This window comes from Dermacentor albipictus, unplaced genomic scaffold, assembly GCF_038994185.2.
Source record: "Dermacentor albipictus isolate Rhodes 1998 colony unplaced genomic scaffold, USDA_Dalb.pri_finalv2 scaffold_19, whole genome shotgun sequence".
NCBI lineage: Eukaryota > Metazoa > Arthropoda > Arachnida > Ixodida > Ixodidae > Dermacentor > Dermacentor albipictus.
This window is the reverse complement of record NW_027225573.1, coordinates 2,348,210-2,636,567: the sequence shown is the minus strand read 5'-3', so window position 1 is coordinate 2,636,567 and position 288,358 is coordinate 2,348,210. Positions and strand designations below refer to the sequence as shown.

Sequence of the window (288,358 nt, the reverse complement as noted above, 5' to 3'; positions counted from 1 at the left end):
TAACGGTTCAAACCCGTTCAAACCGGTTCAAGTTCATCTGCATAACCGAAATGTAATTACAGGAAAACCGCAGAAACATATTTTGTGCAAAAAATGGTCGCTGCTGCTCAGCTCCACTGAAAGACTGCGGCTGTTGTTTGTCATTGAGGCCGTACGTAGTGACAAAATAATTAAGCAGATCAAACAATAATATTGGGATCTACTGGCTGACCGTTTTAAAGATTTCTGCAATGTCTAAACATTGCCCATGCCAGATAGCATATGTCTTCGATTTGAGCTGGATTATTCGAACAGGCAGGCATTCCTAGCGCAATAAATAAAAACACATATTCAAATTTTTAACAGAAAGTAGCTAATTAACTTCAGTGTAACAACTGAACTTCTTCATAATAAGATGGTGAATTTCCAAGACTTCAGAAGTGGAACGGCAGAATTGTCCCATACATTGCCTTCAAACATCACCACATTTGATGGAAGTTTCGAAGGAATGCCAAGTGTTCAAAGGGTTCTACTGCCTATTTATCCATGGCGCAGAGGACACGGCGCGTAAGGATTGTTACACATTGAAATGCAAGCCCGTGTACTCCATCACACTCACTTTGTATAATGAGTGTACGAGTATTGAGAGTAGATTAGCATAACGTCTAAGCTCTGAGACGATGCATAAATTAATTTTTACGCTTTAGTCACTGCGGTCCTGCTGTTGCTCTTACTTTCTAGTTAAGGAATTATAATCAATTTGACTTTAGGAAGCAATGCAAGCTGACTGACCATCTGAATGACCATCTTAAAAAGTGCATTGCCTTCAGGAATTCCTGAAGTGAGAGTGATGGGACGTGCGACCTAAATCTAAAGAACAGATATGTGTTTTAGCTAGTAAGTCGCATGTTACATCTGTCAGGCAAAGAGTAGTTAAACTGACGGGTGTGGCGATTTGAGCGAGTCGGTACATCTTCACGTACGTAGTGGATGATCAACCAAGGCGAAAAGAGAGTGAAGCCCAGACAAAGCTCACAGCGCTTCGTGTGTCCCTCTTCTTGTTTTGTCCCCTTTGATCAATGTTCGCTATAGCTATACAAGAAGTCAAAATGTGCCAGATCATGCATGTTTTAATAACAAGGCAGGCGTAATTGTCGACAATGCAAAAACAATGTCCCCCCCAAAAGAAAATCTTTAGGACGAACTAGAAATATCGCATGCATGAAAATGTATTTTTACAAAACATCAAAAAATGTAACACCTCGTTGTAATTGCGACGAAACGTTGTACGAGTTCCAGAAGGACTATGTTAGAAAGCAACACATAAATGTTCGCGTCAACGGCGAGCTGCGTCATCCACGGAATTCTCGAGAGTCGCCACCTCGGCAAAGTTTCGCGCGCGCATTCAGGCTTCCGGATGGGCGTTTGCATAGCCGATTTTATGGAAGCCTATAACGTTCGAAAGAACGGCCAGTATGTCCTTGTACTGCTTGAAAAGTACGATAATATGTGTGAAAATTACTCCGCCACAGGCAGAATGGCCGTGGAGTGCTTGGCCACGCGGAACTGGAACTTCCCGTCTTTTGAAGCTCCGGTGCGGCTGGCCGCGGGAAAGCGCAGCGCGTGGAAGGCCATGACGGCGGGTCCCTCATCTCCACGCGCGCACCCAGCCACGCAAAAGCTGTAGGTGCACTTGAAGCAAGACACGCCGCCCTTGCGCCAAGCACCACCGCTGCAACTGGGGCAAGGTCTGCACAGGGCCCCTGCGATGGTCAGGCGGGGGGCGGAGTTTTCAAGAACGCGGGGCTGGCTGCTCCGTGGATGGCACACCGTACCAATTGCGAGCTCGATCCGCCTCCTGTGAACCATCGTCTTGGCTGCGGCAGATGCGGCGAGAAGCGTCGCCGAGATTGTACCAGCAGATCCGCCACCAGAACGTCTTGGGCTGACTCGCTGGCGGTGCTTTCCGCTGGGATATAAAGATTTCGCAATAAATCGGACTGTGCATCACTGTTGCTAAAGATTAGTTTAGGGTGTATTCGTTCTCTACTATAATATTTTTCGTTCGCACAATGAATTCCTAAACACTTAAATAACACGATGGTAACAAACTTCTACAATTCTTTTTGATGCAATAGCCGCGAATGGTCGACTGACCGAAAAATCCGGCGTCTGTACCAGACAAACATCCGCTAAATTCCCATTGGCTGTGACGTCACGTCACGTGTGCGCGTCGACGGAGCAGAGCGGGTGAAAGGGTCCTGCGGCAGAGCGGGTGCTGCCGCGCCGTGAGTTGCGTGAGTGGAGAGGACATCGCCACGACGCGGCGTCACCCTCGCTCTCGGAAGCCGGCGTTAGCGGCGCGTTCCTGGGACGCGCCAGCTCTCGCCCGCGTTCTAACTTCGCCTCGATAATTCCTATGAAGGACATGATATATGAAATACAGGATAAATTCGAAATAGAAAACGTTAATGGTAGTGGCTTCTGAAACTACCATCCCAGGCTCAGAAGCCGCATTTCTTACCTACTGGACTAAACGAGTGCTTCGTCTAAAGCAGGCCTGCACACTCTGCTTACTGACATCATGCTACTTGAACCGAAATTTTCATTGCCAATCCTGCCTTGACGAAACCGGTGATATATAAATCGTTACGAATTACTCGGTAGCGCCCTTATTTGATTCTATATCAGTTCAGCAAGGTATCATGACGTCATGAATCGAAGTGCACCGGCATTGTGCAATCTAGGAGGCGTTGGCCAAACTGGCTGGCCAAGTTGGTCACTGGCTGGCCCGCGAGGATTTCATAAATCGAAGGACACCTCAGCAGCGATCAAATGTGCATTCATGCATTCGCATTGACAACTCATAAATGCTTAGATGTCCGTGTCTGTTTTTGGATATTATTGAAGGCCAAGCAAAGCCTTTAATCGTAAAAAACGCACTTGGCTCCAGGTAGCTATATTGCGAAAATTGTCATCACCCTAGAAGTATTGTCAACAGCAGATGTCAGCCAAACAAGATTTTCGACATTTTATTAGCGAGAAGAACCTGCCATCAGCAAATACTCCATTACAAGAAAAAGGCCCGTCCTTCCTCGGCTGCTAGTTGCTCGAAAATACTACAGACAATCCAATAACGCAGCCACAAGAACACGCCCACCTAATGGAAGCGCATTGTCATGTGTTGTTTGTTTTGTCTTTCTGCAGTACATGTAACGTACTTAAGTAAATATCAACGTGCCCATGCCTGAACAACTTTGAGGATCCTGCGCAACCAGTGTACAAAGAAAGAAAGTAAATAATGGGGTTTCACCTGCCAAAACCACTTTCTGATTATGAGGCATGCCGGGGGGGACTCCGGAAATTTCGACCACCTGGGGTTCTTTAAGATGCACCTAAATCTAAGTACACGGGTGTTTTCGCATTTCGCCCCCATCGAAATGCGGCCGCCGTGGCCGGGATTTGATCCCGCGACCTCGTGCTCAGCAGCCCAACACCATAGCCACTGAGCAACCACGGCGGGTAGTGTACAAAGAACACGCAGGTTTATACTAAAATTGCCACTGAGTGGGAGGAAGTACTCGAAATAACCCTAAGATCGCGCTCGCGCGACTGTCCCCCGCGGCCCTTGGCCTATGGTGCCACCCAGATGAGCGCGAGCTTTCACCGGAGCACTGCATGAACCCTATACTTTTCGGCTATCTGGATCAGAAACACTATCGTTTTGGTTACAGAACTTGTACGGATATTCACCCGTCCACTGACCCGGAGACAAAGGCGCCTGGCCAACCATGCCTGGACCAAAGGAACGCCGGAACGGGGCAGCACCGAGAAGGAAGGATCCCGGGACGCCTGCCGCGTTTCGGGTACAGACCAGAAAGTAGAGCCCGCGAGTAGCTGTGTGCGGACACTGTTGCTGGTCTCCGAGTGCCGCCGCATGTGAATTCTTGGTGAACTGCGTGTCGAAATCCGTGGCCAGTCATCTTTGTATCCTGGTGCGAGGTGCTGGAATTGGACTGAGGCCGTTGCATCACGATGAAACACGAGGCTTCGCAAGAGTATAGATCGGCGTTGACAGTGTCTCGGCTGCAAAGAAGGCTTTCCCAATTGCCGGGCCCTAAGGTCTCGCCGGATATTTTAGATGAAGCTCTGCGAAACAAAGAAGCCTAGTTACTGCCACAAAATGAAGTCGGATTCGCACTGTACGAGAGAGGTTGTTGTTGTTTTAGCCTGTGATGCGTATGGCTCCTACCCACGATGGGGGATTTGCCAAGAAATGGGTGGATTATTCGAAATTATTATGGAGCATAAATTTTCTAATAGGCATCGAAATAGCATTGAATAGAGCAGAATTACCTGTTAAATATAATCAGGAAGGTCATATTGAATGAGTAATAATTAATTTAAATTAAAAACAAAAAGAAAGGAATTTAGCAGGGCATTCGTTTAGATCCCTTAAGGAATGTTCGGACAGCGAAGCATGCATCCCTGTGGCTGAATCGCAAAGTGGACGCTCCGAACGAAAGAATTGCAGGTTCTGTCAAGTCCAGGCCAATTCTTCGAAAAGGTATTTTCAACCATCTTTTTCTAACCGCAGTAAAGCGGCGAAAACATAGAAGAAAGTGGTGTATCGTTTTTTCCTCATTACAAAAAGTACAGAGGGGGGAGGGAACCAAACCTGACCTGTGCAATTAGAAATTCAGCGAGGGTATTCGGCAGCGTAATTTGGTGAGGCAGACCTCAAGCATCTTTTTGTCACAGGATTCGCTATGTCAGGGACATGCCAGGTGCTTATACTCTGGAGAAGCAGTCAAACGTGGGTTTAATAAGGCTAATCTTATTGATCGCATCCGAAAACTTGCCGCCGTGATCTCTGCTGTCACTGGTAGAATAGGAAGAACAGGGCCGGATAGTGATGCATTTGCCAGTGAATCAGCACTTTCATTAAAAAACAAACCTTTATGCCCTGGCACCCAAATCAAATGAACACATTGCACATGGGCTGGAACTAGTAAGTGGAAGAGTTTTATCATGGGTGACTCATTAGTAGCGGTAAGGCAAGAGCATACTGAAAGGGAGTCAGTCAGAAGGGCAGCCGTTGTAATCATTGGGTCTAATTTACGTCAAGCTAGGATTACTGCTAACAACTCGGCCAGAAAAATAGGCACAAAATCAGGCAACCTTAAAGAAAAAGACCAGTCGAGCGCAGGACAAAATATTCCAATGCCAGCTTTTTCCTCGCACTGTGAGGCATCTGTTGCAATGATAACGTTTGTTTCTAGGCTGCTTAGGTGGTCTTGCAACATGGCGTTTAAGATGCCGTAAGGGAGTAGTTTCGCGTTGTTTGGGAAAATGTCATCGAACCTGATCTCTGGGTAATTTGAATGCGTATTATCATGAAGTACCTCGCGAATTTGCACATTTAGTGGCTCAAGTAATGTTTGCACAAATATAATCTGTGGTCTATGAAACCTGGGTCAATGAATAGGAAAAAATAATTCTGGCTCAGAGAGGAAAATAATTTGAAGGCGGTTTAATGGGGATTCATATAGCCTCAGGAAAGTCTGAACTGTCGGAAGGTGAAATCGGCATATTATGGGTGGGCCTCCCAAAACGTATTTTGGGAGGCCTAAGCACAGACGTAGTGCCTCTCGTTCCAACAAAACTAGCGGCCGAAGCTTGTATGCTGGAACACCTAAGAATAAAATGCATCCTAATTCTAACAGTGGATGAACATACATCTTATGTACCATCAAGAGGGATTTTCTTCGCATACCTGTTCTTCGGTTGCTCAATTACTTGCCCAAAATGCCCATTGAACGAGCTCCTTTTGTCGCAATATATTCAATATGCGGCCGCCAGTTAAGATTTCTATTGTAAATAATTCCGATGTATTTTAGTGACTATACTTGTGGGATATCTTCGAGATGATAATTAAGTGATATGTATACTGGGTCTTTAACGAGAAAAACAAGGATAGCACACTTAATAGGATTCAGGTTTAAGTGTAAACTATCCAGCCAGCCTTCCACTTCCCTTAGATACGACTGCAGTATTTCGTAAAGAGAGTATATGTCACTAGCTATACGAAAAAAGGCAATGTCATCAGCATTTTCATCTTTAAGATGAAAATTTTTCTCAGGAGTAAGCCAGGTTTCTTGTAAGATTGTGACATCAGGATTAAGATGAGTTGTTAAGCAATATAAGTCTGTTGAAGCAGAAAACAGGGAACGACAGTTCCACTGTAGCACCTTTAAAGAAGCTATGGTGATGATCTAATTGATATAGTTACTTCAGCGATTACCGTCGCAATGAAATTTCTTGGGTGCCAGAATGAGAAATTGGATTACCCTTTTTGTTTTCGGTATATGGACAAGAAGCAGTTACTGGAGACCCAGTTCGCTTTTGCGGCCTGGTATCATGACCTGTTTCCATGTCGACGTGCGAGTCTGACTGACGCGAAGAAGAAGGATCGGATCCAAGACATGTTGGGTTCGATGTGGTACTTGGCACTAGGACTGAACTGGCTACCTGTTCTGCAGCACAAGCAATTGATTTGGTGATTGGTGTTGCAGCTGTTTGCAATAGCTGTGTCATCTGCGCAGTAAACACTTGGGAAAGACAGTCGGTAACACTTGTGACAATATGTTGCATTTCCTTTGTCATTGCTTTTTCTTCATCCGATTCAATGAGTTTCGACAAGTTGTCTTCCTGTAAAGTAGATTGCCTCGCAGTGACGCCAGCGTATCCAAAGGCTCTTTCCTTGACGACTGCAATAGCTTCTCGCCGCGAACATCGTCGCCTGTCAATTACCTCGAGGACCTGTATTTCGCTGGCTCTAGCCGAGCAGTTTGAATAGTCAGCCGCATGGTTCCCTCCACATGGGCAGCTAGTTTCGGCTTCAGCTGTGCACTCATTGGGAGAATGATCGTCACCACAGGCGCGACAGCGTCCATTTGATTTGCAGCCTCCTGCACAATGGCCAAAACGCCAACAGTTCCGACACTGAAGCGGATGGGAAGCGAGAGGTTCCACTCTAAAAATAAGTGGCCACAATTTCAGTTCAGAAGGGCAGGACATGCCAGCAAACCTAGCAATGACTGATTCTATGGCAATTTTTTCTTCGTTTACCAGTCGGTTACACCGGTATACAGCTATGACGCCAGCATCAGAAAGTTTCTCCAGAGTCTCAATTGGGCTCAATGGAGAGTTTACGCCCTGGACAACGCCTTTAGTGCACGCTAGATGAGAAGGAATGAACGCACTCAAGGGGACAGATGCGAAAGTCTTACACTTTAGGAGGTCTGCGACAGAGGTCGAATCTGATGACCTACAGACTATCCCACCTCCTCCAAATTGTCGGACATCGCTTATCATCTGGAAGTGACGCGTCATGGCCTGGAGCTCGGCCTGAACAGCTTGTGGGTTCTTCAGCCGGATGAATCCACCGCTCGAGGGCACCAGCGCGACAGGGATGCTGCTAACACGGCTGCGGAAGAAAGATTGCAAAGGCAAATCATCAGGTGAAAGGGAGGCTGACCAAGGGCTGGGTCCTTGCTCAGGAGAGTTTTTAGACATCAGCGTTGTTTCAATCACGGATAAGTCCTACAAAAATAAGAAAAGTAAGATAACTAGGTCACGTCCACCCAAAACTCAGCCAAACCACAAAGTAAGTCTCAGCTTGGGCACACCGGGACGGAGATCGAACCAGGCAACCGGCCACCACCACCAGGGAACCAGAGGTGGCTCTGTATTCTTCATTTTATTCGGTCCACGCGCATCGAACACATTCGAGTAAATATCTTGAGTAGTTACCTCTTCAAGGGCTTATGCTTGTTACTGTTATTATTACTAATATTGCTATTACTTGAATTACCGATGGGAAAACAACATACATTGCACACAGAAGGAAATATTGATGGAGCAGGCTGGCAACCGCCATCTAGAGGTGCAAAACGCCTGCCTTCTCTTTAGTAATGAGGAAACAGAAAAAACAAGATTAAGACGGGAAGAAGAGAAGTTGAGGAGGAATTTATAGCTGTTTCAGGGAAATCATCATACGTTTTTCATACGTCAGTGTTTATTCATTTCTTCCAGGTAAGTTTTGCTAATCTATGCACTAACTGCTATTCCCGTATACCATACGAATATTCGCCAAACCGCTGTAGTAAGCATGTGCCATCATGGAAGGAAAATTAAATTAAATGAAAAAAAGAGAAAGATGAGACGCCACCTGGACCAAACTAAAACAACAACAAAGTATAGAGTGACCTAGCACGAACAGGATAGTCAGGCAGAAATACCTAAATAAGTCAAGCAGGTGACTACTGTGGACAAAGCCGGTTGCCTTCTGCGAGTTTCGTGGACGGCCTCGTGGTTCGTGCAGCTCACGTCACTGTGGCTCTGTGTCGTCACTTTTCGTTGCTGTCGCTAGGTTGCTTCTGCTGTCATAGCCGAGCCGTTCGCCACAGCGAATCTTACGTTCCCTTCTGGCAGTAGGCGTTGTTGCCCCGCCTCGTTGCTGATGCCGAAGACGAAACGGTCTCTTATCATCTCGTCCAAGGGAAGAGTCTCGCCTCCAGAACCGCAGTTTTCAGCCAATTTTCTCAGCGCTGTCACGTAGTCTCTGACGCTTTCACCTTGGGCTTGGTTACGCTTGTAAAATAAATAAAAAACACCCAGAACCGACGGCTTCGGATGCACGTGTTCGCGGACCGACTTCTTGATGCTATCGTAGGTTGCAGCTCTCGACCTTTCGGGTTTGACCATCGTCACGATGAGACTGTACGTTTCTTCGGCGCAGGAGCTGAGCAAAACCACCCGCTTTCTTCGTCCTTTGAGAGCTTGTTGGCTTTGCAGAACATTTCCAGTCGCTCTGCGTACTTGTCCCATCACGCGCTTGTACCCGAGACGTACGCCTCGAAGCCGCTGACTGCCAATGCCCCGCACGCATTGGACAGGCCTGCACCGGCCCGCTGCCTACCTCGTCGCCAACTTGTGACTCGGGGCCACATGATCAGCAGCTGATTGAGAACCGTTATTCAGCATGCGATTATATGAACGCGCGCCCAATCTCGCAATGCTTTAACCCAAGCAAGAAGAAAAGGACGTAAAATGGGACGACATCAATGTGGTCCTTGGTTACGGCAAGCGCGTCCTCTTTTAGTGCACTGCCTTCGGTTGTTTCGTGCTACGTTAACCAAGATGGCTACAAACAAGCAGGACCCTCGTTTAAAAAGTTAAAGATGACGAAAACCGACAGGGCAGGAGATCCCGAGCATTAATAACTGTAGCGGTTAACGCATGGAAAAATTCAACCATTATTGACGAAAAACAAAGTGCAAAGTATTTCACTTACCAGAAAAAAATGTTGTTCGAACGGTGTGACATACGCACATACATCGTGAACAACGAAGGCGGCGAACGCAGATCCCGCCATTGTGGTAGAATGACGTCGGCGAAAACGCACAATACAGCCGATGTCACGAAGGAATGATGCAATACGCACCGCAAGCAGCCCCAGCGCAGCTAAACGATGCGAGTTAATATTCAAGAAACGTACAAATCAGCTGAGAACCTCATACAACTAGCATAACGCACTCAACCGAACAAGCCACCAAGGCAGTTCGTGCGCCAGCGGCCGTTTCAACGCTATAACGTTAATGAGACCGTGTCACAGAACATTCGGCGTCCCGCGTCGGACGTCTGACGTCACAACGGTACAGACATTTTCGATCCACGCATACCCAGGCCTTCCATGTGACGCAAAGAATTGACTGAACCATTTAAATTTCTCTAGTTAAAATATGAAGTAAAATCGTAAACTACGAGTCACACACAACCTACAGACGCGATAGCTCTCGTATTTTAATTTGAATATAGGGGAAAAGGTAATTCTGCTAAGCGAAAACTCTCACAAAGCCCTTTTTCAGAGTTCCCTACTACGCATTGAGCACTTTCAGGTCGTACTGGCCTCCACCCCATCGCGGCCCATGGAAGAGGCCGCGTTTCTACCAGAAAGCCCGCCTTCGTGCGAAGAGCTCGCTGCAAGCGTTTCACGGTGAATATTACGTTTACATACGCTACAGTTGCCGGGAAGCATAAGAAGTAGTCAGGGATCTTTGAATGTTATCGCGTTCCCCTCATAAAGGCGAAGCTTAAGCGTCCTCCGAATCTTTCTTTTTTCCAACTTCCTGCCTCCCAGAGTTCCCAGCGTGGACGGAGATGGCTAACAGGTAGAGAACCTATCTGCATAACTTCCACAGGGCTGTGATCACTGCTGAAGATCACTGCAATCACTCGGACACCGGCGTTTCTCTCCTAACCGTGGCAGATATATTTTTATTCATCATTCATTCCTGATGTCAGCCCCTGCTGCGCGGGCATGGAAGAATGGTTGCGAGGCGTCGTGTGCGCGTCCTGGCTTGAAAACAATAACATACTCTTGATTGTTGAAGTTCCAGTGTGAAATGATTCAACATTGAAGCCAGCTTATTGTGCTGCTTCTTAGGAGATCGTTTTGTCCCTGGCATGTTGTATTCGTAAATGCCGACACTCAGCGCGCCTCTAACGTGCCGCTTGGAATTTCGGGCACTTTTAGACAACATCTAAAAAATGTTTTGAGTTGGTCGTTCTGAATGCGTTTAACAAAACAGACTCTGGTAACACCAGTAGTTTGTTGTTTCGTCAGATAGAATATGTACTATCGTATATGAGGCACTTGTGCTATGTTTAGAAGAGATTATATTTTCAGTCTTATCGTAGACCAAGACGTCTATAGCCGTTTGTAGCCGTTTCAAGACGTTTTAGGAGCTTCTGTCTTTCATGGGACGTATGCCTCGAGCTCACTTCTTCTTCCTGAATCAAAGTAAACTCTGTGTATGCAACCACTAAAACGTACATCGTCTTTGCATTGCTAGTGTGCATAATATTAAGAAGTTGCCAATTTGACTGACATTGGTAGCGTCGACATTCCTCCCACGCACTTGCCAAACTGTGTTGTAGTGGTACCTTTTTGTTAAGACATTTAGTAAATCAAATTATTTATCCTAGTGCACTTTGCTCAATTTGTGTTATTGACTAAAATTTCGCGGCTTTCTTAAGTAGTTCCTATCTTCTACAGAAAAGGGCTACTAAAGCTAATGAACTTGGTACCAGCACATTATCCACGCTAAGGGCATCACGAATCCCGCTTCGTGTCTTACACTGCTGCAACAGTGGAAGACGGACACAGTGACGCATAGCTCCATACTAGGACACACTTTGAGGTCACACTTGGAGTTGACGACCAGGCCACAATAATCTACATTGTCTGAAGCACCTTCGTTATAATTAAATACGCTAGTTTGAGAGATAGGCTGCCTTACAGAATCAAAATTCGCCAGCATGTCACGCTCCTGCCACATGTGAAGGCGAAAGCCTGCTGCACACGAGGTAATGCGCCGTCTCGCATCGTCGCGTTGCTCCTTTCGCGGTTCAGCTCCTTCGGCTCGTCTTCGACGCTTAGCTGCGGCTTCGCGCGCTCGTATAGCGGAGTCAGACTCGCGCCAACGACGTCTCTCTTCGACTTTATGTTGCATGCTTTCAGCAGGTGATTGGAATGTAGGCTGTGCTGTGTTGTATGGGCGATTTCAATGAATCTATGCGCTGTTCTTTTAACTTTGCTTCGGGTTTGTAGCCTGCACCTTACGTATAAACATTGCTTACACCGGTTTGAGCCGTTTAGACCGCTTCTGCGTTGCCCCGCTCTGGAAAAGCAAATCCTGGCTGTCCGGCGTGCCCGCGACCGGGCCGGTGGGCTAGACCTGCCGGTCCCGACGTGGGACTAGCCGGGTGCGCGAGGAGTTCGCGTCCTCGCCGGACCTACAAAGAATGTTTCTTCACTCACTCACTCAGGGTCACGTGCTTTTTTTTTCTAGCATTCGACTAGACGCCGCGTTTCTGTACTTTGTGTCTGTGATTCCGTCGAATGTATACACTGTGCACTTTCCTGAGTGATTGTAGTGCCCGCAGTAAGAGGGGGATGAACCAGTGCATTTTTTTGCTTGTTTGATGTGATGATGATGTTGATGATGATGATGATGTTGATTATGATAATGATGATGATGATAGCTTTTCTACTATTTGGGTATTGAGCTACTTAAGGCGTCTACCATTCGACCGGACGACGCGTTTATTTAAGGCCAATGGGGTATTGAGTTACCTAAGGCGTTCACTGGAGAAAACGAAGTCAAGCCACGGGGACACCTGCAGAATTGCTATGGCGACTCGCAGACTCCAGGCATCGATCGCCTGCAGCGTGACTGTGTCGCACTCGCAATAAATGGTGCAGCAACAAACCGAGCTCCAACTTCTCAATGGCAATCAGTGCACGGCGGTACTGCAGTCGATCTTTACCGCGAACTAACACTACGATAACAACCAAATTGTTCCATATGTGGCATTCAAACCGCACTGCGTATGAAGCGCGCTTTGTATATACTATACATACAGACATACATACATATATACATACATACATATATATATATATATATATATATATATATATATATATATATATATATATATATATATATATATATATATATATATATATATAGATAGATAACGAAACGATAAATTAATGGAAATTAAAGTGGATGAAAGTGGATGTTGCTTCATGCGCTTTTTGCCATTACTTTATCGTTTCTTTATTTAATTTATTAAGCACAAGTAATTTCCCCTGTGTTATCCTTGCTGGCAGTGTTTGTTGCCTTCTTATAATATTACTAATACAAATCGGGCGCCTCGGTTAACCCCCTGTGTTCTCTTGTGTGTGTATATATATATATATATATATATATATATATATATATATATATATATATATATATATATATATATATATATATATATATATATATATATATATATATATACATATATGCACATAACGCCTAGGGTTTGCGGCAATGAATATAATTATTAAGACCAGAGCCAGAAGTGGTTCGTTGGAATGGCTCATACCCGAAAAAAGCGGCGTCTAGTGGAGTGGTTCAAATATGTAAGCATCAAGTCGAGTGGTAAAAAAAGAAGTTGACGAGTGCTACCTAACTATCATCATCCGGAACGGCTCATGCCAGAAAAAAAAATCATCTGCTGTGGCTCATACCACCGTAAGCAGGCAAAGATGCAATAGCTGTATATGAATGAAGACACGAAAGAAAAAATAATGAAGGAAAGAGAGGAAGGAAACATTAACATCAGGAATGGTCATACCCCCAAGCAAAGATGCAATAGCTGAGTATGAAAGAAACGAAAAAATGGAAGAACGAAAGAAGGAAAGAAATAAAGAACGAAGGAAAGAAAGAACCAAAGAACAAAGAAGGAGAGAACAAACCAAGCAAGCAAGCAAGAACGAACGAAAGAAAGAAAGAAAGAAAGAAAGGAAGAAAGAAGGAAAGAAAGAACAAAGAAGGAGTGTACAAACCAAGCAAGGAAGCAAGAAAGAAAGAATGAAAGAACGAAAGTAAGACGAAAAGGAAGAAAGAAAGAACCGTTCGGTAGAGCATTAGGAGCTCGCATATGTCATTGAGGAGGTAGACATACAGCGCCATAAGTTTACTTCCCACTGCAGCTCATGTCTTTCAAGAAGTGTGACTCCTGTGATTGGATAACTTAACGCATTAGCAAGTGTGCAGCAGGCTTTCGCCTTAACATTTGTAGGAGTGCAATATGCTGCCGATTTGTTCGTTTTTGCTTGATCAGCATTTTGTCTGCTCTGCGGCTGCTTGCTTAGTTTTCAATTGGGAACTCTAATGAGTCTCACATCAGAAGTGATCATCTGACCGACCTATTCAAAAGTGCGCTTCCTGCGTTTGTGCCTGAATTGAGAGTGATGAGGCATCCTAACACAAAACTAAAGAGCACACATACCTATAAGCTAGTAGGTCACATGGCATACCTGCCAGGCAAAGAGCAATTTACCTCACTAGTGAGCGATTTGAGCGAGGTTAAAAATAATATATGGGGATTTACGCGCCAAAACCACTTTCTGATTATGAAGCACGCCGTAGTGGAGGACTCCGGAAATTTTGACCACCTGGGTTTCTTTAACGTGCACCTAAATCTAAGTACACGGGTGTTTTCGCCCCAATCGAAATGCGGCCGCCGTGGACGGGATTCGATCCCGGCCACGGCGGGTGGCCGGGATCGAATCCATAGTCGATCGAACACCATAGCCACTGAGCAACCACGGCGGGTGGTTTGGGCGAGGTGGTACACCTTGACTTCACGTATTTTGTGGAGGATAAACAACGACGAAAGCAGAGAGCGACGAGACACAAAGCTCACGGCTCTACGAACTGTGAGACCCTTCTTCTGCTTTTATTGGTTTTGGTCACTATGCGCTAGGTATATGCGATGTCAAAATATGCCAGCTCCTGCTTCTTATAACACAAGGTGTATGTTTATATTCCTTGAATGCAACAATGGTGTCCTGTAAACAGAAGATATTCAGCCCAAACCAAAGATATCGCATACGTGAAAATGTATTTTTACATAACAGGACAAAATGCACGATCTCGCGGTAATTAGCGAAAAGCGATATATAAGTTCCCGAAGGAGTGTACGGAAAAAGACAATGCAGAAATGTCCGCGTCAACGGAGAGCTGCGTCATCCGCCGAATTCTCTAGTGGCACGCCGTCGACAAAATTTCGCCGGCGAAGCCATGCTTCCAGGTCAGCGATCGCAGAGTCGATTTTATGGAAGCCTATATAACCTCCACAACAGCAGCCAGGACGTCCTTGTACTGCTTGAAAAAATGCGAGAATTTTTGCGAAAATTAGTCCGCCCCGGTCGGTGTAGTGGCGCAGTGCTCGGCGTGGCGGAACTGGAACTCCCCGCACGTGTGTCGAAGGTGTCGTGGTGCTCGCCGTGGGACGGGGCAGCGCGTCGATGGCCATGACGGCGGGCCCCTCCACTCCTTGCGCGGAGGCAGCCAGGCGCAAGCTGTGGGTGCACTTGAGGCCAGACACGTCGCCCTTTCGCCAAGCAGCACCGTTGGAACACTGGCCAGGACTGCGCACAGGTCGTGCGATGGTCAGGCGGTGGGCGGAGGCCTCGACAACACGGGGCTGGTGTAGAGATCGCCTGGGATGAGGCGTTGTGCCAGCTGCGCTCTCGTTCCTCCTCTGGTGAGCTATCGTCTTGGTTACTGAAGCGGGAACGAAAAGCGACGCCGTCGGTGCTCCAGCCGATCCGCGACCATTATGACACGGGCCGTCTGCTCGGTGGTCCATTCCGCTGAAATATTTAGATTTTACAATACATGAGGATGTTAATATCAACGTTGCTTAAGAATAATAAGTTTATTTCTTGTGCTGTATAATATTTTACCGGCCGCTGTGTATCAGTCGCTGTAACGTTGCACGTCTGAGTTCAAGGTCGAAGATTTGATACCGGATGCAATGGCCGCTAAGGGCGAAATGCGAAATGCGCGAAATCCTAGCTGGTCTGGGGTGTAGGGTATCCCACTCCACCACGCCTAATAATCAGATCATGTTTCTAATCATGTTAATAATCGGATCATGTTTACCCAAATAGGTTCTTTAATGTATTTCGATATTAAATGCCTAAATTACACAAAAGCAACAGGAAATGAAATCGTCACTATTTTTCGAAAATATTTTGTTACAGCCGAGTCTCCTTCGTTATAAAATTCAGAACCGTTCCACTCTGTAAAGGTGGTTCACCAGCGCACCTGTGTATCACTGTAAAGGAAATAAAATAAAATAAAACAACATAACTATATAACATAAGTATGCGCGTTGTTAGGTTTATTTGCATTTACGTTTAATTCTTGACCGCAGTCATTATGGCTTTATGGTCGCCATGGCAGACATTCATGGGCTCTGGACGACAGTGGAGATGTTCTTAGCGAATGTTAGGTCTATGCACGACTGGTGGGGAGTAGTGGAGACATTGGTCTTGGGGTACCGTTGAAGGCCGAACCGTTCCAAGAGAAACGCCAGGAACCAGTTTTCGTCGGGGCGCGACACATCGACGGGTAAATCATCCACAATGACGGCGCTATTGGGCTCCACCCGGAGGATCGACACAAACGTGTCGATTAAAAAGTCTTCAAGGTCCGCCATTGACGTTGCGAGAGGAACGTATACGGCGGCGACAACGATTCCGTCCCCAGTCAGTACGGAGCGCGAGTCGGCACATCTCACGGAAAGGATCAGGCCCGTCATCGGTAAGACATAGGGTGCAATGGCCGTGCTGTCATTGCGTGCGCAGATCGCAATGCAGCAAACCACCATCCATCACCCGTTTTGACATGCCTGGCCTCAAACGAAGCTGGGACACATACGCTGACAGAATTTGCCTTATGCTTAAGCTATTCTAGCTCTGTAGACGCCGCGAACATTTTTGGCCTACGCCTTACAAGTGCAAAGCCGCCGCTTGCTGGTCTGCTGCTTAAAAGCATCATAGAGAGTCCGATAAGGCTAACACACACACACACACACACACACACACACACACACACACACACACACACACACACACACACACACACGCACACGCACACGCACACACACACACACACACACACACGCACACGCACACGCTCACGCACACGCACACACACACACACACACACACACACACGACACGCCAATGTTACAGGTAGATTGCGGAGTGTGCTCTTTTGGAGTTTGTCTTTTTGCTGTGACTGAAATACAGATACATTACTCTCAACTTGCCCAGAAACAAGTTTGAGGAGTCTACGCACCCAGTGTACAAATCACACGCAGGTTTCTCTTACAGCTACCACTAAGTCTGAAGAAGTATTCGAAATGTCCCTAAAATCCCCATCGCGACAGTTTCTGCGGGCCTCGATGTGCGGTGCCACCAAGAAGAGCGCCACTTCTCGACATAGCACTGCATCTGCAGGCTACCTTTTCAACGTTCTCTCCCAGAAAGACTTTCCTTTCCCTTATCAGAACACGTACGAATACTCACCTGTCGGCCGTTCCGTCGACGAAGGCGCGTGGGCAACTCTCCCCGGACCAAAGGAACGCCGACACCTGAGAGCCGCCGATGCGAAAAATGCCGCGATGCCTGCCGTGTATCGTGCGCCCACAAGGAGGTTGAGACCGAGCGTAGGCCTGTGCGGACCCTGTTGCCCATCGACCCTGAGCGAGGCCGCACCTGTCGTGTTGCTGAGCTGCGTGGCGAAATCCGCGGCCAGTCGTCGTTGCATCCTTGTGCAGAGCCGGGGCGTCCGATTGAGAACGTATGCTCCATGATCGACACGAGGCGTCGCTACAGCACAGCTCGGCGCTGTCAATAACTCGGCGGTCAAGCTGGCCTTGCCGGTGGGCCCGGCCTACAACCTAGGCGTATTTTTTAACATTAAGCACTGTGGAACCAAGAAACTAGTTGCTGGCTGACGGCAGCAGTGCGCGTGGAAAATGGCGGAGGGCGCGCAGTGCACGAGACAGCTGCCTGCTGCGTTCTTAATTTTCTTCTACTCAACCGCGTCAATCACATTCGAGGAAATTCGAGAACACTCGGTGTAAGAAACACAGCTTCGCCGTTCGAACATCTTCACGGACTGGAAGGGGCTACGATTTTGTCGACACTCTAAATGTCTCCACGCTTAGCAAACATGAGGGTCTGCGATTTTTCGCACGCTTGTTCTGACCACGCTGTGCTTTGACGCTGAAAAAAATATCACGCTTCCTAAGCATGACTAGCGGAATGCGTATCGCTTGCGAAGCGGGAGTCAAAGCTACTTTTTGCAGGCTTGTTTCAGGCGTGGTGCGCTTTCACGCTAACCGCTCACGCTTCCCATCCGTGACTGGCGACCTTCCTAACGCTTAGTGAAGGTGAAAGAGAGGAGATTTCTTGATGCGGCATTCTCCTGCTCTGTAAGATGCGTTTCTGGTCGTCCGAAACCATTCAAAATGAAACCTGAAAGGAGATAATATTTGTTGCACCGTATTTATGGGCTTGGCGGCTGCTTGGAGGGCGTACTAATGCCCGCCCGTAAATAGGTAATTGTAAAAGTGAACTTTCAATTTTCATCTTGCACATGTGTAAACTATAGAAAACTGCACTGCGACCGAGTAACGTCAGCTTGCCATGTTTACTATAAATAGGGAATGCGATTTATAGTTATGCTAGTGAGCAAAAGATAAAGAAAAGCTTCATTAATTCACTCGCTACTCTCTCCATGTTGTACGGAACGGCACGTATTGCGTGCCTACGCACAGCTCAACACTTGCAATGCGTCATTGTAGCTATCGACTTCACGGAATCGGTGATCGCATCAGCGCCATGGCACAAACAGTATAGTTGGTGGTGCTCTGCTATCAGCTCTTCTAGATCACAGGTTGTTTCAAGCGTTGACAATTGTTGACAAACCACACTTGAGTTAATTGAGCTGAAAGCACGAGTAATCTCGCAAGTTCTTCAGACTGCGGGAGGCAACAGCGGTTGCAATGCGAGAGTCATGTGCAGAACCAAAGCGGGTGCGCCGCTCGCCGAGGCGATACGATGCAAGTCACGCTTAGAATAGCCCATAGAGTGGTCGCTTGTTGAGACGGAGAAGTGAAACTTGATCTCTGTTAGAGCGTCATTAAGGTGCTGTCGCGAAAAAACACGTTCCCTCTTCATGGCGGCGCGCACTAACCAAGTGACTCCTCTAGGAATGATCCCTTCTAGAAGAACCTGCATAGGATCATACGAGAGCACTTTAGGTACTCGAAAATGCAGTAACATTCTCAGCAGCGATTGGCCATTGATGCCATACTCCATAGATAATCTCTAATATTTTTTCTTTGTCATTTCGAGCGCTTTCACTTGTCTTCAGCTGACTTTCAATCTCATTTTCGCCTCTCAGCGGGCACTGTGAGTTATATTTGTCGTTGGATATCTCCTTTGACAGCAAGAAACACGTTCTGCAGAAACGATAGACGTTTGGACTAAACGATTCTTTGAACCCAACTATATTACTTGCTGCAAGGGCGTCGCCTTTGAAGCGTGCGACGTACCCATGAGACAGTTCTTTGCCGCTTGATCTACGAAACTCAGTACCATCGGTCGCTAACCATTTCAGGACACCAATAGCGTCCATCAGACGCTCGCATTTAGCCTCGTATGATTTCAGAGAACATGCGTGACCTACGGCAAGCAAATATATTTGGCTTACACCTGAGCATAGATGTGCAGGCAGATTCAAAATTGAGACGTAAAAAACGGTAAGCTTTCTCTTGCCCCCTCGGTTTGCACCCATGGGGTTGGCAATATCCAAGTCACCGCAGTAAATACTATAGGGCAATTACGTTCCCGCGGTGGTTTTTGACTACTCGATGGGAGGCAACCCACATTGCAACTTCAACCACATCTAATCACCCAACGTTTTCTTTGATTCATTGGCCTGTTGGCTTTACACGGTCGTGCGTGTACAAACACACACACACACACACACGCGCGCGCACGCGCACACGCGCACACACGCGCACACACACGCGCACACACACGCGCACACACACGCACACGCACACACACACACACACACACACACACACACGCGCACACACACACGCGCGCACGCGCACGCGCACACGCACACGCACACACACACACACACACACACACACACACACACACGTGTGTGTAACTCTATTTGCATATATGTGTGTGTCTGTGTGTTCCTGAAGTTACTTGTGAATTTAAATTGAACTTCGAATTGATTTATTCATTATAGATTACAGGTTATAAAGAACAATAATATAGAGAAGGAGATCCCACTGTCGATGACTGTATCGGGACTTCCTGTTATTTATAAATATACCTTTTCTAAAGCAACTAGGAGCACCACAATTAAATCATATACAATGAAGCATGGAAGAAAGTAAGTAATGGAGCATACGAAACAAAATGTACTTGTGCATTTGGGAGTTATAATAAACCTAACGCAGTAAATGATACAATCGCAAGGAGAAAATGCAGTAAAACTAAACGAACTAAACGAAATTGATATTAACGGACTGAACAAAAAATAAATCATGGAGAAAATTTCACCCGCACGTGCAACAATTTTGTGCCTGGTACCCTCGTGTTGCTTTGGTCACCATGGCGTACAGTTGGCCTTAGTGAGAAACTGCTTTCCTGTTATACAGACCCACATCGCGTGCTCCGCCAAATGACTGATGTCACCTATGAAATTGTTCTAGCCACACCCACTACATCCTGCGCTGTGACAACCAGTGATATTGTTCACGTCGCCCGACTGAAGCCCTACAACTCTCCAGGCGCCTGGGACATTTAACATCACCGTGATGGCGCTTTTGATGCCGGGGTGTAGTATTACGATATTATCGGGAGACACTCAAGAGCCGAGCCCCCGCTAAATCGACGAGAAAGTGGGTGTGTGCCTTTGGCGCGAGCGAATGTCGGCCTTGCGCTCTGGCTCCAGTCCAGTGTGAATAGCTTGTAAATAGCCTCTTCCGTCTGTGTCTTTCTACACGTAACAATATAAACAACAAAAACATTCATAAAAACTTCAAAAATGGTGTCCAAAACGTGCATCACGCATGTTCAAAGTCTTCTGTATCATTGCAATTCTAAAAAAAAACATGTGATTGAATTGAGTGAACGAATTATGACACTTCTATCGCTCGTCAAAAATGAAGTTACATATACACGAATTACCCATTGCGTGTAATAAAAGTTGTCTTCTCACACTGCACACGTAAACAACAATGCCCCCTGTTATTTCGCATTTACCTTGGTATAGGATTGTGGACAACTGTACGCCTTCAATTGTGCCTCATATTACGAATTACGTTTGTGCGTTTGTACGTTTGTTTATCCACGGAAATCGCGACCCGACAGTCAGAATCACAGTTGTAGTAGTATTTAGTTGTGATCACAAGTTTACAGAACCAAATAGTTTTCATCTCATAAGTTTGTAATAATGTAACTTTATGTCGACATAAAACTATTGCTCCACATAGCATATTCAAAGCCCCCACTTCAAGTCTCATGACACCATGCCTGCTACTACCGCCATGAAATTTCCTGTCATCAATGACTGCATAATGAATAACGACCATTTTACAAGTTTCAGGTAGAGGCAGCTACACATTAACGTAGCTATTATGTAGGTGAACGTATTTACTCATACTACCGAAACGACACTGTCGACGACGCTATTATCTGGACCTGGGTATTTGGGCTCTTATGATTCTTTCTTACTCCCTGCCCTCGCTAGTGCTTTTATGGACATATCTCATCCTTGCCGGATTCAATGGTGTGGGTGCAGAGGTGGATTTACATAAGCACGTTCAAAGCCCCGACTTCATGTTTGATGGCACCATACCTGCGACTGCCACCACGATATTGCCTGTCATATACAATTAGATGGCCAGCAACAACAGCCATTTTACAAGTGTTAGAAAGCGACAGCGACATACAAACCTAGTTATATCTGTGTAAGTGCACTTGCTATTGACCCTGAAATAAGCGCGCCTACGATGCTACTCTATGGTTCTGGCTGTAGCGAACACCACATGCACCCTACTCAAACTGCCAAGCTACTCAATTTGGCAAGGAATCAGTTTGGGTGATGGCCCTTTGGGTAGCGAGTTCAACTCCTTGCAGCTACAATGAGAAGCTATGGCCTTGTTAAGAAAAAAAAAATATTCTCCTTTGTTAATCCTTTATTGCGAGTGATTTCATTATACTTCAGAAATCCTTTTTGCTATAAGGATTTTATCAAAATGTTTTCAGCTTTGCCAACAAAACCATCATAACTATAGGTTAGATATTGCGTTACTGCTCACCAAAAGAATTCTGGCACGTTAAGGTCAAGCAGAACGACGAGCCAAGGCCGAAATAGATGTCGCGCATCAAACGAAGAGAATATGTTATGTTCGCCCCCCCCCCTTCCAAAAAAAAAAGAAACTGGAGATTTGGAGACATGTGCCACTCGCAGAGCTCCACGAAGTTGATAGAGCGGTGTTCTATCAGCAGCCTGCGGACCAGCACGAACGAGTGCCTGCGCTGCAAGTTGTATGCTGCAGGAACAACGCCTCTGCACAGGCAAGCCGCGGCCAGCCGACCTTCGCGCAGCTCGATGTTGACGACCCGCAGGGATTTGCTGCACGGGGACCGCTCCGAAAGGAAGAAGCCGCTGTCGGCCGCGCTGGCTGTGCACGACTTGCCGAGGTCCACCCGGGGATGGCTCCGGATCATTGGCAGGCAGCGAAGGTTGGAAATGAGCTGGTTCACCGACGAGCGGAGGCTGGGACAGCTTCCGACCAGGCAGTTGGGGTACTCTCGTAGGCGGCCTCTCCATGGTATCATCATGCAAACCTGGGGACAAACATCTGTCGGGCTCGTACGCCTGTCTGCTTTTCGCCTTGCAAAGCGATAACATGGAGTTTTTCTGGTACGTGCTACAATCCCGAATAGCAAGCTGGACGGGCACGGGAAATGACTAAGGAGCTCTCTTTGAAAGACCTGCGCAGAAGTTGCCTGTTTGTTAACAAAGAGCTCTGGCGTTGACTAGTGCAGGCGAAAATAGACGAATGCACTGGCTCTGCGCTATTTGGCATTTGTTCATTTCAAGAATTCGAGCAAAAAAAAATAATAAATTATGTATTCTACTTGCTGAAACCAGTTTCTGAGGCACGCGGTAATTGAGTACTCCAGAAATTTCGACCACCTGGGTTTTCTTGTGCACCTAATGCTAAGGACACGGTTGTTTTCGCCCCCATCGAAATGCGACCGCGTGCGCAGTAGCCAATCCCCATGACCACTGAGCAACCACTGCGGGTCTTATTTGAGCAAGAACTCAGGTGTATTCATCTGCTTTCCGAGAAAGTGCTCGTGAGTAGAGTTTGTCGAAAAATATGTTGGCTCTCCTGGAAATGGCGGCAAAACGGCCTTATTATCACAACCTACAGCATATCTACTTGATATACGTTTCGCCGTAGCGAGGCATTTGGACCGAAGCTGCCGCTGGCGTTCGGCCAATCAGGGGAGAGAACTATGCTGATGTAAATGAACTTTTGTAGTGTGTCCCTCGACGTCAAATTATTACCTGCTCTGTCTCACAGGCACTATCGAGCACTATAGAGGACGCCTTGTAGCGACCCCTCCGCTGTCAGACGGAGAAACGTAATTTTGGGGCGTCACATGGTTTCATTTCAACCGTAACTGCGTTAAATACGTAAGTGACATTATTATGTAAATTATGGTATTGGCCTGTTTTGTCCGTGCGTTGCCGTGGCGTAAATCAAATCTGCGCGCTAGCCGCGGCTATTTTGATGTAGAATCAACTTAACTTCAAACGTGATGTCGTATCAAAGCAACTACGCCGCATTATTGGGTTTTATATTAGCTTTGCCTGCATTTAATGCGCAGTGAGTTACTTCGCGCTGCGCGATGTGCATTTGGGTCCGCGGTTGACACCTTGCTTAAAGACGGACTACGGAATGATTTAACGTAGTGGCTTCCTCTCGGTTAGATGGAACATGTGTTCCGATTAATTCTTTTCGTATGAGGATGCTACTTTGAGCTCGAGCCTGCAGTTGGTATGTCGTAGCAATCTCTTCGTCCTCTAAGAAAATAATAATGCAGCCACCACCAAAATGTGGCTATCCAGGACGAAAGTCACACCCTCGAGCTCGGGCTCAGCAGTACAGCTACATAGACCCACGGCTACACACCGTGGCGTCGGAAGGAAGCTCTTCTTTACCGAAGCGAGCAATATAACTGAGAGTGAGGGAAGTGGCTTACGTTATCGCTGGAGCGTCGTCGTCGCCTCAGGTCCATCGGCATCATCGCCATTATGGGCCGCGGAGCTGGACCGCCTCTGGGTTTGGACTCGATGCTGGGCGCAATCCCTGGAACCGGGCAGGGCCGGTGGCTGAATCGTACCTCGCGCGATTCGCGGGAGCGTCAGCGCGAGTTCAAGGTCACGCCTTGCTCGTGGCTCGCCGTCTCGGGGCTGCATCACGTGACGCGAGGTTGACCCGTTCTTAAGCCGCCGCGCTGTTCTGCGAAACAAATTTACTCATCGAAACGCGACGAAGAATCGAATTGATACGCTGTCCAAGTCAGGTGCTCGGAAACAAGCGAAATGAAAATTACACTTAGGAGAATAGGAACTATTGGTCATGTTCAACTACAACATAATCAACAGGGATGGAGAAACTCTCAAGATGAGAAACGCAAGAAAAAAATGTGTTTGTATCTGTCAGAGTTTTTTTTTTTTTGGGGGGGGGGATTATTGTTAATTACTCTCCTTATGAGTCCTAATTATTTAGCTGAAGATAACGTGACATGCCAAGGGAAATACGGCTGAATGGTAAATGAGATTAGTTAAGGAATGAATACCACACATTTAGAAATTATTATATCTACTCCGTCTGAATAATCTTAAATCTTAGTGTAACATGAGTACTGATAGATGCATCTGGATGTGTAGCCATTAGCTAGTCGCAGATGCATATAGAAAGGATGGATAATTGACGGCAATTATATATATATATATATATATATATATATATATATATATATATATATATATATATATATATATATATATATATATATATATATATATATATACAGTGAAAGCTCGTTAATTCGAACTTCAATAATTCGAATTTATGGATAATTCGAACTGTACGGTTTGGTCCGGCCAAGCTCCACAGAAGTCTATGTATAAAAAAGTCCGTTAATTCGAACGCGAGAAGGTTCCCTCACGGATAATTCGAACTACGCTCGCCTGGCACACGGCCAGAGAAACGCGCCTACTGCCTACACACAAGGCTGTATTGCCTCCGAAACGGAGAGAACGGTGAGAGAAGGCAAAATCGGAAAAAATCTAATCGACGCGGGATCAGCCAGAAGGCAGCGGCGGCTGTCGCCTCTCCGGTCTACGTAACCTCGAAGGCTTCTTGCCCGTTGCGAACCTCGGAGGCTTTCCAAATCTTGTACAGCTGCTAATTTTGTGCGGAGATGGCACGGCAAGCTCCAAAACACAGCGAATCAAGTACGTCGCAGCTGCGCTTGCAATCAAGAACCAACGAATCAGGGCCTTCGCCACCTTCACATGTTCAGCGTCTTTGTCTCAGCAGTCTTCATCGGTTGTGCACCTCTGTTTTCAGCTTACGAGGTATCGGCCGTCGCGATTCATTGTGATGGTGTTAAGCCTCGGCTAACGTTCGTTTCAGTGGACATCGGTGGTGTGGCACAGTCGGACCCAGAGCTTCGACTTGAAGATGGCGTGTGCGCGCGGCACACGCCATCACTTTCTGGCACGCCAAACTTCTGACATGCCCTACTGCTTCCAAATCGCAGTGTACTGTTGCCCTCCTTAACTTTCGTTAGTTCGAACTTTCGTTAATTCGAACTGAAGCGGCTTACCCTTGCGGTTCGAATTAACGAGCTTTTACTGTATATATATATATATATATATATATATATATATATACATAGGCACGTACCCCGGATTTTTCGTGGGGGGGGGGGTTTCAACCGAAGGTAACTTTTCTATGCAAATGAAGGAGGGGGGGGGTACATTTAATAGTACAAATGTGAATAACGTCCACCATATGCCACAAAAACGCGTAAACTCACAAAAGAGAAATGAAATAAGGTGTAGTTTACACGTATGCCTGTGCAGTACACCTCTCCTTACTTGGCAAACAAAGAACCACGTCAAATGGACGCGCGCAGAAAGTCGCGCAGGATGAACACTGATAAGAACAGGTAAAGAAGCAAAAGTGTAAAACAAAGATTTGTTTAGTAGAATAGAACTAAAAAAATGCATATTGGCAACTAAGGCACACGACCGCGCGGAGTTAGGTTCCTCTGCCAGCCAATCACAGAAGCAAACAAAATCGTCATCATGCGGCCTTTTCAAAATGGTGTCGTACTTGATACATTCGGAGCCTCTGCTGTTCTTGAAGAGTCTTTTCATCGGTAGAAGCATTGAGGTGTGCAATAGGCATGGACAAAATGTATGGATTCTTCAAAGTCTGCGGTGCAGTTCATTTCACTGCTGCACCCGTTTAACTGATGAAACTTCAATGCCAACTGAAGTGAAACTTCACAACAAATAGTTGCAGCGAAGCAAGTGTGTTATTTCAGTTGAATAATGAATTAGGCATTCGCCATTCCACATCAAGAGGCGAGGGAAAAGGTATAAAATGACGCGATAATAATTTTATTTTTGTAGTTATCGCCTTATTTGGGTGACAGAAAAAGTTTGAAGTACGAATTAGTTGCAGCCTCACGGAGGAACAGTGGCTGGCTGTTATGAGGGCGTGGGCGGGGCTTCATTGCCGACTTAAGTTGTATCCGACTATAGTAGCGTTTTTTGAATTAGCTTTGGAAAATTATACAGAAATATATATTTGCGGAACAAGCACAGTTCTTTTGGATCCCTCGCTTACTGCTCCAACAAGTGCCACAACCGACTCGTACTGTTATTTGGGGAGTTACGTAACGATGCGTGGCCGCCAGTCGCGTACAACCACGTATCGCGCAGGAAGATGCGATTCTACACGTACAGCGCCCACCGCGGAAGGTTAGAAAAACACCTGCATAAGCACAGCAGAGAAGTGGCTACGTTACGCGGCTCTAATGATAAGAGTAGAAGCGTCATTCAGAACACACGGAATTGTCCTTCACTTCCGGCGGCGTTTTCTCTGTTTCCATTTTAAATAAAGAAATATTGATTCATAAATATATTCATAAACAACGGCTAAATATTTTAATTTTCGCTTTTCCGTCCTGTTTGGCTGTTGTCTAGGCCCACTTGCTTAGTAGATCGCTTAATTTCTCCACTCATTGAGACTTTTTTCCAGTTGCCAATTTTGCACGAAAAGTTCTGTACAATTAGGGGAAGACCAGACGAGTTAACGGGCGACAGTCATATTTCCTATGCGTTTAAGGGTTACTGCAGCGTTTGATGATGGACACTGTCTCGCATTATATTATTTTCCACCTTATCTAACCCATATCACGGGTATATGGTTCCGAGGATCTGTCAGCGCCGCGGCGAGCCGTCACTCGAGGAAATAATGAAAGAAAAAGAAAAGTTAAACGCGATTAGCATTTTCTCTGGCCGCAACTCGTTCCACGTGCATACAGACCAGCTTACCACTAACTGAACCCCTTTGCTGGTCCCTGGATCAGTCGAGACGAGGAAGGCTGAACTAGCGAAGCAACAAGCTCCCCTTGAAGCCATACTCCCCTTGAAAGCATACTCCCCTTGAAGAAGCAACAAGGACGCGCGTGACCATTGAATAGACGGTGACAACTGAATGCATCTTGACTTAATTGCGCGGGCACCGAATTGATGAGAAAACTGGCCTTCACATCTCAGGAAACGCCGGTAACTACCGCCATCCAAAAGGAGTGTAAAAGGCAACAAAATGTTGGCCACCGAATCGCTGTAAGTCTCAACACTGATTTGGCGGCGCTTTAGGAATATGTGTGAGAAGTAGTGGCGTGGGCGGGGAGGGGGGGGGGTCAGCGTAATACTTTTGCCCCCCCCCTGGGTACGTGCCTGATATATATATATATATGTATATATATATATATATATATATATATATATATATATATATATATATATATATATATATATATATATATATATATGTGTGTGTGTGTGAATGAGAAGAAACGGAAACTAAGCGCCCCATTGTTGTTAATGATCTCAAACGAAGCCAACACACAGACACCAAGGACAACATAGGGGAAATTACTCGTATTTGAATTAAAGAAACTCTAAGCAAATAGAAACGAAAGTGGATGAAAAAAACGACCGGCCGCGGGTGGGATACGAACCCACGTCTCGGCATTACGCGTGCGATGCTCTTACCATCGGAACTACCACGGCGCCATTTTCCTACCCTTTTTCTGAGGTATTTATGTATTTTTCTACTACAACTAGCCTTGGGAGTGTTAGCCAGCGCCACCACTCACAAACTGGCGGCGGATATTGAACATCCTTTCTGCCGCAGGGGTCACGAGTACGTGATCTTTTTGGGTGAAGGAAATTGGTCAAGAAATCCACACATGGGGCTCTATTCTGGACACGCATGGCGGCTGCACGGCCGCCATTACCCGCCATGTTTACTCTCTGATTGGCTGTCGAGAGGTCACGTGTTTTGAAATTTGTGCCGGGAAGCGGAAGTATTGCAACATGCAATTTTGCTTTTTCATCAAGATGACGAAACGTGACGTGGAGCTGCAAATGTTATGGACTAATACATTTTTTTGGTCCTTGGCAGATATATTGTGATGTTAGCGCTTCAAAAAGAATGTGAGCGGTTGCGTGCAGGAGCCAGTGCAATGCATGTGCAATTGCGCGAATATGTGGTGGCGATTCAAGATATGCGCCATGCCAGCTCGCTGATTGGCTGAAGGAATATCTCATGAGGAGCGTCACAGGAAGGGCTGTTTCGTAAACGTCATTTTGACGATGCGTGACGTTGCGCTGGGCCGCCATTGCTGAGATTTTCCGCCATAATTGTTGCTGCGACGAGCCGCGCGAATTACGCTAATGGGCAGCCATATGCAATGGCAGCTGAGAGGAATGCGTATCGCCACATTTTCCCCGTCGTTTGGCACCACGAAAATCTTTTGTTCATAACGCGTGCTCATAGTATTTGCATCGCTCTCGGGTGGTGTTGGCATTTGTGTTTGGAGCCATCATTTTTTAAAAGAACGCGTTTATACGAAATAATATTGGTTGAACATAGCAAACTTTCGGCAATGTTGTCCACTTTTCACTGCTGCATTTGTATTGTAATCAAGATTAATGCCTTTTCGCACAATCAAAAGTTATGACAACGGCCTCTTTCTAATTTACAAAAAGAAATATACGCAAGGCGGCGCCTTGAAGTTTCCTCCGTCGGTGCGAGTAACTAGCGAAATGAACAAGAGATGGCAGCGCCGGCGCTTGCGTCGCGCTAGTGGTTATCTCTGGCGCCCGTAACGCTATCAGTGATATTCGGTCGTTTCTCTGCCAGCCGAGTCGGGCTCAGTCACTTACGTTTCACGAAATAGCGATAACGTGGCCTAGAACGTGCGCGCATCACCACTGGTAGGTCGCGTATGTTGTCTCAAGCAAGAAAACAAGCGCGTTGGCGCCAACATGCGATGACTCATTGCATTTTCCGGGGACACGCATCCTAGCTATTGAAGCAGACGACGGCTTGTATGCAGCAGACGACGGAAGCGCGAAGCGTTTTCGACGGAACAATCATACGCTTTCAGATAGCTGCTTTATTTTTACTGCGGAGGAAAACTGTTTTGCTTTACCGATAACGCTACATTCAGTGCCTTCATTTTAGTTTCTTAGGCGAAACGTCAAGTTGGCGTCACGTTACGTAAGCAAAACTGGGCCACCAGCGCCATTTTGTTTGCGTCGCGCCTACGTCACGCACCGAAGAAAATGGCGGAATGTCCAGAATAGCGCCCATGCTACCTGAAGACACCAATGTTGCCGGCTTCGAGACTCTCGTTATAACGAGAGGAAAGTGAAGCGAGGGGCCTGACTTTTCATAATCATTTCTTAAGAAGCCAACAAACAAAGACACCAAGGACGACGTAGGGGAAATTACTCGTACGGTCAGCCTTAAAGGAACAAAATACTTAATCCAGTCGCAACAATACCTTTTACTGAAAAAATATGGCCCAAAGGCGAGAAAATATTTTGAAATGGATAACGACCGACTAAGTGGCTGCATTTCTCGCGCTTAAGGCAGGAAATACCAAAAAAACGAAAAATCTATCTTGCCCTTTTCTTATTCGCCAATGGGCAACCCTTATCCGACAAGTAAACAAAATCCAGTCTTCATAGATTATGCTTTCCAAACCTATAGATAAAGGTAAAAGTTGGGCATCTTGATGGTTCACGGTCACAAGTGCACCGCTGCTGGGAAGACTGTCAAAGATATATCAAGAAATTATGCGCTGACTGCTACATGCTTTATCGGAAACACTTTTAGGACTGTTTTATTTGAGAAAATTAAACCAGGTTACAGCAGAAGTGGCGGATTCTGAGTTTTATAATATGTACAGTCGGAGAAATCACCAATTTATTTCCTTTGCAATTACCTGTCATAGACAGACATGTTACTAATTTAAAAGAAATTGGAGCCAAAGCGCAGTACAACGTACGATTGCCCTCGAGAGGATGCGGACCTGAAAACAAGAAATCGCATAGAGCTTTCCCCACGATGTTCCACCTGGCCACCTGTTATGACATCGCGGCGCTGTCTTCAGTAAAAAAGGCTTAAGTTCATCCATGACGTTTCTACCCGCCAGACATGTCGATCAAGAGGATTTACGCACGGTGACTTCCGTTATCCTAAAAAAAACAATGCTCGCCTTCTAAGCCGACTCGTTCGCAGTGTTTTACGGCATGCAGTTGGCGGAGGCCTGAACAGCTCGTCCAAGAACATCGTCACAAAGGCTTAGTCACAGGCCTGCATTGACACGGACAGCAAGCGGGAAACCCTAATTAGTTAACTTAAAAAGTGGTGTGATATTACATGGTCAAACTGCGATCGTAATTTGCAGTACGTCGTAGAGGGGGACTCCGGAATTATTTCGACCACCTGGCCTTCTTCACCGTGCACATAAATGTAAACACACGAGTGTTTCCGCATTTCCGCTTCCGTTGAAGCGTCGCTGCCGCCAGCCAGACCGAACCAGCGACCTCGAGCCGCGCTATATACGCAATGCCACAGCCACAAAACTGCTGCGGCGGGTGAGAGTGAATCTTTCTAGTAAACAACTTATATTTCCAAGGGGGGCAAACTACACTTGGCATTTTATTGACCCACTTGTGGCATGCATCGACAACCGCTGCCTTGGCATGGCAAGGAGTGAAGTATTTCTCATAAACATGTACCTTCACTCTGTCTTGCTACCCCGTCCCAACACGCCATAACGGTGAACCTTGAGGACAAAAAAGAAAAAGAAAATTGGTGGCGGCAATGGGATTACCGCTGTTTCTTGTGACGCTTGTGTAAGTACTGCTTATTCGTGATGGATATTTGCGATAGTGGAATCGACAAGCCAGAGACAGCTTTGTGTGGTATATTAAACTGAATATTGTTTCAAGTTCAAATACAGTTAAACAAGTAACTTTTTTGTTAAAAAATAAATGTAGAACAGCATTACAGCGCCAATTAATTGTTGTGGCAATGTGGGAGATCGAACATGTGACATCGAGCTAAGCAGAATTTATTTTCATGTCGATTAGTAGATGCCTAACTACATATTAAAAAAAACATTAGCGCACTAAGGAATTTGAATTGATACCTAGAATATGCATGTTGTGTACATTTGTGCTCTTTAGGACGAAATGTCCATTCCTTCGACAGCACTAGTAGACAGCAGTGCAACATCTCTTGTATTGCTGGCGACGAGGAGAGGGTGATGGACAGAGAAGTACGGTGGATAAGTGAGAGGTATAAAGTATCTGATTTCTCGGACAAAGATGTGATCGAGCACATCTCCAGTACTTGTGATGGACACCATGTGAAGGGAGGCATGCTGGGCGCCAAACGCCTCCCTCATGTACGCCGAAAATCACGCGTTTTGGGGCTTCGGCAGCAGAATGCCGAAGTAAAACTTTTTCGTTCCGGTTTTCGTTTCGCTTCACATATAAAAGTTCACTTCCAGTCAAACTCCGAAGCAAAAAATAACGGTTCAAACCAGTTTGAACGGATTCAACTTCACTTGCATAACCAAAAAATAATTACAGGAATTCAGCGCAAACGTATATCCTAGAAAAATTCAACGCTGCTGCGAAGCTGCACTGAAAGACTGCGGCTATTATTTCTCATAAAGAGCGTACGTAATTATTAACTAATTAAGCACATCAAACATAAATGCTGGAATCTACAGGCTGATCGTCTTGTTTTCAGGAATGTCTAAAAATTGCCCATGCCAGAAAGCACATTTCTTGTATTTGAGCTGGATTATTCGTCGAGGCAGGCATTCCTAGCGCGAAAAATGGAAACGCATCTTCAAATAATAAACAGAAATTCCCTAACTACCTTCATTTTAACTTCCTAATTAACTTATCCATAATAATATTGTTAATTTCCAAGAATTGACAGGTGCTACGGCAGAATTGTCCCATACGTTGCCTTCGAACAGCATCACATATGAATGATATTCTGTGGGAATCCCAGGCGTTCAAAGGCTTCTACTACCTATTTCTCCATGGCGCAGAGGTCAAGGCCCGTAAAGATTGCTACGCGTTGAAAAGCGAGCCAGTTTACTCGATCATCCTCCGTTTTTATACAGAGCGACTGTAAGAGTATTTAGAGTATACTAGCGTAACGCCTAAGCTTTGAGACAATGCATATATTTATTTTTTAACCTTTATTCTTTGCTCTGTTGCTCTTAGTTTATAGTTAGGAAGTATAAACAATCTCACTTTAGGAAGCAATGCAAGCTGAATGACCATTTGAATGACCATCTTAAAAACTGCATTGCCTTCAGGATTTCCTGAAGTGAGAGTGATGGGACGTCCTAACTAAAAACTAAGCAGCAGATATATGTATAATCTAGTAAATTGCGTGTTATAGCTGTCAGGCAAAGAGTAATTAAATTGACAAGTGTGGATATGTGGAGCGAGTTGGTACATCTTCACGTACGTAATGGATGATCAACAAAGGCGAAAAGAGAGAGCGAAGCCCAGGCAAAGGTCACAGCGCTTCATGCTTCCCCTCTTCTCCTGTTTTTGCAATTGTTCGCTTTGAGCTACGTATATGTCAAGATGTGCCAGCTCATACCTCTTACAAACACAAGGTATGCGTAAATGCCGGGAATGCAAAAGCTATGTCCCCCTAAAGGGAATATATTCAGGGAAACTAGAAATATCGCATACGTGACAATATATTTTACAAAACATAAAACAATTTAACACCTCACTGTAATTACGACGAAGCGGCGTACGAGTTCCAGCAGGACTCTGCGGAAAAACGTAACGCAGAAATGTTCGCGTCAACGGCGAGCTGCGTCATCCACTGAATTTTCGAGATGCGCCACTTCGGCAAAGTTGCACGGGCGCATTCCGGCTTCTGGATCGACGTTTGCAGAGCCGATTTTATGGAAGCCTATAAGATTCGAAACAACCGCCAGGACGTCCTTGTACTGCTTGAAAAGTGCGAGAATATCTTTGAAAGTTACTCGGCCACAGTCAGTATAGCGGAGGAGTGCTCGGCTTCGCGGAATTGCCAGCTCCGGTGGGGCTGGCCGGGGAAGAAGGCAGCGCATCGAAGGATATGACGGCGGGCACCTGGGCTCCACGCGCTGAGCCAGCCACGCACAAGCTGTGGGTGCACTCAAAGCGAGGCGCGCCGCCTTTGCGCCAAGCACCACCGCTGGAACTGCGGCCAGGACTGCGCAGTGCTCCAGCGATGGTCAGGCGGTGGGCGGAGGCTTCGACAACACGGGGCTGGTTTAGAGATCGCCTTCGATGACACGCTGTGCCAGCTGCGAGCTCGTTCCGCCTCCTGTGGGTCACCGTGTATGTTACTGCAGATGCAGCGAGAAGCCTCGCCGAGATTGCACCAGCAGCTCCGCGACAAGAATGGCTGACTCGTTGGCGGTGCTTTCCGCTGGAATATAAAGATTTCACTACAAATCTCACATTTCGCATCACTCTTGCTACAGATTAGTTTATAGTTCTTTTTTCTCTACTATAATATTTTTCATTCGCACAATGGATTCCAACACTAAGCACTGTAAGCAAGATGTAACAAAAAATCAAATTGTTTTGACTTTCAATGATTCCTTTTGGTGCAATACCCTCAAATGGTCCACTGACCGAAAAAGCCGGCGTCTGTAGCTGAGAAACAACACCTAAAGTCCCATTGGCTGTGACGTCACGTCACGTGCGCGCGTCGACGGCGCAGAGCGGGTGAAAGGGCACACCTGCTGGCTGCGTTGCCGCTCCATGAGTTGCGTCAAGGGAGAGGGCATAGGCACGGCGCCACGTCACCCTCGCTCTCGGAAGCCGGCGTTATCCGCGCGTTCCTTGTCCGCGCCAGCTCTTGCACGCGTTCTAACTCCGCCTCGATAATCCCTATAAAGAACTTAATACATAAATACAGGATAAATTCGAAATGAAAAGTGTTAACGGTAGTGGCTTTCGAAACTACCACTCGGGCTCAGAAGCAGCATGTCTTACCCACTGGATGAAACGAGCGCCTCGTTAATAGCATGGGCGCTATAACGTAAAACTATTCCAAACCTTTCTATACCGATTCTGCAACCGGCACTTCACGATTGGTAAAAAACCGATTGGTAAGCTATCACGATTGGTAAGAACCGTGATAGCTCCCATTCTGATATGACGTGTAGACACTGATTATGCATGATTTGATCGAAGAAAAGAAAAATAGTTATTTCTGATTCGACCCCTTTTCGCCTTTAACCCTCGGCTATTGGTCGAAAATTTTCGGGCTGCACCCAATTCACCTGCGTGTAGCAAGACGTCACAAAACCGCAAAAACTCGCGCGTCAAAGTGACGTGCACGCGATGAACATGCATTAATATGCCGAACAAAACTGAATTTTCTTCTGAATAGCTACAGGCTGCCCCGTTCCGAAAGGAATAAACGATGACTGCCGCCGATCGCTTAGGCACCGGTGACTCACCTGCCGGAGAGCATGGGTTTAAGTGCTTACAATAAAACGTTTTGCGTGGCTGTGTATGGTTTCCGAGCACTTTCGGCGCGTTAAATACCTTTGCCTGCCAATTCTTCATTGCTGAGGATCCGTTTCAGCGTCATTGTTAAGCTTTCGTTGCATGCCGCCGCAATTTTCGACGAGCCACCGCAAGCTAAGTAAGGGAAAGGGGACCAATCACAGACGCCGGCACCACCCTCTTCATCCCGTTATCGACTTTCAGTGCAGCGGCTCGGCCCCATCGAGTCCCTGTCCACTTGTGCATGCTCCTCGCCTCTTGTCAGCCGATTAGATCAGAAAAGCAGCTTAGTGTAGGCAATGTTATTCGTTATTAAAGCAAACAAAAGTGATCTGCTATAAACGAGGAGAGCGCTTGATTGGTCTGTTCAGACAACCGTGCGGGTGACCGCCCGATCCTTGCGTCGGCGCTTGCTCAAGTTTGACGTCAGGAGATTGGAATAAAAAACATATTGGAATAGCTTTACGTTACAGGGCCCCAGGTGTGTGCCTTCTGCTAACTGACATCACACTACTTGGACCGAAATTGCCATTGCCAATCCCGGCGTGACGAAAGCGCTGACGTGTACATCGCTGCGCCTTACTAGGCTCCGCCCTTATTACATTCTAAGGCAGTTGGCCAAGGTAACGTGACGTCATGTATCGAAGTGCACCGGCCTTGCGCTATGTGGGAGGGGTTGGCCGTGCGTCGCTCGCTTTCCCGCGAAGAGCTCATCACTCGAAGGGCCACTCAGCGGTGATCGAATGTGCATGTATGCATTCGCATTCGCAACTCATAAGAAGTGCTTAGATGTCCGCGTATCTTATCTTTGTTTATATACAGTCGAAGCCTCTAATCGTAAAACACGCACTTGGCTACTGGTAGTTATATTCCCAAAATGGTCACTACTCTAGAAGCGTTGTCAACAGCGGATGTCAGCCAACCATTATTTTCGACGTTTTATTAGCGAAAAGAACCAGCCAGTGGCAAACACTCGGTGTCAAAGAAAAAGGCCCGTCCTTCCTCGGCTGCTGTTGCTTGAAAATATTACAGGCAATCCAATAAAGCAAGCACAAGAAGAACACACGCACGTAATGCAAGCACATTGTCCTGTATTGTTGCGTTTGTCTTTCTCCAGTATATGAAACGTACATAAGTAACCATCAACGTGCTCATGTATAAACAAGTTTCAGGATCTTGCACGTCCAGTGTACAAAGCACACGCAGGTTTATATTTAAATTACCCCCAAGGGAGAAGAAGTACTCGAAATAACCCCAAGTTCGTGCTCGCGCAACTGTCCCCCGCGGCCCTTGGCCTATGGTGCCACCGAGATGAGCGTGAGCTTTCACCGGAGCACTGCATGAACCCTATACTTTCCGGCGATCTCGATCAGAAACACTATATCGTTTCGGTTACAGAACTTGTACGAATATTCACCTGTCCGCTGACCCGTTGACAAAGGCGCCTGGCCAACCGTGCCTGGACCAAAGGAACGCCGAAACGGGGCAGCCGCGAGAAGGAAGGGTCCCGGGATGCCTGCCGCGCCTCGTGCACCGACCAGAAAATTGAGCTCGCGAGTAGCCGTGTGGAGACACTGTTGCTGGTCTCCGAGTGCCGCCGCATGTGAATTCTCGGTGAACTGCGTGTCGAAATCCGTGGCCAGTCATGTTTGTATCCTGGTGCAAGGTGCTGGAATTGGACTGAGGCCGTTGCATCACGATGAAACACGAGGCTTCGCAAGAGTATAGACCGGAGTTGACGGTGTCTCGGCTGCAAAGAAGGCTTTCCCAATTGCCGGGCCCTAAGGTCTCGCCGGATATTTTAGATGAAGCTCTGCGAAACAAAGAAGCCTAGTTACTGCCACAAAATGATGATGATGATGATGATGTCCTGGATGAGTTTGGCGCTTACCCACTCGCGGGGATTGGCCAAGAGTCGGGCAGACTTTGCTTATGTGTTCAGAAAAGGAGGTAAAAATCTAAAATTTTGTTACATGAATTTAGGCGAGGGAAAATCGAAACGGTTCTGTAGATTGTCATGCTACGTAGAGGAGAAAAAAAAATAATTATCTTTAATATATCAGTGAGGCAATAGAGGAGGAATGAATAGAATAATATGGTCATCAATGAAATCGGTTTGATTCAATAAGAAATTTTTCTAAGGCGAAGCACACATTCCTGTGTGAGTACCCAAGCACAGACGCTCCGAAAGACAGCAGTACCGGAGTGTTCAATGGCAGACCAAGCTGTCGCACTGTAATTTCTAATGTCATTTTCCTCATGGAGGAGAAACGCCGGCATTCCAGTAGGTAGTGCTCAATCGTCTCTAATGCATTGCAAAAATGGCACAATGGGGATATTGCCAGACCAGATCGGTGCATGTAAAAATTTAGAGATGGGACTCGACAACGTAGTCTCGTTAATGTAACCTCCGTTTGTCTTGTTTTGCAAAACTTCCTGCTCCAAGGGAATTGTAAGTGGCGTAGTTCCAATGATGATTTGAGGTTCGATTGAGATGTTAAAAGGATGTATCTTCTGAACCTGGCGGACGTGATAAAGCCCGTTGTTGGAAGAAGGGGAAGCACTGGGCCGTTGATAGAAGCCTTGGCCAAGCTGTCTGCCACCTCATTCATAAATATGCCTTTGTGGCCAGGTACCCATATTAATCGTAAACTTCTCAAATGACTTGGAGCCAGTGAGTTCAAAGTTTTCAATATGTGTGTCTCACCGGGAGCAGTAAGTGAGGTGCACAGCGACAAAGAATCTGTGATTATTACCGCCGTTGACCTGGAAGACTGTAGCTTTCGTAAAGCTAGGACAACAGCTAGGAATTCCGCTAGGTATATTGGAGTGAAGTCGGGAAGCCGAATAGAAAAAGACCAGTCCAATGATGATGAGAAGATTCCAACTCCTGCCTTTTCATCAATCTGCGAAGCATCCGTTGCTATAATTACGTTAGTGTGGAGTTGATTTAAGTGATCCTGGAGTAAGCCGTTAAGAATATGCGAGGGAAGCTGCTTTGCATTATTTGGATATAGGTCATCATAAGTAATAACTAGTGAATTTGAGGTGCTGTTTTCCGTGATTATATCATTTATATTTACGTCTAACGGATTCAATAATGATTGCGATACAATGACTTGTGGCGTGTGAAACCGTGGCCATCTGACTCCAAAAAATTGGACTCGTTGTTTGATGAAGATGGACTGAGACCTTCTTAGTGGGGATTCATAGAGCCTTATAAACGCTTGAACGGTGAGTATTTTAAATCTCATTTCAAGGGAAGGTAATCGTGCTTCCTTGTAGAGTACAGCGTTGGCTACAAACTTTGGAAGCCCCAGACATAAGCGAAGCGCTTCCCGTTCTAGCAAAACTAGTGGGCGTAGCTTGTAAGCCGCGGCGCCGGAGAATAATACACAACCGAACTCTAGTATAGGTCGAATGTACATGCGGTAAATCATTATGAGTGTGTCTCTGCGCATGCCCCATCGATAATTACTTATCCTTCGTAATATCCCCATTGCACGAGAAGCTTTTGAAGTTATATGTTCAATATGCGGACGCCAATCAAGGTTACCATTATAAATAATTCCAAGGTACTTGACCTTTTCCACTTGTGGGATAGTGGAGTGACGGTATGAAAGGGATATAGTAACTGGGTCTTGTAGGGGAAAGACAAGAACGGCACTCTTATTTACATTAAGGGACAAGCGAATACTGTCCAGCCATGCTTCTAGCTCGCATAAGTATTTCTGCAAGCATTCGTACAGTGACTGAATATCACTTGCTGATGCGAAAAACGCTATATCATCAGCGTAAACGTACGTGCTTACATTTTGATGATGAGGAATGGAGCTGAGTAGGATGTTAAACAGCAGCGGTGACAAAACTGCCCCTTGAGGAACCCCGCGTGTTTGTCTGAATTTTCCCGATGAAATTCCGCTTTGTGCACAGTAAAACTCCCTGCCCTGCAAGAACTCTGCAGTCCACGTCACGAAGTAGTCTGGCAATCCAATATCCTGCATCCTTTTTATTAATAAAGGATATTCCACACTATCGTATGCTTTAGAAATGTCTAACGTGACTAGGGCAGCATATTGTTTTTGGTAACGAGCCAACTGAATTCGGCTTTCTAGGTCGATATGTGCGCACCAAATGGACATCCCTGGTCGAAAGCCAATTTGGCAGGGGCTCAATAATTCTCTTGTGGTTACAAACTGAACCATACGTGCGTTTAATAATCTTTCTATTAATTTTACGAAATTTGATGTTAGAGAAATAGGCCGAATATTGTCTAGGACAAACCCTTTGGTTTGGTCTTTCAGCAGAGGAATCACCTTCGCAATTCTCCACACAGGAGGGAACCATGCATATTTTACTGAGTAATTTATGGTATCTAACAAGCCGTTAGGAGCGACTTCAAAGAGAAGTTCAAATGAAGCCGGATGCGCAGTGCACGAGAGAGTTGGCTCTGTATCCTTCATTTTCTTCTGTCCACGCGCGTCGAACACATTCTTGGAAATATCTTGAGCTTGGCTCTTCTCCAGGGGATTATTCTTATTACTGTCATTATTATAAATAGTACAATTACTATAATTATCGGTGGAAAAACACAAATACATTGCACACAGAAGGAAATATTTATGGAGCCGGCTGGCAACAGCCATCTAGAGGTGAAAACGCCTGCCTACTCTTTAGGCAGGAGGGAACAGAAAAAGAAGTTTAAGACGGGAAGAACAGAATTTGAGGAATTTATAGCTGTTTCGGAGAGATAATCTTACCTTTTGATACGTCTTTTTTTTATTCATTTCTCCCTGATAAGTTTCAATAATTTATGCACTAACTGCAATTTCCGTATACGATATGAATATTCGCCAAACCCGCGCAGTAGGTATGCGCCATCGCAGAATGAAACTGAAGTAAAACTATAAAAAGAGAAAGATGACAAGTCACCTGGACTTGACTTAAACAACAACAACGTATAGAGTGACCCAGCACGAACAGAATACTAAGGCAGAAACAGAATAAAACACGCAGGTTGCACGGATTACAGTAGAATGTAAAACATACGAAAGAAAGCAAGGTATTGTGCCTCGCTAAAGAAATGACCGACAAACGGGTAGCGATGTCAGTTTTTTGTAGAGAGTTCAGAAGTCGCCAAGGAGCCTGGTCTCATTTGAGAAGCACAACAGAGAAGCACAATAACTCTGGACGGCACCATTACAAGACGGAGAGGCGCCCTTACCCCGATCCTTATAAATCGCTTAGCAGAGAACAGCAAGCGATCTACAGGCAGATACAGGCAGCATCTATCCCGCACCCTTACCTTCAAACTAAGATGTACCCGGAAAGGTACGAGAAGGAATGTAATTTTTGCAAGCCTCAATTAGGCACGCTCCAACACGTAACTGAGTATGTGATTTTGTCAAGGCAGTCCCCCCACCTCTTACCTGGCCCACTACCCTACCTCATCCCTCACCCACCCTTACCTAGCGATGGGACACCTTGCTAACCAGCCCCGCCCTGGAAGACCAGCTCGTCCTGATCTCCAGGGGCCAGGCGGCTAGGGAAGCATAAGGGTCCCGTGAAGAGGGAACCACTTCCATCGACAGCGTCCAAGAATATGTCGAGCTCGACTTAATAAATATGTTTCTCTCTCTCTCTCTCTCTCTCTCGTATTTGGCCCGTTGTGTGCAGCCCTCCTACGGGTAAGATTGACGTCAAAAATTACCGTTCTTAGTTTGCAATGAAGGTTGTGGTTTACGGAACTGAATCACTGACAATATGTTAAAAAGGTATTGAAAGTTAGAGGAGTGATGTTTCCAGCGGAAGCTCAGTGGCCCTCAACTTCTTTTCTGAAGATAAAATACCATGCTGTTTAAATAAACAATGGATGAAACTAGTTTTTGGGATGCTACTTGTGGCAAAAAGAAGAGCAATACCTTTAGCTAAGTAGCTTACTGAGTTGAGTTGACGGGGTTTTTAAATATCCCTACAACCTACAATAACACCCACCCACCTAAAAAGGATTGGTCGAGAATGAGTCAAATAATCCAAAACGGGAACAGAAATAATATCGCAATATAACTTTATGGCACTGCTCTGAGAGCGCACGGTCTCTGTTACAATGTTTACATACTTTATGCATTTTGGAATAGCGAATGGAACGCCATCTGTTAATGTTGATAATTTTTTTGCCAAATCATATTAGTTTTGTGTAATGGGCATGACTCGAAGCCAGATGATCAGCAACTGAATAAAAAGCTTTGTTCCACGTTGGATTATATTGTTACGCGCGAACCGTTTACATAAATATGCAAGACCGACCAAGGGAGACGGTTGGCGTTTTTCCGGGAGCAGTCCAAAGGTAGCCCACCGAACGCCGTCGCCCTCTTTCTCCACCCTCCGTCTGTTCAAGTGAACGCTTATTTGCCTCTTCCTTCGACTTCTCCACTGTTGCTGCTGCTGCTGCTGTGGGCTGCTGTGGCTGCTGCTGTCGCGCACACCTCCAGAGGCGCGAGTAGGAGAGGAAAGACGACGGGAGAAAGTCGTTTTCACCCCACCGCGTCGAACGTGCACAACACCCTCTGCGGCTCCGTGGCCGTCGCTCCTTTGGCTGCTTGACAGCTGTATTTTATCCGTGACTCCACCCAGAAGCATTGCAGAAACTGCAGCGCTCCCCTTTCTACTAACGTGCGTAGCCAGAGGGGACGCAGATAGGAATCTAGAGAGGAGAAGGAGGAGAAGAGGCAGTTCCCATACAAGAGAGGGGGGAGGTGATGTGAAAAGGCAAGGAAACACCACTACTATACGACAGTTGTTGCGGAGACTCTTGATAAGCTTAAGTTCAAGGTACGGTACAGTACGTTGCTGCTGTTTCTGAAAAATAAACGCCCTGCAAATATGTCAAGTGGGCAACCTATGCGGGGCGCGCAGCAGCAGAGCCGCAATAATCAAAGCGCACCGCAGGGTTCAGGAGACACTACGGAAGCGGTCGACAGTCAAATCAACAATTCTGTGCCCGCGGCGTTAGCTTTGCGGCTATGGCATTGCTAGTGGTCATGGATTTGATCCCAATCCCGGCAGCCACGTTTAGGCAGGGGTGAAACAGAAAACGCACGTGCACTTAGATTTCCGGACACGTTAAAGGACATCACGGTGTCAAAATTAATCCGGAGTCCGCCATTACGGCTTGCCTCATAATCTGAGTCTGGTTTTGACACGTACAAGTCCCATAATCCAGTTCCAGTTTAATACTTCTGCCACAATGCAATGTGCCACGTGAGGCAATGACAACGCTCAACCCTCTCAGGCTATAAAATATGGCGCAGAACAAAGCCCCAAGCAATCACCTCTCCCTGTGTGTTCTGTGTACTACATAGTCAAACAGCAGTGGTGCACGCAAGGTAACGTTTAACATCAACTCTTTACTCTCGTATTAACCTAAACGTTGAAGAAATTAAAGGGACCCTGAAACGATTTTGACGATTTTCTACAAACGTACAGAGTCGTTAGAGTAGGTGCTTCTGATCATTAATTGACGCATCTTAGTGCTCTGCGTAAAGAGTGTAATTTATTATAAGGCTTTTAAAATGCACATCACTGCCGATCGCAGCACACTGCGCGGCGGAATTTTAAACCGCTCCTACCCTGATAACGCAAATCACCCATATGACGTCAGTGCGGCGAGCTATCCGATTGGCTGACTAGGGCGCGTGATCGATAACTTTACCAACTTTATGGTAAACAAATGATGTTCGTAATAGTTGGAATGTTAGTTAATTTGTTTTTATAAGAAGAAAGTAACATAAAGGGAATGCACAATAACAATATTTCAGTACACTTAAGCACTTCCGGCACACAGCAAGTGTCGTCTGCTTGTGTTACAACGTGCTCCGTCTTTGATGACAGCTCCGCCGTCAGTGTCGGTCTGTCTTTTCGCGAGCCCTATGATTCGACTTTGTTGCGTTGTGGACTGCAAACGTAACGACTGGCAATATGTCAAGATGCGACATTCTGCCCCTCTGCAAGCCAGTAGACGAGCGGACTGGCTGCGGCGCATCGGACTTCCGCTATCCGATCGGCGCCAGTATTTGTGCGATTGCGGCCGTCACTTTACACCGGAAGATTACTAACGCAATAGCGTTTCGCGAGTCCGGTATTAGGGTAAACGCAAGCGCAAGGGGACAGGGCCTGGCCGTGTCCCCTTGCCTGTAGTTTCACGAGACAAGCAGAAGCGCAATGGTGAATGGTCTGCATGGTGCAGACACCTGGTGGCATAGAGCTCAACAAGACACAGTAGCAGTAACAAAATGTTTTCTTCTTTGCTGCTGGTGTAAATTTTTCGCCGGAGTATTATCGTTCACGCATTGTTTTTGGGAAGGTTTAAAATTTTTTACACACGGTAAGAGCAATATTAGGTATTTCTTTGGCTGGTTAAGCTCTGCGCCAACGTGTGGCTGGACCGTAGAGACCGGTCAGGCAGCTCACGTACGTCTACCCTAAAGTTCCTTCATCAGCTTGAGTTTATGCCTCCACCGTTCCGTCGAAATGTTCAGCTAGTGTGTGGTTATAGGAATACCAGACACATTTGGCGCTGCGACAGAATGCTCGCAACGCACGCTGCTTCGATAGTTCTCGCTTGGGGTCGACGGCCAAGCGGCCAGCGGAGAGATTTCGCGCGGGCGGGGGCGGGCTCCAATACAATCGGAAGTGGACAATGTGACGTCGCATCGTGACGCAGAACCAGTGAAGGCGGAGCTTAGCCCCGATCGCTCGGTGAACGAGTTGAGGAGGAAAAGCATGGCTAAGAAGGAGGTAACTTGCAATCACTTTTAGCTCCATTAATACGTAACGCTTCACTTAAATTGTGGTGCGAATGTTCTACTTAAGCTGAACCTTACGCGTCTACAAAATTTGTCCGAACCGTTTCCGGGGCCCTTTAAGCTTTAGCGGTCAACATCACCACTAATTATCGTCAATTAAAGCGTCCAGTGCGGAAAGCATCCCTTTCACCAATTCCCACAATGGCGTGTGATCTGCATATATATATTTTTTGTCATTCGCGCTTCTTCTGCCCCTTGTTACGAGACCTCGTGACATTTGCCCGTTGGCAGACGAAGCCTGCCGGGCAAGTCAGTCAGTCGTTCGTGGGTTTTAAGGCTTCCGGCGGGCAACGTGCGTGACTTCGGTTTTGCTCGAGTGTCGTCCACTGTGTGTAAGGCGTGCCATGCGCTTGTTGCTAAGGCGTCGATGGAACCAGAGGGCATATGTATTTCCAAGCTTGAGGAAGATGTAATCAATGACGGATTCGTTGGCTGCAGCCTAGGACGTTGATTATAGTGAGACAAAACAGGCGCGTTTGACTCGACGGACACGTAGGTGTTCATATTTCGGAAGAAAAAAGTGCTGCCAATGGCGCCCAGACGGTTGGTGTCGATAGCCAGAAGGATTTCTCAGTTTCACGTCGTGAGCAAAACAAAAAGTTGGCATAGTAGTCAACATTCCTCGCTTCTTCTATCCAGTAAATTAACATTGAACCCTGATGTGCCAAGAATAATCCGTTGGTGGTACACAACGCAGCGTTCACGAGGTGGCCCTTCTGCTGCTTTGGTTTGGATTGAGCAAACTTTAATAAAAGTCCTGCAGGAAGCACGTCAGCGCGCAGTAGGCGTCTCCCTCGCAGGGACCGACAGGGAGTATACTGGCGGCCGCTACGCGAGCCTGCTGGATGGCCCATTGCTGGTCTTGTAGGAGCGCGCTTCGTAGGGTCTTCTCCCACTTGTCGGAGGCAGAGTCGCGCGAAGCGCATCTACACTCCCAGAGCACGTGTGCGAGTGTCGCCGTGACCCCGCACGAGGGGCACGCATCGTCGGGGTAGACGTCCGCGTAGATGATGTGTAACGTGGCGGGGTTGGGATAGGTATGTGCTTGGCACAAGCGTAGCGTTAGCGCCTGCGGCCTGTTTAGTTTGGGGTGCGGGGGCGGAAAGAGACGTCGTCCCGAGCAAAAGTGTTAAGTGTTTTCATTGTACGTTACTGGGGGGTCCGCATTCGCCTCCAACTCATCGAGACGCGGTTGTCCGGGGGTGACGGCGCGGTCGCTAAGCGTGCGCGCAGCGTCGTGGGCTGTCTCGTTGAGGTTTGGTGGGGCGCCCGGGATCCGACCCAGGTGGGCGGGAAATCAGATGACGGTGTGGTGCTTGAGGGCGCTCGGGTCAGCGCCGCGGAGGACGCGTAACGCGTGGTCGGAGACGACTCCTCTCTCGAACGCGTTGTCGGCCGATCTCGAATCGCTTAATATTGTCTTTCGCTGGTCGTCGAACTTTGCAAGAGCTATGGCCACTTGTTCCGCCACCTCGGGGTTGCGTGTGAGTACCGTGGTGGCGTTCAGGTTCCGCTGCGAGGACGAGACCGCTACCGCGGCGAAGGCTCGTTTGCATCGGTAGGCGGCGGCGTCCACGAAAGCGTCGTCTTCGCTGTCTTGTTTGGTGGTTTGAGGAATGCGGTTGCCCGGGCTGGGCGCCTGCCTCGATTGTGTTCTGGATGTACGTTGCGCGGAATGGGTGCGATAGTGATCAGGTCGCGGAGGTCGCGGGGCGCCGGCGTAAACTCCGGTGGATCCTGGGTTTTCGGTGAGAAGTAGCCGAGCTCGCGCAAGATGTGACTGCCCGTCTTGGTCATCGTCAGTCGTATCATGTGCGCTCTCTCCTGAGCCTCAGCGATCTCTTCGAGCGTATAGTACACACCGAGCTCGAGGAGTCGATACGTCGGCGTGGTGATGGGGAGCCCGAGGGTCCGATTCTCTACCTTTCGGATGAGTGTATTGAGCTTGCCACGCTCCGATTGTTTCAACTTGTGCATTGCTGCGACGTTGGTAAAGGGACATAGGACGAACGCGTGTACGAGGCGTAACAGATTGTCTTCTTGAGGCCGTGGTGACGGTTGGCCACTCTGCGTACGAGTCGTATTGCGTTTTCCGCTTTTGTCGTCAGTTTGTGGACCGTTTGGATGTTTGATCCGCCCGCCTCAATTATCATTCCCAGTACTCGGATGGAGTCGACCCTGGAAATTGGGCGACTGTCTCTGGTGCGGACGGTGATGTTGCGCTCGGTTGGGGGTTTTCATTCCTTAGGCCTTTTGCCTTGTCGTTGTGGACATTACAACAGCAGCTCCGATTTCGCGGAGGAGCACTTGAGGCCCGTGTGGTCGAGGTATGACTCGGCGGTTTCGACTGCCTGCTGCAGACGGGATTCGATGAAGCCGTCCGACCCCTAGGAGCACCAGATGGTGATGTCGTCCGCGTATACCGTATGGTTGAGGCCTTGTATCTTCGAGAGGCGTTCGGAGAGCCCGATCATCACCAGGTTGAACAACGTCGGTGAGAGGACGGAGCCTTGCGGGCGGAGGGGGGGGGGGGGGGTGCCATGCTGTCCGAGCTTGACTTCTTCCGACGTGAGGTCTCCGGCGCGGAGCATGGCGTTGCGACGGGTTAGGAAGGAGCGGACGAACTCGTAGAACCGGCGCCAGAACCCCAGTTCTGGGATCGCCTTAAGTATTGCCGAGTGCTCGATGTTGTCGAACGCCTTCTCCAGGTCGAGGCCGAGTATGGCGCGGGTGCCCCATGTGGCCCCGGCATCTATATTCTGGTGTTTCAGGAGAAGCATCGTATCCTGCGTCGAGAGCCCGGGTCGGAAGCCAATCATGTGGTGCGTGAAACAGTCTTGGTAAGGTGGCCGACTCTTGAGAACGACATGCTCGGCAACCTTACCCACGCACGACGTGAGTGAGATGGGGCGAAGGTTATCGACGCCAGGCGCCTTGCCCGGTTTTGGAATGAGGATCGTCTGGGCGAGTTTCCAGGCGTCAGGTGACTCGCCCCAACACCACGCGTCTAAGTTTCGCAGGAGCTCGCTGGTTATGCCATCGGAGCCCGGGGCGGCAAGGCCGTTCAGTTCGCGGAAAGCCCGGCGTACCTCTTCGACGGTAAATTCGGCGTCGAGGAGGGTGTTGTCGGTACCTGTGAAATCGGGATTAGGGCCAGCGGGCCTGTGGGTATCCGCAGGTACTCATGCACAACGATCTTGACGACGTCATCCGGCGAAGCGGTGCCTTTGGCCTGGCGAAGGACTTTGGTGAACGAGTGGCGCTGGATCGTGCGGGTGTTGTAGTCGAGCAGGTGTTTGAGGAGGTTCCACGTCTTCCCGTTGCGGATCTGTCCGTCGACCGAGTTACAGACGTCGTCCCATTGCTGCTTGGATAGGGTGCTGCAGTGTTCCGTTATGGTCTTGTTCAGTTCTGCAATGCGTTTGCGGAGCCTGCAGTTGAGACGCTTTCTCTTCCATCGTGTCAGTAGAGACTGTTCGGCCTCGAGCAAGTGGGCGAGGTGGCTGTCCATCTTCTGGGTTTCCATATCAGTGCTGAATGTTTTCGTGGCCTTACCGAAGTCGGCCTTGAGCTGAGCCATCCACGTCTCGAGGTTCGGGGCAGTGTCGGGAGGGAGTCGTGAGGCGCGATTCTTACGAGAGAGATCTCGGTCGACCCACGTGTACAAATTGCGCTCCTGGCGATAGTGGGTAAATGCAAGGCCAGTATTAGATGGTCGCTGCCAAGATCCTCCGCAAGATTGGACCAGCGGGCATCGGCTGTGTACTTTACGAAGCAGATATCCGTGCGTGGACGTGCCGATGCGGAACGCCTTGTCCGTCACTAGGGTGAGATACAGGTCGTTCGCATGCTGCCACAGCGCAGTATCCTTGGGGGTGTCATACACGTAATCCCAGGTGCGATGCGCAGCGTTAAAATCGCCAGCTATCCGAGTGGGTTTGAGCCTGCAAGACGGATGGCTGTCAGGAATAGGCACCGGAAACGTTGGCTCTTTTGTCTGGGGCTGATGTACACGTTGAGGATGTACGCACTTTGTCGGGACGCGTCGCTTGGGAGAATCTCCGTCATCACGTTGTCCACCTCACACGTGCGGAGGTCGCGCGTGAGGCAGGTGAGCTTTTCAGAGACCAGCGTAGCGGTACCACGTCCTTCCGCTAGGCCGGGTAGCCACTGGTAACCGCTGAAAGTGGCGGTGCGCGTGAGAGTTCCTTGCAGGAGGAATACGTGGGGTTCGGTGTCGTGGTTGCGTAGGTATTGCTGCAGGCAGGCCTTTCCGCGCAGTGAAACTCCCGCAGTTCCGCTGCCAGCTACGGAACACTTCGTCTGGCCTGGCCATCTTGATGCTTCCGGGGGCCGGCACTCGCTCCCGATGGGCGGAAAGGGGCCGCGTGTGGGGGTGGATTGGGCGTGCATGGGTGTTGGGGCGAGACCGGCTAACCAGCGGCAATGGCAAAGACTACGACCTTTTGGAGATAATGTTCGACTGTAGCCAACTGATTACCGTGGGCCGTGAGAGTTGACTGTACGTGTGCCATATTCTCTCCGAAAAAGCGGAGGCTCTCTTTAATCGCCCCCCGACAGCGTACTTTTAATCTAACTCGGTTTACAGTTCTGGCAGGGCGAGAGCGACGGCGCGTTTCTTGGGCGCGCTCTCACCGCCTGCGCTACCAGCGCTAACAGGTTGCGGCCGTGATGACGGGGCTCTTCTGGTGTTCCTCTGGCTCTTACGGGAACCTACGTTCGCCAGGGTATGTGCTATATAATTCGCCAGCATGCGGGTATTTTTCGAAAACGCACTTTAGCAGCCAGCGCCATCTTCGTCGGCCCGCTTTTATACATGGCACGCCCCGGCACGTGTGTCTCGTGCCTCGTGCTGCAAGCTGCGAGGTTAGAAGACGAAGAGCTGCTTCAGGCCGCAACGTTTCTGAGCTCTAGCTGTTATGGAATGTTCGGTCCGACCAGGCGTGTCCAACGAGCGGTGCACTGCAGCACCCGCAACTGGCCAAGCCGACCGAAGACCGGGCGCGCCTCTCCAACGCATGAGCACGTCCTCACCACGGAACGCCGGCAACGAAGAGCCGCGTAAGTTGCGCTCTGCATCGCAGTATTGGATACGCAGATCTTTGCACAACCCGGCGTCTAGCAGCTCCCATTCATGTAGCAGCACCTGGACAATGGGTTCATCTGAACGGGACTGGTTCGGCAATTCAGCTCTTCAAGCGCCGGCCGCGCCACGTTGTAGCCGGAGTGCGACCCAGCGTGCCGATATGCCGAGTGAGCCGGCCGTCTACTCCGTGGAGGAATTCGAGCCCAGGCCTCCGCAGGAGCTGGTGTGTGGGATGCCCCTGCCGCCACGTCTTCTGCCCCATCTGCATCAATGGCTGGCTGGCAGTTGGCACGACTCCCGGATCCCGAAGCTGGCCCTTGTGTCGCCGAGAGTTGCCGCTGTTGCAAGTGGTACCTGTGGTTCCTCTCGTGACTAACATGATCGCCTGCCTCACCGTCCGCTGCCCCAACAGGGAGACATGCTGCTCGCCAAAAGTGGCCTCGGAATCACGGAACCACCACCTGGAGCGAGCAGTGCTGTCGTCCTTTTAGTACGATCTGTTCTTGAAATAGACACTACCTCATTAAAATAATAATTAATCAGCGTGCCCCCTGTTTTCATAGTTTTATCGAGTACTTTCTTTTCACTAATTGAATGACTAAAACCAAGTCCAAAGCGATGTCTGGTGGAACTGCAAACGAGCAGTTGTAGTGTCGTCCTGTGGTACCTTAGTATATTTGTTTATTTATTTATTTATTTATTTATTCATTCAAGTTCCGTCAGGAACGTCGAGTAAGGGGGCGACTGAATCAAACAAAAGTGTAACAGGAGCAACTTAGTATCAAACAATACAATGTGGTTATATAGTACAAATAAAAGAAAGGTTAACATGACACAAGGGCACTGTAGTTACAAAAAGGATATGGTTTGCAAAGGCGCGATAACGCAAGCATGTAAGATTCACTAGGGGTGGAGACAGCATGTTCAATGGGCAGGCAATAAGCGCACGTCAAAAACTGGTACGCTAATAAAAGAACAAATTGGCGACAATGCACCAACACGTAATCACAACGAAACATAGTTACAGTATTTAAGATGCATAAAATTGATACGCTTGGCTGCGGAAGGATGCGTGATCGGTTACTGAAAAGATTTCGTTGGGAAGACCACTCAATAATGTTATTGCTCTGGGCAGTGTGGATGAGTTGAATGCTTGCGTGTGGCCGTAGATGCGTTAGAAAGAGCGATGGTTGTTTAATCGATTGGACATGCGCATGGGGAATTCTATGGCTAAAGGTGAAAGATAAGCGCAGTTTATATACTTGTGTAGCAAACAAACGATAGCGACAGAACGACGGGTGTCTAAGGATTCGAGAGTATTATCAGCTTTTATTTGAGTTATGCTGAGATGACGGCTGTATTTTTGAGAGATGAAATGAGCAGCATGGTTTTGTATCGCTTCGATCATGGAAATTAGATATTTTTGATGAGGAGACCAGATTGATGATGCGAACTCGAGCTGAGGACGGACGTATGTTAGGTAGGCAAGTTTACGGACATTGGTTGGGCAGTTTCTTAAATTACGACGTAAGTAACCCGAAGTTCTGGAAGCCTTGGCGCAAATGGTGGTGATGTGCAAGGCCCAGGAAAGATCATGTGTTAGATGCACGCCTAGGTACTTATATGATGGAAATTGGGGTACAGGTATAGTATCTAAGACATATGTAAAGTTAGAATAATTGCATTTGCGACTGAAGGTTATGAGCCTGCATTTGGATAGGTTAAGGGAAATAAGCCAGATTTCGCACCAATGGGAAATAATGTTAAGGTCATTTTGCAGAGGAATGTGATCTTCGACATCCGTAATTGTACCATATATGATACAATGACCCGCAAATAAGCGCATGCCTGATGATATGTTAAGCGGTAAATAATTAATATAGATCAAAAATAAAAGGGGCCCTAGGACACTTCCCTGAGGAACACCGAAAGATACATAGCAACGGCGGGAGGAAAAGTTATTAACCACTTTGAACTCTTGACGGAGAAAAAGGCAATTCCGGATCCACGTTAATGTAAGTGAGTCTAGTCTAAGGGCTCATAATTTGGATATTTGTCGACCGTGAGCTACGCGATCAAAGGATTTAGAGAAATCAAGGAACAAGCAGTCAGTTTGTTTATTGGCATCCATGCTGAAGTGTAAGTGAGTGGTAAATTCCAATAATTGCGTGTCGTAAGATAAATATTTTCTGAAATCGCGTTGATCAGAGAAGAAGGATGCAGTTATCTGGATACAGGTAAATCTCGACCTAACGAAACCAGATGTTACGAAGTTCCCAATCTAACCAAGAAGTTTCCATTCCTCGGAAGGTACACATAGGATTCAATATTGTCATCAACCCAAAATAACCAAAATAACTTGGCCGAACTCTATTTAGGGAACTTTTTCCTGAAATAAATGAGCAAAAAAGCGGTGATTCCTTTCTATATTTGATACAGACGGGTTTTTCTTCGACCGTGCGCTCTAAAGCTAACACGTTAAAATATCTAGGTGTTCTATTGGCGGCCCTACATTTATTTTGACGGGGGTGCGCGCCGCACCCATGCAAGGAATGGCGGACTAAACACCGCCTTGTTAGGCGTGGCGGTGGTTGCTTTTGTTATGTTATTGTTTATGCAACAGATGGCTGGATTCGCGGCAAATACGATGCCTCGGTAGCCTTTGCGTGACTCTGCCTTACAGTTTTAGATTTCAAAGGACCAAACCATTCCTTTCTCTATTTACAAACTTCTCTACTTAACAAAATAGTTCGAGCGTGGTAATCACTACGTTAAACCGAGTTTCAGCTGTATATGGTGCCAGATCAATCAAAGGGCAGCCATCTTCAATTCCTTCCTGGAACGGGTATACCTCCCGCTATTTTAAAAATGTTGTAGTTTTGTTTGGTATATAATGCATCTTTACAGCATACATGTCACTTTGACGTGCGGAGTTCTCGCGGTTTTGTGACGTCACGCGGCAAACAGGTGAACTGGGTGCAGCCACCTAATGTTTGACCTATAGCAGAGTGCTATGAGCGTAAAAGGCGTAGAGTGAGTGAGTGAGTGAGTGAGTGAGTGAGTGAGTGAGTGAGTGAGTGAGTGAGTGAGTGAGTGAGTGAGTGAGTGAGTGAGTGAGTGAGCGAGCGAGCGAGTGAGTGAGTGAGTGAGTGAGTGAGTGAGTGAGTGAGTGAGTGAGAAAACTTCATTTCGAATCGGAACGATTCGCGTCCGGCGAGTTAGTGGGCTGCGGCATCCGCCGAGGTTACTGCCAAGAGTTCTCTCCTCTCGGCGGCTTCCTTGGCCACCTGTACTGCCCGGAGTTGGCCTTCCAGGTTCGAGTTCAGCAGGGCGGCCTGCAATCGCGCGCGTAGGCTGTCGATGGAGGCTTCGCTTTCATTGTCCTGTGTTACTCCCTGGCATTCCCATCGCATGTGTTCTAGCCTGGCTCCGTGGCCACACTCTTTGCATCTATTTGCGGTGTATATGTCTGGATAAATAGTGTGCACTAGTATAGGACGCTTGTATGATTTGGTTTGTAGTTGTCCCCAGTGGACAGCTAGCGATCTAGTGAGTTGTGGATGGGGTGGTGGATGAGTGCATCTTTGCATGTTTAATGGTTGGGGATGTCGTTGAACACGGCCATTCTGTCTTCCCATTGCCATACTTCGGAGGGCCCGGTCGAGAGGCCTACGTTCGTCGCAGCTCGGAAAGTGAGTAGTCGAGCTACGCTGTGTGCTGCCGCGTTAGGTTTGTCCTCTCCCGTTGAGTCGGCGGTGTGGGCTGGTATCCATGGGATTTCGACGCATCGGTCTTCCCTTGTTGGTTTGCTTTTTCTGAGTATCTATAGCGCCTCAGCTGAGATCCAGCCGTTCGCGAAGTTGCGTACTGCCGTCTGGGAATCGCTGATTATATAGTATGCGTTGCTTTGTGCTATGGCTAACGCTATAGCCACTTCCTCCGCCGTTTCGGTGCGGGTCGTGTTTATAGTCGAGCTTGTGCAGCATTGTCTGTGGTGGTTAAGTACTGCGGCGATAAAGCTGCGTTTGTGTTTGTAATGTGCAGGGTCTACATAGAACGCGTCCTTGTTTCTTCCGTAGTTCCTCGCCATGTTTTTTGCCCTGCTCTTTCTCCTGCACTCGTGGTGTATAGGATGCATATTCTTGCGTATAAGGGGCGTACCGTCAGTTCGGCCCTTATTTCCTTAGGAATGCACCATTTGTCTCCGTGCTGTGTGTGGTAGCGGATCCCTAGTTTATCTAATTTAGGCGAATCGGAAATATTTCTTTTTGTCATTTCTCAGGCCTCATCATGCGTAATCACTTTGGAACATAATATCAGAAAACTGTCTTCGTAGTTTTCGTGACGTCGCGTGACAGACCTGGGCATGACCCCAAAGTGTTTGACCAAGTGGGAAGGGCTAATGACAGGGAAAAAATAGAGGGGTATTGTAATTGCTTTACGTTAAAGCACCCCGTCTGTTGCAGCGTGCAGCCCGTGACTAGAACAGAATCCAGAATTCATTATCATTCGCCAGCTGTCTTTACTAAGGTTGATGAGTCGGGTGATTGGTAATCTATATTCAGCGTGAACAGTGCCATAGCAGTCGGGACGTGCTGCTATGGCACTGCCCATACATCGGTATGGGCGGGTCATCGAGTAAGCGCACCGTCATTGCTATAACACGAGAACGCAGGCATACTCGCATGTCACCATCTCGTCAGCGACAATCTTACCAGGGCGCCCCAGCGGCTTCAGTTTTACAAAACTGAAGCCGCTGGGAGAGCACGTTAGGCTTCTATCATAGGACATCTTCATTGGCCAAGTAAGAGAGAGAGAGAGATAAGATAATGCAGAGAAAGGCAGAAAGGTTAACCAGAAAGCGAAACTTGCCGTCGCATTAGTAAAAGTGAAATATCATCAGTAAGCGGTACCATAGGCGTCACAATAGCGTTGCATGCAGCGCACCTGCAAATTGCGAACTGCTCACCCGCATGCCTTCGGCGATGGAAAACTCGCTGCCAATCGGTAAAATGAAGCTCCACGGCAGCTCAACTTGCACCATTTCCCAAGACAGCAAGGATGGATTTCTGGCTCCCTCCCAGTGCTTGGATCGAATCACGAACCGCAGGTTCGGCGGTATGGTTGCCACTGTCTCGTCCGGGGATTTTCGGCGATACGACATACGCAAACAGCCATTTATTACCGAACTTAAGCATTCGCTGCCAATAAAAGATTTCATGTATAATTCTTACGCTTCGCACGCAACATATGGTCCTTGAAGGCCAATAAAAAATTGCAATGCATAAATTATACATTCTACAACCAACATCGAACCAACATTGAACCAAGAATATGAAACAACATGCTTTAAGCACTTGTTTATAGAATGGTTCAGGCAATCGACGTAATAGTCTACTTGTAGGTTTCTTCATCTAGAAATGGCGATGTATGGCAAAAAATCACCGCCCAAGCATTCCGTACCAAAGGTTAAGCAGCGAATATAAACGTGCGACCCGGTGTTCATCACTGGGTTAATCCCGAAAGTTCATTAAACCACGGCTTGAACCAGCTTCCTTCTAACCTACGAAAACTGACACCTGATAATTTTGTTAAGGCAATCACTGGTTCATGCCCATGGTTCCTCGGACCATGTATTATATACCATGTTTATGTGCATATATGTATCTATTGAAACCATTTTTTTCTTTTTCTTATTTTGTTCACTAGTACTTTCCTGCGTTCTTTGTACCACTGACTTGTGTACCCCTTTTTGCTGTGTGTGTGGCATCCTTAATTCTGTACCCCACTCCTGCGATAACCCTCTTAAAGTTGCAGTATGTATAAATAAATAAATAAATAAATAAATAAATAAATAAATAAATAAATGTTCGTCCGTATTACGTTCCACCCGCCATCGCCGCGCACATTCGTGCTTCTGTTCACGACGGTGTTCTTCGTTGGCGGGCTGTTCTTCAGCACTCTCACCGCAGGCGGCGTACCTACTGCACGGGGGTGGAAGGGAACTGAAATAAAGCTACGGGGTTTGCCTATTGGGGGCGAGTTCCCCCACTGGAAAAGTTGGCGCCACCGTCGGCGTGACGTGGCTGAGGGATCACGTGGACACAGCGGCTGCGTCGGCTGCTTCGGGAGCGCCGAAACGAGCTCAAAACGAAAGTTTAAAAGTCCCACCTGCGCCGCGGTTCTGATTAAGTGGTGAGGCTTTACCGCCTTGGGCGTCTGCTTGACAACATCTGAAATCACTATAATATGTAGTGCAGGCACGTACCCAGGATTTTTTTTCGGGGGGGGGGGGGGGAGCCCACCACCTCCATCATCATCATTATCATCATCATCATCATCCTGTTTTACGTCCACTGCAGGACGAAGGCCTCTCCCTGCAATGCGATCTCCAATTACCCCTCTCCTGCGCCAACCGATTCCAACTAGCGCCCGCGAATTTCCTAATTTCATCGCTCCGTCTAGTCTTTTGTCGTCCTCGATTGCGCTTTCCTTCTCTTGGTAACCATTCTGTAACCCTAATGGTCCAACGATTATCTAACCGGCGCATTACATGACCTGCCCAGCTACATTTTTTCCTCTTGATGTCAATTAGAATATCGTCTATACCCGTTCGCTCTCTGATCCAAACCGCTCTTTCTCTCTCTTACCGTTATGCCTAGCAATCTTCGTTCGATCGCTCTTTGGGCGGTCCTTAACTTGCTCTCAAGTCTCTGCCCCATATGTCAGCACTGGCAAAATGCACTGATTGTACACCTTACTTTTAAATAATAATGGTAAGCTTCCAGTCAGGAGCCGCCAATGTCTGCCGTATGCGATCCAACCTATTTTTATTCTTCTGTGAATTTCCTTCTCATGATCAGGGTTGCCTGTGATTAATTGACCTAGGTAAACGTGCTCCTTCACAGTCTCTAGTGGCCGACTGGCGATCCTGATCTCTTGTTCCTTTGTTGTTGTTGTTGTTGTTGTTGTTGTAGCCTGCGGCACGTGTGGCTCCTACCCACGATGGGGGATTGGCCAAGAAATGGGTGGATTATTCCAAAATAATATAGAGCATAACTTTCCTCATATCTATGCGAATAGCATTGAATAGAGTTGAATTACCGGCTAAAATAAAGTCAGGAAGGTGCTGTTGAATGAGGAATAATTGATTTAAAAGTAATAAAAAAATAGAATTTAGCAGGGCATTCGTTTAGATTCTGTAAGGAATGTTTGGACAGCGAAGCATGCATCCCTATGGCTGAATCCCAAAGTGGACGCCCCGAACGAAAGAATTGCAGGTTCTGTCAAGTCCAGGCCAATTCTTCGAAAAGGTATCTCCAACAATCTTTTTCTTAACGCAGCAAAGCGGCGGCAAGATAGAAGAAAGTGCTGTATCGTCTCCTCCTCCTCACAAAAAGAACAAAGGCGAGAGGGAACCAAACCCGACCAGTATAAATAGAAATTTAGGGAGGGAATGCGGCAGCGTAATTTGGTGAGGCAGACCTCAAGCATCTTTGTGTAACAAGATTTGCTATGCCAGGGAAATGCCAGGTGTTTATACTCTGGAGAAGCTGTCAAATGTGGGTTTCTGGGTTTCTGTGGGTTTTAAATGTAGTTTCTGTCAAATATGAGTTTCTGTATCCTGTTCATTACTGTTTCTAGGTGAGGTATCGTGACTCCTCTTGGTACTGTATACAGGTCAGCTTAGAATTTTTCCTCTGCTTTTACTATATCTTCGAGATTGCTGATGATATTCCCCTTTTTTATCTTTTAGTGCATACATCATGGTTTGTCCTATGCCAGGTTTCTTTTTTACTGATTTCAGGCTGCGTTCATTTTTTACGGCTTCTTCAGTGTTTCTCATGTTATAGTTTCGAATATCCGTTATTTTCGCCTCGTTGATCAGTTTTGACAGTTCCGCGAATTGCGTAACGCTGTGCGGCCGCCAGTCCCATACAACCACGTAGAGCGCAGGACTCTCCGATTCTAGACGTACTGCGCTCACCGCTAAAGGTTTGAAAAACACCCACATAAGCACAGCAGAGAAGTGGCTACGTGAGGCGGTTCGACCGATAACTGTAGAAGCGTCATTCAAAACAAGTAATTGTTCTCCACTTCCGGCGGCGTTTTCTCTACTTCTTTTTTCAATAAAAAGATGTTGATTCATAAATAGTCTCATAAAAAATGCTTAACTTTTTTATTATTCGCTTTTGCTTGCAGTTTGGTTGTTGCGTTGGCTCTCTCCCTTAGTATATCGCTTAATTTCTCAATTCCTTGCAATTTTTGTTTCCAGTTGCCAATTTTGCACGAAAAGTGCTATACAGTTAGGGAAAAACAGATGAGGTAACGGGCGATAGTCATCTTGCTTATGGGTTTAAGGGTTATTGCAGGGTTTCATGATGGACGCTCTTTCACATTATTTTATTTCCTACCTTATCTAACCCATATCACGTGTATATGGTTCCGGGCATCTGTCAGCGTCGCGGCGAGCCGTAACTCAAGGAAACAATGAAGCAAAGGATAAGTTAAACGCAATTGGCGTTTTCTCCGGCCGCAACTCGTTCCATGAGACTACAGACCGGCTGAGTAACAGCCGCATCCCTCTCCTGGTCCCAGGATAAGCCTAAACAAAGAAGGTTGAACTAACAAAAGCAACAGCTATGCGCGTGACAGTTGAATAGATGGTGACAACTGAACGCATCTCGAGTTAATCGCGCGGGTGCGGAATCTATGAGAAACCTGTCCTTCACATTACAAGAGGTGCCGATAACTACCGCCCTCTAAAAGGAGTGAAAAAGGCAGCATAATGCTGACCGATGAACGGCTGTCAAGTCTTAACATTGATCTGGTGGCGCTTTAGGAATGTGTGAGGAGTGGTGGCATGGGTGGGGGGGGGGGGGGGGCTATGCCACTTAATTTCGGGGGGGGGCCCGGGCCCCCCCGGGCCCGCCCCTGGGTACGTGCCTGAGGTAGTGGCTGCCTTTGGAGGCGTGCAGCATGGTAGGCTACTGCTCGGTGCCGCAGTGCCGAACGTAGGCAGCGGAGCCCGGTGTCAGCCTTATTCACACGTAGCCGCAGGGCAAGGAGCTGCGTGAAGCTTGGCTGGCAAAACTTAGAACCGGCAGACAGCCATCGGCTACAACTGGGGTATGCAGCAAGCACAGACGCGAAGAATATTTCTGCTAGGGCGCCGGGACTGCGCAATGTTCGGTGAGTAGCAGAAAACGCGCACTCAGACAGACGCTCGCCCGCGCCCGCTGCCCGGCTAATGTCATGACGGTTTGGTCTATGAACTTGATGATGCTAGATACTTCAAGTTCACTGGAACGGAAAGGGAGTGGTAAGACGCACATTAAAGAAAGGCATCGCATATGGTCATGTTCGTGTTATGAATTAATGGACTGGATTACGAAAAAGAAGCAGAGGGAAATCGCACGCTGAGAAGACTGATAAACATATAGTGCGACGCAACTTGAGAAATAATATTCAAATGTCCAAGAATTTAGGAGGCAAAAAAATATTGAATCGTCGCGACCGCACATCACAGTCGCCGTAGGTGTCGAAGTATATAACGAAATTATTTTTGAACACTTCTGATAGTGTCCACGCCACAATGGTTGCTAGTGTCGAATTCTCATATGCTGCGGCCTTAAGGTCACGACACGGTGCGAAAACGCGTTCACAGCGAAAGCAAAAGATTGTACGTGGACATGCATGCACACGCGCAGTCGGTCGCTGCGAACCCGTGCGATCACTGTATTGAGGCTTCATTCTGTTAAGCCCCATTTGGTTATACAGACCAAAAATAAATTCACTATAAGAACATATCTCACATAGTTTACTAATTCGAAACGTTGGATCCTGCATTCACCTTCCATTCACATGTCCGCATTCCCCGTCTTTTCCATAGTTTACTCTCAGCGTTTGCTTACCTTTCACGCAAGACGCCGGTTCGGGAAACTCCATCGCGGTGACTGCGCGCAGTGGCGTTCACTGCACGTATTCGGTAAAGAGATAGCGTCTTTAAACAATTCTGTGCTTTCAGTTTGCGCAAGATTATTATATCGACAGTCAAAAACTTCTCTCATTTTGAGAGTACCTACATGAATGTCCAGGAGGGCTGCCGCGTCGTGTTTTTATTGGGCGCTGTAAGCGAAACCTATGAGGAGCGCGCCGCGTGATCCCTCATACTACGCAAGGGAGGCGCTTCCGACAGATGGCGACACCGTAATTCCTCGCCCCCTATAGCGCCCGTGACGGCTAGCCACAATCCATACTCAGCAGTCTCTATTCGTGCTTTAGTTTTTACAGCGGAGCTGTTATATGCTAGGCTCTGGCGGTTTGTGTACGTATAGGCTAAATAGACTGCGGCCACCCCAGACTTAAAGAGCTAAAGCATAAAGCAACATCGTATCCACGGGTATGCCCCAGCTACGTTCATCCACGAAAAATGTGGAAATGTATTGCGATCAAAACATCGTAAAAAAGTGGCTGTGGTATTTCGTCGTAGCCATCGCGCCGCAAAGCCCGTCGTGCTCGGTGCTGCGATTTTCTTCTCACGCTTTCGCTACACCCTCCTCCTCCCATTTCCGCCTCGTGGTTCCGCTACTATCTCCTCCTCCGCGTCCCTCCTCGAGCTCTTTTCGCTATCGCCGTCTTTTATCTTGCTCTGTGCTCTGCGCTCGATTTCATCCTTCGCAGTGCTTGTTCACTCGGTTACGCTGGACAACGCCGACGCTCACCGCAGGAAAGGACGCCTATAAGAGCTGCGGTCGGAAACGCCCTAAGGCCGGCCTCGGTGGCGGATGGACTTCACCACATAATAAACATTTTTGTATGCTAAGCAAACTCACACTTCGACTGCACCACACGGCTAAAATTCTATCATTTGATTCCCGTTACTGACGACAAAGCATGGAGTACGATAAAGGGGAAAATCACTTATATATGCAAAAAATCGCGAACGTAAATCAAAGCCGAATTTTCTGAATGCCTTTGCCCAAAAAGCTTGTCTCACATTGCCAATTTGCGGCAGGAACGTAGTCCTATTCCCCACCTCCAGCCGGTATTTAAAGGAGTGGCGAGTGCACATGTGGTCTTCGGTTTAGGAGGAGCAGACGATAGTGGCTGACGAGCCGTGCGGTTGTCCACACATTTCCACTGGAAGGCAAAAGCGAAGCGGAACGGTAGCTACGGCGACCAGCCCCGTGGAGAGCGAGAGAGAGTGTTCTTTTGCTCCTCACGACACGAGCTCCCTGTCAACGTGCACAACGCTGATGATGATGTTACACGTGAGGACGCGCGAGGATGAACATGGCGCTACATTTGAGACAGAGGTGCTTTTGCTTTCAAAAGTTCAAAATCTAGCGTGGCTATGTGTTTGAAGCGTACGGCTAATTCTTTTGTCCGTTCTTATAACTTGTACAACGCTGAAAAACGGTGCGCCGCTGGCTTTCATAAGCAAGTTCCCGTATCGAACGCTTAAGTTTTCGGTGAAGCGTTCTTGTATTTATCTTAGTATCTACTTGGGCGTCATGAAAAAGAAAGAACAAAAAAGTATTTAGCATCTCGTCAGTTACAAGGTTAATTGTAATAAACTACAAACTTCAATGCGCAATGACACCACTGCTTTGTTGCGTATATCCTGTCCTCTGCAGTAGAGGCATCTTCGCAAGATATTTTCTGGTATGCGATGGACGCGCGTGAGTAGACGAAAATGAAGAACGCAGCAGGCAGCTGCCCCGTGCACTGCGCGCCCTCCGCCATTTTGCACGCGCACTGCTACTGTCTGCCAGCAACCAGTTTCCTCGTTCCACTGTGCTTATTCTAAGAAGAATACGGCTAGGTATTAGGCCGGGCCCAGCTGCAAGGCCTTCTTTACCGCCGTGATATTACCAGCGTCGAGCTGTGCTGTAGCGAGGCCTCGTGTCTGTCATGACGCAAGGTTCCCGATCGGACGCCCCGGCTCTGCACAAGGATGCAACGACGACTGGCCGCGGATTTCACCACGCAGCTCAGCAAGACAACAGGTGCGGCGTCGCTCAGCGATCGGCAACAGCGTCCGCAAAGGGCTACGCTCGGTCTCAACCTTCTTGTGGGCGCACGATACACTTCTGGCCTCCCGGGATTTTTCCTGCCGGCGGCTCTCAGGTGTCGGCGTTCCTTTGGTCCGGGGAGAGTTGCCCACGCGCCTTCGTCGACGGAACAGCTGACAGGTGAGTATTCGTACGTGTTCTGATAAGGGAAAGGAAAGTCTTTCTGAGAGAGAATGTTGAAAAGGTAGCCTTCAGGTGCAGTGCTCTGTCGAGAGTTGGTGCTAATCTCGGTGCCACCGTACATCGGCACTGGCAGAAATCGTCGCAATAGCGATTTTAGGCATAATTTGAATACTCTTCTGAATTACTGGTAATTGCAACTGAAACGTGTGTGTTTTGCACACTGGGTGCGTTGACTCCTGGAACTTGTTCCTGGGCAAGTTGAAGGTTACTTGGTTACATTTGAGGCACCTCAAAAAGAAAAACAAAAAGAAGACCTGTATCATTTGCGAGTGTTTCTTGTGGTTGCCTTATCGCTCTGACTGTGACGCTTGTAAGAGGCAGGCTTCTTGTAACAGAATCATGATTGGCTGGTATCTGCGCTTCACGGCAGTTCGAGCACAATAGCAAGATGGTGATTATACGCCCAAGTGCGAAAAGCACAATGTAAGTTATATGAACACTTCAATTTGTCGGTAACCAAACAAAACTAAAAGAAGCGATATTTTTAATTGTTACTTTTGAATTATTTAAGCATTTATGGTTAAAATTCATTACTGAGTTGAAAAACCAAGTACAAGAGAACAAATAAGTTATGCAGTATTATTTAGCAACGGTGACGCAAAGGTTCCCGACTTAATGAGCAGTGTTCTTGTTTCAGCGGTAAGCCGCACAGAAGAGGCGGCCCTTGTCATTCTGGCCGTGAATCGGTTGGTGCAGCCACGGCGTCGCTCTTCGCCCCAGCTTCCGCACCCAAGAGGGTGGTTCACAGCAGCCGGACGCAGCTGGCCGCTGGTGCAGCGTATTGTCATCCCAGGCGACGCCTTCACCAGCCTCGGGTTCTCGAAGCCTCCGCCCAACACCCGGCCATCGCAGCAGTACTGCGCAGTCTTAGCCGCTGTTCCGGCAATGGGACTTGGCGCACGGGCGACGTTCCTCGCTTTGACTGCGCGCACAGCTTTTGCGTGGTTGGCTCCACGTGTGGCGTCGAGAAGTCCGCCGTTGTCGCCTTCGACACGCGGCCCTGGCCCGCGGCGAGCACCACGAGTTCTTCAACACGCGGGGACTTCTAGTTCCGTGATGCTGCAGGCACTCCGCCGTCATTCTGACCATGCATTGTGGCTTAATTGTCACACAAGTTTTCATACTTTTCAAGCAGTACAAGCGTCCCCGCTGGTGCTGGGGACGTTTTAGGCTTCCATAAAATCGGTTCTGCAAACTCTGAACCGAAAGCCTGACTGCGCCCTCGCAACGTTGCCATGTCGTGCCGCTCGAGGGACCGCCGAAGGACGCAACTCGTCGGTGACTTGCGCCTTTTTTGCGCAGTTTTTTTTCTCGTACACTCCTGGTGCAACTCGTACGCAGTTTTGCCTTTATTTACGCGAGATATTGTATTTTTCTCGTTTGCCCAAATATATTGTCACTTATGCTATGTTTGTTGACTGGCTATAGTGATTCTTGCTAATCATTGTTTTTCATTCACGGAATTTAGGCGTATACCTGTTACGATAAAAGACATGATGGGGTACATCTTTACTTCATATACGCAGCGCTCGTTAAATTAAGGTAAAAAGAAAGAAAACAGGAAAGCGGAAACACCTAGACCTGCGAGGTTTGTCTCCTCCTCGCTTTCTCTTTTCGTGTTTATTGATGGTGCACTGCGTTCCTAAATAAAGTCAAGATGTATCAAGTCGCTCAAATCGCTGCACTTGTGAATCAAGATATTATTTGCCTCGCTGTAGTATAGAAGTTACGTAAAGAGGAATAAATTGCCCCAGAAAGGCTGGTCAAAGTTTCAACGGTGGTCAACGCAGGTCAACGGTGGACCTATCTGTCAAATGCGGCCGTGTCATCCCCAGTGGATTACATTTAACAGGTTATTAAGGTGACCTTACCTGCTTACGTCGGCTGCCGCTGGCTGTAAAGGAAGAGACTGTAAAGAAAATGAGTGCTGGGTGATTCCACGAGAGATCAAAACGGGTCAAAAATTTCATATTTTAGATTTCATTGAATATTTTATATTTTATACGCATATCACTAGGTATCACTAAAGTGAACGTGGCTTCTTTGCCAAATGAATATTTTAGGAGGAAAAAAATAACGAGATTCTTCAGTGTGGAGGTGCCTATTTAATGCACAAGGCATTTTCACGAATTCACAACGATGCGAAATACATTATGTTACAGCTACAAAGGATACATTCTTCTGTGTAAAACCTAGACGTAAAGAAGGGTTACCTAGCACTGTTTCAGGCTTCCGTGCAAAACGGGTGTTTTTTAAAAAATGCTTAATTTGCTACAATCTTCAAAAGTTGCTATATTTACGATTTTTTATCAACTAAACCAATACATGTAGCCTTTTGAAATTTGCTGGACTGCGAGACCTTAATCTATTCAAGAATCGTGCTGAATATTTTTGCTGTATCACAAATTGCCATTTCTACAATTCGCCTCAAATTTGAAGTTTTGACAAAAATGAACGCTATTTAAAAATGAATATAAAAAAAAACCATCGTAAATTTTTCTCAAAATCTCGTAAACAACTATTCACGGGCATATGAAAAAGAATATTAAAAAACATGTTGCATTATTTTGTTTGTAATCACAATACAGGTGGTAGAAATGAGAGCTTTGCCAGAATGCAGCAAGGTGCTGAGGAAAAGGAACTTCGGGGTAAAAAGAGCGTGCATAAGGCTCTGACTTGCCTAAACTTGACCGTAATGGCGACGTAAAGGCAGTTTTGACCTTATAATTAATACTTCTGCTTAAAAGTGCGTTTAGTACACTACTTATTCGCTTGAATGGGAATAACGAAGCGTCAGCATAGCCATTACGTGGCTCATTTTATTTAACAGCAAGTGCGTGCGCCTTGCAGCGTAGATCATTTGTGCCTTCTGCTAATGCAGGGTTTTTATTTCTTTCTGTGCTACAGAATTAACAGTTAACTCTGCATAAATGTACACAGGTAACAGAATGTACGGCAGGTAAATGCCTCCAAAAATGTCGTACTGGTCATTACATGAACGTCATTATACAACCTAAGAGGCGGTGGTGGGAGTGGCGATGGTGTTGGTTAAGGCAGGGTTAGCTGGCAGATAGTTCCAGCGATTGCCTATTTTACCGGCTCTGAAGAAAAAGAAAAAAAGGAACTGTTAGAATACTACGTAATCAAAAGTTCACTGTCCCTAAGTATCACCACTTGTCGGAAAGTTCAGTTTCTTAGAAAAGCTGGAAAGGAGCACGAGACGGCAATGGAAGTGGAGTCGGCAGAATGCCGACGCGACGTGACTGCTTCGTCAGGTACCGGCCCGAGGAAGAGAAATTGCCCACCGAGTCAAGCTGACAGCGAGGACACTGCGCTGTACTCCTACTCAAGCGATGACGCCTCAGATGACGAAGGCTTCGAAAGAGTGGTACACCGGAAGGCCAAGAGAAGAAACATCAGCGGACGGTCTTCGTCAAGTAAGTCTACCGTCATTCCACAGCGCAGGCCTTCGGCGCACACAATTCTTTTTGTGCCGGACGCACCTGCCGACAACCTCAACCGCCTTAATCGACAAGCGATTTCCGTTTCTCTGGAGGCTCTTGTCCCAGGAGAAATCAAAGATATCAGAATTAATACTCGAAAGAACATCCTGGCTATTGACGTCCACAACCGAAGCGCAATCAATGCTTTGATGGTAGTAAAGCTCCTGGGCAACATTAATGTCCACTACCTCATTCCGCAAGACAACGAAACAACGGCCGGTGTTGTTTATGACATTGACACATCCATTAACGACAGCGACCTGCCAATTTTAATCAAACCTGCGACAGATGGTGTTGCCTTACTACAAGCTCGGCGCCTTGGCAAGTCGACCTGTGTAAGGCTCGTGTTCAAAGGTGACTGCCTACCATCACATGTAAAGGTCGGCCACTTTCGTCATGTGGTATACGACCTTTCGTACCAAAACCACTTCAGTGCAGAAGGTGTCAAAAAATTGGACATGTGAGTGCTGTCTGCCGAAATACAATGATATGCCCACGATGTTCCGAACACCACGACACCGACACTTGCCGTGCAACAGAGCTCAAGTGCCCAAATTGTCAAGGATCGCACGCTGCGTCCTCAAAAGACTGTCCACGCCTAAAGAAAGAGCAGAAAATCTTGAGAAAAATGGCCAGAGACGGATCGTCACACAGAGATGCTTCAGAAGCGATAAGGCGACATCGGTCCCGGAAACGAAAGTCCATGAAACCCTCTTCCGGTTCAAGGGAAATGTCTCGTCCGGCAACGCCACCTTCTGTTCCATCTGTCTCGAGTAAGAGCACGAATGTCAACGAAAGAAGTGGCCATGCTTCATCAAGTGATGCGTGGCCGGAACTGCCGAGAACATGCCACGCGCCAGAGCCACAGCAAATGACTCGCCATTTACAGTCAAATGTCACTACAGTTGACCAAATGCAAGACAAGGACTCACAAGTGATTGCCATGCTCAAATCGCTCACGAATGTCATGCGTCTGCTACTGACGAACATGGACACTCCAGCTGCTCATAGCGCACTGCAAGTATTGGACACGCTGACTCCAGTACTTGAAAGCATCGCATAGCACCATGGCCCGCCCCTCGCTACCCTTCCACAAGGAAGTCAAGAAAGCATCTTTACTGCAGTGGAATGCCCGTGGTCTCAAATCAAGAATTTCAGATTTTAGACATTTTGTCTTCGAAAACCGTTTTCCCATCCTTGTAATTTGCGAACCGAACGTGCAGAATGTTATACGTATTTCTGGCTATGAGGCATTCATGTCCTCTACCTGTGGTGATGTAAGCAAGGTAATTGTATATATTAGAAGTGATCTGACTTACGTGTTGCACCCAGTTCCGCCTCACGACGACAACCAGTACGTTTGTTTAATCGTGAAATCGAATAAGCTTACGTTCACACTCGTTGCTGTGTACATTGCTCCTTCAAGTGGCTTCGACTCTAAACGACTACACGACGTGCTATCAGCGACACCCGGCCCTACGATTCTCACAGGAGATTTTAATGCTCACCATCCGCTTTGGGGGAGCCTGAAGATGGACTCCAGGGGAAGGCGAATAGCATCCTTTGCCACACAGCACGACCTTTACTGCCTCAACGATGGTAGTCCGACATATTTACGCGGGCCTACCTACAGCAGCTGCCTAGACTTGACCCTGGTTTCTCGGCTTCTTGAAAGAAACGTGCAATGGTTTATAGACATTGAAAAACGTGGAAGCGACCATATTCCGACGTACCTGAAGATCAAGGGACTATCGAAATACTCCTCCATGACGCTCCGGCGAATTGACTGGTCGGCGTTTCGGTCGCACATGGAGGGAGTATGTCAGCAAGGGAACCCTTCAAGTCCGGAACACGAAATTCAAAAAGCCATGCAAGAGGCTACGCGTAGTTTCCAGCCTTTCCCGAAATATGCAGAATTTGAAGCAGAACTGCAGCGACTACGAGCAATTCGCCGGCGGGCTGAACGAAGATACAGGAGAACTAAATCCATCCATGATCTCCGAGAGGCAAGGCGGATGCAAAAGAAGATTCAACGTCGCATCGATGCACTACAATCTCAAAGATGGAAACGTTTCTGTGAGTCCTTGGATCCACGCCAGCGATTATCTCAAATATGGAGAACCGTGCGTGGGCTTCGCGTATCACCACAGCAGCGTGTCCCTTTCAAAGCCCTCGCTTTGCACCAAGGTCGCAGCGAAATTGACATTGCTGAAGAATTTTGCTCGAGACTTTCCAGCTTGCAGTTCCAACGCGCAATTACACCATGTGCTACTCCTGTGCCACGGGATTCCCACATGGATGTAATTTTTTCGCTGGAGGAGCTTGAAGCGGCACTGGCGACTTGCAGGCGCTCTTCGTCACCTGGCCCGGACGGGGTTACCTATGCGGCGCTCGCCAATCTTGGGCAGACAGCACGACTCATGCTACTAAACCATTACAACGAGTCTTGGCGCAACGGTTTGGTTCCACGTGACTGGAAATGCAGCCGCTTGGTTCCACTTCTCAAACCTGGCAAATCACCGTTAAACTTGTCATCGTACCGCCCCATCGCTCTGGCCAGCTGCATAGGGAAAATAATGGAACGAATGATTTTGACTCGCCTGGAATGGTACCTGGAAAGTTACAACGTGTACCCAGATGCTATGGCTGGCTTCCGGCGTGGGCGCTCATCCATAGATAATGTCATCGATTTGGTTACATTCGTTCAGCATCAAAAACGCCGGAAACGACTCACTGCTGCATTATTCCTAGACATAAAAGGCGCCTATGATAATATAGCACATTATGCCATTATAAATGCTCTTACTGAACCCGGAATCGGTGGCCGCACTTTTCAGTGGCTTTGCAGTTATTTGACCGACAGGCATTTCTTCGTGATGACCGAGGATGGCGCCACGACTCAACACCAAACGTGCCGTGGAGTACCACAAGGCGGAGTGTTAAGCCCGACGCTTTTCAACCTAGTGCTCGTTGGCCTAGTCCGATCCTTGCCCAACACAGTTCAGGTATCAATATATGCCGACGATATCTGCATTTGGGCGTCTGCCGTAACACGGCTGCAGGTACGAGCACGGCTGCAAAAGGCAGCTACGATAACATCTCTGTACTTGCGAAAACAGAACTTAGAGCTGTCTTCAGAGAAATGCTGCCTTGTTACATTCACTCGGAAGGAAATGAAGCGTTACAGTGTAAAGGTCAATGGGCAAGCAGTAGCGAATGCACGAAAACACCGCTTTTTAGGGGTAATTATTGACCGAGACCTATCATGGAGCCCGCATGTTTCATACCTGAAGAAGAGATTATTGACAATAATACATCTCCTCAAACTTCTCGGCGGAAAGTCATGGGGCACTTCGGTGCGGTCAATGCTGCAGCTGTATAACGCCTTGTTCCTCGGCTTCGCAAGATACAGCCTCCCTGTGATTGGCAACACCTGCAAAACAAACCTGCGTGTACTCCAGGGACTACAAGCTCAGGCCCTAAGGACGTGTCTCGGTCTTCCGAGGTGTGCGTCTACAGCGGCAACGATCGTCATAGCTCGAGATCACCCAATATCAACGTACTTGGCAACCGACGCTCTCAGGGCGCATATTCGGCACGTTGCCCGATTACCTTCTCACCATCTTGCCGCTCTACCCACAGAAAGGCCACAAACAACTTTCAGTCGTTTAATTGATGCCAATCGCCCTTCATTGCCATCGAACTACATGCCTGCAGCAAGACCATGCTTACCTTTATGGTGCCTGCACAGACCTGACATACGCCTCACCATCCCAGGAATCATGAAGAAAGCCAACATGTCCTCGTTTGCCCTTAAGCAGGCCACGTTAGAACATTTACATGAGGTGCACAGTGGCCGCGTACACGTTTACATCGACGGTTCCGTTACATCTGCAAGCGCAGCTGCCGCTGTGCTGATACCAAGAAGATCCGTCAAGATACAGCTAAAGACGTCACATGTATCATCAACGACAGCTGCTGAACTCGTAGCCCTGCGCGCGGCTCTTCATTTTATTAAGGAGTAACCATCCCAGGCATGGTCAATCTTCTGTGATTCCAAGGCAGCCCTACAGAGTGTACTCTCAGCACTGCGCCATGGATCACATGAGCAGCTCGCCGCAGAGATCAGAGAAGTCCACCATCGCCTAGTTGACGAAGGGCACGATATAATATATCAGTGGTTGCCTAGTCACTGTGGCATACATGGCAATGATCGAGCAGACGCAGCTGCCCGATCTGCCCATGACGGCGTCAACTGCGTTGCCATTCCTCTTTCGAGAGCCGACGCAGCGAAAAAACTTGCCACACTTGCGCGTGACCTGACATTAGCCCAGTGGAATTCATCCGATTTCACAAGTGCACGCCTCCATACTCTAGACCCTAATTTACAGCTCCATATTCCGTCCGAGCTTCCCCGACGTGACTGCACCCTTCTTATCCGTCTATGGCTTGGAGTAGCATTTTCAAATGCCTACTCTTTCCTTATCGGAATGGCCAACAGCCCACTGTGTGACTTCTGCGGGTGCAACGAAACGATCGAGCATCTTCTTTGTCAGTGCTCTCGTTTTAACCCACAAAGAACTGTCCTCTCAGCCACCTTGGACAAACTGGACAAGCGCCCTATGACAGAAGACAAGATCCTTGGAACCTGGCCTACGCGAACATCAGCGCGATCCGCTATGAAGGCGCTGCTGCGATACTTGAAAGACACGGGACTTTCTGACAAATTGTGACAGTACACTGTGTGGCGCAGGACTGTACGGTGACACTGCGTAAGACTAGGAATGCCTTTGCGGGTTGCGTGACAGTGCCCACAGAAATAGTTCGTGTGTACGTGCGTGTGTGTGCTTAGGTTTTTTTTTTCCTTTTTTTATCCTTCTTTCTTTCTCACCTATTGCATCCCCTTTCCCTTCCCCCAGAACAGGGTAGCCAACCGGAGATAATCTCTGGTTAACCTCCCTGTCTTTCCTTTGCCTTTCTCTCTCTCTCTCTCTCTCTCTCTCTCTCTCTCAAGTGGAGCATCTATTTATTCATTGAAGTAGTGGCAGGACCGAATGCTAAACGATGATAGCGTGCTGAAAACACGTCCTAAGTTTACGAAGTGCTGCAGTACTGGCAGCTCTTTCCGCATTTTTCTATAGGACCAGCTGATCCAGAGGGCCAGATCACGCAGTGCTAATGGAGCGAATCCAATGCGCAGTGGCACAGTTGCTTGCCTGTTTGCTTACTGACCTGTCAGTGCACACTTGTTGATAATCCGCACATGCCGCATGGAGGCAGGGAGAGGGTACAAGGAACTTCGAGCATACCCGCTGTATACGCTCAGAAAGGCTTGATCCTTTTCCAATTACCTGCAGCAGTTTGAGGCACTAATACAACGCGATCAAAATTGGTGGCGTCAGGCTCGCTTAACCAAATGTGCCATAACCGTATGCCCGGAACACGTGGCAAAGATTTCCACTGGTTCCTTTTGAGGCGGCGAAAGTTCTCTACTTCATCCACATCTGCATAGAGCAGTTTGACGTTTTTCAGCGTTGCGGCCATCTGCGCCACCATTTCAGAGGCTGACCTAATGATGTAGTGCTGTGTGCTCCGAAATTGTACAGCGAGGCTTGGGGCTTTACTAAGCCACCAACACCATCGCAAACGTTTTTGCCATGTCCTGTGGCCGAAAAAAGCCACTTTGTTGACGCGTGCTTCTTTTGTGACAGCTGCTAAAGCTGATACTTGTTTTTGAAATGGCTACTGGCGCCGTCAGACACGTATGTAGCATGTTCGCAAAGCTGAAGTTCTTCCTTCATGCACTCATGGATTTTTTCCAGTGCAAAGCAAGCGTGTGCAGCATCATGACATACTTCATCACTGAGAACCGCAAAACATTGAGTGGATCCGCTACTCATGACGACACACGCAAATAGCGAGACCTGTTTTTTTGTGCCAATGTTATGATTGTACGTCGTTCGGTACAACAGCTGTCCAATTCTCTGCAAAGTCAAAGGCACGGGATCCGGGCTGTTCAATACGTTTGGCATCATGTATTGCTGATGCTTGAATGCCTTTATATAATCATGGGTGATCCACTTGACAAGCCACGCACCAAGCTCCTGGAGAAAGGTAGTACCCTGCGCTGTCTTTTTGACGAGGTCGCCATTTCCCAAACCGCATTGTTTACCTCTGTTTCTTCAGGGATTCCCAAAGTTGCAGTAGTAAAAGCATCCTCATTTGCACAATAATCACAATCGCCCAGGAAAGAATCGGTCGTGGGTGAGGTGCAAAGACATAGTTCTTTGAGGTGGGTATTTGTATAGGCACCTTCAATGAGCTTTTCTAGCGCGGAAACACACTGTGTGGTGTTGGCGGAATACATGCAAAGGTACACTTCTTGTTGTGGAGTAAGAAGAACCCTTTTCGGCCGGAGATAATCAAGCTTTGAGAGCCCAATAGATGTATCCGGATTGGCTTCCTTAAAGAGACCATTCAATGAAATCTAAAATATGAAATTTTTGCTCCCGTGTTGATCTCTCGTGGAATCACCCTGCTGTCATTTGGCGTTTCTAGCCGCCGTGGTAGGAAAGGCGAGGCGAGAGAGTGGAAAAGGAGGAAGGAATAAGAAGAAAAAGGAAAGAGAGAGGATGGAGAGTTGTCGGGAGACGAAGATAATAGGATGCGTTATAAGAACTGTACAGAAACGGTGGGCGTCGTAGCCGGCGTGTGTTTGAGGGTTTAGAATGCCCGGTCAGGTGGTCAGCGCGGGTGTGACCCAAGGGACATGAGTTTTAACATTGACCTGCGGGGCCCAGTGTCAGCGCGACGGAAAAGTTTCGAATCTATTAAGATGTCGACGTCGATCTCTGGGAAAGAACGAGAGCTTGTGGGTGGGATACGCGGTGGAAGGCACTGGGTTGGTCCCTAAAGGGATGTTGGCCTCAGTAGATGGGTTAAGGCGTCGTTGTGACGATATACAGAAGTGGCATGATGCTATGGCGTATAGGCAGCGAAAAAGCTATGCTCAAGTTTAGCACTGTGCTACGTGTCGGGGCCTGTTTTTCAAATTAAAGAAAGAGAAACTGCAAAAGAAGCGTGAGGAGAGAGGTGAACAGTCGAGAGGGTCTCGTATCATTTTGTCTTTTTTTTTTCAAGAGTGGCATATGCGCATACCACTGAATATTATATTCAGTGGTATGGTAAAGGCAGGGGAGAGCTGGAAAAGGAGCCATAGGTAAGCTTAAGAATCTAAAATTGCTGGTGGCGTAACATAATTCTGCGTCTTTGTTAATGATATGAAAATTTCAGGGGTAAGTAACAGCTTTTAGTTATTCTAGGTTGCCACGTTCCAATTTGAATCCTTTAGGACATAGGCATTTAAACTTTCGTATCAGTTATGATTCTGCATAATGCCCTCTCACTTGGGGAACGGTAATTTGGTTGGTCTATATAAAGTCTTGCTCCGTCGAATATATGGCCGTGTTCATTTAAGTGGCTGGTTGTACTGCTTTCAGTAAACAGAATGAAGCGCATGGGCTGATGACGCGCGCCGGTCATTTCGCAACGAATGAAGCGCGCTCGCGGACTTTTCGAGATAACGAAGGCGCTTACGAACATCCCCTCTGGTTACCTGCAACACGGGCAAGTTTACATGTTTATTAGGCCACGCATGCTACTGTGTACGCTATCTCAGACCCATCATTCGTCGCTTGGTGTCGTCCCGCAGAGCAAAGCCGGCCGTTCGCACGCTCTACCCAGCAGTGGACGGCGCTGTACGATATTATCCTTGAAATTAATGTTGTACCTGGATACAACTCTGAACGGGGCGGAAAAAATGTAGTTGCTGGTGAGAATTGGCTAGTATTTATTGAGGATGTTGTTCATGTTTGGGCTGCCTTTGGCAATTTAGTAATAACAAGAGGCGTCCTTCGCAGTGTTCGTGTGGTTCCTGTTTGATGAGGTTGCCTTACGGTGTCGAGTCTTTTTCAAGGCAAATGCGACGTACAGTCGCCCAAATCTTTAGCTGGTGTGCGGGAGCGACGACTTTTCCGTGCGTCAGCGCCGTTTGACGGGGCGAGGCTGGAAACAGTCTGAGGCTAAGCGCATGCGGACAAAGCGCGCTCAGCTGGGCCCATCGCCTACTAGGCTGTTTCCAGCCTCGCCGCGTCATACGGCGCTGACGCCCGGAAAAGTCGCCGCTCCCGCACACCAGCTAAAGATTTGGGCGACTGTACACGTGTGGCTTGGCCTTTAAAGATACCTTGTTTGCAATGTCTGGGATGGTGGCTTGTATATGCTAGGTATTGTTGTATGTCAAAACGTTTCCTATACAGCGTCGTTGTTTTTAGTGTGCCATTATCAACTATCGGGTTGTATCCATAAAGAGTATGCGCTCAGTTGTAGATTTAGATGCGGATTTTAGTGTGGAGTGAAAAGTGTTTGGGAGTGTCAATAATTTACGTCGACTGTCCTGTCTACGTCGCCACATTATAAATAGGTCGTCTATGCATGTCTCAAGACATAACTTATCAAATGTAATATTATTTAGTGTTTTCCTATAGTGCTCCTTTAAAGCATTCTTCGGTGGCTGTGCACACATGTAGTAAACCTCGCAATATATTTGCCAAAAAAACTCTCCGGGTGCTGCGCAAGAAAACTAAGTGCAGCAGAAATGTAAATCGCATTTTTTTAGAGGATGGCTGGTTAGAAAGAGGCACTAGTGCAGGCATGTCTGTTGAATAGGCAGGGCTTCAGTAATGGTCGACTTCAATTCGGATATGGCAACATGTGCGTTCTCGTGAATAATGTACAGTTTATTAACATTATTTGTTATTTAGCGGACGGAGGATTGTGATTTGGCGTGGCTATTGTAATGTCTGCCTCTTGAAGGTGTCCGCTTGAAGAGACATAAGTGCATAATATGTCGCAGGAGATACTTGGGCAGTCTGTCCAGAATTAAAGAAAAGTGGGCTTGCTTGCCAGGCGCAGGCATGGGGTAATGCCATTGGAAAGAAAAATGTTGCCAAATCCAGGTAGGAGTAGCCATTGTACTTCTGCCACTTCTATGAAATGAACTTGCCCGTAAAAGAGTGGCATGGCCCCAAAATAATAAAATACTGATTGCGGACTTGGGCGTAACGCTAAGAGACAGAAAGACAGCGACGTGGATTAGAGAGCAAATGGTGATGACCGATATTCAAGCTGACATTAGAGGGAAAAAATGGTTCTGAGCCGGCCATCCAAGGGCGTAGGTGATATAACTGGTGGTCAATTAGAATTACAGAATGGGTGCCAACGGACGGGGAGCGCAGTGGGGGCTGCAGATTACTAGGTAGGAGATAAGGCAATTTTGCAGGCAAAACTTGAAACCAGCTAGCGCAAGACAGCGGTAATTTGAGATCTTTGGGAGAAGGCATCGTGCTGTTGCAGTGGAGATGAAACATTCTTTGATGGTATTGATAATAATGAAGAGGATAACTGCATGCTCAAAACGAAACTAGGCAAGCGTAGGAGTACTCTTTGTTCGGCTAGTTGTTGATGCATAGGTATTAGACTAGGAGCAAAATTTAACACATACACAGTGGACAGTGGCAGGACGAGTGCCATTACTTGTTTTATTAGGCCTTCAAAATCGCATGTACAGTGCGTAACAATGTGAAGACATGCGCAGAGCCACCGGACCACAATTGAAAATAAAGGAAACAGATAATGGTTTTACGCTACAAGTTGCAGTCCGGTGATATCTGAATGATAAGAATTGAAAAATTATAGGCCCAATAGCTCATTCTAGTATTATATAATATATACACCCAGATAATTTCGAATCCAATAAGGGCAACACATGACTCTAGTAAAACAAGGGAACAGGCTGACGTTAAGAAGGAATACTCCACAATGCACCGCTTCTATGTCATTGATCAGGTAATCCGCTGTAGAAATCTGCTGAGTACAATCAGCCTCTCTATATGGATTTCATAGATTACGAAAAGGCATTTGATTCAGTGTAGTTGCCAGCAGTCATAGAGGCATTACGTAATCAAGGACTACAGGCTGCTTACGTACATATCTTGGAAAATATCTACATAGATTCCACAGCTCCCTTCATTCTGCACGAGAAAAGTAGGACGATACCTATACAGAAAGGGGTCAGACAAGGAGACACAATCTCTCCAATGCTATTTCACTGCGTGCTTGGAAGAAGTATTCAAGCTAATAAACTGGGAAGGCTTAGGAGTAAATTTCGACGGCGAACATCTCACCAACCTTCGGTTTGCAGATGACAGTGTGCTGTTCAGCAACACCGGAGACGAGTTACAACAAATGGTTGAAGACCTTAACAGAGAGAGTGTAAAAATGAGATTGAGGATTAATATGCAGAAGACAAAGATAATGATGATTAGCCGGGCAAGGGAACAAGAATTCAGGATGTACTGTCAGCCTCTAGAGTCTGTGAAGGAGTAAGTTTACCTGGTTCAATTACTCACAGGGAACCCTGATCATGAGAAGGAAATTTACAGAAGAAAAAAAAATGGGTTGGAGCGGCATACGGGCCGACATTGTCAGATCTTGACTGGAAGCTTACCGTTATCATTGAAAAGGAAGGTGTACAATCAGTGAATTTTACCGGTGCTCACATATGGGGCAGAGAGTTGGAGACTGACAAGGAAGCTTGAGAACAAGTTAAGGACCGCGCAAAGAATGATGGAACGAAGAATACTAGGCATAACTTGAAGAGACAGAAAGACAGTAGTTTGGACCAGAGAGGAAACGGGTATAGCCGATATTCTAATTGACATTAAAAGAAAAAAATCGAGCTGGGCAGGTCAAGTAATGCGCAGATTAGATAACCACTGGACCATTAGGGTTACAGAATGGGTGCCAAGAGACGGGAAGCACAGTCGAGGACGGCAGAGGACTTGGGTGGGGCGATGGAATTAGGAAATTCGCTGGCGCTAGTTGGAATTGGTTGGCGAAGGATACGGGTAATTGGAGATCCCAGGAAGAGGCCTTCGTCCTGCAGTGGACATAAAAAAGCCTCATGATGATGATCATGACAAGGTAACAGATGCGTCACGAAAGTAACTGTATCCGTATTTCTTAATGTGGTAGGCTCATAATATTTATTTCGCCATCGTGTTCTTACTTTTCCCTATAATACATATGTATGGCAAGAGTGGCTCACATTTGCAAGAATAACATCCATGGACCAGTGCGCACCTTCTTTATTCCTATCAGATAATACATGTTCCAGTGCACGGTCCTTTACGCATCGGCCAGGCTGTCTTACGTATAGGACTTCCTACAAGACAAGACACCAGAGGTATGCGATATATACCACATCTGCGGCGCATTCAACAAAACGTGTAGTGTGGTTCTTTCCACTGCATTCTTGTCTTCCACGAGTACGACAAATGCGCGGGCATATGTGGGCGAGCTTGTTCGGAGCTGAAAATTCCATAGGCACGTTATATCTGCATGCAACCTTCTCCAGATTATGCGAAACCATGCGCGTGTATAAGTTTGCAGAGCTGGCCAAATTTTCGTTTGCTCAGCCTCAGCCTTTCTTCTGCGAGCGTCCTTGACCTTCCGTTGTAAGGCATCGACGACCGCAACAACTAAACAGGTAACACAGCCGAAAACAGCCTTCTAGCGGATTATCAAAACTTCCTGCACGCCGGGGGGGCCCGACTTAGTATTGTGTTAGTAATGCAGCTCAAGGACCACAATTATGGTGTCTGCCACATGTGATTTTTAAAAATTCCGCAGCACTTCAAGTGATCAGCCGGTATAGATGTCGCTTATATACCACTTGTATAACAGTCGTTGCTGGTGGCCACGTAATCGTTAATTGCAGGAAGATCCACGGTGGCAGTCGCAGGGAGGGCGTCATGAGGCGTGAAGTCGCGGCTTTAAACATGCTTATGTAGACGCTTCACCGCGCCTGCATCATGGAAGCCAGCGAAGAGGAGGGACATTGAGAACTGCAGTTGCGGGGACAGCGAGTAAGATAAAGAGGAGATACACAGAATAGCAGCAATAACGACCGTGTGGCATTTATAAAGGGTCGAAAGCTAACTGCTTTCGTCTATATGTACAAATTATAGCACGACGTTCGTTTAGAAGTGCGAGTCATTGAGTGCTAGCTAATTGCTGACCACAGGCTGTCATTTATAGATTATTATTCGCATGTACGCATTTACACTCGCCCAACTTTGTTGATTGTGCAGTTGTTTTATACTACGATTAAATTATTCGCCAGATGATTATATGATTACCTCGTCCAGCAAAGTGCATTGCGTGCCGAAATAGTACTGGTGAACCCTGGCCAGCCTTTGCACAAACTTAGCAGCACTTGTACACTGCGCCTACTATAGTTGTAAGCAGCATGCCTGACCTAGCAGTCGAGTTTTTGTTTGATTTATTTATAGGAATTCTTCGTTTATTCATTGGTCGTGTTTACCGTTCCAAAATAGGGCTATCGGAGGCTGCCACCGGGTAAGGCTTCGGAACCCGGGACGTTGTGCTCAGCAGAACGGCGTAACCACTGAGCGACGACGGCTTATGAACAACTTGCTAATAGCAAAGCGGATGAAGATGACTGATCAGAAGAAGCAAATAAACGATAATAGACTCAATTTATTTAATTGGTAGCTGAGGCGCGGTAGGAATTTCTATATTGACCCGCCGTGGTTGCTCAGCGGCTATTGGTGTTGGGCTGCTGAGCACGAGGTCGCGGGATCGAATCCCGGCCACGGCGGCCGCATTTCGATGGGGGCGAAATGCGAAAACACCCGTGTGCTTAGATTTAGGTGCACGTTAAAGAACCCCAGGTGTTCGAAATTTCCGGAGTCCTCCACTACGGCGTACCTCATAGTCAGAAAGTGGTTTTCGCACGTGAAACCCCATAATTAATTAAATTAGGAATTTCTATGTGTGCTAGCTACGCAACACCTTTCAAAACAGTCTGTTTTTTTAGCTATAATGGGCAACAAAGGTTATCATCCGAACCGCGAATCGTATCAATGCACTATACCGTGTGACTGGACGAGGCTGTGGTTTGGCTTGGATAAGTAAGCCGGCAGGCCTTGATAAATCCTCGGCACGGCGTCTGCTCTGAGAAAGGTCACTCGCATTGCAGATACAGAAGATTTCCTTTCATAGGGAGCACGTCTGCACGAATAATGCCTCCGGCAAGATTGAACACACCTGGACCTGTTTTCAATGAAATTTGAAGCCGAGAGAAGTGAGTAGTCTCTCGCTCCAAATACTGGCTTGCTTCCATTGGTCTCGTAGGCCAGCGTCACCAAAACTATACGTTTTTTGTCGACGACCGGGTAACCGGACCGCCACGCGCAGGCCCACAATTGTTGGAGATGTAGAGAGAAATAAACGGAGCGGTAAATTACCCGTTGCACCGAGAACGTTTACAGGCGGCTAATAGCACTCGGCCATAACGCAGCAGTCGATATGCTCTGTACCACTCTATGTGCGCCAGCGCCTCGACGTGCCCACCGCGGACGTTATATGAAATGTTCCCCATAGCGTAACGCGGGAGTTTCGTGAGCAGAAAGAAAAAAAGATATTCAAGGACCTTGTGGTTAAGTTGTAATGGTAGTGCCCGTGCAGCGACATTTACATTGCCAAAGAAGCTGTACGCAAACTGCGGAACTCTGTACCTAAGTCTGCACAAGTACGTGGGCGCCATGCCCAAATGATTTTCCAATCGGTTCCTTAAGGCACGTCAAGCGCACAATGACACGGACGACGCAAAGAAGAAAAAAAAGCCGCTACTTCCAACTACCTTTATGTGCAAGAACCCTCCTATATATATATATATATATATATATATATATATATATATATATATATATATATATATATATATATATATATATATATATATATATATATATATATATATATATATATATATATATATATATATATATTCAGCATTCAAGTCACGGCGCATGCTTGGCAACCTATGATAACTATATCGCTAACTGCGTGACATGATGCCCCACCGCGCACGCTAATGACTACACGTGTCTGTAGAACGTTATTATTACACTATGAAAACATGAATCGATAAAAGGTGTTGACCAAAAGATCGTCAAAGGATAAAATGACGAGTATAAAATGCTCAGAAGCGCTATAATGGGGGTGTGAACAAAATGCAATGGGACGCTAAAACAGCTGTAAACCCAAGGCACCAAAGGTTAGTCAGTCACGAAAAAGTAAAGAAATAAAGGTGGCGGAACAAAGAAGAGTGATCAGAGACTGTGGTGACTCTCCAGCAATTAGTTAGTGTTGTAGATAATCAAGTTATTTTCAGGAGAGCGACACGGAAGAGGCGCTGACGCAACTCGGGCGAAGCCGATCGATGCACTATGCTTCGAAAATTTATCGGGCAAACTGTTTTTTATATCTTCTGATTATGACAGTTCAGTCCAAACGTCGGGAACACCCATGTGTACATAAGGCTCAGTGCATGGCCATATTGCTGCCCCATTTATGCTTTAGGTTATTGTGTTGGCGTAGGCGGTTTCTTTTCGGACACTCTTTTCAGAAATTGCATACAATACGCTTGTGGTATCGGCTATTAGTAATGAAAAACAGTTATAAAGTTACTTGATTATTTGTAGTATAAACTTTTTTAAACAGGGTTGAAGTACCTCAGACAGGCTGGCCAACGTTTCGATAGGTGGACCTATCTTCGTCAAAGGCGGCCTCGTCATCCTCGGCGTGTTAGTTTTAAAGGGTTAGTGCACTAACCCTTTAAAACTAACACGCCGAGGATGACGAGGCCGCCTTTGACGAAGATAGGTCCACCTATCGAAACGTTGGCCAGCCTGTCTGAGGTACTTCAACCCTGTTTAAAAAAGTTTATACCACAGTGTGCCATTCCATCTGCCAGCCCCTTTCTTGTTTTTTGATTATTTGTAGCACTTTGAGTTCAGGCCAGAGGTGGATTTGGGGGAGAATTAAAGGGTCCCTTATCAGAAGAAGTGTACAAAAGGTTCAGAGGAGGGGAGGGGCTATGTACACTGCAAGTTCAATTATGTTGGAAGAAGTGCCGGCATCTTCGGGGGGGGGGGGGGGCGGTAGAAGGGGGCATTTGCCTCCCCTTTCTATGTAACATAACGTTATGGCGCAAATTTATATGGGACAAAGCGAGATACATTGGACAAACGCCGAACTTAGAACCTTCATTGACGAAAGCCCTGTCAATGTGCGCTTGAATGCGTTGTCACATTGTGCTAAGCACATATCTTTTGACAACGATGCAATGCATGATCCAATGCAATCCCCTTCTCTTTGATCGAAAGGCGTTGAAGAGCCGATGAGGATGAAAGGCACAATGTTATTAATTTTAATAAGCTGTCCATGGGGGAGAAACCAGAGAAACGCTGAATGCCAGAGGTTCGCTCTCTTCGAAACATTTTATCTTGTACATTTGTTGACAAAGACAGAAAAAGAGAACCGATCGTTTAGTTACGCCAATTAACTTTGTATCATCAATGCAAATACAAAACCACCGCGGAAGGATTTGGTCGTGTCCGTTCCTCTCTCGACAGCGTCATTGACCTGGCTATATTTGTCGAGTGAGAATGAATTTTCAAGCGAATATCAGTTGCGTTCTTTCTCGACGTGAAAGGCACATATGACCGTATTCCCTGTGAACTCTCTGGTGGTATCCCGAACTCCCTGAGGAGTATTGTAATTGGCGACAGAATGTTCAAACTGCTATGTAACAGACTTGTCTTTAATGAAAATAAAAACTTGTAATAACTTAGGTTTCTTTTTTTTTGGTAAATGTGTAATTTAACGATGACTTTGTTTACTCGGTAAAGCTTGTTGCAATTCAATTATTTTTTCATTGAACAATTACTTGTAATCAGTTACATTTTTGACCACAAGAAGCTACAAAAGGTGACGCAGCTTTCGCCATTTAAATTTTGCTGAAACTGCAGTGTCAAATGGACGAAAGCACATACATGGGCTACCGCCTTCCCACAATGCATGAGCATCCTGCAGCTATGCCTCCATCTCCTGAACATGGCCGTGTTGCGGATTGGCTGCAGTTCGGACGTTGATGACTGACATGAAATCACCCGAGGTCGATTTTTCATTTCTCCCCCTATGCTATAGACGTCAGACTCTGTAGTTTTGCAAGACGCGTAGCGCTACCTGCCAGTGCGAAGATGCAGTAATTGAGTTGTGCGAAGCCCGACTCCGGAATATATAATCAAGTAACGTTGCGACTCCCCTGCTAAGTAGCCTATGCAGCTAGAGACTGCGAAATAACGATTTCACTAGATTTTGGTCCATATTGCGAGTGTTTTGCGCATTTAACACCGAGACAGAGAGCTATGAATTTCTCCGCTAGTCGGACGCGCCGCCGAACTGCCATAAAGCGCTTGCTCGCTCACTCGGTCAGACTGATGGTGAAAGCGACGGCAACCTCGATATAGCTGCGCGCGCTACGAAGAAACGCCGCAATGGACGCTACTGTTGTGTTGTAAATTGCCATGAACGTGAAGAGCTGAATAACAACGTTCAGTTTTACCGATTTCCATCGCGATCGTATGAAGGGGAAAGGCGAGAGCGCTGGATACGGGCCGTTCAACGTGTTGGGTAAGCGAATTACTTTCATTCCCCAAAACACAGCGGCTCGCCGGAGAAAGTGCGACAATTTTGTCCTGCTGTAATTGTGTCGCGTAGCCCTGACGGAGGACCGCGGTAACCAAGCGGAAACTCAAGAATCTGCAGCCGCCACTTCGTTGGTAACAGAAAAAACAACGTTGCGAACCATCGTGCATATGTGCCATCGATATTTCCACCTTTATACAGGCGTCCGCCTCCGCTTGACTCAACAAGTGGAACAGAGAGGTTTGGCAGGTCAGTTTACCCAACATTTTGGTTCGTTTATGAATTCAGAATCCCGTTCTAAAGCATCGTTGTATCGTCCTGCGCCGATACAACTAGCACGCTTCGCAATGTGCTGAGCCTGCTCGACAGCGTTTTTCAAATGTGAGCAATAAAGTTGCTGTAGGAGCACTGGATGAGTAATTGCGAAGTAACGCACGTGTGTAAAGAAAAAAATGTCGTGTTTGTTTACATTTATTTGTGCGCGCTTGTTGCTCTAAGCGTCTGCGAAAAGTTCAAAGCTACTGAGCGAGGCTGTAGCTCCTGCGAGAAAGAAAGATGCGGCGCATAGGCACTGTAGGAAGCTTACTTTCGTTATGTTCGCACGCTGTTTGCTGCCTTGGAAAACGTTTTCTGTTTGCTGCCCTGAAAAAGGTTATGGAAGGATTTACTCGCTGTAAATAATTGCGAGAAAATTAAATTATGGGGTTTTACGTGCCAAAACCACTTTCTGATAATGAGGCACGCCGTAGTGGGGGACTCCGGAAATTTCGACCACGTGGGGTTGTTTAACGTGGACCTAAATTTAGGTACGTGGGTGTTTTCGCATTTCGCCCCCATTGAAATGCGGCCGCCGTGGCCGGGATTCGATCCCGCGACCTCGTACTCAGCAGCCCACCACCATAGCCACTGAGCAACCACGGCAGGTAACAATTGCGAGAAAAAACATTACGATAAAATACATAAAAATATAGCAGATACTTAAGTCTTGTGTTCAGGATATCTTCAATATGAAGCAATTTTAAATACTTAGATTTTTATGTTGATATGCCTATAAACAAACCTGATGGCCTCTGTACTTGCGAGTTTCAGCATGCCGAAATAACACCTGGGACTTTTATATTGTACACGTACTTCGCCCTGCTGAGCTTCCTCGCTTTCCGAAGCGTGGATGGGCGGAAGAAGCTTTCCAGGTCCTTGATTTTTAGGCAACCGTGCCTCACCACAACCGAAAGCGGAGAGTCCATTGTGGCCTATGCACTTTCGCTTGCGGACAGCTCTTTTTGCACTACTCAGTTCGCGCCAAGTCTGCGATGGGGGCGCTGGTGACGGGATTTTCCGCAGCGCCGCCTGGGCAGAGTCTGAGGTCTATGGGGAGCGCTTCCCCTACCCGGGATAATAAAACACTTCCGTTTCGCATACGACCCAGATCTGAACACCGGGACACTGCGTAACATAAATTGTGCCCAATCTGGTGAGCAAGGTATTCGTACGTCACAACGCAGCCCATCCCTTCTCCGGCGCGCACGTTGAACGAGTTTTCAGTATCGCTGTCAGATGTCTTCACAAGAAAACGAGGGTGAGATGATCGAGAAAAAGTTTGAAGCGCAATTCCTAGTGACGATAAAGAACGTGTGAAGGGCTTATAGACGAAGCATTGAAAAAGCCATGCAGGCCAGCTCGTTCCATGTACAGTTGGTGTCGCCCTTGTGTAGAGCGCTCGAACGGCAGCCGCCGGGCCGCTCCCGAGGCAGCCAGCGACGTCTAACGATAGTCGCTCGGCTCGAGATAAGAAGTGTCTGGGCACGTGCGGCCGACGCATCTAATCTCGGACCAAAACCACTACAGATAGACGTCGCTGGCTGGCTGTGGAGCGCCCTCTACACAAGGGTGCCGCTAACTGTACTGTATTGGTGCAATCCTAATAAAATAGGGATTACAGCAACAGTAAAGTAATCGATTATTTTTTAGTAATTGCTCAATTATTTTTTCTGGTGCAGTAATTAGTAAACATAATTATTTACAGTGTCGATTGACGTAATTGTAATCATAATCAATTACGGTTTTTGTGTCGCGTACAAGTCTGAGTAAGACCCGTCGGTTCTTCTTGGTACCATCCCAAGATGGCCCCAGAGGAGAATATCACAGGTGATTTGCGCTGCGCGTCGAGCATTGGGGTAAATAGCGTGCACAGGCGCTTGCAGTGCAGATGCTGACGTTTTCGGCTCTTGGGGTTGACATTTCGCCATCAGTAGGTGAGTGAAATTATTTTCGCGTTGCTTTTCTTAACGGCGCCCTTTTATACTCGCGGAAATCTAACTTCTACTTGCCCTCCTGGCTTCTCTTCGTGGCACTGGAAGCGTTGTTGTCTTCATTGCGCATTCACCAATGCCATCATGCCGCAGACCCTTGTGTGCAAAATGCAATGGAGACCACTTCACACTAACTGCCTAGTCGCGTTAGGTACACTTCGGGATTTTGAAGATCGAATCACACTCCTTAAGCCGTTCCCGGTATATATGAAATTGTGACATGGTTTTTAAACTGAGGTGTCCATATGGTCCTTCGCTGCGTACCAGTCAGGTGTGCCGCCAGGCAAATCTCTCCAGGGGCCCTATAACGTAAAACTATTCCAATATGTTTTTATTCCAATCTCCTGACGTCAAATTTGTGTAACCGCCGACGCAAGCACCAGGCGGTCAGCCGCAGGGTTGTCTGAAGAGGCCAAACAAACGCTCTCCTCGTTCATAGGAGGTCACCTCTGTGTGCTTGAAAAACAAATAGCATTGCCTACACTGAGCGGCTTGTCTTATCTAATTGGCTGACAAGTGGCGAGGAGCACGCTGTAGTGGGGAGGGATTTGATAGGGCCGAGCCACTGCACTGAAAGTCGATAACTTGATGAAGAAGGTGGTGCCGGCGTCTGCGATTGGTCCGCTTTTCCTTACTTAGCTTGCGGTGGCTGGTCGAAAATCGCGGCGGCATGCAACGTAAGCTTAAGAATGACGCTAAAATGGATCCTCAGCAAAGAAGAGTTGGCAGAATGAGGTCGCAAACGTGCCGACAGTGCTCGAAAATGTTACATGGCCACGCAAGATGTTTTATTATGCCCCAACCACTGGCACGCGCCGAAAGCTTCGGCGTGCGCTGGCAAGCGAACGCGTCGCTTCGCTTCGGCTGGAGGAAAAGGGCGCGCAACCACTGGAGACGCGCGCCGAAGCTCGCTCCTCGGCTGCGGCGCACTGTTGCTGGACTATTCCGGCTTCATGCGTCAAAGAACGGCCTAAAACAGCCTGCTGTAAACTAAGCTTGAATCAATAAGTTAGTGATGTAGTTAGTTAGTTAGTTATGTGCTTTTAGATATAAAAAACACGTTTGAATATTGAATATACGCCTGCCGCAACAGTTTGTTTTTATTTTTGAAGTAACAACAGTGTACAAAATATCGACATCAGCGCTCGCGCGTCGTCTGTCTGCAAGATCGCTTTGCAAACACCTGCACGACGGTGTCATATATCAAAAACTGTTGCACCATTTCATTTTTTGGTAGCTTATTGCACAGCCAACTATGTAAGAATGAGGCGTGCAATGTATAACTGAAAAAAATCTGTGTTGGAAATATTGCCACGTAGTAGTGACGGTAAATGAATAGTGCCGGCTCAATCGCAACGATAGGGGCGAGCAATATCGGCAATCGTAGAAAATCTCATCTGCGGGTAAAGCGCGTCGGCTTGCATACGTCAGTCGTCTAAAGTTACAGCCTATTCGCTGGTGCCCGCGCGCCTTCCAGAAACTACAACACAATTCGTGTCGCGTATGCAATCAGATTAGCAAGGTTCGTCGACAACAGACAGAACCATCGATAACATTCGCGAAACTTCCGATACGTTCAGGCGCATCCTGCACCGAGCGATAACATTTAACATTTTTTAGCCGGTAAAATACGGTAACCGGATACAGATAAAGCATCCGTGTCAATATAATTATGCTTGTTGATGCATGAGAGAAACGTGAAAAAGCGGGTTCTGAGAAAATCAGCAAAACAGAATTGAAACACCTGTAGCACTCACACACACACAAAAAAAAACTAGAATAGCTAAAATGTATGTAATTCGTATCTTGTCTCCCCCCAATTCTTGATTCTGCCGAATCTAGCCCATGGAGCACCTTTATTATTCTAGGTTGTTTTGACGCATCAACACCGCATCTGGAGGCCTTCACATTGAGTGTATTGCTACAAAACATTTTCACAGTGCAAGGGCCATGTTCTATTGTAACTGGTTTCCACATATCAAGTTTGCCTTTCTTTACATTAATGAAATGACATACCATCAAATACAAGCTTGAGAATTAGAGGGTTTTAATAGGAGTCTTTCGTTGCCCTTTGCCAAGTCGTACTATTGAAGAACTTATTCGAATGTATGGGAGCAGCTCATTTGCATAGTATAAGAAATATATAAACAGGTTATTTTCACAATTTATACACTCCGTCACCACAAAAAGAAAAATTGCAGTTTATTGTTTTCAGCCTGCTATGATGTTTTGACTGAGAAAGATATATTAAATTAGTTCTGCGAGGCACGCAATAATTGCTGTGGCATATTATTTTATTGCACAACACTGCATACAGTAGCCAGCCATTATTAAAGCTCAGAAGAAATTAATAGCACAATGAATATGATCAGGCACATAGCATATTATTGCACTTTCTTAATTCATGCCAGAACGACGACCACAGGCGTCCTTCTCCAACAAAGTCAGCATCCATCATGCCTCCTTACCATCGAGCTTCACACCCTCAGCACGTTCAATCTCAGCTTTGTGGTGTTTAAAACAACCTCAAGTGCGTCTTACGGTTCCAGGGATAAGAAAGAAGACCGTCCTGCCTACCTTGGCCTTGAAGCAAGCAGCTCTGGATTGTTTGCACACTTTCTACTTTGATAGAGTCCACATATATACGGACGGTTCTTCCACTCAGACCAGCTCCACCAGCGCAGTGCTTATACCATCACGATCACTAAGCATCCAATACAAGATTTCTCACTTGACAACATCGACCGGTTCGGAGCTTGTTGCCCTCCGAGGTGCCGTTGATTATATTAATAACCAACCGGCTAATCGATGGGCAATATTCTGCGATTCAAAGGCGGCCCCACAATGTCTTCCGTCATCTCTTCGTCGTGGGTCATGTGAACAACTCGTGTCGGAGATACGAGAAATGCACCATCACATGATCATGAAAGGACACGACGTCGTGTTTCAGTGGCTGCCTGGTCATTGCGGTATCTCCGGCAACGACCTCGCCGGCGAAGCTGCTAGGAAAGCCCACGAAGGAGCAACCCTTGTTTCTGTACCTTTATCGCACACCGACGCAGCCCAACACTTAGGCAAGCTAGCGCACTCTTTTGACATTGCAAAAGTGGCACACACCTGAATTCACTCAACATCGATTGCATTCCCTCGATCCCTCTATGCAACTGCGGCTGTTACCAGGTCTTCCGCGAAATGAGGAAACAGTGCTGTGCCGCTTACGTTAGGGCGTCGCATTCACCAGTGCATATGCATTTTTGACTGGAATGGCTGATAGCGCCGAGTGCAATGCCTGCGGTGTCGAGGAAACCATAGAACACCTAATGTGCTACTGCCCATCTTTTGAAGATGAAAGGCAGAGCTCAATCAGCTCTGCATCTAGCTGATTGAGAGATCTGCAGAGCTCTCAATCAGCTAGATGGAAAGCCGTTCACCTTGAACAAGATCTTGGGACCATGGCCTCGCATATCGCAGCTACAAAAGGCCACAAAAGCGCTGCTGCGATATTTGAAAGATACCGGATTGAGTCAGCGTCTGTGATCCAGACTGAGTGACCGACTGATATCCCCGGTGGACTTTCTCTTCTTTTAATCTTTCCGTTCCCCTTTCCCTTTCCCCAGTGTAGGGTAGCCAACCGGGCTCAGTCCTGGTTAACCTCCCTACCTTTCATTTATCATTTTCTCTCTCTCTTCTTAATTCATGCCCTTTTTTTTATTGCACGAAAGCTACTGCACTAAAATAGTATACTAGTACGTACTTAAAAAGCACAATTTTATACTACGATAATAGTCAATCATTCAAATTTTTATTGTAGTGCCCAGGAACAGCTAGAGAGCCTTTGTACTGGTGCACTTAACGAGCACTATGTGAGACAAAATGTAGAGAAAACATGAATGCAGTAGACAAAAAAATGGAAGATAGAGACACAAATAGGGAAAAAAGTATACGCGGAAAAGTAAAAGGGAGTTAATCCTACGTGATTATCTACAAATACACAAAACATAGGAAATGAACTCTGAAGTATGTTTTGGAGTCGAGTCTTACTAGCACAATCTTGTAACAAGCCCAGGCAACGAATGTGGAATGCTACCTGGTGTACTGTTGCGGCCCAAACAAATGCATATGATCAAGAAGCTTTAAGGAATGTATAATGTCATGGACCACCTTATACAGGAACAAAAGGTGCGATTAATTAAGACTTGAATCTAGAGGTGCGAGTTGAAGTATATTTGAGAAGGCTCAACTGTGGTCGCCAGAATGGCAAAAGTGGTGCTTGAAGATAGACATCAATTTATTCTGGATGCGTTCAATGAGGTCAGAGCTAGATTTGCTCATTGCACCCCCCTCCTACAGAAGCATACTCTAGTAGTTGGAGGCACACAGCAGAATTTCAGAAACACAACAGGTGAGTGGAAATCATGCAATATACGGCATGCAATTCCAAGAGCGTGAAGGGCATCTTGTGTAATTATCTATGTGAAGAGAAGCTAAGCATTTTGTCGAAGTACACACCAAGATCTTTCATTTCATCGACCTTAAGGAGTGGAGCATCACGTAGGGTGTATCAAAATTTCACATGGTGCGTTTTGTGCATATAACTTAATGCCATAGTGTTGGAAGCATTTAAGAGTATTTATTGCTTCTGCACCAGTTTGAGAGTGAAAAAATGTCTTTTTGGAAGTCGATGCAGTGGTGAATACTGTTGACAGTCTGAAATAGTCTGAAAGTCTGAAATGTCGGCACACAAAGTCATGCTGTTCATTTATTAAAATGCTCTTAGCACTAACAGAAAGCGAGGAATCCCATATCGATTCAAACACCTGACGCACTGAAGAGGATAGATATAGGTCGGCAGTTAGTAACTGCGCATCTAGCACCTGATTTGTGCATGGGCAATGTTCATGCTACCTTCCGAGTGCTAGAAAAGGTACTAGACTTTAGGGAACTATTGAAGATGCTTGTGAGAACGAGGAACAAGTATGCTTCCATACGTCTTAACCCTTTCAGACACCACTTTATCCCGTTGATTGAAAAGTTGCTTTCACCACATCTCTTGCATCCTCAGAATCGTAGAAAGTGTACAGCTGCAGCAAATATTAAGAATTTTCAATTGTTTAGCGAGTTTCGTCAAGTTTACAAAATTTCGACTCCGTGCGAGAACTCACTACATGAACACAAAATATGAAAACATGTACTATTTCGTGTTCTGAAAAGCTTGAAAAGCACTTATCCAGCCACTTGACAATTATGCCTGGTGCACGACATTGTAAAAAACAATGAAAGAAGTGAACCCGCTACATACAACATACTGACACAGAGTAACAACACCCAGCCGTCTACCTTCCCACTCATTTCGTTAACACATTCTGCACGTTATTCAAAATTGCAGCACAGTTCCAATAACAAGTGTTTCAGGATGTATGAAACACATTTTAAATACCATTACTTTCATCAGTGCTTTTGCTATTGATGCACGCTCCTGCTGTGCCCAATTGTGTAGACAGCTTCTCAAAGGGTTAAGTTCTGTGGAGGAAATACCATCAGCACCACAAGAAAGGGAAAGTTTAAGGCAAAACTTAAGGCACTTCATATACTTGGAAACGAGGTTTTCATTGACTGTTAGCATACACTGCGCCAGACTGAGAAGGAAGGTTACTTGAAGCATATTTCACACCATATAGCAAACAGAAATGTTCTGCAAAGGCATCAGCAGTGTTCGAGACAACACCACTATTTTCATGAAGAAGACGTACATCTTTGGCACTCCTTTTAGAAGAGAGAGCCCACAAAGCTCCAGAAATATTTTGAATGATGTGTCACGCTGGCTTCAACACAATCAATGTGGTCAAAGTGATGATTCTAATAATAATAATAATAATAATAATAATCTTAGTGGTAACTTGGCACACTAGACTAAAAAGAAGGCTGACGTCTGTATGTTAGAGCATCTGATAACCAGCCATCTAAAGCAGGAATTTGCAGGATGCAGAAGACCCTTCCTTCCCCTCCACGTGCACACACACTTGCTCAATAACTCAGCACGGCACACACGCACACATTCGACAGGTGCACAACACACAGGAGTGCCAATGAAGTCTGGTTCCAAGGAAGGAGAATCCAAATCGCCAGGGGGGTGGAGAGAAAGCTCTGCATGCCAGATATAATCATGGAGTTGTGGTGTCGGGCCATAGAGGCGTGATGAGGGCTCAGGCTGTGCTGACCACTTGTTCAGATGAAATGAAGAAAGATTAGTGCTGTCCAGAGAGACGTCAAACACCCTGCAGTATAGACTAGTGCAATGTTGCGTTGGTATTGCAGGGTGTGCTACTTGAGGGGTTTGAGGCAATCCTCGAAGGCTGGCATGAGCTTGTGACAACCGAAAAGACGGGAGTAAAGGGTACGTATTGTCCGGCGCTGAACAAGCTTAAATTTCTTAGCGTCGTGAGTTTGGCACGGGAACTATACTGATGAGCAGTACTCAAGTCGTGACAGAATGATAGAAGTGTAGAGTGCTCGGAAAACCTTAGGTCATCAGGGAAGGGAGACAAGGGACACAAACTCATGAAAGGGCCGGTGCTTACATACAGTGCTGGTGACATATGCGGAAAAGTTGAGAGAACAGCTAAATGCTACACCCAGAATGGGAAGGGCCCGAACAGTCTTTATAGAAGTGCCTCCAAGGAAGAAGGTTGGACGTGCAGCAGTTTCGTTGTGGCTGATACGCATGGCAGCACTTTTTACGGTGCTACTACGAAGTTTGATATTGTAGGCCCAGTCGTTCACCTTTACGGAATGTATTTATTGTAAGCACATATGTTGTGCATCGGCATATTGTTGTTGTGGAGCGTTAACTTGTTAATCAAACACATTCTGCGCAGATGCATTAGTAACTTGGTTTTGAGTACATCTTTGTCCTGAGTACAATTTTTAGTATCGCAGCAAGAAACATTTTACTAGAGGCTGAATGGATTCCAGTAGTTTAAGCATACTGACTGCACAAAACACTGATGACACCTTTTCACATTCCCCACAATGCACTCACACCATCTACACTTTCCATAAGCAAAAAGTGAGATAAAAAATCAATTACAGTTTCATTGACTCAGTACTTGCTGCTTCTGAGGCGGGCATCGAAGCAATCGTGGTATACGCTGCTACATGCATAGGTCTTGCATGATGCAGGTCCTGCTATGCACTGCACACAGGGCACACGTTGCAAACAGATAATTTCTTTTTGCAGTGCTCAACTATAACGACACACTGACTCAAACATGACTGCGTTGTCACGTATGCTTCAGTGCGTCAGTGTTCTTGATTGCTACACGAGCGATTTATGCCCAACTAGCCCAAAAGACGGACGCACTAGAAAGAAGTCAGTGAATGAGTACAGTGAACTTGTACTGAACTGGATTCACATGCCGTATAGAAGAGCGCAGTGTCAGCTGAAACAGGCGGCACGGCTGATTATGTAAGTACTTCCAATAGTTCGGCGGAAGTTATCTTTACCACTGGAAACAGCGCAGAGCTTGCCCGTTAAACTTGAGTCAACCGACACCACACGAAACACGCCGCGGTTGACCAACCCAACTTCCACACGGTTCATTCACCTCATCACAGGTCACACGAAGTCAAGAGTGCCATATTTTAAATCACTGCAGCACCAAACGGACCTGAAAATTCATTTCCTTCGACAGAGTTTCTCAGGTGAGTTCGTTCACTCGCCAGTTACGAACTCGATGGACGCGCTAGGCCTACGCGTAACGTAAACAACATCGGCGATAGGCGAGTGTTGATTATCCAGACTTCGGAGCTCGTAAACGTGTTTCCATTCCTTTTGAGCACAACAAAATGCACACACAACAAGCACAGACGTTGCGGCAATCGTGATTCGGTTGGCTGTTTTAGCAGACGATCGTACCGTGCCCGGCGGAACCCAGTGGGCAGGTTGGATTAGTCGGCGTCGTACGAAGTCGCTTCGGATCCACGTCGCACTGCCACAACTCACGGTCGTCGGTCGGTCGGTCGTGTCGTTGTCGGCCTACTATTACAACACTGTCTTTCAGGAACACGGTCGCGCGCGTCGTGCGTCCAAAAAACTCGGACGATCGTTGGTGCCGGCGTCTTCCCACGGTCGGCCATTACAGGCTTAGGCAGCCGGAGACTCCACAGCCTCCGATTGGTTGACGCCTGCGACTCGTCGCAGCCTCTCATTGGTGCACGCCGGCACAGCTTCGCCGCGCGTCGGCAAACTTCAAGCATCGGCAGAAGACATAATCGCTGCGCGACGTTCCGCTTCAGCGCGTTTCCGACCGACGCATTGACGCATTTGACCCTTCGGCGCACGCCGAAGCTTTCCAGCGCGTGCCAGTGGTTGGGGCATTATACGCAAATAAACCCATGCTCTCCGGCAGGTGCGAGTAGCCAGCGCCTGAGCGATCAGCGGCAGCCATCTTTTATTCCTTTCGGATTGGGACAGCCTGCGGCTATTCAGAAGAAAGTTCAGTTTTGTTCGGCATATTAATGCATCTTTAATGCGTACACGTCACTTTGACGCGGTGAGTTTTTGCGGTTTTATGACGTCGGGTGACAGGCAGGTGAAGTGGGTGCAGCCCAAAAACTTTTGATCAATAGCTGGGGGCGAATGGCGAAAAGGCGTCGAATCAGAAATAACTATTTATCTTTTTTTCGGTCAACTCATGCATAATCAGTGTGTACACGTCATATCAGATGGGGAGGTTTTCGTGACATCGCGTGACAGACAGGTGAAGTGGGGGTTGTCCAAAAAAGTTTTTGGCCAATCGCGGAGGGCTGATTACAGAATTGGAATAGAAAGGTTTGGAATAGTTTTACGTTATAGCGCCGCAGTTTCCTTCATCTCTCCCCCACTGTCTCTCGCTCTCTCTCTGTTTGCCATTAATCAATGCGTGAGTAGAGGGGTGGGGCGAAAGCGATGTGAGCGGTTTCCGTGGATCACAATAATTCATCACTTCTACAACTTCGCGCCAGACAGTAACGCTGTACTTCATGGTCATTCTTCGCCACCGCACGTTTCCTCGCAAGAAGTGCTTCATTGGCTGCGACAAGAACAGCACATTGCGCGATTCGCCTTATGCCGATAAGTTAATCGTGTTCATTTTGGAGTTTTTGCTTGCACTTGGGTGTCGCCCTAAGGAGTGCAAGTTAGGTGCCGCTTTGATCATGAGTGCTAAGCTCTCATGGCCAATGAAATGTATCGCCCCGTTTCTTCGTCACAGGTGCAAAGAGTTTGCAGTACTAATTGCATTTTTATTCTCATCACATGATGCTCTTTAGGCACCGAGAGTGAACATTTTACAAAGGCTCGTAAGATTGACGGTTGGTGGTGCCTTTTGCCGACCGGCTACGTCTCTGTCAGGAATGCCAGGTTTGAGCAATATGATTGCATTATATTAACTAGCTCGTGTATTTGGCCTGTTCAGGTAATCTGCTTTAATGAACGCTGAAGTTCTGCCAACGCGAGTTGTGCTAGAGTACGCATATGCATGTAATAAGCAGGTGTTCGTGCGCAATACTAATCAGAAGGCAGTGGAGGTTTATCCCGTCAGCGTAACACATCTTACAGACATGAAATTCTTTTCTAATAATGCATATTTCATGCAATAGCGTTTCCAGCCAAAAAAAAAATACACTAGGCGAGAGAGACACGCAGAAGGAGTGCTCTTCCTGCATGCGTCTATTAACAGGTGTCAGTATTTAGTGCAGAGCTACGAACAGTGACACACCACCAATTAGCAGTGATTAATTCACGAAAGAAGAAAGTGGTTCTTAGAAAAATGGAGTTCGCGGCAAGTGCAAGGTATTAGCAACTTACAGTTGCTAATATCTTGAGACATTAAGCTGTGCCGGCTGCTGCTTGTTGCGTCAAGCAAATATTTGGGAATAGCAGATGTGCACACAAAAATAAAACAATTAATAAGGCACAGTTTACACGCTACGGTTCATATACACGCACAGTACAAGTTCATACATGCACAGAGTTTATTTGCGGGTCTGTGTAGAATGATGCATCACATGTGACACAAGCACGCGGTGTTCAGGAACATCACCCTCTCGGCATACGATAAAGGCGATATGGGAAAACAGACAGAAACAGTGTCCGGTCACGGCTGCGCATCAACACGGTGGTCAACTTGAACAGTTGATGGGGCAGAGAACCTTCGTCCTTTGTTTCTTCGAAGTCGTGCGTGCACGAAATGAGAGTTCGAGTGAAATCTAACTTTTATTTCTGTACTCAGATTTTCGAGCGCTTCATGTACCTTGTGCTGGGAAGGGCGCAGAACAACTTCTCGGCTTACATATGGCAATGAGGACTGGTTATTTGTGGTTGCAAGCTTTGATCCAAGATAAGAGATATAAACTAACACACTGATGTGCGTTGAAAAAGCTGCCGCATAGGTTACGTATTCATAAAAATGGATAACATTTCTACCCCACAAAGCCTAAATGTGAATTCATATTAAGAAAAATTTCCCCTACATTTCTGTCCATGCCAAATACATACTATAAAAATGCAGAAAATCCAACCAGTTGTAATCTATATACAGCGAACTTTTGTGTGCGTGCCTAAAGAGACTCAACGAGTACACACACACACACACACACACACACACACACACACACACACACACACACACACACACACACACACACACACACACACACACACATGCATGCACAGACACGCACGCACACCTCATTACCGTGCAGCCGTGGTTGCGCAAAGGCGAGCTTTCAATTTTTTTGCTTGTCTTTTTTTCGTTCACCCGCACAGCCGGATGGATGGATGGATGGATGGATGGATGTTATGAGCGTCCCCTTTGGAACGGGGTGGTGGCTTGCGCCACCGGCTCCGCGAATGCGAGCGCCATCTCGTGGCGGTGCAAGAAAACAACCGGCGCGCCTAGCGCGCATAATTTGCTGTGATTGGTGTGCTTTTCCGTTAAGGGAACAGCCACGCCACAGTCATGGTCACGAAAACTGGCAAGGTTCGCAAAAAAAGCTTCCGTTTTAAAATTTTTAAACATTATTGAAGTAGCAAAATAATTTCTGCAGTACTTAAGCATTTAGTAATTGGTTACCTAAACTTAGAACAACTGAAAGGTCGCTCCAGCGTATCCAAAATATTACTATGGACATTCCGCTAAGTTTCACGCTCTTAAATCAGAATTCTGAAATACCAAACTCCAGGTAGTGGTAATAATGGGTTAAAATTTATGGTGCTAATGTTGTATTCTGCTAGTTCTTACCAGTGATGGATGCACAAGCCGGACAATATACCAAAAGAATCCAAATATCCAAATATCTACGATTTGCATTGAAGTACACGACGGAAGCAGCTAGACGAGGTGAGCGAGATGTTTAATGCAAGAAGAGGACTCGAGAGGAAACCGTGGTTGAATCAAGCAGGCAGAGAACATTTACTTTCAGAGAAATGGTGTGGAAGAAGTGCAACAGATGATACATCGAGTGCGACGCGTGCTCGCGTTGTCCACGTTAACGCTTTGGGCAACCAAGCTCGGCGTCTGTGAGACTCTGCACGCTGCGTCCTCGCAGTTTGTCCGGAGAGTGGCAACGGGCGCGCAGCCGCCGGTCCGAGTGGCGCCGAAGGTGGCCCAGCTTGCAGTCGCAGTGGAGGCGGTTGTCTGCGTCGTTCGGAAAGAGTAAGTTTGCCAGCTGGTCTATTTCATTTCGGTTATTCACTATAACACGAGACAAGCAGCCTCTTTGAAAGCTCAACATGAGCATCTACGGTCACGATGTACATTTTTGTGCACGCGACTTGTTCCAGCCAAGTGTCAAATGGGCGCCCTAGAAAACAACAACAACCCGGAGATTAAGCATCTATAACAGTGTGAAATACGGGGCCAATAGGTAAAAAAGAAACGCTAACGACGACGCGCTCACCTTCAACTTAAATTTATTTCATGCTGCACACGGAATGTAAACGCAAAAAAAAAAACTGGAAAGGGGATCGTGACGCTAGTGCAAGAGAGTTTGTATCACTTGCGGCATCCCAGCTACATTGAGCTTGAATAGGGGTAGTGTGCTGAGAGGCGCCGCGCGAGTGAAGCCGCCGATGTTTCATGGAAGCGAAGGCACGTATAGTAGCTCCACTTGCGATTGAAATGTAGGGAGCCATCATGAATGGCCGTGTTATCGCAGGGTCCTTACAGCAGTGAAACCATTGTTACGACGTCATAACAGCGTGGTAAAGACATCGTAGACTTGGAACGCTTGCTGTATTTTTAGTGTGATCTATCTATCTATCTATCTATCTATCTATCTATCTATCTATCTATCTATCTATCTATCTATCTATCTATCTATCTATCTATCTATCTATCTATCTATCTATCTATCTATCTATCTATCTATCTATCTATCTATCTATCTATCTATCTATCTATCTATCTATCTATCTATCTTCTGACCCTCACCAAGTGGTCGAAGTTGTCACCAGCTTAGGCCTGTAAGTAGTGCTCTTGGTTGGGATACGGTCGTAGCAATTCCATAGTCGTCGAACTAGCTTCCTGACCTGGGTCTGGCATTTCCATAGTCATCAATCCAGCTTCGTGACGTGGGTGATCTGGGTCTCGTCAGGGCGTCGTCGTCACGCCTTCTATGCCAGCGGAGTGGCCAAAGCAGTCTAATAGATTGGGCCACTAAGTGTGTGCTCCTGACCGTTATGCCATCGTTTTCACTGCATCATCGCCATTCCAGCTTTGTCATCCGGCTCCCGTCATGCCGTCGTCTTTACAACATCATCCCCATAACGTCGGCATGCATTCGTTGTCACACCGCCAAAGTGATGCCCTGGGGTTCGTTCAATCGTCCTCATTTGAGCTTCGTGATCTGACTCTTATGATACCGCCGTCCACAAGACATAGTCATCATGGAGCCCTCGTTATGCAGTCATCATTCCATTGTCGTCGTATACTCAGATCCGTACCATTGTCCTCATACCGTTGTCATCCCGTCGTCGTCATACAGCCATCATTAAGAATTCGTTGCCATACCACCGTCATCGTAACGCCACCGCGGTTATTTCATCTTCCTTATTCTAACTTGTTCATCGCGATCTCGTCATGCAATCGTCTTCACGATATCGTCGTCATAGCATTCTCGTCGTGTCGTCGTCGTCACGCGGCCGTTTTATCATCGCTATCACTTCAGTAAGGTCATAACATTGTCGTCATGACGTCGTCATTATACCACCTTCATCGATCCATGGACGCCATTCCCTCCTTCATTCTATGGTAGTCATGATGTTTCAAGTCAATCGTTAATATGCGCTGTTGTCACGCCGTTGTCGTCATTAACATCGTCGTCAGACAGTCGCCATTATGTATCCGTTGTCTTACCAACGTCGTCAAACCGTCGTGGTCGTTTGATTGTCGTCATTGCATCCTCGTTATTCGGCTGTCGTCATATCCTCGTCGTCATACCGTCGTCGTCACGCCATCGTCATCATCCCATTGTCCCCCTGTCGTTGTTGTCACGCTCTCGTCATTACACCATCGTTTTCATTTATGAATCATCATCTCATTAGGGTTATGCCGCAGTCGCCATACCGCCTTTGTCATTTCTTCAACGTCATTTTCTCTTTGTCATTCTATCATGGTCACTGCGTCCACGTCCTACAGTCGTCGTCAGACCGCCATGCTCAAGGGTGAATTTGGCTCGCGAGTGCTTTAACAGAGTCTAGCAACACTGGAGTAGGTCAGATACATCCGAAGCAACTGAAGTCTCACAGCGACCAGTACAGACGTTAAAAAAAACGTGACTTCATAAAAATTGTGGGTGACTACATTGCTCGAATGCTTATCTAATTACCGTCGACATTCATGGTGAGTTGAGTGAGTGAGTGAGAAACTTTATTTCGAATCAGAACGATTCGCGTCCGCCGAGCTAGTGGGATTGAGTCCTCCCATATTTTTTAGGGGTTTATATCAAATTTGTACACTAAATATGCACGTCAAATATGCATGCTAGCAATGGTCCATACGGGAGGTGCTGTTATGACCCAAGGACAGTCGCTTTGTGCATTTGCTTATCGCACAACGGGACGCGTGCTAACAAAGGCGTAAAAAAATGCAAACGATCTTTAACGGCTATTCGAGTGTCTGCCATCGCCAGTTTAATAACTCAATCTTGAGACAGGGCTTTCAATGAGACAGAAGGTGTACAGAGGCAACAATACCACATCGTGCCGCCCTAATATGTCTCTTTGATGCTCGTCTTATGGTACATTCACACTGAGGAATCCTGCGTCTACAGCGAATGGAATTCTCCTGCCGCCGAAAATCGCGTAGTTCACACTGCTTGCGGACCGCGCCACTGGAAAGACATACAGCGCAATCTGCCCCATAAAGTGCTAACCTCCAATCAAGCGCGGATGTCCCGGATGTTCGCACGGCTCGAAATTGCGCATATGTCTGCGCTCGCGTCGAGTTCGTGTGTTTATGTTGCGCGTCTCCACCATTACTTGGAAAGACAATGATGAACCCCGAGCAAGAAGAGGCAGTACTGCTCGGCCTGTTGGCAAGCACCTTTCTGGCGATGCATGACGCGCAGAAGCATTCGCCGAACAGACGGCGGCAGCGGCGTTGGTGGGTTCGCCCAGCTCTGCAAGAGCGCGAACAGTTTGGTCACGCAACGCAACTGCTACCCCTCCTGCGAAATCGCGACGTGGAGTACTACAGAGAGTAAGTTGAGGACTGGGTGGTTGCGCACCAGTTCGATGAGCATTTCGGATGTGGATGACGCGGCGGACTTTGATGACTGCGACGACTGCGACATAACGTGAGACTCGGCCGCCATCTTTGGAACTTCCGTTTCGCGCTCCCCGATTGGTCAGCGCCGCGCGGCGGCGAGGCAATCCGGCGGCAGCTGCCGCAAAAATCGGTACGGGAGCGATCGGCGCGGAAGGGGTTATTCCGGCGGATCTCGCCGCCGCCGAACTGGGTTCCGCCGAACTGGGCGCCGCTCCAGACGCCGAATGTCTCAGTGTGAACGGGGCATTAGGCGAACACGTATGCTCCGACGTTTGTGAACTGGAAAAAGGGAAAAAGTAAGGCCTTCTGTAATTCTGTACATTTTGATAACTTGCTCGTTCGCGTAGAAAGCCAAGTTTTCTTTCTCATGTTCTGAACAGGCGTTGTGATTACTTGCTGTCCGAAGCAGTCTTCCCATGTGATGTGTGTTTAACTAAACAAATCATTGCCCAAGCACTGCCAACCAAGCCAAGCAATGCCAAGCATTGCCTAACCAGCGAAGCTGTGACGTGCGACCCCGGTGTTTATCACTGGGTTAATCCCGACGGTTCACTAAACGACGGCTTGGTAGGCTGCTGGATCCTCGGTACGCAGTTGCTGCTTGCGCTCGGCTGCACGAGCCTGTTCTTGTGCTCGGGCAGCAGCATCGGCACGGCCTAGACGAGCGCGTTTCCGGTTCTGCTCGCGGCATTGTGCCGCGAGCAGAACGACTCACTACTGGCGCAGCCAATCGCGCAACCTCCCTTTCTCTCTCTCTCTCTCTCTCTCTCTCTCTCTTTTTCCGCGCATGCGCATATGGTTGCGCCGCAGAAGTTTTCGGCATAGAAGCGACAGACGGACGGACGAACCGGCTAGCCATATACAGCTTCGCTATAAAACCATTAGCACGAAGATTTTGAATAATTATTCGTAACTGACATAGTTTCGCATCCCAAAGATACGCCTGGAGAGTGAGGAGACAAGCAGTGTAGGGCCCCGGTTTAGCCTAGACCAGCCTTGATTCCCCGACATGTACATTGATCTAAGAAAATGGACATTTCGCACCCAGCTGTCATGGGAAAGCGGCCGCTACCGGATGGATGGATGGATGTTATGAGCATCCCCTTTGGAACGGGGCGGTGGGTTGCGCTACCAAGCTCTAATACTACCTACATGCTAATGTCCTACCTATGTTAAACAATAAAAAAAGAAAAAAACACCATGAACTCACACAACCAAATTTTCTGATCCCCTAGTGCGAACTGTGCTTTTGTACGTCTCCTTCTTTCGTCGTTTCCCCGCTTTTCTCCCACCAATGCTCCAATCGGCTCTCACTAATGCCTATTGCGGACATGTTTACTTTACCACTGCTCCTGCTGAACCCAAGGGCTTCAAGGATGCCAGTGGTGCCTAAATCGACCACTGGGTAGACGTCTTCACATTCTAATAAAACATGCTCCATAGTTTCCCGAGCTTGACCGCAGCAAGCACATGCTTCTTCTTCCTTCTTATATCTCGCTTTATAGGTCCGTGTTCTAAGGCATCCCGATCTCGCTACCACTAGCATGAGAAGCCGCCACCTCGTGCTCAATGGCAGAATATGCCATCGTGGGGGCTGCCAAAGGTAGCTAGGGCGATGCCTTGTATATTTTGTCAGGTTTCCGCCATTGTGAGATAGGCTGGAATGGCGCGGCATGCTTTTTCCTAAGTGAACGTAAGCCAGTCTTTCTTGTAATTTTGTTTATTATTTCCTTTATATTTACTGTATTTCCACATTTTTCTAGCTTCTGCGCGTTCCCTTGTTATCTTGTCGTAGCATAAGCATTTTCATGTGCGACCGTTCAAGCATCGCCCTTCGTCCTCGCTAATTATGGCAATGTAAGTCATATGCTCATGTGATTCCAACGGGTGTGGCTCGTTGCTTCACACCATGGAGCTGCCTGAAAGCGCGCAATTTCCAGATCACTGTCTCTACACTCTACATCTATAAGTGGCATCCCCTCGTCGAGACTTACTTCCAAGCAGGACAACAGTCCTGGTGTCTCTGAGCACACCGGCAAGTTCCTGCTCCTCGATGGTGGTGATCTTGTTTCCCTCCAGGGCGAGGAACGCCAGTGCCGGAAATCCCTCGCCGAATCCATCCGGAATGACGCTCAACTCGTTGTAGCTTGCAGCCAAAGAGAAATGCGCCACTGTCATCTAAACCCCATACGTTACCCCGTACAGTTCAAAAGAGAGAGAGAGAGAGAGAGACAGGCGATAAGGTTAGGGCAGGGAAGTTAACCAGGCTGAGCCCGGTTGGCTACCTTGCGCCTTGGAACGAGGTAAGCAGACTGAAAGACGATAAGGAATATTGACATTCAGTCAATGCCTGCAATAAAGCGTTCATCGTTAATTTTGTTCGACAGCAGCGCAACGTTGCTACGTGTAGGGGAATGAGGGACAATTAATGTGATGCTAACACCCATACAGGGAACCAAGGCGCCTTTTCCCCCAAAAAAAGCTTCGCGAGGGAAAATGAGATTTCAGTCACGCTCGAAAACAGTGTAGAAACTGAGCCACTTGATAGGCATTCATGGAGAGCTACACAAATTTAACAGACGGGCTAAAAAAGAAGGCAGGACAAAAGATAAAAGCGGGCACTAGCTGGAACTGTAACGGCTGCTTTACCTCCTTCATTCGTCTGTCCCTGTTGAACTAGCCACAATACAGGAATGAAAAGATTGACATAGTATGAGTGAATTTGTCCAAACAAGTTAGCATCGTGATGAGGCCGAAAACATAAACTGGTCCTGAAGAAGAAGAAACCTCACGTGTGGTGGCAAGCTCTTAAAAAAAAATTAAGGCCATTTTACTGCTGAAGCGCACTAGTTGAACACAGAAGCTGCGTGCGGCGAACTATTCGCAGAAGGCAGAGCTGGGAAATAGTAACAGAATAAACCTTATATTTCACTTGAACTATGCAATATCGGGGTTGACGATAATCTCTGAGATCGTCCACATCCCCCTGTCGCAGGCGTGCACTGTTAATGAGCTCGAGACAGTCTTGCGGTAGCTAAAAACGTTTACATAAATTACAGATATTTCTCAGGCTTTCATTTGCTGCTAGAAAAAGTATGCACGCATATTGTATCGTGCCGAAGGCAACACGAATCAATGTGACCTATAATTGTAGCTCTCTACAGCGTGTTAATGGATACATCTGCAAAGAGAATAGTAATTCACAGTCGTATAAATAATTATAGTGAACTAATCGAATGTTATCGACAAAATTAGAACTGGTGGTTGCTAGACCCGACTGCGAATATGTAGTACGTGCTTGGTTTTGTTCGCGCAGAAGTGATCCATCTCATTTTCTAAAGAAGTCCCCGTGACTGATAGTTGGAACACCCTGTATTGCAGGAATGGTATTCAGTGTACAGAACATGTTATAAGCAAGCATCTTTCTTGCTCACCGTCCCGTAATAATTCAGACTCTAGTCGTCACGTGTCGGCAAGGCCAGCGCTGGGACGGCGGGTTTGGTTGCTGATGTCGAGCGAACATGAAGGTAGTAAGTTTGACAGAAGGCGTGGCCTATACCGTTACCGAGCCAACCTCCTCTGAAGCCGTTCCATCCTCCTTTCCGCTGGCCGTTCAGCGCTTCGCACGGCGGGAATTTTCCCCTAGTCGGAGAATGAAAACCAAGAAAGAAAAGTGGAACCCGCCTAAGCGGCTGTGACAACTGCGCATCGAGTCCGGGGCTGCGGCGCACCGCCTGCCCTCTCGTGTCACACGATCACGTGGTTACCGTAGAACTCTCGGAAAGCCCCTGGATTTTCCTCCTTGCTTTCTTTCTTTCTTTTTTCTTGGGGAGGGCTTCAAGGTTGTCGCGTATTCTTCCCTCCTATATTTTCTTTGCTCTGTGGGAGTGGACACTGACGGCAAGCATGCGGTAAGAGCAGGCTGAGCGCTACCACGGCAGTTTGTTCGCCAGTTTTTACAGTTCCCGACAGAACTTAGCTGGGACCTACGACAACAGAAAATTCTTGTCTATAGGTACAAAAGGGAAACTGCTGCACTCGAGCACACTCCGCGCCTTATACTTGTCACCAGTCCGCCAGGATGAGGGCGCCCTGACGCTGGCCATCAAGAGCATAAATTTTAAAGAATTACCGACGGCTGAGTACATTATCGAGAGGGGTAATTACACAAGCCGTTTTTGTTCTAGAAGCGTTAAAATGACCACACCTTTAATAAAAAAAAAAGTGAAGCAATAACAAGAGTAATGTTGCTGACTATTTTGCTGGGTCCTTAGCATATCCCGCGCGGCTTCTAACATAAAGTTGTTGAAGTAGCTGGATTAGAGAGCCGTTACGTAGGCAAGCATCAACATGGATAAAACTCGTAGCACGTAGTACATCGTGCTTGTACACTGCGCAATTTCTCTTAACAAGGTCGCCGAATGACGCGTGATATTGCTAAAGATGACATGCGTGATTGCGATACATTATCATACGGTGCAGAAAAGGCTGCAGAAAATGAAGAGAAACATCTTGGCAGCATTGTTTGCAGGCATTTAACCGTCAACATGATGGTGGGCCGTCATTTTGTAAGGCGTACACCATGACGTATTGCAAGCGGTATGAAACAAATTGTATTATTATCACGAACAATTTATTATTACAATTTATATTATTTTCATTGGTGTTCGTAATTCTCGCTTTCTCTGCTTGTTCACAGCGATAGAAATGTCTGAATTTCGCCGATGGCTTGTTAATCATAATAAAACTGCGACCAGTAAAAGTGATTGCTGTTTTTTTTACAGCGTACGTCATGACAGTGCAATAAGAATAAAAGTCGCAAAATAGCGGGACGCTGGTATTACCGCATGTAGCGTTTCGTAGCCGTCGTGTAAAATGCGCGAATTTAAAATCTGAGCACGTAGTTGTTCCTAACAAATGCCTCGCCAGTTGTAGTGTTGAACCAGTCGTCCATAATTATGTTGTTCAGGAAAGCGAGACAGGGCTCCCAACATAGCATCATTAAAGAAATTGTAGATGATCCCAAAAATATTTTAAACGTTGCCATCACACGCAATAGCACACGACAAGTTGTTCCGGGTAATTGCGATTGCTAAGTGAACATCGACATAGCTTATGGATAGCTCGCGCGTTTGAGCTTTGGATTTATTATAAAATCAGAGAATGTTACGCAACCGAAGTGGTAGCTACTATTTTAGAAACTTTTTTTTTCTTTTTTGTAGCGTGAAGCAGCACAGGCACCTTGCGACGAAGTCACCCCCTACGTTTGCCAACCCGCATTTCTCACTCCGACCGCGCGGACACACTCACTCGAGGTCGATGCTCCGCAGCTTGGGCGCGGGCGTGGGCAGCATGCTCCGGGAGAAGTGGGCGAGCTTGGAGTCTCGGATGACCACGTACTCGAGGTCGGGCAGCTCGGCGAGCCAGCCCTCCTCGACGCTCTCCACGCTCGAGTGGAGCACGCTGACGCCCCGCACGGTGCGTGGCAGGAGGCCAAAGTCGCGGCCCAGCCTCAGGCCGCTCATCTTGACCAGCCCGAGAGTCTTCAGGCGCGGCAGCGTGCGCAGGGTCTCCCAGCTGGCCGGAAGCGTGCTGTCGTAGCTGCGCAGGGGACACCAAGACGCTCGGCTGTTGCCTCTCGCGTGAACACGTCGGGCACAACACACAACAGTCGGACTTTATGTCATTAAACGTAACTAAACCAACTGAATACCCCGGGAAAAGTTTCAAAGAGTTCAAGAAGCGGCGTAGATGTTCGAAATTGGGTAGGCTGTGTCTTTCCGTGGCGTCTATTCTGCTGCGCCGAGGGCACCATCGTGTCTCAGTGGCTATGGTGTTGGGCTGCTGAACAAGAGGTCGCGGGATCGAATCCCGGCCACGGCGGCCGCATTTCAATGGGGGCGAAAACATCCGTGTGCTTAGATTTAGGTGCAGGTTAAAGAACCCCAGGTAGTCATAATTTCCGGAGCCCTCCACTACGGCGTGCCTCATAATCAGAAAGTGGATTTGGCACGTAAAACCCCATAATTTAATTTTTAACCATCGTGTATTCCTGGTCAGGCCACCTGTTCATTATACCCTCGCCACAGGGCGAAGGAAGCAAAAGTAAAGCCCAAAGAAGAGAGAGAGCGGAAACAACAAGAAATGAAAGGCAGAGAGATTAACCAGGTTAATTGGCCGTTTGGATACTATGCCAGAGTGCTTCCATGTTTCGCAAAATGGCCACGGGACTGGTCGCTCGAGGCACTTTGCGTGTATTCGCGGGCTTCTTTCACGCTCGGAAAAAAGGCTTTTGTGTTACACGTGCTGAGCAACGGAAAGCTGGGTAGGGAGTTTTTCATGTTGTTCTACCATTTTCTCATCGGCACTTTTCATCTACTCGTAATATTTGATAAGTATATAATTAATGAAGACTAATTATGCAATTAGGCAAAAGGCAAAAGTTAGTCTGAGTATTTCCAAGAGACGACAAACAACATTATTTTAGTTCTGACCAGCTATGCGGCATTTGCATATTTTAGAATCTTGGTACATGAGAGTTGCGACACCCTGCATGTGTGCCTGAACATGAGGCATCTCGCACATTTTTCAACCTTTGCGCCTCTTCCACTTCGAACCTTATTTCCCATCAACTTCAATAGCTTTTTTTAACCCACTTACTGCCAACTACCCAGCCATTTGATGCAGTTCGGTAGTATCTGCAAAACGCGTAGAACCTTGTAAAAAATAGTCGAAATTGGGGCAGAATTACAGTATTGCTTTAGTGCAAACCACATTGTGAGACAAATTATCGGCTGCCAATGGGGAAGAATAAAAAAACAAAATTACTTTTCTAGCATCTGCCAGATATTTAAGGTACTCCGTGTAGTATTATATTCCGGCGGGTGTATTTTTTTGTTTCTTTGTTTCGCAACCTACGTTGCGGTCACTGCGGCAACATTCAAATAGTTGGCAGCAAAATTTTTGTTTCTTGAAAACGTAGCCAAGGAGATCAAATAGCGCACCAAAATGATTGTCCGCAATTTTGTGGAATAATATCGCAGGGCGTCGAGCACAATGTCTAGGACGTTGGAATCGCCCATTTGTTTTTTTCTTTTGCTTATCAACCTTCAAACCAACTCTTACAATTTCTCGTTTAAGGTCCTCAATCATTTGTTTCGCGCATACTCAAGTGTAGTACATACATGCATGCATATAGTACATGGATGCATGTAAGTACCTGGCACACACATCGCTAAACGCACGCATCGTCCCCACGTATACCTGAAGACCAGGCGCTCCACGGAGGACGCTTGCGCGTCCCCGGCGAGCCTGGACAGCACCGCGTCGTACGACTCCGGCGACGCCAGCGAGACGTTCTGAAACTCGAGCAGACTGGCGTTCACGCCCTCCAGCCAGCCGACGGGGAAGTCGCGCGGACGGGAATCGCGCAGGATGAAACTGAGTCCCCGCGACGAGCGGGGGACGCGGCTGCGGTCCAGGTGGCGACCGAAGTCCCGTGCGTCCGCGAAGCCCTCGCACGTGTACGACGTCTCGTAGGTGCCGCTCGTGTCCTTGCAGCGGGCCTCGTCGCCCAGGCACAGCGAGGGCGCCAGGGCGGCTACGGCGAGCAGGAGTGCGCCACGAGCGTGGTGGCCGCGGTGCATGGTGTCGTGGGAGCGAGGGCGACCCTGGTCCTGTGAAGCCGCGGTTCTTGACGGTTTCGCCGCGCGTTTGCGCTTGCTGCCTCTGTTGCTTTCGGTTTACGGCGTCGCCTTCTGTGCACCCGAGCTTATTACTCGGGGGTTGCTAGCTCCGCCTTCTTCCGGTTGTCGATGGCGGCGGGCGAATCGAGCGTGTGAGTGGGGATAGCTGCGAGAGGGGACACTTACATGAAATTATATGATCAACTCTAAGAAAGGAAGCAGGAGTGGATGAAGAGCACAAAGCTTTTCTTTCGGTACTTTATCGCGCCGTAGATGAGGCGAAAAAGAGAGTGAACGCTTCCGCTACTCTCCCTAGCATATTATGAAGATAGAATAAACTTTAATGTCCAACGGAAAAGGTGATCTACCCACCCCCCCCTACACGCAGGTCAGAGGGCGAGTGCCGCCGCCTCAGATGCAGGCTGGGAGGTCTTGGGTCCCAGCAGCCTCTTCAGCCAAGCATATTATGAAAACTTATTCGGTTGTGTTTATTCATGATTGTTTATTTCACGGCACTTTTCTTTTATTTTGCTTCCTTGTGATGAACCATTTGAGCGTATGTTTCTTTCCCTTCTTCTCCAGTCTCAATTCACTTAGTTGGCAGGCTCCTCGTCTAGGTTTGACGGTTGCGTAATCAGCCAGCTGAGCTATAATAGCCTACGCCTTCCTACCTACGCCTTCCGCGTCCAATACGTGACCGACCTTGCTCTTAACGCTATTAAAAAAAATTAGAGTGAGCATAACCAAATTTCGAAGGCATGGAAACCGGAAAATGGTGGACTCGTTTTTCATGCCACACAGGCGCTTCAAAATATATAGCAAACAATTACTAAATTTTGCCTTAATAATCGAATGAAACAAAGAAATCACAAAACTTGCAAAACATATGCGATAGAGATATTAGATAAAGTTGAGAGTATGACGGAAGCCCGTCTGGTCGGGATGATACATACTTAAAAGGAAGAGGTCTGGACACCGACCAAAAATGGTTTAAAAGAGTTATTTACGTTTCGGCTCCCCCACGGGAGCCTTGTTCACAATGAAAGAAGCGGCAGAGCTGGCGCCCCTTTTTATGTGCGTCTCAAAACATGATTAAGGCACCTGGCATACATGGGCGGCAGATTGCCTTCGTTGCGATTAAGAGTGTGCGCCGTGGTTTGGATGATTAAGGACTCAAGATAAAGACGCGAAGAATGATTTCGCTCCTTCGCAATCACACGAGATTTCTCCCAGTTAATCTTATGTGATGTGGCTGCGCAGTGTTCGGCCAAGGCATTTGATGCAACGTGTCGTTTCCGGACGTCATTCATGTGTTGCTTAAGTCTTGTTTTGAAGTTGCCGGTTTCACCGACGTACACATATCGACAGTCCGCACACGGAATGACATACACCACGCCTGGGAACTTGTCCTTTTCCAATGGGTCTTTCACATGCACTAGCTCGTGTTTAAGTTTCCGGGAGGGCACATGCGCAGCCTGCACGTCATATGACCGCAGGACGCGTGCAAGAGTTTCGCTTATGCCGGGGACGTACGGAATCGCAGCCCGTCTTTTGGGGGGTCCAGACTGGGTGGGTACTGTGCGAGCCAGCTGACGCCCTACCGAGTCAATGACGTACTCAGGGTATCCACAAGCCATTAATTCGCTCCGCACAAGTGCATTGTCCGCCATGTGGTCTACCGCTGTTGTGCACACGTTTTTTGCCCGACGAAGAAGAGAGACGACAACAGACCTCTTTTTCGAAGCAGGGTGCACCGATCTGTAGTTTAGGTAGCGGCCCGTGTGAGTGTGCTTCCTAAATACCTTGAATAACAGGTTCGGCCCATCTCGCTGCACAAGGGTGTCCAGGAACGGCAGTTGCCCTTCGGATTCCACTTCAACGGTGAACTTGATTGCTGCTTGTATATTGTTTAGGTGAGCCGTGAAAGGGTCAAGGTTTTTCCTTTGCAAAATGCTGAAACAGTCGTCGACATATCTGAGGAAGACTTTTGGTGCCGGTGTAAATGAGGACAGCGCTTGAGCTTCGATAGCCTCCATTGTTAGGTTGGCTACTGTGACCGAAATCGACGCACCCATTGCTGCTCCATGTACTTGCCGATAAAATTTCTTCTGGAACGTGAAATACGTATTTGATAGGCAAAATTTTAGTAGCCTACCTAAGTCATGCACATCGATGGGGGATCTGTCAGGCAACGTCGGGTCTTCGTCAAGGGCGGCGACGCAAACTTCTACGGCCATGTCTATTGGAACACTTGTAAACAGTGAGACCACGTCAAAAGAAACTAAGACTTCGTCGGGGTGAACGCTTGTCCCTTTAACCTTTTCAATGAAGTCGTACGTGTTGCGTATGTGCGTGGCACGTTTTCCAACGAGTGGCGAAATGATTCTGTGGAGAAAATTTGACAGCTTGTGGAGTGGCGAACGTGTGAAGTCCACAATGGGGCGCAGGGGAACATCGGGCTTGTGCACTTTCGGTAGGCCGTATATTGCTGGAGCAGATCCATTGTGGCAAATCAGTCTGTAGTACAACTGCTTGTGCTGTGGCGGCACCATACGGAAGACGTCGGCGAGCAGTTTCTGCAGATCCCTCTGAAGCTTGGGTGTCGGGTCTCTTGCGACGCTGGCGTACGTGTGAACGTCACTCAATAGCAAGCACATTTTTTCGATGTATTTGCTCCTGTCTAGAAGGACGGTAGCGTTCCCCTTGTCGGCGGGAAGTACGACTATATCCCGATTCTCCTGCAGCCTCTTGATGGCATCACGTTCTTGCTTGCACAAGGTGTCCACGGTGGGTTGGGCGTGCAACTTCGACAATACGCTTACAACGCGTGTGCGAGCCTCGTCACGGCGGGATTGGTCGACCAAGTTCACAGCGCGCTCAGCGGCGCAAATTACTTTCTTCGTGTCCGTTGCAGGTCCCGTGTTGAAGTTCAGACCGAGACTTAGGACTGCCATTTCGTAGCCGTCAGGCTGGTATGTGGACAAGTTGTACACAGAGTTTTTGAGGGCACTTGGCGGACGTGCTGTGCGGCACTGCTGCAGCCTTTCGAACTTCCTGTCGTGGCATTGCTCATCTTTCCGAGCGCGAAGATTGGCTTGAAAATTTGCATGCAGTTGTATGCGCGCCATCTCTTCTGGGCAGTGATCCTCGAGACGCCGCCGAGAAAAGAAAGCATCATTCCTCATCAGCATCATACCCTGAGTACGTCATTGACTCGGTAGGGCGTCAGCTGGCTCGCACAGTACCCACCCAGTCTGGACCCCCCAAAAGCCGGGCTGCGATTCCGTACGTCCCCGGCATAAGCGAAACTCTTGCACGCGTCCTGCGGTCATATGACGTGCAGGCTGCGCATGTGCCCTCCCGGAAACTTAAACACGAGCTCGTGCATGTGAAAGACCCATTGGAAAAGGACAAGTTCCCAGGCGTGGTGTATGTCATTCCGTGTGCGGACTGTCGATATGTGTACGTCGGTGAAACCGGCAACTTCAAAACAAGACTTAAGCAACACATGAATGACGTCCAGAAACGACACGTTGCATCAAATGCCTTGGCCGAACACTGCGCAGCCACATCACATAAGATTAACTGGGAGAAATCTCGTGTGATTGCGAAGGAGCGAAATCATTCTTCGCGTCTTTATCTTGAGTCCTTAATCATCCAAACCACGGCGCACACTCTTAATCGCAACGAAGGCAATCTGCCGCCCATGTATGCCAGGTGCCTTAATCATGTTTTGAGACGCACATAAAAAGGGGCGCCAGCTCTGCCGCTTCTTTCATTGTGAACAAGGCTCCCGTGGGGGAGCCGAAACGTAAATAACTCTTTTAAACCATTTTTGGTCGGTGTCCAGACCTCTTCCATTTAAGTATGTATCATCCCGACCAGACGGGCTTCCGTCATACTCTCAACTTCATCCATTTGCGACAGGCGTACGGCCAGCAAGTGATCACTGAAATTCGCCGGTTCGTCTCATTGACTACGCGCATTCTGGCATTCAACGGGCATCTGACGTTCAACCTTGCCTGCAAGTCCCATGGTTTGATCCCGCGCTCGCTACGTCTTCACAGACCCGTGTCGACGAGATTTGGACTAAGCGTGATTTCCAAGGCAGAACGGCATCTGTTGCAAGCGAGGATCATGGACTGCAGGGACCAAGTACGAAGACTTAGGAATGATGCTTTCTTTTCTCGGCGGCGTCTCGAGGATCACTGCCCAGAAGAGATGGCGCGCATACAACTGCATGCAAATTTTCAAGCCAATCTTCGCGCTCGGAAAGATGAGCAATGCCACGACAGGAAGTTCGAAAGGCTGCAGCAGTGCCGCACAGCACGTCCGCCAAGTGCCCTCAAAAACTCTGTGTACAACTTGTCCACATACCAGCCTGACGGCTACGAAATGGCAGTCCTAAGTCTCGGTCTGAACTTCAACACGGGACCTGCAACGGACACGAAGAAAGTAATTTGCGCCGCTGAGCGCGCTGTGAACTTGGTCGACCAATCCCGCCGTGACGAGGCTCGCACACGCGTTGTAAGCGTATTGTCGAAGTTGCACGCCCAACCCACCGTGGACACCTTGTGCAAGCAAGAACGTGATGCCATCAAGAGGCTGCAGGAGAATCGGGATATAGTCGTACTTCCCGCCGACAAGGGGAACGCTACCGTCCTTCTAGACAGGAGCAAATACATCGAAAAAATGTGCTTGCTATTGAGTGACGTTCACACGTACGCCAGCGTCGCAAGAGACCCGACACCCAAGCTTCAGAGGGATCTGCAGAAACTGCTCGCCGACGTCTTCCGTATGGTGCCGCCACAGCACAAGCAGTTGTACTACAGACTGATTTGCCACAATGGATCTGCTCCAGCAATATACGGCCTACCGAAAGTGCACAAGCCCGATGTTCCCCTGCGCCCCATTGTGGACTTCACACGTTCGCCACTCCACAAGCTGTCAAATTTTCTCCACAGAATCATTTCGCCACTCGTTGGAAAACGTGCCACGCACATACGCAACACGTACGACTTCATTGAAAAGGTTAAAGGGACAAGCGTTCACCCCGACGAAGTCTTAGTTTCTTTTGACGTGGTCTCACTGTTTACAAGTGTTCCAATAGACATGGCCGTAGAAGTTTGCGTCGCCGCCCTTGACGAAGACCCGACGTTGCCTGACAGATCCCCCATCGATGTGCATGACTTAGGTAGGCTACTAAAATTTTGCCTATCAAATACGTATTTCACGTTCCAGAAGAAATTTTATCGGCAAGTACATGGAGCAGCAATGGGTGCGTCGATTTCGGTCACAGTAGCCAACCTAACAATGGAGGCTATCGAAGCTCAAGCGCTGTCCTCATTTACACCGGCACCAAAAGTCTTCCTCAGATATGTCGACGACTGTTTCAGCATTTTGCAAAGGAAAAACCTTGACCCTTTCACGGCTCACCTAAACAATATACAAGCAGCAATCAAGTTCACCGTTGAAGTGGAATCCGAAGGGCAACTGCCGTTCCTGGACACCCTTGTGCAGCGAGATGGGCCGAACCTGTTATTCAAGGTATTTAGGAAGCACACTCACACGGGCCGCTACCTAAACTACAGATCGGTGCACCCTGCTTCGAAAAAGAGGTCTGTTGTCGTCTCTCTTCTTCGTCGGGCAAAAAACGTGTGCACAACAGCGGTAGACCACATGGCGGACAATGCACTTGTGCGGAGCGAATTAATGGCTTGTGGATACCCTGAGTACGTCATTGACTCGGTAGGGCGTCAGCTGGCTCGCACAGTACCCACCCAGTCTGGACCCCCCAAAAGACGGGCTGCGATTCCGTACGTCCCCGGCATAAGCGAAACTCTTGCACGCGTCCTGCGGTCATATGACGTGCAGGCTGCGCATGTGCCCTCCCGGAAACTTAAACACGAGCTAGTGCATGTGAAAGACCCATTGGAAAAGGACAAGTTCCCAGGCGTGGTGTATGTCATTCCGTGTGCGGACTGTCGATATGTGTACGTCGGTGAAACCGGCAACTTCAAAACAAGACTTAAGCAACACATGAATGACGTCCAGAAACGACACGTTGCATCAAATGCCTTGGCCGAACACTGCGCAGCCACATCACATAAGATTAACTGGGAGAAATCTCGTGTGATTGCGAAGGAGCGAAATCATTCTTCGCGTCTTTATCTTGAGTCCTTAATCATCCAAACCACGGCGCACACTCTTAATCGCAACGAAGGCAATCTGCCGCCCATGTATGCCAGGTGCCTTAATCATGTTTTGAGACGCACATAAAAAGGGGCGCCAGCTCTGCCGCTTCTTTCATTGTGAACAAGGCTCCCGTGGGGGAGCCGAAACGTAAATAACTCTTTTAAACCATTTTTGGTCGGTGTCCAGACCTCTTCCTTTTAAGTAGATATTAGATAAATTAGATATAATTATGATAGATTAGATAAAGGTTTTAGTATTGTTTGATTCGCGATGCTTGCCGCTTATCTACTGTGACGTCGAAGCGATCGAAGACTGCGATTATTCAACGCACATACGTTCCGTAAAACTCTGTGCCGCGTGATTGGGCGAAAATTTCCGCCGTAGTATGCAATTGCTCAGCCCACTTTTGAAAGAAAGGATAGCTTGACTGTGTAGTCTGCTGGGATGCTATTGGGGTCATCGCCACATTCCGCAAAATTGTCTGCTCTGATTGGCCCACAAGGATCCTACAACTGTGATTGACTCAAAACGCCGACATTGAGGAATTTCGCAACACGGCGAAATGTCCCCAATAGCACCCCTGATTGACTTTGTGTAGCCCATTGCTTTGGCGTGCGAGGCAGCTTGAAATTTGGATTTATTTATTTATTTGGAATAATGCAGGCGCAAAGCGCTGGTACTTGTAGGAGGGACACCGAAGAGTTCATACAAAAAACCAGTGGTGTAAAACATCAAAATGGTAGCACATTAGAAACCATAAATGTACTTAGAAATTACGTCGTGACGCAACAGTGTGCACCTGATTATTCGTGACAGAAAATGCTCCAGACATTTTAATGCGGCTCTTGCTAAGAATAAATAATTGCTGGGCCAATCGGTCTTGCATTAAGGAAAATAAATTATGGGGTTTTACTTGCCAAAACACGATCTGATTACGAGGCACACCGTAGTGGGGTACTTCGGATAAATTTCGACCACCTGGCGTTCTCTAATGCGCCCCCAATGCACGGGGCTCGGGCATTTCTTTTTTTTTTTTCATTTCGCGCCAATCGAAATGCGGCTGACGCGGTCGGGATTTCATCCCGCGCTCGGCAGGGCAACACCATAGCCGTTTTAATCCACCGCCGCGGGTCTGTCTTGCATTGCCTGATGCGGAAAATTAGCGCACCAAAAAGACAATGCGTTTAAGAAGGGAAAGCGAAGACAAGAGCTACTCACGACTGTTTATTGGCGGGAGGGTTTTCGCCTTTATATCACCTTGTCACGCATGTGCACAATAAAAAATACAGAAACATCGCAAGAAGGACACGTGTACGTCAAAGAAAGTTGCGCAAAAAGTCAAACTCTGAGTTAAGAAGTGCAATTGACTGTTCACTTATACAACGATCTCTGTTGTTCTCGATTAAAAAAAATAAAAGGCTTCCAAAGCAAGTGTTGAAAAAATCCTTACCGCTCCTGCCCAGCTTGTTTGTCTACTAGAAACGGGCCTCACAACCACACGCAGTAACGCGGGCCACCATATGTGCCCGCTTGCCCTATTTCCTACCTACTTTTTTGTGCATCTCCCTTATAAGCGGTCGTTCACGTAACGTTTGGTTTGGCCGATATGCACTTTACTGCAGGACACTGGGATGGCATGAACTCCACCTCTGGAGCACTTAACGACGGGCTTTTCATGCCAAGTGCGGCAACCTCGTCTGCTTTTGGAGCAAATTCGAGGAGACAGCAAAAATCAAAAGCCCACCTTGCGCCAGCAAGGAGTGCCGACAGCCACGCGCTCTTAGTATCGCGTTTAAATCGCTGGGCACTGCTCGGTGGCCGCAAACCGCCAGCATAACATGTGTTTCTTTCGCGACAGGCTGGAATCAATCGTCGATACATTCGATGCCGATCTGGCTCGAACGCCGAAAATGCACCGTGTGACAACCGTATGATATTCGCGTATAAGACAGCACTCTGACAGGGCGAAAGGGGTCTCTACACCCTCTTTCCCTCTGTTGAGCTCTTCTTTTCCTCTCCCACGCTAGGTCACGTGGCCCCTATTTAGCGAAGTCTGACAAGGGCGGCACAAGGTACGCATAAATAACTTCCTTGTTAAATAAAGGAAAAAAAACCTTAAAACATTTTTTTAACTATGTCTCTTCATCCCCTCACCAAGTCGTGCTTCAACCGCTGCTCCCATAAGTAGTCCTCGGCGGTGGAAGTGACAATTGCTTCTAGACAACTTTTCGCCCCAAGTGTCGCGACAGATTTGCATTGGCCTTGTGAATAGTGTGGTCGCAATCGTCATAGTGTGCTAAACTGGACCAGTATTTCACGATCTTCACGCTTCGGTAATCACTGCAGCCAAACACCCACCGGTGGGGCGTGACCTCTTTTTAATAAGAAAGAAATTAATAAAATTTTAGTGCTTAGCGTGGCAAGACCACGATGATTATGAGGCACGCTATATTGGGGGGACTCTGGATTAAATATTGACCACCTAGGGTTCTTTAACGCGCCCCCAATGCACGGAACACGGGCGTTTTTGCATTTCGCCCCCCAATCGAAATGCGGCCGCTGCGACCGGGATTTGATACCGCGACCTCGGGCTTAGCAGCGCCACTCAATAGTCAGTAAGTCAGCTCTTTCAAATTTCCTAGGACTTCTTTTTCTGTACCAAGTAATCATGCTCAAGCAGTGCAGTTGTGGTATTTGCCAGGGATGATTTAAAAGGAATATGTAAAGATAAAAAAAATGGAGTGAATACTTTCGAGTTGGGGTTAAATTTTTGTAATTTGGTTCATTTCTATTTAGCAGGCTTCCCGTGCATAAATGGCCAGCAGGAAACGGCTACACCACATGGACCTCGACCTCACAAATTTAGGGAGGGCATTTCCTGTTGAAAGTCGCCGACCAATTCGTGAGGCTTAACCGTCACACTTTCATTCCTCTTAATACTCATGCCTGTGCGCACACGCTTATTTTGCACGATATCAAACGTATACGTGTACTCGGGTACACATGGAGCGCAGAATACGGCTGGTGACCATCAACAACAAGAAACATCGAAACTTGGAGGAAAAGTGCGTAATGAGTTGGAACGCCTTCCACTTGTATGACGACCTCAGACGCGCCACTTGCGCGGTGTCCGGACGTTTAAGAAAGCCCGCCGCACTCGGTCGACGTTGGCGCGAATGACGTCATGTCGCATTAGATTGGCCTACGCGAAAGTGGTCTGAGTGTGCTCGCGGAGACGGGATCAACGACCTTCAGTGATGCCGCGGGCCTGCACGAAGAGATCGTTGGCGTAAGCCCAGGTTTTTTTGTTTCTTGTTTCTCGCTCGATTGCATACGTGAGGCAACTCTCGGCTTCACCTAACTCAAAGCGATGAAGCCAGATGTCTTCGCGCCTGTCCCGACGTCTGTTGCGCCCGGAAGGGCGCTTTCTCGTCTGGAGTGCCAATGATAGCTGCAGCCTCGCCACGCGTCAGCGCTTCCTCTCCAATGCGTTGAGGAACAAGGCACTCAAGTAGAGATGACGACATGAAAGCTCGTTCACAAGTGAACCTGCAGTCGTACTTCAATCACGATGTATGATGAACCGTCGATTAACATGACAAAGTTGCTTCATCTTCTAACAAGGCGCTGCAGTTTCCATCGAAAGACACTCGAGGTGGTAAGAAGAGGCTTTGAGCATTTGCTAGTCAGTGCTCATAATTATGGAGTAAATAAAATCAAGTTATATTGCACGGTCAGTTATATCGCTGTTTTTTTTTTTTGCCTCATCGAAACGATTCAATCATTGGCTCAGAGTAGATGTGAGCGGTGAGAGTTTGTGTACCAAAACTCTCACAGCAGTCGCCTCCTGATCACTGCCTGAAATGACGTCAGTAAATGCCGACAGAATGCGTTTTTGTCCACTCACAGCAGTCATGGGAATTTGCAGTCCTGAATTTTTTCACAGCAGTCAGTGCCGAGCCAGCGGTCAAAAAATGCCCCGTGTCACAGGGGCAATCTATTCAGTTGAATTTCTCACGACAGTTAATGTGCCGAGCTGCCATCGCTAACTGCCGGTAGCCAGCTACGTACAGTCGTGTGCAATACGACTTGCAACCCTCTTGTTCGTGGTCGAAGGGGCTCCAGGGCAGCGCGGTGGCTCTGACATGCGAAATAGCGGTTCAATAAATGCCACTAATTGAAGCTGTGTTTAGGTCTGGAACTTACCCCTGCGTCTGCGCAGCCGTACAGTCTTGAAGTCCCTTACAGGTCATATTGCACGTGACTGTACGTGTGAGTGATCCTGGTTGCGCCAAGGATTATTTTGATGAATTTATCACTGTCGTCGCTAACATGCCTAACTACCCTCACTGACAGTGGCGTAGCTAGGTCGTCTGGCACCCGGGGCCCATAGGTCTTCTGTCACCCCCCCCTGAGGTAGTCGAGGAAGGCGAGGATATCGACAATTTCCACTTTTTAGCACCAGTACAGCCGCCTTGGATACCGCGCACGTTCCCCGGGTCCCCCTCTCCTTCGCTTTCTTTTCCAGAGATCGCGAATGCCGCAAATTTACACGCTGTCTTTCCTGCGCCAAATAACACAGGGTGCTGCACTGATAACGTGTCATAAGCCCATGTGCACATCTTCTGTCAGATTGCAAAGCTTGGCAGCCAATACAAATGCGGCATCGTGGAAAATATGGCTCACGTCAGAAGTAACAAAAATATCTTTATAATAAAGTTTTAATTACCAACTTTAGCGGCAATACTGTATTTGCAAAATTGAAGCCCGACATTCATATCTTGCCCAACAACAACTTCACAAAAATCGTCGTAGGTACTGTGGCACGCAGTATTTTGTCTGTGGGCAGCACTGAACGAAAACGAAAATTAAATTGTTTGTCAGTGACGCTGATCTCCCCACCCTATTGGAAAACGCTACCTGCCTCCCCGCTGCGCGGGCGCCAATGTTGTGACAATTACGAGTTCTTTTCATTCTGATCAATAAAGCCTTGTTTTCATTTGCAGCTATACGGAAAAACGTGATTATCCGAGCTGCGGTGCCACCGCAAGATTGGGAACAGAATAGAGCACGCTTCGCGTCGATTCTTGGCGTCACCATAAAAAAAGAAAGAAAAGGCCGCGATGGAAGCCCGCGCCAGCGAAAGCCTGCACTACTGTTGGTCTGCACTCGCAATGGGGAGGATTAAGGGATCAACGTCACTGGTCCACTATTCCATATTTCTTTCGCTGCTGCCATATACTGGGCGCCGCCCGCAATGCCAAAGTACTGTAGGTTGTAGCATCCAAAACTATTTTGTTTAATAAGTTTTTGTTGAGTTAATAATATTCCTCTATAAGTACTAATTACAGGATTATTAAGGATATGGTTATTACTTATCTGCCATACTTTTCGCGCTACCGAGTTCCTAGTAATCACAAAAATACATAACTTCATAGAATCTCGATCGGAAAATATCCTTTGCAAAATTCAACTTTTTGTTTTTTTATATAAAATTCTGTGCAGCTGATACAGACATTGTACTTGTAACATGAAGTCACGCAATAACAACAGTTTTCTGAAACCGTCGACGTTAAGAGGGAAAGCGTTAAACATAACGGCAGGTTTCGCAACGGCTTCTCGGAGCGAGCGGGAGAGGGGAAGTAAAAGCGAGCCGGACATCGCGGCGGGCCCGCGACTACAGCCTGTCGAGTCATACGGCGCCAAACTCTTCGGCCGAACCGAGTCTGAAGACGATCCAAAGAAAACCATTCGCGACTTTTGACGGCCCCACTTATGCAACGTCGTTCTCAACGAACGCTTCGCCGTAAACGCGAGAGCCGGGGGCGCTGGTTAAACGCCCTCTTGCTGCTGTCTTTGTTCGTCTTCGCTGCGCCTTCTGAACGGAAGAGGAACCCAAGAGCCCCAACGCCTTACAACGCCTCACTGTATATGTTTCGCGACTCCTGCTCCCAGCATGAACGCACAGCACGAGCGCACCCCACATGAAACGTTCCCCTAAGGCGAGTATTTTAGCGACCATTTCAGGAATTAAATTTTTTTAGCCCGCACATTCGTGCAATTATTTCGTGGGGCGTTGATAGAGCTGCAGCCGACAATTCTGCGGCGCAACGCATCGGGTGCATGAGCTCGGGCTACTTGATACCGGAGCATTCTTTGCAATTTGCGCCCAGTCAAGCCGGCGGAAAGAGGGGTGTCTTCAGGCGTATATGACACCCCCCCCCCCTCTGGCCCCTTGCACCCGGGGCCCACGGCCCCCCGGCATCCCCCTGTTGCTACGCCACTGGCTGTGACGCTAGTTAGGTAAGAGTTTCTTAATAAATGAACCTTGCAGCACGATTTTGGACTGATTCCAACATCTTTAAAATGTTAATGTGATACGGGTACCAAATGGGCGCTGGCGCACTCGAGCTTCGGTGGTACCAGCGTTTGGTAAGCAATTATTTTTACAGAGAATGGAGTGTGATTGAAGTTACGACGTAAATAATTTATGGTGCTAATTACGTGAGGCGACCATGTAAAATCACAAGATAGGCAGACACTAAGATACTTATGAGTGTAAAGAAGATATCGAATACGAGGACCGATGGTGGAAGGAAATTAGTGAGTTTTATTTGTGTTAAGGGACATAAACCCCATGTTGCACCATTTTTCAACGTGATGCAGATCATGTTGGAGTTCGGCAGAGTCGATGTTGTTATTGATGCTGTGGTAAAGAACCCAGTCGTTAGCGAATAAACGAATCCAGAAGTACGTATTGCAGGGCTAGTAGGTTCATATTGCTAAGTAGATAATAAATATGATCGCTTGACGCAAACAAAGAAGGACGGAAAGGAGCAAGGGGAGTGCCATTTTTTTTTTACTTTCGACTGCTTATTCTCTATTGTATAACATGCAATATATACACGCAGGCGAATGCGCGCCATACAAACACAGCTTCAATCGCGCAACACCCAAATCACAGCCGCCTTTAAGAACCTTCTTTCTGCATGCTAAAGTAAAACTGATGTGTCGCTAATACAAGACGAACCTCGCTCTTTAATATGAAACGCCTCTAACAATTCACGTGCCATGGTGTCCCTGCTTCTTCCAATAATCCGTATCTTCTCCAGTCGTGGCTTACACGAATGTGAATGGCAGTGCTTAGGCAAATGTGCTCCCCTTGTTCCTTTCCGTCCTTCCTTGTTTGCGCCAAGCGATCATATTCATGGTCGACTCAGCGAATAGAAGATATATTACTGGGCAGATCACTTATATAAATTAAAGAAAGTAAGGAACCCAGAACTATGCCCTAGGACTCGCCTGAGACAACGGGCATATTACGAGATGCACGCTTTCAACTGCACACAAACTGTTTACGATTAGTAAGGAAGTTACGCACCCAGTTTAGGACAAGAGGGTTAAGGTTTAAATCCTAGAGTTTCACTAGAAGGTGATGGCGAACAGCTTTTTCGAAAGCTTTCTCAAGTGACAGAGAGAGAGAGAAAAAATGAAGTAAAGGCAGGGTGGTTAACCAGACTGAGTCCACTTTGCTACCCTACAAGTGGGGAAGGCGATGGGGGTGTGAAAGAGAGAGAAAGCAGGCATCTCTATATCGCACTCAAAATCTAAAAAGAATGCGTTGACTGGTATGTTAACGTCTAGGCTGGAGTTGATGTCGTTAATGAACAGGGCTGGTTGGGTAGAGCACGAGCGGTCTTTTAGGAATTTAGGTTTTTAGGATTTGATTCTTTCATCAGCTGATTGCTTCCAGTAACGAAATCCCAGTGTGGCGAGGGTATGGGCTCGCACAAAGTAATCGCGACCGGCAAAGAAAATGCCAAGCAGAGATCTATATCTGCATACACTTGGGATAGATCTAATATATCCTTCGCGCGATAGTTGTGCGAAAACCGACAAGGTGGAGAGAACTAGTTGATTAAGGGAAAATGTCACATCCACCCAATCGTAGCACTTGCTACAAAGGGAACCCACACGAGTTCCTCGAAAGAAAAGCCTCACAGTTGAAGAAAAATTCGTCCTAGTCCCGACCAGGACGAATTTTTCTACGACTGGGTGGATGTCTCATTTTCACTTAATCAACTCATGTATCCTTGTCCAAATGACATAAGTTATCTGTTTTACTGTGAGTCACTAAGTCGTGTTCTTCTAATCTCGTTTCTCTATTCGAAAAAGAGGAGGAGGAGGATGGCGCAAGCTACGGGCGGATCTAGCCTTGGAGGAATATGCACCTTTCAATCAACCCAATGTGGTCGATCACCCCCTGTCGGTGCGAGCCACGTTTTGAGGCAACAACAACAACATGCTGGCAATTGTTCTTGCCGAGCCTGTCCTTTTATAGCGCGGGGACAAACTTGCACATGTACACGCAGTTAATTGCAGCGTACAGTTCACTCCGTATACACCCGACGCAGTGGCTTAGCGGCTATGGAGTTGTGCTGCTAATCACGAATTCACGGGACGGAATCCCGGCCGCGGCGGCCGCGTTTTGACGGGGGAGAAATGCAAAAGGACCCGTTATCCTAATTAAATGCTTTATCCGTTATCCCATATGCGAATACAAGTGCCCGCTTTGAGTTTCTATCATTCATCCACGACATCGCCACACCTGAAAACCACAGGGGTCAACCGTCACACTGAACAAATTCTAAATGCACCACTTCGAGACTTTTAGGGCGTCACCGCAGTCAACTTCCAGTGGAAGCGTGTGAGTCTCTGCCGAAACGCTGTTGTAGTTCGAGGGGCCTTATTAATATGCATGACATCACTGTCGTAAGGCTCGCCGTAGTGTAATTGCGTCTAGGCAAAGATACGCAGGCTTCTGCTTGAAGCTCGCCCACGATACCCTAAAACCCTGGACAAAATGCACTGCAGGTTTGTTCAGTTTCATGGTCGACACGCATGGGATGATCGTGTGGCGATGTCATGGAGGATTAAAAAAAAAGAACTCAACACTGTCACGAGTATTTGCACATACGAGAAAATGAAACGCGGTTAATTACGGCAACAGGGCGAGAGAATATATACAAAGGAAGAATGGAGAGCACGTGAAAAGAAAATACCACAAGTGCTCAGAAAATACACTCTACACGATAGAAAAGAAATATATTCTGAGATGAAAACAAGGAATCACTCAGTACAACACAAAAAAATGTGGCCTTATAAGACGCCTAAGAACGGGTTACCTGCACCATGTGTGGGAAAGCAGGGCTAGGTCTGACATATAGAGTGCGACGCAGTGCCACTCTGCGCAAGCAGAAATTTAACAGGCAAAACTGAAGAAACAGAAAATAAGGTTCTCTATGGGCAAATAAATTGTTCATCTATGTGTCCTTGCGCAAAGGAGTTAACTCGATGTTTAAGATGATCTGGTGACTGGTCGACGACGATAGGGCCGATGAAGCGGACTGCCGCACTCCCTACGGATATCAACCTGCCCCCGTCACCGCCACAAACACGCGATCCTTCAACGACTAAACCGAACGCCGCTCAAAAGTCCGACTGCCGGCGCAGCCCCAAACTTCCTTCACCCTTCTCTATTGACGCCAGCCACCAGCCTTTCATTGTACCATCTAGAGGTAAAAAGAAAGAAAGGAAAAGACCTTGCCTCGATAGCACCAGCGACGCAGGCAGGAGGTGTCAGGAAAAGGGTGGAACCAGCAACGCAAAGATGGCGAAGAGATGCGGCTAAAGGTAGTCGCATCTCTTCGCCATCTCACGCGCTTCGTCGAAACTAGAATGCGTGAGATGGCGAGAGTACAACCAGCGCGGGCTCCCTGCTGAAGCTTTTTATTGCGATGGCAATCATATGGACAATCCAGGCGCATTTCCGCCGTCACCATAGGCGTCGCAGTGAGGTTCCGTATAAAGCCCAAGGGCGGTGCACCGTATTCTGTATGTGCAAGTGAAAACGTGAGAGCGTGAGCCAGCGATCGCTGTTCAAACTCGCACACGCAAGCCAGGGAAGCGCGGACGAAGCGCGCCGTCTTCCGTCGTGTGCAAGGCTCAGAGGGGGAAGGTAGGGAGGGGGGCGCGTTCTACTCAGGTGGCACGGGTGCATTTTTACAATTTGCTAGTAGGTACAGCGGGGCGTGGTGTTTCTCGCGGCGCTCGACGTTTCTGCGTAGCGCGAGTAAGAGCGGGTGCGAGAGAGAAAATCTGGGGGCCTTTGCTCCTTGAATATGTGACTCTGCCTAGGCTCTACGGAGGAGGTTTCTTAGCGCGTGTTGCATGCGATTGTTCCCTAGACATGTCGGCATTGCGGAGTGCGGTCGAGTCTGCTTATGCTCCACCGCTGGCTGCCCGCGCGGTGAAGCAGTCGGCACGGACGCCCCATTTGATGATCGCTGTGTCTCAAGGGGCAAGGTTTTGAGATAATAATAATAATATTTGGGGTTTTACGTGCCAAAACCACTTTCTGATTATGAGGCACGCCGTAGTGAAGGACTCCGGAAATTTTGACCACCTGGGGTTCTTTAACGTGCACCTAAATCTAAGCACACGTGTGTTTTCGCATTTCGCCCCCATCGAAATGCGGCCGCCGTGGCCGGGATTCGATCCCGCGACCTCGTGCTCAGCAGCCCAACACCATAGCCACTGAGCAACCACGGCGGCTGAAAGGTTTTGAGATGGAGTTGTATAAATCACGGGTCGCTTTTTTCGTCGTGACGATAGATTGCATTTTTTACAAGCATTGCTCCAGGAGGGCGCATGTAACCAGCAAACGGAAGCCTTAGGAGAGCACCTGAGGTTATAATAAAGCAGGCGGCGCAGGATCTCCGGGGCACCCAAGGGGTAACGGGGGGATCAAAGGTGGAAGCAGGGGGGACCCGCTGCGCGTGCCAGGAGTTTATAAGATCGGCTGTCCGCTATCGCTGACAGCAATTTTTTATGCGAACACCCCCTGGCACGCTTCGGCCTCCGCGAGCCCCAACCCATGGACCAGTCCGGTTTTTAGGTTTGGTGTCTCCGTTGCCGCTTTGGTGTCGTGGAGGCGCCCCAATAATGCGAAATAATGATGTTTCAGTTAGAAAAAAAAACATTTTTGTGCAAATATAATTACGTTCAGCCGCCAACTTGCGACGCTAAGTTCAGCACTACCGTACTCCGCGACTTCTGCCGGCACGCTTAGGGAAAACGCGTACAACACGCGCTAAGAAACTCCTCCGTAGTACCTGCGCAGAGTCATATATTCAAGGAACGAAAGTCCCCACATTTCCTCTCTCGCACCCGCACTCACGCATGCGCGCAAACGTGCGGCGTCTCCGCAAGTGGCACGCCCCGCTTTACGTACTATAGCAATTGTAAATACGCGGCCCGGGCGGGCTTGCGCAGCCGCCCGTGCCGTCTTAGCTTGAAAGACATCTGCGACGGGGACAAAGGGCGCTGCGCGCTGTGTTTTCGCGGCTTAATTCGCGTTGACGCGAGACGCAGCACGAAAGTCATTCACTCGCTGTTCCTGCCGCGCTTCCTCACTCCTGCGTTTTGAGTACGAGTTTCTGCAGTCATCGAGTGAGATGCGTTCATGTTTGCTTGTGCGCGCGTGACAGCATGCTTGTGGATTTATTTATTGATAACATGGGCATTCTAACTAAATAAATTATGGGGTCTTACGTGACTAAACCACGATCTAATTATTAGGCACGCCGTAGTGGGGGACTCCGGATTGATTTTGACCACCTGAGGTTCTTAATGTGCATATAAATCAAGTACATGGGCGTTTTTTCATTTCGCCCCCATCGATTAGCGGTCGCCGTGGCCGGATTTGATCCCACGACCTCGTGCTTTGCAGCGCAACACCATAGCCACTAAGCAACCACGGCGGGTGTCTATGTTTACAGGTGTATACGGCCGATAAAACTACTATCGTTACTTGGTATAGCTGTCCACTAATTTCTATTGCAATCGATGCTTTGCGTTTCGGGCGAAACGGCGACTTTTTTTTTATTGAAAAAGTTAGTGGCACCACCGTCGCCTTCACCTGAATAAGTGGTACCGCGCGCCGACCGGACGCTTGTCGCGTCGGACGCGCCCTACCTCGGCTGCATGGAGCTTTGACAGGTGTTTCACTGTGCTGCATCCAGTTTTGATAATCGGTGGCGAAAACAGTGATTTCATTCCCCACCGACCTATAGGAAGTAAACTGGGGAAAGAGCGACGGAAACGACGCCAAAAACGCAACAATGATGGTGCGTCGAGCAGACAACAGCTACTCAACCCGTGGGCTCACCGCAGGGCGCTGCCGAAACAGCGTCAACTTCAGGATGGATGGATGGATGGATGGATGGATGGATGGATGGATGGATGGATGGATGGATGTTATGAGCGTCCCCTTTGGAACGGGGCGGTGGGTTGCGCCACCAAGCTCTTGCTACTTTACTGCCTAATATTCTACCTAGGTTAAACAATGAAAAAAGAAAAAAAACACTGTGAACTACAACGCCCAAATTTTCTGATCCCCTATTGCGAACTCCGCTTTTGTACGTCTCCGTCTTTTGTCGTTTCCCTACTTTTCTTCCACCAATCCTCCAGCCGCCTCTTACTAATGTCGGATGGATGGATGGATGGATGTTATGAGCGTCCCCTTTGCAACGGGGCGGTGGGTTGCGCCACCAAGCTCTTGCTACTATGCTGTCTGATAACCTACCTAGGTTAACCAGTGAAAAAAGAAAAGAAAAAAGAAACACTATGAACTAACACGTCCAAATTTTCTGATCCCCTATTGCGAACTGTGTTTTTGTACGTCTCCGTTTTTTGTCGTTTCCCTACTTTTCTTCCACCAATCCTCCAATCGCCTCTTACTAATGTCTTTTGCGGACCTGTTTGCTTTACCACTGCTCCCGCTGAACCCGAGGGCTTCAAGGAGGCCAGTGGTGCCTAAATCGACCGCTGGGTAGACGTCTTCACATTCTAATAAAATATGCTCCGTCGTTTCCCTAGCTTTACCGCAGCAAGCACATGCTTCTTCTTCCTTCTTATATCTCGATTTATAGGTGCGTGTTCTAAGGCATCCCGATCTCGCTTCGAAAAGTAATGAGCTTCCCTTTGAGTTATCATAGATGGTTTCTTTCTTGATTTCGTTTTTTCCTCTTAAGTAGTTACTCATGGCAGGTTTCTTTTCCATTGCCGCCACCCATGAGATTAATTCAGCCTCTTTAACTTTCCGCTTGACCTTCTTTGTTGCTGTGTTGCCCACCCCACAGGCTGCATACTTGCTGGTGAGCTTCCTAGTTCTTTTCCTCCACTGTGAATCAATGTTTTGCCTGTACAGATGCCTGAACACTCTCCCAGCCCATTTACTTTCTTCCATATTCCTCAGCCGTTCTTCATACTCAATTTTACTGCGAGCTTCCCTCACTTCAAAACTAGTCCAGCCCATGTCCCCCTGCACAGCTTCATTTGTAGGCTCTCTGTGAGCGCCCAATGCGAGGCGACCCACTGACCTTTGGTTCCCGTCGAGCCCTGATTGTACCCCTGATTTAAAGCAAACAACCGCATTTCCAAATGTAAGTCCTGGAACCATTACCCCTTTCCACATACCTCGTATGACCTCGTACCTATTGTATCCCCGTAGCGCTCTGTGCTTCATTATGGCTGCATTTCTCTTCCCCTTGACTGTTATGGTTTTTTCCTGTGCTTCCATATATCCATTGCCTTCGTTTATCCATATACCAAGGTATTTATATTCTGTTACCCGAGGTATTTCTTGGCCCTGTATCTCCACTGTCTGTTCACTGTTTTCATTGAATACCATAACACCTGATTTTCTAACACTAAATTTCAAACCTAAATTGTTGCCTTCCTGTCCACAAATATTAGCCAGAGGTTGCAAATCACTTTGCTTGTTAGCGAGCAACACAATGTCGTCCACATAAAATAAACCTGGGAGTTGCTGCTCTATTACTGTACCTGCCTGTTTGTATGAGAGATTAAACCCGATATTACTTCCTTCTAGCTCCCTCTCCATCCTCACCATGTACATCATAAACAGCAGCGGGGATAAAAGGCACCCCTGCCTCAGTCCCTTGTTGATTTGAACTTTCTCCGCGCTTCTCATCCCTTCCCATTCAACGCAAACGGTATTTTCTAGGTAAATCTCTCTCAAAAGCTGTAGACAATCGTTACCTAAGCCTTCCCCTTCCAGAATATCCCACAAAATGTTGCGGTCTACGTTGTCGTATGCTCCTGTAATGTCCAAAAAGGCCACATATAACGGTCTGCTTTCTGCTTTTGATATTTCCATACACAGAGTAAGAACAAACAAGTTATCATCCAAACGCCTACCTATTCTAAAGCCATTCTGAAGCTCTCCAAAAATGCCATTATTCTCTGCCCATGCTTGAAGCTTTAATTTGATTGCCTGCATTGCTAGCCTGTATATTACCGATGTAATGGTCAACGGTCTATACGAGTGAATTCTGTCTTTCTCCCCCTTACCTTTATAAATTAAATTCATTCTACTTTGTCGCCAACTGTCTGGTATTCGTCTATCTCTTAAAATTTTTTCCACTGCTTTCACCAGAGCTTCCTTACTTTGTGGTCCCAGTTCATTTATCAGCCTAACCGGAACCTCGTCTAGCCCTGTGGTTGTGCGCTTAGGAATTTTCTCTTCCGCTTTCTTCCAGTTTAAATTTGTCAGCACCAGCTCCTTTTCCACTTGGGTCTCTTTCATGCTATTTTTTCCTCAAGTACAACCTCGTCATTGCCTTGGAAGGATTCGGCTGTTGCGTATCGGATGTAATTTATTGCCGCTTCTCCTTCCAGTCTGTTTTCATCTTCGTGCATAAATTACATCCGAAACGCAACAGCCGAATCCTTCCATTGCCGCTTCTCCTTCCAGTCTGTTTTCATCTTCGTCGTGCATACGAAGCCCAATGCGCCACGGACCCAATGAACAACTGGCCTCAGAAATTCGGCACATATATCACCAAAGCTATGACAAGGGACACAACATAATCTTTCAGTGGCTTCCAGGACATTGTAACATCAGCGGGAATGACAACGCCGACGAAGCCGCCCGATCTGCACATGAAAGTGGTCAACGAGTCGTCATTCCGCTTTCGCGAACAGACGCTGCGGCTGAGCTGCGATTGATGTCCCGTGAGTGTACTTTGCCCCTGTGGGACTCGAATGTCTTCACAATGTGTCGGTTGCGTTCGTTGTCTCCGGACATACGGATGCACCTTCCGCCTGGATTACCCCGACGTGAACAGACTATGCTCTACCGTCTGTGGCTAGGCGTTGCCTTTACAAACGCCTATGCTTTCCTCATAGGAATGGCCAACAGCCCCACGTGCGACACATGTAACATCGACGAGACGCTCGCACACATTATCTGTGTCTGCCCGCGATACAGTGCTGAGAGACAAGTGATGTGCAGAGTGCTGGACCAGTTGGACAATCGTCCACTTTCAGAACTAAAAGCTTTAGGCCAATGCTCCGAAAGAACACCCGCGTTGAAGGCCTTACTCGCACTAGTAAGGTTCTTGCGGTCCACGGGGCTTCACGACAGACTCTAAGAATCCCGCCCCCTATCGCTCTGTAGTGTACGCGCTTTGTTCGTGCTTGTCTCCCTTTCTTTCTATCTCCCCCTTCTACTCTGTTTCTCTTTTTATCCCTCTTAACCCTTCCCCCTGCGCAGGGTAGCCAACCGGAACTACCTCTGGTTAACCTCCCTGCCTTTCTCTGCATTATTTTCTCTCTCTCTCTCTTTCATCTTCGTCTAGTATATGTTGCTGTATTGTTGCTGACTTCCTGCCTAATAATTTTATGTGATTCCAAAATATTCTAGGTGCGGCCTTCTTTTTCTCACGTATTTCTGACAACCAACGTTCACTTTCACCTTTTAATTTTGCTTGCATCAGTATTTGAACCATAGACTTTTTCTCCCGGTATATTTCCCATTTACTGGTTACTTCATCCTGTGGCAACTGCGCCTTCTTTGCCTGCCTGTGCTCTCGAGATGCTTTCTGTCGTTCGGCGATCGCTTCTCGTATCTCCTTGTTCCACCAGCTTTTCGGTTTCTTTTTTCCTTTCCAACGAACATGTTGTTTCTCTTTCCGTATTTCTATCGTTATTACACTTAGAAGCTCACCATATTCCCACTCCTTACTTGGCCACTTGCCAAGTTCTTCTTCAACTCTAGTGACTATATTTGCTATTTGTTCAGCGTTCAAATTTGGACTGGCCATTGTGCTTTCCTTGCTGTCTTTCCCAGCTACATATCCCATTTTCAAAATGATGCGTTTGTGGTCACTCCCTATGCTGCTAAACCCTTCCTCATCGATGACCATTTCTCTCAACTTATCATGAATTTCTTCTGTCATCAGAAGAAATCAATGGTCGATTGCCGGTTTCCCACTTCCCACGTGATCTGTCCTACACACTTAGGCCCTGTATTCACGATCACGAGGTTATGTTGCTCGCAAAGGTCTAGCATTGACTTCCCGTTACTGTCGGTATAGCCATCTAAATCCTGTATGTGGGCATTCATGTCACCTAATAGGACAATCTCAGCACCATTCCCGAAACCCTTAATATCAGCGCTTATGCATTCCACTAACTCTTTTTTCTTCTCTGTGCAATTTTTTCCGGTCCACAAATACGTAACTCCCAGCCAAGTTTCTCTCCCACTCATTGTACCTGATAGCCAAAGATGCTCTTGACGTTGTGAATTTACTCTTTTCCATTTGGCTCCCTGATGGATGAGCATTCCGACTCACCCTCCCTTTCTTTCCGACTTGGTTCTGTTGCACCCTTCCCATACATAATTCTCAATAACTGGCGGCTCTTCTGAGTCTCTAAGGTGCGTTTCTGTAACCGCATACACCCCTATTTGTTCTCTATGTAACTGCTCCTCAATCTCTGCCCACTTTTCCTTTCTTCTGCCGCCCTGCATGTTTATGTAGCCTATTGCATGGCGAGCTCTTGTTCTTGCTTTCCTCCTTTTTCTGTTATCGACGGCGATGCTCTGCTGATGTTCCCCTGGGGGACCTTCTTCATTACTACCTACTCTGACCTCCTGAGCGCCCGCGGGCCCCCTAAAAAAGCAACAGCGCGACCCCCAAGTCGCCAGCCCACTTCTCGTGCTAGCCTGTAATTGAAGTGGATCCGATCTCGTTTAAAACCACCACACCTTCTCACTTCCCTGTTTACTTCGACAAGCTAGAAGCCCTTCTCTCGACTCATTTTCCATATTTCCTCATTGGTAGCCATTACGGCTCTTTGTACGTGACTGTCACGCACAGGCACCTCCGGCACCATGCACACCACGATCTGCACTTGAGGGGATAGCTCACGCAAGTCGTCCACCCCCTTCGCCAAGCGTTGGGCCAGTCCTGGCCCTTTCCTGTTTAGGACGTCATTTAGCCCACCTGCTACTACGACAAGGTTGCGTACGTGGGCATTTTCCGCGAGCTTTTCTTTTGCTCACTCCATGACAGCACTCAGTGTCCGCCCTGGAAATGTGCCCACCGCCACTCTTTTGTCGCATTTCACCCTCTCCACAATTGCTTTTGAACACCCAGCCATGTTTGAGTCGCCAGCGATAATCACCCTTTCACTCTCTCCTACCTCTCCCTGCTTCCCTGTGTCCTTTTCCGCGTGATTATGACTCGACAAAGGGCATTGTCCCCTGGGCTCCTGCTTTTTCCGCGTGGTCTCAAGGTAGGTGCCGCTCTTTCTAGCTTCCTGTGGCTGCAGCGTCGCCTCACTCGGGGCGCGTTGCGCTGCTTCACTATAGCTACGCCGATTCAGCGGCGGCGAGCTGGCGACCGCTTGCTTTGGCTCCCTGCCTCCCACTTCGCCTGTAGGGTCTACCCTACTTTCTGAGTCTTTGCCACCGCTTTGGTGTCCTGACCCGACATTCTCCGCTGCACGTGTCTCAGGTGCGTCGAGCCGCTTTTTCAATTCGGCGCTCCTTTCTTTCTCTTCGTCAAGCTCGGCCACGGTCCTTACTAACTGCGCGGCCTGCGCCGCTTCCACCTTGACCAACTCGGCGACTTTCGCCTGCAAAGCTACCCGCTTCTCCCGCTCCTCCCTCAGGTCTGCTTTCAGCTCTTCGAACTTGGCTGTCCAATTTCCTTCCAGTTTTTGGACTTCTTCCCTGACCCCTTCGCACAGCCGGCACGTAAAGCTAGACTCCTCCGCGTCTGCAAAGCTCTGGAAACTGGTCTCGTCGAGGGAGCACCAGCGCAGGCACTCGTCTCACTGCACTTGCTCCGCGTCCCCCGCGGCCTTCCCTTTCTTCGGTTTCATTGCTAGGCCTACGTCCTTAGGCTCAACGAGCACGTCCGCCAAATCACTCACGCAAAGCCGACCTCGACCACTATCCCAAACCAAACTGAAGAATTATGACTCCCTACTCCATGTAAGTACCCGAAGAGCTAGCTGAAAGAATTAAATAAGCCTATCAAATAGGTCCCTCCTACCACCTAGGCCTAACGGGGGAGCCGCCAGACCTAGACAAAGCCGCTACGTTTACTCACGCGTTTACTACTCCTACCAATAATTCAAAATTTGCGCCCCTACTCCATGCAAAAGAAAACACTTCAAAACACTAGCTAATAAAGATAAAAGAGTACTTAGCTACGAACGAAGTCGTTGAAGCCTCGTGCACAGGAGCGTCCGCGAGCCACTTCCGCCACGTCCGGCTGCCGATCGAGCTCCTGCTCCTGCCGTCGCCTGATATCCTAAGGATATCAGGCGACGGCAGCGCCGCCGAAATACCAGCGCGTCTTTAGCATCATCCTTTGGCGCTTGTCAAGGTATCCGCTGGACCCCCACCCCCCTATTCAAGTACACTCTACTGAAACTTCTCTCGACCGGAAACACAGGACACGCGAGAACGACAGCAGTTCGTGACAGAGCTTGAGAGTGTACGTGCGATTGTGGCTAAATGGTTAGAGCATCGGGCTGCTGTGCTTGGGTGCCGGCGTTCCATCCGCACCATCGGGCTGCGCCTCATTTGCCTTAGCTGGCTTACAATTGTTGTCGTTGCTATGTGTCTGGGGTATGCTTTACACACACACGTAATTTCAGCGGCAGATGCCTTGGTGGTTGCTTCACAACATTTTTTCACGCACGCTACCCTGCCTGCGAAAAAAAAAAATTGGCAGAGACTTGCTTACCACATAACACAGCACATGTGTAAAGAGTGCATCGTTAGGAAGGTCTCGTTCCGCATTACAAAATTATTTGCAATGTTTGCTCTACGCACTGCAATATAATATCTTACAAAATGCACTCTACACATGCTGCAATAAACAATGCGAACCTTAACAATGAGCATGAGGTGCTGTGTGTCATTTTCATTTTCACAGTGCAGCATATCTATTACCAGTTGCACCAGTAACAGAATTCATCACTTCATTTCATCCAAATGATGCAGATCCCACGCGGTAATCCTGTGGTAATCACTGTGGTAATCCATGTTATGAGAAGAATTTTGGAGTTAGCTGGCTATCTAATATTGTTTGGGATTGTGCATATTGTTAGAAAATAAACCAACGTTTTTTCCATATATAAGGCAAGTAATTTTCTATGTGACTCGAGCGTAACGTTTGGCAGAGAGCTGGACAAAGTTGAAATTTCGACATTTGATGCATTTCGAACGCCCAAAGGGAAACAGCAAAACCAAGAGAAGAAAGGATAAACAGAACAGAGAGGACACTGTTCTTCAACTGTCCAGTGGAAGACCAGTGCCATCCCCGTCTTGTTGTGTTTGTTACTTGTGGTATTTTCCTGTTTGCCCTTGAGGGCTGGAAATGCATCAAACGACTGTAGCATGTGCGTCAAGACAGCAGCAAGAAGACGGCAATGATGACGATAGTATGACGGCAATTTCATGATGACTGCTTTTTGTACCCTTGCGAACAAACATTGCAACAAGTTTCGTTACGCCATGGGACGATTCCGAAGGCTGTGCTGTGACAGCGTGTCAATCAGCTAGCTGCTTTGTAGGAAGAATATGAGGAAGCGGCACACAGTTTTGCAAATCGTTATTGTATGACGGGACGCACGCGAAAGACAGAGTATAACCATAGAGAAAGAAATTTCTTTCTCTATGGTATAACGGTTAGAGAATCAGGCTGCTGCGCACTGAGGCAGAGGTCCGATCGCACCGTCAAACACTTGAACGTTTTTTGAACTCAAGCCTTTCACCCTCGAGGCCGTAGCTAAATGGAAACTGGCACCTGCGCATAAGCTCTGGCTCGAGCGTTCCCGCGTGCCGCATGCGCAAATCACCTTAAAGAGCCAGTTCTGATGGGCACGAGAAATGTAGGCATGCGATCGTAGTATAATGGTTAGAGAATCAGGCTGTTGCGCTGCGAGGCAGATGTTGGATCGCACCGTCAAACACTTGGACGTTTTTTTGTTGAAGAGACCCGAAACGAAGCTAGAAAGGAACCTACCTACCGCAATGTGGCTGGGATGAGCCAAAGAATGCCTCACGTGAAGAATGTCTTTATTACTTTGTGGAGCCGCCTACCTACAATAATCACGCTGTCACTTTTGCTTGCAAGACGTCGCTATCATAACCTAATTTGTTAGAAATACAAGATATAAGAAGGACTAATGTTTACTGAAAGCAAGAAACACATGCTAAATATACAGTGCGAAATTCTCGCCAAGTGGCCAACCTAGCGGCATTTGGCCAGCCTTGAACATGTGATGTAGTCTGCAGTCATGCCACATGAAACAGTCCTGGGGCGCTATTCTGGACACGCATGGCGGCTGCAAAGCCGCCATTATCCGCCATGTTTACTCTCTTATTGGCTGTGGCGAGCTCACGTGCCTAGAAATTTTTGCCGGGAAACGGAAGTTTTGCGAAATGTCATTTTGCGTTTTCATCAAGATGACGAAACGTGACGTGGAGCTGCAAATTTTATGGACTAATACATTTTTTTGGTCCTTGGCAGATATATTGTGATGTTAGTGCTTCAAAAAGAATGTGAGCGGTAGCGTGCAGAAGCCAGTGCAATGCATCTGCGATTGCGCGAATATGTGGTGGCGATTCAAGATATGCGCCATGCCAGCTTGCTGATTGGCTGAAGGAATATCTCGTGAGGAGCGTCACAGGAAGGGCTGTTTCGTAATCGTCATTTTGACGATGCGTGACGTTGCACTGGGCCGCCATTGCTGAGATTTTCCGCCATAATTTTTGCTGTGACGAGCCGCGCGAATTATGCTAATGAGCAGCCATATGCAATGGCAGCCGAGAGGAATGCGTATCGCCACATTTTCCCCATCGTTTGGCGCCACGAAAATGTTTTGTTCATAACGCGTGCTCATAGTATTTGCATCGCTCTCGGGTGGTGTTGGCATTTGTGTTTGGGGCCATCATTTTTTTAAAGAACGCGTTTATACAAAATAATATTGGTTGAACATAGCAAACTTTCAGCAATGTTGTCCACTTTTCACTGCTGCATTTGTATTGTAATCGAGATTAATGCCTTTTCGCACAATCAGACGTTATGACAACGGCCTCTTTCTAATTTATAAAAAGAAATGTACGCAAGGCGGCGCCTTGAAGTTTCCTCCCGCGGTGCGAGTAACCAGCGAAATGAACAAGAGATGGCAGCGCCGGCGCTTGCGTCGCGCTAGTGGTTATCTCTGGCGCCCGCAACGCTATCGGTGATATTCGGCCGTTTCTCAGCCAGCCGAGTCGGGCTGAGTCACTTACGTTTCACGAAATAGCGATAACGTGGCCTAGAACGTGCGCGCATCACCACTGGTAGGTCGCGTATGTTGTCTCAAGCAAGAAAACAAGCGCGTTGGCGCCAACATGCGATGACTCATAGCATTTTCCGGGGACACGCATCCTAGCTATTGAAGCAGACGACGGCTTGTACGCAGCAGACGACGGAAGCGCGAAGCGTTTTCGACGGAACAATCATACGCTTTGAGATAGCTGCTTTATTTTTACTGCGGAGGAAAACTGTTTTGCTTTACCGATAACGCTACATTCAGTGTCTTCATTTCAGTTTCTTAGGCAAAACGTCAAGTTGGCGTCACGTTACGTAAGCAAAACTGGGCCACCAGCGCCATTTTGTTTGCGTCGCACCTACGTCACGCACCGAAGAAAATGGCGGAATGTCCAGAATAGCGCCCCTGAGTGCTGCCGGGCCACTTGACTGTTATCGGCGGCCGTTTCGGCACCATTGTTGTCGGCACATTCCCAGAGCTTGTGTAGCAGCGTTGTTTTGTGTCCGCATGCTTCATACGCATCAGTTCGGGTATGGATAAGCCTGGGTAACAGTGGCGTAAGACGGCTGGCTGGGTAAGTGTATGTTTGTAGTAAGAGTAATTTGTTATGCACTCGTTCCTGTTTAATTTAGTCTGTAGTGTTGGGTCGTGTTAATTAGTCTGTAGTGTTAGGTGAGGTCTATGATCGTGGTGAGGCGATCACCCCACGACCGTTGTGATTCTTGTTGTTGCTGCGTTTCTGTCGTAGTGTCCCGATCCGGCAGATCCGACGCACCGCTCTCGGGTGCGGAGGCGGCGGCCACATAATCTGCCGCGGATCGGCGAGTAAGACCTCGAGTCGTGGCGGGGCCCGCTCGTTGGCCGCGAACGGGACGTTAGTGTGAGCCGGGGTCCAGAGTACGAAGACTGTAGAATTTTGGGGTTGCGAGGGCGACGTCGCGTCGCCGTCGTCACAAATTTGGAGTATGCGGGCCGCTTCCCGCGAAACGCGGCCGCGCGCGAAGCAGCGGATTACCTCCGGCGAGTCACTGATGACGATCGCAGCGTTTGGCAATGCGGCGAGTTCTAGGGTTATCACGGCTTCTTCGGCCGCCTCCGTGTGTCCTGTGGTCACCGTGGCGCTGACGAGGCATTTGCCCGTGCGGTCTACAACGGCGATCGCGTGTGCGCTTCTTCCTTCTCCTTACCGTGCGCTGTCTACGTACACAGCCTTGTTGCTGTTACCAAACTTCTTTTGAAGGTCGCTTGCTCGTTAGTTGCGTCGCCCAAAGTGGTGCGTTGGGTGCATGTTCTTGGAAAGCGGCGGGATGATCAGGCGGTCGTGGACCGAGGCCGGAACCGCCGTCTTTTCTCCATGCTGGGTGTGGTACGTGATGCCGAGCGACTCGAGAATGCGTCGACCTGTCTTTGAATTGAATAGTCGTTCGTATTGCGCAATGTCGTGCGCATCGATTAATTTGTCAGTGTTCGCGTTGAGTGGAATGCCGACTGCCCACTTGAAAGCTCTTCGTATCATGCACTTGGCCTTGTTTTCTTGCGACCCTATACACTTGAGGTAGGGGGCAAAGTACGTTGTGCGGCTTATCGCGTGCGCCTGCACGAGACGGATCGCGCAGTTTGCCTTTAACCTTGCCCCATCCACGCCTGCGCCGCTTCGGCAAGGTAAATATACCTGGTTGCGAAGCTTCCATAGGAGCCCATACGTTCAAAACATGGCGGTCCATCGCCGGTTCATGGGGCTCAGCGCCATCTGTATGTGGTGGGAACAGTTCCGGCGGAAGAAAAAATAACGTGACGCCATGTCCGTTAAAAGCAGAAGTGACGTCATTTTGTTTTCGAAAGCGCGAAATTTGTTTTGTTGTTCTTCCTTTGGAGCTATATATTCAAATGCCCCGTCATTCGACTTGATGGGCGTTTCGAGCTTTCAACGTGGAAAGCGATGCAGGAAAAGGCCAGCCGTACGGTTGTCGAAATCGCATCCCTGCACAGAACATATGGAACATACTTTCTTTGGAGGCCGACGAAAGCTTTAGGTGTAGAGTGCTGATCCTATTGTCGGATGCCAAGCCCGTCGGCCAGCGCAGTCGCACGAAAACAACTACACAATTATCTGGCGGTCGTAACTCACTACTTTTGACTGAACAGATTAAGAAGCAGTGAAGCTACCCGCGTCACCAAATTCAGACAAACTTCGACAAGCAAGAAAGCACAAATTGTGAGGGGGACGTATTTCAACAGGTGATACGAGTGCGCCTTTCTGTCCATTTCAAGACGTGCATTGCACTGCGAGCGATAGTGGCGTCAACGCCCCCTGTAGCGATGGGCGCTGAAAAGAAATGCATTTATTATTAATAATAAAATTAAACGTATTTTCTTAATTCATCACGAATATATAAAATTGACTAGGAATTTTATTTTCGTTGAATGAAACTAGCTGTGTCTCGTTTGAATTAAAAGACGCGTTTTTCTTTCCCAATGTTTGTTCCCTCCAAACATAGTCGCGCTTCAATCACTGCTCCCATAACCCCTCATGTTGATGTCGGTGACAATCTGTACTGAACCGCTTTTCGCCCGAAGCTTCGCGACCTATTTGGATCGACCTTGGCTTCGGCGGCTGCCGCCGCTTCTGTTCCTCTCTCGCCCCTCTTTTCATTCCCTTTCCCCCCTGTGCAATGCGGTTGAGGTGCCCTCTACGGAGAGACAGTTACTGGGCTGCACTTCATCCCATATTTTCAACCCCCTTCCATTAAGAATCTTTTTCGCGCATATTATTGCGTCTATTTGTGATGTAACGCAAGAGTTGGATCATGTTATCCACTAAACGACGAAGTCTTCGCACCGTCTATCCATTATGGCCATTTGCCTGCAGGTGTAACCCCAGAGTTCTAATTGTGTCTACGTACGATATGGGAGTACCGTCTCGCGTACATAATGCGTATTGTGGAGTATTCCGATTCCTCGTCGCGCAGGGTCTTGCGACCTCTGCTCGTGGGTTTGTAGATAAATAGTTGGGACTTGGTCGCCGAGCACTCGAAGCCCCTTCCTAGAAAGTACTGGCCCGCATCTAGTCCCGCCTGCAGCGTTCGCTCGACGTGACCGTACCATCTTCCCTCGGGAACCCAGAGGGTGATGTCCGCGTAGAGACTGTGATACAATCCTTTTATTCTTGTTATTTCTTGGGCAGCCCGAGTAGAACTAAATTAAATAGTAATGGTGATATGACGGAGCCTTGCGGCGTGCCCGTTGGACCCGTCTAAAATTCCGGAAATTTCGGCAAAGAAATAAAAATAATTCCCGGACGATTAGGATACTCCGTAATGCGAAATTTGAGCACAGCTGTATACGAAATCTATCGAAAGAGCATGCCACCCGCACGATCCTACATTTCTCTATATTGACACGCGTTGTTACGAACGGCCTGCAGAGGTACCGACCTACAAAATTATCCCAGCCCACCGATCTGCGGAGGCTGGCGTTTTTCGTGGAAGCGACCGACGGAAATAATAATAATAATATTTGGGGTTTTACGTGCCAAAACCACTTTCTGATTATGAGGCACGCCGTAGTGGAGGACTCCGGAAATTTTGACCACCTGAGGTTCTTTAACGTGCACCTAAATCTAAGCACACGGGTGTTTTCGCATTTCGCCCCCATCAAAATGCGGCCGCCGTGGCCGGGATTCGATCCCGCGACCTCGTGCTCAGCAGCCCAACACCATAGCCACTGAGCAACCACGGCGGGTGACCGACGGAAAGGCGCCACTAGGTCTGCTGCGACGACTCGCTTTGAAAGGACGACCAGACGTCAGTCCCCAGCCCATCGGCGCCACCATGGCTGCGGCGACAACCTGCTTTTTGAAGACAAGAATGCGCCGCGGCAACCGGGGGACGGCGCCGAGAGGGTTTGACGTAGTCGGCGGAGCAAGTCTTGTTAGTGTGTACGCAACCGCCTTCACGGTTCGGTTTAGAGCTGGGGAGCTCCTGGAAGATATTTGGCGGTGCCATCTCACGCAGCTTAGAAGTCGTCAGTGAATGGACGGACGCGGCGGCCATTGTCTGCGGCGTCGACTCTGGGATAAAGAGGCGCCTGCTCGGGTCAAGCACCGTGTCTGCGAGAACCCTCTCACCTTGGTGTGGTCAGCGCAACCTGTGCGAAAGTGAGTGCGTAAACCCTCTCCCTCAAAGGCGGGTCGGCTACGATGACTTTGGACGCTCCGAATTTGTCGGCGGTGAACTGCCGTTTTCCCTCACCGAGGGATCTAGGGAGGACAGAGTGTATTTAAGGAGCCACTGGCGGCTCCTCAGGGTGTATTCCTCTTTCAGTCATGTTAGACTGATGAACTGTAACGTTCTGATGTAGATACTGTAAATAAAGCCCATATTCCTCGTTCTCGTTGAGAACAAGTCTCTCCCTTCAACAACGTCCTCAGCGTGGATAAGTTGGACGACGGCATGGGCCAGCTACCATCTATTTCATGCCCGACTCCAACCATCACAGTGTACAGTGCTCAGCGATTGAAGCGGGATACTCGGAGCTTGTGGCTGCCGACCCTTTTTGTAGCGCACTAAAGAAAGAGCCCTTGTGATGCATTGTGTCTGCATACTGACACCTTCCCCCCCTCCTCCCCCCCCCCCAATCGAGCGATCGCCCAGCACCCACCGCTGGCGCAAAAAGCGCCGGGTTCCAATCCGTCTGGGTATCGCGTTTCAATCCCTGAGCTCTGTACACACGTCAGTATAGAGAACTGTAGGATCGTGTGGGCGGCATGCTCTTTCGATACATTTACTTGCTGTCCAGGTTACGCTCATGATGAAAATGAACTAAACTCGTGTAGGTTTTCTTGGTATACTACAGCGATCACCGGTTTGATGAAAGTTTAAAATACATACCAGATATCTTACAATACGTGCGTTTAGTGCATAACATGTTTTTCGAGTGTTCTTTTCTGCAAACGTACGAGCCACTTATATCGAAATTGCCTTTAATTTCCGCAAGGATTTTAATAACGGACCACCGGAGTGGATTTTCAGTGGGCACCGCAGAGCCGCAGGCATGTAAAATCGCTAAGCTTTTCTGTTCTCCTTGGTACAGCTATTGTCAGCCATCACGGGATGCATGACCGGGTCGGGTTGTGGCGCAACGCAATTATTTGGGGGTATCCAGGATATAGGTGCGAAATTCCCTATCTACCACTACAGCTTCGACCCGTCTTCCGAGCTTACAAGTGACAATGACGCTACAGCGTTGCCTAGCCTCAGCCACCGAAGACTGCGTTTTCTTTTTCGAGTGTTTACCTGCAGACGCCGACATCACCTTCATCGAGATTGACTATGTTTTCCGCGGGGGGGGGGGCACTTAAGCACGAAGCGTCAGCGTCGTTCTCCACAGGCCATGGAAGAGTAGCAGGCTCACAGAAGCTTAAAACTTTTCTGTTCTTGGCCCAGCTTGGTCATGTTCCTTTATTGCACGATGAACGAACGAGGAGTGTGAACCCGAGCTCTTTCAAAGCCCATGTATGCTCTTTGCCCTTATGTGCGATTGTTATGACGTCACTAAATTACTACTTTAGGCAGAGATATTGAGGTGAACCCAGGGCTGCAGAAATAAGAATAGAGCAAGAGCGGTATCTTTAAGAAAATGGTTTTGAAATTCTGTTTAGGACCCCCATTTATATATCAATAATTAGTCGACTTCAACGAACCTTCAACAGCAATTCACCCACTACAATGAGAGTTTAACGAAAGTCCCGTTGTGCAGTGGTAAGCAATGTTTCCATTGAAGACCTTCTCTTGCTTTCTAGTAGAATTTTCTCTTACAAGTGTTTTTACCGGTGTCAAACGGTCGCTTTCAATCACAATCATAGAGTTTCATATTAGTATACCTAGAGGGAAATCTCGCGCTGCGATCGTTCAACCATCACGGGAATGATGGGGAAGTACAGGCTTCAGATTGGCGTTCTGTTGACTGGCGAACTAGTCTACAAGTATTTTTTGGCAGTTTTGGTTACGCTCCAAGCGCAATTGCTATAACCTGCAGTGGGATAGTGCAACGCAAAGCTCTCTGTTGCTCGAAGTGGTGATAGCGTGCTGGACCAGCGGCTGGGACGATATTTGTGTCACGGTGTGGTGTCGAAGTCCTGACCAGAAAGCGACGGCATCGTAAACGTTGAAAGAACATGTTTTGGGCGCTTGGACGTTGGTTTGTTAAGTGTGTTAGGTTGGCGCTGTAGCGTAACATGCTTTATGAAACTTCAGAATATTAAAAAGAAGGCACTACTGATACAAGACATAGACAGTTGTACGTCTAGTGGCTTGACAATAAAATTTTATTGAGGCCTTCATTATGCATTGCTCGTTTATGTGCTCATTGAAATTCGTGTTTAAGACTTTGAGAACACAAACTTACTTGTGGTAGGAAAGGTGGCTGCTTTCTGGCTGTAGTCTAGTGTCGCAAAATGGGTAAGTGCAAAGCCACGCCATAACGCTTCGGAAGTGGTACGTCAATATAAAATACGATGAAGCACACTCATAGGAGTCCACTAGCGTCCCAGCTAGCACCGCAGCAGATGTGCTTAAAAGTACTTGAAGACGTTCAGCAATCGTGACAGCCGACGCAGCCTTTAGAAAGAGCGAGAGAGTTCGCAAGTGCCTGTCGTCTGCGAAAAAAATCTCGCGTTTGCAGCGAGCAGGCGCCGTAGCAGACGACACTTGTAGCATTCCTCTCAAGGGTGCAACACTTTCTCGCAATGCAACATTTTTATTTAGCTAAATACTTGATGAGCATTTTCATATAAGTACATGCACGGTTGTTATTGCTGTTGCAAAAATAAATAAATGATTATTCTCTGGCGTTAAATCGGGAACAGAATCACACAAGAATGCATACCCTGATGTGTCCTGGTGAGAAATCATAGTAAACCGTGCTTCCACCTCAAAGTCATACAAAGGTTATGCAGCGTGTTGTACATTATATAACATACTGCTGAAATAAAATTAGATTTTACGCAATAATATGTTAGTATAGCTTGGTTTACTGCGCCGCAAGCAAACGCCACTAGTCTAAAGATTGAAGTCAATCCGAAGCTTGTACTTCCCATCCCATATACTTTTAGGCAACGCTCATGAGAGCCCTCGTAGACACCAGCGCCACGTTTCCCTCTAGGGTCTTTATTTAGAAACTCTATGATCACAATCAAGTCTAATCCAGATTGAGCTCAGTGCAGATCGAGTGCTGGTACGTGGACACTCTCGATCGCGATGTTTCTCGAACTGAAACAACACAATCGCGATCTGTGAATCGTGAACGAGCCTCTTCATCGTTTTCGTAGGGTGACAACCATCTAGTTCTGAGAGTTGCAGAACTTGCTTACCCACAATGACCCACAACTTACCCACAATGACCAACGGAATAATGCTTCCTTTAAAAAAATTCTATTAAAATTTTTACTTGCTAGACAATTTGTAAGTCATTTGGTCCCACTAACGATACCTGGTGTGTTTGAGCTCATTCTAATTCCACTCGGATAGCCTGGACCGTGAGCAGCGATCACTGTCGATTACGATCAAGAAATTCATCCTGAATCGGCCTTGAGCGCGATATAAAGTGAACGTGTGACACCGGTATTAGATGGAATTGCGAAAGCTCGGCATCCATCAGAATTATGGTTGTTTGGTCTTGTTGTTCGACATATTGACAAATGGTAGGAGAGCAAAACCCAGACAGACGAAACGAAAGAGTTTGTCAAGTTGTTTCTTTTGTGTGTGTGAGCTTTTCTGCTGCACAACATCTGAATAGGCGTCCCCGTTTTTCCAAATTTTTGGAAGGCATGAAGATAAAGTAGACGCGGGGCGCAACAAGACAGGCATTATCTACGACCTGACTGTATACGTGAGCCGTCATTATCGTCGCCGGAGAATTGGCAAGGCTACGTAGCCTTCTCTGCGGAGCCCTCAGCCTTAAAGCGGCATCCCGGTTGTCCTTAAGCTGAGAACAAATGCTGCGCCAAGGCCGTTCAACTTGATAGCCTTCAGGGTATGTAACCGTTGATTTCATGAAGTTCTTGAGATGGTATTCATCACCATTCTGAAATCTTACTTCGTTGGCCAATCACAGATGATCGACTTCCCAGAAAGACTTCAGTTGCTTGGAAACGGTGTCCGGCTTGTTAAACTTAGGTAGACTTCTGATATCTCCATGAAGTGTCCATCCTTTGGTAGTTTTAATGGCGGTCAAGGAGTCGTCCAGTCATTGAATTTTTCCGCTGACGAGCTGCCAGTAATAGTATTCTCCTGTCAAGCACACTTATTGCAGGCTCAACCAATACGTAAAATGCGGTGACGTCAGCCAGGCGTAAGTTCTTACCTTTCATCTTTTGAAGTACATTTCTCTCTTTCATTGCTCGCAAGTCGTTACATATTTCTGGAACTTCTACAGCTTCTATTTCAAATGAGTTTGAGTTGTACTCACTATACAGCGTGACACGCACTCCACGACAATATTTTCGAGGTGCTGAAGAACTTCCAAATCCCGAGATGGTGAGCAGCTCTTCGGCTAACAGAATGGCTTTCAGATTCCTCGACAATCCTTCTATGATAAAGCTGCGTTGACGGCCACCATGAATCAACATTTTTACGAGGCGTTTGCTTCCAGTACCTTGGCCCCAGACATGCGTGGTCTGCAGAACTCTGTACTTCATCTAATTTGTTGACGAGCTTTAAACAGTTGCTCGCGTTTTCGTATTCTTCTGCTTCCAAATTGGGTTGCGCATCAATGTGATATGTCGTCCCTTGCATATTCCAGGTTCTGCATTCCTTCGCTCTGTGAAACTGTCAAGCACAACGGAAGTGCCCTCTATCTTTTTTTCTTGTATAATGTTATTTCAGCTGTACAGACATCCGTCGAGTGATTTTTGTCGCTGCATAACGTGCAATTCCCTGGAATCAGTTTCACGGTTAACACAGATACAGAGCCTTGAAAATGTTCATTAGACTGTCGTTTTGCTGTTAAGGCTTGTTCGGTCTTGACAAAGGTCATTAGTATAGCCTGATCTCGGCTTCGTGCTTCAAGGCTCAAGAAGTACAGAACGAGAGACATTTCACCTAGTCTGTCGCTAGCAGGGCTGGGCAGAGATATTCAAAAAAGTATTCCGGAATAAAGATATCGAAATACATGTGCTGGAAGCCTAAAATATAGATACTGAAACAGATTTGTCTTTGACGTAACGGGATATTTCGGAGATACTTTAGCAAAAAGACGAAAAAGGTATTCCCGAATACAGATACAGCAACGCAGATGCAAAAATACATATACTGGAATATTTTATTTTTATTTCGGGGATGTCCGCTATATTTTGAACAAAGCCGCTTCCGTCTCTCCCACACCTCTGCTTGGGCAATTGCTGTCCGGTGATAGCGCGCCTTCTTTTTCTTGATATTTTGGTTTGTCGCCTCTCGGCTGCCTGTTGAAAGTTCCTCTGTGCTCACCACGTGCACGCGAAGCGCCGACCTGCGTCTCGCTCGTTGTCTCTCTATGCCATGTCGCTGTGCCTTTGGCTGTTGTTGTAACCGTGACAGTCAAGGGAATAAGTGATGACACGTGCTGTGAACGCGTCAGCCCATCTCCGACAAAAAAAAGAAAGAAAAAGGAAGCCATGCGATACTTGTGTCCTTCACAGTATTGCGCTATAATCGATACATTGTAAAAGTAGTTCACTACTGAGATACAAATACATTTTTCAAATGTACCTCTACTCAGAAATACAGATACTGTGGTGGTGGCTGCTTAAGATATAACGGGCGCCTAGCGGTGTAGGAACGGTAGCGGTAGAAGTGGAGGTTGGGTCGGTCTGAGACATGATAGCGGACAGTGGGCGCAAGCGGCGGCGGGAACGAAGCTCCAGGGAGTACACTCGGCTAGTAGAGCACTGAGGATCGAAAAGTCACCTCCACCACGTAAGACATCTCTGTTGTGGCGACGTTTATCTGGCCCGAGTACTTGGTGTCGAACGAGCCAAGGCACACACCCGATGATGATGATCACACCTGGCACTGAAAATGAGGATCGGTCAACGTAGGATGATCATGATAACATACAGATGAAGAAGACGAGCGTAATAGGCACCCACAACACTCAAAAGTATTTCTAAGGTACTACCGCAGTACTCTTGTATCGCGATACTGCCCAGCCCTAGTCACAATAACGCTTCTATTTGTGGAAGACAAGATGTACTGAGTGTAACGGAGTACCATTTTTGTCAGATTTTGTGTTAGAGCAGTTTTCAGAAGCTCTCCATATTCTTTTTTTTCTTCAATGCCAAGGTTATGAATGGATCTCACATGAGTCTGTACCTTCTCATGCAACCTTTGAAGACACTCGCAATTTTCGCAGGAACGAACTTTACGTCGGCTTAAACGATGGCGCATGGGGTCGTTAACAATCAGCGACTTCTAATAGAATTTTTCTTTGCGAAGTTCTACAGCATTACTATACCTCTCGTTAGTGGTCGGCAGACCGCTGATGACTTCTGCTTTACCCGCGAGGTAACTTCGTAGTTATTAAATTTTCTCGACGTCTGCAAGATATCGGTTTTGGTGAATGGTAGACTCAAATTGATCTCGAATTCTGGTCATTTCATCAGGTAACCGTGGAACTCTTGCACATAGAATTTAGGTAGATTAACCTGTAGGCATTCTTGCATTCTTAATGAGGGTCATTGTGAAATACGTGCGTATACTCGTTGATTGAGGTGTGGATCATCTGCATTCAGCGCGCGATTTCGCGAGGACAATAGATTCTTGATCCTGACCAACGCTTTGAAGCTCCTTCTCAAGGTTATCATAGGAAATCTCTTCTACTTGCTTATTAAGGTCAGTAAACATAGTTTTTCGTCTATCTTCAGTAGGTTAACCTCGTCGATCAGTTCACCATCTGATGTTGGTTCCGTCTGCGTAAGAGTTGTTATACCGTTGATGATCCTGGTGACCGCTGCTCTAAAAGCAGCCCATTGCCGTCGCAGTCATTCCATGTCGTCGCATAGGGAATTGGAGACCTTGTGGGAACGTGGATTGTTCTTTATTTCTGTCGCAGCATTCCGTTTATCTCGCCGGTCGTCCCGTTCAGGAGGCTCACTTCATCAGGGGTCTTAAGCAGTAGCTCTCGTCCTAGTCACGGTACCATACTGAAGCTAGGAAGCGGAGTCAAAATAGAGAACGTATTGCTTGTTTGACGCTTGGAGAGAGAGAAAAAAAACTTTTATTATTACGTCAGCGTCCGGCGCTCACCTCTGGTCGGTCAGCTACCCGTCCTCACCCAACACGTCTCTGACGTGCCGGATAAGCACTGGCAGGAGAATGTTAGTTGCAAGGAGTGGTGGAGTGAGCTAGTCCGTCCATGACCATGGCTGGATGTTAATCGATATGGCGGAGAGGGCTGACTGCAGTTTGGGTTGAGTGTGAGGGTAATGCCATAAGCAATGCTCTAGGGACGGATATTCTATGCAGTTCGGGCATTTAGGTGGCCCAGGCAGGCCTTGAGTATAGTGACGGAAAACAGGAGTCACTATTGAGTTTGTTTGAACTCTTCGGAGAATAGCGCTGTCGTCTCGCGAGAGGTTAGCTGGAGGGGTAATAAAGGCGACGACATTGGCGCGAAGTTCCTTGAGAAGTGATGTGCGCTCCTTGTGCAAAGACTTTCTGTGTTCCCTTGGATTAAATACGGAAGCCCACAGGCACCGAGGACCCGAAAAAGTAACTACGCGGGTTAGCTAATAAGCTCGGGAATCCTCCCCCCCCCCCCTCCGCCCGCATGCCTTGGTACCCAGCTGTCCACTGCAAGGTAACACAGAGCGAATGGTGTGCATCCAAGTGACAATGAAGTAGGCTGTGTACATGCTCAGGTAGCCAGTTGTCGCGAAACATGCGGCATGCGCCTTGGCTATCGGTGCGAATAAAGATGCGTTGGGCAGGATGATGAGGCCGGATGACTGCTTCGAGAATAGCAAGAGCATCCGCGTCGGATAGGTCGGGGACTTCTATGTGTGCGTTTACATGTTCGTAGCCAGGGCCGACTACTGGAGTTAGACATCTACCCTCCGAGTCACTAGCGTCCGTATAATAATACGTAGTGTCTGGTAGTGGGTTTTCCCTATTTACTCGTTTACATTTATACGGAGCGGCGAGCTTTGTGTTTGTACAGCTGCATATGTTGTGGTATGGGTAGGACCGTGAACCTGGGTTGTGAGTCTCATGGTGGGGAATACAGCGGTGGAAAAGGGGTAGGGCATCTCTCTGGGATCCTTGATGTTCGAGCAGTTTGCGCCCTTGTAGGAATGTTCGAAGCCTTTGAATTTACGCTTGTCTGGAAATTGTAATGCGTTCGTCAAGTGTGTTGAAAAGCCCAGTGCCGGCCAAGAGGTTGTTTGCGGGAAATCGAGGGGCTCTTAAAGCTAAACTGCTATATTTGTAGTGCGCCGTTTCTAATTTGGAGTGCTGGGTCTTGGTGAGAGATTGACATGGAAGTTGGTAGAGCCCTCGGGAGTAGACAAGCGCTTCAATAATTTTTCGAAGTTCCTGCTCCTTTAGTCCTCTGTGTTTACGTGTTACTCTGGATAGCATGTGGTATATCTGGTTTAGTTATCGGATTGTTTTTTCCAACCACACTTCGGCTCTACCATCATCCTGAAGGACGAAGCCCAGTATTTTGATGTTAGATCGGCGCGGTATTTGGGTGTGTTCGATAAGGAGACTGATGCTTTGGCGCTGCTCTTCCGCGCGGCGGCCTACTTGACTAGTTACTACTATGTACTCAGATTTTGTTGGAAAGCACTTAAGCCCAATACCGTTAACGCATTCGTGAATGGTATCAAAGCCTCACCGGATGGTGTGCTCCTGTTCTACTAGGGACCCCTTGCAACACCATATAGTAATATCGTCTGCATAAATATTGTGTTCGAGTAGTGGGATGGAAGAGAGCCGGGCAGGCAGATCGAGCAAAGCGATATTGAAGAGAGTGGGTGATAGGATTGAGCCTTGAGAGACTCCAATACTAAGGGCGTATGGCGCTGAAAGCTCTTTTGTGATTTGAATTTGTATAGAGCGACCGGTAAGAAAACCTTTATTATAATTGTAAAGGCGGGCGCTGACGCTTGGAGACACAACTGAAGAGAATGCGGGCACGCTCTTGTCCACTCCCGCTTGTTCCTTCCTCTCTTCTGTTGCCAAACATAATATTTGAAGGTATGTTGAAATACAGGCGTAGTAAGAGGAATCAGTCTGACTTTTCCCATTCCGCTGATATCGATTGCACGTGTTTTCTTGAAGGGCTGTTTCTGTGAGATTTGTTCGGGTGGTTTCGGACTTGACGGATGGGCCTAATTAATACCCCCGCCTACTTCGAACTTATGCCCTTGACGCGATCATGTGTAAATGTGCACATTAAGCGTTACATGATCGCGTGATCTGTGACATGACGAATGGCATCTAAATTTACGCGGATGCCAAAGAAAGTGTACGAAACTGCTAGCTGCTATGCTGGGCGCATGAGTTCCTTTTAAAGAAACCCGCCGTGGTTGCTTAGTGGCTATGGTGTTAGGCTGCTAAGCAAGAGGTCGCGGGATCGAAGCCCGGCCACGGCGGCCGCATTTCTGTGGGGGTCGAAAACACTTGTGTACTTAGGTTTAGGTATACGTTAAAGAACCTCAGGTGGTCAAAATTTCCGGAGTGCCCTGCTACGGCGCGCCTCATAATCATATCGTGGTTTTGGCACGTAAAACGCAGTAATTTTTATCCTTTTAAAGATAACATGAAGTAGATGACGCACACCATGCGAATCGTTTTAACGCCGGTTGTCGCGAATTCGCGACATACATAATAAGTTCAACTTATGCCCTGACCGTACGTTTTCTTGCTTAAGTGCCACTGGTCACGCATTCGTGAAAATATTTTCCAGCACTGGCATGCGCTGCCATCTAGGAGCAAGAGCGGGAAACTGGCCACTATTGTTTAGAGTCGTGATTTACGAGGTACTCCCACGTGAGAGGTCACGCTATTTTCTACAGCTTCGTGAACATAAAGAATGTCACTTGATGTTTACAAAAATATTTTCGTATTGTTTACATCCCAGCTATTATGATGGGTGTGTATGAATTTTGAAATACAGTGAATTTTCGCATTGCCGCTTTGGCTACGGTATGTCGCGAATTCGCGACATTCGGCATTTGAGGCACTGAATGTTTGTAGCAATATGCTGCCTAAACACCAGGAAAGTGCCTTGTTTTTCGGCAGGGAATGCACGCTATGACCTGTTACAGTAGGAAGGGGCTTCGCGCAGGCCTTGTGCCGGAGGGTATAAGTGATGACAGCTGCCTAAGAGGAGCAAAAGGAAGTTGGTGCCTGTAGCGAGTTGTGCAGCTAAGATTTTTTTTTTTCGAGTAGGAATAGCTGCGGCTGCCCACTTGACCGGAGTAGGGTAGGAAGGCACGCTGTCGTTCTTGCACATCGTTTTGTGACGGTAACCTTCCTGCACAAACATTCCGGGGAGCGGGACAGGGAGGGCACGTGCCTGGTGGTCGCACCTCGCTCCCCTGGCTACGCTCCCTGTCGGCAGCCTGCGTCAGCACTGACAGCACCGGACACTGGCCAGCCATCAACAGCACACGCTAACGAACCAAGTCGCCAGGGTGCAAGGGGCAGACGTTTTTTGTGCAAGTATAGTACAATTTTCACCTCTCTTTGAAGAAAGCCGTCAACTGTTTCCAGTATCCCAGGTAGCACAAAAGAGATACGTAACGTTTTCGTAGCGTTTGTCCAAGACGATCAAAACGGGTTAAAGAAGACACGAATGAGAGAACTTCGTTGGGAAAACGTCGTATATGTCTGCTAATGTCCGGCTTAATTACTCTCTTGAGACGATCTAGAACAGGTCTGCAAAACGTATTCGAAAAGCTGGTCTAGAAATAGGATTGGGAAAGACACAAATAATCCCTTTGCCAAAACTATTCGTAACCAATTTCTAAAAGTTTTTAGGACGTTATCAAAAAGCTGGTCTAGAAGTGGTCTTGAAAGGTTTACGATTATCTGAAGCGAATTTTCGCGGGTGCCAAGGGCGCGATCGGACGTCGTTGTTCAAAACGCGCGTTCAGTTTCGCCTCACGCGACTGGCCTATGCCGAGCCGACGTCGTCAGCCGCACCCGTCGGCACGGCCTAGGCCAATCGCGTGAGGTGAAACTGAACGGGCGTTTCCAACAACGATCTCCAATCGCGCCCCGGATGTGTAGAAGCGTCGGTGATGACTGTAAGAGCCATGGCACAGTGCCAAGCACTGGTGCCCGCATGGCCGGCGCATCCTCTACCAAGTCACATGAAAATGTGACTTGGTAGAGGAATAATGTTAGGAATAATGAATCCTTAATACCGCCTTTAGTAAGCTACGATGCTTACAACCAAAATGGGAATGACATCCTGCAAAAAACAAATGGTCACGTCTTGGCAGGCGGCCTGACCAAGGCATTCATGCCAAGAGTGCATGAAATGAGAACATTGCGACCAAGCAAAAGCACTTTATTAAGATTTAATGCTTATGCAAGGTTCAAGCAAAATGTGTGAGAAATGCAAATAGAAGTAAAAGTACATCAACAATGACAAAAATCGCAGAAAGGATTTGTAATGAACTCGAAAGTGAGCATTCACTAGTACATAAACAAAACTCCAAGTACACATACAAAAATGAACAGAAAAATATGGAGTACTAAAGTTTCTCATTTAGTAACGAGCACGTGCTATTAGATGAACTAGAGTTATCCAGAAGTGACATCGGAGCGAATGGAACAAGTAAACTGAAAAATGCAAGAGCTTGAATCGGATGGTAACTGCCTCCAAGCAATGTTACCAATCAGCTAGAAGCTTGAAAAGAGCACAAGAAGAAATACCACCGCATAGCATTATAAAACAATCCTGTGACAGAAATCTAACAATGGGAACAATGCAAAATTGGAAATATTGCCTTTAGGATATATCACAGAAGGTAATGGCTAGAAAAAGAACTATACAGTAAAAACGCAATAAAGTGAAACTAGTATAGGGGCGCTATAACGTAAAACTATTAACTTTTTTGGACCACCCCCACTTCACCTGTCTGTAACGCGTCGTCACGAAAACCGCGATAGCTCCCCATCTGATGTGACGTGTACACACTGATTATGCATAATTGGACCGAACAAAACAAAAATATTTATTTCTGATTCAACGCTTCTTTACCATTAGCCCTCGGCTATTGGTCAAAAGTTTTCGGGCTGCACCCACTTCACCTGCCTCTCACGCGACTTCACAAAACTGCAGAATCTTACCGCGTCAAAGTGACGTGAACACGTTAAATATGTATTAATGTGCCGAACGAAACTGAATTCTCTTCTGAATAGCTGCAGGCTACCCCGTTCCGAAAAGAATAGAAGATGGCTGCCGCCAGTGGCTCAGACACTGGCTACTCGCCCCTGCCGGAGAGCATGGGTTTATTTGCCTGTAATAAAGCTTTTTGCGCGGCCGTGTAACGTTTTCGAGCACTTTCGGCACGTTTACGACCACGATCTGCCAACTTTTCTTTGCTGAAGATCCGTTTTAGCGTCATTCTTAAGCTTCCGTCGCATCCCGCCGCGATTGTCGATGAGCCACCGCAAGCTCAGTAAGAGAAAGCGGACCGATCGCAGACGCCGGCACCACCCTCTTCATCCGATTATCGATATTCAGTGCAGTGGCTCAGCCCTATCGAATTCCGTTCAACTTGAGCATGCTCCTCCCCTCTGATGAGCCAATTGCGCTCAGTGCAGGCAATGTTGTTCGTTTTTCAAGCAAACAAAAGTGACCTCCTATGAACGCGGGGAGCATTTGATTGGTTTGTTCAGACAACCCTGCGGGTGAACGCCTGATGCCTGCGTCGGCGGTTACGCAAATTTGACGTCAGGAGTTCGGAATTAAAATATATTGGAATAGTTTTACGTTATACGGCCCCAGAATACATAAACGGGGGAGTCAGTGTAACAAGTAAGCACTAATGTAGTACGGTGAACGATGAGACTGAGTAATGCTGCATGTTTCCACTCCAGAACGTGAGAAATGAATATGCAAGCCTCATATTAGAAACTTACATAAACATGGAAAGAAACTGGAATGCACTGGAAGCTGCATTTGTGTAACAAAGGAAGCAATGGTCATAATAAATAGTAATTGGTTTATCCAAAAAGCCCCATACAAGAGGCAAATTTGTACTACTCTGGCAAAAACAAAGTTGCAAAGAATAATTTGCAAACCAGCAAATACGTTAATTAGCTCACTGACATTTCACACTTTGCGCACATCTCCAGTTTCCTAAAATAAAGAAATAAATATAAAATAAAATAAATAAAAAAGCACTCTGAATGAGAAAAAGGTTTAACACATGTAGTCCACAGCCAATTCTTAGCCAGTTCGCCCACACTTTCACATCCAAAAATATTAGCCACAGAGTCCAGGCACAGTTCCACTGATGCTTACCAGTTCACCCCCACTTTCACGTCCAAAAATATTTGGCACACAGTACTGGCAGAGCTTCATCGATGAACAGCTTGAAAGCACGCTACTGAATATTCTGCAGTCCCGCTGGAAATAGAACAGCCGCACATGCTGGTAGTGGTTTCAATGTAGCCACACATGCTGTCTGGGACAGGTAAGCCCAGATATCTGCACTGGTGCTCCATTTTGTCAAAGTAGACACATTGATGCACTACCCTGGTAGCTGAAATGTTTTGAATGCACAAGCATTGGCTTCACCAGAAAGACTTGCCCACATACCACCGCTGGCATATATATGCACTTGCTCTTCATTCAGTAGCATTGAACTTAGTGTTCCCTATGTGGGAGCCATGTATAATACCGGTCTCACACAACCACTGTTGATCGCGATCAAGCCCGATCCGGATCGAAATTATCGATGCGATTCCCTCACCCGCGCAGCTTGCGCAAAGGAGCCAATCACCACCGAGAAATTCGATTTGTAACGGGCTGGATCGCGGTCAAAAGGGCCCCGTGTGAAACCGGTATCAAATAATGCACAGACTTCCTCTATGAAAATGTTTTGCACAAGGACAAAGAACTGCGGCATGCCCTGTTGTGCGAAGCGCGCGAACAGAAGACAAATCGAAAAAAAAAAACCGTGCGAGCTCTTCGCAAACTCCATGCGCACACATGGCACCCACACGAACTCGGCAGGCGGCCGACTAAGTAAAGCGCGAAGGGCGCACAGCGTACAGTCCGACACATGTCCCAAACTGCAAACAATCGTACTACCTGGAGCATACAAGTTATTTTATACCAAGGGCATACCCGACTCACGTACGCAGTATCCACAAGCGAGTTATGCAGCGTACATGCTGTATCCATTCGCCAAGTAAAAAAATTGATAAGGAGCACAAAGCTACAAGGGGCTCAATATATTACTACCATTTGAGGCATCAAATAAAATTGGATTTGGGCGTTTCATATATTTGACACAAGTTCCCCGTAAGACCATGAAATATCCATCACGTGGGTAAAGGGAGCGAAAACACAATCGAGAACCTGAAGCGCGAACGATAAAAGCACGGTATATGTGGTGCACGCAAAATTCTGTCAGTGCGCTGAAGCGCGAGAGAATAGGGCGGGCACTTGACCTTACCTCTTGGGATACCGTACTATCTATAGTACTGAATCATTAAAGAAAGCCCGTTTGTGCTAGTTCTCTTGTCTGCAACACTCTTGCTAAACGGGAGACTAAAATACCAAGATGACGGCTCTATTGCGGAGATCGGCAAGGAGCGCAGAGACAGCAATTTTGCCGCTTTTATACGCATTCTGCAAAATTCGACTTTCTTGTTAGGATCACGCATAGCGGCCGACGCTAGGGACACACAAGCACAATTTCGTCCCTCTGACTTTCGTCCTTATACTGCCCTTAACTCCTTAATTACAGCGTTATTGAACAGGCGCCTCACATAACATGAAAATGAACTTGAAGAGCTGATTAGTGCCCTCCACTCGGCGCCCTCCAACTGAAAATACTACCGATTTCCAAATTAAAACCACGCAAACAGATCGCACAACCGAACTAATCACAGAATGTCGTTGTCTTGACAGCAAAACACTGCAACACTTACGTGACAAAGGGCAGCGGCAGCACATTCAGAACAGCAGCAAACACACCACAGAAAAATGCGAGTGCGGTGACGCAACTATGCCCAGCCGCCCGCGGCATGCTGCCCGGCATCACGAATCACGTGGCCGCCTTGGTCACATTATGTGACGATGGTATCGCCACCTTGCGCAAGGTTGGATCGCGTTGATGGGTAGTTCAATATTGTACAAGCCGCTGAAGAGGCTGACGCGCCGTGGTGTGGCGCCTTGGTGTGCGCGTCTTGGGTGTCGTGCGCATTGCGCTTTTGTAGTTCTCAACCCGTGAATCAAGTTGCGCAGAGCCAGACGCCGCGCGCTCTTTCGTTGTTCTTTAGCCACTCCATCTGCAGCAAGAATGGTGAGCTGGAAGTTGCCACTGGGCGTTCCGCAAGTCCTTTCAGTTTCCTCTCTCATTTCGGACGCCTTCCGCTTTCAGTGCCGCGTCATTGTGGTTACAGCATGTTAAAAAACAATCGCCGCTTCTATATAGGTGCGATCACACCACCCTCTGCGACCAAGCGTGGCGAGCCTATAGCGACGAGTTTCAGAAATATTAAAGCGAATAGCTTTCTGTCTCCTCTCCGTCGGATGTTTTCGTAGTTCAGTCGTCGGTGGTCGGTAGTCGGACTGTTGATCTGCAAGGAAAACGCTCGCGCTTTCCTTCGTTCGCTCTCACGCTAACTATATTTTGCTCTCTCTCTCGCTCGCTTTCTCTAGCGTTCTTTTGTTCGCTCGTTCGTTGGGACTAATCGCTTGCATTAACAATCATCGACGATGGTTTCTGCAAATTTTTTTTATGTACATTGTGCTCACAGTATAGAATTCGTTGCCACACTTCCTACGAAGCAGCGTTACCAGAAACGACTGTACCGATGTGACCCTCCGTTGGCACCAAAAGTGATGTTCGCTTATTAACTCGATACTTTTATTTATGCTGCATGTGACTTGCATGATTTAGCGCTCTGGAACCAAGCTCCAAGTTGTTCATGTGTCTCACGGGGAAGCGCGTTCTTTGATGAATAATGTACGCTTACTGTATTGCATATGCATAAGCTATCGCCTAAAATTTGATATGGAGTTAAACAAACACTTTATATATATATATATATATATATCCAAGTCATCGGACTGTTTATATTAAAACCGCAATTTTCATTATTCCGATGACTGGGCACAAACTGTTACCTTTATACGCACGAAAACTGTACTGGACTCGTGCCTCAGCAGTAAAAGAACATTGAGCCGTTCCGCGGTAAGGTATTCACATCACTGCATTGTGAATAAGAGGAAACACGGCATAGCTGCCTTGTCCAGCGGGAATTTTGAAGCATTTGCATGCGACGCTGCTCATTTACCAGGAGCTCGTTGTCACATTTAGTGATGACACCTTTGATATGCCAAACACACTGGAAGGAGCCGGGTAGTCATACAGATCTTTCTTCCTGTTGAAGGCTCGGCCGGCTACCATTGCCGTAAGGGCGGCTTTGATGTTTCTGTACTCGCGCTCCACTTCCTCGTGGCGCAAAACACTTCCCCTTGGGATGCCACGTTCATTTGCAATCTTTTGTCTCTTCTGACGTGAGGTTAACACCACAAAAGAATTTCTTTTTCTTGCCGCACTCCCTCTGATGTAGGTCGAATACAGGAGCAATTGACACGACGAGTGCTGTTTGACAAGCGAGGAATTCTCCCGCCAATAACGGCGCTGTCGAAAACGTACGCGGTACGCTTGATAACTAAACAGATAGAACGAGTTATGTGAAGTTGTTTTCAAAACGTAATCACCCCTCGTTTTTAAGCTGTCTTGTTTGGAACGTCTTTGATGCGTCGATTTTGGTCAAAAATACGTTTCAGACGTTGAATCCCTTAATACGACGTTTTCAAGACTTTGTGTGCTACCTGGGATTTTCGACACCCATAGGTTTCCAGAGAAATTGCTCCAGAACTCATCTCACGATGACTGTCGACAGTGATGCGATTAGCATTCGAGCTATTTAGCGACACGCCATATTTCTGAAGCCACGATTATTTACCATCTGTAGTGGTCATTCTGATGCTTCTGTGAGACATAATCCGGTATCGTTCCACTTTGCTGTGTTACTTGCTTGCCAAGGTCGGCTGTGAGGACTGAGGGATGACGACGACTGTATGGTGCCGACGTAGTGACGACGATGGAATGACACAATGACAACAGCGGTATGATGAGGATGGTGCGACGAGAGTGCGATGACTATTCCTAACTGATGGCGATCGTATAATGACAAAAGCTTGACGACGACATTATGACAAGTGCATAATGACGATGGCGTCACAACTACGCTATGACACGATGGCTTCACGACGAAGGTGTGACGACAAACGGATGACGCAGCTGGACGTTCGATGGTGGCACAACCACGGCGGCATCATGACGACTATATGACAACGGGTGCATGATAACGACTGTCTCACTACGACACAATGACAATGATGATGATGATGTGTGGTGTTTTGTGGCGCAAGGGCCAGGTTTGGCCAAAGAGCGCCATGACAAGTGGTAATGTTGATGTATTATGGAAGATGTGACTTGGCTGTAAAGTGGCCTAAAAATAGTCGTTGTAAAGTGCGTAAAGTCTACGTGCTATAAAATTATGGCGATGACTAATGACGAATACTATGAACATTAAAATCCATCGTAGATGAATGATGCAAAATAGAAAATATATAAGATGGTAAAATTACTTGGAGCACTGCTGCCTCGCCAGAGTCCTTGAAACACAAGGGCCTAGAGGCACGTGCTATGCGAAAGAGCTATCACAGCGGCATCCTCTGAAGAGAGGACCCGCTACGAACATGTGGGGCTAACAACATGCAAGACAACATCTTTCAGAAAACTTAGGACTGCGCTGGTGTCAAATAAAGAATCTGGGCCGAGTAACATTACAGGATGAAGGGGAATGTGCTGACGGTATGCTAAGGGAAAATGTTTCTTTCTTTCAGATTCGGCTTTCCGACACTCCAGGAGGACGTGGAGGACGGTAAGCCTCTCCTCGCATCTACCGCAGGTTGGAGGGTCACTTCCGATGAGTAGAAAATTGTGGGTGCCAAATGTGTGTCCTATTCTGAGACGACAGAATAGGACATCTGTTCGGCGTGATTTTGTTACAGAGGGCCAGAATCCTAACTGTGGCTTTATCACGTGGAGCTTATTATTTGTTTCCGCGTCCCATAGGCGTTGCCAGTGGTTCCGTAGTTTCCTCCGTAAGAAGGGCTTCAGATCTGTGACAGGAACTGCAGCGGTGGGATTAGCAGAATGCGATGCAACTGACGTGGCCATCTGGTCCGCCAGAACAGTACCTTCGATGCCCCTATGACCTGGCACCCAGCATCTGATGACATGCTGGTTACCTATATACGCTTTACACAGAACGGAATAGAGTTCATTAATTACCGGATTTTTGTGGTTGGAGGATGACATCAAGGCCTTCACAACACTAAGGGAGTCCGTATATATGACTGATTTCTGGAGTTTGGATTTCCTGATATGCTTCACAGCCGACAATAGTGCGTAGACCTCAGCCGTAAAGATACTAGTTTCCGGATGCAGTACATCGGTTTCCTAGAAGGATGGACCGACGGCTGCGTAGGACACCCCGTCATGTGACTTCGATGCGTCTGTGTACAACTCCGTGCAGGAGTGTTTGTGCTGGAGTTTCCGGAAATGCATTTGGATTTCAATCTCTGGAGCGTGTTTTGTAACTTGCATGAAAGATATATCGCATTGTATCAGCTGCCACTCCCAAGGAGGGAGCAGCTTGGCTGGATGCATTAGGCGAAGCTCGAGGAGTGGAACATGCATTTCATGACTAAGCTCCCTCACACGCATCGAAAAAGGCTGTCTTACGGAGGGACGATTGCGGAAGAGTGTAGCATATGTCATCTCGTTAACGGTATTATAACACGGATGTTGAGGATTAGAGTTGACTTTCAAAAAATATGTTTGGCTGATGTATGTTCTCTGGATATGAAGTGACCACTTATTCGATTCTGCATATAACCTTGTAGGGGACTCGTTCTGAAAGCCCCTGTGGCTAAACAGATACCTAGATGGTGAACAGGGTCTAGCATCTTTAGCGCACTCGGGGCGGCATAATGATAGATCACGGCACCATAATCTAATCGTGAACGGATCAGACTCTTATAGAGATTAATTAAGCACTTCCTGTCACTACCTCACGAAGTATGGGAGAGAAGTTTCATTAGGTTCATTGTTTTCAGACATTTTTCTTTAAGATGTTTAATGTGGGGGACGAAAGTGAGTCTGTAGTCTAGTATAACACCTAGAAATTTGTGCTCTTTGTTTACGGGTATTTGTTGTCCACATAGTTCTAAGCAAGGATCTGGGATCATTCCTCTCTTTCTTGTAGAAAGAACGCAAGAGCTTTTGTTAGGATTGATCTTAAATCCATTCTTGTCTGCCCACATTGTGACTTTGTTCAGGCCATGCTGTACCTGTCTCGCAGACTGCGAGGTTACAAGATTTGAAAGCTATTTGTATGTCGTCCACGTAGACAGAATAAAAGATTTCCGGTGGTAATGAAGCGCGAAGCGTGTTCATCTTCACGATGAAGAGTGTGCAGCTGAGCACGCCTCCTTGGGGTACACCCGTTTCTTGCATAAAAGGAGGTGAAAGTACATTGCCGACTTTTACCCGGAAGGTACGACTGGACAGATAGCTTTCTATTAGGTTAAGCATATTACCATGGATGCCCATTTCTAACAAGTCTCTTAGGACTCCGTAACGCCACGCTGTATCATACGCCTTTTCTATATCGAGAAATATCGATAGGAAGAACTGTTTATGTATAAATGCGTCCCGGATATTTGCTTCAACACATACGAGATCGGTTGTGGAGCGCCCTTCTCGGAAGCCGCACTGATAAGGATCAAGCATTTTGCTCTGTTCAAGGGAATGAGTCGCCGATTTATCATTTTTTCAAACGCCTTACAAATGCAACTTGTAAGGGCTATCGGGCGGTAACTTGCCACTGAGGAAGGGTCTTTGCCTTGTTTCAAAACAGGGACCACAATGGCTTCCTTCCATGCGGTTGGAAGGTACCCTGCATTCCAGATGGTGTTGAAAAGTGTGAGTAGTGTAACTTGCGTATCATTGTGTAAGTTTTTGAGCATTTCATACATGACTCTATCAGATCCTGGTGCGGAGCTCTCGCATGCGCTCAGGGCAGCTCTCAATTCGGCAATACTAAAAGGACGGTTGTAAGGCTCATTCTCTCGACATTTTCTTCTTAATGGCGTACGTTCTTCTATTTGTTTATATTTCAGGAAGGATTGCGAATAATGATTTGAACTCGATACGCTCTCAAAGTGCTCCACAAGTAAGTCTGCCTGATATTGTATTGCCCTGTGTATTTACCAGAGGGAGTGAATGTGTTTGTCGTCCTCTAATTTTATTTACCTTGTTCCATACTTTGGCCTCATCTGTATAATAGTTTATACTCGATAAAAACTTCTCCCAACTGTCTTTTCTAGCCTGTCGGTGGGTTCTCCTGCCTTGGGACTTTACTTTCTTAAAGTTGACAAGATTTTCTGCAGTGGGCGAAGCGCGTAGCAACCCCCACGCTTTGTTCTGATTCCTACGTGCAATTCTGCATTCATCGTTCCACCACGGACATGCCGTTTGCATGCCGAGCCACTTACTTCACGTATGCATTTAGATGCGGCATCTATTATGAAGGCTGTGAAGTACTCCACAGCAGCATCGATTTCTAAAGAAGACGTCATCCCATGATATACTAGTTAAGTTTCGGAATTTCTCCCAGTCTGCTGTGTCAATCTTCCACCAAGGAGCCCGTGGTGGATATTCATTTTCTTTAAGTGTTCTTAATAGTATGGAGAAGTGGTCGCTTCCGTAGGGATTGTTCGTAATTTCCCATTCGAGTTCAGGCAGTATGGACGGAGAAAGTATGCTCAGATCAATTGAAGGAAAGGTATTGTTTGCAAGACAGTAATAAGTGGGTTTCTTCTTATTCGGAAGGCACGCACCAGAAGAAAAAAGCAAATGTTCAACAAGACGACCTCGCGCATCTATACGAGAGTCGCCCCACAGGGAGCTGTGCGCATTGAAATCGCCAATAACAACATAAGGTTCTGGCAATTGATCAATAAAGGATTGGAATTCATGTTTCGTTAATTTGTAGTGTGGGGGTATGTAAAGCGAGCAAATGGTGACGAGTTTATTTAAAAGAACAGCTCGAACCGCCACTGATTCAAGGGGCGTTTGTTGCTGTAAACGCTGACAGGAGATACTTTTATGAATAAAAATGGCAACACCGCCTGATGATACGACAGCATCATCGCGATCTTTGCGGAACTTGACATATGGTCGGAGAAAGTTTGTGTGTTGTGGTTTTAAGTGTGTTTTCTGTAGACACAGCACTTTTGGATTGTGTTTTTGGATAAGCTCTTGCACGTCATCAAGGTTCCTAAGAAGACCTCTAACGTTCCATTGAATAATTTGTGTATCCATATTGAAAGTAAATGAGTGCTGTGTGTATGGAAACGGAGGTGATGCCTTAGGTTACAGAGCTCTTTCGAGGCCCTGTAACGGGGGTTCTGCCTTTTCTGGAGCGTTCGAGGGAGCCTCGCCGCTCCTTAGGCGCTTGGCGCCCCTTGAGGATAGGTGTAGTGTCCATTGCCTCCTGTGAGGCGCCGGACACGTGCTCTTGCGAGCGAGAAGTTACAAGAGAGAGTCCGGCCTTGGAGGGCAAGACCCCTGTGCCCACCAGCCCGGAGGTCGATGGGGCACCCTGCGGGATTTGGCTGCGCCGGCTGTTGCCAGCGCTCGAAGGGGCCGGGGAGGTTGGGGCAGCCTCGGCTGCGCCCACCTTCGGGATCGATGGTACCCGCTGCTGTGTTGACGGAGCAGCGCTAGCTGCAACCGGCGCAGGGGCAGATGGCGTAACTGCCGACTCACTGCCTGTGGGTCGGACAGCCGCCGGAGGCCGTTGTGACGCTGCCCCCTGACGCGCCACTTCGGCAAAGCCTTTCTTTGGCAGGTACACTACCCGCCTGCGTGCCTCTTTGAACGATATATTCTCTTTTACTTTGATCGTTACGATTTCTTTTTCCTTCTTCCAAGAGGAGCACGACCGCGAGTACGCGGCGTGATCCCCGTCACAGTTTACACAGTGGAGAGCGTTCTCACAAGCTTCAGGGGTGTGTTCCTGGGCACTACATTTAGCACTAGTTTGGCGGCCTCGGCAGCTCTGCGAGCTGTGGCCGAAGCGCTGGCATTTGAAACAACGGAGTGGGTTTGGCACGTACGGCCTAACACGGAGCTTGATGTACCCGGCCTCGATTGACTCGGGCAAGATACTTGATCCAAAAGTAATTATTAGGTGCTTCGTCTGAATCTCTTTTCCATCTCGCCTCATCTTAATTCTTCTGACGTTGATCACATTTTGTTCGCGAAAGCCTCCAGGAGTTCCGCTTCAGTCAGCTCAAGGAAATCATCATCTGACACAATACCACGGGTGGTGTTCATTGTACGTTGCGGGGTTACTGTTATGAGGGTCTCCCCAAATGACACTAATTGCAGTAGTTTCTCATATTGTTTTACATCGCGGAGCTCCAAGAGGAGGTCGCCGCTTTCCATCCTCGACACCTTGTAACCTGGAACAAAAACATCAGTCAGGGACTTTGAAACAAGAAATGGGGAAATGTTTCGCACTGCTTTGTTTGGCTTTTCAGAATGAATAACGTGGAAGCGGGGAAAATTCTGGGTTTGGCGTCGAAAAAACTTGAACACATCTTCGGTGCGCCCTCGTTTCTGAGGGCGATCAACAAGGGAGGGGAAAGTTTTCATGAAAAAATGTATACATTCGGCAACAGCGCCGACCGCCCACCACGTAGCCCAACGAGGGGACGCGGCAGAGCTTGCATACAAGACTGCACGACGCCAGTCGTACACCGTCACTATAACCGAGTATCGTGTACCCAATGTTGGATAGCCACACAGGGTTAACCCTTGCCGCCAGGAGAAAGGAAGTAAATAAATGACAACGATCGTACCCAGGAATTAGGGACATTTCGTTCAGTTTCCTTTTTCTGCCACCACGTGGCGTAGCGACCTTAAAGAATTCGAAAATCGCGCCATGACGCATGCCATGACGCACAACCAAAGAAAACAGAATAAAAAGAAGCACACCCTGAGACTGCCGCTTCCCCTTGGAAACGAGTGCGTTTATGCATCAGCGTTATCTCGAACAGGGCCAACTACTTGCTCTACTAGCAATAAATCGACGATTTTGCTAGACACCTGGCCAGACAGCTGGTGGTCTTTCCAGAGTGATGCCAGGCCGAGATAACGGTTCCCGCGAAGCTAGCGCTGAATATGCTTTTCTTGAGCGGCTTTTTTTTTTATTTCTGCACCACGGTGGCCACGGGCTTGGGGATACGTAAGGCTTCTGTTTCAGGGGCTTCTTATAGAACCGGCGCGACCCATTGTTTAAAAAGCTTTAGCTCGGTCCTATTTTCGACGCCGGCTACTCAAGTGGTGCCGCAGCCATCTGTGCGACTGCTAACCGCATTGTTGCAGATATGCAGGCATTTTGAGGCGGTTCCATCGAGCGGCGCAGGACCAACTTACCCAACGCAGCACCAACGATACATTCCGGAGCGTGGCCGCAGAGTGATCTGTGCAAGCAATCAACCAGGAAATTCGCGCCTGCACGGAAGGCATTCGACGCCCCTCAAGCAACCCGATAAAAGAAGCCAGCGACAGCCACGGACACATCAGAGCTGTGCTGGCAGCCGTCTGTGCGACTGCTAACCGTATTGTTGCACCTATGCAGGTGGGCACACAAACATTCGTGTGAAAGTTTATTTCCTTCCATTTTACGGTTGCTGCACTGCTCTGGTACCTGTGACTATTAAGGCAATTTCTGTAAAACCACACGCGTCAGCGAACTTGCCGCAATTTCCTTCTTTCCTTCCCTCCTCTCTCTCCCTGTGATCTTTGCTTTCCCCTTTCCCATTCCCTCGCTGTAGGGTAGCTAACCGGACGTTATTCTGGTTAACCTCCCTGCCTTCTTCTTTTCTCTTTCCTCCTTGTTGTCTTTGACGCCTTTGTGGAAAACTTGTTAAAATGGCGGACGACGAGGCTACGTAACTTGACAATTTTGCCAAGACACTCGCAGACGAGGCTCACAAAAGCATTAAAGAAGTTACTAAGGTTCTGATAGAAATGACTTCTAAATTTGTGGAAGCCATGAATGAAATTAAGGTTATCGTAAACAAGTTGAACTCATCTAGCGATGCTGTACAGAGTGAAATAGCAGCAGTGAAGGAATCAATGGGTTTCTTGAACACTGCCTTTGAGGGCTTCAGAACAGAAGTTAAAACGATGAGGCTTGAACTCGCAGAAGTAAAGAAGAACATTGTGGAAATTCAGCAAGAAAACAAAAAGCTGACGAACGAAGTGAAGGAACTAAAAAAAAATTATCCGACGATTACGATACTCCCTAATGCGAAATTTGAGCGCAGCTCTATACGTGTTTCCATTTCGCGATATTTTGAAGCAAAGAATTTGAGAGAGACATGTAGCAGAGTCGGTAATGGTCGAAAATCTGATCTGCGGATCAAGCGAGCCGGCGTTTATACATGACTCGTCAAAGGTTCCAGTGTGATCGCTGGTGCCGCATGGCTTCCAGAAAGTACTATACAATTCGCATAGCGCATACAATCAGATTAAGAAACAATCTCACACAATAACAACCAAAACAAGCGCGAACGAGACCGACCCAACAGAACCAAACAGGCGCGGGCGAGAGCTTTGGCGCGAGCAGACGATAGTACGAAACGAACGGATCGGCTGAGACCAGACACGAGTGCGCATCGAGCCGTAAGGAGGGTCCGCATGACACCAGCATCGCGCGCGCACGTCACTGAAGGGGCCGCTCTCATTGGTCTCCGCCATTCGCGGCTCGCGTCCTTCGTCTCCCACTCCAGCGAAGGGGGGCGGAGCTGGTTACGAGGCCGACAACGCCGACGACGACGCGAAACCCAGGAACGGACGCCAAAGAGCTGCGCTCTAAAACACAATTGGTTGAGCTGAAGCAATACAGCAGAAGGAATAACATCGAATTGAAAGGTATCCCTGAATATGATAGCGAGAACCTCGGTAGCATGATGACACAGATAACTTCTTACCTACAAGTTAAGCTTTCTTCTGAGGAAATTGACGCTGAACACCGTGTTCTAACCGAGTCGAAGGCACCTTCCAATGTAATTGTGAAGTTTAAGTCAAGGTCCCCACGTGACAGAATCTTGCAAGCTGAGAAAAAGAACAGGCTAAATACTTCCGTGCTTGGCTTCCCAGAGAACAATCCCGTTTTTGTCAACGAACATTTGTGTCCAGAAAAAAGAAGGTTTTGCTCGGCAAAGCTATTGGAGTAAAGCGTGACAGAGGCTGGAAGTTCGCATGGGTGTCTCAAGGCAAAACCTTGATGAGAAAAACTGAAAGCTTGAGAGTAAGGCATATAACCTGTGAAGATGACCTGGGAAAAATTGTTTGATTACCAATGCTCTTGTGTTTTTGTACTTGTATACTCTTACAATGTCTTTGGCCATAGATGAAGATGACCTGTTAAGCAGTTACAAAAATACATCAATATTTTACTCTAATATCCGCAGTGTGAGGAAGAACCTGAACCTTCTAGTGGCTTCCTTGACAAGATATTCCCCATCTTTTGATATTGTACCACTTACAGAAACCTGGCTGCAAAACGATGGGAAAGTTATCCTTCCTGGCTATGTTATGCTATCTCATCGAGAGAATAAAAAAAAACCATGGTGGTGGTGTTGAACTTTTTTCTAAAAATGGTATACCTTTCTCGTTTTTGGCGCCAGTCACCCTCAGTCATGCAGACATAGAAACACTGTTCATAAAACTGCCTCATCAATTCACTGTTGGAGTTATTTACCGTCCACCGAACTCGCGCCTTTCCTCCTTTCTTGATAAACTCGAAGGAATTCTTGAAACGCTTACTACACACTCAGAACGCATAATTATTGTTGGCGATTTTAACATTGATACAAATGCTGAATACCACAAAGACTACGTGAATCTGTTAACATCGTACAATTTCCGAAATATGATTAATACACCTCGTCTGTAACTACCTCGTCTTCATCTATTATTGATCATGCATTAACAAATATACCGACCGGAATACGCGCTGGGGTTTACAGCGAACCCATCTCCGATCACCTCCCACTTATTGTTGCTGCTGACACTGACATAAAACAAGAGCGTGAGAGCAAGAAGTACGTATCTAAAACAGATTATGCCCTACTGCGTGAAAATCTATTGGCCGTTGACCCCAGTGTAATATACCATGATGACGTCGATACAGAGTTTAGTAACGTAATAGACACGCTTTCGCAAATGGTTACTACCTGCAGCAGAAATCTTAGTGTTCGCTCTTACGAAGCACCACTATGCCCTTGGATGACTGAGCCAATCCTCGCCGTTCTTAAAGAGAAGGATTTATGGTACCGTAAGTGGAAGCAACACAAGGATAACGTTTACTAACTAAACCAATTTAAGAACCTGCGCAATAGATCCGTGTCGATGACGAGGGCACGAAAAAAGCATATTGCACGCGTTTCGTTGAACAGGCTTCCGGCAATTCACATAAGGTCTGGAAAATAATAAATGAAGTTGCTGGCAAAGCCAGTTTGCGCCGTGTTCTCCCGGAAAAAATAGATCGCAATACTACAGAAAGATTTAATTCCTTTTTCACCAATATCGGCCCGTCATTGGCTGCTCAACTCCCTGAATCACAACAAAATGCTGCATCCAATACAGTTCTAAATACTTTTGTAATGTTTGAAATCGAACCCGATGAAATTACATCCGTTATTCTCAGCTCACCAGGCAATAAATCTGCCGGACTGGACGGAATTTACCCATGCATACTTAAGGAAAACACTGATATCTTCGTACCCATCTTATGCAAACTTTTTAATCATTCATTAAAATGTGCAAAGTACCCCTCTGCACTAAAGATTGCCGAAGTTGTCCCGGTATACAAAGATGGAGACCGATCCAACCCGTCAAGCTACAGACCCATTTCTGTCCTAAGTGTTATTAATAATATTTACGAAAAGATTCTATCCAATAATATTTGCAAATTCTTAGAAAAATATAACTTACTCTGTCAACAGCAACATGGATTTCGAAAACATCATTCAACGGCATCTGCAGTCCTAAGCCTGACTTAATTAATTAATACAGCATTACATGAAAACAAGCTGGCCGCCGTTGTATTTGTTGATTTAAAGAAAGCGTTTGATACCGTGGATCACGCTATTATGCTCAACAAATTAAACCACCATGGATTTCGCGGTGAAGTCTACAGCTTACTTTCCAGTTACATCGAAAACCGTCAACAAGCTGTAGTTTGCAATAACATCATATCATCACTTCAATATTTACAGACCGGGGTTCCTCAAGGATCCGTTTTAGGGCCCATGTTATTTTCGTTATACTTGAATGATTTGCCGAAGGTCCTAAGTTGCTCTGATATTTTAATGTATGCTGATGACACTGCGATCATAGTAACAGCGGACAACCATAAGGATCTAGAAGCAAAGACAAACGCTGAATTGAGATAAGTTACAAGCTGGTTTTTCACCAACAAGCTAACTATTAATTCGAGCAAAACCAAATATATGATATTTAGCTCACGAGCAAAAGTCATTGACAGCTTCCAAATTAACATTTTCATTAACGACCACTCACTTGAACGAACACACTCGTTTAAGTATCTTGGTGTCCTTCTAGATGAATATCTTCAGTGGAAAAATCAGATTAGCGCCGTCTGTTCGAAGTTGGCTTCTGGCTGTTATGCTTTATTACAGGCCCGTGATTGTTTTAACACACATACACTGCGTACCCTTTATTTTGCCCTTATTTCCAGTCATTTAACATACTGTGTAGAATAATGGGGTTTGACATACAACACTTACCTTGATCCTATCCAGCGATTACAAAAACGGGCTATCCTAATTATAACACAAAGCAAGTATGCTGAACCAAGTAAACCAATTTTCCAGTTATTAAATATCCTTCCTTTTTACCTTTTGCGGTCTTTAAAGATAGCGGTGTGTGTCAACAACATAGTAAAATATAACCAACCTTTCAATGCCTCCCTGTTTTTCTCTCCTTCTCGACTCACGAGAAACCTCACACATAGTAACTTTAATCTTCCACCGAATAATAACATCTACAGTGAAAGATTGGTGCATTTTTCAGGAGCCAAGGTTTGGAATGCTTTACCCCCAGAAATAAAACAGTCCCACGAAACAAATAAAGCATTAAGAACATACTTTTTGAGCCTTATTTGATGTATGTGACAGTCGTTCGCGGTTTGTGTTTGTTGCGTCGCGTTGTTCATTACAGATGTCTATTCATTCTGCTGTAAAATGCATATTATTTTATTTTCTCCTCATTGTATGCTGGGGCCCTATAACGTAAAACTATTCCAATATATTTCTATTCCAATTTCCTGACGTCAAATTTGCGTAACCACCGACGCAAGCACCGGGCGGTCACCCGCAGGGTTCGCTCTCCTCGTTCATAGGAGGTCACTTTTGTTTGCTTGAAAAACGAATAACATTGCCTACACTGAGCGGCTTTTCTTATCTAATTGGCTGACAAGAGGCGAGGAAAACGCTCAAGTGGAGAGGGATTCACTGAGGCAGAGCCAGTACACTGAAAATCGATAACAGGATGAAGAGGGTGGTGCCGGCGTCTGCGAGTGGTCGGCTTTCCCTTACTTAGCTTGTGGTGGCTGGTCGAAAATCACGGCGGCATGCAACGGAAGCTTAAGCATCACGCTAAAACTGACCCTCAGCAAAGAAGAGTTGGCGGAATGAGATGGTAAACGTGCCTAAAGGGCTCGAAAACGTCACACGGCCACGCAAGAAGCTTTATTGTACGCAATTACACCCATGCTCTCCGGCAGGTGCGAGTAGCCAACGTCTCAGCGATCGGCGACAGCTATCTTTTATTCCTTTCAGAATGGGGCAGCCTGCGGCTATTCCGAAGAAAATTCAGTTTTGTTCGGCATATTAATGCATCTTTATCGCGTACACGTCACTTTGACGCGGTAAGTTTGTGCGGTTTTGTGACGTCGCTTGACAGGCAGGTGAAGTGGGTGTAGTCCGAAAACTTTTTACCAATAGCCGAGGGCTAATGGCGAAAAGAGGTCGAATCAGAAATAACTGTTTTTCTTTTTTCTGTCAAATCATGCATAATCAGTGTGTACACATCATATCAGATGGGGAGGTATCGCGCTTTTCGTGACGTCACCTGACAGACAGGCGAAGTTGGCGTGGTCGAAAATAAGTTTTTGACCAATCGTGGAGGGCTGATAGCAGAATTTGAATAGAAAAGTTTGGAGTAGTTTTACGTTATAGCGCCCCTGTACTTGGGTGTTTCGCCGTGATTTTGGGCTTTCCATTTTACAGAGGTGCTGTGTCATTGCCATCGTGTATTTTCGCTTCTGAACCACACACTAGCCTCTGGCTATGGGTTCAGTCAGTGTTTTGATAATTTGTATGGCAAGAGTAGCAATAAAATGGAAATGAAAAAAATGAAAAAGGCCATGTAAAACGCGGGAATGCTTTGATGAGAAAAGCGCCGGAACGATTTGAATCACATTTGTTGGATTTAAGAAACTTAAGTTACAGCGACTGAAGCAATTCAGATATTGATTTAGACAGTGGAATTTTTCGAAAAAAATAACAGGAAGTCGGTAAACTTGAAAAAAGAAAGAATACAAGCATGAAGTTTACAATTCCGCAACTCAGCTACCCCCCCAAAAAAGTACGCATTTCTATAAACAGCATCCTTTGGAGCATTAAAAGCGAAGAAATTTTATGCATGCGTTAGGTGAATTTGTTAGAATGTTCGGATGGGTTTTGCAAAGGCAACATTCACAAATTTGTGGTATATTTCAAGGTGGTGAATGATATTGCTGTCCACTTTAGTTATATTAGAAAGTGTAGTTTACAGAATTGCGATATCGCTTTTATTTACTGAGGTAGGCTTGTACACGCCAAATCTTGTTTCTTAAAATTTTGCTATATTTTTTTCTAAATTTTCGCAAGGAAAATTTAGAAAAAAAAGATAATTTAGATAAAATATCTCTTTCTAAAATCACTTGAATTTAACGTTTTTTATATATTCAACATAACTCATAAAACTTGGTGCAGTGGTTGCTGTGAAAAATGATAGCTGATTTCGCATCTGGGGCGTTATAACGTACAGCTATTCCAAACTTTTCTACACCAATTCTGCAATCAGCCTTCCATGATTGGTCAAAAACATTCCGGACAACCCCCACTTCGCCTGTTCCTCACGCGACGACACGAAAACCGCGCAAACACCTCATTTCATATGATCTGTACACACCGATTATGCATGATTAGACCGAACGAAAGAAAAATAGTTACTTCTGACTCAACGCCTTTTACTCCATAATATTCTGCCATTGATAAAACGTTTTCGGACTGCGCCCACTTTACCTCTCTGTCACGCGAGGTCACGAAAGAGCGAAAACTCACCGCATCAAAGTGACGCGTACGCGTTAAAGACGCATTAATATGCCAAACAAAAGCGAAGTTTTTTTCTGAATAGCCGGAGGCTGCCCCGTTCCGAAAGGAATAAAACATGGCTGCCTGCCGATTGCTCTGGCACTTGCAACTGGGAGCGACCACGGAGCATGGTTTTATTGTTGTATGCCAAACATATTTTTTTCGTGGCACTAGAACGTTCTCGAGCCCTTTCGGCACGTATCCGACATCAGTTTGCCAACTCTTGCTTGCTGAAGATCCTTTCTGGCGGCATTTTTGACGTTCAGTTGCAGGCCGCCGTGCAGCCACTGCAAGCTAAGAAGCGGATCAGTCACAGACGCCAGCCCAACCCTCTTCAGCCGGTTATCTCTTTCAGTTTTCTGTCTCGGACCCATCGAATCGCTCTCCACTTGAGTGTGCTCCTCACCTCTTGTCAGCCAAATAGATACAGCAACTTGCTCAATGTCGACAATGCTATTTGCTTTCAAAGCAAAAAAAGTGACCTCCTATAGACCGTTTCATCGGGCGAGGAGGATAGGGCGCGCGGAGAGCCTTTCCTCCTCTCTGGCTTGGGCGATCCGGCGCGGCGCTGCTTGAAAGTATTGCTGTCGCGTGCTGCAGAACGATTTCTTGATGTTTAACATCGTACTCTGTGAAATTTACGCCGTGTCCGTTCATATAAGGTCATCAGGGAAGCCTTTCGGTGCATCGTTAACTACAATAGGCGGAAATATCTTTGGGGGCGCGAAAATGTGACGCGTTTTATCAGCCGCGGTGTACGCACATTGTCAGTCGCGGTGTGTGTATGTGTTGTGAACTATTTTGCCTATATCGGTTTTAATTCAGCAAAGAAAATCGGTGTCTCTGTATTAGCAGCATGAAATGGTAAATTTGCTCAATATCTGATCGCTTGGCGTAGGGAGTAAAACATAAAGCATAAGAGCGCATGCTCGTGCACGGCCAACCTATAGGGCAACCATGAAACATCTAAGCGGCAGGCGCAATTAAATATTTGTGACGCACCGGCATCGTTCTCGCGCATTTCAAGTCTAGTAGGCTTGAAATTAACACATGTCTACGCTAGCCTTCCTGCATGAGGCCGGTGGCGCTGCTCAACACAGCGATCACTGCGGTTGGTGATCCAGCACGGTACATATGTAAGCTGTGCGCTTCGGCATTGCCTTTTTGGCCTACACCCGCCGTGGTTGCTCAGTGGCTATGGTGTTGGGCTGCTGAGCACGAGGTCGCGGGATCGAATCCCGGCCACGGCGGCCGCATTTCGATGGGGGCGAAATGCGAAAACACCCGTGTGCTTAGATTTAGGCGCACGTTAAAGAACCCCAGGTGGTCAAAATTTCCGGAGTCCTCCACTACGGCGTGCCTCATAATCAGAAAGTGGTTTTGGCACGTAAAACCCCAAATATTATTATTATTATTTTTGGCCTACATACAGCCATAATATATGAGCGATCGCATAAAAAGAATGCGATGCCTATTTTTGAGGACAAAATTTCCGTAATGCGTGTGAGTGCGTCGTAGAGAACGGAACGAACACAAGCGAAAAAGAAATTCGGTTATAATCCTCTTTCTAGAAAAAGCAAGAGAAAACGGGCTAACGCCGCAATAGGGCCTCGCATAGTCACGCCGCACAGCGTTTATAAATATATAACCGCTGATGCCGTATGCTTGGACCATGCTGTATATAGAACAAAGATAAATGTAATCCAGCACCTACCACTGCTTAGGACGCTCGCGCAGTTCGTAAACAGTCCCTTTGCTGGACAAGCGTAATTCAGGCTGTATAAGGTATGCTGCTATCACTTGCCAAAACTATTTTATTCAGGGGCGGAAACCTCATCCATCGAACCAAGTAGTCACGCAATGTAACCTGCAGCGAACAGTTTGAACGCTTGTCAAAGTATAACATCACAGCTCCTATCGTAGCAGAACGGTACCCACGCTCACGCTGTTACGATCGTCGCCTATGTTTCATGGCTCCTAAACCGCAGCTTAGAAATAGAGGATAACACTGCAATAAGGTCACATTAGTGAGTGGAACATTCAGAAATACACAATTCATCTCCGAGGCTGATTGTAGACTCGAATATGCGCGCACACATCGCGCTGCGTGTTCCGTCCACCGCAACGCCAGCAGAAATTCCGGCCATGACGCCTTAAACCACTTCAGCACGTCTCACAGAACCGTTTACCACGTAGAAGACACACGTAATACTAAACAGGCCGCACGACGGCGAAAACGAACGCCAGAACCTGCCGCCGAGCGTATACCTGCCATGCAAAAGACCGCTTTCACCCAAGCCAGTATGGCGCTGCTCATAGGCGGCGCCACTGCGCTCACAATATGGCGGCGCCTACGAAAAAATGGTCTATAAACAAGGAGCGCGTTTCATTGGGCTTTTCAAACAACGCTGCGAGTTACCGCCCGATGCTTGCGTCGGTGGTTACGTAAATATGACGTCAGGAGATCGGAATAAAAACAGATTGGAATAGTTTTACGCTATAGGGCCCCTGTTTACATAGGAGCTCCCGAGCTAAACATTTAGTTCGGGCCGAACTCCGATGGCGCCTATTCAACTACATATAAAATGCAGAAACGCTTACCTGCGATTACCACTGGGCCTAGTTTAATGAAACGTGTTGCACTTGAAACATAAAGTTAATTTCCAGCGACTGTTGCAAGCAGAATTTCGATTTATTCCTCCTATATTTTAACAGGAAATAAAAAAATTGGTAAGAATTAAAAAAATGGCTGTCGCTTAGGTAAGGTTAAGCCCAGGATGCGAAGCATACTAGCCTTTATTTTAGTTGTTGAACCACTGTTTAGCCTGGTGAACTGCTGTTGCTTGGCTATATTTGGTTCGGCTAGACGAAGAAACAACTCATGCATTACTTCTTCGCCTTCAAGAGTGGAACGCGACAGCATTCCCGTCGACCCGCCAAGGGGTGTAAGACAATGGGCTACAGGGCAGCGACTACGCGCCCCGCATTGGACGCGGTGAGCGTCGAGCAAAGCAGCGTTCGGCGCGGCAACGAAATGTGCGCCTGAGCAAGAGACGCACGCCTTAGAAACAGCGCGTTTCTAAGGCAACACCGCATTCACTAGAGGCGCTTTTGTACCGCTTTGAAGCGTTGTACTCGTGGCTCAGTGGTAGCGTCTCCGTCCCACACTCCGGAGACCCTGGTTCGATTCCCACCCAGCCCGTCTTGCAAGAGTTGAGCCAAAGCCACTTCTCCTCTGTCGTGACGTCACGGTGTCACGTGATTTCATGGTCACCGCCGCGCCTGAGGAGCTGGGTTGAGCCCTCGTAATATGCTTCGCAAAGCCACTTCTCCTCTGTCGTGACGTCACGGTGTCACGTGATTTCATGGTCACCGCCTGAGGAGCTGGGTTGAGCCCTCGTAATATGCTTCGCATAAAAAATCGCAGCATGAAGTTTATAAATTCGTAGCTCTGCATAACAGCAGATATCGCAGTACTGTAAACTACATCTGTTAGCGCATCCAAAGTGGACAAATTAGGTGTATCAATTTATATCTTGCGTGAATCTGCTACATTGTTAACAAGGGTTTTGCAAAACTCCGACTAACATATAAGGGGTCAATTCGACAGTTGTGTATAATACATCAATTTTGTCCGCTTTAGGTGTACTATTTTTACAGGATTGCGACGTTATTTTTCGTGGCTGAGTTACAGAGTTCTAAAAGGGACAGTTTTATTTTCTCTAGATTTGCGATTTTCAACAAGCTTTTATAAAAAATTGATGGCCTAAATAAAAAAAGTTGCTACAAACTATCACTACATATTAGCTCTTTCTTTTAAATGTAATAAACCTCATCAAATTTGTCCAGTGTTTGCGGAGAAAAATGATTTCTCCTTGCGCACGTGCTAAAGCTTAAGTTCGTGCTAGAATATTTGTTGGTACGATATGTTTGCAAAGCTGCTTGGGAAGGAAGAGGAGAAACGGAAGGGAGAAGGCAGGAATTTTATACACAAGAGTGTTGGGTCGGCTAAAAATTACTAAATGCTTATTTCTCGAACTATATACCTGCTAGATTAAATAATTTATAAGATGCTACGTGAGTGTACACCGGAAAATCGCAAAAGACTACGCTGCATGTCGCATTACAGACGTTTTCTTCTTCTTTAATTAATCTTAATATGCAGCTGAAGTATTATCGCGATAAACACTGAAAATCTAAGAAATGCAAGGCGTGTGTGCGACCTTAACAAATCCTGCAATATTTCTAGCGAAACTGTTTCTGTCGAACAGTTGCAGTAGTAATTTGAATTGCTAGTAATATTAACACACAACTTAGAACTGCCTGCTTATAATTTTGCAAGCCATGTACACTTGAACCCCTCTTACTCCCCACAGAAAGTCAGTGACGCGTCTCGTTCTGCCGGCACGCCTAAGGAAATGAGTATAACGCTCGCATAGCGCTTTACGGGAATGAAACTTTGCACGCACGCCCGACGTAACATGCGTCATATCTAAAAAAAATATGAAGTCGTTGCCTAGTTAGTTCAGCTCACCAAGAACATTGAGGATGCCAACTACCTGCCTTGTATTACGTATGAAAACAGGGAAAACAGCAGTATTCACTAATTTCTGCAAAGCTCATAATTGCCCCAGATAATGCTGATTTGCTGCTGCGCGGAAGCAATTGCCTATTTCTTTCGCTATGCTGGTGTCTTCAGCATCCGCAAATTAAACGGCTATCCATTCAGTGGGAAGTTTACATTGAAAATTACCCAGTATTTAAAGTATCTGTAACAATTTCTTGTTTTAAAAACAAAGGAACAAGGCTGTAATACCAGAAAAGGTGAAACGTGGTAAATTTTGACCGCAAATTTCAATTTCGAAGTCTTTTGAACTATTATCAATCCGTATATTTGGGGCGCTATAACGTAAAACTATTCCAAACTTTTCTATTCCAATTCTGCAATCAGCCCACCACGATTGGTCAAAAACTTCTTTGGACCACCCCCACTTCATCTGTCTGTCACGCTACGTCGCGAAAACCGCGATACCTCCCCATCTGATATGACGTGTGAACGCTGATTATACATAATTAAATCGAGCAAAACAAAGATAGTTATTTCTGATTCGACGCCTTCTTGCCATTAGCCCTCGGCTATTGGTCAAAAGTTTTCGGGCTGCACCCACTTCACCTGCCTCTCACGCGACGTCACAAACCCGCAAAAACTTACCGCGTCAAAGTGACGCGTACAAGTTAAAGATGCATTAATATGCCGAACAAAACTTTTTTTCTTCTGAATAGCCGCCGGCTGCTCCGTTCCGAAAGGAATAAAAGATGGCTGCTGCCGATCGCTCCGGCACTGGCTACTCGCCCCTGCCGGAAAGCATGGGTTTATTTGTGTGTAATAAAACCTTTTGCGTGGCCGTGTAATGTTTTCGATAACTTTCGGCACGTTTACGACCTCATTCTGCCAACTCTTCCTTGCTGAGGAACCGTTCTAGCGGCATTCTAAGCTTCCATTGCAATTGTCGACGAGCCACCGCAAGCTAAGAGAAAGCGGACCAATCGCAGACGCCGGCACCATCCTCTTCATCCGGTTATCGATATTCAGTGCAGTGGCTCGGCCCCATCGAATCCCTCTCCCCTTGAGCGTGCTCCTCGCCTGTTTTGAGCCAATTAGATAAGACAAGCCGCTCAATGCAGACAATGTTATTCGTTTTTCAAGCAAACAAAAGTGACCTCCTATGAACGAGGAGAGTGTTTGGTTGGTCTGTTCAGACAACACTGCGGGTGACCGCCCGGTGCTTGCGTCGGTGGTTAGGCAAATTTGACATCAGGAGATTGGAATAAAAACATATTGGAATAGTTTTACGTTATATGGCCCTTGGATTCATTCACCCGCGACTCAAGCCAGCCTTGCTTGGATTTTGTACGCACGAAACATAGCATATCGTGCGTACAAAATTCAAGCATAGCTGGCTTGAGTCGCGGGTGTCGTGCATAGTGTGAAGTAAAATTCTTCAGTGTTCATGTGCTCACTAATTACTGATTTATCTACAGATAAATAACACGAATACTGAATACATCAATAGAGTTTCATCTTACCTTGACGCCTTAACTGATTGGTATAGCCAATGGCTCACGGAAATAAAATCTAACCAATGTAAATTTATGTGGGTGTCACGAATTGCTCTATAGAAGGATCGACATTTGAGCGAGTTGGTACTGGTTGAACATCTTGATGGGGCAGCGCAAGACGACAAAGAGACGCAGGACAGCGCTGCCCTGTGTGTTCCTGCCTTTTGTCTTCGTCGTCTTGCGCTGCCCCTTCAAGGATTGCTCTAACCTTTTTCTTTGTTCTTAATTCATACATTATCTGCACTTTCATTAAGGTATTATTGCGGGAAGCGGTAAATGACATCAATATTGATGCGGTACACTACATCCGCAGGTAGTGGACTCAAAGTGACACTCGTTATTGAAAAATATAGTATTTAAAAATGTTACTGCAGAACTCATCTCATGATGACTGTCAATATTATTGCTTAGTATTCGAGCGTGTAGCAACCCACCATTTTTCGGAAATCACGTTTGTTTAACATCTGTAGTTGCCATTCTGAAACTTCCGTTGGTTTGGGTATGCGTTGCCTAAGCCGGTATACTCTCATGTTGACGGGTTTGTGCGACCACCTGTGACTACTAAGGCAATTTCTGTAAAACCACACGCGTCAGCGAACTTGGCGCAATTTCCTTCTTTCCTTCCCTCCTCTCTCTCCCTGTGATCTTTGCTTTCCCCTTTCCCATTCTCCCAGTGTAGGGTAGCCAACCGGACGTTATTCTGGTTAACCTCCCTGCCTTCTTCTTTTCTCTTTCCTCCTCCATGTTGCCATGGAATCGACTTGCCATAGTAACGCTTGAGTATGGCGGCATGACGACGACTGCATGACGCTGACGCACTAACGACTATGGAATGGGAGAAGAAATACCATCCATACAATGACAAAGGCGGTAGGATGACAACGAGATGACCATCATATGACCATTCTTAAATGATGACGTTGGTATAACGACGACAGCATGACGTATCCAATATGAGGACAATTCGATGACGATGAGTGTATGACGGCGATGGATGGCGACAATCGGACGACGAAGCTGAAATGACGACGATGGCATGACGAAGATGGCAAGGCGACGACAATATATCAACGGATGCATGATAGCGACTATCTGAAGACGACGCCATGACAACGAAGGCATGACAGCGGCGGCATAATCACGAGTGAATGACGACAGCATAGTTACGATAGAAGCACGAAGGTGGATGGACGTGGATGGAACGACGAAGGTAGTATGACCACGATGGATAACGTTACTGAAGTGATGACAATGGTAAAACGGCAGTGTGCTGACGACGGCATGATGACGTACGCGAAACAGTGAATGTGTAACAACGCGGCACCACCTGAAATGCATGACGATGTTAGAATTGCGGCGATAGAATGACAGTGACGCCATCACGACCACGGTATGAAGACGAATGCATGACGACGACACAACGACGACGATTGCATGAAAACTTATGACGGCACTCGGATGACAAGGAGTGCATGACGGTAAGGGTTAATAACCGCGAGTGCACCACGAGACCTGTACGATGATGCCCTGCCGACGATGAGGCCATGGCGATGCCATGACGAGAGGTGGTTGGCGAAGCTGGAATGATGTTGCAATGACCACGATGGCATCACCACCACGACCACATACCTAGCAGCGGAAGCATCTACACAATTTGGCCCAATGTGTCGGCGTAAAAGGCGCGACGACGGTGGCCTGACGAGAGTTAGGTAACAAAACTTGAACGACGAAAGATTGAACGACCATGACGGCATCACGACCATGATCATACACCTATTGGTCCAAGCTGTCAGACTACTTGAGCCATTCTGCCGGCGAAAAAGTCTGGATGGGTAGGTACCATAGATAGGCTGAAAACGCGTGAAGTAAGCAAGGAATGCTCACCGCATTAAAAAATTATTCGTGAAAAATGTACGTCCCAAGTTTAAGTTATTGTTATTTACGCGAGGAAGCAAATACGAGGCTTCGGAGTTTACAGCACCGTGCGGGCCGGGGCTCGGGCCGGTTAAGCAATTGCTAACTCGGGTCCGTGCCGGGCTTGGACCTCAGAGCTTCGGGCTCACGTCGAGACCTGATTAGGCTCGGACATGCTATTTGCAACTCCACAGAACTGAAGACTATGAAAACTGCAGCCCTATGCAAATTTTAGGTCAGTGGTGTCTGTCTGTTTATGGGAAAGCCGAGGCAGGCAGGCCACGACACGGCAGCTGTACGCTGCACGGATTAGGGCGCTATTACGTAAAACTATTCCAAACTTTTCTATTCCAATTCTGCTATCAGCCCTCCACGATTGGTCAAAAACGTTTTTCGACCACGCCCACTTCATCTGTCTGTCACGCGACGTCACGAAAACCGCGATACCTCCCCATCTGATATGATGTGTACACATTGAGTATACATGATTTGACAGAAAAAAGAAAAGCAGTTATTTCTGATTCGACCCCTTTTTATCATCAGCCCTCGGCTATTGGTAAAAAGTTTTCGGGCTGCACCCACTTCACCTGCCTGTCACGTGACGTCACAAAACCGCACAAACTCACCGCGTCAAAGTGACGTGTACGCGATAAAGATGCATTATATGCCGAACAAAACTGAATTTGTTTCGGCATAGCCACAGGCTGCCCCGTTCCGAAAGGAATAAAAGATAGATAGGTGGTGGTGACGTTGAATAACACAGTAGTAATACTGTGAAAGACAAAACTAACTTTTATTGGGCGAACCTGTGCCCACAAAACAGGCAACACTTATAACACAACGAGAGCGGCGAACACGGTTGGCGATCGTTGAAGATCTGATCAGCGGGTCAAGCGCGTCCGCTTTTATACAGCGGTTGTCGAATGTTCCAGACTAATCGTTCGGACCCGCGTGCCTTCCACAAAGTTCTACACCATTCGCGTCAGGTGATGAAATCAGATAACATAAGGTTCGGCGACAACAGACAGCGGATAGAAGCATCGATAACTTTCCAGAAACTTCGGATACATGCAGGCACGTCCCACGCTGTGCGAGTACATTTGTTAGGTGGCGAAACGTGGTTGCCCGATAAAGATAAGTGCACGTGTCAATACCCCCCCTCTTAAAAAGCATCGTCCCGATGCTACAAATATAAGAGAGCGAAACACAAAAGGACACCTAATAAACATAAGTAACAAAACAACGAAAATAAACGAAGTCCAAAGGTCAGTTACGCGACGCCCCAAAGTTCATTACCGCGGGTAGTGCGGTTTGAGTCGCACAACGTGGACTATTTCAGGTCGTGAGCGGCGCCGCTGTGATAGCGAAATGCCGTTTGGCACGACCTCATAGTCCAGTTCGCCTATACGTCGGATGATCTTGTACGGTCCGAAATAGCGACGCAAAAGCTTCTCGCTCAGTCCTCGTCGGCGTATAGGGGTCCATACCCAAACACGGTCGCCGGGCTGGTACTCGACGAAGCGTCGTCGGAGGTTGACAGTACGACAGTACCCTGAGACTGCCGCTTCCCCTTGGAAACGAGTGCGTTTATGCATCAGCGTTATCTCGAACAGGGCCAACTACTTGCTCTACTAGCAATAAATCGACGATTTTGCTAGACACCTGGCCAGACAGCTGGTGGTCTTTCCAGAGTGATGCCAGGCCGAGATAACGGTTCCCGCGAAGCTAGCGCTGAATATGCTTTTCTTGGGCGGCTTTTTTTTTATTTCTGCACCACGGTGGCCACGGGCTTGGGGATACGTAAGGCTTCTGTTTGAGGGGCTTCTTATAGAACCGGCGCGACCCATTGTTTAAAAAGCTTTAGCTCGGTCCTATTTTCGACGCCGGCTACTCAAGTGGTGCCGCAGCCATCTGTGCGACTGCTAACCGTATTGTTGCAGATATGCAGGCATTTTGAGGCGGTTCCATCGTGCGGCGCAGGACCATCTTACCCAACGCAGCACCAACGATACATTCCGGAGCGTGGCCGCAGAGTGATCTGTGCAAGCAATCAACCAGGAAATTCGCGCCTGCACGGAAGGCATTCGACGCCCCTCAAGCAACCCGATAAAAGAAGCCAGCGACAGCCACGGACACATCAGAGCTGTGCTGGCAGCCGTCTGTGCGACTGCTAACCGTATTGTTGCACCTATGCAGGTGGGCACACAAACATTCGTGTGAAAGTTTATTTCCTTCCATTTTACGGTTGCTGCACTGCTCTGGTACCTGTGACTATTAAGGCAATTTCTGTAAAACCACACGCGTCAGCGAACTTGCCGCAATTTCCTTCTTTCCTTCCCTCCTCTCTCTCCCTGTGATCTTTGCTTTCCCCTTTCCCATTCCCCCGCTGTAGGGTAGCTAACCGGACGTTATTCTGGTTAACCTCCCTGCCTTCTTCTTTTCTCTTTCCTCCTTGTTGTCTTTGACGCCTTTGTGGAAAACTTGTTAAAATGGCGGACGACGAGGCTACGTAACTTGACAATTTTGCCAAGACACTCGCAGACGAGGCTCACAAAAGCATTAAAGAAGTTACTAAGGTTCTGATAGAAATGACTTCTAAATTTGTGGAAGCCATGAATGAAATTAAGGTTATCGTAAACAAGTTGAACTCATCTAGCGATGCTGTACAGAGTGAAATAGCAGCAGTGAAGGAATCAATGGGTTTCTTGAACACTGCCTTTGAGGGCTTCAGAACAGAAGTTAAAACGATGAGGCTTGAACTCGCAGAAGTAAAGAAGAACATTGTGGAAATTCAGCAAGAAAACAAAAAGCTGACGAACGAAGTGAAGGAACTAAAAAAAAATTATCCGACGATTACGATACTCCCTAATGCGAAATTTGAGCGCAGCTCTATACGTGTTTCCATTTCGCGATATTTTGAAGCAAAGAATTTGAGAGAGACATGTAGCAGAGTCGGTAATGGTCGAAAATCTGATCTGCGGATCAAGCGAGCCGGCGTTTATACATGACTCGTCAAAGGTTCCAGTGTGATCGCTGGTGCCGCATGGCTTCCAGAAAGTACTATACAATTCGCATAGCGCATACAATCAGATTAAGAAACAATCTCACACAATAACAACCAAAACAAGCGCGAACGAGACCGACCCAACAGAACCAAACAGGCGCGGGCGAGAGCTTTGGCGCGAGCAGACGATAGTACGAAACGAACGGATCGGCTGAGACCAGACACGAGTGCGCATCGAGCCGTAAGGAGGGTCCGCATGACACCAGCATCGCGCGCGCACGTCACTGAAGGGGCCGCTCTCATTGGTCTCCGCCATTCGCGGCTCGCGTCCTTCGTCTCCCACTCCAGCGAAGGGGGGCGGAGCTGGTTACGAGGCCGACAACGCCGACGACGACGCGAAACCCAGGAACGGACGCCAAAGAGCTGCGCTCTAAAACACAATTGGTTGAGCTGAAGCAATACAGCAGAAGGAATAACATCGAATTGAAAGGTATCCCTGAATATGATAGCGAGAACCTCGGTAGCATGGTGACACAGATAACTTCTTACCTACAAGTTAAGCTTTCTTCTGAGGAAATTGACGCTGAACACCGTGTTCTAACCGAGTCGAAGGCACCTTCCAATGTAATTGTGAAGTTTAAGTCAAGGTCCCCACGTGACAGAATCTTGCAAGCTGAGAAAAAGAACAGGCTAAATACTTCCGTGCTTGGCTTCCCAGAGAACAATCCCGTTTTTGTCAACGAACATTTGTGTCCAGAAAAAAGAAGGTTTTGCTCGGCAAAGCTATTGGAGTAAAGCGTGACAGAGGCTGGAAGTTCGCATGGGTGTCTCAAGGCAAAACCTTGATGAGAAAAACTGAAAGCTTGAGAGTAAGGCATATAACCTGTGAAGATGACCTGGGAAAAATTGTTTGATTACCAATGCTCTTGTGTTTTTGTACTTGTATACTCTTACAATGTCTTTGGCCATAGATGAAGATGACCTGTTAAGCAGTTACAAAAATACATCAATATTTTACTCTAATATCCGCAGTGTGAGGAAGAACCTGAACCTTCTAGTGGCTTCCTTGACAAGATATTCCCCATCTTTTGATATTGTACCACTTACAGAAACCTGGCTGCAAAACGATGGGAAAGTTATCCTTCCTGGCTATGTTATGCTATCTCATCGAGAGAATAAAAAAAAACCATGGTGGTGGTGTTGAACTTTTTTCTAAAAATGGTATACCTTTCTCGTTTTTGGCGCCAGTCACCCTCAGTCATGCAGACATAGAAACACTGTTCATAAAACTGCCTCATTAATTCACTGTTGGAGTTATTTACCGTCCACCGAACTCGCGCCTTTCCTCCTTTCTTGATAAACTCGAAGGAATTCTTGAAACGCTTACTATACACTCAGAACGCATAATTATTGTTGGCGATTTTAACATTGATACAAATGCTGAATACCACAAAGACTACGTGAATCTGTTAACATCGTACAATTTCCGAAATATGATTAATACACCTCGTCTGTAACTACCTCGTCTTCATCTATTATTGATCATGCATTAACAAATATACCGACCGGAATACGCGCTGGGGTTTACAGCGAACCCATCTCCGATCACCTCCCACTTATTGTTGCTGCTGACACTGACATAAAACAAGAGCGTGAGAGCAAGAAGTACGTATCTAAAACAGATTATGCCCTACTGCGTGAAAATCTATTGGCCGTTGACCCCAGTGTAATATACCATGATGACGTCGATACAGAGTTTAGTAACGTAATAGACACGCTTTCGCAAATGGTTACTACCTGCAGCAGAAATCTTAGTGTTCGCTCTTACGAAGCACCACTATGCCCTTGGATGACTGAGCCAATCCTCGCCGTTCTTAAAGAGAAGGATTTATGGTACCGTAAGTGGAAGCAACACAAGGATAACGTTTACTAACTAAACCAATTTAAGAACCTGCGCAATAGATCCGTGTCGATGACGAGGGCACGAAAAAAGCATATTGCACGCGTTTCGTTGAACAGGCTTCCGGCAATTCACATAAGGTCTGGAAAATAATAAATGAAGTTGCTGGCAAAGCCAGTTTGCGCCGTGTTCTCCCGGAAAAAATAGATCGCAATACTACAGAAAGATTTAATTCCTTTTTCACCAATATCGGCCCGTCATTGGCTGCTCAACTCCCTGAATCACAACAAAATGCTGCATCCAATACAGTTCTAAATACTTTTGTAATGTTTGAAATCGAACCCGATGAAATTACATCCGTTATTCTCAGCTCACCAGGCAATAAATCTGCCGGACTGGACGGAATTTACCCATGCATACTTAAGGAAAACACTGATATCTTCGTACCCATCTTATGCAAACTTTTTAATCATTCATTAAAATGTGCAAAGTACCCCTCTGCACTAAAGATTGCCGAAGTTGTCCCGGTATACAAAGATGGAGACCGATCCAACCCGTCAAGCTACAGACCCATTTCTGTCCTAAGTGTTATTAATAATATTTACGAAAAGATTCTATCCAATAATATTTGCAAATTCTTAGAAAAATATAACTTACTCTGTCAACAGCAACATGGATTTCGAAAACATCATTCAACGGCATCTGCAGTCCTAAGCCTGACTTAATTAATTAATACAGCATTACATGAAAACAAGCTGGCCGCCGTTGTATTTGTTGATTTAAAGAAAGCGTTTGATACCGTGGATCACGCTATTATGCTCAACAAATTAAACCACCATGGATTTCGCGGTGAAGTCTACAGCTTACTTTCCAGTTACATCGAAAACCGTCAACAAGCTGTAGTTTGCAATAACATCATATCATCACTTCAATATTTACAGACCGGGGTTCCTCAAGGATCCGTTTTAGGGCCCATGTTATTTTCGTTATACTTGAATGATTTGCCGAAGGTCCTAAGTTGCTCTGATATTTTAATGTATGCTGATGACACTGCGATCATAGTAACAGCGGACAACCATAAGGATCTAGAAGCAAAGACAAACGCTGAATTGAGATAAGTTACAAGCTGGTTTTTCACCAACAAGCTAACTATTAATTCGAGCAAAACCAAATATATGATATTTAGCTCACGAGCAAAAGTCATTGACAGCTTCCAAATTAACATTTTCATTAACGACCACTCACTTGAACGAACACACTCGTTTAAGTATCTTGGTGTCCTTCTAGATGAATATCTTCAGTGGAAAAATCAGATTAGCGCCGTCTGTTCGAAGTTGGCTTCTGGCTGTTATGCTTTATTACAGGCCCGTGATTGTTTTAACACACATACACTGCGTACCCTTTATTTTGCCCTTATTTCCAGTCATTTAACATACTGTGTAGAATAATGGGGTTTGACATACAACACTTACCTTGATCCTATCCAGCGATTACAAAAACGGGCTATCCTAATTATAACACAAAGCAAGTATGCTGAACCAAGTAAACCAATTTTCCAGTTATTAAATATCCTTCCTTTTTACCTTTTGCGGTCTTTAAAGATAGCGGTGTGTGTCAACAACATAGTAAAATATAACCAACCTTTCAATGCCTCCCTGTTTTTCTCTCCTTCTCGACTCACGAGAAACCTCACACATAGTAACTTTAATCTTCCACCGAATAATAACATCTACAGTGAAAGATTGGTGCATTTTTCAGGAGCCAAGGTTTGGAATGCTTTACCCCCAGAAATAAAACAGTCCCACGAAACAAATAAAGCATTAAGAACATACTTTTTGAGCCTTATTTGATGTATGTGACAGTCGTTCGCGGTTTGTGTTTGTTGCGTCGCGTTGTTCATTACAGATGTCTATTCATTCTGCTGTAAAATGCATATTATTTTATTTTCTCCTCATTGTATGCTGGGGCCCTATAACGTAAAACTATTCCAATATATTTCTATTCCAATTTCCTGACGTCAAATTTGCGTAACCACCGACGCAAGCACCGGGCGGTCACCCGCAGGGTTCGCTCTCCTCGTTCATAGGAGGTCACTTTTGTTTGCTTGAAAAACGAATAACATTGCCTACACTGAGCGGCTTTTCTTATCTAATTGGCTGACAAGAGGCGAGGAAAACGCTCAAGTGGAGAGGGATTCACTGGGGCAGAGCCAGTACACTGAAAATCGATAACAGGATGAGGAGGGTGGTGCCGGCGTCTGCGAGTGGTCGGCTTTCCCTTACTTAGCTTGTGGTGGCTGGTCGAAAATCACGGCGGCATGCAACGGAAGCTTAAGCATCACGCTAAAACTGACCCTCAGCAAAGAAGAGTTGGCGGAATGAGATGGTAAACGTGCCTAAAGGGCTCGAAAACGTCACACGGCCACGCAAGAAGCTTTATTGTACGCAATTACACCCATGCTCTCCGGCAGGTGCGAGTAGCCAGCGTCTCAGCGATCGGCGACAGCTATCTTTTATTCCTTTCAGAATGGGGCAGCCTGCGGCTATTCCGAAGAAAATTCAGTTTTGTTCGGCATATTAATGCATCTTTATCGCGTACACGTCACTTTGACGCGGTAAGTTTGTGCGGTTTTGTGACGTCGCTTGACAGGCAGGTGAAGTGGGTGTAGTCCGAAAACTTTTTACCAATAGCCGAGGGCTAATGGCGAAAAGAGGTCGAATCAGAAATAACTGTTTTTCTTTTTTCTGTCAAATCATGCATAATCAGTGTGTACACATCATATCAGATGGGGAGGTATCGCGCTTTTCGTGACGTCACCTGACAGACAGGCGAAGTTGGCGTGGTCGAAAATAAGTTTTTGACCAATCGTGGAGGGCTGATAGCAGAATTTGAATAGAAAAGTTTGGAGTAGTTTTACGTTATAGCGCCCCTGTACTTGGGTGTTTCGCCGTGATTTTGGGCTTTCCATTTTACAGAGGTGCTGTGTCATTGCCATCGTGTATTTTCGCTTCTGAACCACACACTAGCCTCTGGCTATGGGTTCAGTCAGTGTTTTGATAATTTGTATGGCAAGAGTAGCAATAAAATGGAAATGAAAAAAATGAAAAAGGCCATGTAAAACGCGGGAATGCTTTGATGAGAAAAGCGCCGGAACGATTTGAATCACATTTGTTGGATTTAAGAAACTTAAGTTACAGCGACTGAAGCAATTCAGATATTGATTTAGACAGTGGAATTTTTCGAAAAAAATAACAGGAAGTCGGTAAACTTGAAAAAAGAAAGAATACAAGCATGAAGTTTACAATTCCGCAACTCAGCTACCCCCCCAAAAAAGTACGCATTTCTATAAACAGCATCCTTTGGAGCATTAAAAGCGAAGAAATTTTATGCATGCGTTAGGTGAATTTGTTAGAATGTTCGGATGGGTTTTGCAAAGGCAACATTCACAAATTTGTGGTATATTTCAAGGTGGTGAATGATATTGCTGTCCACTTTAGTTATATTAGAAAGTGTAGTTTACAGAATTGCGATATCGCTTTTATTTACTGAGGTAGGCTTGTACACGCCAAATCTTGTTTCTTAAAATTTTGCTATATTTTTTTCTAAATTTTCGCAAGGAAAATTTAGAAAAAAAAGATAATTTAGATAAAATATCTCTTTCTAAAATCACTTGAATTTAACGTTTTTTATATATTCAACATAACTCATAAAACATGGTGCAGTGGTTGCTGTGAAAAATGATAGCTGATTTCGCATCTGGGGCGTTATAACGTACAGCTATTCCAAACTTTTCTACACCAATTCTGCAATCAGCCTTCCATGATTGGTCAAAAACATTCCGGACAACCCCCACTTCGCCTGTTCCTCACGCGACGACACGAAAACCGCGCAAACACCTCATTTCATATGATCTGTACACACCGATTATGCATGATTAGACCGAACGAAAGAAAAATAGTTACTTCTGACTCAACGCCTTTTACTCCATAATATTCTGCCATTGATAAAACGTTTTCGGACTGCGCCCACTTTACCTCTCTGTCACGCGAGGTCACGAAAGAGCGAAAACTCACCGCATCAAAGTGACGCGTACGCGTTAAAGACGCATTAATATGCCAAACAAAAGCGAAGTTTTTTTCTGAATAGCCGGAGGCTGCCCCGTTCCGAAAGGAATAAAACATGGCTGCCTGCCGATTGCTCTGGCACTTGCAACTGGGAGCGACCACGGAGCATGGTTTTATTGTTGTATGCCAAACATATTTTTTTCGTGGCACTAGAACGTTCTCGAGCCCTTTCGGCACGTATCCGACATCAGTTTGCCAACTCTTGCTTGCTGAAGATCCTTTCTGGCGGCATTTTTGACGTTCAGTTGCAGGCCGCCGTGCAGCCACTGCAAGCTAAGAAGCGGATCAGTCACAGACGCCAGCCCAACCCTCTTCAGCCGGTTATCTCTTTCAGTTTTCTGTCTCGGACCCATCGAATCGCTCTCCACTTGAGTGTGCTCCTCACCTCTTGTCAGCCAAATAGATACAGCAACTTGCTCAATGTCGACAATGCTATTTGCTTTCAAAGCAAAAAAAGTGACCTCCTATAGACCGTTTCATCGGGCGAGGAGGATAGGGCGCGCGGAGAGCCTTTCCTCCTCTCTGGCTTGGGCGATCCGGCGCGGCGCTGCTTGAAAGTATTGCTGTCGCGTGCTGCAGAACGATTTCTTGATGTTTAACATCGTACTCTGTGAAATTTACGCCGTGTCCGTTCATATAAGGTCATCAGGGAAGCCTTTCGGTGCATCGTTAACTACAATAGGCGGAAATATCTTTGGGGGCGCGAAAATGTGACGCGTTTTATCAGCCGCGGTGTACGCACATTGTCAGTCGCGGTGTGTGTATGTGTTGTGAACTATTTTGCCTATATCGGTTTTAATTCAGCAAAGAAAATCGGTGTCTCTGTATTAGCAGCATGAAATGGTAAATTTGCTCAATATCTGATCGCTTGGCGTGGGGAGTAAAACATAAAGCATAAGAGCGCATGCTCGTGCACGGCCAACCTATAGGGCAACCATGAAACATCTAAGCGGCAGGCGCAATTAAATATTTGTGACGCACCGGCATCGTTCTCGCGCATTTCAAGTCTAGTAGGCTTGAAATTAACACATGTCTACGCTAGCCTTCCTGCATGAGGCCGGTGGCGCTGCTCAACACAGCGATCACTGCGGTTGGTGATCCAGCACGGTACATATGTAAGCTGTGCGCTTCGGCATTGCCTTTTTGGCCTACATACAGCCATAATATATGAGCGATCGCATAAAAAGAATGCGATGCCTATTTTTGAGGACAAAATTTCCGTAATGCGTGTGAGTGCGTCGTAGAGAACGGAACGAACACAAGCGAAAAAGAAATTCGGTTATAATCCTCTTTCTAGAAAAAGCAAGAGAAAACGGGCTAACGCCGCAATAGGGCCTCGCATAGTCACGCCGCACAGCGTTTATAAATATATAACCGCTGATGCCGTATGCTTGGACCATGCTGTATATAGAACAAAGATAAATGTAATCCAGCACCTACCACTGCTTAGGACGCTCGCGCAGTTCGTAAACAGTCCCTTTGCTGGACAAGCGTAATTCAGGCTGTATAAGGTATGCTGCTATCACTTGCCAAAACTATTTTATTCAGGGGCGGAAACCTCATCCATCGAACCAAGTAGTCACGCAATGTAACCTGCAGCGAACAGTTTGAACGCTTGTCAAAGTATAACATCACAGCTCCTATCGTAGCAGAACGGTACCCACGCTCACGCTGTTACGATCGTCGCCTATGTTTCATGGCTCCTAAACCGCAGCTTAGAAATAGAGGATAACACTGCAATAAGGTCACATTAGTGAGTGGAACATTCAGAAATACACAATTCATCTCCGAGGCTGATTGTAGACTCGAATATGCGCGCACACATCGCGCTGCGTGTTCCGTCCACCGCAACGCCAGCAGAAATTCCGGCCATGACGCCTTAAACCACTTCAGCACGTCTCACAGAACCGTTTACCACGTAGAAGACACACGTAATACTAAACAGGCCGCACGACGGCGAAAACAAACGCCAGAACCTGCCGCCGAGCGTATACCTGCCATGCAAAAGACCGCTTTCACCCAAGCCAGTATGGCGCTGCTCATAGGCGGCGCCACTGCGCTCACAATATGGCGGCGCCTACGAAAAAATGGTCTATAAACAAGGAGCGCGTTTCATTGGGCTTTTCAAACAACGCTGCGAGTTACCGCCCGATGCTTGCGTCGGTGGTTACGTAAATATGACGTCAGGAGATCGGAATAAAAACAGATTGGAATAGTTTTACGCTATAGGGCCCCTGTTTACATAGGAGCTCCCGAGCTAAACATTTAGTTCGGGCCGAACTCCGATGGCGCCTATTCAACTACATATAAAATGCAGAAACGCTTACCTGCGATTACCACTGGGCCTAGTTTAATGAAACGTGTTGCACTTGAAACATAAAGTTAATTTCCAGCGACTGTTGCAAGCAGAATTTCGATTTATTCCTCCTATATTTTAACAGGAAATAAAAAAATTGGTAAGAATTAAAAAAATGGCTGTCGCTTAGGTAAGGTTAAGCCCAGGATGCGAAGCATACTAGCCTTTATTTTAGTTGTTGAACCACTGTTTAGCCTGGTGAACTGCTGTTGCTTGGCTATATTTGGTTCGGCTAGACGAAGAAACAACTCATGCATTACTTCTTCGCCTTCAAGAGTGGAACGCGACAGCGTTCCCGTCGACCCGCCAAGGGGTGTAAGACAATGGGCTACAGGGCAGCGACTACGCGCCCCGCATTGGACGCGGTGAGCGTCGAGCAAAGCAGCGTTCGGCGCGGCAACGAAATGTGCGCCTGAGCAAGAGACGCACGCCTTAGAAACAGCGCGTTTCTAAGGCAACACCGCATTCACTAGAGGCGCTTTTGTACCGCTTTGAAGCGTTGTACTCGTGGCTCAGTGGTAGCGTCTCCGTCCCACACTCCGGAGACCCTGGTTCGATTCCCACCCAGCCCGTCTTGCAAGAGTTGAGCCAAAGCCACTTCTCCTCTGTCGTGACGTCACGGTGTCACGTGATTTCATGGTCACCGCCGCGCCTGAGGAGCTGGGTTGAGCCCTCGTAATATGCTTCGCAAAGCCACTTCTCCTCTGTCGTGACGTCACGGTGTCACGTGATTTCATGGTCACCGCCTGAGGAGCTGGGTTGAGCCCTCGTAATATGCTTCGCATAAAAAATCGCAGCATGAAGTTTATAAATTCGTAGCTCTGCATAACAGCAGATATCGCAGTACTGTAAACTACATCTGTTAGCGCATCCAAAGTGGACAAATTAGGTGTATCAATTTATATCTTGCGTGAATCTGCTACATTGTTAACAAGGGTTTTGCAAAACTCCGACTAACATATAAGGGGTCAATTCGACAGTTGTGTATAATACATCAATTTTGTCCGCTTTAGGTGTACTATTTTTACAGGATTGCGACGTTATTTTTCGTGGCTGAGTTACAGAGTTCTAAAAGGGACAGTTTTATTTTCTCTAGATTTGCGATTTTCAACAAGCTTTTATAAAAAATTGATGGCCTAAATAAAAAAAGTTGCTACAAACTATCACTACATATTAGCTCTTTCTTTTAAATGTAATAAACCTCATCAAATTTGTCCAGTGTTTGCGGAGAAAAATGATTTCTCCTTGCGCACGTGCTAAAGCTTAAGTTCGTGCTAGAATATTTGTTGGTACGATATGTTTGCAAAGCTGCTTGGGAAGGAAGAGGAGAAACGGAAGGGAGAAGGCAGGAATTTTATACACAAGAGTGTTGGGTCGGCTAAAAATTACTAAATGCTTATTTCTCGAACTATATACCTGCTAGATTAAATAATTTATAAGATGCTACGTGAGTGTACACCGGAAAATCGCAAAAGACTACGCTGCATGTCGCATTACAGACGTTTTCTTCTTCTTTAATTAATCTTAATATGCAGCTGAAGTATTATCGCGATAAACACTGAAAATCTAAGAAATGCAAGGCGTGTGTGCGACCTTAACAAATCCTGCAATATTTCTAGCGAAACTGTTTCTGTCGAACAGTTGCAGTAGTAATTTGAATTGCTAGTAATATTAACACACAACTTAAAACTGCCTGCTTATAATTTTGCAAGCCATGTACACTTGAACCCCTCTTACTCCCCACAGAAAGTCAGTGACGCGTCTCGTTCTGCCGGCACGCCTAAGGAAATGAGTATAACGCTCGCATAGCGCTTTACGGGAATGAAACTTTGCACGCACGCCCGACGTAACATGCGTCATATCTAAAAAAAATATGAAGTCGTTGCCTAGTTAGTTCAGCTCACCAAGAACATTGAGGATGCCAACTACCTGCCTTGTATTACGTATGAAAACAGGGAAAACAGCAGTATTCACTAATTTCTGCAAAGCTCATAATTGCCCCAGATAATGCTGATTTGCTGCTGCGCGGAAGCAATTGCCTATTTCTTTCGCTATGCTGGTGTCTTCAGCATCCGCAAATTAAACGGCTATCCATTCAGTGGGAAGTTTACATTGAAAATTACCCAGTATTTAAAGTATCTGTAACAATTTCTTGTTTTAAAAACAAAGGAACAAGGCTGTAATACCAGAAAAGGTGAAACGTGGTAAATTTTGACCGCAAATTTCAATTTCGAAGTCTTTTGAACTATTATCAATCCGTATATTTGGGGCGCTATAACGTAAAACTATTCCAAACTTTTCTATTCCAATTCTGCAATCAGCCCACCACGATTGGTCAAAAACTTCTTTGGACCACCCCCACTTCATCTGTCTGTCACGCTACGTCGCGAAAACCGCGATACCTCCCCATCTGATATGACGTGTGAACGCTGATTATACATAATTAAATCGAGCAAAACAAAGATAGTTATTTCTGATTCGACGCCTTCTTGCCATTAGCCCTCGGCTATTGGTCAAAAGTTTTCGGGCTGCACCCACTTCACCTGCCTCTCACGCGACGTCACAAACCCGCAAAAACTTACCGCGTCAAAGTGACGCGTACAAGTTAAAGATGCATTAATATGCCGAACAAAACTTTTTTTCTTCTGAATAGCCGCCGGCTGCTCCGTTCCGAAAGGAATAAAAGATGGCTGCTGCCGATCGCTCCGGCACTGGCTACTCGCCCCTGCCGGAAAGCATGGGTTTATTTGTGTGTAATAAAACCTTTTGCGTGGCCGTGTAATGTTTTCGATAACTTTCGGCACGTTTACGACCTCATTCTGCCAACTCTTCCTTGCTGAGGAACCGTTCTAGCGGCATTCTAAGCTTCCATTGCAATTGTCGACGAGCCACCGCAAGCTAAGAGAAAGCGGACCAATCGCAGACGCCGGCACCATCCTCTTCATCCGGTTATCGATATTCAGTGCAGTGGCTCGGCCCCATCGAATCCCTCTCCCCTTGAGCGTGCTCCTCGCCTGTTTTGAGCCAATTAGATAAGACAAGCCGCTCAATGCAGACAATGTTATTCGTTTTTCAAGCAAACAAAAGTGACCTCCTATGAACGAGGAGAGTGTTTGGTTGGTCTGTTCAGACAACACTGCGGGTGACCGCCCGGTGCTTGCGTCGGTGGTTAGGCAAATTTGACATCAGGAGATTGGAATAAAAACATATTGGAATAGTTTTACGTTATATGGCCCTTGGATTCATTCACCCGCGACTCAAGCCAGCCTTGCTTGGATTTTGTACGCACGAAACATAGCATATCGTGCGTACAAAATTCAAGCATAGCTGGCTTGAGTCGCGGGTGTCGTGCATAGTGTGAAGTAAAATTCTTCAGTGTTCATGTGCTCACTAATTACTGATTTATCTACAGATAAATAACACGAATACTGAATACATCAATAGAGTTTCATCTTACCTTGACGCCTTAACTGATTGGTATAGCCAATGGCTCACGGAAATAAAATCTAACCAATGTAAATTTATGTGGGTGTCACGAATTGCTCTATAGAAGGATCGACATTTGAGCGAGTTGGTACTGGTTGAACATCTTGATGGGGCAGCGCAAGACGACAAAGAGACGCAGGACAGCGCTGCCCTGTGTGTTCCTGCCTTTTGTCTTCGTCGTCTTGCGCTGCCCCTTCAAGGATTGCTCTAACCTTTTTCTTTGTTCTTAATTCATACATTATCTGCACTTTCATTAAGGTATTATTGCGGGAAGCGGTAAATGACATCAATATTGATGCGGTACACTACATCCGCAGGTAGTGGACTCAAAGTGACACTCGTTATTGAAAAATATAGTATTTAAAAATGTTACTGCAGAACTCATCTCATGATGACTGTCAATATTATTGCTTAGTATTCGAGCGTGTAGCAACCCACCATTTTTCGGAAATCACGTTTGTTTAACATCTGTAGTTGCCATTCTGAAACTTCCGTTGGTTTGGGTATGCGTTGCCTAAGCCGGTATACTCTCATGTTGACGGGTTTGTGCGACCACCTGTGACTACTAAGGCAATTTCTGTAAAACCACACGCGTCAGCGAACTTGGCGCAATTTCCTTCTTTCCTTCCCTCCTCTCTCTCCCTGTGATCTTTGCTTTCCCCTTTCCCATTCTCCCAGTGTAGGGTAGCCAACCGGACGTTATTCTGGTTAACCTCCCTGCCTTCTTCTTTTCTCTTTCCTCCTCCATGTTGCCATGGAATCGACTTGCCATAGTAACGCTTGAGTATGGCGGCATGACGACGACTGCATGACGCTGACGCACTAACGACTATGGAATGGGAGAAGAAATACCATCCATACAATGACAAAGGCGGTAGGATGACAACGAGATGACCATCATATGACCATTCTTAAATGATGACGTTGGTATAACGACGACAGCATGACGTATCCAATATGAGGACAATTCGATGACGATGAGTGTATGACGGCGATGGATGGCGACAATCGGACGACGAAGCTGAAATGACGACGATGGCATGACGAAGATGGCAAGGCGACGACAATATATCAACGGATGCATGATAGCGACTATCTGAAGACGACGCCATGACAACGAAGGCATGACAGCGGCGGCATAATCACGAGTGAATGACGACAGCATAATTACGATAGAAGCACGAAGGTGGATGGACGTGGATGGAACGACGAAGGTAGTATGACCACGATGGATAACGTTACTGAAGTGATGACAATGGTAAAACGGCAGTGTGCTGACGACGGCATGATGACGTACGCGAAACAGTGAATGTGTAACAACGCGGCACCACCTGAAATGCATGACGATGTTAGAATTGCGGCGATAGAATGACAGTGACGCCATCACGACCACGGTATGAAGACGAATGCATGACGACGACACAACGACGACGATTGCATGAAAACTTATGACGGCACTCGGATGACAAGGAGTGCATGACGGTAAGGGTTAATAACCGCGAGTGCACCACGAGACCTGTACGACGATGCCCTGCCGACGATGAGGCCATGGCGATGCCATGACGAGAGGTGGTTGGCGAAGCTGGAATGATGTTGCAATGACCACGATGGCATCACCACCACGACCACATACCTAGCAGCGGAAGCATCTACACAATTTGGCCCAATGTGTCGGCGTAAAAGGCGCGACGACGGTGGCCTGACGAGAGTTAGGTAACAAAACTTGAACGACGAAAGATTGAACGACCATGACGGCATCACGACCATGATCATACACCTATTGGTCCAAGCTGTCAGACTACTTGAGCCATTCTGCCGGCGAAAAAGTCTGGATGGGTAGGTACCATAGATAGGCTGAAAACGCGTGAAGTAAGCAAGGAATGCTCACCGCATTAAAAAATTATTCGTGAAAAATGTACGTCCCAAGTTTAAGTTATTGTTATTTACGCGAGGAAGCAAATACGAGGCTTCGGAGTTTACAGCACCGTGCGGGCCGGGGCTCGGGCCGGTTAAGCAATTGCTAACTCGGGTCCGTGCCGGGCTTGGACCTCAGAGCTTCGGGCTCACGTCGAGACCTGATTAGGCTCGGACATGCTATTTGCAACTCCACAGAACTGAAGACTATGAAAACTGCAGCCCTATGCAAATTTTAGGTCAGTGGTGTCTGTCTGTTTATGGGAAAGCCGAGGCAGGCAGGCCACGACACGGCAGCTGTACGCTGCACGGATTAGGGCGCTATTACGTAAAACTATTCCAAACTTTTCTATTCCAATTCTGCTATCAGCCCTCCACGATTGGTCAAAAACGTTTTTCGACCACGCCCACTTCATCTGTCTGTCACGCGACGTCACGAAAACCGCGATACCTCCCCATCTGATATGATGTGTACACATTGAGTATACATGATTTGACAGAAAAAAGAAAAGCAGTTATTTCTGATTCGACCCCTTTTTATCATCAGCCCTCGGCTATTGGTAAAAAGTTTTCGGGCTGCACCCACTTCACCTGCCTGTCACGTGACGTCACAAAACCGCACAAACTCACCGCGTCAAAGTGACGTGTACGCGATAAAGATGCATTATATGCCGAACAAAACTGAATTTGTTTCGGCATAGCCACAGGCTGCCCCGTTCCGAAAGGAATAAAAGATAGATAGGTGGTGGTGACGTTGAATAACACAGTAGTAATACTGTGAAAGACAAAACTAACTTTTATTGGGCGAACCTGTGCCCACAAAACAGGCAACACTTATAACACAACGAGAGCGGCGAACACGGTTGGCGATCGTTGAAGATCTGATCAGCGGGTCAAGCGCGTCCGCTTTTATACAGCGGTTGTCGAATGTTCCAGACTAATCGTTCGGACCCGCGTGCCTTCCACAAAGTTCTACACCATTCGCGTCAGGTGATGAAATCAGATAACATAAGGTTCGGCGACAACAGACAGCGGATAGAAGCATCGATAACTTTCCAGAAACTTCGGATACATGCAGGCACGTCCCACGCTGTGCGAGTACATTTGTTAGGTGGCGAAACGTGGTTGCCCGATAAAGATAAGTGCACGTGTCAATACCCCCCCTCTTAAAAAGCATCGTCCCGATGCTACAAATATAAGAGAGCGAAACACAAAAGGACACCTAATAAACATAAGTAACAAAACAACGAAAATAAACGAAGTCCAAAGGTCAGTTACGCGACGCCCCAAAGTTCATTACCGCGGGTAGTGCGGTTTGAGTCGCACAACGTGGACTATTTCAGGTCGTGAGCGGCGCCGCTGTGATAGCGAAATGCCGTTTGGCACGACCTCATAGTCCAGTTCGCCTATACGTCGGATGATCTTGTACGGTCCGAAATAGCGACGCAAAAGCTTCTCGCTCAGTCCTCGTCGGCGTATAGGGGTCCATACCCAAACACGGTCGCCGGGCTGGTACTCGACGAAGCGTCGTCGGAGGTTGTACTGTCGGCTGTCGGTCCTCTGCTGGTTCTTGATCCGCAGGCGGGCGAGCTGCCGGGCTTCTTCGGCGCGCTGGAGGTAGGTAGCGACGTCAAGATTCTCCTCGTCAGAGACGTGCGGCAGCATGGCGTCGAGCATCGTCGTTGGGTTTCTGCCGTACACTAGCTTGAATGGCGTGATCTGTGTTGTTTCTTGCACCGCCGTGTTGTAAGCGAATGTTACGTACGGCAGGACCGCATCCCAGGTCTTGTGTTCGACGTCGACGTACATTGCTAGCATGTCGGCGAGGGTTTTATTCCGGCGCTCGGTAAGACCATTCGTCTGCGGATGGTAGGCAGTTGTCCTCCTGTGACTTGTCTGGCTGTATTGCAGAATGGCTTGCATGAGCTCTGCTGTAAAAGCCGTTCCTCTGTCAGTGATGAGGACTTCTGGGGCGCCATGTCGCAGCAGGATGTTTTCGACAAGGAATTTCGCCACTTCGGCTGCGCTACCTTTCGGCAGTGCTTTAGTTTCAGCGAAGCGGGTGAGGTAGTCCGTCACCACGACGATCCACTAATTTCGGTTGTTGACGTCGGAAAGGGTCCCAGCAAGTCCATCCCAATCTGCTGGAATGGTCGGCAAGGAGGCTGTATTGGCTGTAGTAATCCGGCTGGCCTTGTCGTCGGTGTCTTGCGTCGCTGACAGTCTCGGCATGTCTTGACGTAACGGGCGACATCGGCGGTCAGGCGCGGCCAATAATACTTTTCTTGTATCCTCGACAGTGTCCGGGAAAATCCGAGTTGTCCAGCGGTCGGATCGTCATGTAGGGCGCGCAGTACTTCTGGACGCAGCGCCGACGGAACAACGAGAAGGTAGCTGGCGCGGACTGGTGAGAAGTTCTTCTTCACGAGTAGATTGTTTTCAAGCGTGAAGGAAGATAATCCACGCTTAAATGCCCTGGGGACAACGTCGGTGTGCCCTCCCAAATATTCGACGAGGCCTTTTAGCTCCGCGTCTGCCCGTTGCTGTTCAGCGAATTCTTCCGCGCTTATCATTCCAAGGAATGCGTCGTCATTCTCGTCATCTTGCGGCGGCGGCGAGAGGTACTGGGATCGATACCCAGCACCTTCACCAGATGTCACGTGGTGTTGACGTTGAAGAACACCGTAGTAATACTGTGAAAGACAAAACTAACTTTTATTGGGCGAAGCTGTGCCCACAAAACAGGCTACACGGATAACACAGCGATAGCGGCGAACACGGTCGGTGATCGTTGAAAATCTGATCAGCGGGTGAAGCGCGTCCGCTTTTATACAGCAGTTGTCGAATGCTCCAGACTAATCGTTCGGACCCGCGTGCCTTCCACAAAGCTCTACACCATTCGCGTCACGTGATGAAAGCAGATAACATAAGGTTCGGCGACAACAGACAGCGGATAGAAGCATCGATAGCTTTCCAGAAACTTCGGATACATGCAGGCGCGTCCCACGCTGTACGATTACATTTGTTAGGCGGCGAAACGTGGTTGCCCGATAAAGATAAGTGCACGTGTCAATAGGCTCAAAACACCTGAATATGGCAACAATGCTAATTACATTAAAGGTCGTGCAACCAAATTAGTTAAGTGCGTAGTCATCTTTAATGCCACATAACCCGTTTTGCACAAATTAACCCCAGAAACTGTCTCAGACTCATTTTTTTCTAGCAATATGTGTACAGGGTAACGGTATGGGAAGCTAAGTATCGGTTGCCGCAAATTCGCGACATAACCACAGTTCATAGCAAAGTCAGTCTTCACACAAAATATTGATGGCATTTTGTTACGAGGGTTAAAAGAAGTTAAAATCTCGTGGATATTTTTTCCTGCCGTGCCTTTAATAATTCCTGGCACTAATGAAATTTCGCACCTCTGCGTGAAAAACAATTACTCATCTACGGCGACAAAACTTGAAAGACGTCTTTGCAGCAAGCCCGCGGTGACGCTGTTTGCGTCGGAGCACCGATAGGTAGCCGCTGCCGTCAGCGGACCGGCGAGCGCGCTACGTTATTGCATTATCTGGTCGTTCGCGCCTATCAAGCAAGCCGAGAAGTGTCCCCGCCTAAAGAGTGCATTGCTTACACCGTGCACTGCAGTGGGCGACAGGCGCCTGAAACAGCTTTAGAAGGTACTTCAATAATGCGGTTTTTATTTTACAGAAAAAGTTCCGTTTTGTGCTTTACGCTTGGCTAATGTGGCCGATTTACGAGTTACTTTTCCTTGTATGAAAGCTTAGTTCGTTCTCTTTTTTTTGTTTTGTTTTAGTTGTGCTGAGCAGACCGTCATGTCGTCTGAGGAAAAGAGCTATGGCGCCGAGTATTGGAGGCGTCGCTGGGCCAACCGCATCATTCCTTTTCACAGGCCTTCCCTTCACCCGTGAGTGCAGTGCTTGCGCTTAAGCCTGTGGTATCCTTGCCTATCATTATATATATATATATACGCTCTCTTAATACGTCAAGTTGAGATTTAAACATGGAAAACTCAATGCATAGTCTAGCGTATCGTTTTCCATACGCTGGAGAAGGTTATAAATTGTGGATACTTTAGCAATGCAAACACTGATTATTAACTAGTAATTACTTCCTTAGAATTTGCTTTGGCACTCGAATAACATTTCAACGCTTTCTTGTACAAGTGTCTCCATAGCCATAAATGAAAGAGAGCATGTTCTAATTTTCCTTGATGTGGAAGCCTGTTCAAGCATTAAAGCGTTACCCAACGTTTATAACGTGGTTAGGCCACAGCTCTCGGTCTTGCAATGATTTTGTACACTTTATTGCACGGTAGCATGTAAACGGAATTTCTACGTTCTGCATAGAGCTTGCGTAAGTTTTCGTAGTTATAGCAGTCATAATCGGTCTCACCTGAAACACAACGGAAAGTGCGTTCTAGGTTGTACGAAGAAGTCAATTTAAGCTGGTCAATTTGTAATAGAGTAGTTCCAAAAATTATTTAGTTTTATTCGTATTTTACTAACCACCTACAATGGAACAAACTGATTGTTTAATATAATTTGGATTGTAAATGCAGAACAAGGCAGAACCGCACTGTTATTTTCCGCACTTATTTCTGGCACGCGAAAGTCAGATGTGTATTATATCTGGTTTCAAGAATTAGCATAATTCGCTTGTAGCATTGACCCCCCCTCTGCCCCGCGCGACAGCTGCTCGAGGCACTTTGCGTATACTCGCGGGCTTCTTTCACGCTCGGAAAAAACACTTTTATGTAGCACGTACCCAGCAACAGAAAGCTGTATCGGGAATTTTTCGGGTTGTTTTACAATTTCCTTATTGACAGTTTTATTCTAATTATAATATTTGAGAAGTTGATCAAGATTAATCAAGACTAGTTATCTAATTAGGCGAAATGAAAAAAAATTGTAATCTGAGCATCTTCAAGTGACGGCAAGCAACATTGCTTTGGTTCTGGGCCGCTTCGTGGCGTATTTGCCTATTTTTAATGTTTGACTCAAGTTGCGTGGCACACCCTGTATATGCGCACAGGACCTGAAATATCAGGCCATGCTGTTAAGAGAAGAATAACGCAACTTGCAGAAGAGGAACAGGCTTGCAATGCGAGGGGGCAGAGAAATAGGAAGTAGATAAATCAGACTGTACATTAAAATATTAAATCCTGGTGTCATATGAGTATGCGGAATTAACGAATCTGATGACACGGCTTCTAACTGCTTCGATGCCCCCCCCCCCCTTTTTTTTAGGTATGCTTGGCGGGGATTCGATATCGCGCGATTATATAGTCTGGTTTAGAATTGACAAGTGAGCTTGAAGCTAGAAATTTTGCATGAGGTGGCGCGTGGCGCAAGCGGCGCTACAAGTATGCCAGGCTTCGGTTATTAGATGCGATAATGTTTAGTAACATGCTTTCGCCAAGACAAATGGTGAGAAAGGGTGACACGAATATATTTGAAAGACGAGAATAGTTGAACGGGGGCGTTAGAAATATTGTAGAAAACGTGGGGTTTGTCGGTGAGTAAACAACATGACTTTACCTTTATTAAGGTCAAACGTCATGAGCCACTTATCACACCATTACTTCAAGTCGATAAGATAAGTTTGGAGGACGAGTTGTTCTAAGTCGCTAGTGATAAAAAAAATTAATTATGGTGTTTTACATGCTGAAACTACGATCTGATTATGAGGCAGCTGTAGTGGGGGACTCCGGAGACTTGGACCACCTGGGGTTCTTTTACGTGCACCAAATTTTCAGTACACGGGTGTTTTCCACCTAGTTCTAAATCGTATTTATTTAGCGGTGCTCTCAAGATGCGCGCTTGTGGTTTTTTAAGAATACACAAATTAATACACGGGTGTTTTCGCATTCCACCTCCATAGAAATGCGGCCGCCGTGGCTGGGATTCGATCCCGCGACCTCGTGATAAGCAACCCAACACCATAGCCACTAAGCAACCATGGCAGTTAGCGCTAGTGATGGTACGGTATATAACACAGTCGTCGACGAACATGTGCATGTTGCAGGAAACAGAGCTGTAAACTGTGTATGTAAATAAAGAACCGAAGAGGACCAGGAACGCAATCTTGGGGGAGGCCTGACGTAACTGAAAAGGGGTTAGAATGCTGGTCATTTATGACTATTGACTGAGAGCAGCGTGTTAAAAAGTTATCCGATCCAGTTGAGTATGCTATAATGTAAGTTAGATTGTGAGAGCTTCAGCATTACGCCTAAGTTGGGTACTTCGTCAAAAGCCGTTACAAAGTCCAGGAAGATCTCATCTGTTTCAAGGCTACAATGAGGTTGCAATAATCGGTGTAGAGGGTGAAGATGGTCAGTTGAGTTTTGTGGGATAGACCTTGGCGACAACTGTGAAAGAAATTGTTTAAGTATATTGTGACGTCATCAGTCATGCGAAAAGTCAGACGCATGGCATATTTGTGTGCTCGTAAGCTACTGTTGGCTGCGCATGCGCCGAGAGATAGCGCGTGCTATCTACACGGGCCCCGAGTATCGTTATGTGCTCTCTTGTTGAGATGAGGCTGCCAGCGTGCGCCTCGATCCTAACGTATCTCCTTACCCGTGCCTGCTGTCAAGCTAGAATAAAAAAAAAGTAAATTATTTGAGAATAAATGACACGTACATTCCATGATTTTTCAAAGGACTCTTGTTAAAGAATGAGTCGCTATTTTAATGGGGAATTTGTGTCACCTGACTGAAAGACGGGACCAACCCTCCCCTGTTTTCCAGTGATCCGGCATAATGCCTGTGGAATGTTACTGAGAGAACAATAAGCTTAACTGTTCTGAAGATGTATGGTGTGTGGTGTAGTAGTTTAGAATTGATTTCGTCTACGCCGCCTGATGATGAGAGTTTTGTGTTTTCCTTTACAAGCATACCTGCCAACCTACGAGTAGTAAAATTCGTAAAAATCCTTCGGACATAATACGGAAGGGATAAGGTGCGGGGAACGTAGCGCGTATTCATATGAAGCTTGCCATGAGCGTAAGCGTTTTACACGTATGTACATTTAACGATGGTTAAGCTTTAGGCGCACTACTCAGGCAGCAGGGGTGCAAAGTTGGAACAGCCGAGATTTACAAGCAAATTGTAGTTCTTTACATCACTTTAAGTCTTTCAGAAACGTTGCTGTTGTAGGTTTCGCCTGTTTGAGGAACGTGCCAGCATCAACTCCTTCGAACGTAGCGCCCCTCTTACGCCCTTTCACCATAGGAAAACTTTCAAGAGGAGTTTCAGACACCGACAGCCGAAACTTTTTTTCGAGCGCAATTTTATTGCGATAGCAATTATATGGACATTCCAGGCGCATTTCTGCTGTCGGCGTCACCGGCGCCGTAAGGTTCCGTGCAAAGTCCAAGGGCAATAAAATCGCTGCGCACCGTTTACTGTATCTGCGAGGGTAAGCCGGCGATGGCGGCTCAATCTGGTGAGCGCGAAGGAAGAAAGCGGAGAGCAAACGCGCCGTCTTCCGTCGCGCGAAAGGCCGTGGAGGGATTGGAGGGATGGAGGGGGGCGTCGTAGTGCTCCAACAGCAACTGCGCATTTCGCGATCGAGCGCAAGGGGAACTGACGATCGCGGCTCAGCCTCCCCCAACATATTGGCGGCGAGGAGTTACGGAGTCGCCCTCTATCGGAAGCGCCTCACTGGCGTAGTATGAGGGATCACGTGGCGCGCTCCTCATAGGTTTTGCTGTCAGCGCTCACTGAAAACACCACGCGCGAGCTCTCCCGGACATTTCTGTAAGTACTTTCGAAACGAGAGAAGTTTCTTACTGTCTAAATAATAATCTTGGGCAAACTGAAAGCACACAATCGTTTACAGCCGCTATCTCTTTACCGAATACGTACAGTGAACGCCACTGCGCGCGATCGCCGCGATGGAGTCTCCCGAACCGGCTTCTTGCGTGAAAGGTAGCTAAACGCTGAGAGCAAACTATGTGAAATATGTTCTTATAGTGTTTGTATAACTAAATGGAGTGTAATAGACTGAAGCCTCAATGCAGCGATCGCGCAGATTCACAGCGACCGACTGCGCGTCTGCATGCTTGTCCGCGCACTGTTTCGCTTTCTGCGCGCGCGCGTTTTCGCACCGTGCCATGAGCTTTAGGCCGCAGAATATGAGCATTGGCAGCATACAAGCAACCATTGTTGCGTGGGCGCTATCAGAGCTGTTCAAAAATAATTTCATTGTAGAGACTTCGACGCCTACGGGACTGTGATGTGCCGTCGCGACGATTCAATCTTTTTTTCTTCTAAATTCTTTGACCTTTCAATACTATTTCTCGAGTTGCGTCGCACTGTATGTTTATCGGCGTTTTCAGCGTGCAATTTCCCGCTGCTCCTTTTTTGTAATCCAGTGCATTCATTCATAACACAAACATGACCATATGCCATGCTTTCTTTAAATGTGCTTCTTACCGCTGCCTTTCCACTCCACTGAACTTGCCAGTATCTATAGTATCGACAAGTTCATAGACTAAACCGTCATGACATTAGTCGGGCAGCGGACTCGGGCGAGCGTCTCAGTGCGCGTTTCCAGAACATCGCAGACCGGGCGCCGTAGCAGAAATCTTCCTTGCGTCTGTGCTTGCTGCATACCCGAGTTATAGCCGATGACTGTTTGCCGGTTTTATGTTTCGCGAGCCAAGCTTCACACAGCTTCTTGTCCTGCGGCTACGTGCGAAAAGGCTGACACCGGCCTCCGTTACGTGCGTCCGGCCCTGCGGCACCGAGCAGTAGCCTACCATGTTGCGCGCCTTCAAAGGCAGCCACTACCTATTGTAGTGCTTTCAAGCGTTGTAAAGGAGACACTCGAACCGTGAAAATTTCGCCACTAAATGAAAACCGCAGCGTACGAGGGAATTTAAGCTCGTTTTCAGCTCGCTTCGGCGCGCCCGAAGCAGCCGACGCGGCCGCTATGTCCACGTGATCCCTCCTAGCACGTCACGCCGACGGTGGCGCCAGCTTTTCCAGTGGTGGAGCTCGAGGCCAAGCTGCAGAAAAGCGGGGAGGCAACGCGGCAGGAAGGGGGGGGGGTGCTCCTAAAACCCCTTAAACTTCGTAAAGTAGTGCCACTCTCCTGCTCCGCCTTCACTCCTCCTCGTTTCTCCTCTCTTTCGTGCTCCCTCCTCGACCGTGGCGCCGCCTACATTGCTCTAGCGTAGCAACGACGTCAACATGCGCTCCTCGCCACTCCGTAGACGCTTCTCGAGCAAAAATGGCGCTGTAAGACGGCGCGAGGGCCCACGTGATGCTGTTAGGCCAATAGCGATGCGGCGTCGGCCTCGGCCAGAGCACGCGAGGAGGAGGCGGCATTCTTCAAAGCGTGGCACTACTTTGCGAAGGTTAAGGGGTTTTAGGTGCTCCCGCCTTTGATTCGGCCAACAAGTGTGTACTTTCCACGGCCGCGGGCGCTAGCGCGCGCCGTATCTTGAAAGGTATCTGCAGATGGTTCCATAACTTTGTGCGTGCTGTTTTCTCGCCGCTGTTGCGTTGAAGTGATAGACCACACGAAGATAATTTCGCTGGCTACTGCTGCTGCCGCGCTTACTCACACCAGCGTTTTGACAGCGAGTGTCCGCGCTCATCGAGTGTGATGTGTTCAACTTTTGATTGTGCCCGCGGACACCATGGCTGGTAATTCAGTCAGTAAGCACATGTTTCCACGTTTACAAGGCTGATAAAGCTGCTGTCCTTACTTCGTATAGATGTCTGTTAACGTGCTATCGCAAATCCATGCTTCGCTTTTCGGGCGAAACTGCGACTGTTTTCGTGAAACCTGACACAATGTTCATAAAAACGCTAAACAATCCCACATTCGTGAAGTTTACGAAAAATGCGGAGGAGATGACGGGTATGTTACAAATGACATGCCGTTGCCTTTAAATATAGTCTAATGCATAGTGGATGATACACTACTGGTATCGGGGGCACAACTAAAGGCGATTCACTAGTAAACACATATGAACGCAGATATTTACGAACAAGTCAGGGCGCTGTCTGGTGCCTCTTTCCGAACATATCCAATCCAAGACCATTCATTAACAACCATTGTGCAGTTTCTAGGGCGACGCGTCTCGTTAGGCCTACGGACGCAGGAATCGCCGAACGATCTCAGTGAATGGACGCGCAATGTACTCATAACTAACGTTTCAGGCGAGCTTGGAGGAAGGGAATGCTACTTTTAGGTTACTATCGATCAACGATAGCGAGAGTGTATCTATCATAATTCACGCTAAGCGGAGGCCGTGACTGCCTTCATGTTCGATAACGCTATTTCTTAGCGTACTAACGTACGTTAGACATCTTTAGAATAGCGTTTGCAACCAAAAGTAAACGCACCGTAACGTCCCGCAAATGTGCTTGCATTTAGCGTACATAAGGCGACAAGCGCTGTTCTAAAACTGTCTATTAACGTATCGTACGTAGACCGCACAGCCGAAATAACGTATGGAGCATGCGTAGTGAGGATAACGCTATTTATTTACAAGCGTAATGCGTTTACGTTTGGTTGCAAACGCTAATTGTAAAACTCTGCAATATCAGTGAATAGCTTCTGTGTCTCGATGTGGAGACGTGCTTGTAGTTGCTTCTACGGTATCTGTTCGTCAGGTGCCGAGTTTAGAGGGGGAGAGGCCTGAGACTCCCCCTGTAGTCGGTCCTTTTATTCCCCCCTTGGGTGAGGGCTGCTTTCCACGAACCCCGCCGCGTGCAGCCCTCTTCAGGTAGAACGACCGGTCATCCACCCCTTGATGGCCGGCATTATGGGGTGAGGTTCCAAGTTGTGTAGGCCACGTGCTCCTGTGTGGGTTGTCTCCGGCAATGCTTTCTCTGTTGCCGCCAAAGGCTTTTGTGAAAAAAAAAAGGTTGTTCGCGTGTTCAATATTCTTTCTATCTCTTTCGTGAAAATAGAGAGAATCGATAAGGGTATGTAATTCATTATGCTTTTTTCTATCACCACCATTCTGGATAAGATACACTTTGGCAACTAGTAGACTCCTTGGAAAGGTTCCATACAAAAATGTTAGGTAACATGCAAGTTTACCTGCGAACATTGATGCCAATAAAGTGCTAACGTGCCTTGCGTTGACGCTGTTTTTTTTATGCGGATAACGATTGTTGTATACTGCTTTAAATTTACCATTTAAAATAGTGTAAACGAAATCCGCGTCATTGCAGTGAAAAGGATATTCTTAATTGAGTTTAACGATGCCCTTGCAGCATGTTCCCATGTGATCTTGTTTTTGTGTCTAAAACATTTAAATGACTTGTCGAACTTGTAAAATTGAATTTTTTTTATTCCGACCGTTGAGTACATAGGTCGGTCACTAAAGCACCGGAATAAAGCGGCTGATTGAGATTGTAGATTGTTAGTAATGAATAAGTTAATCACCATTGATGAGGTGGGCTGGTTGCAGGTTGGTTGTTTTATGCATCAAATGCTTTTCGGTCCCGTTGTCAACGACCTTCAAGTGAGCTTGAGCCAAAAGCCAGAGCCGTTATCCGGGTACTCACACGAAAACATCCGGGCATGTTGCGCGAACAAAATGAGAACATCCGGGCAACCAGTCAACACTTAAGAAAATATGTCTCTGGCCCCCAAACCTTTGTACAGGACCACATTACAAACGTTAGTTACTGTCCAAACAAGCTACAAAAACTATTGCTTCCGAGTGCTTCGTAATGTTTGTTCACGATATCACTCACGCTGTAACTTCTAGTATGCTGAAGCTTTATTTGTGATTTCCAATAGCGACCTTCATAAGGCCGGATACAGGGCACCATACACTTGATTATCATCTTTTGGCGTTGAGGCAGGTTTGCCCGTGCTCTTTTGAGCGTCAGCGGTCCGTGAGTTCTGCGGCGCGGGTTTACGCGTCACCTCGAGAGATGGTGCCACGCTGCATGGCGTCTCCTTGAGGCGCTTTTCTACTTCTAGCTCGGCAGCGCTCTTTGTCTCCTAGGCGTCTTTCCCTGCCTGTCGTGCCGCCTTCAGCCGGTTTTCTTCATCTAGCTGGGAAGCGTCCATATGGACCAGTACGCAGTATGGCGTGGTGCGGTGTGGTGCGGTCTGCCTTAGCGAACATACGCTCCACCCATTTTAAGATTGTGGATAGTATCATCTCCAACCAATCTGCTTTGCCGATTGTCATTTCATTCTTGCATCTACTCTCGATTATCGGAGAGCCAGCAAGTTTTATCAGATATTTCTAGTGCATGTATTTCAAGTGCGTTGTAGTAACTCGCACAGTGAGACGATGGATTAAAAAATGTCCGTTGCGTATTACGACCAAGTATTATTTTTGTAACCCGTCCAAAGAACATATCTAAGGCAAAACGAAATCAGATATATTCTGTGTTGGTGGATGGTACAGAAAATGCAGCAATCACTTTTTATGTCCATATACTTCTTAATCGTCCTTTATCTCAGAAAAAAGTATGAATTATTTCGCAAGTGAAAGCAGTACTCAGCAGTAACACGATGTTGCCTCTCCTGTGATGTGATCGTTTTAAGAACGGCTATCAGAAAAAAGAATTTTAAGCCGTCGAAAGGACCTTCCGTCACAGAAGAAGGCCGTGCAAGCACTATTGCGCTTTTTTTAATAATAATAATAATAATAATAATAATAATAATAATAATCTTTATTACATCCAGTAATCTCATGGTTACAGATCCAGCCCGCATAAGCAACATTGCTTGTGTGCGAGGCTGGGCAGTCAGCTAGTAGTACTCATATGTGTACAAATAAATTAAAATAGGAAAAAAATAACATTGCAAAAGTGAACAAAAGATATTATTTGAACAAAAAATATTATTCCATCAACAGGGAAAAAATACACATTGACATTAGAGATGAGTTCGCAATCAGGTTCGTATGCTTCAAATCCCGAAGAAAACTTCAAAGAACGTGGGCATTACTTATCACCCATGACCTTAAATGTGATTTTATTTGTTTAAATGTTCCCGCGATATTATTCTGATTCAATTTATTGAAATTAGCCGGCACGTAGAAAGCACGAGTTCTCTTGCCGTAGTTTGTGTACACACGAGGTACCACATATTTTTCTGTCTGACGTAAGCTGCGAGATTTCACGTTCAAGTTTTTGAATTTAGTATAAAAATAACTTTTACACATGGCGTCGAACAAAACTTGTTGCTCGACAAACAACATGTCTGACTGGTACATGCTTAGCAAGAGATCTTCCCCGTGACCAAGTGTGCCATACGAGAGGCTATAGGCAATTTTTTTTAGGATGCGGTTAATTATCTTAAGTCTACTAGAAGAAGCAAAACCATAAATTGTTATTCCGTACTTTATGATCGATTCCCCAAGTGCCTTGTAAACCATTTTACGAATATTTACATCACAGAAAGATTTTAGGGCATACAAATGAGCGCACACAGCACGTAAGCGCCTTGCGAGCTCTTCAATGTGGACATTCCATGACAATGTGTCGTCGAAGTGTAGTCCCAGGTATTTTGTGCTATTTACCAGAGCTACCGGAGGACATGAGCATGCAAGGCAGTCACTGGTGTGGAGATAAACAGGGGAAATATCCGCGACTGCTTTATACGGGCTGTGAAAACATATCATATTAGTCTTCGATTTATTAATGAACATTTTGTTATTAATGAACCAACCAAGGAGTTTACAGACATCATACTGTAACACTCTCGCGGCTTCGTTTGAAAATTTGTTTGATACAACCAAACCCGTGTCATCAGCGTATAAATAAATTTTTGATTTTAGTGGTAAGCAAGCAAGATCATTCATGTAAATATTAAACAAAAGCGGTCCCAATACGGACCCTTGCGGTACCCCTGACTTAACATGCAACAAAAAACTATAGGACTCCGCCACACGGACACACTGTTGTCTGCCTGTTAAATAATTTTTTAAAAAATTAGTAATACGATCTGAGTTTAATGATATTGATAATCATCGATAATGAGTTTACGATCGACCGGCCTGTCTGAACGACTTGAACTGGAACGCCTCTCGTGTGTGTGTGTCTTCATGTGTGCGTGTGTTTTTTAACGTTTTCCTCTGTGTCCTCTTTATAACCCCTATCTCCTATCCCCAGTGTAGGGTAGCAAACCGGAGACCGAAATCTGGTTGGCCTCCCTGCCTTTCCTCTTTATCTCTCTCTCTTTTTAAGAAAAGGGAAGTGTAGCCAAAATTTCGAGCTCGCTGCCTTCTTTCGGTACCAAGTTTCGGGTATGATGACAGCCTGGACAGGAAATAAAGTTTACCAAAAGGTGCACTGAGATCGTTTTCTTCTTCGCGTGCGTTAGACATTCAGGTGAAAACAAGAAATGCACTTTTTGTTGCCGAACGGAGAGAAGTTGAGCTTTCCGGGTGTTAGGAGACCTGTGTCCATCGTGAAGTGATACTGATAGACATTATAGTGCATGAAAACAACTAGTCTAACTTTCCAAGCTCATTGGTGACATGAATCGCAGCAGAGGTCTCAGTCTTTGGGAAAAAACATATTTCCCGCTTGGATCATGCCAAACGCCAGTTCCTTTACTTTTTTTCTTGCGATTGTCATGTCTAGCAAGTCTTTAAACTGCGGTTAAAGTTATTCATTAATGTAAATTGGAGAGAGCGTCCTGTCGGGAAACGTCAACAGCGGACAGGCGAAATCACCGTACTTTGTCGTGAACAGGGTACCCTTTAGTTCGACATTGAAATTTAATAACAATGGAGGTGGGGAAGGTGGGGAGCATGTCTTTTTTTTTTTGTAGGAATCGACGTAATAGAAGACATCAACATCGTTCTCCGTAATATGTTCATGCATGACTTCCCCGAGTATTTCAGAAATTTTCGCTGGCAAATTTTCGCTCTTGTTCCATTCGGGACAAAAGCGAAATATTTTGTTTGTGTTTCTGCTGTGAAAAATCTGCTCAAGGGTAACAATTTTCTGCGAACTTTGTGCAACTTTCTTCCTCGGTTGGCGGCATTCATTTCAAATAATTTGTTTTCGTAATTTCAGCGCAGCATTGCCTTTCTCAACAAGTTTGCTGTGCGAGATCATAATGTGAAACTTTTGTTCTTTAGGGAAACGCGCATTTCGCATAAATGCTGCCGAAGCTCCTTGGAAAACATAGCCATGTCTGTGCGTGCCATGCAGGACACAGTATACTACAAACACACTGCGACAGCAGTAGCAGCTGCATTGAGACAACTGTTACACCCGGTAATGCGACGAGTTTGTCAACCTTCAAAAATTCAGATATAGGCTTCAACGAGCTACCGCCAAGCTGTTGCCAACGTGACATTGGCATCGCTGCCAAATAATTCAAAACCAGTAAGTGAGCAATCTGTGAGAGGCAGAGAGATTGGACTGCTACAGAAAATAAGTTGGTCCTAACAGCTTCGGCTGGAAAAAGTCGGAAGAAAAAGAAAACAAGCTGTGCAGGCACCGGACAGGTTGGAATACCGATGAGGTTGATCGATAAACTGGGGCCAGAAAGCATAGACGCATTCGTAAAATCAGTGAAAAGGTCAATACAGCACAAGAAATTAAGTCTTACAATAATATGCGACAGAGCAGAATAAATCAAATTGACAAAGTAAAATGAAACAGGCGCAACGTTACGTTATATAAACTGATTACACTATTTTGATAAGCACATGAGTTAAGAATGCAGTAAAAGTTGAAATTGAATTCGCAACATTCAAGTTTTGAGAACGGTGACAACAGGATGAAGAAGTGGTAGAACTGAAGAATCGTTTTGTTCTCACATTCTACCATTCTCGGAGCTCATCGTGGACGCATACACAAATACTCATGAAAGTGGACGATGGTTGGGTGTCATGGCACTTTAATTGGTAAAGCGCTGCCCCCCATAATGCGATAGCTGTGCCTTTGACTCCCACTTGTGGCACGTTATCTTTGCGTAGGCTTTCAATTTACCTCATTTTCGTAGTTATCCATTTCAAATAAACCTATAAATTAAACTGCTTTGGGATTGCGCTGGCGTCATTTAATTATTTTTTGTATGGTTGTAACTAACGAAAAATTGAGCCCCACGGATCTTCTCATTATTCTCATTCAATAGAATAAGCAAGAGCAGGGAATATAACTTTACAGTCAGCTTTTTTGTATATTATCTGGTTATTTAAGCACCGTTCGTAAGCAGCAGTCAGATCAATGCCTCAACGAGCGCCTAAGCCAACACCGCAATTCAATGAAAGAAAAGCCAACTTCCAATTTATCTCGGCATTGTCGAGAGTGCCGCCGCTCCCGTAGCCTGGACGAAACCAGGATTCTGTAAAAACGCACGGACCACCTAGCGCAGGAAATTGTTCAGATATTTATTAGGAGAAAACACGGCACATGCGTGAGCCAGATTTATACGAATTTGCACCGCTGCGAAGTAGATTTCTTGAAGAGTGAGATGGGGGGAGGGCGCACTCAACCGGTAAATTGAGTTTTAGTAATGTTGCCTTGTCCGTTTGCTGACAAGCTGTCACTTGACATGGGCACTCATTCAAGTCTTGATATATATTTGAGTTTCGAATAAAAAATTGACCGACGATTTGGATACTCTCTAATGCTAAATTTGAGCGCAGCTCTATACGTGTTTTCATTTCGCGATGTATTGGCTGGCGTGGACAATCTGTCTCATGCGGCACGTTGCAAACGGAGCGAAGTGTAACATGACTACCTCGCTAATGGCGACAGGTAGCGCGTGGGTGGCGCGTGGGCGCGATTGAGAGCAGCCGCCGCCGACAGAACCTCCGCTCACGCAGTGTTGTATTGGCAGCGAGGAGTTACGGAGTCGCCCTCTATCGGAAGCGCCTGGCTGGCGTAGTATGAGGGATCACGTGGCGCGCTCCTCATAGCTTTTGCTGTCAGCGCTCACTGAAAACACCACGCGCGAGCTTTCCCGGACATTTCTGTAAGCACTTTCGAAACGATAGAAGTTTCTTACTGTCTAAATAATAATCTTGGGCAAACTGAAAGCACACAATCGTTTACAGTCGCTATCTCTTTACCGAATACGTACAGTGAACGCCACTGCGCGCGGTCGCCGCGATGGAGTCTGCCGAACCGGCTTCTTGCGTGAAAGGTAGGTGAACGCTTAGAGCAAACTATGTGAAATATGTTCTTATAGTGTTTGTATAACTAAATGCAGCGCAATAGAATGAAGCCTCAATGCAGCGATCGCGCAGATTCGCAGCGACCGACTACGCGTCTGCATGCTTGTCCGCGCACTGTTTCGCTTTCTCCGCGCACTTAATTTTTCGCACCGTGCCATGAGCTTTAGGCCGCAGAATATGAGCATTTGACAGTATACAAGCAACCATTGTTGTGTGGGCGCTATCAGAGCTGTTCAAAAATAATTTCATTGTAGAGAGTTCGACGCCTACGGGGACTGTGATGTGCCGTCGCGACGATTCAATCTTTTTTTCCTTCAAAATTCTTTGACCATTCGATACTATTTCTCGAGTTGCGTCGCACTGTATGTTTATCGGCGTTCTCAGCGTCCAATTTCCCGCTGCTCCTTTTTTGTAATCCAGTGCATTAATTCATAACACAAACATGACCATATGCCATGCTTTCTTCAAATGTGCTTCTTACCGCTGCCTTTCCACTCCACTGAACTTGCCAGTATCTATAGTATCGACAAGTTGATAGACCAAACCGTCATGACATTAGTCGGGCAGCGGACTCGGGCGTACGCCTTAGTGCGCGTTTTCAGAACATCGCAGACCGGGCGCCGTAGCAAAAATCTTCCCCGCGTCTGTGCTTGCTGCATACCCGAGTTGTAGCCGATGACTGCTTGCCGGTTTTATGTTTCGCGAGCCAAGCTTCACACAGCTTCTTGTCCTGCGGCTACGTGTGAATAAGGCTGACACCGGCCTCCGTTACGTGCGTCCGGCCCTGCGGCACCGAGCAGTAGCCTACCATGTCGCGCGGCTTCAAAGGCAGCCACTACCTATTGTAGTGCTTTCAAGCGTTGTAAAGGAGACACTCGAAGCGGGAAAATTTCGCCACTAAATGAAAACCGCAGCGTACGAGGGAATTTAAACTCGGTTTCAGCTCGCTTCGGCGCGCCCGAAGCAGCCGACGCGGCCGCTATGTCCACGTGATCCCTCCTAGCACGTGGACATAGCGGCCGCGTCGGCTGCTTCGGGCGCGCCGAAGCGAGCTGCACACGAGTTTTAATTCCCTCGTACGCTGCGGTCCTCATTTAGTGGCGAAATTTTCCCGCTTCGAGTGTCTCCTTTACAACGCTTGAAAGCACTACAATAGGCAGTGGCTGCCTTTGAAGGCGCGCAACATGGTAGGCTAGTGCTCGGTGCCGCAGGGCCGGACGCACGTAACGGAGGCCGGTGTCAGCCTTATTCACACGTAGCCGCAGGACAAGAAGCTGCGTGAAGCTTGGCTCGCGAAACATAAAACCGGCAAACAGTCATCGGCTACAACTCGGGTATGCAGCAAGCACAGGCGCGAGGAAGATTTCTGCTACGGCGCCCGGTCTGCGATGTTCTGAAAACGCGCACTGAGACGTTCGCCCGAGTCCGCTGCCCGACTAATGTCATGACGGTTTGGTGTATGAACTTGTCGATGCTATAGATACTGGCATGTTCAGTGGAGTGGAAAGGCAGCGGTAAGCAGCACATTTTAAAAAAGCATGGCATATGGTCATGTTTGTGTTATGAATTAATGCACTGGATTACAAAAAAAAAAAGGAGCACCCGCCGTGGTTGCTCAGTGGCTATGGTGTTGGGCTGCTGAGCACGCGGTCGCGGGATCGAATCCCGGCCACGGCGGCCGCATTTCGATGGGGGCTAAATGCGAAAACACCCGTGTACTTAGATTTAGGTGCACGTTAAAGAACCCCAGGTGGTCAAAATTTCCGGAGCCCTCCACTACGGCGTGCCTCATAATCAGAAAGTGGTTTTGGCACGTAAAACCCCATAATTTACAAAAAAGGAGCAGAGGGAAATTGCACGCTGAGAGCACCGATAAACATGCAGCGCGACGCAACTTGAGAAATAGTATTGAAGGTTCAAAGAATTTAGGGACATCACAGTCCCCGTAGGCGTCGAAGTCTCTACAATGAAATTATTTTTGAACAGCTCTGATAGCGCCCACGCAACAATGGTTGTTTGTATACTGTCAAATGCTCATATTGTGCGGCCTAAAGCTCATGGCACGGTGCGAAAACGCGCGCGCGGTGAAAGCGAAACAGTGCGCGGACAAGCATGCAGACGCGCACTCGGTCGCTGCGAATCTGCGCGATCGCTGCATTGAGGCTTCGTTCTATTACACTCCATTTAGTTATACAAACACTATAAGAACATATTTCACATAGTTTGCTCTCAGCGTTTACCTACCTTTCACATAAGAAGCCGGTTTGGGAGACTCCATCGCGGTGACCGCGCGCAGTGGCGTTCACTGTACGTATTCGGTAAAGAGATAGGGTCTGTAAACGATTGTGTGCTTTCAGTTTGCCCGAGATTATTATTTAGACAGTACGAAACTTCTCTCGTTTCGAAAGTACTTACAGAAATGTCCGGGAGAGCTCGCGCGTGGTGTTTTCAGTGAGCGCTGACAGCAAAACCTATGAGGAGCGCACCACGTGATCCCTCATACTACGCCAGCGAGGCGCTTCGGATAGATGGCGACTCCGTAACTCCTCGCCGCCAATATGGTATCGCTGGACGCGCTTGCCGCATGTCTTCGGTGAACACACCACGGCGCGCTCCTCTGGCGCCATCTGGTGGTGGTTGTCGCAAGTCTTACGCGGCACTACGCTTTTATTCCGACACTGCGCTAGGGTGCGCGAAGGAAAGCGCCGCCGGTATTCACACCTCCCCTTCTAGCCACCCTAACTGCGCTCGGCGTTCGCTTTCATCTTTCACTGTGCTCATTCGCTCGGTGACGCCTAGGGACAACGCCGACTCTCGCCGCATGAACGGGCGCCTAAGAGCTGCGCTCTAAAATTTGTTATTTGTTGGGAGGCGTTCGGCTTGTGTCGTTCTGTCTTCCTCGTCCGTTCCCACTTTTATAAATAATTAACGCTCACCAAATCGCCCAGTTTGTCATTTTATTGTAAACACCAAACTTGCATTACACATCCTGGGGGAAGGCATCACGAGACTAAAGCGAATACAGTCGAACTCCTGTACAACAATATGACTTCTATAACGAAGGATTAGGTAATTATACCCTTGCCAAAATTACCATCTTTTATGTGTTTTGCAAAAAATTATACAATAGAGACCACTAGACAAATCTGAAAGCACATCGCAGGAATTTAGGCGTCCCCGACGGCTGAATTGTTCCTTCACAAGGAACGCCATGTAGCCACGCTGCTACTGTCCTCCGAAGACGCTACTCAGCTGCACATGCACTCAGCTAACGGCCGCGCCAGCGACGCACTTGACCAACGTGCCGATATCGGCGACCGGGCCGTATATCGAGGCGAGTGGGCATTGCTCCACGAACGCATGCATCGACAAGTGGCATAGAACACTCTTATGAATTTCTCGCGGGCAAGCGAGCGCGTAGATCCGCTTGGCGTGTTTTGATTTTGCCTTACCGAGGCGTAGTTAGAACGCAGATGAGAGCTTGCAAGCAGCCAGAAAATTGCGTATGCAAAAACAGGGAGAACCTTATGAAGGGGACGTGTTGGAACGCAAGCGAACGTGTTGGGCGGGCAAATTATGCAAGAAAAAAAAAGCAGTATACAGCAGGGTTTCTTTCATTTAGCGAACGCAAGACTGCTAGTAAAGACCAGTTTATTGGGAAGATCGTCATGGTGTGCGTGGTATTGTAATTGCGTGTCTCTTAAAGTACGACAGTCTTGGTTTCAGGGGTAGAGCATGCAATGTATTCACCAGTAATGATCAGAAAGAATGCTACGCCGTCGATGAAAATGCACCCCACTGGGATGTTTCTGCTCTAATAGTTTTTTCCCTTTTTTATATAAGAAAAATCAACCAACATCTTTCCACGGTAGGGTTGTTGAGATATAGTCAAAGGATCGTCATCTTGGTTGTATTCGACGAGAGGAGTGCTAAGTTCTAGGATTTACGTTTAATAAAAAGAAAACAGACGTTAAAGGAACACTAAAGCGAAACAGTAAATCAGTATAGAATAATGAAGCATTGTTTGAGAACCCTGCAGGCAGTCATTTAAAAAAAAATGATTATTAGATGAGAAAGTGAAGGTCCAAGTATCAGTATTTGCATATTGCGCCGAAACCCCAGCGCCGGTACGTCAGCGTGACGTCAGGGATTCCAAAGTATGTTTTCGCATTTGGGCCGCGTTGGCTGAACAAAGGTTCCCGAAACTTGCCATGTTTAATATTTGGTTCCTTTAGAACACAATGTAGCCAATCTGTACCGCTATATATAGTTAGTAGGTCCTAGAAGCTGCCATCAAAATCTAAGACGTCACAGCCCCCAGGTGCGCGAACTTAGGTAGAAAAGCCACCCGTATTTCGTTCTTGCGCTTTCATCGAAACGCGCGCGCCCATAATCGAAACCACAGTACCGTTTCGATTATGGGCGCGCGCGTTTTGAACGCTAGCTGGAATGCGTTACGCCGGCTGTGCTGAGCGTCATTTTTTATTCTTTTTTCTTTTCGTCTGCTCAAACGCGCGCGGTCTTCGTGCCAAGTTATTTTACTATTAGGCAAAAATGATTGCGAACGATATTTACAATTAAGCTGCAGTGAATCTGCCACGCCACGTGCAATTTCATTAAGTACACGCAAGACGCCTTGTGAAACGAAGAAATGTTTATTATGCTCTGTATAAATGCTCGTTTCGGGCTTTTGGTACATTCATGTAACGTTGCGGCACCAGCTAAGCAGCAGTAGTTTCCGTAAGAAGCTCCACCGGAAAACATCAGCTGAAAAAACTAAATTACAAGCCTGTGTCATTTTGACATTTAACACCTTATGGTATACTGCGTGTAGAAACGAAATTTGCGAAAGTAGTGAATAGGCGCTATGAAAAACGAAAGTAATTCACTTTCGCAGACATGCCCCAGAAAAAGAACTACTCGTACGAGACAATACTAACGTGAGATATAAATAAAACATTTGATTTCCAAGCGTTTACCCATTCCCGGGCCTTATTTCCTTCTCTTTAGAAGCACAGATACACGGGCGACTGTGCGTTTCCTAAACTACTTGACCTTAGCCGACGCGATGGTACGCTGCTAACACACAGGTTACCACAATAAAGGCTTTCAGCCAAACCATGCTAGACGCTCGCAGAATCCCTTTTATTCACACTCAAGACAAGAGCGTGGGTGCAAATCCCGTTTTCAGTTGTCCAGAAGAAAGAATGTTCGAGTTACAGTTTCCTGGTGTTTGAGCTCCTTGGCGTTATCTTTTGCGGATTCTGCCGGCGCACGTAATCCACACCCATGTTATCACTCTCGGCAATTGCTCGTCTCGTTTTCGACAAGCGTGAGTACCGAAAGAAAGTACAAGTTGTTGCGGGGCCATAAAAAGCGTCTCAAGTTTGTCCCACTAAGATTCAATACACGCCAAACTAACTTGGTCGCCATGGCCAAACTTCTTTCCGCTAACTGCGCCGCGACAGGCACAACGAGCGTGCCTCAAAATTATCCCCCAAAAGTTACGAAATTAATTACAATAATTCTTGGGGTCAGAGAAAAGCGTCGCGAACTTGTCCCAGTAATATTCAGTACGCGCGAAACTGCGTCATACGACCGAGCTGCTTTTCACTAACAGCGTCACGGCGCCAGGCGCGGCGATCGTGCCTCAAAAGTATCCCAAAATGTAACGGAACTAATAACAATCATGCTGGGAGTCAGATAAAAGCTTCACAAACTTGTCCCTTTAAGATTCAGTACGCGTGAAACTGACCGCGTCCGACACGGCCTAGCTGCTTTTCGCTAACTGCGTCAGAATGCCATGCGCGGCGAGCGCGCCCAAAAACTACCGAAATCAGTTAAAATTGTGCGGGACCCACAGGAAGCGTCGCAAACATCTCCCGGTACGAGTCATAAATTCAAATTAACTGCGCCAGGACGGCTGAGTTGTTTTTCGCTAACTGCGTCACATGTCTGGGTTCCGTGCCGTAAGCCTAAATTGCTTGTGCCGTTTTCGTGTCAAACACACGATATTCTCACGGAAAACTTCACATAGACTTTAAAGCAACGATAGTTCAACGTTGCTGTTGTACTTTTCCTGCGAACAACGATATATTTTCCTTGCTCGCTTCGAATAACAGTCACAGGCAGGATTCAACGTTATCCACAGGGGTGTGGCATTACTCCCCTCCATGAAAGCATCAGCTCGATGCTAAGGGGGCACGCTTAGCAGAAAAGAGATGAAATGAGACGGAAAGGAAAGCAAAACTAGTCAGCGACGCGCAGAGCGCTGCTGTGAGCTGGATGAACATGAACAGCGATGAACGGCGTCTGATTCACGTCATAGGCATGAACGGCGGATGGTGCCTTCCTCTTAAGAAAAGAACTTCATAGTTGACGTCACTAAGTCGTCCGTGAAACCAGTAAGGGCTAAAGTAGCGGCGTTGAAGTTTGTCCAATCGACCACGCTTTCAGGTACTTTACCAACAGGGTGATGCGTGAGGTCTCTGTGACGAAGGTTGTATCGATTCGCGTTGTTGCGCTGATGATGGCGTATACGCATCTGCGCAAGCTGATGAGCTTCTTCAGAGTCTCGAGCCAATTCAGCAGCTTCTGTGATCATGGTGCGGGAGTGACTGGGTAGAAGCAAGACTTCCAAAGTCATTGTAGCCGCGTGGCCATGCAGCAAGCGAAATGGCATGACGCCGGTCATTTCCCACACTGCAGTGTTGAGGGGCGAACGTAACTTATGGAAGAGCATCGTCTCAGTTTTTATGGTCGCCTCAACAGACATGAGAACATGACCGCTATGCTTTTGCTCAATCGCTCTATAAGCCCGTTAATTTGGGCATATTTAGCAGTGGCTTTTCGGTGAACAATGCCACTGAGTTTTATAATATAGCGGATCAGCTGAGAAGAAGAAACTCAGCAGGAGAATCGGGAGTGTCGAAGGTGACCCAAGGACTTGCCAGTTCGAGGAAGGGGTCAAACGTACTTGTCTGTAACGTTGTTCAGCTTGCGGTATAGCTAGCGCGAAAACGCAGTGTAACATCTTTCTTTTTCACCAGCACAAGTACGACCAGGAACTCGTCGAAGATTGAATGATGTCGTCGGCGAGCATTTGTTGAAATTAGTTCAGAATGGCGTCTCGCTCGCGGTGAGAAACGCGGTAAGCCCGATGACGCGCGGGTATTTCATTGGGATGAGTCATAATCCGCCTTCTTCATGTTCTTGAGCTTCCCTCTGTCGCACGCGGCTGGAAACGTTTTGGAAGGGTGCCGGGGCTTTCGCCGGTTGATTTGTGTACCTGCGGCCATGTTGCGCGAGCGTCGGTTGTGCGTTTTGTTGATCTCAGGTAATTATAATGGCAGCATGCCGTTCCTGAAAGTCATGTAGCACTAATCGACAACTGGGTGAGCAGGCCTGAGTGCGCTGTTGTGTTAACAATGCGGTCGACAGTTCCGTCTGCCAACGAGATTGTCTTGGAGTTTGTTGTCACTGATGTCTGCTCTTGCACCTCGCTTTTTGTGTTCCTTTCTTTTGGCACATTCTTCTGACGTTTCGTATGTTCAGGATGTCTTAACGTGCAGCCTGTCATGTCGGTTTTTCGAAAATGGTTCATTTGTTTACATCGATATCTACAGCCACAGATCGTTGTTAGCTCCGAATATTGTGGAAATGGCGCATCGATGATATGAAATAATCTCAAAAGGTAACAAAACATATCTGCGTATATGAGCCGCGTTGTCCCAACCTGACACGAGTCAATTGAGCAGCCGAGCCATTTGAACAACGGCAACTGTGACCCAGATACAGATACAGATTGCGTGCTGTTGTTACTGATTCTCGCTTTTCTTGAACTTCCTCATGCTTACAGTTTGCGCGTAGCATAAAGCATAATTAGAGAAAGCTGGCCTCGGCATAAGCGCTCAATTATAGGTCATGTAGTTCTATCCAGAAAACGCGGATTCCATCGACGACACCGTTGGTAACTTACCACACCGGTTGTTTATGCTGCTGTACCGAATTCACCGTCTCTTGTTTCCAGTTTGGCACAGAGGTAAACAGTGCTTCTCTGGAATTAAAAAATGTGTCACCATAACACCACGTACAGACCCACCGATCTACGTAGCGAATGCCACCCGCAGCCTTCGAGGACGCTGACAGACAGATGTTGGCCCAGCGCTGTGTTCTCGCTTGCCTCCTATTGCGTACGTGCCGTGCGATGTAAATGTCACGATCCACCCCGGGTCGTGAGCAAGAGAGGGCTTGTGGAACCCTCCGATAGACGGACGTTCCGCAGCGTGGTGGTGCTGACCGATGACTGACCGGCGAGCAGCCGTGCTCGTCGGTGTTTATTGTGGTGCGGTGACCAATGTTGCCTGCCGAGCTTGGCGGGCGAACCAAGATTATGTCCGGGGGGCGTCACATACTTGCTACAGTAAAGAGTAATCAAATCGTCATAGGGCCACAACTTGACCATAAAAGTTTCCTTCATAGTAACTGCTTATGTTTAAGTTCAGTCCTACCGGTAGGGAGTGCACGAATTCGACGTAGCCAGGCCTAACCCAACCTTCGCTGAACAGGATCAGCATTGGCTTAAACTTCATGTGTATAGCTTGAGAGGACTGAAGCTTCTGCACTGCAACTTCGAAGGCACGTTTCGACATTTTGAGCGCGAACAATTCTATATACAAGCGAAGGGGCAGCGGCTATCGCGTTATCGGTTCGAGGGCTGTTCGCGTGGGGTTCGGTCGAACGATCATGTCGGCATGATCTCTCTTGTCGGCGCCATCAATAAGAACACCCGTCGCGCTATACGACAACTCGCGCCCGTTGGTTGTGCCGTTGTGCGCGCAACGTTTTTTCGGTCTCGTTGGTCTCGAATCGAGCCAGTTTTAACGCACCTTAAGCGAGTGCGCGAAGTCAGGCACGCGCTGCCACCACCAGCAAGAGATGGTCTACCCTGCAAGAAGACTTTGTCAGCAACGTGATGTTTTTGCATTGTCGCCCAAGTGTAACGCAGGCGCATTTCGATAAATTTGTTAGCCATCAGTACAAGGCGGCAGCTAATTGGTTCACAGTGCAGTCCGGACGCTGCCCTGGCCACTTTCTCTTTCAAAGTGGTGTTTCAGTCTTACGCTATGCACGTATTGCGCACCGCACCGACGAAGAGCTACGAGCGGAGTTCCAACGCGGTACACGGCACGAGTGTTTGTTGCTGTGCGCATCCGTAGACCGTTTCTTATTTTTTATTTTTTTCAGGGGACGTTCCCCTGATTTCAGGTTCCGCGGCCGCGCGCGCGTCCCTTCCAAAACGTTTCGCAACTATAATCCTCCAGGGCAAGGTGCATGCGCCATCGCGTCGTGAAAGAGGCGGATTCTGTGCTGCGTATTCGGCATCTGTGTGACTTTTGACGTTGAGACGAAGCAGTCAGCTACGTATTCCAGACGCCTTCGAATGCCCAGTGGCTGGATAGCCAATAGTTTAGCATTCACATCAATTTGATCGATGCTCGATAGGTCATGGTGGAAAGCTTTAGAGGTTTGTCCACTTGCGAAACAAACAGCACGATTGCTGATCGGCTCCAAGTAAGCAGTTGCACTCCGTCGGGTGAAGTGCTGGTATTCGCGACTGAAATTGTCAGCTGCAAGCACCACATACATTGCAGATCAGCCGAGACGCTAGCACTTACAGATTGCCTTCATCGATTCTGACACAGAGAGGGTCGGCATCGCTTTCCACAGTGGCCAACATAGCCGTCCTGGGTGGTCTATAGTAATAAAATTGTCCACGATACGTAACATCATTGACTGAGGGCGGCGATCGTATGCGCGAGTTGCTAGTTTGCCGGAAAAAGTCACTATAGAAGCCGGCGAGGTTTGATCACAGTCCCGTATTCTTCAAGGAAGTGACCCGCCGTGGTTGCTCAGTGGCTATGGTGTTGGGCTGCTGAGCACGAGGTCGCGGGATCGAATCCCGGCCACGGCGGCCGCGTTTCGATGGGGGCGAAATGCGAGAACACCCACGGACTTATATTTAGGTGCACGTACAAGAACCCCAGGTGGTCGAAATTTCCGGAGTCCCCCACTACACCCGCCGTGGTTGCTCAGTGGCTATGGTGTTGGGCTGCTGAGCACGAGGTCGCGGGATCGAATCCCGGCCACGGCGGCCGCATTTCGATGGGGGCGAAATGCGAAAACACCCGTGTGCTTAGATTTAGGTGCACGTTAAAGAACCCCAGGTGGTCAAAATTTCCGGAGTCCTCCACTACGGCGTGCCTCATAATCAGAAAGTGGTTTTGGCACGTAAAACCCCAAATATTATTATTATTATCCCCCACTACGGCGTGCCTCATAATCAGAAAGTGGTTTTGGCAAGTAAAACCCCATAATTTCATTTCATTTCAAGGAAGTGTATGCCGATGATGAGATTCTTTGAACACGCGACCAATACGATGAATGCACCGACACAGACCTGAACCCTCGTAGTACATCTACCAATCGGTGTCACAAGATTGGGTGTCACAACCCGCTGTACGGAGCTGAGGTCACGGGCATAGCGCCGTCGCCTTTCCTGGTCGAGTAAACCAGTTCTCATTCGTGACAGAGTAATCGGTACCAGTATCAACAAGAGCGGTCATCGGATAGCTGTCAGCAGAAACAAGGGTGCCGGTAGAAACCCTTTCTTCATTGTCGCTGGAAGAAATAGAGATAAAATTTTAATAATACGAATGCAGAGCGGTCGGCCTCAGGTACAGTCCTCTAGTCAGGTACTCTGCGCTAGGGTAAGGAGAAGGGGGAAAGTAAGCAGTCGTCGGCCTGTCGCAGCGGAAAATGTTTGAAGCTGCGATTGACAGGGGCGCCACCACCGATGTTAGCTGTTTTTACTTGCCCCGACTAGGAGGCTTAGGGCTTAGGAAACTGTGGCCAATAGAAGCAGAAAACGGAGGGTGCACGCGGCTTGGTGGTGTCAATCACCGAGGAAATGGCGATCGAGACTGGCTGTGACAAAGAAATTACCACCGATGATAACGCTCGCGCATAAAAAATAAATAAATGGGCTCACGTTTGCAGCGTCGTTGGTGCATAGCATGGCCGAAAAGTGAGGCATTTGATAGCTTTGATAATGCAAGTTTTAAGATGGTTGGTTTTTCGCCCGCCACCCCTGCTTTGGAGAATGGAATGTGCCTGGCACTATCACTATCGGTGCGCTCTCTAACAACAGCGCCGCATGTTGAGATTTTGCCGCTCCGGCCAACAGTCACTTGCGCTAATCTTTTTGCGCTGGGACTGTGCTCATCCCTGTGCCTGAAGGATTCCTGGCCTAAACATTACCCCGATTCGCAACACTATCTTATTGTACCGGCGAAAAGATACGGTTACAGGAGACTTGAAACTCATTTCGTGGCTGAGAGCACTGTGTGTGTCCCTGTGTGTCTTCTTTCGTCCCGTCTTTTAATCGCGCTACCGTGCACCCCTTGAAGATGCATTACCAACAAGGCCACATTGCAACCCTCGTGAGAGAAGGGGCACGGAATCCACAATATGAGTCCACAATTACCACAAGAACGACGAGCTCGGAATGCAATATGAATACAATTTCGATTTTAATATTACAATTAAACATACTGTAGGGATGACACTAGAGGGTTTTTAAAATGTGCTAATTATTTTCTGTTTAAGATAAAATACAGCGACATGATTTTTGAGTACTAGATTTATTATTACTGCGAAGGCATTCTCGAAAATTGGAATTCATATTGCCGTTTATGGTCCTTCTTAAAAAAAACGCCCTTAACATTGGCCAATTTTCTCTACATTTGCGATTTTGGCGTTTTGGGGATTTTTAATAAACTGAATGCACAATTTTGCAGCACTTCGCGCTAAACTTCAGGACAATATTTCAACATTGCTCAGAAAATTTTCCAGCTTCATCACCTGAGCTAAAATGGTCCCACAAAGCCATTGAGTAAGAGTTGAGTGATAGGCGCTTGCTCCAAAAGCAAATTTCGTCAGTGTTAAAAAAATACTGGAGTCGCCATAGGTCTACATTTTCTTGGGCCAGTAGTTATAATTGTTTAAAAATTACGGAAAAAAAAGTTTGGCGGTGTCAAATGTTTAAGCTTTGGAGTATAGATCTTGAAAGTGGCAAAATCTGCAAGTAGCAAAAATGTTTTTCTCCATCGTTAGTAGATTACAAATGGCTCTCAATATCCATGCTCTGTTTCGCAACACAAAGGTTGACTATTGTTTGAAGAGGCATTTTCCCACCTAATTTAGAATTTCGGCTGGAAACAAGAAATAGTAATCCCTCTGCTGCAACTTCTCGTGTGTGCAAGGTATCTTTTCACCTTGTCTATCGCTCTCTTTCTATTCTTCCCTCTGCCTTGGTCACTCCGATTCTTATAAGTACGCTCTACACTTGTGAACAAACGTTCTGTTGGCTCGGCTTATGCTTCGATAGTGCGGCGCTGCTGTAATCGCGCCCGGGGTATGCAACACTCCCCTTAGTCTGGACCTGCAGTTGAAAGTGACCTACGATAGATAAGAGGAAGATATCTGCTACACCACTGAGCGTAACGCTTTAGGAAATCGTTTAGGGCGTCTTCAGGGCTTCCAGATTTCTTTTTTTTTGTGTGTGTGTCAATAGCGAGTAAAACATTAAAACATTCCTGAGGCACTTATGTTTGGCGGACTTATGCTGGGAATCTGTAGAAATGACTCAGCGAGGAAACTCGTTACCTGTTTTAAGTACCGACTGGAAATACTTATGATATGGATTTCGTTGAACAGCTATTTAAACGCCAAGCAGTTCCTTGCCTAGTCAGAGCCAAGTTTAAACGCGAGCCCATTCAAGGTCACAGAGTTTGTCGCTGATGCGCGCGCACCCCCATGAGAGAGAGATTCTTGTTGGAAGGAAAAAATTGGGGTAAAGTGCAGCGCAGTAGCTCTCTCTCAGATGAAGATGTCGGTTGCTGGCCGCTATTGGCTTGGCGGCTTGTTGCTCCACGCCACCGCTGGCGCACCGCTACTGGCTTGGTGCTTCCTCTGCTTTACCCGCCGTGGTTGCTCAGTGGCTATGGTTTTGGGCTGCTGAGCACGAGGTCGCGGGATCGAATCCCGGCCACGGCGGCCGCACTTCGGTGGGGGCGAAATGCGAAAACACCCGTGTGCTTAGATTTAGGTGCACGTTAAAGAACCCCAGGTGGTCGAAATTTCCGGAGTCCTCCACTACGGCGTGCCTCATAATCAGAAAGTGGTTTTGTCACGTAAAACCCCATAATTTTTTCCTCTGCTTGCGCCGCTTGCCGGTACGGGTGCGTGCGCCACTAATAGCTGTGGCTCGGTTGCGCTAGCAGCGCTACGTTGCACCTAGGCCTTTTGTTGCGGATACAACAATGAGCCCTTGAAAATATCAAGCGTAAGAAGTGCGTAAGAGTGCAAGTGCTCTGCACAGACTTATGGTATCTTCGACTGGTCGCCTGTATGCCCCGAAGCAGAGTCGGGTAGATCGGTCGTTTCCCGAGCTCAAAGGTAGAGGACAAGTGCGCGAGCCGAACGTGCGACTCGCTCTCGGAGGAGGAAATTGCTTATGCGAAACCACGTGACTACTGCCAACGTCCGATGTTTCGCCTATCCAAAGCTCCCGGCGCTGCCGGAAAAACCGGCGGACGTGCCGGCGGTACGAACGTTCGTCGAAACGCCAACGTGCAGTGGCCTAGGTTGGCATGGTTACGGTGGGCCGTCGCCAACAGCAGCGACGCGGCGCTGCGATGACGTTTCAATCTCGATGACTGCTCCGACGACAGGGCTTGGAGCGCCTCAGAGCGCTCCAAGACAGAGGAGAGCCATCGAGAAGAACCAGCCGAACGCAGGGCGCGCACCCTCTTTCAACCAGCCGAAGACAACGCCGCTCGCCAGAGCGCTCCAGAGTGCTCAGAAACGACCAGCCGAAGATAGCATTAGTGGTACAGCCGCCAGCACGCTTATCACGAACGCTCCGCATGGCCGGGCCGGCAAGGTCGATTCAAATAGGTCGCGAAGCTTTGGGCGAAAAGCGGTTCAGTAGAGATTGTCACCGACATCAGCATGGGGGGTTATGGGAGCAGCGATTGAAGCGCGACTATGTTTGGAGGGAACAAACATTGGGAAAGAAAAACGCGTTTTTTAATTCAGACGAGACACAGTTAGATTCATTCAACGAAAATAAAATTCCTAGTCAATTTTATATATTCGTGATGAGTTAGGAAAATACGTTTAATTTTATTATTTTTAATAAATGCATTTCTTTTCAGCGCCCATCGCTACAGGGGGCGTTGACGCCACTATCACTCGCAGTGCAATGCACTTCTTGAAATGGGCAGAGAGGCGCACTCGTATCACCTGTTGAAATACGCCCCCCTCACAATGTGTGCTTTCTTGCTTGTCGAAGTTTGTCTGAATTTGGTTACGCGGGTAGCTTCATTGCTTCTTAATCTGTTCAGTCAAAAGTAGTGAGTTACGACCGCCAGATAACTGTGCAGTTGTTTTCGTGCGACTGCGCTGGCCGACGGGCTTGGCATCCGACAATAGGATCAGCACTCTACACCTAAAGCTTTCGTCGGCCTCCAAAAAAGTATGTTCTGTGCAGGGATGCAATTTCGACAACCGTACGGCTGGCCTTTTCCTGCATCGCTTTCCACGCTGAAAGCTCGAAACGCCCATCAAGTCGAATGGCGGGGCATTTGAATATATAGCTCCAAAGGAAGAACAACAAAACAAATTTCGCGCCTTCGAAAACAAAATGACGTCACTTCTGCTTTTAACGGACATGGCGTCACGTTATTTTTGCTACCGCCGGAAGTGTTCCCACCACATACAGATGGCGCTAAGCCCCATGAACCGGCGATGGACCGCCATGTTTTGAACGTATGGGCTCCGATGGAAGCTTCGCTACCAGGTATATTTACCTTGGGACCGGCTTGGACTGACGCCAGCGCCGCGAAGTGGTGTGCTCTGTTATCTCGGTATGCTTGCGGCGGCTTACGATAGCTGGAGCGCAGCTCGATTTGACTGCTTGTCTTGTCTTTCGCTTGTGCCTGACTGGCGGCGAGAGTGCGCTCACTTGACGTGTTCGTTTCGCTCGTGGTTGCGGCAGTTGCGGTCTCACGCGCGTCCAGAAAACGCGTTGCAGTTTGCTTATATCGGCAAAGCGATGTGGCGGGCAGCAGCTCACGCGCCTTTCGGGTTTGGCCTCAAAGCTGGCGCTTTAAGGAAATTATCAACAGGAAAAGGAGAGCAAATGCAGGTTTGTGGCGCTTGTAAAGGTTGGACAATAAATAAATCTGCGAGTCCGGTCGCATAGTTGTTCATGTTCATTTCTGATATACTCGGACAGCAACGATTATGCAACGATCTGATATGACGTGTGCACACTGATTATGCATGCACCGAACCCACCACAGTGGCTTAGCGGCTACGGTATGGCGCTGCTAAGCACGAGGTCGCGGGATCAAATCCAGACCGTGGCAGCCGCATTTCGATGGGGGCGAAATGCAAGAACGCCCGTGTCGCATGCATTGGAGACACGTTAAAGATACCCTTTTCGTCGAAATTAATCCAAAGTCCCACAATACGGCGTGCCCCGTAATCAAATCGTGGTTTTGACACTTAAAACCTCCGATTCAATCCATGAATGGGCTGAACAAGAAGAAAGCTCGTTTCTGATTTCACACCTTTCTCGCCATTAGCACTCCACTATTTGTCAAATGTTTTCGGGTTGCGCCACATTGCCAGTCTGTCACGCGACGTCACCAACCCGAAAAAAACTAGGCACGGCAAAGGGACATGTATGCGTCAAAGATGCAATAAAATGCCGGACAAAACTGATTTCATTTTTCAATAGCCTGAAGCTGCTTCGTTCCAAAGGAATAGAGGATGTCGCTCTGGTACTGGCTACTCGCAGCTGCTGGGGAGAAGGGATTTCTTTGCGTAAGGGAACAATTTTTTGCGTGACATTGTAACTTATCGAGCCCTTTCGTCATTTTTACGACATCGCTCTGTCAAGTCACCTTCGCCGAGGATTAGTTTTAGCAGTATTCGTAACCTTCCGTTGCACGCCGCCGCGATTCTCGATCAGCCACCGCAATCTAAGCCAGGGTAAGCAGGCCAATCCCAGATGCCGGCACCACCCTGCTCCCCCGGTTATGCAGTTTCAGTGCGTTAGCTCGGACCCACCGGAGCCTTCTCCGCTTCTGCGTCCTCCTCGTCTCTTGTCAGCTAATTAGATAAGAAAAACAAGCCAAAGTAGGCAATGCTAATATAGCAAAGAAAAGTGGCCTCATATATACGAGGAGAGCGTTTAATTCATTTAATCGGGCAGTTCAAACAACGCTGCGAGATTGGAATTAAAACAGATTTGAATAGCTTTGCGACATAGGGTCCCTTGTCATGACTTTCACGGTTTTCCTTAGCGCTATCCCTCAGCTTTCTTCTTGGGAAAAAGGCTGAGGGATTCTATTGGGAATCTATTCTATTGGGAAATATTCTATTGGCCGATTTTCTATTGGGAAAGACGTGTCTTTTAGGCACGTCTTTCCCAATAGACAGACCGGCATTTTTCAACTTGGCCCCCTTTCCGAATATTATTGATTTCTGTCTTAATTCGAGAAGCCTAATTATAACTGTGCTCTACTTGCGGTGACCTGATTTGGCCGAGAGGATGAACTCGCTCTGTGGCAACGCGTGGCAAGCAAAGAGTGTCTTGGATAATCGTTATATTTGGTTTGTTCTAGGTTCTTGCTGTTTTCGCCCTCTGTTTCCGTTATGCCGCAAACTGTAGGGCTTGATCTTCTACTCTGGTTGTACAACTTGTCCATTCTTTTTGCCAGCTTTTTTTGTGACCTGATGCATGTCTTCTCTTTATTTTAGGCACGATACTATCTTCGGTTCAAGGCGTGAGAGGGCATCTAGATTTTTCTCTGCTATGTCAACAAGCCGTTCCTCTTAATTTCTTTTTATGGGCTGCAACTTCTTCCATGTTTTCTGCAATTTTTGTTATATCAACGCCTGGATTGTTTTCAAAATCCCCTGCCAGTGAAATCAGTTTCATTAAGAACAGCGCCATGTCAATAAGCATGCACAAATCCGCGGGCACGGCAGCACCAGTAACAACTGGTCACTAGAATGGGTACAGTAAGCATATCTTCGTACCTGCAAGATGACGACAAACAGAGTGGTGACCGCTGTTACGCTGGTGCCACCATGCCCGATGGTAGTGGTCACGTGGGTCATCGATGCCGCCCTTGTCGTATGATGGGGCAAGTAGTCCCAAAGCACGGAACATATTATTTCCGCCACATGGAACTAGGGGAAGCTTGTTTCACGCGCACATCTGGACGCCTCGGCAGACAAAGCGAACTTTATGGAAGTTTTTTATGGTTAGATACAAGGCGAAAACTGAATCAGGACAACTTGTATGGACTAATCTTACATGGCTGTTATGATTTTATCAGAAGAGCTGCTTCAGGCACAGGTATATGGTTGAATTGCGTGGCTTAGTACAGCGCTCTGCCTCTTTAATATATAATTGCCTTACATTTCAGGTACCTGAGAGAATTTGGCGATCAATTCAGAACGTCGAAGAGAGAACTTCGTGTCTTTTTTCCCATGTGTGGGAAAATGCTCGAGATGAAATGGTGAGCCTCTAGCTTCAGCTTTGTTTGCCAGTGTAAATGTTGTTTCTTCATTATTTTGTTCCTTCACAGGTTCTACGAGATAGGTCACACTGTCATCGCTGTAGAAATTACGCAACAAGCAATCGATGAATTCTTCTGTGAAAACAACCTCACGGCTACGGAAAGTTATTGCCCCACCACCAAATGTAAAATTCTTCAGGTAAATCATAAAGTTACGATATGATGAGTTAAGATTTTGAGTTAGTAAAGTCGCTCGTGCGAGAAGTCGACAACAGAGCCTGCAACGGAGCGGGCTGTCCAAAGCAGCACGAAAAAAAAACACAAGAAAATGCCGAACGCACACGTTAACCCAATAATAGGTGCAAGCTAGAAATATTTGTGCTGTGCTGAATAATGCAGTCATCAGAAACTGCTGTATGCAATGTCCCAAAGCACCATGAGAATCGCTTGTTTTTCTAGTTGCATGCCCAAGCCTGCCTTGCTCCTAATTTTCATACCTGCCAGAATTTTGGAAAATTTATTTATCAAATGTGGTCAACTTTGATCATTCCGCAAACTATACGCCAATGGCAGTGCTAGGACTGCGTAAAAAGGCTGCCTCCTGATAAGCTGACGACACCCGCAGCCCCTGGCCCCTGCGTTCTGGCAGCGGCACAGCACATGACACACGTACAAACACACCACCATCATCAGAATCGTTATGAAAATTTGACAGTTAGGAAATTAGGGAAGAACAAAAATAATACAGTGCGTCAATGAGTGCAAATCACCAACATACCAAGTTGGTTTGTGAATTGCACGGAGTCTGCTGTAATACAATATTCCCGTATTCGTTAACTGGTCCATCGGAACTACTGCCATGTGACATTTCAGACCATCCATGCTCACTACCGCCATCTTTTCGCGCTAGCGCCATCAATGAAATGTTAACATATACGGCAACCCACGGCAAAATCTATTCACAACACCGCGTTAATTTGCCAGTTTTTATCGCGAGAGAGCGGGAATTTCGTTGCCCTTGCTTTAACAGGTGACGAAAAGTGTCATTGTTTCATCGAAAAATTGCAATATCCCGTAAGAAAAGCTCAGTAAGCAAATGGTTCACAAGTACTCGTTTTAAAACAAAACTGTAACTAATAAATTCCCTCCTCAGATGCATTGATCATAAAAATTATATACACAGATTACAAAACTGCGCATATAACACCAAACTTGAAGCTTTTTAGAAAAAGTAGAAATATTATTTTATAAAACAATTGGAATATTATTAGAAAGAGCGCTTTCACAGAAACACAACGCAAGCAGTTAACGATAACAATGACAATAGGGGTGGTCATAAACGAACCTCCTAGCAAGAAAAGAGAAAAAAAAGCCAATAATACCACGGCAATAGTGTCCAATAAAGTAATAGACAACCGCTTAATAAATTAGCCGTATAAGCTAATAACTTATACGGCTGCTTTTGCAGTCTGGCGTCCTCCATTGCTATTCCTGAAATACACGTGGGTGAGTGGCCTTATCCAGCTGTCGAATGCAGCACTTACTCCTTACTTTTATCGCAATCCGGTTCCTAAAAATAAATTGGCGAGCGCGATAGTATCAATGAAGAACCCGGGTTATTTTAGTTTCCGCACTATGATGGTGCGGAAACTAAATTATTTCAATCTGTCGTTGATTGCGTATCTGCTATGCTCCGTGATTTCATTTCATTTCATTTAATTTCCCTAAAGGCCCCATTGAAGGGGTATTACATAAGGGGTGGGTATATACATACATAAACAATTGAAGGCCATATTTTTATTACAGGGTAAGATAATTTGTTACGGTTTTTAAAAATGTGCTGGCACAGGTTATGAGTGTGATTTCGTTGGAAAGGCCGTTACAGTCTGTTGCTGCACGAAAAAAGAATGAAGACGAAAAAGTGACAGTGCGTGTACGTAGGCGCGCGACTTGTTGCGGGTGACCGGTGCGGCTGGATATGCGTGCCGGGGGGAGAATGTATGGGGCTTTGCCAAGTGAGCTCTAAAAGAACTTGTGAAAAAGACAAAGACTAGCAAGGCGGCGGTGAGATGCAAGCAATGATAAGCCGGATTCTGTTTTTTAGTGCCGATATACTGATGCCGTAGGAGTACTTAGAATAAATAAATCTTGCAGCTCGATTTTGAAGCGATTCCAGTTGATTGATGAGATATACTTTATGAGGGTTCCAAATGGGGAATGCATATTCTAATTTCGCCCTGACGAGATACCGATAGGCTAGTAATTTCACTTTCTCACTTTCATTGCGTTAGGAAGATTCTCTATGAGTCCTAAGATGGTAAAAATAATTCCAGTATTTAAAAGGAAATTCAGTAAACGTAGAAAACTCTATCAGTCCAGTGCACTTTGTCCCTGCTATCTACGGCGATTGAAACACTACTGCTTAATCGTTGAATTTTCTTTCTTAATGAACCGCGTTATCAATGATTCCCACTACGTCTTCGTCTACGGCTGATGTAATTCTGCACACTGATATAGCCGTTGGTTTTGCCTTTCGTAGCACGTTCTACAGCAGTGTAACAGCTGGCGGCACAAAAAGCCGTTGCGTGACTGTTGTAAAATTAGGGGGGAAATGATTATGCACATGTGTGAGGCACAAGGCCAGATTTCATAATGTTTGCAAGTAGGAGTGCTAACATGCCTGCTTGGTTTCAAACGGCATTATAACGCAAACAAACTTGAGAGGTAGCAGAACTACTATCACGTACACAAAACGCAAGAAATAGTGGTCATCAAGGTAAATCACATCGGTTGAACTAGGTGAATATGACCCAAAAGTTGTACGTTACGCTTTCTGAATGCCAACAGGGTTACCACTTTTTTTTTTCAGACAATAGACAAGCGACTGAGCATCTACTGCTGCGACGTATTTGATTTCTTGAGGTAAGGCCCGTGTGGATTTGGCATTATCTTACGTATGGGAGCTTAACCTCAATAGGAATCTGGGCGAGTGGGTTTACTTCCATTTTGAAGCATTGCACAGTAGAGATAGATGTAGGGAAAATGCCCGCCCTGGTGCCTTAGCGGCTATAGCATTGCGCTGCTAACCACGATGTCGCGAGATCAAATCCCAGCAAACTGTCCGGGTACCGCGCGTTGGGTGTACGTTACAGAAACCCCGTCTGGTCAATCCTGAGCGCCCTATTACGGCAGGCCTAATGATCAGTTCGTCGTCTTCGCACTAACATTTCAGAATTTACTAGACCGTTTTATTGAGGGCGCCGCCATTTTGCGATCGCAGCGCCGTCTATCGTGTGGCGCCATGCTCGTATGTGGGATCGCACTGGAGGGTGCACGGCGAACCTGCATGCTGTTGACGACCAGTGGCAAGTTTTGCGCTTTCCCGAGAGGTGTCAACAAGTTGTTTGGTTTGGGAAACTTCTTAGCGTGTTGTCACTAAGCTTTTAGCTTCGATATAGCCGCAATATCGAAACGGCGACGGGCCTAGAGGAGTTCCCATAGCTGTCCCCAGGATCGAAATAGGAGGCCAGTCAAGTCTGAACACTGTTGATACGTAACGTATACATGCAGCGTGTTATTATTGTATGTGTAGCCTTGAACGGCTATTAAGGTATCACTAAGGTGACAACATTGAGAGGTGTCTCCGTGTGTCCTGCGGTGTGTCGCACCAGCATACACCCCAATCCAGGTAACTGCGAAGTTCGGAGGAAGAACGTTTTGCTAGCTTTCGTGGGCCTAAAATTTACGCGGTACGATTTTCTAAACATTGATTATCTGGCACGCGGGCATCAAGACTTACAAAATGAAGAACTATAACACAACTCGATCGAAAGGGCTGTTAACATGGATAATATGAGCTGACGATAGTGACAGCGAATATGCCACGATCAACCAGACGCACGCGATGCGCTGAACCCTTAGGTCTCGAATGGTGCCCGTGCGTGCCAAGACACCTCGCCTACTCGAGTGAGCTGAAAAACGAACTACTCTTTGCAAGGGCAACTTTATTTTCTTCAGTAATACAGCGCGCGATGAGCAGCGTCGACAGCTTGCCGGCGAGATTCGGAAGCACGGAAGAGCCCACGTGAACCAGGCCGGCCGACACACGGCCGGAAAAGAGCACACCTTCATTTCTTAGTCGGCACGTACTGTTTTCATAATACGTCCTCGGTCAACTTCCACCAACACGTTGGTTGCCAAGCATCATAACCTTAGAACACGTTTAAATAGAATAAGTTTGATGTGGGTGCACGAAGATATAGCTTCATCCATTCGCAATAGTTGTCCGACTCGAATACGCGCCTTTCTTTCACATCGCAGTTTCATCAGGGGTGCCGAGTTCGTCGCCGTGCGCTCACTGGGAACAAAACCTTCCGAACAGACACGCGATGACATCAATTCCTTTCTGTTTAAGCTGGTAATACAAAGCGGGCGCTTCTCTGCTATCGCGGCGACGGTGCCCACGAAGTCTCCGCAGCTGAAGGTGCCACTCACGCTTGCTTCCCAAAGTTATTTTTGCAGCCGAATACAGCATAGTGGTAGCCTGTCGACCTTGAGTCATCTGTCATCGCAGAAATCCCAGACGAAATAGGCTGGAATAAAACTAATTCGCAATGAAACCGCTATCTTTCCAAGCTGTCGCTGGGAGAAAACGGAATCCCCACATACCAGTGCGAGGAGGAGAGCGGCGCGGCGCGCTGGTTCGAGGCTGCGTTCCTCCTCGCCGATAAAACGGAGATGCTACCACAGAAGCGCTATTTTTCAAATGAAGGTTTATTACAGACACGCAACAGATATAGGATCAGCGTACAAGTAATACAGCTGAAGCATTTCAAACCCATAAATACCCGCATGTGTGCATATGTCATTCCTCTATTTCGATAGCAAGGGATGAATGTGCACTTTTAGTTCATATTTTTTCCCACGGGTTTGCTGCGGTGCTGTTGTAAAAGATGGTTATTCGGTTATTCTTTTTTTGTAGAGTAAGCATTCTTAGGCTACTCACCCTGAAGATCTGTCCGCCGGTCTGTCTGTCCGTTCGTAACGCCTAACGCGGCGCGCTCTATAGGGAGAGAAAAAAGAATAAATTCGAAAAGAAAAGAAATTACACGCAAAATCTTTTCTGGGAGTTATCTAAATGATGCGTAAGCATTTGATACTAATTACCTGATGCGTCGCCGTATGCTTCCGTGTTTGGAATAATTGCGACCCTTACAAAAATCGGTTTGACCTTTCAGTCACTCATGAGTCACCTATCAGTCACCCCTGTCACCTATCTGTAGACTCGACCTTTCTGTAGACTAAGTCCGCAGAATGTCTGCAGACACCGTGCGGACTGCAAGTAGACTTGTCTGTAATATGCGTGCCCAGTGAGTGTGTGTGTAAATATGTATATGTATCTATATATACATACATATTCTGAACCATGACATATTTTATAATTACGGTTGAATAGTTTTGACCTTTCAATCACCCATGAGTCACCCACCAGTCACCTCCACGTAGACCTAGTCTGCAGAATGTCTGCAGACACCGTGCGGACTGCAAGTAGACTTGTCTGTAATATGCATGCCCAGCGAGTGTGTGTGTGTGTGTAGATGTATATCTATATATAAACGCATATATATACATATTCTGAACCATGACACATTTTATAATTACGGTTCAATAGGTCTGACCTTTCAGTCACCCTTGAGTCACCCACCAGTCACCTCCACGTAGACCTAGTCTGCAGAATGTCTGCAGACACCGTGCGGACTGCAAGTAGACTTGTCTGTAATATGCATGCCCAGCGAGTGTGTGTGTGTGTGTAGATGTATATCTACATATAAACGCATATATATACATATTCTAAACCATGACACATTTTATAATTACGGTTAAATAGGTCTGACCTTTCAGTCACCCATGAGTCACCCACCAGTCACCTCCATGTAGAGCTAGTCTACAGATTGTCTGCATATTGTCTGCAGACACTGTGTGGACGGCAAGTAAGTAGACTTGTATGTAATATGCATGCCAAATATATAAATATACATTATATATATATATATATATATATATATATATATATATATATATATATATATATATATATATATATATACATACACACACATATACATATATATATTCTACATGACACATTTTATAACAGTTAAATCGGCTTCACCTTTCAGCCACCCACGAATCACACACGCACACAAGCACACACACACACGTGTGCGCATCCTGAACCAAGACACATTTTATCATTGCGCTCTGTTTTGCCATTTTAACATTTTGAAAACTTTGTCACTGATTGCTACAAGAACAGTCTGATAATGGCAGTTATATAAATCAATTATTTAATACTAATTGAAATAAGGTAATTAATAATTATAAAATAATAAAAATAAAATAAGACATTAAAATAGATAAATAATAATTAATAAGGTAATAAGGTAATACTGGCGTGTTACATAACGTACACTAAATGCAGCAGTTATACTATGGCTCGAACCGCAGCCTGAATTTAAGGACATATCTACCGCGCGACGCTGACACCATCCATCCGACCACCGACTGCGTGGTTGCTTTCGGCGCCGGCCCCCAGGAGGCGCTGGCCGCGAGCACCGGTAAAATTACGGGTGAGTATATTTTCCCGTCTGCACCTGGTCACCGACAAGTCGCGGCGTGCACGCGTGCACGCCATGTGCACGCCGCATTGACGGCGACCGATGAGGTAGTGAACATGCCGTGCCGAGAGGAATTGTGGCGATTTTTGTGTGTATTAATGATCCAAAACCCCTGTGACTGCATAACGTAGCTCTCAGTGTTTTCCGTGTGGTGTGCCGATGCCAATTATCGTAGTTATGACCCGGTCGCGCTTTCTTTGTTACCGGCTCATGAAAAGCCGATGGCACTCTCGCTGCGCTCGCATTCCATCACAGTGCGCGGAAGAATTTTTTGAAAGTTGTGCTATCACGTGCTGTAGTTCATCTGCAATTCTACGCTGTTGACGCTGGATGCACCGTGCACCGACTGTCCTTCCTGCGGTACCTGTGCGATGCGGCAGCAGCTGTCACGGAGACTCTTTTACCGAGCAGGCCTAGAAAGGTAAGTCCGGCGCGTGCGCGCATTCTTGTAGTCCGTGAAGTGGGCATTTCTGTACGAGTAACAAGGTGATTAGTAACGTGACAAAAATGATCGTGCTTTTCGAATGTTCGTTCTTGTCGCAGGGCGCATTTAGCGAAGTTTGAGGAAAATTGCCCTAAAACGTGATGTTGCCAAAATCTATCGATTATTTGCTTTCTGCTGTGAAGTTTCCTTGCGCCGGGGACTGCTTGATTTGAATAGGCGCAAAAATTCAAGCAGGGAAAGTTACTACTTCTGTACGTAATTTTACAGCGAGAAATCGTATAGCCATTTCTAGAGGTACGTCGATTTGTCGTCTTCACAGCTAACGGCTGCGCGAGATGGCACCCGATTGCTGTGTACGACGCATGGCCAGATTTTAGCTTGTATGCAAGTTCTTTTATTTATATAGTGTCTTCAGACAGCCTGGATTTCTTGCGTTGGGTGTCATGTGTTTTCGTGTATTTGTAAATGGTTCCGAGATTTCAACAACAGTATCTATCTTTAATGGAAAAAATTGTTTTCTCACCTGAAAAAGGGGAGTCTGTTCTTTTTCAATGCATCGTCCTTTGGGGCAGGGCTTTGTTGCACCGCATAAATAAATTAGGTTTTCGAACGCTTATCATGTGTTAACGAGTTTTCTGGTTGTGCAATTCGCATTTGACTTGGTACAGACGTGCGTTTGTGTGAAGTTTTTTATAGTAGATTCATGTTTGCTCCAGTTCCATTTACACGTTAACTGCCTGTGATGTAATAATCGGGTATCTGTGCAACCATGCAGCTTCATGTAGCTGTTTGTACGAGACTTTTCACAATGTCACAAGTTCACAGTTTCAGCAGGGTTAACTTTACAGTGAACTGAACATTTCTTCTTGTTTAGGGATGTCACGATTTTGTGAGCCAGAGGAATCTACACCACTTGGGAGCCTGCGGCACTTCTGCAGGCTGAACAGCGCGTCAAAGCATCTGATTTGCATGCTGCGACAAGGTGTGTGCAAGGCGGTCACTGCCACTCACATGAGATGTCGGTACTCACTACTTCATTCCTTGGAAGCGATATTCTTGGTCCCAACCAAGCAGCCCGGAAAAAATCGGAGACAAATAAAATGTGCAAAGAATACTATTGCGTCTGTTATTTTATTGCATGCATGCATGCCAGTTCCCCATGGTGGGGCTACAGAAATTCTATCTAATGTCTGCCTAAATGCTGTACTCCTGTGACCACAATCTCGACAGACTTTCTGCAGAAATGCTGTATCCTGCAGCTACACAGATTGAGCAGACTTTCTGCAGAAAGGGTGTACCAATTGGGCGCTGGGAGGTGACAGGGGGTGACAGAAAGTCTGTCACCTGTCTTCAGATATTCTGCATCCCGGGTTACTCGGGGTATGCAGAATTTCTGCAGAAAGGGTGTACCAATTGGGTGCTGGGAGGTGACAGGGGGTGACAGAAAGTCTGTCACCTGTCTTCAGATATTCTGCATCCCGGGTGACTCGGGGTATGCAGAATTTCTGCAGAAAGGGTGTACCAATTGGGCGCTGGGAGGTGACAGGGGGTGACAGAAAGTCTGTCACCTGTCTTCAGATATTCTGCATCCCGGGTGACTCGGGGTATGCAGAATTTCTGCAGCAAGTCTGCAATGATTTTTGTAAGGGGAGAAACACCGAGGAAGAATCGTGAAACGGAGAGTGCGGTTGCAACACCGAAATCTTAACTGAGACCAACATGAGACGATGAAGAAGAGGCGTGCAGTAGCAATGCTGTAGAAGATGTGGACGTGGGATAATATGACGAGATAGAATTTGTAAATTAAGTAAATATATAGAACATTTATTATGTTTCCCTCTTGTTTGGGTCTTCTTGTTGCGTTTCTTCTTCATCTTCAAATTGGATGATGGTGTGTTTGGATGACGCCACTGCTTCTTGGAAGATGGACACTGGCCATTGCGTGCTGCAACACGTGACGCAATCGAACCATGTCACGTTTGGCAGACCTCGTACGTAGACGTGGTCGATGAAGACCCGCCGTGGTTGCTCAGTGGCTATTGTGTTGGGCTGCTGAGCACGAGGTCGCGGGATCAAATCCCGACCACGGCGGCCGCATTCCGATGGCGGCGAAAACATCCGTTTACTTAGGTCGAAATTTCCGGAGTGTGATAGGAGGATGTGGGCCCAGGCCTCAAGCACACAGGGATGGCACAATGAACACAGAGAGGCTTTAATTACACGGGGACGGGACTAGAATAACATGCACGATAACACACACACAATTCCTTTCCTAAATGTCTCTCGGTTAAGTATAGTCACGCTCAGCGTCAATGTAGGAAGGCGTCCGATAGTGCGTCGGTCTCACACACTCACGGCACGAAGAGGCGCAGAGATGAATCTGGAGCGGCGAGTGGCGCAGGTGCTGGAGGCCGGGGCGGCTGCCCGGCACACGACGAGCCACTCGCGCGACAGCAGGGTCGGGACGTCGGCCCGCCACAGGGTAGACCGTTCGGAAGGCTTAGCTGCACCGGAACATGCCGGTGTCGGATGCTCGCCCAGCAGTGGAGCAGGCCGGTTGAAGACCAAGGACAGCCCGGCCTGTTCTGCCAGCACACCCAGGAACACCGGCCTTGGGTAGATGGCTGCTCGGCTCGTTCGGAAGGCCAGCCCAGGCAGCTCAGGCAGATCGCATGGCTGCCGTCTCCGCCCAGACACCGGTCCTTCTCTTCTTCTTCGTCCGTCGCCGCCGCACAGCAATCACGCGCATTCGGCCGCGACATTCAAATAGTCCAAACTCCTATCACACGGAGTCCTCCGCTACGGCGTGCCTCGTAACCAGAAAGTGGTTTTGGCACGTAAAACTCCGTTTTTAATTTTTTGGTCGATGATCCTGCCTCCTCTCGATGCGAACCATTATCAACCATGCTCAACCGTACTCCGATGGCGGCTGCGTATGGCTCGACCACGTGGGCCCCGTCTTGAACGCGAACTGCGATGGGGACACGGTATGCCGGGTGCTGATAGCTTCTTACGCACTATGTTCTCGCTGCTCAGTTTGTGTTGAAGCGAGAGGCAGGACGAAGGTCAATTCGCTCGCTGCTGCGGGCCCTATCTTGAAAGCAATCGTCCTACGTGACGGACGAACAGAGGGACGGACGGAGAGGTTTGCTCGTTGGGTAAGCAGAGAAATTCTGACGTATTTAAAATGCAGCAGATCCAACCACTTGTAATCTATATAAATGGAAGCTTTGTGTGAGTGCATAAGAAGTCGAAACACAAGTTCGAGTTTATGGAATGGTCGCACAGAGTGACCCGGAAGGCTTTATTCAGCCATTGTATAGAGAGGCTAGTGCAATGCCGCCGCCGCTGCCGCGGATGCGCGGAGGCGAGCGCCTTCTGGTGGTGGTGGGGGGGGGGGGGGGGTGGAGCAAAGAAGGCAGCGGCGCAAGTACTACATTGTGATTGGTTGGCCTATTCGGCAAGAGAACAGCTAGGCAGCAGCAACCATGGTCACGAAACCCGGTGAGATTAGCAAAGCGAAGGTTCACTTTTAAAATTCGAAAAAAAGTGTTGGAGGTGGGGAGTGTCGAACTTATGACCTCACTCTGAGAAAGCCGAGGGTCTTACCCACTGGGTTTAACACCCACGCTTGCAGAAGGCAAATATATCTGAGCCATATGAATGTGTTGTACTGCGTTGTCTGTATTATCGCGCAACACAGGTAGAGAAGCAGCCAATGAATTGATAAGGATGGTAAGTAGGGATGACGGGTTATATGGGTCTGATCGTGGTTTATAATGGTTAGATGCGGATGAATAAGGGGATAAACTGCGATAAGGCTTTAAATGGTGCGAGCAATTCTGATGAGGTTGATAAGTGTCGGATCAAATCCGATAAGGTTGATAAGGATCGAGAGGGTAGGATCATGTGGGATAATGTTGAGAGCGCTGATAAGGGTCGGATTGACTCCATTAAGATTAATGACGTTGGATAGAGTCTGATATGGTTGATAACGATCGATAAGAGGTTATAAGGGTCGGATCACGTCCTCTACGGTTGATAATGACAGATAAGGGTTGATGAGGGCCGCAGCGATTACAAAAACTTCGTAGCGACAGAAAAGGGTTGATAAGGTCGAATCAAGTACGATAAGGTTGATAACGTGCGATAAGGGTTGGTAAGAGTCGACAAGGGTTGCATCGACTTCAATAAGGTTGATAACGACCGATAAGGGTAGATAAGGGCTTATACTGGTGGGATCAAGAGGAAAAACCGATTCGAAGGACAATAAAACATACATTTAGTGAACCGTCTACTGCTTGGTCAGTAGCGGCAAACAACGTATATCCTGTCGTATGTGTGGAGTTGAAGTTCAATGTTTGACGGGAGCCCGTCTGGTCGGGATAAAACATGATGAAAAGGTAAACAAAAACCAGGGGCACTACGCCGACCACAGTAAAATTTAAAAGAAAAGAAGGCGTTTCGAATGCGCGGGAGCCTTGTGTGAACAAGGCTCCCATGCGGTAGCCGAAACGTCTTCTTTTCTTTTAAATTTTACTTTTGGTCGGCGTAGTGCCCCTGGTTATTGTCTACCTTTCCACCATGTGGGGAGTTGAGCAAGTGGCACAATGCTTACGCATACAGCTCCACTGGAGTTAATGCATAATTTTTTCTCTTCCTTTCTCGTTAGGCCTGGTCTGCGTTACATATATGTATGTACTAATCACTTGCCGGTATTAAATGTTCAGTAGAAAGAGAGTGTTTCTGCTGTTCCTTCCATTCCTGTTTGTACCTGCTCTTGGCGCTGGTAGGTTATGAAATTATGGGAGATTCTTTCGTCAATACTGACAGCAAGGTACGTTCTGTAGTTTGAGAAATATTAAGCACCTGCCTTTTGGAATATCCGTATTTCACTAAACATGAATTCTGCCTAGTGATAGAGGGTACACAAATTACGACTGATACTCCCTACAGAAGGGCGATCGTCGTGCTAAGCACTATGTATTGCCTCCTTGTTTGCATGTTTGCGGTCTGAACGTTCTTGCTTATCTTCTTCCGTTAGATTTGAGTAACGCTGCCTATTCCTGGCATTTCTGGCGCATGACGCAGAAGCATCGCTCATCTTTCGTTGAGGCATGTTTGCATTCCGAGAGCAGCTCCTAGGAGCTGTGGAGGGTGGCGAGCGGCACCCGGTGCCCAAGTATTGCACCAATGAGCGGTCGCTTCTGCGCCAGGTTTGCGCCATAGCTCGGTAGCCGCACCTGCATCTACAGTGCATGAAGACGGCGGAGCTTAGGACTGTTACGGGTTGCGCGGTCTTCGTGCCCATAGGACCCAGAACCCCCAAATTCTCCTACCATCACGTGACTCACCTTGAGTCAACGCTTACTGCATGGACAATGCAGATTGGCTATTTTCAATCTGCTAACGAAACCAAGAAATTGAGTTTTATTTTTGAATTTCATTCATTAACTACTGCATATATCCTCATGAGTTTTTATTATGAAAGAGAATATTTGGTTTCTATCAAGATTTGTGCACTATTTTGCTGTATTTGTAAGCGGAAAATTGATTTTTTAATCTGCACCAGAAAAGTGAAACTGAGCTTGCATGCTCTTGATGAGCGCTTCCTATACAAGGCTTCGCATTGAGCACATTCTAAGAATACAGAAAATAAGAATATTACCAGCATATTAAGTTGGGCTTGTTGATTGCTCGACGTTACAGTTGTACACCACAGATGTCTAACGAAAAGACACGCAAAGAAGGCACACACAGCCCTGCAATTTCAGCAAAACATTTACTTTTTCGGCAATCTCTCTCTCTACCTTGCCGACGGTAGTTCTATCTCTTGTTCTCATGCATGCTGAGTGTGTTCTCTGTTGGCTTTCAGCTCGAAACCCAGTCTGATGGACGTGGTGTTTGATCGGGCTTCACTATGCATCATGGAGTCACAGGTTCATCGGCAAAGGTACGCCATGTTGAAATGCTATGGTGAAGTTTAGAACCACTGAAAGTTAATCAAGTCGGTGGTGATTCAACTTCTTGAAAGCCTAGCGTGGAAGCACGGATACAGAAAGCTTGTGTTAAGTTGTTATTTTCGTTTCTTTTTATGTCCGTGTTCACGCGCCTGCGTTTCATTAAGCCCTCGAGCAAACTAGCTGTGCGGTGCCTTGCCGCCTGCCGCTTACCGCTCTCGCGTTACTCTTCTCGGTAGTTTCCTCACAAAGCAGCAAGGTTTTGCTACCGCTGAAAAAATCCGTTTTATTTATTTATTTATTTATCTACAATACCTACAGTGCTCGTGTGGGGCATTAGTGTGGCGGGAATATTAACATAACAAAATACAAATGCATAACAAAGCGCAGATTGGGAACAATAATTTAAAATTGTCTACAGGACAACAACTTTGAAATGTGGTTTAAAAATAACTGTCTGTCACTCGACGTCACGAAAACCACGATAGCTGTTCATCTGATATGACGTGTACACACTGGTTATGCGTGATTGGACCGAAGAAAAGAAAAATGATTATTTCTGATTCGACGCCTTTTCGCCATTAGCCCTCTGCTATTGGTCAGCAGTTTTCAGGCTGCACCCACTTCACCTGCCTGTGACGTGACGTGAAAAAACCGTGAAACCTCACCACGTCAAAGTGATGTACGAGCTAAAGATGCATTAATATGCCGAACAAAACTGAATTTCTTTTTTTTTGAATAGCCGGAGACTGACCCGTTTCGAAAGGAATAAAAGATGGCTGCCACCGATCACTCAGGCACTGGCTACTCGCACCTGCCGGATAGCATGGGCTTATTTGCTTATAATAAAACTTTTTTACGGGACCGTGAAACGTTATCGAGCACTGTCGACACGTTTACCACATCGCTTTGCCAACTCTTCATTACTGAGGATCAGTTTTAGCGGCATTCTTAACCTTCCATTGCGCGCCGCCGCGATTTTCGACCAGCCACCGCAAGTTAAGGGAAAGCGCACCAATCACAGATGCGGGACCACCCTCTTCATCCGGTTATCTATTTGCAGCGCGCTGGCTCGGCCTCATCGATACCAGCTCCACTTGAGCGTGCTCCTGGTAGCCAGTCAGCGAAGAAACACCACTCAATATAGGCAATTTTATTCGTTTTGAAAGGAAATAAAAGTCACCGCCTATGAACGAGCAGAGCGTTTGATTGGGCTGTTCAGACATTGGATTGGATTGGAGACAACTTTATTTATGCCTGCAGTTGGGCGCGCGCGCGCCCCGACGAGGGCCTACGTCATCCTCGAAGTCGCCGTTACTCGGCGCGGGTCTCCGCTCGCCGTTGCCGGCTCGCTGGGTCCGTGCCTTTCGAGCGCCTCGAGGACCTCCTGGACGGCCCAGAGCTGATCGTCTCGGTCGTAGCTCTTTGCGGCTGCCTCGAGCCGCGGTGGGAGTGTTCTTGATTTTGAATCTTCTGGATATTTGACGCAGTCCCACAAGATGTGCGTGTAGTCTGCAGTCTCCCTCCGGCAGACTCTGCACATATCTGTCGGATATGTCTCGGGGTACATACGATTCATCAGTCTCGGGCTCAGTAGCGATCCGGTCTGGAGCTGTCTCAGTACTATCGCCTCCGCTCGACTCAGTCTCGGGTGCGGAGGTGGGAGAGTCCTGCGAGCCAGGCGGTAGGCCTTCGTGATTTCACTGTAATCGGTCATGCGGTCCTTGGTTCCGAACCACGTCGGGTGGTCTGTCGCCGGGGCGCGGTTGGTTAGCGCTCGCGCCGCTGCGTGTGCCGTCTCATTATGGTTCTCATTGCGTCCCGATGCGTCGCCCGCGTGTGCCGGGAACCACTTGAGTCGTACTTTTCGTTCCTTTAGTTTGACCGCTCGCAGTACGCGCTCAGCCTCCCTGCAGATTTGGCCTTTGGCGAAGTTTCGCACCGCCTGTCTTGAGTCGCTCAGCACCGTGTGGCAGTCTGCGTCGGCGATGGCCAGGGTGGTGGCTACCTCCTCCGCTTGTTCCACTTCGGCGCTTCTCACGCTCGCTGCCGTCCTCGTGGCGCCGGTTGACGCCTTTATGACGACCGCTACGCAGGCGTTCCGTTGGTATTCGGCCACGTCCACGTACCGCGCGTGTTCGTCGTTGGTATGCTGGTCAATGAGAGCCTTGGCCCTCGCCGCTCTTCTTCCCTTGATGAACTCGGGATTCATGTTCTTCGGTATGGGGTCGATTCTGGTCTGGCGTCGGACCTCTTCGGGGACGGGGAGCTTCATCTCCACCTCGTTCGAGCGTGTAATTCACAGATCGTCCAGTATCTTCCTCCCGGCTTTGGTCGTGGACAGCCGCTCCAGTTGAGAAGTCCGTTGCGCTTCGGCTATTTCTTCGAGCGTATTGTGTAATCCGAGTTGTAACAAGCGGTTCGTGCTCGTGGACTCGAACAGGCCCAGCGCCGTTTTGTACGCTCTTCTGATGAGCACGTTGATTTTGTTTCGTTCGTGTTGCAGCCATCTGTGGTAGGCTGCAACGTACGCGACGTGGCTGATGACGAAGGATTGGACGAGCCTAAGTAGGCTCTCCTCTCTCATGCCAGCCTTTCGGGAAGTGACTCGTTTTAGGAGTCGAATCGCGTTCGCTGCTTTTGCCCTGAGACGGGTGATAGTTTCGCCGTTTCTTCCGTGCTTTTCGATGACGATGCCTAGGATCCTAATTTTGCCGACCTCAGGGATCACGTTGCCGGATTTGGTGACGATTCTAATTTTTTCGTTTTCGCGTTGTCTGGTCTTGCTTCTGCTGTTTTTGGTAGGTGGGAGTATGAGAAGCTCCGAATTGCTCGGCGAACATCTCAGTTCGATGCCTTCCAGCTGGTCTTCTATTGCATCGACAGCGGCTTGCAGCGCACCCTCGATGTGGGCGTCGCTGCCACCGGTCACCCATAGCGTGATATCGTCCGCGTATAGGGTGTGCCTGACGTCTTCCATGTGCCCGAGCTTCTCGGCCACTCCGATCGTTACCAGGTTGAACAGCATCGGCGAAATGACCGATCCCTGCGGTGTGCCGGTGCTCCCGAGCTTCTTCTCTTGAATCTGTAGGTCGCCTGCTCGTAGCTCGACGGTCCTGTCCGTGAGGAAGTCCTTGATATAGTTGTAGGATCTTTCGCCCATGTTGAGCTTGGAGACTTGGGACAGAATCACCGAGTGTTTCACCTTATCGAAGGCGCTCTGCAGGTCCAGCCCTAGGACTGCGTTGTTGTCGCGGGTGCTGCCGCCATCATCAATGATTTGGTATTTGAGCTGCAGCATCGCGTCCTGCGTGTTGAGGTGCTGTCTGAAGCCGATCAAAGTGGCCGGGTACAGCCCTTCTCGTTCCAGGTAGTCTTGCCACCTATTGAGCAGGACGTGCTCCAGCACCTTGCCCACGCAGGACGTAAGCGAGATGAACCGGATGTTATCCGTGTCCGGTGGCTTCCCCGGCTTGGGGATCAGGATGGTTTTGGCTGTCTTCCACAGCTTTGACAGCGCGCCCACTCTCCAGCACTTATAGTATTTTGCGAGCTTTTCAATCGAGCCGTCATCGAAGTTCTTGAGAGCCTTGTACGTGACGAGGTCCGGGCCGGCTGCCGACCGGCTGTTGAGGTCGTGCAGGGCCGCGCGTACCTCCTCGACGTCGATGTCACGATCGACCTTCGCGTCAGGCAGGCCACTGTACGGCGCGTGCTGTTCGGTAGGTGTAGTCGGCAGGTATTTGTCGTTAATGCGCCTGGTGACTTCGTCGACGCCGTGTGCTGAGACCGCCTGATGTATGAGCCTGGCGAGTCTGTCCCTTTGGTGTGACTTGGTCTTGGTTTCGTGTTCAGACAACGATGCGGGTCACCGCCTGGTGCTTGCGTCGGCAGTTACGCAAATTTGAGGTCAGGAGGTTGGAATAAAACATTCAAATAGTTTTACGTTAGTATAGGGCCTATAATCTTGCTGCACCCCCATTCAATGGCTTGACGAACGCACTCGTTGATGCTATAAATTCTTCTTGCACACCAGTAAGTGCGGCTTCTTCCCAAGGCTTCATCAGTAGTAGGCAAGAAGTGTATGCAGGGTCACCATAGATGATAAACTATTCTCCTTGAACCACTTATTCGAGTTTTTCATAGAAGTGCCTTTCACCGAAGATTTCTCTGCACACAGGGAATTAAAAGGAACACAGTTGAGGAAGTAAACTCACACTGACGGCACACGCTTGTGTCCATCTTATAAAAACTGATAAACTGCAATGCGTCACAAACCACCATGAAAAGCAAATAGAAATGACAGAGGCCTCCGCAGTAGAAAGAAGGGTTTCTCGATTTTGAACGAGACCTAGTTATGTCAATGCATGGATGACTTCAGGGTTCAAAAGATACAAAAGACATTCTGTTTACGAAAACATATCTTGAACATCTACAGTGTGCCTTTTATTATTCTTAGGCAGTCTCAAGATAACAGCAGTGGGTAGACAAGACTTAGAAGAACTATTAGCATAGTGTCTGCTTCCAAGATACGGGCCATCTAGGTCGCAGGTGATTCCTTTCAGGCACATAAGCGCTTAATACTTCCATACGTGTACCCTTTAGTCAGCCGAGAAGGAAACTCTGGTGTTCCGTGGGTCTGCATGTACGCCTCGCAATTCCATCGATAACCGTCCAAGAATGCGTGAGTGCCGTTCCTCTTCTGTAGACAGCTTGTAACATACCTACATGTAAATGAGTTAGTAGAAAACTGAATTTAAAAGTACTCATCTGGAGGGCAGAACATTCCTGACATGGGCCAACATACATGCAATGAGCGCATGAAAGCGCTTTTTGAATAATCATAATGGCAAAACAAAAGAGCTATGGCTCTAATTAAAGCATTTCCTGTACACCACGTGAACGTCTGTACACGTAGAACGTCGATTGAATAAATATGGACAGCTCATCGTTTGCGCCACGGTTTGCATGTAATTTCTCCCACGTATAGGCGCAGGCGAACATTTTATATTGAGAGCAAAATAGTGTACGTGCATTTTCAAAAAAAACAAAAAATAAGAACGTATATATCTTGTCCTTTTCCCACAAGGCAGCAGGATTCAAACAATAGTGGCATGTCAAACCATCCAGCAATATTCCGAACCTCTTCTCTAGCGATAGAAGCCCTGTTTGCGCTTGACATAAATGTGTAATAGCTGCTAAACAGCTTCTGGATGTGGCACAACATATGCGGGCACGCAAGCCGGCGTAGAAACAAACACAAAGCTTCGGAGGCCGACACGCGCACACCTTGAGCACTGATAATACATTGGAAGATCTGTACGGCCTTGACGACGATAGGAGAATCAGCCTTTGAAAGCGGAAATAGGACCGAAAGGTTTGTACGTCTCAAGAGGTGGTCTCCTCAATCCAGGTACAATTCCCAAACCATCTACGCCTCGACTCTTTTGTACGCATTACCAAAGCTTCAATATCTTCCTTGCTCAGTTCGGCAAGACAATAAAAAACCCTGACGAACACTGTGATTCGTCATGGTGAAGCTTAATCTTGCAAACAATCGTTACCACTGCTTAAAAAGGAACCACAGCCTCGTTCATAGCTTGACGACTGATCACTCGATTGGCTTAGTACATTCTCACAAAGGGCGCCTGCTTTGGATTGACTTGGTACCTATGGGATTGATTGCGAACAAGCAGTTGCTGTCTTTAATGGGCCCTCCGGGCGCATTACCGCCGTCGTCGTCGCCGTGATGTTTCATCTAAAGTCCAAGGGTGATAACATCGTGGCAGCTCCGCGTATGATGTATGTGTGAGTGAAAGCGTGCGAGGGTGAGCCGACGATGGTGGATCGATCTCGCGCGCGCAAGGGAGGAAAGAGGGGAGGAAGCGCGTCGTTTTCCATCGCATGCTAGGCACGGTGAAGCGGGCGTTCTACTCCGGCGGTGGCTGCATATGGCGCGCCCGCATGGGCCCTCTCTTGAAAGCGATCTGTGATGGGGACACAGGGCACCGAGTGCTGATAGGTTAGTGTGCTTTGTGTTCTTACCGCTTAGTTCGTGCTAAAGCGAGAGGCAGCACGAAAGTCATTTTGCCTAGTGCTGCTACTGTGCTTCTTCGTGCTAGCGTTTTTAACAGCGAGTTTCCGCGGTCATCAAGTGAGATGCGTTCATGTTTGCTTGTGCGCGCTTGACACCATGCTTCGTAATTGGAGATTGTTTACACGTTTAAATGGCCAATAAAGCTACTACCCTTACTTCGTATAGCTATCTAATAATTTGCTATCGCAACGGATGCTTCGCCTTTGGGTCTAAACTGCGGCTTTTAGTTCTAGGTGCGCCAGGAGAGTTTACGTACGTTTGCGCTTGTGGAAACTAAAGGGTTGTTGCAGCGCATGACGCAACGTTCCGCCCCGTATGTGAGTGTAACGTTCCAAAGTGCGTCTACGCGAAACTGAAACTGGCTATCGTTGAAAGCTTATGGGTAGCACTGCTCAGCACAGAAAAACATTATTGGAGAATAGAGAGAGAGAAACTTCATTTTGATGTGGCAAGGAGAGGGGTGGATCCCCGTGATAGGTGAAGCTCTCAGATCAGGGTCCCAGTGGTAGTGGGAGCGCTTTGGGCCCTGGCCATCAGTTTTCGCACATCTTCCAATGCCGAGCTGGTCAGCACCATATTCCACTGCTTCTTCGTTGCTTGTCGGTTGGGAGGATTATTAGGGATGTTTTGGCAGCCTCATGTGGTCTGGTGTAGGGTAGCTCGCTCTGTAAAGGAATGACCAAGGGGTTGATAAAGAGTGGAGTACGTCGCGTGGAGGAGCGTGAGGTCAGAATAGGTGTTTGTCAGGAGTTTCCTCCACACCATGACTTCTGCTCTGGAGAGGGATGGGTGGAGTGGCGGCATCATTCTTCCTTAAAGGTGCTAGTGTCATGGTTAGTGTGTAGTTATCATGAGCTGGGTTTTCTGTCGTTTCTTGCAGTGCCCTGTTGCAATGACCTCGGGCAATCGTGTGCGCACGATGGCTTCCGCTGACGGCTTCGGGTCCTGATGTATTTAGTTTAGGCAGTTGAGGATATCGCATGGTACTTCATGCACATGGGCGGTCGCATATGCTCGACATGCTGATTGACAGTCTGTGATAATATGAACTTCGTCATCCTGTCTCGATGCCGAAATGGCGAGGGCGATGGCGGCCTTTTCTACTGCGGCGACCTTGTGCATAGGAAGCGGTCCAGATTGTCAAAATTGGTGCAAAAATGAAATGGACGCATTACCAGTACTTCCGCAGTATAGTGCTAACGTCAACAGCGGTGCTTCATCATGGCAGCACAAATTACTGTTTTCGTATTGTTTTTGTATATGTATTCATAGAAAGCATGGCAGCGTGACGACAACGACGGGGGCCAAACAATGGTGGTATAACGACGATAGAATGCAAACAACGGAGATGATGGCGGGACGTCGACAGCAGTGCGACCAGTACGGCATGACGACAACAGAATCACCACAGTGCGACGAAGATAGCGTGACGGCAAAGACGGTAGTGCGATGACAATGGCACGACAACGAATGTGCACATCCGCTTTCTTTTCCGCGTTTCTAATGCGTGAGCATTTCTATGCTTACTCAACGAGTAAAACCATCCGTCCGTCTCGTAAGACGATCGCTTTCAAGATAACGCCCACATGAGTGAGCGAATTCGCCTTCGTACTGCCTCTCGCTTCAACGCTAATAGAGCGGCGAGAACACAGCGCCCACGAAGCTATCAGCACTCGCGGCACTCGGTCCCCATCGCTGATCCCTACCAGGATAGGGGCCCACGCGTCTTACTTCAACGCGAACTATTTGGCGAGAACACAGTGCACGCAAAGCTATCTTCACTATGCACTTTCTGTCTCCATCGCAATCGCTTTCGTGATAGGGCTGGCGCAGCCGCCATGCCCACCCGCTGCCGGTGGTTCATGACGGTTCATAATGGTTGGACGCGGATGGATAAGGCGCTAAAGAGCGACAACGGCTTATAATGACCGTAACGTCATCCGCGCACCTGGCGCCGCTACCTGCAGTAGTTCGCTTGCGTCATCGATGCACCTTGCGCTGCCATCCGCAGAAGTTCGTGTGGCCGCAGCACTGTCATTTCTGGTCGGATCAAGTGTCATTTGCGTCCATAATGACGCCGGGCTACGTGGAGATCACCAAGTGGCACAATGCTTGCGCATACTTAGGCAACTCTCATAATAGTTTCTGCGTGACTTTTTGCTTCACGGAGGCCACATATGCCTTCTACCATTCACTTTAAAGTCATACAGATCTTGCTCACCATGCGCCGTGAGAGTCCGTCTAAGCGACGCTGTGGTTAGCCGACAAGACCAAACGGCATATTTCCACAAATGAGAGAGAAAGCTTTATTAAATATACTTGCTGGGGTCAAGGGGGGCGAGAGCGGAGAGACTAGCCCCATCGGAGCTCTCCTTCCTCAGGCGGCCGCCAGACCTTGAGTATTGGCGGCGTCGTCGGGCAACCGGACTTCCTGCAGTTGGTTCTCCGGGCATGCGCTGAGCAGCGCTGCCTCCCACTGCTCCGGCGCGGTGGTTTTAAATGTAGGGTTGGTGTTGTGTTTAGTGGTGTGTGTCGCTGCAGGACATGCCCTGATTATGTGGTCGAAGTCGGCGCAAGCCACCCCGCACGCTTTGTATTGGGGTGTGCAAAAATCTGGGTAGATGTGACTGTACAACGAGGTTGTGGGGAATGTGCGTGTCTGTAATAATCGCCGTATTGTCGATTGATACTTATTTAGTGACTTGTCAGGAGGTGGGTAGTTCGTTTATGTCTTACGGTAATGCACGAGGATTTCACCATACGTAACCATTCTGTCTTTCGCGTGGCCGCGCCAGGAGACGACTGCTTCGTCTCCAGCCGGCTGGGCTGCACGATACACACAGGGGACTACGGCGACGAACGCGCCCCGCAACCGTTAGCGCCATGTGGCGGGAAAACACCATGCACCATCGCCACCGTCCACAGATGCTAAACCATAAGACATCACAATTCTGTATGCCTCAAAGACGTAGTGGCGTTCGGCGATGTACGCCAGCTTTTTACCTACTGTGCATAGACGAAGACGTTACGCCATGACCGCTCTTAGAACCTGCTACTCGAACCAGCGAGTAAGCCTCCGCTATGTGTATTATGAGGTTCGTTGTTTAAGATATTTCAAAACGGAGCTTTCTTGCCGAGTTCGAGGCATTTTTTGTACGTATCTGGCCTCAACACCGAGCATGTTTAACAGGATGGTAGCGCCATCTAGTAACCTGACGGCGAATTAGTAGTTTACAAGTTTTAAGCATAGAGTTTGATACAGTAATTACTAGACAGAACTGCGGCGCTAGTGTCTACGACAAGTGCAAGCAAGGCGATTCACCCAGCATTGGAATGATGGCTAGTACTTCGATTTACCTATAGTCGGATACAACTTTAGAAAAAATTACCGACGATTACGTTACTTCCTAATGCGAAATTTGAGCGCAGCAAATAAGCTGTTTCACCTTTTCGATAGATTTTGCATGCATGAAGAACACAGTCTGAATTGACACAAGTCCGAGTTGGGAAACGCACACCGGAGATTCTCACGGCACGTATCCGGAAGCGGTTTCACGTCATTTTGGAACCAGAGCCGATCACACACTGAACACACACTTCCAAACGGATTGTCTGTAAACTGTCGCCGGAAAGCATTTGTTGCACCCTGACTGTTTGCGAGCCTTTGTTTGCGTTTGGCCTCGGCCTCGGCCGCGCGAACGGTAGAGTCTTCTCTGCGACGGCGATGAGCTTCTGCTTCAGCCTCGCTTACTGCTGGTTGCTCTCGACGGCGGCGATGAGCCTCTGCTTCGGCGACGCGTACTCCTGGATCATCTCGACGGCGGCGACGGTAAGCTTCTGCTTCGGCGGCACGCACCTCTGGATTCTGACGGCGACGGCGCTGGGCCTCTGCTCTGGCAGCTCGTTTAGCAGCAGCAGCAGACGGAGGACTTCCATCGGTCGTCTCGCTCATGGCTCAGAAAGAACTGGCAGATAATTTCGCAGTGGCGAACGGCAGCGGCAATTTCGGCTCGGGCGGTGCACATATACAGATCCGCCGCCACCGATCTGGCTCTCTGATTGCCACCGCACAGGGCGAACGGCAGCGGCAATTTCGGCTCGGGCGGTGCACATATACAGATCCGCCGCCACCGATCTGGCTCTCTGATTGCCACCGCACAGGGGTTGCATTGGAGGAGGAGCGAAGAAAGGAATTAAGTTCGAGCCGGCGCTTTGACAACCGGAGATTCGCAGGAAGAGGGGGGAGGGGGGCGGCGTGTACACCCAGCGGCAAACGATGGGGGCAGAAGCGCGCGCAGCAAGCGGACAACACGATAAAGGGAGGAGGGAAGAGATAGCAGCGACTGACTGATGCCGCTGACGCCGATAGTGAGTCAACCCCAGCTGCGGAGTTGGTTTCAGGGACAACGCCGCCGATGCCGACACAAACAATATGATACCCTCGCTTCCGCAGCGCTGAGAACCAGGTCTAGCCGTGGGAAGGTGGTCACGTATTCGTCGACGTGCCGGGGCCTGCGTGAAATAACCGGCGCGTCGGCAACTGAAGAGCACCCTATCCGCCACACAAGAACGGGGGGGGGGGACCCTTTCCTCCTCTTTCTGCATGGCGGCGACGGTGTTCTATGCAGTCACGTTATCTTGACTCTCTAGCGGCGTCAGCGGCATCCAGCGGTATCAGTCGGTCGCTGCTAGCGCTGGGGGGATGAAAGGGGGGCGGAGCTAGTTACGAGGCCGACGACAACGCCGACGACGACGCGAAACCCAGGAACGGACGCCAAAGAGCTGCGCTCTAAAAAGGGGACGTTTACTCCTCCGAGGCGGAGGCACACGAACATCCACCAATGGGCGCACGCTCTGGACAAACGTCATGAGCCAAACGGCCGGTGACCCCGCCGACGAAGAAGATGGCCGCCCGCGCTTCGAACTGGGCGAGGTCGCGTCAGCTGTGTGCTTCAGCCCCTCATCAGAATGAATTCCAAAACTGTTTGTGATGGTCTATCATGCCGGAAATATTACTGCGAGCTTACGATGCACCGTTTGTGCCACGTGCATTTATTCTGAGCCGTGATCCGGTGAAGGAACATTGCAGCGAGTATCGCTGGCGGTGCACTGCGCTTTGCCTGTAAACAGGATCCCGCGGCGACCGCTGCGAACACACATCCTGCGCGCTTATTCCATGTTTTATGTTGCTCCCGAGTGAACTTACGGCGAGAAAGTTTTCCAAAGACTGGTGCCTACGGTAGCGGCGGGTGTGTTCGTATACTGTCGCTGCGTTTTTCGTCGGACGGGGTGAAGTGATGAAGCAAAACCATTTTTAGGAGAAATCAGAAAAGTGCGTGCAACAAAAACTATTTGCAGAAGAAGCCTTCAACGCAAATATTTGTCGCCGTGAACTTAGCGTAAACTACCTATAGAGAGGTTTAGTTTTTTCGAAATTCCGCTAAAACACAGGCGGACGCCCGGGGCGTTGGGGCGGAGGCGCAAATGTGAGCGGTCGAGCGGTCTGCATGGGGCAGCCACCTGGTGGCGCAGTGCTCAAACAGACAGAAACAGTTATTATTGCATTAACCGAGCGTATTCTTCTTCGCTGCTGGTGTAAATTTTCGACACTGGCATAATCGTGTTGCTGCCCCAGCCCCGTCCGCCTGCGTTTTACCGTAATACCGGACAAGCGAAACCGATCTATTGTCAGCAGTGACATAGCCGAGCGTCTAGCGACGGTGTTCGAGCGTTGTGTGGCACCGTCAATTGATTGCTGTCCACCAGTTCTCACTGCACGCGCAAGATTTAAAATGCGTGCTGTGAAATTGTGAAAGCACAAAACCAAAAAATATAAATTTTATGCTATTTCAAACCAAGAGTATTTATTTAAAACGATGAATGAAGCATTTTTGCACCTTCCTGCCTCGACCGTATTCTCGCCCCAAGTTTGTAATGGTTGCGATAAATGCATTGTTTTATATAAGTACTTTTTCAATAGCAATTGATTCATTTTAAGCTTGAGAAACGAGTTGTAGATACGCCGTGTACAAGTGAACAAGCGCAAAAGCGTTGCGGAGCTGTTCTTTCTACTTTTGTCACTTGCAATGAAGCTAAGGAGCAGACGACGGGCAGCGTTGTGAAAGGCACGGGGTTATTTTTCTGCCGCCATCCGGCATGTGCTGTAGCACATGAGAGCTCTAATAAACCAGTCATCAAAATGCAAAAGTCCTTATTTATATCGAGAATTACACGTTTCAGGAGCACGATGTTTCGAGCGGGACTATTTTAGTCGCGGAGGCAATCGGCTGTCGCGCTTCGGTCATCTGATCGGGGCCTCCCCTTTGTTCTAAAATTGTATCCGACGGTAAGCACTATCTTTGTGGCTTCAAACAGCTTTGTGACTATGGAAGTGCTGTTTATGAACTAAGCCTAGTAACCCCCCCCCCTCATTACCTCTATTTTACTTTCATCTTCATATAAGCCGGGCTTTCCTGCTCAAGGGGTTCTGAAAAGTGACAAGCTCTGAGGATATTTCCAAAAAATACTCGGATATCCTGCAGCATTACAAATTTCAAAGAAAGATATACCCTTACTGCACCCAAGTCTAACCAAAGAAGGGGCATGTTGCTCTGCGGCGTCTTCAAACAAACTCCTATGTACACGTCATTGTAATCCATAGAATGCACCCGACTCAATTCTCATCGCTTTGCCTGTCCTGCTGTGCACCGGACACCATTTGTCACAGGTTGATGGTGTGTCCTAACCTTGCCTAACCTAGTAATCAAGAAGCTCAATCAAGAACTGAAAACAGAAGCACATAAGAAGACCGCCAAGAATCATGGGATGCGATGCTCGCGGCCGCAGACTTGGGGGACCAGCGAAAGCTGGTGAACCAGGTCAGGGAAGCAGCAGAATCCAATGGCTACCTGGACTGAGGAGGCCACCCGCCTTCGGTGAAGAAAGAGCTCTTTCTCACTGATTCGGATTATTAAACGTTTGTTCACTCTCAATCTTACTGTTCTAAACCTGCACATTTGTTTGCAAGCAGCAGCCTGAAATGGTCTGCTTTTACCCTTACTGGGTCTAGGTTGGCCTGTTTCTTCCTTAATAATTTTCCTCTTTCTCTTTTGAAATTGAGAGAAATCCGAGACCTCACTAACTGATGGTCACTGCCCTTAACCCCACCTAACAATCCTACATCCTGAGCTATATTGGGATCAGCAGAGAGTATCAAATCTATGTAATCTTTCTTTCTTCGTTAGGGCTTTTCCAGGTTCACTTCCTGTTACTGCACTTCCTGGAGAAGGTATTAATTATTCGGAGTGTATTTCTTTCAGCCAATTCTAACATCTCTCTTCTAGCGGTCCTTAGAATCGATGGCGTGGTTGCTAATTGCTATATCACCAGCCTGCTCTTTCCCCTTTTTGCATTGAAGTCGCCCATGACTACAGTATACTGAGTTTGCACCTTTGTCATTGCTAATTCAACACCTTCATAAAACTGTTCGATTTATTCAAACGCATGACTGGAGATTGGAGCGTAGGCATGTACTACCTTTAATCTATATCTCTTTTTTTTTGCTTTATTACGACGACTGTTGCCCTCTCCATGCTGTAGAATTCGTCAATGTTACCCACTATGTCCTTATAGATTAGGAGTCCTACACCATGTTCTCTGTTATCTAGATGGCCTCTTTAGCAGAGGTCGTGGCCGTTAGTCAGCACTGTATAAGCCTCCCCAGTTCTTCTAGCCTCCCTAAGGCCAATAATATCTCAAGCATTGCCTGATACTTCGTCAAAGAGGACTGCTAAGAGGGTTCACGTGTTAAACGTTGCCAGGTACCAGGTTCAGTTTCCAATGGCAGCCTGTCCGAATTCAGAGATTTTTAGCACTCTCTGCCACATCGCAGATATCAATGCCGCCTTGGTCAGATTCTACGTAGCCGCTGGAGACTAAAGGCCATGGGTTGATTCCAAGATTCATGAGGGAGTTAGTAGTCGAATACTGCACCAGAGAGGCCAATTCCGGTTCGGGTGTGGGAGTGTCCTGGTTGACGCTTAATGGGCCTTCCTAATTAAGTTACACCTGTGCTAGTATCACCCCACTCGCTCTCAGCAATTCTTTTTTTGCCGGTGTCAGGGGCCACTCCAAGCCTGAAAATGTAGTGGACTGAAGAAGGATTCCGACTTCCGAGCTTCGCATTAGAAGCCTGGTGTTCTACCTCTACTCCGCACCACCAACACTTCTAATTACTGTAGAAAAATTACTGTAGTGCTCATTTTCGATGTCTATGGTTGGTGAGAACCATGAAGCAATGCTTTGACACTGCCTTTATCTCGCCGTCTTCGGCTTTACCTCGCCGTGCAGCAAAACGAAATAAAATGTCCATTGATTGTTAGCCTCAGGCAGCAGGAATTGGTCACTGAGTAGGGATCACTACCGGGCGTGATAAGGAAGTCTCCGGCAGAGTCGAGTGACACTGTCACAGCTCCGTGTATCCCAGCTAAAGTTTCAACCTTTTCAAACATCTTTAGTGTCGAATGTATTTTCCACGAATAAAGTATCCACACGGAGAAATATGTTCTACCCACGTGTTGCGAGCGCCGAAGCAACGGCCTACTGTCATCTCAGTTTGTTACTCTAGGATTTGTGTCACAGTAGATGACGTGGCGTCCCTCTACACGCAGGTACGCTAAACTGATGAGGTCTGTGCTGGCGCCAGCGTACACCTACATCCTCATTACTTTCAAACACGATGACCAAACTTACAAAGGTAAGAATGTGCGCAGTGAGCGAGCGAGTTGTGTTGGAGTGTAACAAGGTAGAGAACTTGATTAGTTGGGTACACCATTTAACTGGTCGGAGGAAACCAGTGGTGAACAAAGTACCAAAAGAGCTCTATGGGAAGCTATACATGTCATAGGTTGAGAAAAATGTAATGAAGACAGAAGCGAATGGACAGCTAAAAAACCAGGTCAGGCAAGTGGTGCTGAAGGTATGATGAATGCTGAAGCAATTTCATTTGACAAGCCCACATTTAGAATCGACGAAACGGAAACCGCAGGGCATAAATAATTGGAATCAAAATAGCCCGACTAGATCCAATTATACTGGTACAGATTTGCTGCGTTTCTACTACTCCGTGTCTACTACTGTAGTCCTTTGTAAATGATATTCAAAGTTAAACTATTTTTCTCCTAAAACTGCGTTGTACTTACTTCAATAACTCTAAATTATTTCCGTCCAGATATTCTACTACATCCTTCTCATCTCTATGAGCAATCCGGCACTCTCAGCACTTTCGCTATCAGAAACTTCAATTCTATGCCTATGTGCCGTCTGTGCTTTCATAGCCACATTTTCTAGTATTCCTTCATATTTCACGCTCTACATTGTTTGAGGATTCTCTGATGTTTCCAAAGTAGAAACGCCTAATCTAAACTCCTGATCTAATTGTCTGCAGATATTGTAGGAGTGAAAGAAAACAGCTAGTTTCTGAAATAAACTCAAAACAGGTGTTTGACGGGTCGATCACCTTTTCATTGAAAACTTCTGCAGTCATGAAATTACGCTTATCTTCAACTACAGCATCGGCACTTTCGATACGGGAGATGTTTAAGCTATGGATCAACGTCGGCAGCAGGCCCAGGAAGAAATCTTGGATTTTAAATGTATTTACTCCCTGTAGCACTTGCGTTTCGCAATCACTGTAACGTTTGAGTATATATTTAAGAAATTTCGCGCCTTTTTTGTACACTGTATATAGGCACTGGCGGAAATATTACAAATGAACCTACCTTGGGGTTCAAAATTACGAAAAATTTTTCTTCTCTTTCAGGTTTACCGAGAAACGTCAGTGACTGCAACGTGACGGAAATTTTTGGTAAGGGATTGTACGCAATTCTTTTTTCTTGTGTACCACACGCAGAAACCATGACAACTTCAAGACTAGAACATGTCACCTGCCTGTAGTTTGTTCCGCCCTAAAGAAAAGCAACTGCGCGCAAAAGCAAGACGATAACAAAAAGGTGCACGAAAGTACAAGAGTGGGCAACATCTGCTACCTTCATTGCTAGGCATGACACGCACCAAATACACAAGTAAACTAATCACGCACGCAAGTATTCAGCAGAACATGGAAAGAGTGTGCAGAACGTGAAGCTAACTTGGTAGTCAGTGTGCCCATATCTTCGTTGAAACGCTCATGATAAAAAGTACAAATAAAAAATTTAAATAACAAAACATGTGAGTAAAATTGCGAAGGCAGATAAGACATTGGGAAACTGCATAAAATCACAAACAGGATACTGTGATATAGTAAACGGTTCACTGAGAACCACCGATGGAAAAAGGAGAAAAAGTATCGTCGTATTGAAACCTAGAGCTGTGATTAAATTATACCCGCCGTGGTTGCTCAGTGGCTATGGTGTTGGGCTGCTGAGCACGAGGTCGCGGGATCGAATACCGGCCGCGGCAGCCGCATTTCGATGGAGGCGAAAACACCCGTGTACTTAGATTTAGATGCATGTTAAAGAACCCCAGGTGGTCTAAATTTCCGGAGTCCTCCACTACGGCGTGCCTCGTAATCAGAAAGTGGTTTTGGCACGTTAAACCCCATAAATAATTAATTGATTAAATTAGGTGCATTTATTTTTATTATGGCACACATCCTATAAAAAGCCTCAACAGACGGTCAACAGTATGGCTGAATTTTAAAAAAATGTGAGAATATCCATCTATACAAATAGCTCTGAGCAGAAAATGCATATTGGTTAGAGCCCGCTGGCGCACGAAAAGGAAACTTAGACATAGCTAGGAGAGGTCTTCGTCGAGCAGTGGCTGGAATAATTACAATGATAATGCTAATAATAATAAAAATTGTGACAAAAGCACGCAGACAGAAGAGTTATGGAGAAAAAAATTCCTGGCAGAATTCGACTTTAATGCGATTAGTACTTGCACAATGTAGTGACAAAGCCTATTGCCAAGTTCTTCTTTTTCGTGTCACCTAATTCTTAACTTTCTTTTACCATCTTCTTCATTTCTGTATAGGTGAACGCTCCTAGTTCAGCGCACGTTTTGGATCCATTCTGTCCACACCACGTCTTTCTCCACACTCGGCTGCTTTTGATGCAGACTTTTTCACTTCTCCGTAGCTGACTTCTTCCAATTTTTTGTTGCCAACTTCTTCCTTCTTCTTCTGCTTGTCTATCAGGGCACCTACCAAGTAGCACATAGCCATTCTTGAGGACTGGCAAATAATGTTGCCATATCTAGTGTCAGATGTCCAAGTGCACATATCCGATGCAGAACTTGACTAATGCCAAGTTATTCATTCGGATTCATATCCGGTGTCCGAAGTTGGCGTGAAAGGGGTTAGATACGGCCATTATGCCAAAAAGGATGTGAAGTTCCCGAGCCCTCCTAATCGCATGAAAAATAGCAGACTTGTGTAATCCTACGTAATCACAACCCAATCTCTTGCGAAGCTGTTTCTTTTTCGCACCGTTTTAATGATAATTTCCGGTGCTTGTAACTAATTCACTTACTTAAACCGTTACCTGCATAGGACCAGTCAGTTTATTTATTTATTTATTTTTATTTATTCATTTATTCATTTACTTAATTACCTAAAGCGCCTAATGCTGGGTATTAGAGTAAGGATAAGAATATTTTACATATGTGCAAATATGTATATTATTATTTCAAATTAATATTCTTTGGGTTGGAGACAAAACGACAGAAAAGTGTTTATATTAAAAATTGCTATCAGTAGAAAACGGAACCTTTGTTTCGACTGTACAGTATGAAACCTAGCCCTTCATATAACGCTTTCGTGTACATCACAATATCTTACTGCGACAGCAATTAGATGGACACTCCAGGCGCATTTCTGCTGTCGGCGTCACCGTGAGGTTCTCTAGAAAGTCTAGTGGCGATAACACATTCGCGGCGCGCCGTATGCGGTGTGTACGAGTATTCACTCGCACATACAGCAGACGGCGCGCGGGGGCAGTGTTATCGCCAAGCGCGCGAAGGGAGTCTACGATCGCGGCGCAATCTGGCGCGCGCAAAGAAGGAGAGCTGCGAGGAAATGCACCGTTTTTTGTCTCGCGAAAGGGGGCATGGCAGGGAGGAGGGGCGGCGTCGGACTCCGACAGCAACTGCGTATTTCGCGACCAGGCGCAAGGGGAACTGACGATCGCGGCTCAACCTCGCGCGCGCGAGGGAGGAAAGCGGGGAGGCAGCGCGGGGAAAAGGGAGGGCGGAGGCGTTCTACTCCGGCAGCAACAGCGTACTTTGCGCACGAGCCGTTTGTGCGCAGGCGCGAGTAAGAGCGGGCGTGAGAGAGAAAACCTGGGGGCTTTTGCTCCTTGAATATATAAATCTCCCTAGGCACTACTACAGTGCACTAGAATTGGCGGCGACGAGTTACGGAGTCGCCATCTATCGGAAGCACCTCGCTGGCGTAGTATGAGGGATCACGTGGCGCGCTCCTCATAGGTTTTGCTGTCAGCGCTCACTGAAAACACCACGCGCGAGCTCTCCCGGACATTTCTGTAAGTACTTTCGAAACGAGAGAAGTTTCTTACTGTCTAAATAATATTCTTGGGCAAACTGAAAGCACACAATCGTTCACAGACGCTGTCTCTTTACCGAATACGTACAGTGGACGCCACTGCGCGCGGTCGCCGCGATGGAGTCTCCCGAACCGGCTTCTTGCGTGAAAGGCACGTAAACGCTGAGAGCAATTGAACTATGTGAAATATATTCTTATGGCGTTTGTATAACTAAATGGAGCGTAATAGAACGAAGCCTCAATGCAGCGATCGCGCAGATTCGCAGCGACCGAGTGCGCGTATGCATGCTTGTCCGCGCACTGTTTCGTTTTCGCCGCGCGCGCGTTTTCGCACCGTGCCATGAGCTTTAGGCCGCAGAATATGAGCATTTGACAGTATACAACCAACCATTGTTGCGTATGCGCTATAAGAGCTGTTCAAAAATAATTTCATTGTAGAGACTTCAACGCCTACGGGGACTGTGATGTGCCGTCGCGACGATTCAATCTTTTTTTTTTTCTTCTAAATTCTTTGACCTTTCAATACTACTTCTCGAGTTGCGTCGCACTGTATGTTTATCGGTGTTCTCAGTGTGCAATTTCCCGCTGCTCCTTTTTTGTAATCCAGTGCATTAATTCATAACACAAACATGACCATATGCCATGCTTTTTTTAAATGTGCTTCTTACCGCTGCCTTTCCACTCCACTGAACTTGCCAGTATCTATAGCATCGACAAGTTCATAGACTAAACCGTCATGACATTAGTCGGGCAGCGGACTCGGGCGAGCGTCTCAGTGCGCGTTTTCAGAACATCGCAGACCGGGCGCCGTAGCAGAAATCTTCCTCGCGTCTGTGCTTGCTGCACAGACGCGATGACTGTTTGCCGGTTTTATGTTTCGCGAGCCAAGCTTCACGCAGCTTTTTGTCCTGCGGCTACGTGTGAATAAGGCTGACACCGGCCTCCGTTACGTGCGTCCGGCCCTGCGGCACCGAGCAGTAGCCTACCATGTTGCGCGCCTTCAAAGGCAGCCACTACCTATTGTAGCGCTGTCAAGCGTTGTAAAGGAGACACTCGAAGCTGGAAAATTTCGCCACTAAATGAGGACCGCAGTGTACGAGGGAATTTAAACTCGTTTTCAGCTCGCTTCGGCGCGCCCGAAGCAGCCGACGCGGCCGCTATGTCCACGTGATCCCTCCTAGCACGTCACGCCGACGGTGGCGCCAGCTGTTCCAGTGGTGGAGCTCGAGGCCATAGGTTGATTGGCACGAGCGGCTGGGGGCGGCGTGTGCTTCGCAGTGAGGCGGGCGAAGAAAAATACTGTGGCGGCGCTGCGATCGAAGTGGATTGCGCCGCATCAAGGTCGCGCCGTTGGAAACTGCTGGCGATTCTGCTCGGCGGGGTCGTTCGTGTTGCTTCGCACGCTGCTGTTCGGGATCAGGCCGCTCAAATGGTGTTTACAATTGGATGCCTTAGGAATAGATGCCCTTCTTTCTCTTCTTTCTTTCATTTTATTTATCATAAATGCCGCTCGGTGACTGTGCGTGCATTGTGGCCGCGGTGTCAGCTTTCATTCTACTATGTTATTGTACGGTTCCCTTAGGAGAACAAGAATTTTTTTTCTTCTTTAAGCAGCATGTATCTCTCGTGTGTATTTTTGCGCATACAGTTTTCCATCAGTAGGTCTTGCGAAACGCAGATGAAAAAAAAACTTATGTAAGCTTCCTGCTGGCCGCTTCAAACACATAAAACACATCGGCCCCATCCGGCACCCTGTACTCAGATTGGCGGGAAGTATTGTAATAGAAAAGGAAAAAAAACTGCAGTGCAACATTCCATTCATGTTTCCGTCTTCCTCGCGTAACACAACGCGGAGTAATTGGAACAGGTTCTTTTATTTCAGTCGGTACTCCGGCGCCAAAAACAGTGTTAGGTAACTAATATAAACGCTAATCTTTGGCCCCTAAGCCGTCTGAAATTTTTTGCTTAGTACAAAAATTAGTGCCTTTCCACTCTGTGTAGAAGTAGGACAAGCGAAGCGGCGTATGCGGGCCCTTTAATGGCGATCTGCACCTCCACCGCGGGTCGGCCCGGCATTGAACTATCTTCGGGATCGGTCCACGTATGGGGAGTGCTTAACGCCTGCTTCACCGCCGCCGCGGGTCAACCCGGCATTGCAGTATCTTGGGGATCGGCCCACGTATGGGGAGTGCCTAACGCCTCCTGCACCTCCGCCGCGTGTCGGCCTGGCATTGCACTATATTCGGGATCGGCCCACGTATGGGGAGTGCTGAACGCCTGCTTCAGCTCCGGCGCGGGTCGTTCCGGCATTGCACTATCTTCTGGATTTTTTTTTTCTACACGGGGACACAATAGTGAGGAATGCAGCCCCTAACAGTTTGGCTGTAAAAAAAAAAGCGCGGTAGCTTGGTTAGTGGCTATAGTGTATATTGTCACGTGGTAGTGATGTTAAATGACACAGTAGCAGTACTGTGAAAGACAAAACTAGCTTTTATTGGGCGAACCTGTGCCCTCAAAACAGGCTACACTTAAAGCACAACGATAGCGGCGAACACAGTCGGCGATCGTCGAAAATCTGATCAGCGGGTCAAGCGCGTCGGCTTTTATACAGAGTCGTCGAATGTTCCAGACTAATCATTGGGACCCGCGTGCCTTCCATAAAGTTCTACATCATTCGCGTCAGGCGAATAAATCAGATAACACAAGGTTCGGCGATAACAGACTGCGGATAGAAGCATCGATAACTTTCCAGAAACTTCGGATACATGCAAGCGCGTCCCGCGCTATGTGATTACATTTGTCAGGCGGCGAAACCTGGTCGCCCGATAAATATAAATACACGTGCCAATACCCCCCCTCTTAAAAAGCATCGTCCCGATGCTACAAAGAGAGCGAAACACAAAAGGACACTTATAAACGCAAGTAACAAAACAACGAAAAGAAACAAAGTCCAAAGGTCAGTTACGCGAAGTCCCAAAGTTCGTCAACGCTGGTGGTACGGCTTTAGCCGCACAACGTGGACAATTTCAGGTCGTGAGCGGCGCCGCTGTGACAGCGATATGCCGTCTGGCACGACCTCGTAGTCCAGTGCACCAATACGTCGGATGATCTTGTACGGTCCGAAATAGCGACGCAAAAGCTTCTCGCTCAGTCCTCGTCGGCATATAGGGGTCCAAACCCAAACACGGTCACCGGGCTGGTACTCGACAAAGCGTCGTCGGAGGTTGTAGTGTCGGCTGTCGGTCCTCTGCTGGTTCTTGATCCGCAGGCGGGCGAGCTGTCGGGCTTCTTCGGCGCGCTGGAGATAGGTAGCGACGTCAAAGTTCTCCTCGTCAGTGACGTGCGGCAGCATGGCGTCGAGTGTCGTCGTCGGATTCCTGCCGTAAACCAGCTTAAACGGCGTGATCTGTGTTGTTTCTTGCACCGCCGTGATGTAAGCGAATGTTACGTACGGCAGGACGGCATCCCAGGTCTTGTGTTCGACGTCGACGTACATTGCTATAGCATGTCGGCGAGGGTCTTGTTCAGGCGCTCTGTGAGACCATTCGTCTGCGGATGGTAGGCAGTTGTCCTCCTGTGACTTGTCTGGCTGTATTGCAGAATGGCTTGCATGAGCTCTGCTGTAAAAGCCGTTCCTCTGTCAGTGATGAGGACTTCTGGGGCACCATGTCGCAGCAGGACGTGCTCGACGAAAAATTTCGCCACTTCGGCTGCGCTGCCTTTTGGTAGAGCTTTAGTTTCAGCGAAGCGGGTGAGGTAGTCCGTCGCCACGACGATCCACTTATTCCCGGATGTTGACGTCGGAAACGGCCCCAACAAATCCATCCCACTCTGCTGGAATGGTCGACAAAGAGGTTCGATCGGCTGTAGTAATCCTGCTGGCCTTGTCGGTGGTGTCTTGCGTCGTTGACAGTCTCGGCATGTTTTGACGTAACGGGCGACGTCGGCGGTGAGACGCGGCCAGTATTACCTTTCCTGTATCCTCGACAGCGTCCGGGAGAATCCAAGGAGCCCAGCGGTTGGGTCGTCGTGTAGGGCGTGCAGTACTTCTGGACGCAGCGCTGACGGTACAACAAGAAGGTAGCTGGCGCGGACTGGTGAGAAGTTCTTCACGAGCAGGTTGTTTTGTAGCGTGAACGAAGACAACCCGCGCTTAAATGCCCTAGGGACAACGTCGGTGTTCCCTTCCAAATACTCGACGAGGCCTTTTAGCTCCGGGTTGGCTCGCTGCTGTTTAGTGAAGTCTTCCGCGCTTATTATTCCAAGGAAGGCGTTGTCGTCCTCGTCGTCTTGCGGCGGGGGATCGATGGGGGCGCGTGATAGGCAGTCGGCGTCTGAGTGTTTTCGTCCGGACTTGTAGATCACCGTGACGTCATATTCTTCCAGTCTGAGGCTCCACCTCGCCAGCCGTCCTGAAGGGTCCTTCAAGTTAGCTAGCCAACACAACGCGTGATGGTCGCTGACGACTTTGAATGGCCTGCCATATAGGTAAGGGCGGAATTTTGCTGTACCCCAAATGATGGCGAGGCATTCCTTTTCAGTCGTAGAATAATTGCCTTCCGCTTTTGACAGCGACCGGCTAGCATAAGATATCACCCGTTCATGTCCGTCTTTCTTCTGGACTAGGACGGCACCGAGGCCTAGGCTACTGGCGTCAGTGTGGATTTCGGTATCGGCGTCTTCGTCGAAATGTGCGAGTACAGGCGGTGACTGCATGCGTCGTTTTAGTTCTTGAAATGCGTCGGCCTGCGGCGTTTCCCACTTGAACTCAACATCACATTTAGTTAGACGTGTCAACGGCTCGGCGATGCGTGAAAAGTCCTTGACAAAGCGCCTGTAGTAGGCACACATGCCAAGGAATCTACGCACTGCCTTCTTGTTGATGGGTTGTGGGAACTGTGCGATTGCAGCTGTCTTTTGCGGGTCTGGACGGACACCAGATTTGCTGATGACGTGGCCTAGGAACAGAAGCTCGTCGTAAGCGAAGCGGCACTTTTCTGGCTTCAGAGTGAGCCCTGATGATTTGATGGCCTCTAGTACTGTTGCAAGCCGCCTAAGGTGATCGTCGAAATTTCCGGCGAAGACGACGACGTCATCCAAGTAAACAAGACGATCTGCCACTTCAATCCTGCTAAAACCGTGTCCATCACGCGCTGGAAGGTTGCAGGCGCCGAGCACAGTCCAAATGGCATAACCTTGAACTCGTAGAGGCCGTCTGGCGTGATGAAGGCGGTCTTTTCGCGATCCCTTTCGTCGACTTCTATTTGCCAATAGCCAGACTTGAGGTCCATCGATGAGAAGTATTTAGCATTGCAGAGCCGATCCAATGCGTCGTCTATCCGTGGGAGGGGGTATACGTCTTTCTTCGTGATTTTGTTCAGTCGACGATAATCGACGCAGAAACGTAGGGTTCCGTCCTTTTTCTTAACTAAAACTACTGGAGAGGCCCACGGGCTTTTCGACAGCTGGATGATGTCGTCGCGCAGCATTTCGTCGACTTGGTGTCTTATAGCTTCGCGTTCTCGCGTCGAAACTCGGTAAGGGCTCTGGCGTAGTGGTCGAGCGCACTCTTCGGTTATTATGCGATGCTTTGCGACTGGGGTTTGTCGAATCCTCGATGACGTCGAAAAGCAGTCTTTGTATCGTCGAAGCAGACTTCTGAGCTGTTGCTGCTTAATCACGGGGAGACTTGGATTTATGTTGAAGTCTGGCTCGGGAACTACGGTCGTCGGGGTAGATGCAACAGAATCCGAAAGGACAAAGGCATCGCTGGTTTCTCGATTCAGGTTTCTCGTTTCAGGTGGCTTCTCGATTCTCGAACCACGTCCTGGCGGCGTCCTCCAATGCGAAATAGACATGTCGCAGCTTGTCGTCGCTTGCCCAGCTGTTAAACGTAGCGACCCTCTCATACGTTTCCAGCCAGCTTTCGGGGTCCTCAAATGTGGAACCGCGGAACGTCGGTGGTTCCCTGGGCTGCTGCAGCACGATGGGGGACACTGGGGCTGCCATTGGGGTTGCCTTGGCCATAATCTTCTTGGTCTTCTCAGGAAGCAGTCCGTGCTCCGGGGGCAGCTGTTGTAGACGACGGCTTACTCGATGGTCCGTGACTACGTTGGTGCTCTCTTTACGGTCCGGGCTTGGATCACGGCTTGTCGGGGGCGTCCGGTACATGACCCAAAAGCACCTCCACCAGATGTCACGTGGTAGTGACGTTAAATGACACAGTAGCAGTACTGTGAAAGACAAAACTAGCTTTTATTGGGCGAACCTCTGCCCACAAAACAGGCTACACTTAAAGCACAACGATAGCGGCAAACACAGTCGGCGATCATCGAAAATCTGATCAGCGGGTCAAGCGCGTCGGCTTTTATACAGAGTCGTCGAATGTTCCAGACTAATCGTTGGGACCCGCGTGCCTTCCATAAAGTTCTACATCATTCGCGTCAGGCGAATAAATCAGATAACACAAGGTTCGGCGATAACAGACTGCGGATAGAAGCATCGATAACTTTCCAGAAACTTCGGATACATGCAAGCGCGTCCCGCGCTGTGCGATAAGATTTGTTAGGCGGCGAAACCTGGTCGCCCGATAAATATATATACACGTGCCAATATGGCGTTCCGCTGCTAAACTTGAGCTCACGGGTTCAAACCATGTCGAGGTATTCGATGGGAAGGAATGGAAAAGCACTCGTGTACTTCTGTTAGATAGGTGCACGTTAAAGAACTCTAGGTTGTGAGAACTGAATAGGGTGCTTCATAATCATATCGCCAGACGTAAAACGCTAGAATTTGTTTGATTAAAAAAAAGTAAGAACGGAAAGAAGGGAGCTGTGCCCTTCGGCTTTTCTCTAGGGGTGCAAACGATAGAAATTAATCTCGAGTCTGATTCCCGAAAAAAAAAAACAATTTAGGCTTATCTTATATTTCATACCTAATTGTAATGCCGTTCCCAAATGTATGTCCGCTCAACCAAGCAGCCTCTGTGTTATAAACGGCTGCTTTCAGTTGTCCCGTGCACTCTCATAAGGGCAATAATGAAGCATATAAAGAAATGGCAAGCCTCACATACACGTAGAGATATTTGTAGATCTGCTGTGTTCGTTGGAGAAGATAAGTGTGGTACCACAATGGGCTCCAAGTTTGAATGGGTTGCAGTCTTGCAGACATGGTGGGACTGTCAAAAAAAATTTTCCTTGCCTGCATCAAGTTTGCAGGTTTACAAGCTGTCCCAAAACGGGGCGTTTATATTGAATGACAGCTAGGAACTTCTTCAGCAGAACCGATTAGCAGCCGTGCGTTAGTTTTCTCAGGAACTGGTGCGCCTCTGTGTAACAGCCGCGACTCTACAGCTGCACAATCATTCGGAATACGAGTCCTAACTTGCATCGGGCCCTCACCTTCGACACTTCGAAAGTGCTGTTATTCGTTACATTCGAACGCAAACAGCTATTCAATAATTTTAATAGTTAATTCCGAAGTCGATTACGATCCGAAAAGCAAATACTATTCGATTAGACTATATGTTTCTACTTCTATTCGCCAGCTGGCTCGTTGGAGGAGATTGCCAGACAAGCCACGGTGATTACTTTGGTAAATACTTCCCGGTCTCGCCGATTCAGTCTGAGTACATAGGCAATATTTTGTTCCTAACAGTGTTGTTCTTATAAACGTCCAATAATTGCCTTGATTCCTTTTCTCGGAAATGGGTTGGTTCACCTGGGGCTGGTGCATCTTTTAAAAGAAACACTTATTCCGGTCGGGAGTTCTCACTTTTTTCAATCAGTGCATTAAGAATGTTTCATAATTTTTCTCTTGAATATATTGACGTGGATATATATGCTTGCGTACCCTTAGATTTACCTAGAAGTGCATTGGTCATCTGCCTTTCTTCGCGCCACGCAGTTAATGAACCTGGTATATTTCTCTATAATAATGTTTTATTTGATAATTGTCCCTGATCAATATTCCACCAACAAGAAGCGTGCGTCAAATGACACGATATCAATAACACTTTCTTACGTAGCGCCGTGTTCCAGATAGGCGGCTTCTGTGGCAAAAATTACGCGTTACCGTTAGAAAACAATGTTAAAAAATGCCAGTTCACCTGGGTAAAACTACTATTGGTAGGGGCAGACAAAGGTTGCTGGCGAACCAATGCAAGTAAAACCATAAACATTTTACTGTGGAGACTCTCTACGAGAAAAACTGGGCGTCCGCCAGCGTCCGCGCAACGAACGTGCACTCGCTAGCAGACGACGCACTTGACAATGACCGCAAAATTGAAGACGTCAGGTTATATAGCCCATGCATCAAATGTGTATACGTAGCGAAAAGGTGTCAATATAAATTTGCAGTGGAAATAAAGGACTGTTCTGAGAGCGTACGCGCGCAATCGGTCTGAGGGCCTGCAGCAAAATTACGTTGAATATGCCGCGAAGCGCGTCTCCGCCCCAATCCAGTTCGGTCGCAGCGCCCTTGCAAAATTTTTCTACACGTGGCGCCTCAGCTAGAAAGCGCCGTTCGGCCCACTCAACTATTGTCTAGCGCACTCTAGCACTACGAAGGAGGTTTCTTAGCGCTTGTTTTATGCGTTTGTCCCCTTGACATGCCGGCATTGCGGAGTGCAGGCGAATTTGATTACGCTCCGCCGCTGTTCCGCGCGGTCAGGCAGCGGGCACGGACACCCCATTCGGTGATCACTGTGTCTGAAGGGGCAAAGTTCTGACTGGTGCTCTATAACTCGCGGGTCGCTTTTTTCGTCGCAACGATAGATTGGATTTTTTACAACCACTGCTCCAGGAGCGCACATGTAACCGGGAAACAGAGACCTCAGGAGAGCACTTGAGGCAGGCGGCGCAGCATCTCCAAGGCACCCAAGAGGCAGTGGGCGGATCAAAGCTGGAAGCAGGGCGGCCCGTGGGTTGGGGCCGCGGAGGCCGGAGCTTGCCAGGGGGTGTTCGCATAAAAAATTGGCTGTCCGCTATCGCGGACAGCCAATCTTATACACCCCTAGCACGCGCAGGCCTCGGTGAGCCCCAACCCACGGACCAGTCCGGGTTCTAGCTTTGGTGTCTCCGTTGCTGCCTCGGTGTCCTGGAGGCGCCGCCAATAATGCGAAATAATGACACGTTGTGACAATGAGTAAAAAACACGATTGAATAAATTTAATTACGCCTAGCCGCCAACTTGTGACGCTAAGTTCAGCACTACCGCGCTTCGTGATTTCTGCAACACCAGTCAGAACTTTGCCTTTGAGAGTACGTCGGACAGACCTTCTCGCACCTGCGGCGCTGGTACTGAGTCAGTCATCGTCACCGGCGGCCTTTCAGTTACTTGCGTTCAACGGCGCTCTGCCTTCTAGGTTTTAAATATATGCAGCCCAGGCTCTACTACGGTCACTATTGCTCCCCCAGAAACCTTTGCGATGTTATTTAGAAGGTACATCGCCGTAAGGCACGAGAAAGCTATGATCCGGCATGACTGCCTTAGCCCGAGCGCCGCAGGTGCGAGACAGTCTGTCCGACACAGCGGTCGCCAAATCGGGTGTCGGACCCCGCTGCTTCACCTATTTTACCGCGCCGGCAGCCAGCGTCCGAGCACAAACAAACTCGACCCCACTCCGCAATGCCGGCACGCCTAGGGACAAACGCCTACAACACGCGCTAAGAAACCTCCTCCGTAGTGCCTAGGCAGAGTCATATAGTCAAGGAGAAAAAATTGGAGGACGCTTAAGCTTCGCCTTCAAGAGTGGAACGCGACAGCGTTCCCGTCGACCCGCCAAGGGGTGTAAGACAATGGGCTGCAGGGCAGCCATCACTTACGAGGCGCCCCGCATCGGACGCGGTGAGCGTCGAGCCATATGGTCGAGCAACGCGGCGTTCGGCGCAGCAACGAAACGTGCGCCTGAGCAAGCGGAGCGATCCAAAGAACTCGGTATCCCGGAGGGGAATGCACGCCAGCCAAACGTCGTGATCGGCACGGGCAGAGAGATAGACAGATAGTGATCTAAAGAAAGGAAGGACGCTTGATTCTGCAGAAGGAGCAAGGCGAAGCGTTGTCAGGGGAGAGAGTCCGAGCCGCGACAGCTCCAATTAAAGCCCCTTGATAATTTGAAAGTAGCGACACTCTCCTCCTCACGGCGCTTTTCTCCTCGATTCTCCTCACCCGCCGGCTGCGCACGGCACGCTATTCCTCCTGGGCTCCCGCGGACGGGCCGCAGGATTCTATGGAGGCGTCTTATATTGGGCAAGTTGCGCGCCCCAGTGGGGTTGAAAATTTTGAGAAATGCTAATAACAGCATCGATAATGCTGGAGGCAACGTTTATGAGGAGGTTGGTTTTTTTCTTAAAGCCGTATGAACGGGGTATACTGATTTAAAGGGAGCTTTGAGGCGAGTTCTATACTCCAGACAATTTTTCTGCCACATGATCAGATGCTTTACTTCGTGCGTCTGGTCTAGTATTGCTTGTGACACATCCCTCTGTGTGTGGCTTATTAAGCGAAAGCCTTAGACCTCTGTTTCAAGGTCCCGTTGTGAGCTACAGAAAATATCACGTGACCGAAGGAAGGCGGGAAGTGAACCAAAGCATGTGCAGCCGCGTATAAGCGATGATTAATGATTACCAAAGTAACGATTGATTAGTGATTGGATTGTTCATGCACCCTAATTCACCCCAATCGGTCTTAATACCCTTTCATCAACACTTCACCGTATTCCACCGTAATCCGCCTTAATTATCCTCCACGCACCTAAATCTTTATTCATGCATCTTAATCCTTCGTAATGCACTCTAATTCACCTTAATCTTCTTTAATACACTCTAATCAACCTTAATCCTCCCTAATCCACCTTATGTCAACCGCTAATGATTCATTAATTAACTTGGGTATTCATTCTCTCATACAGGGGTGGACATGCTTTGGGTCCCCTCTGGCCTTCCTTGGGTCACGTGATACTTCCAGTTTAGAACGCGACCTTGAAACATAAAGATCTAAAGGCTTTCGCCTTAAAACTTGAAGAAAAAGCTCAATTTTGACTAGTGAACGCTCATCACCTACAATACTACGGGGATACTTGCCACTAATGTTTTCAGGGCGCAAAGCAGAATCAATAATACTGCGCTTCCGACTGAATAACAACAGTTAGCGACGTGTGAAGTGATGGAGCCACCCCAGAATATTAAGCATACTGAGGACAACCGCAACAAAAACGCTGGTGAGCAGGCCGGAAGAATGATAAAAAATGCAGCATTACGGGATGCTTTGATACGAGCTATAAGAAAGACTCCTCAGCTCGCAAACAACGCTATTCTTTGTCAGAACAAAGTTGCTTCGGCCAATGTCATGCAGCCACTGCTTCCTACGGAAGCCGTTACGCTTTCGTTGTGGTATCATAAAAACGGCATAACCATCTTCAGGCTTCTTGCTGCAGTTATATGCGCAACAGCTCGGCATAGCGCTGGCACATAGACCAGAAACACTGCGCACAACGTTCGCTACGCCGAGCTAAAGCACCGAGCCAGCCGTGCTCAGGAGGAAAATGGCGCGAACGAAAAAGAAAAACACAAGCAAAACTCAAGATCCGCGCGTTTCCAAGGGCAACGGTAGGGAGACCAATCGTCGTGCAGAAAAACGGGGGCAAAACTGGTTGCCGCGGGGGGGACACGCAAGGGGCGAGGAGGAGGCGAGGAGGTCGCGCGGCGGCGGCAGAGTTCAAAGAGTGGCGGTACTTTCAAATTATCAAGGGACTTTAGCTCCAATGCGCGCGTGGCGCTATCTGTCGGGGCAGCGCCGTACATGGAGAGGAGAGGGTCTTCTGTGTTTGCCGCAAGATGGCTCTGCGTGTGCGGAAAGCGCAGAAGAAATGCAGCGAAACGCACTTCGCTACTCGTGTAATTGCGACTTCTGTAAGTTACTTGTTCATAATTACCGATATACACCGCAGTATAACATTCCACGGCTCGTTTCGAAGGCAACACCGCATTCACTAGAGGCGCGTTTGTACCTGTTGGAAGCATCGAACTCGTGGCTGAGTGGTAGCGTCTCCGTCTTACACTCCGGAGACCCTGTTTCGATTCCCACCCAGCCCATCTTGGAAGTTGCTTTTTATTTATGGAGTGCCTGCCGTGATTTATCGCTCACGGTCAACGCCGCAAACGCCGACACCGACGCCGACGACACCGGCTTTTCTGCGACACGAGCTCCTTAACGCTATTGCGTTAAAAAAGCCCCCAGATTTTCTTTCTCGCGCCCACTCTTACTCGCGTCTCCCCACAAATGCTTGACGATTCCTCAAATGAACGTCTCGTTACTTTGCTGCGCGGCCACGCGCGCCCTATCTTGAAAGCGATCCGCAGACAGCTCGTACTTCGTGCGTGCTGTCTTCTTACCACTCTCCGTGGAAACGATAGATTGCACGAAGGTCACTTCGCTCGCTGCTGCGGCTGCGCTTCCTCACACCAGCGTTTTGACATGAAGTGTGCGCGATCATCGAGTGCGATGTGCTCATGTTTGCCTGTGCGCCCTGACAGCTTACTTGTTTAGTTAGTAAGCGAAAGTTTCGAAGTTTACACGTCTGATAAAACTACTATCCTTACTTTGTATAGCTGTCTACTAATTTGCTATAGCAATCGATGCTTCGGCTTTCGGGTGAAACTGCGAATTTCTTTACTGGACACTTAGCATCTGAACTTCCTTTAGTTCGAGAGATGTATCGTGCAAAAGTATAACACGATGGTCCATGTCCATGATGTCCATGTAACAATGTCCGTATGTCTTCTTTCGGTGTGATTGAATTGACGTCTATGTCACCTGCCATCCTTGGTCGTCGTCGAAAACGACCTCTTGCCGCACCTTTCAACAATCACAGCGGGGAGAGTACTCGGCATACTGCATCGCGTAATACAAAGGGCACTTGACAACACTTAAGAAACTTTGGCGTCACGTCTTCCGTGAGCTCAATACCCATTGAGCGCTTCATCAAAATTGGCAGAAAACTGCAATTTCATAGGATCAGTTGTTGCTACAGTGCGTTTGTTCAGCCGATGCAGCGTAATTCCTAGTTTTGTGGCGAAAGTGTCAAATGACTCATTGAGCGAAAAAGTTAGCGTGTCTAGCAGTGAAACGGCATCTAAATTCCCATTGGCTCCTACGCCACGTCAGGAGCGGGCCTCGCCGGAGCTGAGTTGGTGAAACAGTACAGCTGCTGCTGCAGTGCACGGGCGAGGGCATCGCAGCGGCCAGGTCTCCCTCGCTATCGCTATCGGAAGCCTGTGTTATCCGCGCGTCCCTTCACCGCGCAAGCTCTCGCCTGCGTTCTATATGCGCCTTGGTAATGCCAACTCAAAACTAGCCAAGCATCTCAACGCGCTCGCTTGCCCACGAGGAGTTCATAACTCGAAGGACCGCTAAGCGGTGTTCCATCAGACATTGAAGGGAAGCTGAAACGGTTTTCAATTTCCGTGAATTGCTGGGATTGGGAAGAACAGACCTAATAATTTACGGTTCCGAAATTTTTTTCTTCGTTTTGTTAATACAGTAAAAGCTCGTTAATTCGAACCGAAAGGGGAAGCCGCTTCAGTTCGAATTAACGAAAGTTCGAACTAACGGAAGTGAAGGAGGGCAACAGTACACTGCGATTTGGAAGCAGTAGGGCATGTCAGAAATTTGGCGTGTCAGAAAGTGATGGCGTGTGCCGCGGGCACACGCCATCTTCAAGTCGAAGCTCTGGGTCCGACTGTGCCACACCACCGATGTCCACCGAAACGAACGTTAGCCGAGGCTTAACACCATCCCAATGAATCGCGACGGCCGATACCTCCTAAGCTGAAAACAGAGGTGCACAACCGATGAAGACTGCCGAGACAAAGACGCTGAACATGTGAAGGTAGCGAAGGCCCTAATTCGTTGGTTCTTGATTGCAAGCGCAGCTGCGACGTACTTGATTCGCTGTGTTTTGGAGCTTGCCGTGCCATCTCCGCACATCATTAGCAGCTGTACAAGATTTGCAAAGCCTCCGAGATTCGCAACGTGCAAGAAGTCTCCGAGGTTACGTAAAACGGAGAGGCGGCAGCCGCCGCTGCTTTCTTCTGGCTGACCCCGCGTCGGTTAGATTTTTGTCCGATTTTGCCTTCTCTCGCCGTTCTCTCCGTTTCGGAGGCAATACAGCTTTGTGTGTAGGTAGTAGGCGCGTTTCTCTGGCCGTGTGCCAGGCAAGCGTAGTTCGAATTATCCGTGAGGGAACCTTCTCGCGTTCGAATTAACGGACTTTTGCATACATAGACTTCTATGGAGCTTGGCCGGACCAAATCGTACAGTTCGAATTATCCATAAATTCGAATTATTGAAGTTCGAATTAACGAGCTTTCACTGTATAAGGGTCGGAAATCGCTTTCTAAATCACCCCCGCGGACACGCCCCCATCGCTTCCCGGAGCGCCGGGTGAGGTGGTTGCTAGAGGAGAGAACCGGCGAGAGTGACGTCACTCGCGGGGACTGAGCTGCTGGACCGGCGTGCTGGAATGTGCTGGCATGCCTCTTTCCGTCCTGCGCTTTACTGAACGACGCTACGAGATACTTGCCGCCGCCGCTCACGTTTGTTTTCTTTTGCGACTTTCGTAAACTGTTCTTTCCCTCTGTGCTGCATGAGTGCCTACAGCCAAGGGCGCCCAACATACCCTCGTTCTGTGCAGCATTCGGCTGCTCGAACACAGGCGGGCGATACGACGTGGTGTTTCACAGGTTCCCGAAGGACAAGAAGCTTGCAGCGCAGTGCGGTGAGGAGAGATAAGTTCGTGCCGACGAAATCAACTGTGCTGTGCTCGGACCATTTCCGCGATAGCCGCGGCCTTACGACAAATGCGGAAACGCGTTGTTGCTAGAGTTGCTATACTCCGTTTCATACATCAGGTGCAACGCTGTGGAGGCTTGAGATACTTCTTGCAGTGGCTGCGTTCGCACTTAGAAAAAGTTCGGTGTTTCTTGACCCGATTTTTGAGAAAATTTTTCATATAGAAGCTCAGTTCTGAATGAAAAAAAGAAAATTTACCCATAGAAACAATCCGTGTACAGTCGCCCAAATCTTTAACTGGTGTGCGGGAGCGGCGACATTTCCGTGCGTCAGCGCCGTTTGACGGGGCGAGGCTGGAAACAGTCTGAGGCTAAGCGCATGCGGACAAAGCGCGCTCAGCTGGGCCCATCGTCTACTAGGCTGTTTCCAGCCTCGCCGCGTCATACGGCGCTGACGCCCGGAAAAGTCGCCGCTCCCGCACACCAGGTAAAGATTTGGGCGACTGTACTTATACGGCTGCTAACACTTCTTTTAAAAAAATTTTGTTTTCGCCATTAAAGTTTCGCATCCATCCATCCATTCGCCATTTTTTAATTGCAGCCCGTCGCGGCAGCTTCACGTGCATGCTCGCGCGAGCAAACGCCCTGGCACCCTGCGAAGCATAGACGGAAACGCGCGCAGTAATAAATTTTGGTGACCGGACTTCGTGCGTAGCTTCCACAGCGTTGCACCTGAGGTATGAAATGGAGTATAGGCTTGCCTAGTGACATTCGACGTACGGTTGCAGTTATCGTGTTTACCACACGGCGGTGCTAAAACTGCCTAATATCTTTATGTCAACACTAGCATGGAGCACGCATACCGATTCTTGATTGAGCCGCAATCGCAAAGTCGTCGAACCATAGTATGAATATTGCACATATAATACCTCTGGCCATCTCTGTATGTGTATGATAAGCAACTTCCATGACTGTGCCTCGCAGCACTGCATGTGCGCGCTTTGAAACGCGGCACTTATGTTCGCGATCGTGTATCAACACTCAAAAAATCACGGGACTTTAGACAAGCAGCGGAAAGTTGCTGGACATCGCGGAATTGCACCCGTGTTTACAATCTAATGAGAAGTTAGTGCTTCGGCATCCTTTCAGCAGCAAGTTCCCAGTGACACTTTAGTGCATTTTTTCTCCCGTCATTGGAACGTGCAGCTACATGAAAAAAAAAAAAAAACATGCGTACCAGCTAAGATTTCCAACGCGCGAGAAGGTGCACACATCGCTCTCGCTTTTGGCACACTCAACATCGTCGTTGCCGCCGTTGCCGCCATCGTTTTCCGTATCGGCTGTCGGTTCGAATATGTACGGCGAAAATACAAGCTGTCCGAGACAGCGAGAACGTTCCATAATGCTTACAACTCAGCTATGAAGCCAGGGGCCGAATCTTATAATGGTTCGGTTGGGGAACCGTTCCTTTGGCCTCACCTGATTGGCCAAAATTTTGATTACGTCACAGGTCGTAAGAGGCAGCGGGGCGGTATCGCAATTTTCGAATACGTCACGCATCTGTCAATCATCTTCAAAGCGAACCGGTCGCAGGAACCGGCGAAGGGGTAGTCCGCTTTGGGTTCCGTTGCTGTGGCTTGGCTGTTGGCTTGTGACCCTGGCCGCGCGCGCCGGTCGCGCGTCCCCGGAGACACGCGGGCATCGCGCGCGCGTGCGTTGGTTGCTTCGGAGGCCATTACTTGCCTTAGTCGTCTGCTTGGCGTTGCTCTTTCGGTGTCGACCACGGCTGGAAATGCGATACGCGTCCGAAGAAGTGACGGATAATGACTTGCACCGCCCTTGCCGGCTTTCTAAGTAGACCTTTTGCAGGCTAAGCTATCGAATGGAGGAAACTCGGGTGCAAGCGTACGAGTGGCCATTCCACGCAGAGGAAGGAATATTGCGCGCTGCGGTTCATCGCCACCGACCTGCAGCTCCCAGAGCTCAGTTGGACGCGAAGCATTCATCGGAATTGCCTAGATCTCTGCTGCCGGCATTACCCACAAAGTTGCTCTCGCAATTACTGTGTTGGCCGGTTGAAGGGCTGGGTCACCTTTGCCGTGACCTCAACTTCAAAGTCAATGCCAAGGAGATATTTGCATGGTGAGATCGAATTCCCAGTGCTATCGCCAGTGTGAATAGCTCGCAGATCGCCGTTCAGCAGTCAGAAGGGTTCAACCTAGGCTGGTTCAGCGCTTCCTTCGTTCTGCTGATAAAACTATACAGTCAGGACGGGAAGGTATTGTGGAGCTCTCTTATTTGGCTGCCCTTTTTTCTCTAGCTCGGGAGTGCCATACTTTGTTTCTCAATTTCACGGCACAGCGCGCACCGTCAGCACCACACTCTTCGATTTGACTTCGCGCAGGCAGGCCGTATACCGTAATGTTTGATTTAAGGTACTGCAGTAAAACACGTTGTGGGGCTAGTTGGTGCATAGCTTTCAATAGAAAAAGCGCCAAAAGTGACGGCACACAAGAAGAAATACAGACAGGACAAGGCGCTACTTGCAACGCTACTTACTTGAGTTGCAAGTATAGCGCCTTGTCCTGTCTGTATTTCTTCTTGTGTGCCGTCACTTTTGGCGCTTATTCTATTGAAAGTTCGATTTAAGTTCCATTGCTTCTATCACGCGACGCGCCGTGGGGCAGATCGCAAGGATAGCGGCAGCGCGGCGGCGAGCGAGTCATGTCCGAGCCGATGACGAAGGGCGAAAAAAGAAGAAAAATTGATATAGTCGGCTGGTAAAGGTGTCCCTAAGAACCAGTTCACAGTTTTGTCGCGCTATCTACTTGAGAAGTGCTGGCAGTGCGTTCCTGTTGCATGCATCGTGCGAGCTCCTGGTAGCAGACGACATAGCGCTGCGCTCTGCCAACTCCGTGGCCAACTCATCTACGCTAGCGACACCGCCTGTTGGCTGACAATAAAAAAGAATGACATTAATAAATTACTTCTGCATTGCGTAAACGCCCGGCACCATAAGTTTATACTTCAAAACTTGGCGTATGATATTTAATTTATATTTTACATTTATTTAGCAAGCAGAAACATTCTGCAATTCCTCGATTAGCTCGTCATATAATGACGTACACTTCAGAGGTGGCACCCTCTCATCTATTGGTCGCGTACTCCCCTTCTTCCACCGCCGGCTTGGGAGTGGCACATCTAATGACGTAAGCGGCGAAGCGAACGGCTTGAATTCCGAACCGTTATCAGATTCGGCCCCAGAACAGAACAGCGTGCTACGCTCTGAAACGGCGGCGCCGACCGGCGACTGCCGCGAATGACGTCACAGCGGCCCCGACCAATCACGGGCAACAGCGGCGTTCGCGCGATACCCTGAGGCGCTGGTGCGCGTTTTCATGAGAAAACAGCCGCTTGCGCTTGTTTCCGCCCTTTTTGAACCAGATATTCGTGTTCAGGGGACTCAAAACTGTAGAACGCCGTAGAGAACTCATTTTTTTCGAAAAGTTTTTCAGCTTCCCTCTAAGGCTTCCGCATTCACAACTAATAAGAAGTGCTTGGGTGTTCACGGCTCTTTCGAGTCAATTTTTTCCTGGGAAACTGGCTCCAACTCCATGAGATATGACAAATGGTGAATGTTGCTTATTGTTCAAACAAACGTTAATGAGCGTGGAACCTAGTATATATAAACATACTCCCGACCATCTACATAGTGCAACATTGGGTTATCAGGCCATAGAAGAGTGAAATCCTCTCCACTTACTATAGAGAACGCAGCGCCAGAGCCGACTTCCATTTTGAGTGACTGATCAGAATGCCACACTGTCACGACTATCCCAGATGTGGTTGTTATTTCCACTCCTGAGTGGAACACGGTAACGAGGCCACTTTGCTGCTTACTAATGGTTTCATGGTTCTCTTCTAAGGTGATGGCTTCCTTGTTTTTGCAGCGAAGGTGCATGTGACTAGCCGATTCGTCCGTCCGTCCGTTTGTCGATCGTCTGTAAGCCGAAAACTTCTCCGGCGCAAGCCATGCGCATGCGTGAAAAAAAAATAGAGTAAGAGAGGTGCGCGAGTAACGAATACCACTTAGATAGCACAAGACCTGTTTATTCCGATCCATGACGTCACGCTACCTGGCCCGAAATTTCCATTGACAAGGCTGGCGGGATGAAAGCGGTGATGTCGAAATCACTTTTGCCTACTCGGGAGCATCCCCATTCTATTTTATGGCAGTCGGGCCAGTTAACACTGCGTCATGGATCGGAGTGACAAGGCCTTGTGCTATCAAGGTGGTGTTCGATTAGCTGCGCCAGTAGTGACGTCGTTGTTCTCCGTCGCAGCTGAGCGTGCGCGCAGCAGTTTCTCTCCGGCTCCGAAATGGGTAGGCCACCCGACATACCTACTCCTTAGGAGCAGGCAGCTTTCGAACAGCAATGCCGCGAGCAGAATCGGGAATGAGCTCGTCTACGCCATGCCGATGCTGCAGCCCAGGCACAAGAAAAGGCCCGTGCAGCCGAGCGCAAGCACTTGCAGCCTACCAAGCCGTCGTTTAATGAACCGTCGGGATTAACCCAGTGATAAACACCGGTGCCGCACGTTTCAGCTTCGCTGGTTAAGCCTCTGTACGGAGTGCTTGGGAGTGATTTCTTTTATTTCTTATATGCTTTCGACTGTTTATTGATGTTATATATTATATGAACATTCCAGGCGAATTTCCACCATCGTCGTTGGCATCGGCGTTGCCGTGATGTTCCGCATGGTGGCTTGATGCGGCGTGGTCTTCTCGCGCTCGCACGAGAGGAAGGCGGGGAGATTTCACGCCGTCTTCTCAAGCGCGCCAAGGGAGGGGCGCGGAAAGGGGTAGATTAATGCGGATCTCCTCTTCTCCAGCTGCAGTGGCTGAGAGTGGCGGTGCGCATCCTATCTTGGGAAAAATCTGCGCCGGATTCGAAGGCTAGCCGGCCGGAGATAGCTGATGGTTTCGTCTGTGCTGTGTTATTGCGCACCTAGTTAGCGTTCAAGTGAGAGGCAGCACGAAGAGGAATTCGCTCGCTGCTGCTGCCGCTCTTCACCACACCAGCTTTCTGACAGCGAGTGTGTGCGGTCATCAAGGGTAAACATGGGGAAGGTGGGAGATGAAAATTCAGGTCAGGACGACGAGCAAAACGAGAACGAGGTAAGAGCGGGACCCGGCGTTTCGACAAGTGGACTTGTCTTTTTCAAGGGCGTTTTGCTCGTCGCGTTGAAAAAGACATGTCCACTTTTCAAAATGTTGGCTCCTGCTTTTACCTTGTTCTCGTTTTGCTCGTCGCCGTCACCAAGTGAGATGTGTTCGTGTTTTTCTGTGTCTGCATGACAACATGCTTGTTAGTAAGCGAATGTTTACAGCAGTTTATAGCTTGTTATAGTTTTCTAATCATGTGCCATCTCAATAATGCTTCGTCTGTTGGGTGGAACTATGAAATTTTGGCAGGCAATATTTTTCGATGTGGCCTTTTTCTCTACAGAATTTGTCACATGGAATTCTCGTAGAAGCAGTAGCCGGCCTAATGGTCTGTTAAACATCTGAAACAAGCCTGTGTATTGTGTTGACTACTCGCGCAATTTCTGATAATGCACCTTAAAATCGTTAGGCTGTTGCTGACTACCTTGAATATGTCTCTGACGGTCTCTTGCTCATTCAGCAGTCAAGGCAACTGATAGCGCGTTCCAAACGTTAAACTATATTCAGCTAGCAACAGTTGTAGAAGGTCAGAATTGTGGATCTCAAATACCAATCTGTCTCGCCGCCAGCTTTGTACTCCCTGCTTGATACTAGTCTTCCGTACTTCCCACCTTCGTCACAGTATAGTGTCCTGCTTTAATTCCTTCCTCTCAACCCCTTCCACAGAACAGGCTAAGAAGTGATCCCTTTCTGAATAAACGTATATACGTATTCAATGCAACTATGGAACGCTTGCCAATTGACTACAAGGCAGGCCGATTGTGCCGCGAGCTGCGATTCATTGGCGGTAACACTTTGTCAGCCACGCCTGCGCTTGCTCGTTCAGCCGCCAATATGCGACAGAAAGAAAAGTCTGAAAACCTATCAGTTAATCCTGCGAGACAGTCTTTTGTACTGAATACAGTACATACGTACATTCAACTCTGGGAGAGAAACGCTGGAGCTAATAATGTGAAAACATTGCCAGGTGCTCTTATATGCCAAGGGAATGGTTACATTTTGGCAAGATATCAAGGAGCTAAGAGCGCAGGGAAAAGGATTACAAAATAGTTCTTCTGGCTTAGCCTCCAGAGCAATGTGAAGAAGTATATGTCAATTCATGCATCTCCATGTCAACGGATGGTACCAAAGGGAAGTTCGGAAAGACTCCATTGGGAAATATGTCGACAATAAAAATCTTCTTTCAAACAGTGATAATACGTATCATTGAACCCATATCCGGGCCGCCTAGATAAGGAAAACCGTACGTTCCCACACTGGTTTACATGACAAGATATCCGGATGTAGTGGCGCTGTACGCCATTGATATGGTCGAGGTGGGTTAAGTGCTTATTGAGATGTTCTCTTAGTTTGGTGTCCCCAAAGAAATTCTTAGCGATCGTGGATCGAACATCACTTGAGATATGATCAGAGAGATTCGTCGGCTGATATCAATAAAGCAGCTTTTGACAACGTTATGTTATGAAAAATCGGATGATTGGTATCGATATCCACTAGTGCTGTTATTCACGCTCATAAAAGTACCTCACTCGAGCTTGTGGTTTCCACCCTTTGAAATGTTGCAATTGAGAGCTGTGAGCGGGTCGTTAGCTATCCTACAAGATGTATGGTCAACGACAGAATTGCAAGCATGTTTGAGGACCACCCATGTGTATGCGTTTGAATGAGGCAGAGGCTTGAAGAGATGCACGAGAATCTGTACGCGGCGAAAAAAAAAATAGAAGAAAGTTATATAATCGCGAGGTGGTACTCGACAACTGAAATATAATCCTGCTACCCACAAAGAAAAGTTGGCGATGCACTGGAAAAGTTCGTTTCTCGTTGCAAGAGACAAGAATGACGTGGAGCACGAGCTCCTCGTCCACTGCAGTATAAGAGTATATTTCACATAAAGATGCTCAAGAAGTATGAGAAGAGGCGCAGAGACACCGAATAAGCGATGCCCTGCATCGTTATAAACAAAGAGGCAGAAGTGGTGGAGCTACCTTCATACAGTCCGAAAAAGGCAATGGGGTCGGATGACAATATCAATAAAGAATTTGTATTCCGTAAAGAAGTAAGAAAGCCTTGGGAGCTATGCAAAGGGGGAAGGCAGCTGGGGAGGAACAGGTAACAGCATATTTGTTGAAGGATGGTGGGCAGATTGTTCAAGAAAAACTGGCCACCCCTGTATACGCAATGCCTCATGACCTCGAGCGTACCGGAATCTTGGAAAAACGCTCACATAATCCTAATGCATAAGAAAGGGGACGCCAAATACTTGAAAAAATTATAGACCGATCAGCTTACTGTCTGTTGCATAGAAAGTATTTACTACGATAATCGCAAATAGAATCAGGAACACCTTAGACTTCCGTCAACCAAAGGACCAGGCAGGATTCCGTAAAGGCTACTCAACAATAGACCATATTCACACTAACAATCAGGTTAAGAGAAATGTGCGGAATATAACCAACCCTTACATATAGCTTTCATTGATTACGAGAAAGCGTTTGATTCTGTCGAAACCTCAGCAGTCATGAAGGCATTTACGGAATCAGGGTATAGACGAGCCGTATGTAAAAATACTGAAAGATATCTATAGCGGCTCCACAGCCAGCGTAGTCCTCCATAAAGCAAGCAACAAAATCCCACTAAAGAAAGGCGTCAGGCAGGGAGATACGATCTCTCCAATGCTATTCACAGCGTGTTTACAGGAGGTATTCAGAGACCTGGACTGGGAAGAATTGGGGATAAAAGTTAATTTAGAATACCTTAGTAACTTGCGATTCGCTGATGATATTGCCTTGCTTAGTAACTCAGGGGACCAATTGCAATGCATGCTCACTGACCTGGAGAGGCAAAGCAGAAGAGTGGGTCTAAAAATTAATCTGTAGAAAACTAAAGTAATGTTTAACAGTCTCGGCAGAGAACAGCAGTTTACAATAGGCAGCGAATCACTGGAAGTCGTAAAGGAATACACCTACTTAGGGCATGTAGTGACGGCGGATCCGGATCATGAGACGGAAATAATCAGAAGAATAAGAATGGGCTGGGGTGCGTTTGGCAGGCATTCTCAGATCATGAACACCAGGTTGCCATTATCCCTCAAGAGAAAAGTATACAATAGAGCTCTGTGTCTTACCAGTACTCACCTACGGCGCAGAAACCTGAAGGCTTACGAAAAGAGTTCTACTCAAATTGAGGACGACGCAACGAGCTATGGAAAGAAGAATGATAGGTGTAACGTTAAGGGATAAGAAAAGAGCAGATTGGGTGAGGGAACAAACGCGAGTTAGTGACATCTTAGTTGAAGAAAAAAAAATGGGCATGGGCAGGACATGTAATGAGGAGGGAAGATAACCGATGGTCATTAAGGGTTACCGACTGGATTCCAATGGAAGGGAAGCGTAGCAGGGGACGGCAGAAAGTTAGGTTGGCGGATGGGATTAAGATGTTTGCAGGGACACACAATTAGTACATGACCGGGGTAGTTGGAGAAGCATGGGAGAGGCCTTTGCCCGGCAGTGGGCGTAACCAGGCTGCTACTGCTGCTGCTGCTGCTGCTGCTGCTGCTGCTGCTGCTGCTGCTGCTGCTGCTGGTGATGATGATGATGATGATTGCGTACAGACGCGTCGTAGAGCACCTAAATTGATAGCAGTTCTAATGCTGGAACTCCAGGCTGTGCTACACCCTTTTTCGCGGGCAAGCAAGAAGCTTAGGCCGAGCGAGAAAAAACATTCAAAAGTGGAAAATGAGCATTTAACATTGGTGCATGCGGGCGTTGAGGACATTTCACTTCTACCAGTATAACAACAAATTCAGAGTGCGAACTCATCACCACCCGCTCAAATGTGTAAGCAAGTGAACGAAGTTGCAAGGCCGCTGGATAAATTTATCCAGTGGCCGTGTAAGTTGTCCAATGGCCGGCTGATGTGATGGAGCCTAACGCTTTGGGAGTGCGAGTTCTACAATGGCTATACAAGGTGATAATTTTTATGTGTCATAGAATTTTCAGAAATAACTTGCTACATATACCATAAGTCTAGTCCTTGAGCTGGATTATTGAGAGAAACAGACATTGCTTGTGATGATGTAGTCTTTGACATGCATTGGCTGCGAGGCCGCCGTCGTGATGTTGCCGCGGTCTTTTCATCGTCGTCACAGCATCCTTGACTCACATTTGTTGCCATAACATTAGTGATGGCGACATAGTCATACAGTGGTTTTACCGTCGTACTCACTTCAATAACGTCATTCCATTGTCTCATGCCGTCGTTCTTATACCGCCTTCGTCAGTACATCGACGTTCTTCTTTCTTCGCCATTCTATCGCAACTACGCTGTCGTCATCCGTCGTGGTTATGCTGCCATTTTCATGCCATCGCCGTTCTTGCGTCACTGTCAGACAGTCTCTATCACGGATCTATGGTCATACCAACGCACTCGTGCCATCGCCCTCATTCCAGCTTCGTCATTCGGTTGCCGTTATCGTGCCAACGTCGTCGTAATTCTTTGCGATCCCATTGTCCTGATGTCACCCTCGTCCCACTGTCATCGTTATAATGTCGTCATCATTTAAAATCCGTCATCTCTACTTTTGTCATACCGTCGTCGTAATACTGCCTTTGTCGCTCCACTGACGTCACTTCTCTCTCGTCATTCCATTGTCGTCGCTGCTTCGGCATCATGCAGTCTTCGTCATGCCGCCATGCTCACGAGCGTCCTTGGCAAGCGAGTGGCATAGCAAAGTGGGTCATTACTAGAATATCTCGCATATAGCCGAAACTACGGAAGTCTCAAAATGACCACTACAGATATTAAATGAACGTCGCTTGAGAAATGTGGTGTGTCGCTACATTGATCGAATGCTAATCGCATTACCATCGACAGTCATCGTGAGTTGAGTTGCTCCGTGATTTTTTTTTTAAGCTTCTGAGCCTTATTTTGTTTCGAGTTCGCCGGAGTACATACAGCGTTTCATCCTATTGCCTCTTCAGCAAACACGCGTCTCCACTTAGAGTGAAACGCCAACACAACACTTGTCCTCAATATACTGGCATCACACAGAAAAAGTACCTAACAGTTGTCGGAGAACGACTTCGCAAGAACAGTCTTGCGCGAATTTTTTTTTTTTTTCTGTTACCTCGGACTTAAATTTGTTTGCAGGTAAGGTATTCGAAACTAGAACCAGATAGATGTTATTATTATGCAATTTTCCATTAGTGGCAGTGGCTTATTTCCTGTAAAGTGCGAACACATTTAACTAATCTCAGCTGCTGTATGTCTGATGGAATGAGAAAATTGCATATGCGGGGAAATTTTATAAATGCGTTTTACGTGCAACAGACGTGCGCGTCGGATAGTAAATGACGACATGTGCAGGGGACTAGTGTGCGCTCATGTAGGGGAAATAAAATTTTCTCTTTTCCAGGAGAAAACCCAACGCTGGAGAAAGTTGGCGAACTACAGGAAACCACCGTCCCAAACATAAAGGGCACCCTCACTGAAGTCATATGGCGCATGACAGGCTAATCAGGCAGCCCTACATCAGATGTGATCCGGATCAAGGCGTTATGCACCTTGTGGCCTGAAGAAAAGCCTTTAAATTGCAAATATTTCTTTTTTTCGCACCACATAACGTTAAGCCAATGGGAAAGTAACAACCACAGAACGCTATAAGAATCGTGCACAGTGAACATAGTCTTCATAAAAATATGCCGAAACATACCTTGCACAAATGACTTCTACAGCGATAAATAAATGGTGAGCACCATTATACGGAACTACCATTGACTCTGTGTATCTTCCTCATGTTTAATACCTTCTCGATAGTGATTAGGTACCTTCAAAAGTTGTTCATTCATTGACATCAACGGAATGCTTTTTTTCAACTCCTTGTGGCGCAGATTACCCGGATCACCTCTTTGTTATTTAACATTATTTACTTTTCTGTTCTAAATACCCTTAAGGTCACTCAGGGGAGGCATGGGAAAAGGGGGGAGAGGTCACGCACTGAAAGGATGATATCCTCCTAGAGATATAAACGGCATCAAAAGGAAGATGCATACAGGATCTGCATAAGGGTTACAGCAAAATAAACAGTAAAAACACGGAGAAGGCAGGAGATGGAAATTCAAGACGATTAGCAAACCGAGAACAAGATAAAAGCGGGAACTAACGTTTCGACAAGTGAACTTGGCTTTTTCAAGGCGTCATATGCTTTCCTCGGCACGGTATGTTTAGGTAGGCTTCTTTTAAAGTGGAGAGGGGTAAGGCGGGTGGGCGCGACAATGACCGAGGGTGTGTTAGCGGCGAGGGCGTGGAATTGAAAAGAAAGTGGAGTGCTATTGAATGACGGTGGAGGGATGTGAGGTAGCGCCGTGTGTCAGCCAGTGACACGGCCGTGTGTTTTTTCGTGAAAGGGGCCTGGACGACGGGTGGTGCGGAGATTATTATCTGCTCCGCTGGAGGTCAGTGATCTATTGTCTCTCTGAAAGAGAATAAAACAAGTGTCAGAAAATGGTGCTCATAGAAAAAAATTACTAAAATGGATTAAATATATAAATAAAAGAGAAAAGAAAGAAAAGAAGAAAAACACTAAGCAACAACCAATTAAAAATAACTAAGTGCTGTTGCCTATATCTAGAAATTTAGCATAGCGCATGTATTCTAAAGCTCCCCTGAAAATTTAACGCCTATTGGCCGCAATGTCTTGAACTTATGGATGAGGTATAATTCTCTGTATTTTCTGTCTCGCGTAGAACGGAAATTTCACTGCTGGATGTAGCGTTTACATCCTATAGTCAACTTTCCGCACATACGCCATCGGAATCTGCATAATCGTCCTGCCAGACATGCGCTCGATAACATGCTATTTCAAGTGGCGCTGGCACATGACTAATGCGGGTGAAACATTTTGTCAGCACGGCGTAGGGCAAGCTCACGTCTTTCGGAAAGTTCTGGGTCTCAGCTCATCGAAAGCAATGATATTTTCACCCGTGGCTTGCACGTTTGTAGCCCAAAGCAAGTAGTGCCCTTCCGGCTTTTTTTCTGTGCAGGAACACTATCACTCTGTCCCGAGGTCTCAGTATCTTGGCATTCACTAATATCGCCCGCAGTCTTCACTTCGCACCTTGTAGGTCTAAAGAAATTACAGGAACTCTGAGAACTATCGTGTCTGCGAGCGCAGCGCACCATGCCGTCAGCGTGTTAACGAACGACATAAATGACCACTTTTGAAAATTGCTCATTGCAGCAAGAAACATCGCACTTGTGTGCACTATCTGAACATATTTTAACCATCTTATTTCATGTTTTACAGTGCAAACCAATTATTTAAATTATAGCAGGCACGCAATAACAAAACACTGAGCAGCAGACGACGCGCGCTTCGCGACAGGCCTCTGACCGCTGCGCCACTTCTGCTGTCATATGCCGAGAGGTAGAAAACTACGCCTGTCAGCGCAACTACCCATCTAGCCACCGTAGCCTGGTCTAAAGCCCCTTGATAATTTATCAAGGGACTTTAGCCTGGTCACGCAGCGTGGCGCCATCTCTCGAAGGAGCCGGCGTTAAACCCGCGCCGCCGAACTCACGTACCGCTGGCGTTGAAAAAAGCACAGGCAACACTGTGTCAGCGCCAAAAGATGACAATAAAGTGTATGGGCTCCCTTGCATCTGCCTTTTGAACGTCGCTACTGCAAATCACAAATTAAACTTCACCGTACTAATAGTTACAGCTTATGTGATATAGTGAACAAACATTAGGAAGAAATCGGAAGCAATATTTTTTTTTGTAACTTGTTTGGGCAGTCACTAGCGTATGTAATGCGGTCCTGTACACAGTGGCGTAGCTAGGTCGTCTGGCACCCGGGGCCCATAGGTCTTCTATCAACCCCCCCCCCCCCCCCCCGGGTGTAGCCGGCGGAAAGAGGGGTGTCTTCAGACGTATATGACACCCCCCCTCCACAGGGCCCCTTGCACCCGGGGCCCCCGGCCCCCCCTATTGCTACGCCACTGCCTGTACAAGAGGTTGGGGACCAGAGACAGCATTTTCTTATGTTTTGACTGGTTCCCCGGATGATCTCGTTTTGCTCTTGCAAGGATGCCTGGATATTCCCGCTTCATTCTCGCCCCATCCTTGTCCCCTTCTCGTCTTGAAGGCCCGGATAACGGCTCTGGATTTTGGCTCAAGGTTTCTTGAAGGTCGCCGAGAAAGGGAGCTAAAAGCCTTTTATGCCTTAAATTGGAATACTTCGGTGCACCCCCTTTTCTGGGGGTGATAGGAAGGGCGGAAAATGAACTTGCCATAAAATTTTGCTCTTACTTCG

The 288,358-nt window shown here is 47.3% G+C and overlaps 3 protein-coding genes, 2 long non-coding RNA genes and 1 pseudogene across 5 annotated transcripts; 2 read left to right on the top strand and 4 right to left on the bottom strand.

The window, feature by feature from the left end:
* Positions 1-1,192: 1,192 nt before the first annotated feature.
* On the bottom strand, positions 1,193-17,364 carry LOC139052124 (uncharacterized). The gene is made up of 3 exons (XM_070529221.1): positions 16,991-17,364; positions 3,733-4,128; positions 1,193-1,948 (listed from the first exon to the last, which is right to left on the bottom strand). Exons 2-3 carry the CDS (start codon positions 4,008-4,010, stop codon positions 1,498-1,500), a joined length of 729 nt encoding a protein of 242 aa, XP_070385322.1. The 5' UTR covers positions 4,011-4,128; positions 16,991-17,364; the 3' UTR covers positions 1,193-1,497.
* A 15,544-nt stretch (positions 17,365-32,908) lies between these two features.
* Positions 32,909-36,594, bottom strand: LOC139052147 (uncharacterized). Its single transcript, XR_011509737.1, has 2 exons — positions 36,160-36,594; positions 32,909-33,651 (listed from the first exon to the last, which is right to left on the bottom strand). It is a non-coding gene; the product is annotated as an uncharacterized lncRNA (long non-coding RNA).
* A 23,880-nt stretch (positions 36,595-60,474) lies between these two features.
* LOC139052141 (uncharacterized) lies at positions 60,475-62,386 on the top strand. Its single transcript, XR_011509729.1, has 2 exons — positions 60,475-60,910; positions 61,611-62,386. It is a non-coding gene; the product is annotated as an uncharacterized lncRNA (long non-coding RNA).
* A 32,003-nt stretch (positions 62,387-94,389) lies between these two features.
* On the bottom strand, positions 94,390-106,028 carry LOC139052111 (carboxypeptidase N subunit 2-like). The gene is made up of 4 exons (XM_070529210.1): positions 105,497-106,028; positions 103,544-103,834; positions 100,228-100,379; positions 94,390-95,101 (listed from the first exon to the last, which is right to left on the bottom strand). Exons 1-4 carry the CDS (start codon positions 105,877-105,879, stop codon positions 94,953-94,955), a joined length of 975 nt encoding a protein of 324 aa, XP_070385311.1. The 5' UTR covers positions 105,880-106,028; the 3' UTR covers positions 94,390-94,952.
* On the top strand, positions 95,034-285,802 carry LOC139052112 (thiopurine S-methyltransferase-like). Its single transcript, XM_070529211.1, has 10 exons — positions 95,034-95,119; positions 155,971-156,008; positions 197,293-197,403; positions 228,197-228,289; positions 228,359-228,488; positions 231,159-231,211; positions 241,287-241,364; positions 256,138-256,223; positions 257,289-257,333; positions 285,460-285,802. Exons 3-10 carry the CDS (start codon positions 197,312-197,314, stop codon positions 285,558-285,560), a joined length of 678 nt encoding a protein of 225 aa, XP_070385312.1. The 5' UTR covers positions 95,034-95,119; positions 155,971-156,008; positions 197,293-197,311; the 3' UTR covers positions 285,561-285,802.
* Positions 242,663-244,672, bottom strand: LOC139052113 (uncharacterized; annotated as a pseudogene).
* Positions 285,803-288,358: the final 2,556 nt, after the last annotated feature.

Excerpts from the sequence above, each read along its gene's own strand:
- LOC139052124 (XM_070529221.1), bottom strand. The coding sequence starts at position 4,010 with ATGCAACGGCCTCAGTCCAATTCCAGCACCTCGCACCAGGATACAAAG. Across the intron at positions 1,949-3,732 it reads GTCTCCGGGTCAGTGGACGG|CGGAAAGCACCGCCAGCGAG; the intron begins GTGAATATCCGT and ends TTTATATCCCAG.
- LOC139052111 (XM_070529210.1), bottom strand. The coding sequence starts at position 105,879 with ATGCACCGCGGCCACCACGCTCGTGGCGCACTCCTGCTCGCCGTAGCC. Across the intron at positions 100,380-103,543 it reads CTGCGGAGCATCGACCTCGA|CTACAACGAGTTGAGCGTCA; the intron begins GTGAGTGTGTCC and ends TTTGGCTGCAAG. Across the intron at positions 95,102-100,227 it reads GACTGTTGTCCTGCTTGGAA|ACAACCGCCTCCACTGCGAC; the intron begins GTAAGTCTCGAC and ends CGAACGACGCAG.
- LOC139052112 (XM_070529211.1), top strand. The coding sequence starts at position 197,312 with ATGTCGTCTGAGGAAAAGAGCTATGGCGCCGAGTATTGGAGGCGTCGC. Across the intron at positions 228,489-231,158 it reads CCAAATGTAAAATTCTTCAG|ACAATAGACAAGCGACTGAG; the intron begins GTAAATCATAAA and ends TTTTTTTTTCAG. Across the intron at positions 231,212-241,286 it reads GACGTATTTGATTTCTTGAG|CTCGAAACCCAGTCTGATGG; the intron begins GTAAGGCCCGTG and ends GTTGGCTTTCAG.